Source organism: Accipiter gentilis, chromosome 8 (assembly GCF_929443795.1).
Source record: "Accipiter gentilis chromosome 8, bAccGen1.1, whole genome shotgun sequence".
NCBI classification, from domain to species: Eukaryota; Metazoa; Chordata; class Aves; order Accipitriformes; family Accipitridae; genus Astur; species Astur gentilis.
Genome location: NC_064887.1, coordinates 13,407,985 through 13,696,342, shown reverse-complemented (window position 1 = coordinate 13,696,342; position 288,358 = coordinate 13,407,985). Strand labels below are relative to the sequence as shown.

The 288,358-nt window shown below is 38.8% G+C and overlaps 1 protein-coding gene across 3 annotated transcripts; it reads right to left on the bottom strand.

Annotated features, from left to right (window-relative positions):
• Positions 1-50,435: 50,435 nt before the first annotated feature.
• Positions 50,436-281,840, bottom strand: ST6GALNAC3 (ST6 N-acetylgalactosaminide alpha-2,6-sialyltransferase 3). 3 transcript variants are annotated; one of them, XR_007507042.1, is made up of 6 exons: positions 280,510-281,840; positions 176,407-176,601; positions 131,074-131,483; positions 60,205-60,312; positions 57,080-58,650; positions 50,436-54,117 (listed from the first exon to the last, which is right to left on the bottom strand). XR_007507042.1 is itself a non-coding variant. In XM_049808591.1 (5 exons), exons 1-5 carry the CDS (start codon positions 280,525-280,527, stop codon positions 58,464-58,466), a joined length of 918 nt encoding a protein of 305 aa, XP_049664548.1. In that variant the 5' UTR covers positions 280,528-281,840; the 3' UTR covers positions 56,749-58,463. The 3 variants fall into 3 exon arrangements, 2 of the variants coding, with proteins under 2 accessions (XP_049664548.1, XP_049664549.1); XM_049808591.1 differs by lacking the exon at positions 50,436-54,117 and having other exon boundaries at positions 56,749-58,650; XM_049808592.1 differs by lacking the exons at positions 50,436-54,117; positions 176,407-176,601 and having other exon boundaries at positions 56,749-58,650.
• Between the last annotated feature and the right edge of the window lie 6,518 nt (positions 281,841-288,358).

Sequence of the window (288,358 nt, the reverse complement as noted above, 5' to 3'; positions counted from 1 at the left end):
CACTCTGGTATTAATGCCCACTGTTTCACAAACACCATTTATTAATATGAAATGTCAAATCCCAGAACTGGAACAAAAATCACTGAATAGGTCCAACAGCTAACAAGGGAATCCAGAGCTTGTAATATACCTGGGGAATTCATCGCAGTAACTGACAACCATAACAGCAGCACTTTGCTTCTGAATGGGTCATGCCATACAACGAAGCTCAAGAGAACCCTGTGATCAAAAGAAAAGAGTTGGAGTTACATACACTGGCTAAAATCCTTTTCCTGTACCACTGAATTTGATGGCAAAATTATTCCTGACTTCAGCAGAGAGAAAGATTTATTTCCTTGCCTCTATCCAGACTTCATTCACCTGCCATGCAAACTTCAAGGTTGCAAGTGCAATCCCAGGTGGGACAGAGGTGCAACCAAGCATTCTAGGAGTTTACTCAGGTAAGCAACTCTCAGATACCCAGATGGACAAAAGTTTACCACACACAGAGTGTGCCAGGCCTCCAGATACACTGTACAAAACAGCTATAGCACCTGTTTAGCTAGCACCTGCAGATTCTGCTAATTATAGTTCTCTGGTGAAGATCTGGTGTAACAGCTCTGAACTACCCACTTCAGAAGGACCTGTTAAGAAAATGGTATCTACTCTAAATACCTCCCTGGCTTCAGGAATGGCCACTTGTGACAGACACCAGCCTTTGGCTGTGTACCTTACTTTCTGCCTCCCTCAGCAGCAGTAAAATGCTGGGTCACTTGGTGTTGAAACTCCTCCAAGCGAGTCTTATCTGTTGCCTCAGAAGCAGACTTACTACTTGCTTTCTTTATGTTTTAATTTACTTTCTCTTAAGATAACATGCCAAAGCAGCAGCTAAAGTTCTGTAACCTCTTTACTGGTCCATGTTAACACCTCTTCATCCATTTACAAAGAGAAACTGTCTGTCTGTGCAGGAGGAAGAATGTAAATATAGGAAGTATTGTAGAGGCCTGGACATATTCCCAGGCTTTACCATTAATTTATATGTTTAGTATTAGGAACAATTGTAGGTTTCAGTCATTCTAAGTTGTGAATTTGTACAATGCCTTAAACAAGTTATACAACTTGTTCTTGACGCTGCATATCATAAAAACTCCACAACCTTTTAGTCCAGAGCTGCTGATAGTACAGCTAACTGCTCCATTTCACTAGGTATACATGCCACAGAGCCTGAAAATTCACCTTTCCCAGGAACTTCCTCTGCCGTTTTCCGGCTTTTGTCATGAAAGCTTTTTCATGCATCTGCAAGGCTTCTCCAACCATTGGCATAGAACAAAACCAGTTATGACTGTTGCTGAGAACATAACACAGAAGTTAGAAGCAGAGATGCTGAAAACTTCATTTCCAAATAGCCATGATTTCCATGGTTGTCTTGGTTTTGCTTGCAACCTCCAGTCCCAAATTACTGAATACAGGAGAACCTCTACCCCAGATCCTCAGCAAATCCACATAAGGCGATCAACTCCAGAGCAGCTACCAAAGCAAATCGTAGACACGATTCTGCTCTTTGCTTTCCCCAGAATAGAGAAGGCTTGATTTTCATCAGCATTTCTGTCAGTACCTCATCTCACCATATATAGTCTTACATTTGATCATGATTTGGATTAGGAGTGGCTGTCAGTGGTTCAGTCTGGATTCCCCCTTTCCTACGGAGAATAAGTTATCAGCTTTGTTGTTCCATTAGATTTATAGGATTACAGCTGAAATCAGTCCTGGATACAGGGAGTTTTATTGTCTCTGATCAATAAGTAATGAACAGGGCTAATATTGTTCATGTAATATGGGCACAATATGTCCACAGGATATGGGAACAGTATTCAAGCAAGGGGTCCCAAACCTTGTTTGCTGGGAAATATCATTTGCTAAGGGAACACTGAACTGGGACTCAAGAGATTTCTGTTCAGTTCTTCAGCTCAGCTAAACATCCAGTATCTGAGTAGGGACAAATCCTCTCACCTGCCCTATATAAAGAGGAATGCTATTTTGCTTGGTACATGATTTACAGAAAAATAATACTTTATACTGGCTAAGACAAAGTTTATGAAAGCCGAAGAAGTATTTAATAGATAATGTTAGACCTTTAAAGATCTATGTTCTCCCTCAAGACCTGTGCAGAAGAGGTGCTGAAATTTGGCCTCCTGCCCTGACATGCTATGACTGAAGTAACCTTCAAACTCTCTGAAGCTTCCTCTTATGTGGGACTCGGCAGAAGGGAAATATTCTTCCCTTTTTAACAGAAAGCTTCATTGCACTAATTTGTTAAATGGTTACTAAATAGCTTACCCTAACTCTTCCTTTCAAGTCTACATTGCTCTCATTTATCACCACATCTTAGTAGTTTATACAGTATTTCTATTATTTTTTTTAGGGGGTATCCAATGTACCTAAGGCTATTTTGCTGTACATGCTCCTGCTTCACTGTTTTTTACCTTTCTGTGAACTACAGAACATTTGTTTGCAGAATAAGCTTCATGTGTGAGTTGCTGCATTCAACAATATTTTCCCCCTCTCTTCTGCTACCACATGCAGGGTGGCCATTCTGTCTGGCCAAAGAAAATGCAGCAAAGCCAAGGCTGCCAGCTAGCAATTTGTGTTTTGTTTGGCATTGCTGGAGCAGGTGGTGATGTGTGTAATCCACATATTAAGAGCATCCTTCAGGGTCAAAAACTGGCCATTAGAAAGCAAGGATGACTAAGAATGCACAAAAGTTATCCGAAAGTCAAATGCTTTCTAAAACTGCATCAGCTTTAATAAGAAATGGCAGCTCCAGGCACCACACACATCTTTTTGTACTGTCAAACACAAATGCACAGGAATGTATAGTACATGATTAGCAAGTGGAACCACCAGATCTACCCAGAAATTTGTGCACCTTATCAAATAAATGCCTGTCGTGTTAGGCAGTAGAGACACTGACTCTGGCCTTGGCACCTCTAAGCAGTAAACATTTGCCCTGCTAATAAATGGTAAAGCACACAGGCATTTGGATTTACCAACATATGGTCAGGAACAGCAATATCTCAGTCCTTGAAAAGAAGACTCTTCTTTTTACTTCTCCATTCTTCTTCAATATTTCTCTTAGTTTTTAGAAAAATATTTTCATGTTCTCCTCCCTATCCAGCTAGTAGTATGCTCCTCTGTTACCAGTCATGAGCGATATTCCGTGCATTGGAGTGCACAACCTGTTTTAATGAGCTTTGGCAGAACATCAGATTCATTCCCCCTCCCCCTGTCTAATTACAGTGTGCCATTTGTGTCATTCTGGTTCAGGATCTATCAGCAGATCTATTAGAAACACCTATTTCTAGGGAATTATAAATAAGCGATAATAATGAGCTTAAAAGTGACTGAAGAATGGCATGCAGCTGCAATATTTTTTGATCCTTTTTACACTGTTTACCCAGTTGGTTTAAGATGTTTTTGAGGTCTTACGGCCCTGTGTAAAGAGCAGTTTCCTGCAATTAACATATGCTGTAAATTAATTCATTTTGGTACTTGAAGGTGTTTCATAAACTCTTGTAAAACAATTCAGTGACAAAAATTTTTTTGAAGTTTTACCCATGATTCAAAGCCCTCATCCTGCAAGGACAAATACACATATTTTACTTTCTGTAATTTAGCAGTTGTGTTTTTATCTAAAGGATGACTGATGTGCTTAGAGACAAGCCTGGTGAAAGTCTTCAGCAGTAACAGGCTGAAGCTACTTTTGGCCCCTAAATATTGATAAGTTACTTTAAAACAAAGCATTTGGAAATTACTTTTAGTTTTACTCATTTGTCAACCTTGGTTTTCTCAGGACTTGGATCCTGGCAGAAAGATAAAGAATATATATAAGAGTTTTGTGCATGGACCAGCCAGGAACAGTGCAAATGTATGCTATTCTGATGATTAAGGACAGGACTTTGCCATCTTCCCCAGTTTTTCTGAAACAAACAGGAATTTTGCTTAAATAAAATCTGCATACAAGCTGATCAACATGGTGCTCAAGTTGCTTTTGAATTTTCTTAAGTTTTATGGATTGACATACATACACAGACACACATATGTGTGTACAAAAAAATTGCTGGTTTGATTTGGCATACTCCTTAAGAAACTGGCGTCTTGTGGCCTGGATAAGTACACTCTTCACTGGGTGAAAAACTGGTGGATCGCCAAGCCCAGAGGGTTGTGGTGAATGGGGTGAAATCCAGTTGGTGGCGGGTCACAAGTGGTGTTCCTCAGGGCTCGGTGTTGGGTCCCGTTCTGTTTAATATCTTTGTCGATGATTTGGATGAGGGGATCGAGTGCACCCTCAGCAAGTTTGCAGATGACACCAAGTTGGGAGGCAGGGTCCATCTGCTTGAGGGTAGGGAGGCTCTACAAAGAGATCTGGCAGGCTGGATCGATGGGCTGAGGCCAATCGTATGAAGTTCAACAAGGCCAAGTGCACTTGGGTCACAACAACCCCGTGCAGTGCTGCAGGCTTGGGGAAGAGTGGCTGGAAAGCTGCCCGGCAGAAAAGGACCTGGGTGCGCTGGTCGACAGCCGGCTGAATATGAGCCAGCAGTGTGCCCAGGTGGGCAAGGCAGCCACGGCATCCTGGCCTGTATCAGAAATAGTGTGGCCAGCAGGAGCAGGGAGGTGGTTGTTCCCCTGTACTGGGCACTGGTGAGGCTGCACCTCGAGTACTGTGTTCAGTTTTGGGCCCCTCACTGCAGGAAAGACATTGAGGTGCTGGAGCGTGTCCAGAGAAGGGCAACCAAGTTGGTGAGGGGCCTGGAGCACAGGTCTTATGGGGAGCGGCTGAGGGAGCTGGGGCTGGTTAGTCTAGAGAAGAGGAGGCTGAGGGGAGACCTTATGGCTCTCTACAGCTACCTGAAGGGGGGTTGTAGTGAGGTGGGTGCTGGTCTCTTCTGTCAGGTGTCTGGAGATAGGACGAGAGGAAATGGCCTCAAGTTGAGGCAAGGGAGATTTAGGTTAGATATTAGGAAAAAATTTTTTACTGAGAGGGTTGTCAAACATTGGAATGGGCTGCCCAGGAAAGTGGTTGAGTCACCATCCCTGGAGATACTCAAAAAGCAAATGGACAGGGTACTTCAGGACATGGTTTAGTGGGCATGGTTGATGGTTGGACTCGATCTTGAAGGTCTTTTCCAACCTAAATGATTCTATGATTCTATGATTTTCTAAGCTGTCAGTCATTCTCTAGTAACTGTAGACTGTAATCCAGGACAAAGTCAAAACATACCCTTCCTGTCTAGAGAGATGGGTCCTAAAGTTTTTTAGGGTTATAAAGCCATCAGCTTACACACTAATCAGATCGTACAATATTTACTGTCTGCTTAGTAGAGTTGATTTAGGGTCTACTCAAGAGATTTGGAAAATAAAGATATCTATCTTCACAGTTGTTATCTTGCTTTAATGCAAGATTGAGTCCTCTACTTTGCTCATTCCTGTAGTAGGACACATGTTCAACCTTACTATAAATCACAGTCTCAACTTCACCTAGTGACTAAGCAGTCAACTGCAGTATCTTTTTTATTAGTCCACTTCCTTGGCTATTCTGCAATCTTGAGCCCCAGTCTGGAGCTCTCATCAGACCCCAGGAAGGAAATCCAGCTGTGAAATATGACATCTAGCCTGGCTCCTTAGAAGCAAGTCACTGGGTCATCTACAGAGTTCACAAGCTGTAGATCTGGAAAGCACAGGTCAAAGATAGCTGTGAGGATGGACAGCGAATAGTTCCTCCCCAATCAGCTCTTCACCCAATTTCATGACCCAGCTAAATGTAACTTCATGTTTTCACAAATAATTTTTTTTCTGCCTGGGATCTCCCTCCAGTGTGCTGAACAACTTCAGAGTTGAGAGTACAAAAAAATGTAACAGCTAAAATGAATGGCCAAGACAGAGAGCTATAACAGAGACAGAGGCCTAAGGCTTGGGGAGCAGTAAGACAGGAATAGGAAACAGGGAACTCCTTAAACCCAGATGTATAGGATACCCTGTGACCGTACCAAAAGAAGCCACATGTTATGTGATTCCGTGTTTCATCATTCCTGTGTGGCAGCATGACCATCTGAAAGACTCCATGGAAGATGGCTCTATATACCTTTACTCTTCCAATGAAAAACTCAGTCATCTCTGCACTAGCTCCCCATGTCACTATATATGAAATCATTTTAATTTAAAAATAACAGGAAGCCATGGGCTCTATGTTTAGCCTCTAGATGATTCTGAATTTGTAATATACTAAGAATCAATTCTCATCTGCAGGCACCTGATATTTCAGTCACATGTATGACTGAGCAAATAAAACATGTAAGAGCTAATCCAGATCTGCAAGTCCCACCACCCACTCATGTCTGGCTTGACTGGGTGGTCTAAGTGTCATCACAATGCAAAGAAAAATACATACAGTAGTTTGTTTAAACATACCTGTTATTTCCTTCCTGTTGCACCAAGAACATACAATAAGGACAGCAGTTTCTCTTTTTTTTTCTTTCTACATACAGAATTATCAATACAGCAAAGTTGATAATCTGAAGAAAGAGGTGCTTTATAGGTCATAAATGCACAGCAATTTTTATTACTGCAAGTCCATCTCACTCCGTACAACTATTTAACATGCTTTTTGCTTTGTTGCTGTATTGCATTTTCCAGTCTCAGCTTTGTTCTCTGAATGTCATGGCTCATGAGCTGACTTTGTCAGGCTTTGCCCACTATCTCCTGCTTTCATCTACATAGCTCTTTCTCTAACACTATCTCTAACATGTTTCTCCAGAGCTAGTTTAAAAGTGGATGATGGGGTGTTACTTCCCTTATCCAACACACATGGATCTTCCCATAAGACAACACACAGGCAGTGTCTGTCCTGTTTGCCAGTTTTCTTTGCTTTTGTAAACCGAGACTGTAATACAGCTCATAGTTTCCCCCTTGTATGCCTATTTACATTTCTACAGCTTAATAACTTCCACAAATCAAAAGGTTCAAGGGGCATTTTCAAGGATGACAAGTTCAAAATGTGGCTACTGTCCTGCAAGTGAAGGCTGCTACAGCTGTAAAATCCCGATTTCTAGAAGTACTACAAGTGTTAAGTTTGCAGACACTGATATAATGGTAAACACAAATGTGGCAAGCAGTGTGTAAAAAGCTCTTTTATTAAATTATTCTAAATTAGAAGTTAAGCAGCTCCATTTACCTGTATCTACCCACGACTGCATCAGTACCTGATGACATATACCTCTGCATCTTGTGGTTTCACTTTTCTTGCTGCCTGTCTTTTCATGGATCCCTAGGGCAAGTAAAAACTTTACTCTCTAAACCACTCAGTCATGAATTTCTATATCTACAGTCCCAACAATTTCCAGGTTTTATTAGCTGAGACTGCTATGTCCTGGTTTTTGCCGAACTGAATGACATTGTTTCATTAAAGGGACTGCAAGTGCTAAAAAGGTGGTGTTTCAAAACAAAATTGAGGAGGACATTCAGAATCTGTCGATTTTGTCGACGTTCATTTTTTCAGTTTCATTACAATTATCAGTAGAAGTCATCTGCTGCTACTTGTGGGGACAGAAGTAGGACCCACAGTGGCCACATCCAATTAAAATGTTTTGTTGTATTTTAAAGTGATTTAATTCCAAATTCAGGTATTTCAACTCTCAATAATCTGAAGTAACGTAAGCCATATTGGATATGTCATCACTTTGTGGCTGTCAGTTAGGGCTCCTATAGACCTGGGATTTGCTGCAAACCTTTATGACTTTAAGCATGACATTTACCTGGCACTCAGTTTTCCTATTTAGAAAGCAATAACAGTGGCTTCATGGGAATGGTGTGTGGATAGACAAATTTAATGGCTGTGAGAACTCCAGTACTGTTGAGAGAAGGCCACAGAAGAATTCAGGTAAAGTCTGTAATACTAATGGGAGTGATCCAGTGAGGTTTTATAGTAACCACACACATAAACACTTCAAGCTGGCCTAACACTTCTGGATGACTAGTACAAATTAATGACCAGCCTTGGCTCTCCATTTGGTTCTCTGATCTCTGTTCATTTGAGAAACAGTGTGAAAAATGCAAAGAAGGGTTCACAATTTCTGTGTTTGATAGCTGGCTGAGGACTATCTCTTCATACTATTACCCATGTCAACAAAAGTGTGACAGCTAAAATAAGCTGCAGTGTGGTTTTGGAATATCTCTCTCCTAACCTTCTCTATATACAGGTAACATTTTCTAGGGCTTGGTTATAGTTCATGAATATATATACAGAAGGCTATAGAGGGGCTGGATATAGCTCCTATGTATTTGCAAGGTGGCAAAAATAATTAAAAAACTGGCCTCATGGAGTTTAACTCTAAATCTGAAAATTAAATTATACAAAAGACTATTTCATGAGTCATAAAAGTAAAGATTCTAGACAAAGAATGTTCATCATGGATTTAACTTTCACTACTACAATTTTTCATACTATGAACTGCTTTTAAATAATAGGGATGCTCCCTGGTAGTGCCCATTAGTCCTTTGGTGCATGCTAAAGAATGGATTCACAGAGCAGTAGATACTGAAGTTCAAGGATGCTTTCTGACACAAAAATGCAAGAAGCCCTCAGACTCCTGAAAGGTATCAGAATACAACATAATCCTGCTGATAAAGAAAGGAAAATGCCAAGCAGCCTGTACAGCTTCCCAAATGTCTACTCAAAGAATGGAGGGCAGCAAGAATGTTCTGGAAATTGAGAGAATTATATATAAATGAGCAGAGCTGGACAAAGATAAGAGCAACCAAATGTGCACTGAGGTAATTTTAGTCAAAGAAGAAACAGTGAATAAAAGAATATTTGAAGACATCAAGAGGAAAAAATACACTAATGAGAAATTAGATCAGGTAATAAATGATCAGGAGGATTACCTTACTAATGATTCAAAAAATGACTGAGCTGCCTGCACTGTGGTTTGGGTTTTATTTGGTTTTTTTTTAAGTTTGGTCTGTAAAAAAGAGAAATAAGAAAAGGTGGTATGAACAGTTAAGTAGTAAAGAAAACTGTTATGACCGTATGGCTGGCTCAGGAGCCCAAATCTTTTATCACCCTTCCCTAGGGCAGACTCACCTGGAGGCAGGCATGTTTTCGCCAGATCTCTACCTTCACTTCAGGGGAAGTTTGCTGAACTAAAAAAGTTTCAATGAACAGTTGTTATCAATGAAATTTGACTTCACTATATTTCTACAACAAGCTACACTAACATTTGCAAGAGAGGTCCTGAGCCTGGCTCGGGTGTACAATAAGGAGTTTGTACCAAGTCTGACCTCTCTGACAGTTTGTATTGCTTTAATTCTGGGAGGTGGAAACAGCACTATGCATAGAGAAATATGAAGACAGGGAGCTAGACAAGGCCTTAGGAAGAGTTTTTGCTCTGAGATAGAAATGGGAATAGTTAGCCTATTTTCCTTTTCCCCAAATCCTCTGGGAAAAGCTTGCAAAACTTCCACAGGTAGCCTGCTCCCAACCTTTCATCCTATAAATTGAGAGGTTTTCCTAACATCAGAACAACACTATGTGTTTCAAACAGACCCGTTTCTTCCTTTTTATTTTAAGTAGACACAGGGAAATTAAAAACCCATATCACTGTCCTCTTCATTACAACATCTCTCACAGGTGATTATTACCTTCAGCTGCCTTCTTCAGCAATCAATTCTACCTTTCTAAACCTTGAATTGTCCTTGCTGGCATTCTCTCAGCTTTTTCAGAATTGTCTACATGTTTGTGTGAGGTTGCAAATGGAGAACAGTGGTCCTGGAGAGCCCCAGCAGTACTAAAAATCATGGCATAATTAGAACACACTCCTGTTCCACACGTCAGAATGGCATTTGCTTTTTTCATCCAGCATCACATTTGTGCAGTGACTCCTATTCAGTTTATGGCCAGATAATTATCGGCAGTGATTTTGCATAGCTAATCACTTCACAGTGTGCTGGCGTTTCCATCTAGAGATCTGTCTGTATCATATATCACCTTACTGATTTCAGAATGTTTTTCCAATTTATCATCACCATTTTCAGTTCTAATCTTCCCCTTGCAGACCCTCCCAACCTTTTGGTCTCATCTACATTTTTTTTTTAAACCTCTGTTTCATAATCTCAGTCAATAGTGAAATGCTTATACAACTGGACATAGGAAAGATCCTTGTGGGATTCCACTTGTTATGCCTTCAGAGTTTGATATACCAACAGACTTGGCAAAATACCTCTCACAAAATCTTATTAAAAATGTATCGAAATTATCTTGGATATGAATACTGTCTTAGCAACAGGATGCAAGCAAAAATTGCTATGAACAGGAGGCTAGCATGCTTTATCTACAACGGTGACAATTTAAAGGAACTTGAAAATACATATTTCATATATCAGCATATAATTTCATAATAAATTCAACACTTTTATATTCTAGTCAAAGACAGAGAAATCATACAAAAAACTCTTAAACATTAGACAAGAGTAAAAATAATAAGAATTAAATTCTTCCTCCAAAAATCAAAGTTATGCTTTGTTATGCTTTGAAGCACTGCAATTCTATAGAAAGGACATACTGGAAAGTCCAAAGAGACAGCCAAGCATGGCAAATTAAAGCTTACAGTGAAGAGCTGAAGCAGCCAAAACAGCAGCTGACTCTAGGTTGTAGAAATATTGTACCACAGCCCAATGAGGTGATCATCTTTCTCCTTGCAGCTTTGGTGAGACTGCACATAAAATTCTGTACATAGCTTTTGGCACTTTAATACTGGAAAGGTGTCAGTGAACTAAACATAATTCAGAAAAAAAACCTGAGAGATTATGTGTAGATTAGAGAGGATGCTTATGAAGAAGGATTACAATAACTAAGTTAAGATTTGCTAAGGAATGACTATAGGGAATATTACAACATCTACAAATATTTGACAAGGAAGAAGTGAAATTTTTCAGACTTATACAATGGATCATAATAATGAGTTAAAAAATGAAGGCAAAAAACCAAACATAACCAGAATACTAGGAGAAGCTTCCTAACTCCATGGCCAAGGTACATGTCTGACGGGAATTAATGAAACCCCCTTTGTCAGCAGCAGCAGAACTTGCTTGAGAAACTGGCAAAAGCCAGGAAATGGATGTCATCATAACGAACTTCTGAGCATACAACAGTGTTATCTAACTTCCATCTAACTTTCTATCTCACTTAACCTTATCAGAAACTAGATTCCAGATTCAATTTGGAGTATGGAGTTTGTAAAATAGGATCTCTTAGTAAACCTTTCCAGAAGGCAGTGAAAGATGATCAAGTCAGGCCAAACTGCTATTAAAGATGTCTCTCAGACTTAACGAATAATCATTGCTTGCTACCCTTAAGGGACAAATGGAATGTTTAGTTCTGTTCTTGTCTAAGCAGCTGACCAGCAAGGGGAGGAAGTTACTAATGGAAAAAAGGAGTGTCCTGGTCACATGGATGACAAGATTAGGTGAGATTCGGTTAGATTACTGGGAATCATAAAAAGATTAGGGACTCTCTCTTAGTTGACTCCCACAGCTGCATTCATAGTAATGATCCTGCTTTTAAGACTTTACTGAGAATTGCTCTGAACTCCATCCTTCTTTAGATTTCCTATTTTCAAAATATCTTATTTATCTGGGTCTACAACTCATAATGTTAACAAGCATCCTGCGCCAGAGGTACTAAAACCTGCTGAATTTCTACATACAGAGTTATACGTTTAACTTGTGAAATATTTTGCTCATTTGAGGCAAAAGCTGCAAATGGTACTTTCACTGGAACCAAGTTCATACTCATATCAGATGAGCTTACCTACTTCAACTTGAAATAAAGAACATTCTACCAAATAAATGAGAAACAGAATTTTAAATCTATGCATTAGATCCCTTTCCTTCCTCCATAAGCGATCCTGCCTTCTAAGTGCTTGCCATGAATTTTGATACTCATTGTGTCTTTATTTATTGCACCCTAAGAGCGTCAGGAGCTTTGTAAACAAATGAGGGGACAAGGCCTGAGGAACTGACAATCTAAAGGGGTTACAAGTGTTACCATGATCCCTAGCAAAGCAGCCCAAGGTGCTAAGTAGAGAGATTGGCCACAGCTGATAACAACACAACAGAGCCCAGTTTCTGCCACAGTGATTTTCAGAAGAGAAAGAATGGACTCTACATGAGTATGCAAATATTTGGTACCACTGTCATTTTGGTCTGGGTAACAGGGTGCAGCCTGCTGGGCTACTCTCACTGAGAGTAAAACATTTGCAAGTATTCCTTGCCTTCAAGATTTGGCCTTTTGTAAAAGCAGCAATGACTTAAGTAACCAATGCAGGACTTAAAATGGAGGCTCAGAGAATGTATATAAAATAGTTAAACAAGAGAAAAATACTACCCTTTTAATTAATGCACATTAATCCTTTTTTCTATGAAAGAAATCACTTTCCAGTATTTCCATCATTTCTACCACAACGTGTTGTTTCAAAAACACTGCTGAATCTGTTTTTAAAACCTAAATCAGACTATGAAAATGTGTATGTTTAAGTACTTTGCTGAACTGGAGTCCATATATATTTGCTGATTTTTTAAAAAACTATCATCTGATGAATTATTTTTAAATAACCAGCTTCAATCAAAGTTCTGTAGAAGCTGAACAACTTATTGGACATTTTCCTGAAAAACCTCAACACGGAGAAAAGTAGGTACATGTCTATTTCTGTACTTCAACAACCACTGTTGATAGAGAAAACAACCGGAAACACACAGAGATAAAGAATGGAAATTGTGTGTTTTGGCAGACAGATCTGCATTACCTTATACATTATTATTAATATTCATATTGTGCCCTGAAGTAGTCACACAATAATACATCAAGAAAAATTTAAAAGGCTTAACTTATCAGAGTCTTTTAATCTGTTTCAGAGATTTCATTGAGTTATATTAAATTGGCAATGTCAAAATCCAGAGACTGCTACCCGTCTCTGATGAAGTTATCAAAATCAGATGAAAGCAAACTGTGATACAATTGTTAGGCAGGAAGCCTGGCCAGGTTTTCTGCCATACTTGCTGATGAAACAAAAGCTATAGCTTGTAGAGAACAATTGAATATTTCCATGTGTTATGCCGGTAATAGCTTTCCCTGTAGAGAGGTGTCTCTTGCTTCCAGCTAACAGCAATGCTAGCTACCTAAAATCTGACAAATGGACTGTGTTCAAAGTTGGCTAATTGGAATCTCAGTAGTGTGGACGTGACTTTTGTGGCTTAAAGCTATGACAGTTCATCTGTTCTCAATGGTAACTTAAACAGAAAGCACAGACTGTTCTTTTGTCATCCATTGCTATGTAGTCACAAGTGCTTGCTGTCACAACTATCAATACACTCAAAACAGAATTATTGTGAAAATAGTTTCTATGTATTCTTCAAGAATTGGAGCTGATTCAAAAAAGCCTCTCAAACATGAAGATAAAATAGTATGCTAAAGCAGCTTCTATAATATGGTTCTTGGAGCCTAAAAAGAAGATAAAATTGAATCCAATTTTGGAAAGGTTTAGGATTTGGGATTGTCAGAAATATGCAGTAATTTCAATTTAATTTTGATTCTTAAAATAAATACCTTTCTGGAAAAGTACAAGTTGTAAGATACGGAGGAGCGACACTTAATCACTCCATTTGATACTATATTTTCTCCTAAAATATGTAATAAATGTTGTCAATAACTGATTGTTTACATTGACTTCAGACTAGGCTGAATGTTCACTCCCCTGACTGCTTTCAGATGGGGATGTATAATGGCAAATTAGTAGACAGCACACTCATCTGGATTATGCCCATTGCATGTGACAAGGAATCCTCATTAACATTTGGGAAAAGCATATTCATAGTCTTTACAGCCTAATAAACACTGAAAAAACGCCCCAGTAAGCTTGATTCTGTTCTCATGATTACTTTAATTAAGCAGTGTACTTAGATAGTACACAGTTTAAACAGGTAAGTGAGCAACGTCTTTGACTTAAGGCCTCCATTTGAATGCCTGCAGTTTGTTATTTGCTTGGATCAGACTTAAAGCAAGAAGATGTAGGAAACAGCTGTAGAAATCATACAGACAACATTTGGACTTCAGATAATCTGATCAGTAATAAACTAATGATATGAGATCATGGGTATGTATGTTTTCAGGATCAGCATCTTTCTGTTGGTTAACTCCATTGAAGCCAACAGAGTTGAAGCAACCAAAGTGAAAATGTGAACTGGTATTTTCTCCTTGTAGTTTAAATGCGTTTCTTTAGTAAATCTCAGATGCCAGTCTGTTAAATTCAGAGTGTTCAGAAAATGGAAAAAACCCTCAAACATTTTTTTAAATGTAATTTTTACAACCATTTTAAGTGTTCTACAAATTAGTTATAACACACTTCCCAAAACTTTGGAAGAAACAATGGGATAAACACAGCAAGAGACTCCTTACTATTCAAACTGAGCTCTCTCTCAGAGACCTTACGAATCTTTTCCATAAGTACATTTTTATCCAATGCTGTGGCAAATCATTGCTGAATGCATTAACAATTCCAGTAACCACTTACATATGTGAGTTCTTTTTCATATGACTCATCGCTATCAATATATCTCAAAAATGAAACAGAGAATAAAAAAGATTGAGTTGATTTGTAATTCATGTCAGTCAGAAATAACTTTTTAAAAAAGAATGTGAAACAGTAGAATTTGCCATAGCATCAAACCAAAAAGCCTTCACCTAGTTCTAAAAAGCATAAATGAAATAAAAATTAAAATTTTGCATTTTAAAGGAGTATCTTGGCAAGCAGTGACTGAATAAAATAACCTTGTTTTATTAAGTCTTCAATATTTCAAAGCAGTAATTTCCACTCTATGTTCAGCCACCTCTGACTACAGGACTACTCAAAACCAAAATCAATCCAGTGATTTGACAAAAAGGTTACTGCAGTGTTTCCTCCAGTTTCTCTGAGCTGGCTTGCAGTAGTCTAAACTACTACTAGGTCTGAACATGACCTAATACATGGCAAGGCAGATCTCTTTTTATCATATCTCCTTACTCTCCTTGCACAGCCAGATGAAACTAAGACTTAAGACCAGACTCACTTCTAGAATAGTCCAACTTCCCGCAGCATCTCCCAAGAAGCCAAACCACTGGTGATAAAAAGGCCATGTGAGGCAAAGCACTGTATCTAGGCTGTTTGTGAGTGTGTTTGAGTCACATGCTTAACGAGTATTGCAAAAGTGAGCGGGCAAAGCTGCTGAGGATTATCATAACCCTTGTGCATCTATGCTGATTAAGTTCTGAAAGGCGCTCATGTTTGCAGAAAGCTCAGTCCTGTTTGTATGTATGTACGTATGTGTGTGTGTGTACCTATGTAGGGATTCATTCCAGGGATCACTGGCATATAAAATATAAGTTTATATTAATTGTCCATTCTCTTATAACATGTGTATGCATTTACACCTGCAATGCCAGGATCTAAAAGGTACATGAAACTATTAGGTCTGATCCTAATTTGCACTAACGTAACTGTACCTGCTTTTGACCATGTTATGGGGCTGTAAATGGGGGCGTAAATCTCAGCTAAGCAGAACTTTTTGAAGACTCCTTTTCATTACCAACAGGTGTCCAAGACTTCACGTAAATTAGAATCCACCCCCACCAAAAGAGAGGACAAATAACAAGTTTCAATGCATGTCAATATCCATATGGAGATAAATTCATAAGGTCATTAAAACAGTTCAGAAAGTGAAACACTGTATTTGCAGTCTGATTCACAGTAAGCCAGATTAAATAGTGTTATTTTTCTCATCTCATAGAAAACCTTGTTTATATTTTTTTTTTGAGAAGTGTCTACAAAAGCATCTTTTTTGTATAGTTCATGAAAAAAGCAGAGGAGTAAGGCCGTTTATTAACTGGAACCTGACAGCATGTACACATGTGGTCTTATTTGCATAACAATTCAATTTAACTTCTGTGGAACTACAGACATAAGCAAGCAGCTCATGTCTTTAAAAGTTGGTAAGATCAACCTCTATCTGTTTTCATCCTTCAGTATTGTTAAATTGGCCCAATGTAACTACACGAGTACTGGACTGCATAAGTATAAATGAAGGGCTGATGCTCCTTCACATACTGGTTTATACTGTAAAATAATCTTTACTAACTTATAAAGAGTCAGGAAAGAATGACCCTAGGCATGATATCTTCATTACATTAAAAATCTAACAAAAAAACCCAGATCAATTTTAGAAAGAAAGTAAGAATATGTACACTCAGTTAAATGCCACCATAGTGATTTGGTAAGGTAATGGAAAAAACAGTGCTTCTGTTTGTAGAAGTTACTATTCTGCAAGTAATTTTTGCTATTATTTTGCTATTTATTTTCCAGAATTTAGATTAGAAAATTTGCATTTCTATTCTTTTACACTGTCCTAAAGAAAATCAGACATATGCGTTTCCTGCAATGTAGATATACAAAATATACAGGATTTCCATTTTGCTTTTTTTATGTAGCTAATACTATCACAGAAACTTTTTAGCTTTGGATGAAAAATCACATCTCAATGACTTTACAGAATGTCAAGAACTGTTAGGTTAATATGAGAAATTTTTAGCTGCTTGCTTTTATTCTCCTGTGTATAGCTCTCACTACCCCTATTTTCCTTCATTTGATCATAACACTAGTAATAAAACTTCACTTCACCTTAATAAAACGGAGTCAAAGCATCTCATTTCATATATTTCTATTTTATTTTAAATAGACACTGATTACTGATCTGAAAACATACCACCCTATACTGTTGTACCTTTCTCCCTCATTTTTCCATATCCATTGTTGACTGTGATGGAATTATACTAGCAAAACAGTATAATCCCAGCCTTGAGAAGATGTCTCTCTGCTAGGTCAAACAATTTGCCATAATGAAAATTTCAAAAAGAAAATAAGTGCATTCACTAAACAGTCAAGAACACTGGCCTTTCTTTTCCATGCCTCATGATAACAGATTGGCCTTGCCAACTTCCATCACAAAAACATTTTCATCTGTAGAAGATCTTATAATTCTTGTTTTGAGTGATTGCTTTTAGATGACACATAGCAATAAATATGAACTTTATTTTATTTAGTGACCAGTGCTTCTGAAAGACGGCAAGCCAACTAGAGCAGCAGAATATTGAATACATAAAACTGCTATTAAAGAAGGTTAAGACTGTGTCATAAACTATCTAAAATGTTATTATTATTTCAAGGTCAAGCTGATATGTTGGTGTACTGTTGGGAGAAAAGGATACAATAGCAGGAGTGAAAGCACAGTCATAGTCAGAAAAAGTTGCTGTAATAGTGACTTTGGGGTGACTTCAATACAAACAAGAGCAGATCCACTGTGGATTAGACAGTCTGTACCAATGATACCATATCAATAAGTCATTCAACTCCCAAGCGACAGGACATTATTTTTTTTTCCAACTAACAGTCTAGAAGATGCAAGGATTGGCCTCATTTGCAATGATTACAATGTGAACAAGACCCATAATTCGGAAACTGAAAGTTAAACTACATTTCCTCTGTCTTTTCTGTCTCCATTACTAACAATTTTACAGCTGGAATGTAGTTGATGGTGTTCATGCAGAATAGAAAGCAGAAAGGTCCTATTAAGTCCACAGATACACAATTAAGTTGTATTAACAAGTACAACTTGTATTAACAAATACAACTTGTTATACAACTTTGCTGTTCAACTAACATAATACCTACGTACACATGCACTCCTCTCCCACTCCCGAGCAGCATGCTAAAGCACGGCCTCTTCAGGGATCTTTGTTTCTTAAAGCCTTAAAAATGGTGTTGGGCAACCGTCAGTGTCACAGAAGCATGCTCCCGGACCACAGCTGTGTGTATCTTCATTTGTTCCCATGAAAGTAGCCTCATCTCTGCCTTTCTATACTGATTTCAACACTAGCTGGTAGGAAAAATATGCATTATTTACCTCTTCAACAAGGTCAAGGAGAAGCCTTTTTCACAGACGGAAGCCTTCATATTTTCACAGAGCTTGGCCACAATAAAGCCTACCCTAGACAATTTTTCTAGCGCATTTTAAAGGTCGAGATATTCCAAATCCCCATCCAGGACTCAAACCCCCAAGACAGCACTCTGGTGCTCACCTTAGGTAGCACTCGGCCTTCACATTTGGCTTGTGAATGGTCCTACTCTTTCAGTGAAATTTGACGTATGAACTGTACACTCAAGCCTTAAACAACAAGAGCTTTTTCATTCATGTGTGAAAAAACCACTGCAAAGACCTTGCCATACTTTTCAGATTATGCTACAAACTAATCCGCCCATCTCATAAGCCTAGCTACCCCTTCTATAGGTACTAGGAAAAGCCTAAAAAGCATAGGTAGATTTATGGGCTGCACAGCCAGCCAGGAGGAGTTTCAGGGTGTGCAGCCTCTTCTTGCTAGCACTATTGAGTTCAGCATACATCTGACTGTTGAGACTTAAAAAAACCAAAGTAGGTAATTCCACACAGGATTGAGAAAGTGCTGTCCCTTTTTTGGAGCATTCATAGCCATTACCTGACGGATAACATGGGAAATTTGCTATTCTCAAAGGACATCAATAAGAGTTAAAACTTTTAACAGCAAGACAGATTTCTGGGCTTTCAGTGAAGAGGAGGCACCATTCTGGGGTGGATATTTGGAGGAAAGAAGCCTCAAATTTTGACCTTTAAGTAGAGTCAGATGTGGCTGCACCCAGCTTTCTTGATCAGGAACTATAGTCTCAGCTTGTTTATTTTTCTGCTTTGCTCCAGATTTTAATTTCAATTCCATTCCCTGTCATTTGTGAGGATGTCTGATGGTGAAACATAGCAAGAGAAAAGCCAATATGCAAATGCTGGGTTTTCCAGAATGGATTACTCTGTTGGATTTGTGTGGCAAGGTTCTGGTAGCGGGTGAGGTTACAGGGGTGGCTTCTGTAAGAAGCTGCTGGAAGCTTCCCCTGTGTCCGACAGGGCCAATTCCAGCCGGTTCTAAGACGGACCTGCCGCCGGCCAAGGCCGAGCCTATCAGCGATAGTGGTAACGCCTCTGGGATAACATTTTTAAGAAGGAAAAAAAAGTTGCTGGAACAGAGAGAGACAGCAGCCGGAGAGAGGAGTGAGAACATGTAAGAGAAACAGCCCTGCAGACCCCCAGGTCAGTGCAGAAGGAGGGGGAGGAGATGCTCCAGGCGCCGGAGCAGAGATTCCCCTGCAGCCCGTGGGGAAGACCACGGTGAGGCAGGCTGTCCCCCTGCAGCCCAGGGAGGTCCACGGTGGAGCAGATCTCCACCTGCAGCCTGGGGAGGACCCCACGCCGGAGCAGGTGGGTTCCCGAAGGAGGCTGTGACCCTGTGGGAAGCCCGCGCTGGAGCAGGCTCCTGGCAGGACCTGCGGATCTGTGGAGAGAGGAGCCCACGGAGCAGGTTTCTGGCAGGACTTGTGACCCCGTGGGGGACCCACCCTGGAGCAGTGTGCTCCTGAAGGACTGCACGCCGTGGAAAGGACCCATGCTGGAGCAGTTTGTGAAGAACTGCAGCATGTGGGAAGGACCCACGTCGGAGAAGTTTGTGCAGGACTGTCTCCCGTGGGTGGGACCCCACGCTGGAGCAGGGGAAGAGTGTGATGAGTCCTGCCACTGAGGATGAAGAAATGGCAGAAAATAACATGTGATGAACTGACCGTAAACCCCATTCCCCGTCCCCCTGTGCCACTGGGGGGTGGGGTGGTAGAGAATCCAGGAGTGAAGTTGTACCCGGGAAGAAGGGAGGGGTGGAGGGAAGGTGTTCTGAGACTTGGTTTTATTTCTCATTACCCTACTCTGGTTGATTTGCAAGAAATTGAGTTCATTTTCCCCAAGTTGAGTCTGTTTTGTCCGTGACGTTAATTGGTGAGTGATCTCTCCTGTCCTTATCTCGACCCACGAGCCCTTTGTTCTATTTTCTCTCCCCTGTCCAGCTGAGGAGGGGGAGTGTTAGAACGGCTTTGGTGGGCACCTGGCATCCAGCCAGGGTCAACCCACCACAATTACACTTGCAAAAAATCCAAAGACATTGATCAGGTGACTGTACTTAATATTACACAATTAATGAACACAGCAATGAAGGCCTTCTGTACCAAGTTATTTAATGTATAACCATTTTATGAAACTGTATGCTCATAGGGAGAAAAAAATGTCTCCTTTACCTTAGGTGGCTTTGGTCATTAATGTAACTTAAAAAATTCTCATGGGCTTTATTTAGTCACTTCATCAACCTCTGGCATCCAAGCAGAGTGAAGACGTTGCGCTCAGGACTCCCAGATATACGCTGGTAAGGTAGGTACTATTTTTAGAAACCTCTCCAGACAGCCAGAACCATAGCTGAACTCCTTGTCCACTGAACTTGGTAATGACCCTTCAGGATCCTTGTGATTTAACCAGCTTTTTCCAGAAATCTCCACTGGAAGATGTCCATTCATCCAGTTTACAGAAAATCTACATGGTTAATATAACTCACAAAAAATTTTGTAAAACACTTCTGAAATGATTGTCTCTTTAATTTAAAGACATGACACGTTCAGATTTCTGCTCAAAGATAATGTTGTATGCACTTCACTGTCTTCATTTTCTCACCGCTGGCTTGGAAAAAGCCCAATGGAGTAACCCATGGTCTTTCTATGACCATGGAGCTTTTTCAGCCTCTGGTCCTGCAACTAAATCAGATCCTACTGTGCCATATCTGTTCTTCATCTCTTCAGACATAATTTCTTGGATCTTCTTCATTTTAGATGAGTCTCCAAATTAGTAATTTATCCAAATTTTCTGTTTGGCAAATTTCCATTGCTCCAAACTCAAAACGATTCCTTGCAATCTATCCCTAGCAAACAACTTTGTCAGCTATCTTATTCCCAACATCTTTCCACCTTAATAAGCTTCTCATTGTTAACTAACATCAGCTACCTGTGTTAAGGGAAAAATATGCTAAAACCTATTTTAGCAATTTGGTTTACTCATTCATGCTGCCAAATAAAAAATAGCAATTTTATACCCTCACTATATCTTTTCAACTACATAATTCTCCAACCAGCCATAGATACAAATTTCCCAGTTAATGTTGCTGGGCATTGGCTCAAACATTGAAAGATCACTGAAAGAATCAATCGAACTACTGAACAGATGATTTCTGCACAATAATGCTGTTGTAGCCATGATGGTTTGTGGGTATAAGAGAGAAGATGATGATACTTCTAACTACTGTAATGAAAAATGTAAATGGGAATTATTTCTAGCCTGTGTGAAATACAAACTATATTTATTAACTAAGTTATATGGCTTGCAGAATGACTTATGATTTATATGTGAATCATATATCTGGTTGAAATATCTGAAATTCAAAATCTGATAATCTGCTGACTGTGAAACTCTGTTTTGGCTTGGACTGTGAATAAAGAACATGTTTAATTTTTCTTCTACCCAATGCCCCAAAGAGCTAATAACAGGGTAAAATTAATTAAATAAATATTTTCTCATATCTATTTGCTTATGTTAACACTAATCACATTGTAAAATATTTTTTTCTTCCAGTTTACTAGCTGGTGGATTTTTTTCTCTCTGCTTTTGTATCTCCTTGAGTTTTACAATCCAGGGATTCTGAAAGCAAAGCCTGTTCTGTAGCTGTAAAACTGACATTTACAGTAGAAATTTGCTACATCTACTTTGCTCAAAAAGAACTCCCCCACAAGAGAACAGAACATGTGAATGGCATCTTCAACACCTTGGCATATATACTATAACTGTAATCTAATGCCAGACACTGAAAGAATTAATTACCCAATACCTCAGTACTGAAAACATGATTATAACAAGCAGATAAATGTCATGTACACAGACATGATGTGGTAACAACTTTCTACTTTGATAATGATGTAGATTTGAACCACAGTTCAGAAGTAGAGATCAGGAGGGTTTTTCTTTGCCTTCCTCTGTGGAAAGTCTAGCTCCATACAGAAAAAAAAAACCCCAAACATGGTTTGTTTTTTTGGTTTGTTTGTTTGTTTGTTTGTTTGTTCGTTTTATGGTGACCTCTTTTCTTTCTGTTTCTATCTTCAGTATATATTCTACAATATGGAAGGAATTTGGATAAGAAAAATGTTTCTCTTTAAAAGTACTTAAATAAAAATCTCTTTTTTCTGTAAATCAAATATCTTTATCACCATACCATATTATGTTTGTTATAATGTATGAGGTAGAAGATATGAAATACTGCATATACTGATATGAAATGCTGAAATTTTAGGTTAATCACTGAAAAAACTTATAGTTTGATAATGAGGTTAAGAATGAAAATATGGCATATAAAAAAACCCTTATGTGATATACATTTCAAATGCAGTTTTAATCAACTCCTTATGGAGGAGTGTGAAATCTAAGTAATAAAAATGACATACTGCCTATGAGATTTTTAAAGTGACATGAAGTTACATCCTAAAAAGAGGCTGGATAACCTCACGAACAGGGTTATTGGGCATGGGGTATCAACTTTCCCAGGAAATTGATTGGGGCTGACAATTGTTGGTACCAACAGTTTCCAAAACAGCTCCTCCATGCTTGTCAGCAATGTAAGCTAATGCAAGAGTTAGTATAGGTGTCTCAAAACCATTTTTCAGTGTTATTATAAAAAGACTAATTGAGACTATTACTAATGATTATAGACAGTGATAACTGTAAGGGCTTTGACTTATTTTTAATAAAGCTTACAAATTAGATCCAAATGTAACATTTCAAATCAACAAGTCCCTCTCACACAAATAAGAAGTAAACCCTAGCATACTTATTAACTTATCTAGAAATGTCAAGTAATGAAGCAAGGGGCATTAAATAGAACGTTTTTTTACCACAACTGTAGGTAACACCAGGAGCTAGGCTTCTTTTACAACAAAGAAAAAGCCCAACAAATTTAACATGACAAAAGATAAATCAGTGCTCTCGAAAAGCTATTAAGCCATAAGTGTTAATTTCCCTTAGTTAAATCTTTGCTCCATCACCTGGTTATATATGAATCATTTCATAAAAGTGAAAAAATGGTGCTTTAGAAATATTAAAGTCACAGCTTTATGTCTTCTTGAATAGGTCAGGTTCTTAAACTTTCAGTAAAGGGTACCTAAATGCAGCTATCTTTGAAAAAGCTAAAAAAAGATGACACACATAGTGCAGTGGAGGGAATCTGTGAAAAATCAAGAATACAGACATATCTCAAATAGATCTCATTGACTTTTAGAAACACTTTGAACAACAGCTGTAGCCACTGGGGTGCTGTAATGACTTACCCCATTATAAAATGTAACACTAAGTAAATGTAGGAGTGGAAATTTAACAATTGGACGTTTAATGGCTGCAATTATGGCAAAAGAATAATGAACCTATTAGACAGAAGAACTGGCAATTACTCTAAGGCTTATTGCAATACAGCTGTGAAAAAAGTAATACAGAAGCATGCTTAAAAATGGTTATTAAAGGAGGAAAATGCATTCTGTTTACCTTGACAGAAGCAATTTTTCTTCTGAAATGAAATGGAGCTTTTTGGCTATCAGACATGGGAGCTCAGATGTGATGGATCCTGCTATTTAAAGGTAATGTATTTTCAGATATGCTTTTCTAGGTATAAATGATGTCTACACTAAGACTATAACAGCTAGATTTATCAGCCAACAAACAGACAGAGGAAGATGTTTAAGAACACACATAAATGAAAAATAAATAGCATGCAAAAATTTAAGGTACCCTCTAAGCAGTCTAAGTAGCTACTCTTCATGAATGGAAATGTTAAATGTTAGTTGTCTCCTATCAAGACAGATTAGGTGCCAGGCCCATTAGGCAGCTTACAAAATTCCCATGTTGGGATTCAGATATAATTTATTTGGCTTGCTTAATTTTCAGCTGTACACATCCCAGTGAGGGTATAACTGAATGGAAAGAAGTGTCGTACAAATGAAACAAGGAAGACTATAGAAGAAAGGCTTGATTGTCTTGTATAGAAGTGTAATATTTGATTAAAGCAGTATGTAATTTTTAAGATTTCAGTTTCCTTTAAATAGCCAGAGTCAACAAAAGTCGAAATTCCATCAAAGTTAGTAAATGATACAGGATGTGCTACCTGTCCACATAATTAGCAATAGACACAAATTCAGAGGATAGCCATGTCCACCTTGCCCAAGTCAATGATTTAACTGGTGATTCTGTGTTAAGCATTGTAGAAAGTTAAATGTTCCACACCAAGTCATGGCCGTGTTCCTAAAACATACGTCTCAAAATACTTCATTCAGTGTTTCATAAGGGATTTATTATAATACCCGGCAGCTCTCAGCCATAAGTTCCCATGAAAGAGCTCAAAACTTAAATATGGATCTAAATTTGGACGGCAGTGAGTGCAACTAAAGAAAGGGCCTCAGGGCCCATATCTTATCATTTGGTGCAGACAGTTAGAAAGAAATGAAGACTTGCCCTTAAAAGGCAATGAAAATAGGATCAACTAATTAGGAAATAGAGTCTTAGAAGACACAAAACACAGTGGCTTATGAACGGCTTTGTAAGGCCAGGAACCAAAGTAATCAAAAAGTTATGCACTTGCAAAATTCTCATCAAGAGCTTTGCCCTAAGCTTGCTTACATCACAGAAATGAATATGTACAAAAATAGGTTTATTCTTGGCTTAAACAGCATGACTAGCAATCTGTGTGCATTTGGTTCAGGTTCTGGGACTGGCTTTGGTGGCTTTGTGCAGCTGTGGCTGCTCAAAGCAGCTGGAAAACTGCTGTAAGGGGCCATAAAAATGTTCCAGTTTGCTCTAAATTATGCAATAGGTCATTTAGGCCCAAGGCCAGTACATGAACATGAGTATGGAAAAGTGGCTTTGAGCTATGGCTATCAGTTTCCTAGTATGGGAATTAATTTTGAGAATGAAAGGGACGATGTTGAAATTTGACCTACTGACTTAAAAAAGGTTTCCATTTAAGAGCAACATGAAACGAAAATCAAGCTATTCATAATGTGTATCAAATACTCATCTTGCACTGTGGTACTTTTTTGTTACATACTTCAGCTACTCTATGGAACTAACTCATTAGTATACATATTCCCCGCATACTTTCCTCAGAAAGTGTCAGTGCCTGAAATTAAGTCCCCAGATCAATGTGAAAGCAGGAGTGCTACCAGTCTAGAAGAAACAGGCTTTTGAAGCTTAGGAGTGGGGACCTATAGGCTATGGAGAAGCACATTACAGAAGATAAGACCACTAAGGAGTTCTGAGGTAAACATAACCTTGTATTACTTGTCCAGAGTCAGAACTCTACTACTTCTGAAACGCAGGCTGTTTATTTATTCTTAAAAAAAATAAATATATATATATATTTACAGATGACTTGTGGGTGCTATAGTGTGAAAATACAGTATAATAATTCCCCTGAAAAAGATACTCTTTTTACTTTAAAGTATACCCTGAAGTTAAGTGACACTTACACCATCACTCCTTAAGCACGCCTGCCAGACAAAATGTCATGATACTATAAATGATGTCTCTTTTCCCACATATACTTCCTCCTTGCTTCCCTCATCTTTGCTCAACACAGCTGTAGAGGTTTTAGACCATACTTACACTAGCAGCGCATTGCATCACCATGCAAATTATATCTTTTGATGTGCAAGTGGCTGTTTTACCTGTGTCTAAATTATTAGAATTCTCTTTAGACTGCAATGTATCAGTGATATCTCTGGCTGGAAAGGTAGTGTTTTCACACATTCAACCCAAGCATGACTAAGAATGTAGCTTTAAAAGGATAGCCTGTTTGATTAGTGTTGATGCATGCATCAGAAGCTAGTAACAAACAGAAAATCCAAGAAGGTGAGTCTGAAGGAAAGTGGAAAAAACCATGCCATCAAAAACCGTCATTAAAGCAGGATGTTATCCTCAGTTGTCACCTGCTGAGAATATATTTGTTCACCAAGTAATAAATAAACATATCCTCAAGTTCTCTGCTTTGAAATGATGGTACAGAAAAGCACATTGCTACTATAATCAAGTTTAGGCTATCATTTGGTTTATGGCAAATAGATGGTATTAGTTAACTCTCTCTGGAAGGAATGATTCATTGCAGAAGGAGGAGCAGTATTTTGAAGACCTCCCTTCAAATTTCTCAGCTCCCCAGAGATGAAGCATATTACATGAGACTGGAGAAGAATAGAGACTGTCTTTGAAGAAGCATTAACATGCAGTGCCATCTTTTAAATGGTTTAATTGCTAGTATTCAGCAGTTGTATGAGTAAGACAGTCTGTTTGTATCAAATTTCTTTCTTGTTAACTTCGTTGTTCCTCAGAAATTGCTGAGAGGAGTTTGTTCTTTTTCTCTAGAAGCTGTACATATTCATCTGGGTGCCCCTGTGCTCATTCTCCTTCAGAGAGAAAGCCCTTGCTCTTAACGCTTTCTGAAAGTTCTTCCAATATGTATGCTTTCTGCAGCATGGTTATCTTGCAAATATTACAGAAAGTCACTATTAAAAAATACAGGTAACATACAGAAGGATAAAGCCAGACTGGTTAATTTTGAATCTTCTTGAATGGGGTGATATAATTGATTTCCTGAATTCTAAAAATTGCCATACAGATAGTCAATACACTAGGGACAGACACTCAAGATAATGATTATCCTATAAAGCTTCCCTTTTATTTTTTTTTTTCTTTCTTTTTGATTTGTTTTGTTTTGTTTTGTTTCATTCTTATGCTACACCAGACCTTTTAAAATGAGCTGTAGGTTTTCCTGGTTCATTTAGCTCCATCTGCCTGCTTCAAATATGGTTTTATTATGTGGTAGACTGTCTTCAAGTGTCTTCTTTCTACAGTAACCTTTTAAATTAAATATGTTAGCAGGGTGTGAAAGCTTGCTAAGCAAGGATTTACCCTGTTTTCCCGAGAGGTTCCTCTCAAAGAAAAATTCTCAAAAAAAAATTGCAGAAATTCTGCTTACCGTGTTAGGCCATGTCAACTCTGTGCAGTGAAATACAGGACAGGTCTCCATATTATTGGCAATCCAAGGCTGGTAGCAGCACCATCTACACATAGTAGCTTGGATCTGGAAGCATAATAGTGTTGATCAAGTGGCCCTGTGACCAAGCTAAGAATCCCTGCTGTGATACTGAAGGGGATGAGATGTTTTGGACCCAAGCTGCTTTGTGTACACCTATGTAGGTGTTTCCAAGTTGTAAGATAGAAACTCTACAGTGTAAGATAGATCTGTCAACATGGCTAAAAATGCATCCAAAGTTGTGTCTGTGAAGACCACAGTGCATAGTGAAAACATGCTTTAAATGGGCTAAGTGGAATATCCACAGCATTCTTGCCATTAACTACTCAATAAGATGAGAGGGAAACATCAGCTGAAACAGCACTGACTGTGTGACAGACGCTCTCAGGTCTGGTTCATAAGAAGTTAAACATTCCCTGACACCAGACTATGGCATCAAATTCCTAAATGGTATAATTTATAAACCCCTGAATTCTGACTACTTGGGGAAATAAATATGAATAATTAGCTCACATATTTTTAATGATTTTCTTTTGCAGACAGTAAGAGGTAACCCTTTATGCACTGTTACATTTCTTGAAAGTGCAGCTAGGCTGTAATAAGACAAGGACATTACTTACTTAGCTTTTGGAAATCTTCTGTGCTTTAGAACTGGACTGGCATCTTCCTAGTTAGCACCAAGATGATGTTGTTTAAAAGAAAAAACAAATCATGCCTCCCAAAGACTCACAAACTTGAAGTACATCTGCAAACATCAGAAAATGTTTAGAAAGTTTAGGTAAACTCAAATTTCATAAGAATTGTTCATCCCTAATTTGCATGCATGAGTCATGTAATTGTCAATGAGTGATGAAATAGGGAAGCAGGTGGTAATGTCTGCACACTGGGTTATGAGTGCAGCGTTCTGAGGCAGGATGTGTTTCAGTCTGTAGGAGAGTTACTGGGAAATGTGACAGACTGAGTTCTTTTGGTTACTGGACAAATGGAATAGATCTGGAAAAGCAGTTTAACAGGCCAGGAAGATAAATGCTCTGGCTATGTTAGAAAGTCTGTTGTAAGAAAAAAAGATGATTTCTCAGATGACAGATGTGAAAATATTGCAGGCTCGAAAAATACAAAGCACTCTGAGGGCTGCTATTATAAGTAGCTCATCCAAAGATAAGAGAATAAGGAAGATCAGAGAGATACATTTGCATTGAGAGAAAAAAAAGTCACACCCTTTTTATTCTGTCCAATGGCCTCAAAAATTCCCAAACCACCTTGTTATAAAATTGAGATCCACTGTCTGTGTTCTTCCACTCTAGCGCTGGCTGTCATATTGCATGACATTTGCATATTCCCATCAAATGTATACTGCTTGCAGATCTTCCTAAGCAGCATCATACCACTAAAAGTAATGTACTAAATATCCAGTAATACAACATCCTTTGGACTAAAGACAAGAAAGGGAAAGAAAAACAGGTATATATTCCTCCAAAATATTGCTTTGGAAACTGTTAGACTACATAGCTATGTTGTACTTCTGGAATGTTTCTAGCCACTAGTTTTTACATGCTGCTAATTTAGCTGCTAAAAGAACAAAAAAAGCCAAGACAAATGAGATGGAAGTTCAGGTTTTCCAGTTCAGCTCAGGATTGGATCAGAAATTAACAGCAGCATGATAACTGGACATGGATGTAGTTGTAAATCCTTGGAAAGCACTGTACAGTATTTACTGTGTAAAACTCTCCACCTGTCATAAACTAAGCAATCCTGTAGGCTTGTTGACAGCCACAACACGTTTAAGATTAAAGTGGGCAGAATTAAAGTTCTCTTAATTGCTGTGTCACAAAAGCAGAATAATGAAATTTAGTAGAAGCATTGCTAACCGCAAAAACCATTCAGAAGTACTCTGACATTTAGATCAGCATTTCTGACTTGTCCATTTTGAAAGATGATAGCTCTGTACTGAAAACTAAAGGCAAATGGTTTGTCATTGACTTGTTGCATTACAAGCTCCATTTAGGACTAAACCATCTGTACTGTGCCAGGAGATAGAAACCATGTAAACCACTACAAACTTGAGAGTCATTGTGGGATCTCAACTGTGTATGTCTCTTCCTTACTGAAATACAGCTTCCTAGTAGTAAAGTCTTTGAATGGACTCTGGAAAGAAACCTGCAAAGAAGTGAAACTCTCCAGTGGTTTGCTCTGAAAGCTGCAGTTTGTCTACTTGAACATGTAGCTTGAGTAGCTGTCTGAGAAGCAAAAGCCATTTTATTGCAACTAGTAAGCAGAACTAGCTGGACGAAGAAAAGGCAGGAGGTATCTATTTGGACCAAGGGTGCTAAGCAGAATGAGAATCAAAGGTGAAGCAAGATCTAACAAAGAGAATTTTCTTGTTTTCAGATTTTCATGCTCTAAGCTCTTTGAGAGAAAATGTTCCTAGGATTAAGAAATGCTTTGCCAGGCACGTTTTTGTCATTATTGTCCCAGTACCAATTCAGAACGTACTAAAGTTGCCAGGCTCTCTGGTTTTATCATGTCTTCCGGTGTATTAGCAGATCAGTGTAAAGCAAATTAATGAAGCCCTGTTCTTTGCTTTATATGTTCTTATGTCTGCTAGTGAACAGGTTAACAAAGCCAATTCGTATCCAGCAAAGAACAGCCTAACAAATTCTAGCATTTGTGAAATGTCAAGTAAATTTGTGTGCTCACAGAATCCAGAGCATATTTCTACACACTGTAATTCCTCCAGGCTTGGAAAATAAGTAGGATCACAACAGCATTAGGCTTTAGGCAAACAGACAGAAAACCCACACTCCCGTGGTGGTTATAAATCTCCAGTACCACACCTGCCAACCTAAGTAGCATTCTTCTGCCACTGTTTGCTTAATTTATGCATACATTCATCTAGGAAATATAAGCCTGACCTACAAAATAATCTGGATGGAATGAGAATTCATACAAAACACCAAACTACTAACCATCAATGTTCAATCATCTGCTTTGATCCTTTATTTCTGATTTCTTCATGGATAGACTTCTGTGACCAACATGCATAAATAAAAGCTCTTGTAACTGTGTCTGCAGGAAGAGCAGCACTTGGCAAATAAAACGTTCCTTGAGACAAGATGGTTGTAAAGTTGCATACAGGTCTATAGCTTTCTGCTCTTCACTACTGCTTAGAAATAGTTCTCTTTGGCAAAATTAATTTCTTAATGACAATCAATTATGATACTTGTTGTTGCTGGTTCATATTACATTTTGCAGATTTCCAGTTTAGTGCCACTGGGATGTAAACTTCCTGACCTTCAATACGTTAAGCTAATGTACTACCACATTAATGTAATCAGATGATCATAGCGCTTCCCACCATCTGCTATTTACTTTTACAGTGATCGGTGCAGAAGTCATCATGTTTCAGTTGTGTTGTCCACTATAATAACAATCTCCTTGCTATGTAGTTTTTAGTTCGTTATTATAGTGCAGTCACACATTCCACAAAAAAAAGCTGGTGGCTGTAAGAAAATGTAACTTGCTGAATACAAAAGGAATGTAAATTTGACACATAGAGAGAGGTGATATCTTTTATTATACAGGCAAATACAGTAAGGACAAACAGACCAGTTTTGGGTGTGCAAGGCCTTCTTCAGGTGAGGGCTTTTTTTCCCCTCAACAATTGTAACAGCTGTTGTAATAGCATATATAACTTTTTCTGGGAAACCTTGCCCTATCTGTATTCTTAGATCATCATAGCAACAGCAATTTTCGCTGTATGTGTATACAAAACTGAAACCCTAGGGATCTCCAAGTTATTTGTATTTTTTCTGTATGTTGTAGTAGTTATGCACTATAAACAGTTCCTGCATGGATGTGCAACATTGCAATTGCATCACAAAGATTTGATGCAGGAAATTAAGAAGTTTCCCTTGTTAGAACTAGCAGAAGAAATTAGGAAAGAATGCAATGATTACAAGAATTGAAAACTTCATACTTTTCCAAAACTATGCATGAGGTCACACAGGAGAGGAAATCCTAAAGAGGGCTCGCTGCATGTCAGCAGCTTGTTCAGTAGTGTAACAGAACCAAGTACTAGCTCCAAGAGCTTTTAGGCATCTAGGCTTGGTTTGGAGGCATGTGCTCCATCCAGTAATGGAGGTGACAGAGCAATGCAAACAGGAAATGCATAATAAATCTGCATACTTTGTAAAACTCATAAGCTTATCTTACAAGCTGGTTACATGATATATTCTCTTTGAAAATGTTACAGATAAACTTGTGCCAGCCACAGTCCATCAATTTTATCAAATTATATTTAATGAATGCAGCAGATTCCCATAGCATAGGAATAACTACAGAACCATCATGAATAATGAACATAATGAATGAAATATACCTTCAAGCACAGAACAAACCAACTGCATCATCAGATTAAAAAAAAAAAAGAGGGCAACTTAAATAGTCATTTGCAAATACCATTCTGTAAACAAATTTGAATATAAAAGCCACACAGAGTTTGTTATTCTTCAAATTTGTATAAAGGATTTGTCATCTCTGAAATGACAATCCATTCACAGTACAAAGGCAAACGTGCTGAAGGTGCCAGTTTGATTTACCAGAAATACCAGGAAATAGGGCAGAATACAGCTGAGCATAAATTCCTACTAAAAGTTATCCTCAAGTGAGTGATCACCAGGAAGTAAAATGCTTGTGCCTCCACTGCACAGAGATATCAAGGAACAATAGTGCACTTATCACTAATCAGTACCATTGCCACTGTACTCTAGAAAATTGTGTTTACAGAGGTTTATTACGTCCTTTATTTTCCTGTCCCCAAACATAAGACAGACTTGGATCAAAAATGGCCCTCGCCTTTCCCCAAGCAGAAATAAAAATACACAAAAAAATCCCCAAATCACTTGCCTCCCTATTCAGACAACAGTTTGAAAATAAAAAGAAATGGATTTTCCTTGTTTTCCAGTGTACTGCATACCGTATTCAGGCCAGTATCACATATTGAAAGATTAGATAGCTGATAGTGTGATCACCTGACAGAGTTGGCTCAAAGATAACTCTAAAGCCTGCATTTGCTACCCCGCTCAGGTTGTCCTCCTTTAGTTGTGTTCAATCTGAGCCTTAAAAAAGAGAGGGTCTGAGATTGAACCTGCCAGTGTTAAGCCTTGGCAAAATGTAGATTCCTCTATCATCTCGCTGCATTTAGCATCTGTCTGCCTGCCTGCATGGCTCCTCATTAAAGGGGAAAGTGAACTCACAGCAAGGAGGAGGGAGAAACAACATCCCAAATGGGATGACAGCTTTCAAAATACTTTGCAGCAGAGACTGGGTGAGAGTAACCCTTAAACTCCATTATGAAAGTTAGCTCTGTAGCCCCACCTTAGGGTCAATTTAAATAACCACCAGGGCAGGGCAGGTGAAAGGAGTCGGAGTTTATCCCCTCCATCTTCTGAACTAAACAGGAACTGTGCTTTAGTGGGAATCTGGGATTGGGAAGCTCCTCCCTGCTGCATTATAGCACCATAAACAGCAATATTTGTTATGTAAAAACTGGTAAACAGAACAGTAAAGACTTACCCTAAAAATGCTGGATCTAACTACTGTTATTCTTAAAGATAATTAGTAAAAACTTGGCAAAAGCAAAAAACGCACACGTATGGTCCTGTGTCTGGTATGAAGTTTAGACATCCAGAATCCAGAATTTTATAGAGGGTGGTTACATCTCAGTTAATGAGTCTTTTGACTAAACTGACGCATGTGTGCTCCTTAGTGCCAAAAGTACACATACTCTACATAGTGTTACCTCCACTACAGACAGAAATGTTGTCAGTTGGTTATAGACATAGTAAGGGAAAAAAAACCCTGACTCTGTTTGTTTGGAAGCTACTCTCGCCTGTGCACATGAATTATCAAGGAGAAGGTATGAACTTATGAGTCACACCAAGATAGAATGGAAGAATTGGCAGAGAAGTTGAAGGAACATAAAGAAGAAAGTAGGAGGCAAAGTACTACTAAATGAGTGATGCGGATGTTAATTTGAATACAGAAATGTTGTTTACATTTTTAGGACAACTAAGATGTGTTTTAAGGGATCTCAGAATTAATCAGAGGCTTATTCATGCAAAGCAGGGATATGCATGGGGCCTAGTATCAGCAACTCTGCTTCTCACTGGCTTTTTTTTTTTTTAATGTTTCAGGAAGCCAATTAAAAAAACACAATTATAAGCAATCTGGTTATGTCATTGCATTTCCTGGATTGTAAGTCTGTAAAATGATGCTTGGACTTTGTATAATTGGGCCCACAGATGTCTCCCAGAGGAATTGAAATGTACGTAGAAAAGATACATGGGTTTTTGTTTGGGTTCATTTGGAATGAAAAGGCACAGCCCTACTGCAAAGCATATTTGTGAAGCTGGGAAAAAAAAAAGTGTGGTTGTTGCCATCTGGCTCTTTCAAAATGATCCCTACAGAGATCTGTCTCTGTCTATTTATACCATATCCATTGTCATCATATCTGACTGTCCTGTGAGACAGCACTCTGGGCAAGAAACATATAGAATGAAACTCTGAAAATTATGGAGATGATTCTCAGTGAAAATCAGCATATAAAGATTAATGAATGAAGTACATAGTTTACATCAAATGAGAATCTGCCCTTATGAATGAATTGTCTGGTAAAAGATTTTAGAAATACACTTGTCATGGCTGTTCTTAGTGTGCTCATCCTGCCTCAGAAATAAAATGGCTTTTTGCTTTCCTCTTCTGATGAGCATTTCTATGTATGTACAAATGTAGTCTAATTCACACTAGTATTCATGGACCCTCTCTAAGTGTATTCACACACAAATATATATTATGTCAAAAAAGCTAATATATCCACCTATGAAGTTCTCTGTAAGAAGCACTGAAGAGAGAAGAATTAAAGACAAATATCTGTAAATTAAATACAACTACTATATAGCTAACAATGAGGGTAGGTAGGCAGTGTTTGCTATTTCATATCCAATTTCAGGAATACAAACACAATATTGTGCTGTATTGGCTTTGTGTGGCAAGGTTTTGGTAGCGGGGGAGGGGCGGTTACAGGGGTGGCTTCTGTAAGAAGCTGCTGGAAGCTTCCCCTGTGTCCGACAGGGCCAATTCCAGCCGGCTCCAAGATGGACCTGCCGCTGGCCAAGGCCGAGGGCCGAGCCCATCAGCGATAGCGGTAACGCCTCTGGGATAACATTTTTAAGAAGGAAAAAAAGTTGCTGGAACAGAGAGAGACAGCAGCTGGACAGAGGAGTGAGAACATGTAAGAGAAACAGCCCTGCAGACCCCCAGGTCAGTGCAGAAGGAGGGGGAGGAGATGCTCCAGGTGCCGGAGCAGAGATTCCCCTGCAGCCCGTGGGGAAGACCACGGTGAGGCAGGCTGTCCCCCTGCAGCCCAGGGAGGTCCACGGTGGAGCAGATCTCCACCTGCAGCCCGGGGAGGACCCCACGCCGGAGCAGGTGGGTTCCCGAAGGAGGCTGTGACCGCGTGGGAAGCCCGCGCTGGAGCAGGCTCCTGGCAGGACCTGCGGATCTGTGGAGAGAGGAGCCCACGGAGCAGGTTTTCTGGCAGGACTTGTGACCCACCCTGGAGCAGTGTGCTCCTGAAGGACTGCACGCCGTGGAAGGGACCCATGCTGGAGCGGTTTGTGGAGAACTGCAGCCCGTGGGAAGGACCCACGTCGGAGAAGTTTGTGCAGGACTGTCTCCCGTGGGTGGGACCCCACGCTGGAGCAGGGGAAGAGTGTGATGAGTCCTGCCACTGAGGATGATGAAATGGCAGAAAATAACATGTGATGAACTGACCGTAAACCCCATTCCCCATCCCCCTGTGCCACTGGGGGGTGGGGTGGTAGAGAATCCGGGAGTGAAGTTGTGCCTGGAAAGAAGGGAGGCATGGAGGGAAGGTGTTCTGAGACTTGGTTTTATTTCTCATTACCCTACTCTGGTTGATTTGCAAGAAATTGAGTTCATTTTCCCCAAGCTGAGTCTGTTTTGTCCGTGACGTTAATTGGTGAGTGATCTCTCCTGTCCTTATCTCGACCCACGAGCCCTTTGTTCTATTTTCTCTCCCCTGTCCAGCTGAGGAGGGGGAGTGTTAGAACAGCTTTGGTGGGCACCTGGCATCCAGCCAGGGTCAACCCACCACACGTGCTCCTCTGAATGCCCTTCCATTTGTAGCTTTTGCCTGTGTATCTCCAGCTGCCCTTCCCCTTTACACAGCTGGCTCTCCTTTTTTAAGGCAATAAACCCCCTAACAGGCCCTACCAAGGCTCACTTTCTGATTAAAAGCATTGTGGGCATCCACTCAAAACCAGGGACAATACCATGTGATTTAGGCATCCATTCACACCATTCAAAGTTTAATTATTCACAGTGAAAAGTCCATGAGGAAGCCCCAGGAAAATGTGTTAACAATATATTAACAACAAAGGTACTAACAAAAGAGACTTACATGATCTGCAGGAGAGAGCTGGTTTCAACAATTAAAAGGGGCCACTTTCAGCCAATCAGTTTCTCCTTTCCTAGTTTTGTATCCCAACCAAATGATAAAACTGTTCAAAATATTTGACCAGCTGAGGGGAAAAACCCACATGAACTCCACTGAGTTTCTTGGTAGAGCAGAAGAAATGATGTAAACATAAAGTGCTAATAAATACTGTTCTATCCGTATTTGTAAACTGTATCGCTAAGACTCTCAAAAAAACCATAATCAACCAGCCCAAACTCAAAAAACCTCGACGTGATCTTTAAAACTAAAAAAGGGTTCTGAAATTTTGTTCTTTTTTATCAAATCCAGTCTAACCCAAGGCAGGGGGCACAGACAGTTGCATTACTCCCATACAGCATACTTCTCCAGATCCTACCCTCCCCCCCCCCCCCCCCCCAAAAAAAGGTGTCTCAGCTTCTAACTGCTTAATGATTTCTGAAAGCTTTCAAAATGGTTTTCCGTCTAATATCACAGATCTAGCATTACTGCTGCTTAGGCATGTGAAGACAGCATAAAAATTGCTAGGTGTTCAAATATGAAGGAGCATCTACAGCAATACAACACTGAATGGCTTAATTCTTCTCCTATTCAGCTCAAGTGAGAGCAATAAGGGGTAGTTCAGTGCTGGTTTAGGTTTCCCCAACACACCCTAAATCCCTGCTCACTGCTGGCCCAGCACCTCTGCTAGTTGTTTCGGCAAAACACTGCTACGGAAATCCTTGCTAAAATACAGGAACTTGCATTGGGGTGAAGGGTGGGAATGCAAACACCCTAATGTAGTATTCTCACTGAACCCTTCCTGGGCTCCACCTCACAGCAAATGGTCTGATTCTGATGCACTACTTAGTGTAAAAGTGCATGAAATTTAAGTCAAATCAGTCATAAGATTTTCTGCTAGTGGCAAATCCACTCAACTGCATTTGAAGTAGGAGATATTTCTAATTCATCCACCAGGATTTTCACCCTAACCACAGCTGCCAATTTAAAAAAAAAAACAACAAACAACAAACAACCTAGTTCAGCAAGTATGAAATAAGATAACAGTGATAGCTGATGCAGGTGAACACCAGGTTAGTGTTAAAATCTTCACAGGACCTACTCTTGGAAAGGCTGTGAAATGTGAATATTTATCTGAGCCTGAATACATTCTACACAGCAAGTCTCTAGTATACTCATTTTTCTTCAGCATTTTGCTATGAATAACTCATCTAGGGAAGCCTGGTAGCTGATTCTTTCCCTACATTTCAGCCACCTTTTAGAAGAGCTTCTTCTACTTTACACTCTTTAGGGATCACTTTTCTATTGTTTCTTCTAATCACATCTAGCTCCTTTGCTGGAGGTTGATTTTTCTTTCACATTTTTTCCTTCAAGAGAAATATCATTTTTCCAACTACAACCTATTGTTCCTTTCTCTTCAAGTCACACAACTATCATTCTGCAGCTCTATCTAAAACCCCTTCTATTTTATATAATTACTCATAGATCAAAATAGCAGAGAATTACTTTCTTACTGTAGTTTTTTAGAGTGTTTTTGAAAACTATTTAATGAGAAAAATCTTTGCACTATACTTCTCTTGTGTCCTAGCTGGATATTACCTGTATTTAGATCTTGACATAACAAGAGCTTGAAATTAATTTTCATGAAGATTTGTTGCAAAAAGAGGACACATTTGAAATGATAATATTTAGATTCTATTAAGGTGCAGTCAACCAGCTTGCAGACAGCAGAACACAGGTTCAGGAAGAAATTACCTAAGATCCCTGTAGGACTCAACATTCAGGGCCAGATCCTCCGTTTGGCTTCAATGGAGCAATGCTGATGTACTCCCACACACAATCTGGCCTTGTTCTCTGCAGCGCTATTGAACCCAATACTTTTTTTAACAGGTTTGCCTTTGTATGATTCAAAGATTATTTTTTTTATATTCAAGCAACTTTATTAAAAAAAAAAAAAAAGAAGAATCTTCTGTGTTTAAAAGCTCTAGAATGCAACCAATGATCTCTGTGTTAGCCTCTTGGCTTGATAAGTTTTGATTCAGTCTCCATGTGCAAACTCAAAGACCTTCAATACCCATTTCCTTTCTGATGCATCTCCCACAGATGCATAATACTCCCTGGAAACTCTTCCAGAGATGACTGTTCTGAAATTTCACTGTGTAGGGGTAAAATATTGCATTATGTAATATTGAATTTTAGTCTCATATCAGAGATTTTCATCTGGAGATATTACAGCATCCAAAATGTAATATTCCAACTTCTGTATTCAAGCACCATGTATTTAACTGCCAAATAAATGCTCTGTCAGCTGGACCCCTCGGGAGCTCCAGTGATATCTGGAGTTCATCAGACAATTCTCAGAATTTTTTTTTTCTGGGAATTTCTTGGGGAATTATCTCAAGCTAGACTGCACCTATGTAAAAGCAGCAGTCCAAAAGTAAAACAGTGCTTGCATCCCACATGCCTAGATAAAACATCTTCACGGGTTTCTTGTCGAACGTTCTGTAGTAACAGATATGAATGGCAGGCAAACCCCAGAAATTAATAAAATCCTTTCATGCGTGTGTCTACAGGGAGTCTTCATTAACATTAAAGTTGAACCTCTAAAGAGATAGCTAGACATTTTGCATGGCACTCCTCCTGGCCCTTTACTTACGGTATTTTATTAGCATCGACACTGAGATATTACTTACGTAATAAGAGTTTATGACAGCACAAGTGCTTGTATGAGAGGATTGCACTTCATTAGAACATATTTTCTGACATCGTGTATTCTTCATTAACTTTTAAACATTTTACTAATTAGATTTCACTTTGTGAAATGGACGCTAAGTAGGATGGCTTTTATTCTGGCTCCTACTCAGTGAAAAATTATGGGATTGTGGGCAGCAAATGTTAATTGAATATATAGCAGTTGCTGAATTCTGCTGCTGCCCTTCTCTTCCTCCTGCCCTTTTCAAGACTGAAGGCTGCCATTATTGTTTCATTCCTTTGACCTCTTATAAGGGCAGCACAGAAAGGTCAGGCTGTTCTTTTCCTTCCTCTCCTCCAGATCAGCTAGCAGTCCAGACCTCTCCAAATCTCTTCCCGTAGTTTTCTATTACACAACATCTCCCCGCACACTTTACTTACTTATTCTTACCTCTGATTTACTGTTCTAGTACTAATACATCAAAAATTAGGCACCTCCAGCTCTCCAGGCACCTAGAAAACCTCGTAAAAACCAGTGACTAACACTTGCCATATGATCAGATAGGAGCAAGAAACACACCTAAAGCAAAATGTGATATGACCCTCCAATAGTTTCACCAAAATTCTCTTGCTGCTTCCTCTCAGCCATCTAGCTCTGTGACCAAAGGGGAAACAAACAATCTGCCTCACAACTAGTCCTGAAAGTTATCAAAGATGACCATAGGAACAGTGAGTCACTGCCTCCGTCTTCCCACTTATTTTTGTTTAACACTAACGTCTCAATGCAATCAAAGCTTATGTGATCACAGACACTCTGTTTGCAAGTCTGTCTGCCTCCACCCAGTAACTTTGGATTTAACTGGATTATTTAAAACTAATTTCGCAGACAAACAAAAGCCTCAAATATAGACATGAGTTTCATGAAGCTCAGCAGCCAGCTAATAGGAGAGAGCCCCTATTAGCACTTTGAAGGAAGGAAAGGCAGGAGCAGTTTAAATTGTCCCTCTTGTTGTTTGCCCAGAGTCTGGGAGGAAGTGGCACACAGGTGAGTCAGTACACATTTATTAACTGGACCAGAAGTCTACACGTAACTTTAAGCCAGCCAGAGTATGTTTTCTTTTGACCACCAGACAGGGCAGAGGTTGGTAGAGAATATGGGAAGGAGCTCGGAAGCCACCTTAATTTCAGAAGTTACTGCAGTAGAAAGTGTATCTGGGGACACAAGAAGGGGATAGGGTAGTATGGAAAAAGACAGAGGACATAGAGATATCACAGAGTATGAGGATTTTTAAGGGCCATGGGGGAATCTGGAGCCAAATGAATGGAGAAATGCAGACTATTAAGGACAAATCCATTTCTAACCAGACTTCATTACTCCCAGAACTAGTAATATGGCTATGGCTTATGTCCTTTCACTGGCAATAAGTACAGCAAGCATATCAGACAGAGCTTCTTCTAAGGATTCACTCAGATTATTTAGCCTTCTAGATCAAAGTCAACAGCTTCAAATGAATCTGGAAGACAATGGCGTGAATGGCCTTATGGGGTAACAAGAAACTTCAGCTTTTATTGGTATCAGTGAAATGAGATCAATAAATGCAGTCACATAACCTTCAAAAGCTCAGGCAAGTCTAGTTAATTCATAATAAATGAGTGTATCAGCACTTGCTCTGTTCAGGTGTCAACATTTTTTAGGTTGAGATAATATACAGAAATTACTGGTAAAATTTTTACTGTGTTATCTTTCCAAATAGCCTGACTACAGTATTTGTGCTGTTCCCTGGAAGTGTAGGGCTTCCAAAGGACCCTTGCCCAGGTCTAATACAGGCATTTGTAAAACTGTCCATAGAAATCTCTGCATATGGAATCAGGCTGATCCTGGACAGCAATGGCAATGTCCTTATTAATTCAAACATTTTCTTATTAAGAGATTTTAGTACTCTCATTAACATTAATAGCACGAGAGCAATATCTTGTTAAGAGGAAATACAGTAGCAGAAGGAATTATGCTCCAGAGAGGAAGATTTCCATGGGGCTTAAAGATCCTTGGCACACGATACAAATGAGAGGCTTCTGTGTCTCAGAAAAGTTACCTTGCTTTGCCCATAGAAAAAACATGGCTGACTCTGAGTTCAATTAAATATTGCCTCCAGGCTTGATTCCTATAGCCAATGAGTTTAACGTTAACTATTCCTTATGTACTACAAGTTATGAAAGTACTAATTTTGTATAACTTGGATGCGATTACCGCTGCTTTGGAAAAACCAAATTAAAGATATTGTATGGATTTCTCAAGTACCTGAATACAATTTGCAAACTTGTTCAATGGAAACAAATAAAACTGGAATAAAATTCAGGAAAAGTTATACACTCCTCACCTGTTCAACTCCCAGTTCACATGCATTTTTCAGGCAAATTATTATTGAATTAAATTATGCAAGTAAATTTGGATGACCAAAGTAAGAAGACAGGCTTAATTATACTGAATATTCTTTTTTTTTTCCAGAGGTTTTAAACCTTTAATATTGGAAAAAATAGTATATCCTGCAACAGGCATACTGGGCCCTGATGCCATCTAATCTAGTGGGTGTTGTGCCCATATCAAACAGGACTCGGCATACTCAAACGTGTGGCACGGGAGAAATTAAGCTGATTCTTTCACGTCTTCATAGCTAATATCTTTTACCTAGTTAGTATGTAGACTGATCATAGGAAAGAGAGTTTAAATACTTGCTGACTTGTCACACTGGCGCCTTCAACTGTTTGAAATAGTAGATTATTTTCAGACAGTTGCTGCTATTCAATTATGCATTTTTGTTTTGTGATGCATATAATCAGTCACCATATTCACAAATTCAAAATCTCCCAGTGGGAAAAGTTTTAAAGACGGGACTTCTATTACTTTCATGCCTTATCAAAATGGAGGCAAGCAACACATGTTTTCAGCAACAAATATCTTGGGAAATATACTAAGTACTCAATCCTGCCATTCTCAGAATTTTAGGATTTACTGCTACTGACAGAATGGTTAAGGCAGTATGCTAAGCCCAGATCTATTCTGCGTTCCAGAGAGAAAACTGTTTTGAGGGGAGAAAAACAGGGAGACTATCAAATTCAGACCAAAAGGGTAATACATGTGTCAAAAAAATTCACTTGAAAGAATGAATGTTAGTTTGTTTGATTTACAGATTATCAACATTATCAACCATTTTTGTGACCAAAACAGGAACAAACCCCTGTACCTAGGGCTAAAAACTCTCTTCCCAAGCACTAAAAGAACCTCTTCCCAATCAGGAGGAACGGACAGTTTTGCAGCTGTCCTTTGCAGCATCTGCATATCCCAGCCTGTGACATAGCCCATCAGCATTAACTGCAGACACACAAAATGATTGCACGCCTTCTCTGGGAAACAACTGACCTTGGTGCCTGCACACACCTTCTTTTGCCCCTGCCAAATCTTTTGCATTTTATACAAAGTAAAAAGGAGACCATTTGCAGGAAATCCACCTAGATTTGCCCCATGCATTCCACCAGGAGCTTAGATTCTTTTGATATATTAAAACCAGAAACACATTAAGCCACTGACAGACTGAAACATAATTCTTGATATGGAGATGTACAGTGATGTAACATCACTGAGGCCCAGACAGTTTTGAAATGTGAGTGCAAATCATAGGCCTCTTAGCTCACTGGATGCAGTCAAAACAGCATCTAAGATTTCAAGCCTTACAAAATTAAGGGAGAAGAATACTGAAATACAGATCCAAGCTTTGTCAAAGATAGACCAGCTTTGCTTATGCATCATTGCCCAGACAAGTAGGATCAACACAGTTTTTTCATTTCAAATCTTTGTTTTGCTTAACATCAAAGTTATTTCCAGACCCCCGCTGTGAAAATTAAGACATCATTACTCTGGGTGCTGAACAGACAGTTGGTATATAACCTTATTCTGGCCTGAAGATTTTTCCCTTCCCAGACAAGATCTATGTAGCCAACTTTGACAATAACATTTCATGCAATTCTTTTTGATTAGAAATGTGCTCAGAAAACAGTCCATTAAAACTGAATGAAAGGTCAAGTCTCCATTTGGGTAATTATGTTGTTTTCAAGAGTGATCAGAGAGAACTGTGGCAACATACTGTGGATTAGTACCTGCCACCATATGGCACTTCAAAATGACAAACAGAAACAATACATATACTTAAAGAAGCAAATTGTAAGCAATTTTAAAAACCGTTTTACAAAATCAACCATTGGTATTAAGTACAGGAAACCTGTGGGATATTTTGTTGTGCACATTGGTGTTCGGGTACAGAAATATCCACGACCATCAAGTCCTGGGCAGTTCTTTTTTTACTTCTGATTATTTTAGACTTTTTCATTTGTACTATCTAAAAAATCTGTAGGGTATCTCTAGCCCTAAGGAAACGTTTGAGTTGCTTAAATGTATGCTTAAAAGGCAAAGCGAAGACACCCAAGTACAAAGGTTGAGTTTTTAGTCCTATTAAAATCAACAGGAAAAAAAAAAAAAAGGTCCTAGAAATTTAAATGGGAGTTTTCATAACAGGACTGCTGACAAAAAAACCAAATTGATCCTCCTTCCCACTACTTCCCCTTTCTGCAAATCATGAGATAGGCTTAAGAATTAATACCAAAAGAAAAAAAATATTTTTGTTTTACCTCCTTCTCCTTTCAAACTGCTGAAATGTACCCAGATCAGTTCTGAGGTTTTTCTGCAAGATGAACTGTGGTCTTTTTTGTGTTTTGGTTTTTTTTTTCTTTTTAAAGAGAGTTCTCATATGAACCAGATCTTCAGGGAAAAACCACAAAATCTTGTGAAACATGACATTTTCAAGAGCTCAGAGCTGCGTGCAATGGTGGGCCTTGGCAGGCCTGGACAATGCCCACCTGGAAACTTTGAGCTCCTGCTGCTGGGAGATGTTGAGCAGAGAGCAGAGATGGTAGCACTTTGGCACATAAGTTTGAAGAACGAGTTTTACAAGGGTGCCATGACCCTGGCATCATCCTTCTCAGCTGTGCCCAGGCCAAGAGAGCTCTCCCAGGGCAATAGGGTGGCCCTTGGCCTGCAGCCTTTCCACACAGAGCTCGGGGGTGGAAGTGGCTGGCTGGAACTCTCCAGAACAACCTCTGCTGCCCTGTGGGCTGTAAACACACCTACAGCAGGTCCTGGGCACCACCCAGTCCGTGTCGGCTGCCAGAGCTGGGTCAGAGCTGCCACTGCCCTCAACCACCACATCCTCCATCTTGTCTGCACTCTGCTGAGGGACCTGTCTCCCCCTCAGAACCGCTTCCTCCAATGAGAGGCCGGTGACGGACAGCCAATTCTTTGCCTTTCTTGGAGAGTGACACTCCTCTTCTCCAATGAAAGCCCACCTCTCTGTCAGGCAGGGAAAGTCCCGCCCCAAAGCCAGCTGGCTGGGCTGGGGTGGGGGGGAGGGCTGGCGCAGCTGCCTCACGCCTCATCCTTTCGGCGGGAATGCAGCTCCCTGCTTCGAGCTTCACCTCTCAGACCGGGATGAAGTAACTGAGACAGACAGAAACTGCCCCCAGACAAAACAAACTGAGCTGTTTCGATCAAAAACCTGCGGAAACAAACCGTGCGAACAATCGTACGGAAATCATGCAGTCTCTCACCTACCTTATCATTCCAATTACGTTCTCCTAATCTACAAAATTGAAAGGTAATGAGCAGTATTTCCTTAAACCACATTAAATAACACTGTCAAAATGCAAATTTATTCATTAAGTATAAATGAGTGTGTTAAATATTCATGAATTGTTGCTTGCAGTATATAATTAATCCCATGGTCTGTGTGTCCAAAAGCATTTAGGAGATAAAGAGCTGAGAAGACAGTGCTGTAGAATGATAACATTTAAAGCATGTTTTTAAAAGCAGAGGTGTCCAGCCCTTTGGATCCTAAACTATTACCAGTGCTTATAATTCATTGTAATACCTCTTCAGCATGTACATGTGCTTTCATGATTCAAGGTTTGTATCCTCAGCCCTTGCTGTCTAATAATCTATTCAAGGAAAGAAATACTTGAGAGCGGAAGGTGCTATTAAATTATCCCATTCACTACCGATGCACTCAAATTAATATGGTACTTTCCACATTTTAAAATTCCCAAGGATTGCTAACCTGCCCTTGAAAAATGATGCAGTTTGACTTCCTCGCCCTCCTTTTTCTGAAAAAAGTGCATTCTGACACTTACTTGAACCGTCACTAAGGCTGGTTGCCATTTCAAGTATCATGAAAGATAAAACAAAGGCTTCAGCAGCAGAAAAAGACTGGCCTCTTTTTTCTGTGCTTTATAGCCATTTGTGGATATAAAGGAAAAACCCCAAGTACTGTACTAAGCTTTAAGTAGGTGCTCCCATTGATACCAATGAGAAGCATGGCACATAAAGCACTGGGATGTTATGGCTCAATATCCTTAGCTTAAATATTCACTATTTTCTCTGTCTTTCTTAAATTCCCACTGCTTCCTTTCATGTAAACGAAACTGCTTTCAGAAACTCTTTGTCAGTCTGCTTCATACTTTTGGGGGAAGAATCTTTGAGGTGCTGATGAAAAGAACTGATTTTCTCAAGATAGTGTGAAGAAATAACAAAAAATAAAGTTGGCATATTGTTCATAGTAATTCCCTCCACAATCACATGATGATCTCAGGTTGCTTACTCTATACAGCTTTCAGCTAGTTGTACAAGTATAAACTCTGCAGTCTCCCCTTCCTTCCACAACATTTTCAGAAAAAAAGTACATGGCAGTGACTTGATCTGTGATGTTTTAGTGTATGAGATTCTTACCATGCCATTTTGTGTGTGTATGTGAATGTGTGGATTAAGTAACACAATACCAAAAGTGATTCACAGTTCCACATAACTTAACCTGTTGTTCACAGCATAGGCCACAGAAAGTAAGTGTTTAAGAAGAGCTGTGAGGCTGTGCTCTGTCAGATTTTTTTTCATGTTTTTCCTTGCAAAAATGTAACAAATAGTATGTCCTTTGTGTGCAGACATGTTTTGTTCATTCAGAGCCAGCAAGAGTATCTCTGCATGGCATAGGCTTGTACTGTACCATGTAGACATATCCTGCAAAGTTAGGTGCTGGAGGATTTTCAGTTCCTACAGTATCTTCAGTGCCCACATTTGCATAGCTGTCTTCCCAGTTCTGCAGAACTAATACATAGGACAAGGAAGCAATCAGATTTTTTGCTAGGTGACATCACCATACATCAAGTGTCTTTCATCAATCAAGTCACTAAGATGATGAAGCAATGCAACTTGTAGTGTGTCAGAACAATGAACTGAACATCTTTTCCAAAGTGCTGACAAAAAAAGGCAATGTGAGACCAAATGGATTTGATTAGCCTTATTTCAAGGTCTGTGCAGTAGCTATGGCCTTGATGAACTATAGGCACTGTAAGAATAGGTTGAAGGCAAGGTTGGTCACAGAGTGCAGGATCATTTTTCATTGCATCTATTAAACAGGTAAGTCATCAAACTCCATGGTCAGACAGCTGCAATCCAAACACTGTTGATACTCAGTTTACAAGACATTTGTGGTAAGTGCTTTTGTTGTAATTAAAAAGCTGTGCAAGTCTACCCAGATGTATCCTAACCAGTATCTTATCTCCTGTACCAAGATGAGGACAGACCTCACCTGTCAAAGACAATTAATTTAGATAGCTCTCCTCTGGACAGGAGAAGAGTTAATCAGAAATTCTCTGGTAGAATGTTTTGCTCTTTCCAGTGAAGAATGCTAGTTGATTGTCATTTAAATCTCCCATAGAAAGATGCAGATTTTGATCAATCTTCTGACAAAACAAGCCAGTTCTTAATCTGTTTTGTTTTCTGACAGTTCCTCTGCTCACTTTTACATACTGTCTCAGAATCTAGACAGAATCTAGTTCCCAAATTCTGCCAATCCAGAGGAGAGATGGGAGCTGCTAGCCCAGGGACTGGGCTGCCCATTGAGCTCTGGTTTCTCTGTGCTACAATAAAAAGAAGGGCCCAAGCAGGTGTGTTAGAATGGCCTACATTTTTGTTTGAAAGCAGATGGCTTTTCCCCATCTCTGATTCACCCCACCCAAATTTCAGAATCCTCCAGAGACAGAAGTGTTTTTCAAAAAAGTACAGTTAGGGATCGCATGTAACCAAACCAATCTGGGGAAAAAGCTGGAGATACAAAGATGATTGGAAAGACTGTTTTGCAAAGGAGAAGTTCCTGCACAGCCTGGACTCAAGGTATGTCTTTAAGATTGAACAGACATCCAGTGTCAGAGAGCAAGGAACATCAGTGATTGATTACACATTAAGCAGCAGTGACTGCTTGATAGGGGGTTGTCTCCCAGATCTTAGGCAAGTTCAGGGAAGCCTGAATGTTGCTGAAGGAGAAGAATGCCTGCATGATCCTCTAGGATATTATCCTTGGCTGGCAAATGAAGGAAGACAGGAAAAAAAGATTCTGAACATGGAGCACCTGTCTTTTGATGCAGGTGAAAGGATGACACAGTTTGGGTGGTCTCCTGCTCAGTAGAAAGGCAAACAGCCTGCTATGGAGGAGGCTGAAAATGAGTGGTAAAAGGGGAATTGATAAAAAAACCCAAACCCACCCACCCACCCACCCAAAAAAAAAAAAAAAAAAAAAAAAAAAAAGAGTCCTCATTCAGCAAGATGGCAAAACCAAAATTAATCAAGCATATAAAAGCAGTAGATTTTCTATAAACCAATACTAAAGAGTCTGGGTAAAAAAAGGAAAGGAATTTATAAATTCAGTGTAGCTGGTATTACTGACACTAGATGGGAAGAACTGCATAACGGGAACATTAAAATCAATGGTTATAACCTATTTTGGAAAGATCAAGTAGAGAGAAGAAGGAGAAGAGTGGAACTTTATGGTAAAAAGGACATAGTCTGTTTTCAGGATGCTGACAGCTCAGAAGCAAATGATCTTGAATGCAATGGATCAATACTCTAACAGATAAAACACTAGATGGGATAGTAGCTGCTGTCTGCAAACCACCAAATCATAGAAGAGAGCAGGATGACTGGATGCCTTTGCACCTTCTGTAATGTGTGGGAGTGAAAAAGCTGCACTGTTATCTGAGACTTCAGTCTGCCTGACATATGCCTAAAGTTTCATGATGCTGATACTAAAACCTCTGCAGAATTTTTGAACATTAGGTATGATCATTTCTTAAACCAAGAAGTGTTTAACATTTCTTAAACCAAAAATGAGAATTTATGTGAGATCTCATCTCACAAATAATCAAAAGAGATCAAAGGACTCGGTAAGAGAACTAAATATTAGTGGCTATGATAGCAGCTTGATTGCTTTTTATGGGCATAAAAAGAATGAAGCCCAAACAGTAATATGGACGATGCAGTCTTTTTACCAAACTGAAAATTATTGTAAAGGAGAATCAGCTAGGAGAGAGAACTGATAAAAATAGGAAAATACAGATTTCTTTTTTTTTTAATAGCTGCAAAATTAGGGAAGAAAGCTGTATGTGTTTAAAAAATATCTAGCTCAAAGGGTTAATAAAACCCTCTACATAACTGTAAATCAGTAAAATGAAGAAAGGAAGTTGATAACACTGAATGTAGAGTAGAAGTAAGGAACTAAATAAATAATTCCTCCAATAAGTATAGACAAGTTGTAAGGAGAAATTTATGGCCAGAGAATTAAGGACAATATTTTTCAAATACATTAGGAATCCTGACAATGGTACCAGTTCTTTATCAGATTGAAGTGGAAGATTTGTTAAGAGTAATGAAAACAAGAAACAACTGTTCAGTAAGTATTTGTGTTCAGTATTTAAGGAAAAGACAGATAATTGGAGATGGTCTATGAGGATGATTAACTACCAGGCAACAAAAAAAAAAACCCAAAGAAAAACATTAAATGGAAGCTACTGAAGTAAGAAATATTTGCATAGGAAAGTTCAGATAACTTGTATCCAAGAGTTGTTAAAGAGCTGACAGAGGAATCTCTATTGTTATTACTGCTTTTTGCTAAGTCTTGGAACAATTGGGAAAGTTCCAGAAAGCTGGAAGAAAACTTATGTTGTGTTAATATTTAAGAAGGATAAACTTAATGACCTAGATAATTACAGTCCTGTCAGTCTGAAATTGATCTGGAGCAAAGTAATGGAATGTCTGACAGGGGACTCAATTACTAACTAATTAAAGAGGAGAAATACGGTAAATGCCAGTCTAAGTGCAATACGGAAAACAGATACTGTCAAACACATTTGCTGGCTTTTTTTCCAATTGTGACTACAAGCAAAACACAACACTGTTGATATACTTTGATTCTATATGACATTTGATGTGGTATCTATGACATTTAAGTTAAGAAACCATGATAATACAAAATTGACGTCACACATTAAATGAATTGAAAACTGGTTAACTGACATTTCAAAATGTGAATTTAAATGGGGAATGATCACAGAATAGGTATTCTGCTGGGATAGCTTCCTGGGCATACTCTAGTTAACATTTTTATCAACAAGTTGGAAGAAAACCCAAAGGTTTGCAGAAGACTCAGTCATTAAGGAAGAAATCTGTAATAAAAAGAAAAGATCACTGAGACTAGTTGGCAAGGATTACTGAGTGAAAACTAATAAAATAAGATCCAAATGTAAAGCCACAGGAACAGAAACTTCAGGGGGATAGGCTGGCTATTCTATAAGGGTTTGAAAAGGTCTAAGGCAGATAATTCAATTATTAAACTATGTTTTTACCTGAGTATCTGGTTCTATGACAAGCAATCAAATAAATTTGCATTCACATCCCATGCCACTGCTATTAAGTATGAATGTACTTCAAGAGTAGTACACAAACCCAACTGTCCTGCATAGAAGAAGGATGAAATTAATCCATATTACATCATGCTGTTAATATGCATTCACAACTCACCCTGTAATAGTTCTGAAGGGAACATTATGGTATATTCAGACAGTATGTCTGAAAAGTAACACACAAATTCTGAACAAGCCCCTTGGCAGCATATCAAGTTTGAAGGACCCTCGAAGTTGAGCATGTGAATGGCATTTCTTCCCTTTATTTAGTTTCAGTCTTACCACAGAAATTCTCTTTTTCCTACCCCTCATTGCAATGGCTGACAAAATAGCCCAGTTCATAAAGGAAACAAATCTCTGTGCCATGAGTACCCGAGTACCAGAATCTGGCCCAAAATTAGATGGTAACAGTTGCCGTACTATATATGCCAGTGCTGACAAACACACCTGGAATCTCCAGCCCTTTCACAAACGCAGCTCATCTGTATGTGTTTAATTCAGCACATGCAGACCAAGTTAAAATTTACACATTGAAGTCTGTTTCTTTTTAATCATGTTCTCAGCTGGTCAGTAAAACAGGAAAATTAGAAGCTAGTTAGAGGCTAGAGGAGTTCTAGTTTCTTTCCTCTCTCAGCACCATGGGATCCACTGCATGATGGAAGAGAATTTATGTAGGTCCTCCTCATACTCCTGTCAACATAGTAGCTGCAAGTAGAAGTTGGCACCTTTTCATGAGATGTGTTCTCTCCCACAGCCCTTCAGTCTTACACAGCTCTCTCAAGCATGTGCTGAATGCCCACTCCTAGGGGGTTTCAATGAGTTGTTCTGAGAATGCTATATTCTGAGAGATTGCTTGAAGGGTGTACCCTTTATGGATAGGATACAATGTACCTTTCCTACAAATCTCAATTTCTGTGTGCATATGTGCAGGCCACGTGTTTTAACACACAGAAATAAAAACATGAGTTATTGTAAGTGTAGGTTTTGTGGCTGAATTTACTCAACATTATTGGATATATTTAGGATAGATGCCTTAAAATGTCTTTAAAGTCAATTAAGAAATAATTTAGGCATAGTGTATGTTTGTGTGCAGCAGATTATAATACTTTCTGGAATAGAGATCTTTGTTTCTTTGAGTTCAGTGAACTGTCAGGTATTATTATGGTCACATATACATAAACAAGAATAAAAGTGTTTAGCACAAAATCATATATAAATTATGTCAGACAATTGGAAAATCATATACATTTATTTATATTTTAAAATAACCCAGGCACAATCTTACAAGTACACAGAAGCACATTCTCCAAATGGGAGCAAAAACTAAGTAGCATATAGCAAGAAAACACATGGCAGAACATCTAAAATAAGTATAAATAGTATGAAAGTTTTCTAAGTCTACAGTGATATCTACTATGAATACACTTGTCAGCATTACAAAAACGCAACCAAAGAATACATGTAATAAATAGTTTAACATGAACTTTCTAAATAAGTTTATGTTAGCAGCATATAGTAGCAACTGTCTAAGAACAGAAGAATGCTTGTACACTGTATATACATGCACATATGCACACATATACAGACACAATTGGAAGGCCACAAGAACAAAAATACCCTGGGAAAATGATGAAGGGAATTTTTATGTGTGATGCAGTATATAAAAACAATGCATGCATTAGCAAGCATCCAGCATGTTCATGATAAAAATCACATCCACAAGTGGAATCAGCTAACTCTTCATCAAACCAAGCACTTTCCATTCTGTACGCATGCTGGATTACCCTGTCCTATACCACACTCCTGATTTACGGAGCACATTTGGATGCTAATTTTAGGAGGAGTCAGAAGCCCTTGATTCCCATGATCTGACAGGAGGAATCAGATCTCAGATTTGAAAGAAAAATACCTATGCAAAAAAAAACAACTATGCAAAGCCTGAGGTGGGGGTGGGGGGAACCAACAAAGGGATTCTATTTAGCCAAAAGATGGGCTAATAGGAATTTCACTTTCTTGTGGGGCAGTCCAGTATTGTGGCCTCACTTAATAAGGTTCTGTATGCCTGATGGAGTCATCCTGAGGATGTGAACTAGATTCCTTTCGGATGAAGCTAAAAGATGTGCTCCAATCACTAGTGGCATTCAGCCCATGGAACCAAACTAGAGACTATGCATAGTGTGGAGATCAGGTCTTTAGCACCAACAGTTTCAGGCTACAGATCTGATCCAGCTGAGCTAATTCCTCACTAACGTAGACTTAGGCTTTGGAAATGTACAGAATAAACATGAATCAACAAGTACTATAACCTACGTCTACCATGTAAATTAGTCTTATTTGTTCTTACTTGCCACTATCTGGAAAAAAAGATTTTCCCTATCGACACCCTTTGTGTTAGCAGATGTGTGTGCGTGTGTCTGTGTATGAGGGGATAGATGAAGAGCGAGCACACATTTTTTTCTTCCTCCAGCCATCCTCAGAAATACTATTTTCAGCAGCAACAATATGAAAAAACTACAGGCATCTTAGCCAATCTTCTACACGTGCAATTCCCGTTAAAAAGATACTCCCATAAATGTAAAAAATTTGTGATCACTGCCCTGCCAACTTCTTGGCATTATCCATGTCAATAAAGTCATTCCCAATGTTACACTCAGATGTGATTTCCTTATAACAGAACATAGAATTGTGACTGTGAGCACTAGAGGAGGTTCACAAAAACAAGTTTAACTATTTCTGATATTCCAGTGAAAAATGTCAAATTTAGTAAATATTTCCTGGCTCATTTCAACAATTTATTTGCTGCCAGCTGCTAATGGCTCTTACAGAGCTCCAGCAAAGTGCTCTGGGCAACACATGATATGAGAAAAAGATAAAGGACTATTCCCGCTGCTTAAACTAAGTTTACACACAACTTACATTATTTATTATAGTGCGAAAATGCGTAACATGCTATCATGCATAATACATGGTAAGAACATGCATTAGTTCAAGTTTACAGTCTCTTTATGGCCAGTAAATCAGAACAGCAGTGGCAGATGCTGACAGCTGCATATCTTGAGGAATTCCCAGAAATAGCAGCAAGCAATGCAAAAAAGACACAATATCAGCTGTTTAAGACACCCATAAAATGGCGACTCTTTGTGAGTTAATCATACAAACAATAACAAAACCCAGTGATATCTTTCCTACCACATTCAAAGAAACTGAGTTCAGCACCTGAGGTGAGACTGTGCTCCAAGCAAGACCATGCTGCTGACTTGAGGGAGCATCCCTGCTCTGACACCCATCACTCCTCACCCCCAAGTTAGCATCACCACTTCCCTTGGCCCCACAGCAGGGGACGATGGGGTAGACTTTGTGCAGCTCACAGGCTGTATAAGTCAGCTGGAGAACGCACCTCATCCAATGGGGCTGGAAAGGGCCCAAAGCTGCCGCTGGGTGGGGAGCCTATGAAAGCTGGGGGAGCAGGCCCAGGTATGCCACACAGATCACTATGGCTTCCACAGAAGCCCTGTCTTTCAACGGGGACAGACCCTCTCTTTCTCCTTCAGCCCCTTTCTGGAGGGTTTGCCTATGAGACTCCAATCCAGAACAGACACATGAGACTTCTGTAGATGATGCAATACAAGGTTTACAAAAAGCTTGCTTTTCTCTGTGTCATTAGCTATACATCACAGCAATAGCCAGAAAAATATATATGGCTCTGGTGGTTGGCTATTTACCATACCATTCTTCATTCCCACATGGCTAAGTCACATTCCTCTGCATCCTCTCAGGAAAGAAGGAACAGAATGAGACACATCTGCTGAAAATGAAACACTTTCTCCTCAAAAGAACTGTGCCTAGTCAGGAAAACCAGGCCTTTTTCAGTAAATACATGACTCTGTTTGTACGCAGTACATCACAATGACCACAGAAAGCTCCTGTGTGATCCTTTGGCGCTAACACAGAGCTTCACTCTTGTGGGTATCCTAAGGTTCATCATAAACGAACCCCAGACTTGCTTGAGCACAACTAAAGACATACGCTATTTCTGAGATACATGCAGAAAAAAAAAGTCAGCAAAATATAAGCATCAATATGTAAAGTGCTTCTCATTTTCTACTTACTAAGGGCACCATCCAGTTATAACTCATGGGTGACGGACTTATTTAATTCTTACTTACCTGGACATGTCCTCTGGTTGAGCATCTGCGTTCTGCTGCCAGCTACCTTTGTGTGGGGTCCAACCCACGAGCAGGTGAATAAAGGCCATTTGCATCAGCACTCCGAGTACTGGATGAGCTCCTCCTTATTAACTATGCAATGCATTATGTGTGCATGGTACTTCTCAGACAAAACACTGCTTACCTTAGTACCTAGGAGCGCAAAGATTTTACTGGGATGGGTGCTGTATTCATTAACTTGCCAAAGTGATTTCCATTAGTTTTGAATTGAGTCATCAAAGATTCCTAAAGCAGTGAGTCTTCAGATAATTTGTGTCAGGCTGACTTCTTCATCCCTGGTGTTGTTTACATAGAAATCTTCAACAACACAGAATTTGCCTCTACTTTTTCCTGTAAAGGGCATGTTTTCTCATTGCTGCTAATTCCTACTGGAGAGAGTAGGACAATAGTTCTACACAGGAGCTAAAGGCATTTGAAGAAACAGAATACTTCAGTAAAGTATTTCCAGGAAAGATCAGTGGGTAGTCCTCTCCTAAAGCACTTTAGGGGCATTTTTTAGAAGTTGGAACACCATCTGCTCCTAAGTAGAACTCTTCCTCAGTCCTTCCCGCTTACTGATGTAACTGATACAAGCAGTCTGCAGATGGAGCCTCCCAGCCCAGATGGAAAGGGAATTTGGCTGGATACATAGACTACTTTTTTTCTTTCTGCAAAGAGGCCTTGGTATAAGCAGAGGGATGTGATCTGGACATCTAGTGGGGATGAAAAGTTTGGGATCATGTCTGCTGTGTCTGTTTGGAAAAACAAAACCCAATTTTTTATGTTATTCAGTTAATTACCTGTGAATTAGTAATTAGCCAGTCAAAAAGATTTCTTTTTCTTAGGAAAATTTCTGCTCCTTCCTATTTAAAACTTTTTGTCCTTGGAAAAAAATTAAATCAGAAGGTAATGCAACATAAACATAAGGTGTATTAAAATTTAAACATTTGTTAAAACCAAGCCTAAGCAAGTCAAACAATAAATGCCATTTTTTTTCTTCAAAAAGTATATTTTAAAAAACTAAGTAAATTGTAAAAGAAACATTTGGGGACTACTTAGCTGACTGATGGCAAAAAAAAAAAGCGCCAAATAATTTGTGAGTGTCCTGGTTTTGGCTGGGATAGGGTTAATTTTCTTCCTAGTAGCTGGTATAGTTTTATGTTTTAGATTTAGTATGAGAAGAATGTTGGTAACACACTGATGTTTTCAGTTGTTGCTAGGTAGTGTTTATACTAAGTCAAGGACTTTTCAGCTTCTCATGCCCAGCCAGCAAGAAGGCTGGAGGGACACAAGAAGTTGGGAGGGGACACAGCCAGGGCAGCTGACCCAAACTGGCCAAAGGGATATTCCATACCACGTGGTGTCATGCCCAGTATATAAACTGGGGGGAGTTGGCTGCAGGGGATGGATCGCTGCTCAGGAACTAACTAGGCATTGGTTGGTGAGGTTGTTTTGTATATTCCAATTCTATTATTATTATTATTATTATTTTTCTTCCTTTCTGTCCTATTAAACCGTCTTTATCTCAACCCACAAGTTTTACTTTTTTCCCCGATTCTCTCCCCCATGCCACTGGATGGGGGGGAGGGGGCAGGGGGAGTGAGCAAGTGGCTGCATGGTGCTTAGTTGCTGGCTGGGTTTAAACCATGACAGTGAGCATTCCTCTATTAGCAGCAATATGAAGATCTATTTTGAAAACCTCAGGTAAACTCCCTGCTTGTTTTATACACATGAGTAGTTGATTAAAAATAGGACTGCTTGAATGAATAAGCAATTAGGATCTGATTACATTCAGGTAAACTGTAGTAGGCTTTATTTAAAGAATTAATAAATGATTCTCAGCTGATGTCTTAACTGCTCTCAGAAGGTGAATCATCAAGGTCTCTTACTACACAGCCAAGTACTGAGATTCATTCTTCAGTACCACAGTGCTGATTTTTAACAGATTTCGACAAAGTCATTTCTTTGTAGAATCATCTTTAACACAGTGGTCACAGTTCCTTACTCATATCATAAAAATCATGCAAATATGTGTTTAGTTTATGCTAAAGGCAGGCTCATTTAAATAAGGGAACTGATGTTCATTTACTCTAGTGTGAATGAAGCCTGCTGCAATGTTTCTAAAACTGGATCTGCTCTTACTACAAATCCAAGCAGAGAGCAACACTTACTTTGCTCTGACAACTGCACTCTAATGATGTTCTCAATTTTGCTGTACATTTAGCTGTTCCTAGAGCTGTATTTTTCTTAGCTAGCCTTTGCATGAGTTACTGTTTCATACAGCATGCAAGCACTCCACAAGGAGCTTCAGTATGAAGCACATATTTTACAACAAATTTATGGCGATTTGGCAAGTCTTAACTATCTTAAAAACTTTCTCAGGCTTAAAAACTGCCTTGCATGTGAACACAACTCAGGCAGAATCCTTATGCTGTGCTCGTTGGGGAGAAAGACTGCTTCGTGAGGACTCTTGTCATGTAAGTCTGTCTAGCCCAACTGCACTTCCATGTGCAGCACTTTCATAGTAACTTTCTATTAACCCAAAGACCTTCTAAAACAAGTTCAGTTTGACTGATGTTCTCCCTTTCAGGTCATCTTCCCATCAGGGAGCTATAGGTTTTCCCAGGCTACCCTCCACAATGTGTGTGGAACATTGTCCCTACTGCTGCATGTCCTGCATTCTTCAAATCCTGCATTACAATTTTTTTATTAGCTTTCCATCTATTCAGCCATCCATCTGAACTGACAAGGTGCATATGCATATTGCGATAAATCTAGCTCACTGTCTTTCACTACCACAACTCTTCATCCATCCATGACCCTTCCCCCTCTTGATTTCATCCCATGCTATATTAGCCTACAATTGATTTTAAACTCGAGGGACAAGAAGCAGCCACTTTGAATTATTTGTATATTATAGCATTACCTGTAGCATTCAGACACTTTGGGCACCTTTTCTGCAAGGCATTATACAAATACATTGCAAATGAGAATATCCATCTCAAGAGCTTACAAGAAAGTCAGTCAAGGCAGGGAGTAGGAAAATATTATTGTTCTCCTTTTTCAAACAGGAAGGTGAGATATCAAGTCATGCAAGAAGTCTAGAAGTCTACAGCCTGTATTTGAATATAGATGTTTATACAGAATCGTAAGCATGGCCCCAGCCTTTGTCTGACAACCAGCATGAACACTTACAGCACTAAAGTAAGCAGCAAAAGCTGAGCTATATTAAAAATAAAATCAGAAAGCTGCGTTTACAGTAGAAAATAGAAGGAGCAAGAGAGATGATACCCTGGCATCACCTACCAACAGGAATAAGAAACCAATGGAGGAGGAACACTGGTGAAGAGATTTCCTCCCCATCCTAAGAGTTGCAGCTGCTGCTGAGAGAATATACATGCCACGAACATACAAAATATAGATTTATATATACAAATATACAATAGGAAATATTCAGTATACAAATACTTACATGTAAAAATAGCTTTTTACTTTCCCCTTTTCATGATTTACAAAAGCATACAAAGTTTCCTGTTGGTTAACGTTTAAGTAGTGTGAGTAAACCCTGTGTGTCATGTTCCACACATAATTCTTTCAAGTGTTCACAGTATTGGCTATTACAGTGTTGAATCTGACATTCCAGATGTTAAAATATTGATAGGACATATTCTAAACTTAAAGCATTAATTTAAATACAGTTTAAATAAAACTCACATGTGTAGTTGAATTATGGTCATATTACAAATGAGTCTGCTGCAGTTGAAAACTTTCCATGAGAATAAGCTTGGAAATACATATTTCAACTAGAGATGAGTATATTTTAAATTCTTGAACTGCCTCTTGATGTGCAGATAATACTGTGAGGTGGTGAGTTCTTTCAACTCCATCTGAAGCAATGCAAACTGAGAGAACGCAGTATTACAAATTATCCTCAGGAGGCAAGTGGATGCACAGAACAATTCACCATCAGATCCAGACATGCTGTCACTTTCGTCAAATACCCAACAGACAAGAATAAATGACAGGTACCATTGGTTTTGTGTTAAGAATACATGCTCTGTAGCATTCTTCATCAGGAAAGTGCTTTATGGCCTTAAATTAATCCTCACAACTCCTTCGTAAGGTAGATAGATACTATCCCTGTTTTTAAAGATGGGGAAACTGGAGATTTAAAATAAATTATGACGGCTGCATGGGAAATACTGTCAAAATACTGACTGGTATTTGGATGCTGGAGCAACTCAAAGGCACAACTGGAGTAAATGGAGATGTTCATGTGACAACTTTATGCTAACCAGCTTGGGTACTGACAGCATGCTTGGTACAACAGACAAAGGTTCAGCGTGGGCTGCAAAACACAGTCTTTGCTAAGTGCCATGCTGCTGGAGCTAAACTGTGGGGCAACAGCCTCAAAAAGTACAAAATGCATCATCCAAGATGGTGCAGCCTGACCAGGGTGGAAGAAAGGTGCATTTCAGAAGTTATTAATTAATTTGGAGCCTAGAGTAAATAGTATCTTCTCATGCGAGAGTTCTGTACAGTTCAAGAACCTTATTTAGCTCATCTCTAATTTTACCATATATGCAAGTGCTCACATGTATCAATGTATTCAGGTGTGTTTTTTTAATTTACTCACTCAAAGACCTTGGAGACCTATATTTTTCCTCATATTTCTTTTGTGGAAGATTTCTACTAATACCACAAATTGAACTAGTGCTGCAGTACTGCAAATGAGCTACAAATACTAATTTTAATTAACTAAGGTGATGGACAAGTTTTAAAGGACCACCATGTTCTCTGTGTGTAACTGTATATGCAGGAAATCTCATCTGTTTTTAATTGGTCCTGCCTTGAAGTAAAATCCAGTTAAAGTATAAAGTGCATTGTGTGGAGTAAAACCCTAAGAAATAACAAACAATGTGTCTGCCTTCCACAGATGATTAATTTTGCTTAACAGCTGAACCATCACCCTCTTTGTCTTCTGGTTTTTAGTTTAGTGTTACCTAGGCTGAGAAAGGCCAGCCAGATGTAAGCAAAATTATTGTAAACTGAGACATTTTTGTAATATGCTGTTAAGGTAGAGTTAAGAAAACCAGTATCAAGACACTGTCCAGTTGGGGTGTGTAAATATTATTGTGTGCTTCTTGGCCCATTTAGCAAATACTTTTTTTTCCGTGATAAACCTATGGCCTCCATATGGAGCATTTTCATGCAGAAAGTATTCCTCACACTCATCTCTTCCTGGCTCATAATAGTGGTAGGGAACTTTATGAAAGCCTTCTGACCTAGGGGAAAAAAAAAGATATACTTAAGTATTATTTCCAAGAAAAACATTAATGTATACTGCACCTGAATTATCTGAAATCCTTTCCAAGTGTCAGCAGCCAGACTCCTTTGCTAAATTGTATAGGGCTTTCATTACAGCATGATTTGTATGAATTTTCCTATAGAAAATGAAGCTAAGTGTATCTCTCAACGTACATTGATCTTATCTATCAGTGAGAAGCTGATGGGCTGGCTCTTATGTGTACTGCACATTTTGTTTAACCTGGGAGAACTCAGCCCATAATGCTCCATCCCCTAAGTCTTTTCATTGGATAGTCCCAACTCTTGAAACTGGTTCTTGAACTGGCTGTATAAGGCCATTATAAGAATAATATACATTATAAGTAGGTAATGCAGTCAGAATTGCAGTTCTAAGGAAACCCGTCCTCCCCTGCTGCCAACAGACTGAAGTGCTATCATGCTGTTTACTGGTTTTACATCAGGGCTATGCAATGCCAGCTTGGCTGAACTCTGTGAGGACAACTTTAGTCCTGTCACCCCTCATCTCAGGGCGCCTACTGTGTTTTCATAAACAAAGAACAACATATGTTCGTTCCATCTGGATGACTCAATCAGTGAGATCTGCAGGTTCTAAAAAGTCAGCTTCTAATGTTAAGATACCCTAATTAAACAGCTGTGACTCAAATGAGTCCCACACCGGAGTAACACAGAAAGTGGAGTGAGGGTCTGCACAAAGACTTTAGGAGCTGAGGACCCACTGGACTGGTTACATGCAAGACTTGAACCAGCCTCGGTGCAGAAGAATAGATTTGTACTAGTATCATACATTGTTTATGACATTTCCTGCTTTTCTGAATGAGGAATAGTTTCATTTTATATTTTTCTACCATGTATTGTAGATTAAAGGATTTAACTTGGACTTTTAAAAATTGTGTTTAGAGTTATACTTCTGACAATAGGATTAATTTCTTGTCACTGTAAGGTCACTAACAGTAGTTGGCTGGAATTTATGTCAGTTTACTGTGATAAAGCTTGCAGGACTTGTTTTATTATCTAATTAGCAACCCCCTACTACTCAAGCCAAGCTATATATAACCTAGAAAGTTCAAGCAGGTTGCTCAATGGTGGTGGAATGTAATTTTGGGTATCTGTCCTGGGCTAATCATTCTTTCACTTCCAGGTGTATTTGGTATTCAGAGAATGAATATATTAGTATTTCCTCTATAGATTTGTTTTAGCAGTAGAAGTAAGTACATTTTGTCAGAAGAGTATGAACATACTTTGTTTCCAGCTAATTCAGAAACTGCAAAAGATCTTTGAGTAAAAATAGTTCCTCATGACATCTGATGTTAGATTTTGTAAATGTTCTTATTTTATCAACAGCAAATACCCTATCAGGACTAAATATGCTGACAATAGTGTCATACCAATGCACAACACTGGGAAATGACTGCCTGATCCATTTTTTGGATTTATGATATTAAAATCAGTTGTGAAATTTTGACAAGACATCAGAATTGTAGATGCATGAAAATAATTTCCTATGATCTTACTTGCAGTAGGTGTCATTTATCATCCCATAGACGTGAATTCCATAGCAGGCATCCATAGCCAAAATTAAGGTAAACCAACCCGTACTGAGATATGAACCTGACTGGACTCTGTAAAGATACAACATACAGAAAACAAATTGCAATGAGAAATTATCAACACTTTATCAAAGAAGTATAATATATTACCTGGGACAAAAGGCATTAAGCAACTTGACAATCTGTCAAAACCATGCAATTATTTTGAATTATTTATAGATATAAAATTCTCATTCTTCCCAGCTTGGGGCCTCAAGCTATTGTCCACAGAAAAAAATACCACGTTAAATATCTGGAGTCAAACAATGCATCTCCCATAAGACAAAAAAGAATTTATTTTTACATCCGAAGGATAGCAATTAGTGGAGTGTGTAAAATGAGATAAAGTTCACCAAAACGCAAACTACTGGAAGAGTTTGTGCGGTGTGCATGTGAGTATGCACCATCCTCTTCCACAAGCAAAAACTTAATCTGCAGTGGGCGGTCCTCAGCTTGAAAATTCACACAGTAATGAAACTTTTAAGGACATTTTGGTAGAAAACCATTGAATACCAGGCTTTGAAAACCAAAATTATGTGCATATCCCTTTACATAGGTTTGTGTTATCATTCTTTAAGATATCATAGCAGAGAGAAAAACACAAGAGGACAGTGCCCAGATTGATAACCTTTGCTCAAATAACTAGCTGCATTAAATCAGTCCAAAAAGAATTACCTACATGAGTGAGGATAAATGACGTGTAAGAATTTGGCTCACAAATTGGCTATGTGAGCAAATGTATGCATTGTTAATTACGACCAAATCCTGTTCACTCTACTCATGCAAGTGTTACCAATGGGGGACTGGGAATCAACAGAGCTACCCAGATAACCCAGGCAAGCAACACATATTGCTTTAAAACCTCATAAGTAATAAGAACACACTTAGCCCTTACTGCTTACAAACTGGTTGAAGTCCAGCTTTATGACTGTATTGCTTTCAGTTTGACTGAAATCAATGAGAATAATTACCTTAAAATGATAAATAACTTGTCCAGTTTCCAAAGAAAAATATCACAGCCCCAACTTTGGCTCAGTTTGAGAGAGTTGGGTGTGAGTGAGGGAAGGGGATAATCTCACTTTATGCCACATCTTTTAGCTCTTAGCTTTTAGGTACAGCAGGGAGCAGTCTGTTCTCCATCATAAGTTAAAGTAGCCTAAGTTCTGCACACAATTAAGTTTTGCTGCAAAAGAACTCCCAAGTAGGCCTATGTAAGAATCAGTTATCCCCACCAACAAAATCTTCTGAAAACACTTTCATCCTGGGGTAGGAATAAAGCTTTCATGTGGAAAAAAAAATATCACATATTAACTTATCCAGCCTATAAACCCCAACTTTCCTGTGAGACAGAAGAATCAACCTCAGGTGTTTCTTTCTGGTTCACAGCAAGAATGTTCTATGGTCTCCTGCCTCCCAGGTAAACCTGCCAGTCAGTGGCTTTTGGCTCAGATTCTGTTCTACTTCCTTGCTCTTTCTTGTTGAAGTTTGACAAAATACTAATTAAGATGATGGGTGAAAAAGTAGTCGTACAACTTTTATAATGACATTTACCTGACACATACAGGACTGAGATTCAAATTCCTTCTCTGATGAATACCTTTTATTATGGATAGTAGAAAGGCTCCAAGAGCTTTACATTGCTAAAGAAACTCCAGTACGCTCCAGTTTAAACAAATCTTTTTCTTTTTTGGGGGTGAAAAACAATTACCTCAACTCCCAGAGAGTTCTACTGTACTCCAGAACACTGATAGTAGTTTGGGCTACATCTTCTCTTCCTTGCCCATGTCTATTTATCATCCTTCATGGGTTAGCTGGTGTGAACTTCTATCCCTACCTTTCCTGAAATGTCCTTTTCCTTGGGGAAACTCCTAAGTATCTAGCTGCTTTTGTAAGGGACCATTCTGGAAACAATAAATAAAGGGTTAACTTAGCACTGAAGAATGGCAAGTAGGAACAAAAGGCAGGGTGTCAAATACCTGTGTTTCATTGGGTGGACATGAACTATGATGGTGCTTCTTTACTTGACACCTTTATAGCCACAAAACTGTACATCTGTTTATCTGTCACGTTAGGATCTTCATTTCTTCAAACAGAATTTTCTGCTACTGTCTAGCAAAGAGAATTCCCAATCCGATTCATGTTACTTTATAGTAACATTCTGCCATGACAAAAAGCTGCATTGCTTCTAACTTGCTTTCTGCTGTTGCACCAGAAGAACACTAGCCTTGAGCTTTTAAAGCCATTTAGAATCATAATAACCATTTATAGGAACACTATGAAGATCAGGACCCTTCCAATAGTGGAGGTTTATTGGAGAGTACTATATTGACAGTAGCATCTGAAATTTGCTATACTCAGGAGGAAAAAGGAATTTTAAAAAAGAATTAATCAATATTTCATGTCTTGTTTTAACACCATTGGACCTTAGTCCTCTCATCTATATACTACACTGGCAGGATAAATAAAAACAGCAGAGTGAGTTCCCAGATATCTTCCCTGGGAGATGAAGTACATGACAGAATACAGATTATATACTTTAAAACAAAGCACTTGCATTCCTCCCATTTTTTCCTCTGAAGATACACAGGGATACAAGGGAATATGCTGAAGCAGTGGGGATTCTGGGTGATTTGGTGACACCTTAGAATTCAATCTGATATCATAAACATACTTTCAACATTCTAATGAAAGTAATATTAGAAATGTGAAAACAATTTTAGCTGTCCCTAAAAAAGTCATATATCTCTGAATACCTCTTAAAAATATCGTCCCACAAAACTGTAGTGCAAAGTAATGTCTCAGCCCTTGCTATTATGCTAACACCGCACACTCAATTTCTTTCTCTACAGGAGAGTTTTTCATGTTTTTTGGCCAGGGCTTTTTGAGACTCATTGGAAAGAGTTCCTCTTGTTACTGTAATTGCATTCAAATTTCAAATTTTACATACTGAAAAGAATCCTCCATTTATGTGTAGCATAAGGCTATGTTACTGCACAAATCTGAGGGAAGGAGGACATTCATTCCAAAACAGGGAAAACAGGAGTTTGTTAAACATCATTCGTAGAACTACTACAGGCAAATCTATTGTGATATATGTGTGTGCAGCAAATCCAAAATTGTTCCCTATGGCTCACGGTGACTTTTTCTTATACTCTAAAATTAATGGGGCACCAGATCTAGGCAGGGAATTGTCTCAACAGCTCAGGAGAAAATAATGCACTATTTTTCAAAAAATGCATTTTAAAAGTTGGTTTTACTTTCAAGACATGATTTATAGCTGGATGCAGCAATAAAAAAGACAATGCTCACAAAAAATTACTTTGTCTGTTTATCTTGAAAATTAAAGCTTTTTTTGCATACTTCTGACATTATTAGGATTCTTAAAGAAATGTTAGTTATAGGGATGTTATTAACTCTGCTAAATATGATCCAGCATTTCAGAAAAGTACATAGGCATATGCTTAACATTAAACATATGAAAAGACCAATGGAATCAGCTTAATTAAGATGCTTGAAACAAAGCATATGGTTGCCTATCTTGCTCTTAGTGAAAGTTTAAGTGCTTAAACTGTCATTATTTCATCTCAGAATATAAAAGCTCCAAGATTAATAGTTATTTGTAAGTTTCAAGTCTCAAAACATAGAATTTGCATTTTTAGTAATGCTTTCCATAAACTTCAGTAGAAAGAATTGACTATAGTTTCTCACAATGCTTTAAAAAGGAGACTTGCCTTCTATATTTTAGAAGGAAATGGTAAAAAACACGTTTAGGATTGCTAGAATCATCATGTGTGACACATAAAGCTTTAATTAAAAATTAATTAAAAATAAAAGCAATTAGACAGGGTTCTTGACCTTTAGCTTTCCAATATTCTACAAAAAGCATAAGAAATTGATATAAAGAAGATGGAATGGAGAGTGCCCCATAAAAATGTTGGCGACTGAAATTCATCTACTTTGACATCTATAACCATGCTTTGATGTAGACTAAATGAAGGAAAAACTAATTCCTTCTCTCATCAGAGGAAAATGGAGGAACATCAAATATCTTCTTAATGATCCAGGGCAGGTGAGTTCAAATTGGGTAAAAGTTTTGTTGCTACTTGAGTTCTGATTTTACCGTAGAATTCCAAGAAGTTCTTTTCTTTGTTCAGCTGTTCCAGGATTTTTTATGTGCACAATCAATTCTAGCTCTATGGTTCAATGGACTGTAATTTCCAGTGGGGACTTCAGTGGTAAAAAAATAAAAATGAAAAAAAAAGTTTGTTAATGCAGACAGAGATGATCTATAGACAAGCAGTCTTATGTCAATCTGATTGCAGAAAAGAATTTAGAAGCCTACTTTTTAATTCTTTACTGGGAGAAATTAGAGAGCACAGAAGGTCAATTAAGAGTGTTAATTAAGATGAAAAACGAAGAAATTTAGGACTTCAAGAAGCTATTAAGTAACAGAGAGCTTGCCAAAAGCATTAACTAGACACTTTTCCTTTTTTGCTTAAATTCAAAATATTGCGGTAAAATAAAATTCAACAATGACAGATTGAAATGACAAGATTCTCCAAGCCAATTAATTGACAAAAAAATGTATGTTTTTGTGAAGGTTGTTCATAGACTCTAATCCTCAGATGACTCTCCTACCAAACCAATCAGCAGGAGTTTTGTTTGCAGCAGCTTGTCAGGCCCCTTGATTAATAAATAAGTATAAATAAGGGTTTTGGTTTAAAACTAAGAGACCTGTAATCCACAGAGTGGATGCTTCATAATGTGAGATGTCCTTCCAACATGCTAAAGGATTTGTAAAAATGATTCAAAATGAATATAAATATTTTCAAGAACTGTGTCAAGATTAGCTTAGTCTGCGTTCAGGTAGACATGTCTCTGGTACTTATGGGTATCTGCAGCGCATCAAGGTACCATTACTCTTCTGGGAGGGGGTCAGTATACTCTCTCTGCCACTTACCCTGGGTCAGCCTCATCTGTGACTGACCCTCAGGAATGAGGGTAGAAGGTACCTGTCTCCTGTGCTATGTCCCCTTGTTAAAGACAACCAGCTCCTTTTCTCCCTGGGTTACTGTAGGTTTTTGCATTGCTGAATAACGGTATGTTTCCTTACAACTAAAAATACGGAAAATTTATCTACCAGCACAAACAGATGATCCATCACCTAATTCTGTACTAACCAAATCCATGCTACCATTGTACTTATGTTGACTGAGATTCTCTCTTTTTTCTTTTTTTCTCCTGAGGAAACATCTCTGAATATAGCTGCTGAACAACTCTTCTTTGCCAAATTAAACACCCACATTCCCCAAGTCACAGGTTTGGTCTCTGTCTTCCTCTTCATATCAAAAGTAGATTTGTAAATGACAGATTAGAATGAGCTGACAGAAAAATGCCCCCACCTCTGAGAGAATGGCAAGCCTCATTTTCCTACCACTTCTCCTTTGAGGAGCACATATACTTCTCATGCCAGAAAGCTTTTATCTTGCGAAGAAAAAAGGAAGTACATTTGGTACAGGAGAAGGGTAAGACTCTAAATGCTGAAGAGTATTAGCACTAGCCTAGATTTAATTCTGTTTTCTGTAAGACTCAGTGCTTTGTGGCTAATAATTTCATTATATCCTTTCTGCAGAAAAAATAGCACAAGAAGACCAATGAAGATGCAAGCACAGAGAATTGATTTCACATGGTAAAAATGGTTGCTATTTCTGCATTACAAAGATACCTGTTAGGCAGTGATTTATCATAATTATTCATTCTTTTGTACGTGTGTGTGTGCACGCATGTGCTTGCTTTGCATTCCATAATGATGCAGGACATCTAATAATAAACACCCATGCCCCTCTAGCAGTGAGCAGGCTGTCTCACACATTCAAAAGCCCCCACCGTGCTTCAGGTCATTCTGAAAAGTGAAACATTTATATATGGACAGATGTTTTATTATCCATCATGTATGGTTTTATGCAAAGCTTAAACAAGTGGAATGCATTATGAACAGCACTGACTACATTCCAGATTCAGCCAGTGGCTGTGCCCAGCAAGATGTACCTGGGAATGGAGAAGTGATGCACTCCTGCCAGCCCCCAAACTCTTGGTAGATCATCCTTACTGTGAATCCTGACAATAAACTGCAGTCAGGTGGCATACTGTCCAATTAATCTCCAGAAATATATGTTTTCTATCTATATTAATACTGCACCAATGGAACGCAGAGGACAAGAGTCCATTTCAGTTGAATTTGCTACAAACCCACAGTAAAGGCTACTCCTAAGTCACAAACTAGCCCATGAGAATCTCCCCTCACAATCTGATTTAAAAAGAGATGTAATAATTAATAAATCCTATGTCAAAATGGCCTTGAAAAAAAGACAGGAAGGACACTTCTGAATGATCACAAAAGGGAACAGAGAAATTATGGCTTTGTATTTAACTGCATCTAATTAAAAAAACCCAAAACAACAAACAAGCGACTATTTGACTCACTATTTACAATTTTTGGCAAGACAGGCAAAACCAGTATTAGAAATAAGGAAGAATCTGTTACTGCAATTACTGAAATCCACGCAGCATCTGCTTTGGTATATAATTTATGCATATAGTTCCAATCTCTGTGTTGTGTACATATTTCTTTTCTTTCTTTCCTCTCTTTCTCTGCTCTATTCAATATATGCATAGAAACCTGAAACAAAGCCGGGGCGGGGGGGAAGCAGCTTAAAGAAGTTGACTTCTGCTGCTCAGGCTTATGTAGTTTCCTTATTTCTGATTCCTTGACCTGACTTTAATGCATCTTAGCTTAGTGGTGAACTCAGGCAACAAGCGAAGGAAGTTATTTCATCCAGGCAGAGAGGGCTCTTTCAGATGCCTGTGCTGCTGAGCTCAGAGAAGAAACAGAGAATTCCTGTTTATCAAGAGTAATCATAGAGGTCCAGCTTGCTGCAAAGCACTCGGCAAAGAAAGAAGACTAAAGAACTATAATTGTAAACCCTGCCTTCCAGCTGATATATATATATATATGTATGTATTATTTTGAGGTGATTCTCATGCAGGAAAACCTGTGCTAGTCCTTCCAAATCAAATGGCATCCCCCATAGAGAACAAGAGTTGCTAGCTAAATTTCTTACAGCTATTGGGCTTCTGCAGCTCACATCGAATCTTCAGATACAAATTGTGCTCTTGGTGCAAATATTTACAGAACAGGAAATCCCAATCCCAACCTTTTTTTCTTCCCCATTCTCTTCCGTAATCATCCTGTTTCCAGAAATACATATTCTCTTCATTTCTCTTGAATCAAGAATTCTTTATTTCCTGTTCTTAAGTACAAACTGTGGTCTGAGGCACAGCCCATGCTATTGCATGCACTCGAGTTATTAGTAAAAGATGCCTTTTGTAAGTGCCCTGGTTGCAGTTGCCGCCTGGGATCTGAAGTCAAGCAGTTTATGCATGATTACCAATAACCTTGACCCACTGAAGGTGTGTTGTGCAGAAAGAGAAGTGTATGGCTTCACACATCTCCATTTGCACTTGGATTTTGTTGATGAGCAAATGGATGTTTAAATCAGAATAGGATCCACAGAAGTGTTGACCATTACATCCATGCAATTACGTTTGGAATGAAGGGAAACTAAAATCACATAAGCAGATTTGAGGGCTAAGCTGTTGGCATCTTTACGTAGCCATTTTTCTCTTAAAAAATCACCTGAGTAAAATCCACTCCACCCTTAGGAAGACTGAGCTTATCAGGAAATGCAACTCTTCTGGTCTATGCCAGCATAGCACTTGCTCCACAGTACAATTACTTATGCTTGCAGTGGTTGAAGCTAAAGGGACATAATGCTAAATCTGCTTTTCCTGGACAGTACTCAAGCCTGCAAGTTAGTTGCGGCACCATGGTGTACTCCTATCCAACTGTTCTCCACTTTCCATTGGCCTATGCTAGGTCAAAGATTTTCTGCAATCCCTGATGGCTGTGACAAAGGGAGTGACAGCTGAAACCTTAGCACAGGTTTCACGACTTGTGGCACAGGCCTCTGTAGGGCAGCTTTATGTGCTCTTCTCTTCACCAGTAGCTGCATCCAGTTTGCTGAGCGCTGGTTCAACGTCTTCCCACAGCATGAAAGGGAGTAGAGAAGGATTTAGATTTTCATCCTTTGTAACCAAAAATGAATCAAAACTCAAAAGTGTGCCAAGTGGAATTAAAAAAGACAACAGTGACTTTTCCCTGCATCTACATTTAAATCAATACTTGCTGTCTTGGGTCTGCACATTTTTCTCCAGGGAGGATGTAAACTAAACAGAGCTGCAGTTAATCCAGGATCCTCGAAGAGATTTAATTAAGCAAGCTTTCCCACCCTTTTCTTTTGGTATTAAAGGGCACTTACTATTCCTAGCTGCATATTTTAGTGAAATCTATTGTAGGTGAATACAGAAGAAATTTCTTGATTAGCTCTTACCTTGTCAAGACAAGATACTGAAGGGAGTTCATCTAACCTTGGCTAAAAGTGGCTTAAATTTTTCATAAAAACATTTTCTATTAGGCTTTATTTTTTTATACTTAAAGCAAAAAAATATGAGACAACTTTCTAAAGGTGCACATTGTATGTGTGTGACATTGGGATGTGAGCAGAGACTTTTACAAAGGTATTTTGTTTTACTGCTATGGTGAAAATGAAAGAACAGCTAGCACGAGATTGTACCTTAACTGTTCATTTGAGTGGGGAGAACACTGGACCAGATACTCAGCTGATAGAAACCACACTGATGTACATCAGCCGATATCCTTTCAAATTTTCTGCAATCTGCAGTCATTGTATTGGTTTAATCACTACCTCTTTGATGTTAACATGGAAGGGAAGGCAATGTTACATTTTTCTCCCTGCATTTCACATTTTTCTGAGAACTTTGCTTTTCACCAGGGTAGATGCTCATCCAGAAAAAGCTTATGGAGGGCCAGCCATAATACTAATGGGAAGTTTCATTTCTGAAAGGAAAATATACACTGAAAAAGAGAACTTAAACCCAACAGATAAGGCCTTTATTCGTGCATACCCCTCTATCAACAACTTGTCTCTCCCCAGCTGTGTGTTTCCAGGTATTCTAAAATTAATTCCTAATTTGTTGCTAAATTACTCACCGTTTATTTACATCACAGTAGCAATGCATATCCTCACTCTGCAAGGCACTATACACCCACATGTGACACTCCTTGACCCAAAATGCTTAACTGTCAAGTAACTAAGAGAAATGGATTCTTTGGAGAACGTACATGTCCTTATCCCTAGTTCTCACAGGGAACTGATGCATACTGAGATTTCCTCCCTTACATTTAAGGCATGTATATCAGTATTAATTTAACATGCATGTGAAAGTCTCTCTACCAAGTATAGCAGGTAGAATGGAATAAAATAAATGCAAGACCTTCTAGTACTGTTCCATAGAAACTTCCTACAATACTGCATTGTGTTATTGAATCTGGAGCCACAGTGCTCTTCTCTACACTGCCTATTTGCACAAACCAAAAGTTCATTTTAGATTATGGAACATCAATATTTTTAGCAAAAATGAAATCTTAAATCCAGACAAATTATTCTGATGTGGAAAAAAGGAGGTAAAAATAGAACTTGCGTGGGTCTGAATTTTAATCCAAATGCAAGAGGCCATAATGTAACCCATCAGTCAAGCTTTGAAGATGAACTGCTAATTAACACAGATGTTGCCTTCCCTTTTACTACTGTAACTTTCTCCAGATTAACTTTTCCTTAAAGTAAAAAAGGAACAAAATATTTATCTCTCCTTTTCTTTTTTTGACATACAATTTAATGAAACACACACACATATATAGGGATCCTATTACCGTTTAGTATCAATATTAGGGTCTTGCTTACTCTCTCTATTCCATCCAAATGTCCCTAGTCTTTCACTGCTTTCTTAAATAACTCACCTCTGTCCAACTATCTAGAAAGAAGCAAATAATCCTAGCCTCTGAGCTACTGAAACTTCCCCTACCTTCTCCATTGCTCTGTTCACATAGTAGCTAGCTTTCTGACGGGCACCTCTCACTGACGTACATTCTGGACAGAAGAGGTTGAGGCCTCATTAAAGCCCCACTTGAAATATAGGGTCCTACATCCTCAGGACATGCAAGATTAGTTTTTGTGTTTCCCCTTCTGCTCACCAAGAGCCACTACATTTATGCAGCAGGGTCTTCTGAAGGCCAGATGCCTGCAGCCACGGACACAAAAATTTACACTGAAGGCAGCACCTTGACTGCAGACAGACATATTCGGCAGAACAGACAAAGAATGGTGCGTTTTTTTCTCTCAGATGACAGCCTTTAGTAAAAAGCATGATACAGCAAACGATTTAGAAAAGCAGAAGACTGTCACAGAGAAGCTCATAGAAGAGGAACTCTAGATCAGAGTAGATTCCCTTCTAGCCACTGCACAGTTCCTTCAACACCAATTTCAGGTATTTTTTTCCCATATTCATTGCACAGACTGCAGGCGGGTAATCGTACAAATGGAAGCTGGGAGAAAAATCTCCATACTTATTAGAATGGCAGTGAAATGCTCTAAAAGAGAATTTTTATGGCTTCCCTGCTAATCAACTGAAGTAGCAAATCAGTTAATTTTCCAAGTCTTTCACAATCCAGCTTTTTGAGAATAGTAAACTCAACAATTATCGGACTAATCATCTAGCCAGCTCACTGTCAGTGTAAGCTAATGCCTAGTTATCAAGTATGGTGAAGAATTCAGTTAGCTTCAGGGATTTGGTATTTCCAGGGAACCAAAGTTATTAGAACACGTTCATGAAGCAGGACAGTGCTCCTTTGCTTTATGGGTAAATGCTCTGATTTCTCCTCCACATATTATATTGCTCCTAGTGACATCATCGTTTCAGTGATTCCCAGTATCAGCTAGTTAAGACTTGGATATGTTGCCAGTGAAGCTCTGCAGGCAAGAAGCTCTTTAGGAGGCCACACACATGACAGACAGCATATATCAGAGGAGGCTGTTGCTGCTCCTGAGGCATCAAAGTTCAGGCCATCGCAGTTAACTGAATTCTTATCTATAAGATTTGCATAACAAACATTAAAACAAGCTAATTCATTACAACTAGAAACTACAGCCCACTTGTTACAATGTAGATGACTCAAGACTACATCTTTTTGGCACCAGATTGTAAAATTTAAAACTGCTAAAAATCTGTTATGTAGTTACATTACAGAGAACTCAGGTAACACTAGTAGCTACATTGCTGGAAGGAATACCAGATTAAAAATTAAGAGTTCGATCACACACAATACTAGAGATAGTGTCACAATTAGCTTTACAAAACAACATCATTCTTTGTGAGGCTTTTTCTTTGCCTCTTCATGCTATTTGCCTGATAAGCCCTTGCCAAAAAACACATTATACTAATTACAATTAGTTATACAAAGTGTGGGACAACTGAAATGATTTATTGGTTTTTCCTCACAAAATAAACCTTATTTTGAATTCCAAATATACAGTAAGAAAATAAAGCAGAAACCCCAGATGGCATGTTTACTCCAGACATGTATGAATGTGAATGTACTTATAGAGACATTCAATCCATTTAAAGCCTTAATCTTACAGTAGTTGTTTGGAAAAATCAGTGCCGAGTAGGTTTTATGCAACTAAATTCCTTTTCCCCTGAGCAGAGACATTTAAGGTACAAAGCCAACAGCTGAGCTGTTTTTAAAAAAACTTAGAACAAAGAGGGTCTTCCAACAATAGATTAAAAAACAAGTGTCCAGGTCAACAAATAAAAGTATGCATATTTGTCATGCAATATTAATGCAGCACTGACTATGTTTGCATTTGATATAATCTATTACCTACATGTAATCTGAAGAGATGAAAGAATATGAAGCTGTGTTAAAAATCTTTCTGTGTTGAATATCCATCTGTGGTAACTACCACTTCATATCTAGGCATGGAAATAACAAAGTATCTTTTGCTTCAGTTCTTTGGGAACTCATTCTAAGCATTTCCACAAGACCCTCCTTTGTCCTCCACCCTGCAACATCAAGAATGCTCCTCAAATCATACTGAGAATTTGCTCATCTTGTGAATATCCCCAGTGTTCAGATGTATTTCCATGAAGAATATGCATGGACTGAGAGTCTGAGCAGAACACAGCGCTTGATCCTTCATGGGGACCCTCCTCACAAGTCTGCACCTTGAATTCCTTTGAAGTTCCAAAAAAAAAAAATAAATACACAGACCTACTGAAAAATGAATAGCTGATCCAGTTTGATGTTATCCCAGTCTTTTTCATACGCCCCATATCCAGAGCTCCAACTCACTCAAGCACTTAGATATAAACCTTCCATAATACAGACAATGAATATATGCAAGTAAATAGGCTTAGATCCAACAGCCACACTCACAAACCAGCAGGTTTACTCCCTGATCTCTGCAGAGCCTTTTGCCACTACACTAGCCATTTTGTCCTCAGTCTTGACATGAGAAGGCATAGCACTTAGGCAAAATACATTTCTTCTCTTTTTTTTCTGGTCTGCAAGTCAGCATTATCTGATTAGGTCTACTTCCTACGGCTTGTTCAGTCTCGTTTATCAGGCACACTGGAAAATATTTCCAATAATAAGCCACCAGAAATCTGCCTTCATATCTGGTGTCAGGCTACATATAACAGAAATCTTTTCATTTTAGTTTTAAAGTATTGCTTCATTCAACAAGCTGACTGCTGGCTGACACACAATCTAACCTAAAGGCTATGGATCAGCAGGTAAATGCAGAAATTCTATTAGTTTTCAGACCTGAGGTTTACGCCTTTCATTTCAAATGAAATCAAAATCCTACACATGAATAGGTAAAGCACAGAGTAAAGATCCTTTCTTAAAACCATCCATTACCTATTACATGAGTGCGAGGAAGAAAGCAGTTTCTGCATCTTGTAGATACTGAATTTCTTGTGCTCAATGACTCTGGCAAGGATGGTAAATAGCAGACATAAAAGAGATCCATTTTGAGGAAAAATTAAAACCATGACGAACATTATATTAGGCAATGTGAAATCCTGCAAAGGTACAAAGACAGCCATATTCAGATATGCTTGATATTAACAAAACCTCTCCAAGCTTGTATAAATTGGACTTTCTTACCTAAATCTGAATTTAAAAGTCATAGGCAAACTTGGCTATGCTTTAGACGTTTTGGAAATGAGCATCCTCATTTAGCACCAGAGGAAGGAAATAGTGCAAAAGTGCATATTACAAAGTATCCAGAATGTTTATGAAAATGCTTCTTTATTAAAACAGAAAGAAAAAACATCAACAAAGAGAGATTTCATTCCTTCTTTCCTTCTATAAGTGTACATACTTTTGACATGTAATCTGATTTCATACCCTGCTTTATATATAAATACAAGAGATTTATGAATGATTGACACCTGACTTCATTTTACTGTTTGCTCTAAAGAGATATGTTCACATGCATCAGCATTTTGACACAGTATACAGACTGAATCCCCAAATTAATAGCAGTGAGTATAATTCACTTTTGGTGTGGTCTGGCAGAACTTCACTGAAGTCACTGGAACCACTTCTGCCAGAGTTGAATTCTCTGTGAGACTGGTATATTGTCTGGCACAAATACCTTTGGGAGATAAGCCCCCCTAACATGGGGCCCACCCTAAACCTCTGGAAAGAACACATCTAGATTCTACCTTTGTGGCTCAGAGATTTCTCTATCATATACACAGTTCCTGTATAATTATGCCACACGCTGTTTTCCTTCAAAACAGTGGATAATGATTGTCTTAGAGCAAGGAAATCAATTGTGATTACCTAATCACAATTATGATCAAACTAATAGTGGGGTTTTTTTGCTGCGTGTCTCATTCTGTGCATTCAGTTAAGAAAACGTTCCATGGTTTTGCTATTTATTCAGGAAAAAATACAGAAGAAAAGCATGACTTTTTCTTCTTTGAAAAATTAGCTGTAATATTTGTCTTTGGAGTATGGCATTAAACAGTAGAGAAGCTAGTCAGGTTGTTGGGCTCCCTTTTTCTCATTACACAACCCTACTCACATCTTTCATTTGTATTTTGTGGTTATTTGTATTTAATCTGTATTTTCCTCTGGCAATAAGTTTCATAGCCTCTTGTTTCATTTTGCGCTGATGCTATCTTATAGCTTGATGATTACAAGTGAGTTGGTATCCTTTATCATAGCTCTTAGCTATTACAATATTCAGTCCTCATATATGGATTTCCCATACATTTTCTCCAGGAGAGGTAGAATTGTAGCTGTTACACAAAACTGAGAAGAAACAGCAGTCTACACAGTGTGAGATTTCACCTTACATGCTCAGTTGGATCAAGAAATGTTAGGTCAACTGGTTTAGAGTAAAAGCAAATGGAAACCTCAAGATGAAATGTTCAGGTCCAGGTCTCAGTTAAGTCCAATAAGCCAATTAAATTACAGTTTACAAAGGAATTTAAAAAAAGCCATGATCATTCTGTTTCATCTCACAGAAGATGATAACAGAAATCCTGGTTTGTCTTGCCCTTCTGACAGGTATATGCCAGCACTTCTCTAAGAACTTTTGACAAGGAAACAGTGCTCTCTACTCTCCAGTCAAAGGCTGACATAAAAGGTGCTTCAAAATTAACATTCTGTTGGGATATACTAAAATCAGGGCTGCAGAAAGCTAATCTAAAATACAGCATCTGACCTGGCACCATTGCTTATGTAGTACCTTTTGTCCCCAAAGGTTCTTAGTAGACTACATCCACACTGACAAATGCAGCCACTTGTGGGGGAATGCGGAAGGTGTTTAACAGCATGGCAATGATAAAGGACAATTTAGGTTGAGGATGAAGAAACTTGTATTAAGTAAACTCCCCAACAGCATGGGAGATGCTTGTTCAATGCTGGCAAGAGACGAATACTGGTATGGAGCAGTTTCCTAACGTATTCTTGAATTACCTTGGAAATCGCTCATCTGAGTATTGACCAGATCTGACTACATTTAACTTGTTTGATCTGATGAGATCAGGTGGTATGGCTGCAAGTTTGCGATAAGAAGCCAGTGTTAGAAAGAAACTGCAGATCTCAGAAGAGCAAAGCAAGAAACCCCACAACCCTAAGCCATTCATATGGAAATTATTCAATATAAACAGGTAATTTCTTCTTGAACTGCTCATATAATAGTCTATATCCATCTATCATTAGGAAAACTACATGGATACAAAGATTATTACCTTATGAAACAATGCAGACATCTTATGTCTCCTCATAGGTTTACTAGCATAGCTCAGGGCTTTGCTATTTTAGAGTAATGTCATTATCCTTTATCTTTATGCTGTGTAGTATTGTCCTCCATCGTGCAGTATTCATTTTTACACACTTTGTCATGCACTACCTCCGCAGATATATATAATATGCACAGATTAGGCTAACCGATTTACCGATACCATAGACACACATGGCACTTAGATCTATCACAGGTATTCCTCACGCTTACAAGACAAAGCAAATGAGTTATCTTTTATATACTTGAGGATCACTCTTGGTAAATGTTGAATGATTTTAGTGGTGACGTTATGACTTTGTTTTCCTTCAATTTGTTCCTAAGAGGATGTAAGAAATAAAAATTTACTGGTAGGGAGAAGGAATATAAATTAAACTATTTTATGAAGACCATTCCTTAGAATGACTCAGACAATAAATTTCAGCAATTGTTCAAGAGCAAAAGCTTTTGTAAGTACCTGAGAACAACAATACAGGTACAGGAAGAAGAGAGAACATCTTCAGTTGAGATCATTCAGGTTTGCCATTTACTTGTACAAGCACAACCAGAGAGCTGCTCTTCAAATAGGGAAATGTCACTTCTCCTCTGGGCTTTGAGTGATGCTTTGCTCTTGTTTTACCTTTGTATTTTCATTTGGTTTCTTTAAGTGCATGCAAAGGATTAATTTGAAATGATGCTTGTTTTCACACACTGTGGAATGAGTTGCCCATTTCTGACTTGCAAACTACAATGTAGACTAGACAGCCTCCATAACATTTAAACAGAGTTTATAGAGGCTGTAAGAAGCAGCTGGAGTGGAAGTGTTTTGTACAGAGCAGTGTTTGAAAAGATGCTAGATATTATTTCCCACAGTCCTCAAATACCACAGTAAATGAATACATAAGACAAACCTCATTTCTCCCAGGAAGGGTTTTTTTAACTTACTTTCCCAGCGACTTCTGGAGTTTCCCTTTAAGAAGAGAGTCTGGGATGAAGGCATAACAAATACAAAATTATCTCCTCTTGATAACTTATTTCATTAGTGCATAAACTGCATGAAATGCAGCTCTGTATTGCATGAATGCATGAAAATTAACCATGGGAAAAGTGCATTTTACACTGCAATCCAGAACCAAAATACACATTGCCGACAGGCTACTTTCTAAGCAGTTTAATACTGCAAGTAAATCAGACCTCACAGTGTTATGCAAGGTATGCAAGGACAAATATTACCAACAAGCAGAAAACCTAAGACTCAGGTGGACAAACCTAGGTCTATACAGCTCAGTTAAATCTATGCTGAGCTTATGTACCATCCTCACTTACGCTCAGCAGCCTGTCAGACACCACCTGAATCTAGCTGTGTGGTAGATGATGTTACAGCCTGTCAGACACTGCCTGAATCAAGCTGTGTGGTAGATGATGTTACTGCTCCAACTGTTTATCACCACCAAACAACTGGAGGTTACTGATCCCACAGTTCTGGCAGCACACGATGCAGGTCTCTAACTTGCTTCAAGCACAATAACCAGACTAGACCAACTCACATACACTGGAAGCACAACAGCATATAGCTGACTTTGCACTGGGCAGTTAGGAAGTGGCTGCATCTTAAAGCAGTCCAGCTAGGAATATATATCTTGAGCCTCTGGGAATGTGCATTCATGAGTCTTGATAGAGCAGCTTCCTAGAATTTTCTATTAATAGGAAATCGGGAACAGAAACGCATCTCAGGAGAGCAAAATTTCTGATATATTGATTATGGACAAGTAAATAGCTTCAGAAAGGCTGTGCTTATAAAGACAATTATTGGAACCTCATCTTTTTCAAGCCTGGATTGAAGCCTGCCTAGTATCCATGTACAAAGGTATTGTTGTAATGGTAATTGCTTTGCCACTCCAGGAGTCCACTCCAGGAGCCTGAATAGCAGACACAGCTATGATTAAATATAATTCAATTCACCTCTTTGAATCTTTTACCTGGCACCACATTGTTATTTACCTGAACAGTGGTTATAAACCCCCACAATTCAAATATTATACAATACAACAGAATATTGCCAGCTTGAGACCAGACCACTAGTAAAGCACTCCTCCCCAAGCAAATAACGGTGAGAGCTTTTCAGCACTTTGCCTTAGGTGCTTAACTTTGTTCAAAAATAATCATGACGAGAGGCAGAGAAGATATTTGACAGAGTGGTTAGGTGGAGGCTTACATTACTATGGATTTTCATTCAGTAGCAGCAGGTAGAAGATGAGTTCAATGCACCTTCTAGAAAATGATCTACCCTTTTCTTTCCTCCTGTTTGTTAAAAAAAAAAAAAATTCAATCCAAATTATTTTTTTCCAAATAAAAATGAAAGTGTAAAATTATTTATATTTGTGATCTCTTTTGGCTTTTGGTCTCACATTACACTATAATGTGCTCACATCCAAATGACTTTGTGGATAGAGGGACTCAGCTGCCCAAGTGCTACGAATTAGCATTTGCGCTAAGTTCTACTGAATTATTAAGTTGCCTTCGCATTTTGGAGTGGTCCAAAATAAATAGCAATCTTTTGGTTTCTATTTAAAGTACTTCCTGAAAGCAAAATGAATTAAACAATTAGCACACCTGTAAATTAAGTAGGCATTTTGACTTATTAACTGAAGCACACAGAAGCTATGTAAGATACCCAAATGGCTTGTTCTTGCTCCCATTGAAACCACAAGCAGTACTCTCATTGTCTTCAGAGTCATAGGATCAAGCCCAGAGTAAGCAGAAAATTGACAAAAGAGAAATTTAATTCTCAATCAATTGCATTATTAACAATGCATAGTAGACTACAGGACAACAGGAAGACAATGGGCTTGGCAAACACAAGCTGCACAAAGCAACAGCTAATATGGCATATCCCACAAGGGGTATGCAGGCATTTGCAACATGACTACCTTTATACAATTTGTCCCAGCAGCTCTTAATGTCTCCCTTACAGGTGGGCAACATGCCAGTAATCATGCAACTGTGATGGAAAAGCAACTGGAGGCGCATTTAAAAAGAGAAAATCTCTGTTTGCTTCTGCCCCTGAATCTCAAGCAGACCTGATAAACCTGATGACTCCCTATTAGAAAAAACATATTCCACAAATTATCATAAATAACTAAGTGGGACGTATGCTTAATGTTTGCATGCAAAGAAAAACCTTCATGCTGGCTTGAACGCATGAAGAACTTTTCAAAGTACAGAATTTCAAACAAGATTAAACCCCAGTAAATCCTCTTTCATTGTGCTTCACTGTGCAGACTGTCCTTTCACTGAACATGGGTTTGAAATATGGGGAAGCCGATTTCCCAGAGTGCCATCCTTCATTGGCTCAAATTCTCACAGAGGTTTGTTTTCTCAGCCAACCCTGCACATTCCTCCCACTAACAAGTGCACCTGTACTACAAAACAGACATCAAAACAACTGCTATGCCACAGAATCCAGGCTCCTACAAACAGGAGACAGAAAAGAGCCAGATACTGCTCAACCCCATCTCCCAAAATGGTGCAGAATTCCCATCAATAAATTCACCTGATGTTCCTGGTGGTTTTGTATTTCTTGTTCTCCACCTTTTCCAAAATACCCTTTTCAATAAAGTTTGAATAAACCTTCAAAAATTTAAATGAACTGCTCTAGAAAGGGCAAGCAATCAACTTTGAAGCCAAAGGAAAATAACCATTTTTCATTACAGAATTTATGTATAATTCAGAAACAGGATCTTGATTTTAACCTATGTGGCATCCACAAATGAGCTTGAGCCTCACCTGAAATAAACAAAATTTTGCTGAAAGAAAAAATGTACCGATAGCCTTTTCCCAAGGTCTAACAAAAGATAGGAATTATTTAGAAGAACAGTGCAAGTATTGTAAATATTGCAAATACTTTTTTTGGTATGAAGCAGAAATTATTTTATAGCTTTCCTGTGAGGAACTGTGAAAACCATTTGCTTTTCCTGCAAAGAGAAGTAAAAATCTTCTGAAAGTCTACAACTATTACACTCTAAAATATGCATTAGGCACAGAGATAAACTCTCCTAAGAAAAGAGTAAGAAAAAACCTAGTCAAAAGTATAACTGTATAACATTACCCTTCTGGTTTCTTCTGGGATAAGATTGAGTATCACAGTGATTAAAAGCATGCAACCCAGCAATTAATTGATTAATTTGTAAGGGCAGAGGAATAAAATCCTTTAAATCCCACATGTATTCCCATGGATTTTGCTGAGCCATTTTACACCTTCTGAGGCATCTGCCAAGAAAAGGTCAGTTGAACTAATCCGTGCTTACACCTTAGCATCTCCATTGAAACATGTCATCTCTCCACTGTAGAGTTATTACTTGCTGCCTATGACACTAAGTCTCAGAAACAGGCTAGACTGGATCCTGAATGGAGGTGTGACTGATATGTCTTTCATAAACCAAAGAAATCTATACACTTGGTGTCTCAGGAGACTAATAGTCCAACTTCCTTTGGAGTATTTTCCTCTTCTGTCTAGCTTTCAGAGCACTCCTTCTCCCGATACAGTAACTACAGAGCGGAAAAGGAACCATCAATAAAAATTCAACATCAAACAATTAACTTTGTGGGACAAAGCTCAAGGGAAAGTCTTTGTATTTGCTTATGTTCATTTACCCCAAACCCAGGGCTTAAACATGCACTGCTAGTTGTGAATTCGTCTTCTCTAACTGTGAAACCACAGCTTCCCTGGTTGGTCTCTCAGGCTTTTCCCACACGAAGCCATCTCTTCATAAATTGGGAATCCTAAAATCTCACCATGAATGCCTGGCAGCAAATAAACAAATGAAACAACACATCACAGAATAAAAGCAGCCATAAAAAAAGCCTCATGTATAAAAATTAGTTGTCAGATAGATGACAGCTCCATTCTGTCTTCCTGTAGCTTGTAATACCCAGGAAACAACCCCTTCACATTTATCACTATTTACCAATACCACTCTCTCAGGTCTCAGAGCTTGGACCAGCTACAATTGCCACCCACTCCATATTCATGGAATCCATCTCCTTCCCATGCCATCTGTTCTTTGTCCTGGACTAATTATGATATATAGGACAATATGCTTGCTACCTCCTCTGAACGCTGCTCCTAGTATCTTACCATAGGTTTCAGCAGAATCGCAACTGTGAGGCTACGCGCACCATCTCTAAACCCCTGCTGTAAAACCACTGGAGCAGAAAAACAAGTTTTAGGACTGGTGTTACTTCTTACACTGTTATCACTCGTTGTTCAGTGTTGGAGGAGAGATTCTCTCTGATTTCTTAGCTCTACTACCCTGCAAAGCTACATTTGGTGTAAACAAATCTAGTTGATAATAGTCTCTGTTGGATAACACAGGCCCATGTTTTGAAATTGGACTTCGAAAGAACTCTAAGATTTACCCCTGAAAATTAGACTTTGATTGGTCTATTTGGGAGTGAGGCTGGTTATCAGTGATAACACATGCATTTAGACTCTTAAAGAAACCTGACAGGTGCCAGACATAAGAAATTACCATTTTCCTCTGTGAGTCTGGCTCCATTACACACATGTTCAGATCCCATTTTTGTTAGCCAAAGCCCTGTTTAAAAAATCATTTTACAGGTTTTAAGAAGCCTGTAGTCATTTATTCAGAATTTTTCCTTTTTATTTCAGTCAGATATTAATAGAACAGCAAAGAAAAATGTTCCTGTGGTTTAAAGAACTCATTTTTCTCTATATCTGCCTCTGCTTACACGTGAGGAGGAAAAGGCTCTGATAATCTACAGTACAAGCAGGAAAGGTGACAAGGGAAAACTTCTCTTTTAAAATGCTTTCCTGTTTTACTTCAGGTGAAACAGGCAGTTAATATGCTAGAGGCTGTTTGCTGTGTAGCCTGGAACACTATAGAGAAGCAGCATGCTAAATATCATGTATAGAGCCTGTATCGTAACACAACAGCTTAGTTACTATAGGAAAATCTGTGACAACTTGAGACGGACGGATGGACAGGAATAAAGTTTAACCAGTTTTGAAGTAAAAAGTTAAGTACCAGTGAGAATATTTCTTACTATCTGCCCTATATTACGAACACGAAATAATTTGAAAAACTACAGTGAGGGTAATATATGCAGCAAACCACACAAGACTTTACCCTTGCAAACAAAGTTCGGGAGCATTTTTGCTCACAGGAAAAGCATCTTAGTTTGAATTTGTATGATACATAAATATTCCCACTTCTCTGCTGGTTTGGAAGAGAGGTTAATAGAGGTGAAACATTCAACCAACATCTCTAACATACACATTTTTCTGTGCAAGAAATCATTATTCCCGCTTCATGATTTTATCAGTCTGGATGTAAGATCTGCAAAACGGAGAAAGGTTTACAAAATGTAAAAATTACTTTTAGAGCAAAATAGAATTATATCTTCATGTTTCTGGTCAGAAAGCAAGCTAGGGCAGTCATTTCATTGAATAAACAAAGACCAAGTCATCACCTCTCTCTTTGCTGTGGTCAAAGTCAGGATTTGCAAATCTCATTCACTGAGACTTGGATCTTCAGACCTATCCAGGCCGGTAAGATTCAATCCAAGCAGTAGTAACATTTAAGTGGATTCTATTTCTGTTCTGCTTGAATTAACTGTCTAAAAGATTCATTACTTGCATTGTTCAAGGCTCTGAACAAACCTGAATTAACTTCAGTGTTTCATTTTCATAGGACAGAGTTAGTTTGTACACAAGTGCAATCTGAATTTTATCAGTGACTTAGGCTGGTTTGACGTGCACGTGACAAAAAACCCGTAAGGTACTTGAGTATGTTAGAACCCGATTTCCTTAATTCACGTTAAACCCAAACGTATAGAGTATTGTAGTTTAAAAAAATCTTTGATGTTAATAGCACAAGTGATAAAATATGGGTCTAATCAAAATGACTCAGTATTGCACATTAAACCCTGCAGTACCCAATTACTCATTGCTGTTTCTGGTGAGAAATGTGATATTCAAGGGTATAACCTAACCTGCAGACATAAATAACACATATATTAAAAAGAACAGGATGATGGTAGGGCTACTAAATGCTGTTCTTTTAATGTGTGATCTTAGCTTTGAATCCATTGGTGGTAGTAGTAGTACAGTAGTTACATGGTACAATTTTCTTTAAAAGCAACGAGGTCCACAGATTCAGCAAAATCATAAAGTGGTTGTGCTTGTCAGAAAGCAACATTAATAAGCTTGGGCTTGGTATGGGGATGATCCTCCTTTAGAAAAAGGAGTCACATGTTTTGTTTTGAACTTGTCATTTTGATTTGTCTGGGAGTATCTTCTTGATTTGCCTTGAAAAACCTTACGAGGGACAGAGAGAGACTTTTTTGGGGATGTCTTGTCACATGAAAAGGCTTTATCTTACTGTCCACCCAGTTTGCTAAATAAGCAACCTGTCATGCTTGTATTAATTCACTCAGGCCAAAGCTGAAATTCATTTTGAAGCTCCTATTTCAGCATTTTTCTTCTTGAATCTATTGAACTTGTTGTTGTGTACAAACACAAAGCTGTCTGTCATAGAAAGTGAAAACAACTAAAAAAAGAAGGAAAAACCCCCACTGTCGTATGCTTTGGGTTGTTTCCCCCCCCTTTCAGTTCAAACAAGTGTCTGTTTTGTGCTGCAGAGATTGGTACAACACCTCATCCATTTCAAAAGAGAGGCTGCTTTATGAACTCATGGAAAATGGTTATTTTATAGAGCAACTTGCAGATATGATCCTCTGACAAGCAGCGCTCATTAAAAGAGCATCAGCTGGCTCAAGCAGTAGTCTTGGTCGTTATTGAAGTCAGTCAGACCCTTGGGGATTTTAACACCATTTGTTCAACAAACAGTCTCATTCTGTCCAGCTGTAAAGAAAAAAAATTTCCAATTTAAAAATAAATCTTTTGTAATGGGCTCCAGGAAATGTATGGTACAGGAGGATCGAGAAGTTCCCTATTATACAGGCATTCTGTTCACATCCAGGGTGATTCTGCCTTGATAAACAAACAGTGACACTATTGGCAAACCTGGGATTTGAAGTAATGGTTCATTAATGCAATTGCACACTAAGTAATGTACTTGGGTGTCAGCATTCTGCTGGGTTTTCTTCCTCATTGTAATGCTCCTTTTCCTCCTGGATATGCTTAAAAAATATCCTGGCACTCCTATCAATATATTAGTTTGAAAAATGTCACCATGGGCCTGGAACTGTTGTGTGTATATGTAACTGTGCATTGACACATGCATTGGCTTGATGCATTCTGGTGATGCGAGTTCAGCCTCCTGCAGAGATCCAAATTATGATACGATTGCACTGAGCTTACAGACTTCTCTCATGCTGGGATGGAGATGGTGTGAGGAACTAAATTCACAAAACAGAGCAACGTGCTCATACTGCATGGTTTGAATAGCTCTTCTAGCTGCATGCAGTGCACATCTTGCTTTTCTTTAGAGGAGTGCGGAGATTAGATATGGCTGAGCTGGGGACGCAAGGTATTCAGTTCTCCTTCACTAACACAATCTTTCTCCTTCTGATCTGAACTTCCACCATTCCTTCCTTCCCTCTTTTTAAAATCATACTCAACAGTTCCCACATCTACCTGTCAGGGACCAAATGTCTAATACAATGGTTTGTATAATCCATGGCTCCATTCCAGCAGGGTAAGTCCTCAAAGGCCCTCGCAAGAATATTTTAATGTGTCGTTTAGGATTTAGGATCTCTTTGAAAAAGACAATTGGAATCAGTACTGTTGGTAAGGCAAGGTTTTAAAGTGCACATAGAGTAGGGGAGGATTCAATATCAAGGGGAATGACATCCAAAAGGGACAGACTTAGTAATTCCTTCCATCTGTCACCTATAGATGACAGAAAGTTGAGTAAGCCATCTTTGTGCGATCAGAGGGGCAAAACACATTTTCAGCACAATTATGTAGCACCATGTTTAACTATTATCGTATTTGTCAGCAAGAAGTGCTAGTCATTGGATGGCTTATATAAATTTATTGTGTGAAGAACTCAGAAAAGGTGTATGTAATTGTTTCAAACATGTTTCATTAGATTTTAATTTGTAGACTGACGTGACTGGAGCAGAATAAAGTGACCTCATGCTTCCTGCCCCAGGAAATTCCTGGAAATTAGATATTTCAACTCAGTAGGATTCACGTTGCAATGTATTTTAAATTACAAGAACCGAGTCTTTTGCTTGCTGTTGTCCATCTGTGTTATATTCTTTGATTTGCTCCTACACACAGAATGTATAGATTGCTTCTTATCTACATAGCTTAGTGCATCTTACACAGAAAAATCAGGAAGGAAATCTCAAAGGCAATTATGTTGGAATTAAACAGCTGCAAGGAATCGTCAAACGCGTTCTGGCCAGACCCAGCAGGAGTGTTTGAAATAGTTTGAGTTCATGTGAAAACTCACCTCACATGGACTTTTTGAAGAAATATGCAAGTCTCTGGTCAGCATTTTTTGAAATTTTACAGAATTGCTCGGTTTTCCCCAGTCCTATGAAGACATTACTAACAGTCAGCAGAGCTCTCCTTTGCTAGTGGCTACCGATTGTAATCCCTTTCCCCTGCCCCCACAGGTAGGGAATGTGAACAAATATCCACTGCAGTTAATGGGATCATCTTAAATCCTTCAGAGGCAACTATCCTACTCCATTAACCCACCGGGGACTGGTTGGAACAGAGGCCAGAGCGTGGTTCAATTCCTAACCTATCTCAATTGCCACAATATTTCTGAGGGCGCCATTTACCAATGCATCTTTGCACACAAATGAGGCCGAATGCACCGAACCAATGAAGATTACCTACTGTTCAAACTGTAAAGCACATCAAGGAGCATGCCTAACTAATTCCACCACTGGGCTAAGATCATGCTGCATTTTTGACAGTAAGCACAGTCTTTCCAGCTTGCCCAGGGGAACCTCCACTCTTATCATTTTGGCTTTTGATGTGCAGCACCTACAGAACAAAAGTACTTAGCAAGTTGCAAACATTAAGGGTGCACTTGAAAATTTCTTGTTCCAAGCCCAGATATCTGATATTGAACGTGCCCGTTGGCACATTGCAAGCAAGAGCAATTTTAAAAACTAAACCAAACATACTATTATTGATCTGATTTTGTCTGCTGTGCAAGGTGCAGCCTTTCTCCCTGAGGTACCTATGCAGTTCACACAGCTGAAGGCCACTGAACTAGAGAACAAGCTGATTGATTTCCTATTTGTGTCCAACAGCACTTTAGTGGCATTAAATATTATTTAATGGCACTGATTACACTTTAACGGAATTACCAAAAGAACCTCAACCAAAAATAACAACAACCATTGCTCTCCTAACCGGTAGCATTGCTCTCTCTCTGAAGCAAGCACACTGTATGGTTGCATTGGAGGGTCACATCTTGATTAAACAGAGTGTCAAGAGTATTGATAGCATCTTTTCAGTATTCTGGGGAGCAGCCATCAATAAAACCCTAACAGAGTACAATGACTTCTACTCTCTTTTTATTAATCATGAAAATATATTTACAGTTGGAGCAGAAGTGCATTGTACAGAAGCATCAGTCCTCTCTGCTCACATCCACATTGCAATCCCCTTTCATTTTATAGGAACTGAAGTCTAAAATGGAAGTCAGTTCACATGAATCTTCCTGTTGCAAACAATTATTGTTACCAGAAATCTTCAAGGAAAATCAAAACAAAGCTCGCAGGCAAATCAAAATGACAAGTTCAAAACAAAAACACATTAAAGCTTAAAGAAAAAAAATAGATCTATTTCCTTTACCAACTCCAACTTAATAAAGAAGATTCTGACAGGCACAGTCCTGTTATATATACATAGCTGCCTGAGTTCACATTCCCGATTGTTTTATATGAAACGGTGTCAAGAATCTACCCTTTCAATAGTACTAAATGGGAAACATCTCAAGTGTATTTACTTTAAAAATCAAATGCAGGTAAGCAGGACACTAGTGTAATTTCTTTTTTATGGTAAAATTCCTCTCTCATTTCTGGGCTGCAGCTGTCGGTTTGTTTGCAGATTGTTTGACTTGTCCAGAGGATGCAGTATGTGAACAGAATCTCAAATTTTCAGGGCAGAGCAGAGGGGAGAAGTTTTCTCCTGCAGATCAGCAGTATGTGCTGTGGGTCAGATAGGCAAATTTGCCTGTTCATGAAATCCATGCAAATAAAAATCCTTCCCCTCACTATACAGAGAGAATCTTTCTGGAAAGAATTCACTGCAACCACTCACTGCCTGATCTTTGAGTTACTTGTTTTACCAATCCCAAGAGGTGCAAATCATCTCGTGGGATATGTCAAACTGCTCACGTCCTGCTAGGGTATGCTGCTTCTCGTGGGACATATTCAGCATCTCACATGATTTGGTCCTTAGCACACAAAGGCAAAAGAAGAAGAAAAATAAAACTAAAATACCTGCATGGTTCATGTGTATGAAACAAGGTATCCTCCTGAACACATACTGCAGAGGGTGAGCAACTAGTGAGGTGGAGCTCCTACCTAGAAAGGGAAAAATGTTCTATTTCTTATGTCAATCCCATGGCAAATATTTGCAAGGACTAAGCAAGCATACTTAATTGGCTACTCTTTTTGTAAGCAGAAGCCACACAAGATGTTTATCTTCAAATCTGATTTCATACCTTAGCTGTCACTGAGGAAATTAAACATTCAGCAAGTCACTCTCTCTGTCAAATATGGAGACAGTTGGCAAATGAGGCCATAAAGCTAGAGATTAATTACCGGCTGTATGAATTGTTGCTGTTTTCCTCTGTCAGTTACGTCATGGTTAATCATGGAGTGAACTCCTGAGAGTTTTGTATCATTCCTCCCTGCATTTTTTCACAAATAAAAAGTAAACAAATGTAACCAGAGGTCATTCTAAGCTCTCTCTATCCACTGGCAGGAAAAAGTTCTGGGAGTTGCAGCATATCTCTCTGTGAAGATTAATTTAAACATCTTAATTTCACAAGATGACTTAAAACTAACAGAACAAGACATGTCATGATTTATTTTATGAATTTCAATAATATTTATGCACACATTTACTTCTGGTAAAAGATTTTCTTATTACTATTTGTAGGCATTTCTTGCTCTTTGGGGCTCAGAATTGTTTACATTGGGCTACATAAGATTTGTCATAAATGGTCCAGAGCAAAGAGTGAAGTAAAAGAGAAGAATGGAAGGAATCTATATAGTGTAGGTCAGTCTTCTCAGTCGTAATTACTGAACTAAGCATTTCTCCCTATGAGAAACCCACTCTGGACTGGGTTTCCACCAGAAGGATCAGCTATATCAGATAAAAGCTAAATTTCATTAAAAGGTAGAAATATTATTTACTATTAAAAAAGGCAACATATCCACCTACGTTGGGCAGCCAGCAGCATATCAGTATTCCTGTAGTACTTGAGAAAAGGCAAGCATCCCAGTTTGCTCCACAGGGTTTTTTTAGGAAGTTTGCTATTACAGTTGAATTCATTAAATAAACCTAGATATCAACATTAGCCAATATCTACACAGAATTTCCCACAGGAGACTAGATGAGAAGAATATTGTAAAAATATCATTAAGATACACAGATAGGTGAGGGAACGAAATCTTCACAAATACTAATGTAGGACACTAGAAGCACAGTTTGAGGTAAGTTTGCCTTGGATCACAAGGACAGTTTAATCCAATTCTCATATGAGTTAAGGAGTCTCCTTCCATCTGCTTTGACAGATAGGACAAAATCCACCATAGGCAGACAGGGAAGGATGCTATTCACACCTGTTAGTGTTACCCATCGGTTCTTTCCTCCCTACAGATAGTGATGGTCACACTGTAATTAGCACAATGTCTATCAATACTCCTGAAAGGACTCTGCAAGAGCAAGCATTATTCTCACTTCTACCTTACAGATCCATAAATAACTTTGCGTAAGTATTTTCTTCCTTTCATCTGACACTAAGGAATAGTAAGTTACAAAACCTGCTCTGGATCGAATGACAACTCTCACTGACAGAACCGAAGAAAGACCTCAATAATTTTGATTTCAAATACAGGAAAGCCCTATGTACTACACTTCACTTTAAAAATTGTTAAGACTGTGCATTAACTAAGAAAAAACATATGAACAATTGCATCTAATTACATGACCAAAATTATCTTTAAATGGGGTAGCTGGTTATGGTTTGCACTTGGCACAGCTCAGTGATATAGCATGGGTATAAGACAGCAGCCTTCCCACAGTTGTGTCAGAACAAGCCATTTGTGTAATTTGAATCATTTGAATTAACTAAGGTAACAGCGTCTCAGACTTATACTGGAAAGACTGGCAATGTGTGAGATAAACAAGACATGCTGCTCAGATAATAAAAACTAGCAATTATTAAGGGGTTGTCATTTGAGTTTGCTAGACATAAAACTGATTAAGAGCATCACCATCTTTCTTTTCTGCATCACAGAAGATGACTGGTGTAAGATGTCTGTTGTTTCTTGTCTACTGATCCAGGGATATTGTATTTCCAAACAGTTGTGGGAACAGAGGCCAGCAAATACATTTGCCTTCATCTGGAAGGTAAATGTACTGGAATATGTTAAACATGTAAGGCTGTTACGGAGGTTATGCCAGTTCTGCTGGCGCGGAGGAAGAGGTTATAGGAAAGAGGGCACTTTCTTTGTGTAAACATATAGAAGAAAGAGGCTCAAAAAGTAGCAAAATATTTGCTAAGTTTAGACACAGATTTAGTGTAGTACACAAAACCCATGTGTTTTGCTATCTATGTTTCAGTTCAGCTTCTTATCATCTGGCTAGCAAGCTCCACTGCCCTGTGTGGGCCTCAGCAAGATGATGGTTCTGGCACTTGTTTTCATTGAAGGGAATTGTGATCTGACATGAACCTCCTTTTCATACCTACTTTCTTTATGTGATTACAATACTTCTAAACCTCCCTGCAGCTGTTTTAGAAATTCAAACCTTAGCATAGATATTCAAAACTTAGACATAACCTTTTGCTAAAGACTGTAATTCCCATCTACACAGAGATTGATAACCTCAATTTATAGATACATACATTTTAAAGGCATAATTAATTTAATTCTTCACTAGAGTTACTGAAAACTAAACAAATAATGGGTAGTAGTGCATTTGGAGTAAAGGCCATATTCTGGGCTGCGAGGGATATCATGACATCCAGCCACTCCTGTGAACAGCATATCCCCAATTTGGCATGGCAGAAAGTATGTGTCATTCAGGCTACAACCAAATGAAGACTGGAGTATTCCCATGCATGCTGTTATGACTATAAAAATAATTAATTGCTTATTAACCTACAAAGGATTATCTTGAACCAAAAAGATTCTGCTAGTTGGACTTGAGCCATTTGATTACTTACTAGTTCTGTTTACTGGGAATTGGGGATGACCGCTACTCACCGTATCAGTCATTATGAGAAAATTACTTTTTCCAATCAAGCTATTATGGTTACACAGTTTTACCTTTTCTATTTATTGATAGTATGAATTACTATAATATTGATATAAATAGAATATATCTTTTTTTTTTTTTTGTCTTATTTTAACAATTGGGCAGCTTTCAGGTTTGGCCATAGGGCTGTTAAAATTAACTGCAATATGACAATAGGTGTCATGGAATGGCATGACAAGACCAAAAGCAAGACACGGTAAGATCAGGCAATCAGGCTGAATTATTGTAGTGGTAAATTTGTATCATATACAATGTGAAAGTGATATCTGGCTGGTTACATTCCTGACAGGCTTATGCATAACAAATCTTCAGTCCATGGTGGAGAGAGGTACACTGGTTATTTCTAATTCATTTCTAATTCTGAACTAGATCCATGCAATTATTTGAAAACTGTGTCTGCAATAAGCTCATTGTTTCAGCACCTATTTCTTATACAGCAAAAAAAAGGGGACAAAAAAAAGCAAAAAAGAAACAACATAGAAGATGACAATTTGATGGGATTGCAAGCTTACTCAGCCATCACTGGGATGCCTGAAAGGCCAGGCACTAAGCTTTCCTTGGTACAGATTAATTAGCCAGCTGTGACTCCTAGATCTCTATTTTTAAATAATGACTTGCATAAATCTCTGAAGACAAGAATTTACCACTGCTACATTACACACAACCATGGCTGCAAGATATTACTACCAGTGGAAATTCAAGTTTGGAGGAAACTGATGTAATGTTTTTCCATGAAGAGTAAGAAAATTAACCCTGACACCTATATAATTCCACTTGGACTCACCTCGATTTCTGATATAACACTACAGCAAATTGCACCTTCATACTTCTTATACAACCATGGAATCAGTAATAATAAAAAATCTGGCAAGGTGCCTGTGTTTTAGCTAGAATTAATACTTGTGAAAAGGGAAAAGCTTGGGAAATGTTGCAGTAAGCAATGGCAGGTGAATTTGTCCCAAGGCTCATGAAAACTACATTACACACATTCATACATGGATACTTATACCTTCAATGAAGGTAAGCAGAACTGTTTTGCCATTTTTCAGATTGTTTTTGTATACTTGTGCTTATTACCATTGGGCTCACAACTCACTCTCATTCTGAGCAGATGCACTGAAGTAGGTTTAACTACCTGCAGGTTTCAGATAAGAGTTGTTCCTTTTTCCAACTCAGGTTTGAATTCCCTCAATTCATGTAAAATTTCTGTCTGCAGTCATGGTAAAGACAAAGTGCAGGATGAAAGGAATAGCTGCCTGCAGAGTGATCCTCGATAACTGCATACCACGGGATATTGTTGCCAGCTGGAACAGCATTCAGGATTCAGGTGCATTCATAAATGTGATTTTTAACAAAATGATAGTCAATAGAATTGCCATAACATTACAGTGGGGAGAGGGAGAAGATACGAAACACTCCAGAGCTGATCTATGCTGCAGTATTAAGAGAATTACCAACATTTTGCAGTAGGTTTGTGTCAAGGAATACAAAAATAACTCAGTTTTGAAACATCCCAGTAGTTATTTAATAGGTGCAAAAGATCAACAGATAATTACAGTGTATTTTGGTAATTACAGTGGATATGACTTATGTTATATTTTAATTACCACAGAGAGCCTAGCATGAAGGATGAACACTTAAAAGTCAAGATAAATATATTAATACATCGTGTATAAAAATAAATCCAGTAACTAACATGTACTTTACTGATATTTGCAAGAAACTGCAAAACTACAGAAGAATAGCCCTTTTCCATTTGTTACGTAAAAGGCTGATGAGTTGCAGGACCATCTCTTACTTACTGAATTTGCCAGATTCAGTAAGGCAAGTTATTTTTCCCATTGTGAGCATATACCTTTAAGAAGTCCAAAGGAAAGAAAACACCTAGTGCTTCAGTTTAAATAAGTGACACCAAATGCCATTTTCTTAGCATTATTTCAGCCTTATGCTAATGAATTCCAACACTGTTGTAGGTGAGTCTCTCCTCAATTATGCAAACTTTGGTCTTTAGTATAGAGGTCATTATGTGACACACAAAAATGGTATAGTAATGAGGTTATTCACATTCTGTAACAGTGCATAAGAATTGAAAACCAAAAGTGAAATTAACTTTCTTCCTGTTCTTTTTTTGTCTTCACAGATTTAGGCTAATAACACAGTGGTATGGTATGACTGGGATAGGAATATTTTAGAACACAGCATCATACCAATATCACAAAGCAAACATCATAGAGGGGAGTATTGCATTAACACCCCGCTTCTGAGCTCTAGGAGATGAATTTCATATATAATACAGTGTGATGTTTACCAATTCATTACAGTGACCTGGCTTGCTACTTCCTCAGAAAACTGCAAAAATGAAAATGTCACACATATTTGCATTCAGGAGGTTACTGTGTATCACTGCACACTTCTCATGCTGTCTAAACCAAAGTCTGTTTTCTGCTGTCAGTCTAATGGCTCAGCTGCTAACCCAATCTGAACTGTCTTTGGGAGGCATCAGGGGACTCTAGATACCAGTAGCTTGAGGCATGAAGAAGATCAGGTACTTTATCCCCTAAAGAAAGAGAAAAAGCTACTGTCAGGACAGCCCGTATACCACAGGATCTTCTTCTGGAAGTTATTGGAATAGGCTGGAAAGTGTGACTACAGGCAAGGAGATGTGGCAGAGGATGGCTGGCATGGGAAGCTGGAACTAGCTTGTGCATAGGAAAGGGGTTTGAATTGATGAGAACAGGATTTCAGATTAGGAAGTTGCCTTAGCTCAAGCTGATGCAGCATACATACTCAAGGACAAAAGGCCATATTTGGTACATGCATGGATAAGGACACCCACGTGCTGGTATCTCAGCTTAAACTCTCTCCATTTCAACTCACTATTTCGTTAGATCTTTTTCTATCTAAAAGACTAACTTTATAAAATGTGTGTATAACATATGGTCCTGGTGTCTTTAAAACATGTCTTACTCTGTAGCAACCAGAGTAGCTGGATTAAGACAAAAATATGTTTGGTTTTATTTCCCTCAAAATGTTCATTAAAAATCTGCTGAAATCTCCAAAGCCAAGCAAAGATCATAATTCTACTTCAGAGTGGCATTCCAGTCTGGACAAGGCAAACTGCCCAGCACCCTAATTTTGTGGCATATCAACAGTGATGTAGAACACTTAGTTCCCAGAAGAAAGAGAAGAGCTATGGTCAGGCCAGCTTATATCCCATGAGGTGTCTTTCTGGGAGTGATGAGAATGTGCTGGAACAAAAAAGACAGGGACAGAACTTGATTTCCATTTTATGGGAATTTTTCACTGTCCAAAATCCAATTTCACTGCAAACTAATAAAGATAATTTCTGAAGCAGAACTCTACAAGCCATGTCATCAGCCATTTTTTATCCTTAAATTTCCATTTAAAAATAAATTTTTATTTTTCATTTATTACTTTTCCAGTAAAACAGCAGAAATCTCTGTTATGCACTATTTTGAGTGTATTGCAAATACGACTTAAAAGAATCATGCTATATTCAGAAAACGGATATGGCTGATTAATTCTCAGTATTCCTCTGCTTTTCTGAATGAAGGATACACCTGTATAGCACAAAGCAGTGCAATGCAAAATATAGGCATTCAACTTTAGCTAGAGGAGTGAAGTGCAAACAGGTTCCACGTCTCCTGTCTGCATAGTAATAAAACAGTGCAAGAAATGTCTATCCAAGTGGCCTGACCTTCTAAAGTAATGAACACCCAGCAGCTACCAGTGAAGTTGCTGTACCTCGGAATTCATTTAAACTAAAGCTATTTATTAAGGGGAAGATTTTCACAAGGAAAACATGCAGTTATGGGAATGGAAATGCCAGGTGTACCTTGGGAAATCTCATCACTGTCAAACTCTGGAGCGAACATCTAACTCTTCGTACCTAAGTGTCCAAATCTTACTTATATTTTCACTGTTTTATACGCAATGGCTGACAAATGAAAAGTAATTATGAATTTGTGGTGACACTTAGAAACTCTTCTGGGCAATGCTGAAGTCAGAACTCCTAATCCAGCATTGATTCTCTCCTCAGTTCTCCCTCTTTTCCTCTTGCAGGAGATCTGTGGCCCTGCCAGTAAGTGCAAAAACCATCATGACATAATCCTGTTACATAAAGTGTTCTTTAAAAATTAGTTCTTCCAAAACAATCTCTTTTGTGACTTTCTGGGAGTCACAAGGGGAAGAATCTCATCATGTCTTAATGCACCTTCCAGAATCAGAATTTCTCAGCTTTTGGGAGATAATAGATGTTCTCTGACTCTTTTGTGTGAAACGCCAACATATTTATGTTGAGATCCAGGGTCTGAGGTTGAAGCATTATTACAAAAGCAGCAAAGTTACAAGTTCTAAATGCAATTTTCTGTGAAACAGAAGTACATTCTGTTCCATGTTTACATTCTATGATCTTTACATGCTGAATGCAATATCATTATCACACCTATTTGAATTCTTTTTCTGCTACTGCACAAAAGAAATAATTCTTAATCACACAGCCAACTTAGACTTGCCAGTCATTAGGAGACCGAAGTTTCCTTTCGAGCTGAAAGGGCTGCATCGTGAGAGGTGTGGAGGTGAAGGAGAGCTATTGTTTAGCTGCAGGACAAATCCTGTACTCCACACACTGCAGATTGGCAGAGTGCCCAGCACTGGGCTGCTCTGCTCACACAATCAGTTCAACACAGCTTCAACCTGAAAGAATTACTCTGGATCCAGAAAAAGAAACTTCTTGTTAATACTGTGCCAGTTGTTTAGCGTCTTGCCAGTGATGCTGAATGTGCCACTGGTGAGTACTTGAGGTCTGGAGCAACTGTGTATAAATGAGGATACAAAACTGAGGATACAAGTCTCACTTGACTGTACTCTTTACCTTTATTTGGCCCAGGCAGGTTAGAGGAGGAGTCTACCTGTTGTATTTGCAAGAAAGGATCACTTTCCAATAAGAAATAATGTCTGAGATTGTGAAGCCTGTTGCCTCAAGTGTAGGTGCAGGTGAAATTTGGAAATGAGAGACTGTGTTGTAATTGCATCCAACACTGAGGGAGGTTCTTCCAGGGAAACCTCTGCCAGTGCTCCTCCTTCCAGGGTGGGAAGCAGCAGAGATTACAGCCAGTGATTCTCATTGCTCTCACCCCTGAGGATTTTTGTGCAGGAGTCTGAGAAGGGATGGGGTCTCTGTTCTGCACAGAAAAAGAAACATAGCTTCACTAGGACAAAATCCTGGTTTAAAAATGCTCTGCTGTAAAAAGTAACTTGGATCGATGTGGCTTTCTGTACTGTCAAATACCAGCAGTACTGCATTGCACCATTTTCTCTGGGTGATCCAGCACAGGCCAGATGCTATTTCAGTACTACTAGAGGTAGAACTAAAGCTAACGGGCCATACTGGTATTGTGGGGGCAGGTGAAACAGTGGCGTCAAGGAGGTCCCATAATGAGTGGCTTTCTTGCTTCTGGACCTAAATGATCCTTTCCCTGAATCCATGGGGCTGGGAGGTGCAAAACTAATCTATTCAGAAATTAAGGTACCTTCCTCACCACAGAACTGAGTTATACAGTATCTATTCAGTGACCTCTCAGCTGCCCTCCATCAAAGGTATTTCCCATTCTCTTCCTGTACCTACCGCTAAAGCTTCAGCCTTATGTATTCCCCAATATCTTTAATTACAGTTTTGGGGTGAATGGGCTTAGTAGCTCCTGAGCTTAAAAAATTGCTAGTTCAAACTATGTCTCAAACTTTCCTAATCATGCGCTTTTCATTCAAATACATATAAACATATGCATGTGTATGTACCGTGAAACATTTCTTCTGCAAATGACTGTAATGACATTTCCACTATCTTCACTATAATTAAAGAAGCTTTAATTTATTCCACCACACAAGAAGGGAAAGACTCTACACTCCAAACATGCACTCTCTTTTTTCAAGATCAGGCTTGTGGGGCAGTTTCACTACATGGTTATGAGTGCAATCTTGAAACCTCTGAGATGAACTCTTTCCCATCAATTCTGCATTCTACCCCACTAGTGGCATTAACATGCAAAAAATTTGCTGGAACATGCAGTTTTTATCACAACTATTAATGAAATGCAACATCATAAACAATAAAGTTTAATTAGTAACTAAAGTGTCTATGGCAATTAAACAAGAAGGAAGTGTTCTGGAACACAGCAGGATGGATTATACTTCGAGTCATTTACATTGCAAATGGATTTTAAAGATGTTATTGATGGAAGTTTGGGGGAAATTAAGATTTTTAGAAAATAAGACATTGACTTTATGACACTCAAATGCGTAACAGCTTAACATGAACTTGGTAACTGGAACTGCAGGTGGAACTAATGGGAGCAGCTAATAATATGAAGTGTACTGAAGAAACATTAAAAAAAAAAGCTTAAGAGAATCTAGTGCAATGACATGACTCATTAGTGTCAGGCCAAAATAGCACTTAAAATTAAAGAATACATGTTCAGTTACACAGTAAGGAAAAAATATTAATGTATTTCATGCCTGAGTATTTGAAACTGAACACAGCTGCTTCCTATATAGTCATAACTCTACCTGAAACACCATAATCATTTAAGATTCAGAGCAAAGGTCCTACTTCAAGAAAATTTGTGAATAACTTAAGTGGACAAGTGGTGGAACACTGTCTACTTGTTTCAACTCACAGTTCATTCCACCTGAATTATTCAACCTACAGCAGCAAAGCTGGATAATCGTCAGGAGAAGGCTGGGTAAGAACAAAAATAAAGAGGAAAAGAGCCAGGCGGCTGTGACTTGAGGCCAAGATTTCTCCTTTGCGACAGGAAGGTAAAGAAAGCATTAGTGTTTGCTCTTGTGCAGAAAAAGTCAGTGAAAGCTAGATGGGGAAAGAATTATCACTGGCTGATTCACTAGGAAAGAGAGTTTTCAGCTTTGCACAGGCGGCCCTGAAAGCAAGTGAATCCTCCTGGGTTTGCAAGAGGACAGGTCACCTCCAAACCAGGCATGTCCTCATGCACCTCGCTACCCAGTCTGCATCAAGACTCACTGTGATCCCCCTGGGAATGGGCGATCAAGCATGCTGAAACATTGCTGGTCTTGGTACAGTGACCATGACTGTGCAAACTGCACCTGAGAGCCTCACAGAGGCTATCCAGCTTTTGAGCTATCCATGAGGATATATTTAGGAAGAGGCAATTTGGCGTTCTTCATCTGCAGGGTACAGGAATTTGGATTGTTCCCCATGACAGTAGCTATAATATGGGCAGTTAAAGATTCATTTTTATGATAGTAAGAATGGAAAAATTCTGGCTTTTGATTCTTTCATGTCCCAGGTTTCCATGAACATGGAAGCGGTTTACTTTTCAGACCAATCTAACCTTTAAAACACTGTCTGCCATGTCTAACTGCCTTTGTGTTCAGGTGTTTTTTTCTGCTGTTTTCTCATGTCTCCTCCACTATCCTGTGCTCAGCATATCGATCTTAGTGAAATTTAAGAGACAAAATTCTGGGCTTTGGTGCTATATTAGAATTTCAGTTGGTTTCATGAAGGTCCTTGCCATTATCTAGTTTCTCCTTAAGGGAAGAGGTGAGTAAACAGAGCAAAAGGTATTTGCCAATAGCTTCACAAATAAAATCCCTTGACACTTCTGCTCCTACTCTCATCCCTCTTTATTTGCATATTTACAAACATCCCAGCATCAAAAGATAGGATTTTCAAAAGCATTCAGGTGATTGTTTACTTTGCTGCTAGTGCAATAGGAGGTAAAAGTGCCCCTTACCTAATGGAGCCCTGATAAGCCTTTGCTGATAGTAAATCCCATCTCCAAGGTTTTTCTTCCCAAGAATGTTTGTAGAATAAGCACCATAAGACGCTCATATCTTAGCCATGAGGTTGTCTGCTCTACAGGGTAGATTTTCCCTGGAATATCTGCTGCTCTCCAGTGAACCACAGAGACAGTCATTTCTGGTACGCAGCCTTGGCAGGTGACAAACTTCTCTCTCTTTTGCTCTGCAGTATTACAAGGAGACACTGCCAGCAGCTTTCTTCTGTTCTGAGGTACCGTTGGCAAAGTGAATAGCCACATACACTTCTGAGAGCTGCTTTGCACTCCAGCACTCACATCTGTGCAACGTGAAAGCAATGCAAAGGCATAGAAACAGTGAAAGCAAAAAATCCAAATGTGTTATTCAAAGGCTTGAAGTTTTTGCTTTATTCTCTTCTAATAGCTCTGAAATGAAATGACACTAGATCTTTTTAACTGCGTGCAGAAAGTCTGATCTTCCAAGTGCTGGCTGCTCCCCTCCTGGTGCTGAGCGCTTCTCCTATTGCTTTAGAACTCTGGCACTCGATGTACATGCTTCTTACCTGTGGGACCAATCTCATAATTTATATTTTTACTATTGCAAGGTGAAAGAAAAAAGTGGAACTCTCAGAGTTTGTATTGTTAATCCGTGGAATGGCTGCAGAGCTGACTTTTTGGAGCAAAGCTTAGCAACTGGAGGTCGCAGGCAAACGTCTGCATACTAAGTGGCTGAGAGATTGTTTTTCCTTGAAATCAAACTTCAGGCAAGTGACATGACATATGGAAATGGCTCCTTCAGGACTGGCTCATTAGTGCTCTTAAGACCTCTGATTCACCTACAATTTTAAATCCAAAAACTTCCACCAGTTTTGTAAATATTAAACAAAATAACGGTGTACACACAAATGTATGGGCAGGTTTTCAGACAGCTTGGGAAAAAAGCACTCTGTGTTTGTTGCCACAAAAAAGCACCTTTTCTCCTTGGTGAACGTCAGCTTGTTATGGGTGGTGGTGAATTCTGACACCCAGAGACCAGTACGTGCTTATCCAGCCCCGTGTGGATGGGGAAACACAGCAACATATGAGATCTAAACTGGGAAAAGTTCACATTTTGCAAAGGGTCTTGGATCTTTAAAATGAGCCAAATCTAAATCCCGACTCTCAAAAACATTTACCTTTCAGATATTTGTTAACAGGCAGGCTCAGATCAGAGGTCTAGAGTTGGAATTATTTTGTTCCCTGATACCTGTGTTTCTTCCCTATGCACAGCAATGCAACAAATAGGGAATAAAGGCTGCCTTATAATTAGAGCAAAAGACACAGCATGAGGAGAGAGGATATTCACACAGCTTAATTGAGACACTTTTCCCCAGGCTTTCTACAGCCACTGAAGAAAGAGAACTTCACAAGGCAACTCAGGCCCCTGAGGAGGCCTCTATTTTTAATCACCTCTCTCTCCAAAGACTCTAGAAAGGATTCCAATGGCTGTGAAAAGAGGCTTTCTCTCCAATGAATATAGAAGGAGCAAGAAAACCAAATCCCCTAACGTAGGTTTCCGAGTAGCAATTTAAATCTCTTCAGTCCTGTTTTTGCTTATTCCACAAGACTCTGCCTGACAAAAAGCAGGTGCCTCAGTTTTCTCATCTGCAAAATGGGAGAGCTTGTGCCCCTTCCATCCACCGGCTCCAGGGCCGTGAGGCTAATGCTGAAGCCTGTAAAGCCCCGCAGCTGTGCAATGGGAGTACAAAAAGGCAGAAGAAACAGGATGTGATGCTTCACGCCAGATTCTGTCCCTAACAGCAGATCTCCACAGACAACCTAACTAGGAGGCAGGCAGCGCAACAGTTCCTTAACTGCTATGTACAGGAATTGGAAAATAAAGAGAGGTGCTGATATAAATGCTGTGTGTTGTATTGAGACACAGTTTTCCCGACAGTAGTACTATCCTGGATGTAGTGTAGCTATTTCAAAATGTTTTATGATTTTAAAGCATCATAAAGGTCAAAGTTTAATAACTGTGGCATATAATTCCCTCTACCTTTAGCTCTACTTCTAGTGTTATTAACTTATCCACAGTCTAGACATAATATGCAGTGCAGCAGTTCGAGCAATGCTCTGCCAAGCTGACAGGATCAGCTTCTCAAGGGACATAAGAGTAATTCACCCTCCAAGTTTACTGAATCCTCTTTGGACCAAAACCTGCTAGTTGAACAAAAGTTGCCACAATGTGTCACATGCTACAGCATATAAGAGATGTGAGATGTGGCAGACATTTGTAATTGAAAACACACAGTTGAGTGCAAGAGGAAGCTAGATGTATTTCAGATAATGAATGGGATGGTTCCACGTGTATAAGTAGCAGTTTTCACTAATGTTATCCAGCTCCTAAGAATAAAAGGCTTGCTTTTGCTTCCCCTGGAAGCAGATTCAGGCTCTAAATTCATTATGGTGGCCACTTTTTTTGGATTACTGTAAGAGCAAAACATGGCCCAAGTCAACGTGTCACTGTGGAGGAATCCACTTTCTCACAGCATTAACACAATCAGTCCCCCAAATTCAATTAAAATAACAATTAATTTAATTAATTTTTTCCTAGCTCTGGATTTTCTCAACTGCATCCATGAGGAGACTGATCTAAAACACACCCAAGCCAACGAATGACTACTGCTGGCTTTAATGGTTTAGATCAGCACCTGTTTAAATGAACTTGGACAGCCTTTTGCTCTAAGAATTCATCACAAATATTTAGTAATAAAAAGCCCACCATTTTTAAGTCGTTATGTAACAAAAATGATTTTTCACATGGGTCAGAGAAACTTGCCTCTGGCCCACAACTAGGTGAGCATTAGCCTGAATTTCTGTGTTCCTACAAAATCTCATACATGAAATATCAAAATTTACTTTCTGCAGACGTTCATACCAGATGTGATTGCTTGACTGTTTGCAGAGTTAATGTGAGTGTGAAGTAAATTAATTTAAAAACTAAAATGAATATTCATAGAAGTTTTTAGTTCACATTATTCATCCAGCTTTGTTTAATACAGAGGCCAAGGAACACATATGCATGGAGGCAAGAACATAATACCAGTCTCCTTTCTTTTGCCCCAATCTTTCACACTTTCTGGGCATAGCCTGTTACTCACCAGTCCTGGCAGTCAGAAAACCTTCCTTAGTAATAACATTTATATCAAAAAAGAAAGAAAACAACTTCATTTTGCTCATCGCAAGACACAAATGTGGAAAAAAAAAGTGGCATTTCTTAGCTGTAGAAACACTGTACTGGGGATAACCTCCCTTCCTGTGCTTGAGCCTATCTTCAGAATTAGTATTAATGCCGGAACACCATGCAACAGACATATGGAAGTGTTATTTGTTTCTCATTTACCAAACAGATAAGAATATGGAAATAGTTTCAGTCCATTTGTTTGATGAGCTTCCTAAGCCAGTAATAAACAAATCAATACAATTAGTTTTGGCTCATCATCATTAGAAACCTTCACTACTGGGATACAATTTAATTATACCTCTTGTTCCACAGCAAAGAAAAGCCTTTGAAAATGGACTACTTTGCCAACTATCGAACCAGGAGGGAGGACCGAGAGGATACATCAGTGATGGAGGAGTTATTATCTAAGCAGGGTGTACAACATATAAAGCATATTGTGCAATACAATTTCCCTGATTGCAAGTCTAAAATATTCCTGCCATTAAGTGCTTATGAGCAACCCAATGTGAAATCCAGCTGTAAGATGACTGTGTATATGACATGCTTCATGTGAATGTTGCAATTAATACGGCATGCATCAATCACTCTTGGACTTGATTACAAACTGCACTAATCCTAATTGATTAATTAAGCTGCAAAGTTACATACAGTAATGTAGGTTAAAAAATCCTCACCATATGTGCGCTAATGTCCCAAAATAGATTTTCATTGTGGGGATTAATGCTGTTACTCTGCTCTCGGCTGTGCATTTAGAGTCTAACAAGAAGGGCTGCACTAAACATGTATAGAAATTCTTCATACAGGAAAGCAGCTAGCTATAACGCAGGTAAGGGAAATAAACGATCACACTCAAACCCTCAGGAATACTTTTGGGAGGAAAGGGCTGAAATCTAAACCTGACTTTCCTGGAGAACTCCTGAACCACAATTCCAATGTGGTAATGGCTGCTGCAGGACAGTCCTCACCTGGCGGGGGATAACAGAAAATCTCAAGTTTCGGGTGCACTGAACGCACACTTAGAGGGGCAACTCTCCAACGCTGTCAATCAATGCCTCCAGAGTTTAGCTGGTATTTGCACACCATCTCTTCGCACCACAGTTGCAGTCACTCTTCTCTAAACTATGTCTGACAGGCCTGAAAGCGAAGATTACTCCAGAGAGGGGACAGCTGGGGTAGAATGGTGCCAACCTGTCTAGGGAGAGGGCCCAGATAAACTGTAGCTGGAGATGAAAGAAACCTCCAGTGATCTCCCCATCATGTCACCTTATCAAAGGCTAGGTTTGCCAGGCTTTTATTTGCCATGGTTTCAATCCTCCAGGGAAAACATCTTTGCGAAATCTAAGGTGACTTGATACATAAATAAAGCAATTGGGATCACTCAAAAAACATTGCATTCACTGCATATCCAGTGCAAAGCTCACTATTGTATTTACAACAATACATCTTTGGATGACACATTTTAGATCGACTTGTAGGAACTTTTTACACAATCAATAAATATTATCTCCAAATTAATTGCTTGGATGTTCAAAAGTGTATTTCTGCTCAGTAGCCAGCACCAGGCACTGGTAATCAATGCATTCCGCCATATAATTATCATCCTAATTGTCATCTTATTTTTGAATGACACTAAAAGGAAAAAAAAAATCATGTCTTTAAAATACAGGAACTGCGGCATGTGTACTTTGAAAAACTGGGGTATATTTTAGGTTTCTGTATGGAGACTTAAGATGCTAACTGCAGACAGCCTTTTTTAGGTATCTTGCTGTGAACAGACACATAAAAATTACAGCAGGTTGTCTTAGCTGAAATTCAACTAAGTGTCATAACGACAATATGAGCCACTGAGATATAGTCCACCTAAGGTTCTGCTTTCAAAGTATGTGAGGTTAGTTTTCAGTTTCAGCTGGTCTCCAGTGTCATCAGAAAGGACCAATTCATACCGGAAAGTAGGTATGAAAGGAAAATTACCCTAAGGCTCTCTGGTAATGCCAAAATGACACTGCTAATTCAGTATCTCAGCAGTAAAGTCCCAGAGTGAGTATCTGAAGATTTCCAGAAAATAACAGGATTTTTTAAAAGCCTCTTATACAGGCCTCTACATTTTGCTTGGCAAACTCCGTGAAAAATAATATGGTCTGTTTCATGTTTGTTTATGGTTACTTTTGTCATCAGGATGTGATGCAGTAATGTATTTTTGACTGCATACATGTATGCATTTGCCCTTCCTGAGGTTTAACGCTTTAGCTTCTCTTTCATCAGGTCCCTGGATCATAATCCAAAAGTAATGGTCTAGTATCACTTAAATTGTCATCTGAGTACAAAGCTATTAAACACAGCTGAGCTGATAAAAGGAAAGAAGCTACTACTGCTGAAATGTATTGATGGCTGAGCTCTGTAACAAATTTATCGGTCTCTTCTATAAAGTATTATCACTAGTAACTGGTGTGGCAGAGTGGAGAGGGCACCATGTTGCTGGAGCTATTAAAAGCCCATTTTTTTCCATGGAAGTCTGCACTCTTCGTATTGAAGTCTTCTGCTTTGCTATATTGTCTTTGTAACACCTTCCTCAGCCTCACAGGACACGACACTGGCTGCAAGCCAATAAAGCAAATCGTACAAGAGGCTACAGTTAAGATGAAAGGGATGTGAACTTGGGAGAGGAAATGCAAATTTATTAGCATAGTCATGCCTGAAGAGCATGGGGAGTTGAACCTTTGGCACAGTTCAAGGATCTCTCAACAGACCTGTGCCTGCCTCACTCATTGCCTCTGCTGAGAGTCCAGGGGAAAAGCCAGCAGTAATTTTAACTCAGATGACTCTACAGCAAAAAAAGGAAAGTTAATCAAATACGGCCTGTTACGTTAAAAATGTAGCAAGGCCATTTTCCAGGATGCCTTATCCTCCACAATGCAGCAAACCATCCACATAAATGTAGGAAAGCTTGAACCAAACACCTTTTGCATCGATGGCAAAAACCCAGGGCTGTGGGATTTCACAATTTTACTGTAAGTTTTACAATATCTACCATTCTTTGAGCCCTGCTTTCTGGAATCAATTGACTAGATGGGAGGTACCACTTTTGCTAAAACACAAGAAATTTTCAAGCCATCGTGATTTCAGACAACAGCTGGAAAACACAAACTCTGGAAGTCCAAGAACAAGAACACAGATTAATAGAATTCCATGTTTATCCTTCTGAAATCTCATCATCTTGGGAGGCTCATCTCCAGCCTTGAACACCTGGTATTGATGGCATTAAGACACTTACTGACACCTCAAACGAGCTTCTGCTCCTGGCCCAGAATCTACACAGGGAGTCAGAGGGCAAGTTCCACAGTATGTGTCAATGCAGATGTGATGATGACCACATGTGCCTTTTCCAAAGAGACACCTTCCTGCAGCATTTGGTGGTTTTTTCCAACAGAACTGTTTTCACTGCACCAAAGAGCCAAAGGTCAAAAAGCAAGAAAACCAACACCCTTTGGGACTTGAAGGCAAAACAGCTGACTGAAGCTGTGACCTTGCATGCCAAGGAAAAAATGTAAGGCTTGTTACTACACATCTAGAAACCCTTCCTGAAAAGAAATCACAAGTGCATTTATTTCAGCGGGCATTCATTCAAAGGAGTGCACACATTTTATGCTTTTATCTCAACATCTGATTATATACATGCAAAACGATATTTGATTCTGTCACCAAGTGGGCAATTTTGTTGTTTTATTGTTTCTTTTAAAACAGATGATAGCTACAAACAGTGCAGAATCAGGCTAAAAGCTTTAAATGCACAAAGCTTACCTATGCATCTTCTATGGTACATCACTATCTGGCAGCTCTTCACCAACCAAGTCATTCAGATCCACAGTTACAATGTCCATTAGGATCTCACAGTGAATTCTACTATCTGATTGTTCTAACAGTTCTAAAAGGATAAAGCATGGCCAAATTCTCTATTTCTAGAGTCCAGTTATAATAACAGGCCAATAACTCCTACAGGAACCGCTTGGCAATATTCAAATGCTACTGTAGCTATGAAATCTAACAGTCATAACTTTGAGACCCCTCAAAAGTGCTCTGTTTTCCAAGGTTTAGTTAAGCTTATCTGGGAAATTTATGCCAGTGGGAATCATCCATGTTCACCTGCAGATGCTAGTTCAAAGGACAAGTCTTATGACTTCAGAATATATTCCTCCATTTTAATTGAACCCAGGATGTTGAAAGCATGCTGTAAAACTCAATCCTTTTCCAGTGTCATTATTTCCTCCAAAACTGATTTGAGTGGTTGATTGTTATGGAAATGAATGAAAAATGTCAAGAGATTCTGAATTTTGAGTGTTCTGCTCCTGATATCAGATCGGACTGGATTGTAATATGTAATTAATGGCGTATCTGCCCAGTGCACCTAATTACACTGCTTTTATAAACTGAAATAAATATTTCTTGTATGTATACACCCAGATGGTTGACTTACATTAGCTGGATGACCTATAACTTTGAATATCTTTATATGCAGTTAAAATCTCAAGCGTACTGTTCCATCACCATAGTTTCTTGAATGTAATATCATAGTAATTCGGCAAGTCACTTAAAAAGCATTTCAGATGAGATAAACAGTAAGAATTTCACCTAATCTAAAGATCCAGTAACAAGGGAAAGCTGTGGTTTTATAATCTTGCTTCAGAAGAGAAAGTCTTTCACATAATCACTCAAAATTTTAATTTCTCTGCACAGAATGAAATTCCAAATGGTTTTTGACAGTTGTAACTCTTATGCAAACCTATTTCATTTTAGTAGCTGAACATCAATTCATACCATAATGAAAAGCAAATCTTCAAAGTTGTCTCTCTCTCTCTCTTCCCTAGCATTTAATACAAATCGATGACACAACGTGACCGCTATCACAACATCTCTCCTTGCAGATTATTTTCTTAGTTAGCTTCACACATTTAATCAACGATGCTAAGATACTAAAATCACTTTGCTGCCTTTTTTCAATTTATCAAGACTCAGTCTCCTTCCAACTTTCAGTCAGCATGTAAGTTAAATAATACTGGTTGAATGTGGATTGATTTGAGGGTAATAGTTACATGTGAAATAGCATATATTTTATTTAAATTTAGTGATCTAATTTAAGTAGAGGAATTTTTGAGTACGTGTGTCACAGATGGTGCGGTATTTTATCTTTCAAAGAGGTCTCCTGTTATAAACTGTAAACTTCACTCAACAAGCTCAGTAAAACATTTTATATATATAAACTGACTCCTAATTGTGTGCTGACATTTGTAATAGTGCAACAATCCCACGGATCTTTCTATTTTATTTGGCAAAGTGCTCTTTACAATATCATTCGCTCTCTTTCTCTCCTGAGATATATAAAGGTTTAACTGGAGCTCCAAGATACACTGCACACGGTCAGAGAACTCATCAACAGCCAGCCAACCTCTTTATTACTCCTTCAGTCCCTGGGTTTATGAAAAGGGCTGTTAATTCAGTAGGCAGCACGCTTACCTCTGTCCCTGTGCTGCTGGAGTGATGGCCCCGATTCCTCCCGCACTTCCACTGTTCTCAGTCTGCAATAACTCCAGTGAAATCATGAGTAAAACTGGCCTTTGTGAGAGGAAAATTAAGCCCTTTATCTTTCAGAGAGTAAGTGTTCTTTCTTACTGTAAAGTAAGTGCTTTTTCTGTATTGAAGCTATTAAAAATGTCAGAGTGCATCTTGCAAGGCCACAGACATTTTACTTTTATGACCAAATTCCAGTTTGAATAATTACAAGAGCCAGTTAAAAATATGATTTCAACAAAAAGGGGCAACATTTTCATGAAAACATTTTCCTTCCATGCTGCATTCTCCAGACTGTGTCAAATGCACATTTGTTTTTTCCTTTCATTCTTAAATGTCTATATGCTGTTTAACAGCCATTGCATTTCATCCTAGAGGTGGCTGCATTTCACAGTGGATAAAAGAGACTCTTTTATAAATAGTAAAGTTAATTATTTCATCTTATTTCTTCATTTCCACCAAGATTAGCTGTTATAAATAAATACATTTACAGTCATCAAATACTACTGCCTAATTTCCCATTAGATTCATTCTCTACACTTCTTTTCCATAAAATCAGACTCAGCTTTTTTATACAAAGAGGGCACATGGTTTTTAATTCCACTAGGATTATGTCTTTGGGTCAAAGCATAACTGCCTACAATAAATAGAAGCATAAAAGAGTGACTTGGAAATGGAAAGACAATATGCTGGACCTGTTTAAAAGACATCTGGTGCCCCAATTCACTGATAGCAATGCTGAAGGGCATTTGTTTTCCCCCGCTATGTGAAAATTCAATTTCCTTTGAACTAGGGGGAAATCATACCTTTATCGATTAAAGGAAACAAAAAAAAGCAGACAGATACCCAATTTTGTGGGTATCACACAGAGCATGTCTGGCCTTGCATATGGTATACTACTGTTTTAAATAAAATACCATTGGTGTTAATTTCTTTAGACAGCAGCCAGATCTAGGGGGCCAAGTGTGCATCTGTGGGAAGACCAATGGAGAAACAATTCCAAATCTTTACGTTTGGAGTTAGCCTCAGGCTCTAACTATTATTCAGTAGAGCAGCTTGGCAGGGAAGGTATATAATGTTTTGTAAGGTAAGAAGGGTCTCCATTCACCACCCTGGCACCAGATGGAACTAATGAACTACAATTAAAGTAACGTTTGCTCCATTCACAGATGAACTGACAGACTAAAAACTACGGGGGATGTATGCTCAGTATTGCTCTGGAAAGGAGGTACTAACAGAGCTTTTAAAATCCTAATAGCTGTGTGATAGGAAACCTCTGCATCCCTCTCACCAGCTCTAAATTCTCCTGAGTTGCTGCAGCTAACTGCCGATCCCTAAACCACTACCAAGAAGCTCCTCTCAAGGTCAGCATCCTCGCAGTGGCTCCTGGACACACATCTTGCACTGACTGTATGTGCTTTGCACAATTGACTTTCTGATCCCTCAAGGTTATTCACGAGGGGAGTAAATGCCTTTTCAATCAGCTGTAGAGCAGCTGTGAACAGCTGGAGCCATGCAAGACAGCCTGCTAGAGCTGGATCCCCTCCATTCGACTCTCCTACCACTGTGGCAACACCTGAAGCTCCCAAAAGCATGGGAAGGTGATGGAGATTCAAGTATCCCCAACTACTGTGGGGCAGCTGCCATGCGCTGGGCTGCTACAACACAGCAATGGCTCTACGTCGGGACGGGGTGGGAGGCAGAGGGTCCTGGGCCCAAGAGAAGGCAGCAATGGCACAAGGATTTACTGCAAGCCTTTCCTGAGGCCCCAGCCTGGCCAGTGGGCACACTCTTGTTAACAGCTTTAGCGCTGGTGAGCAGCAGGAAACATTTGGAATAGGAACATTCAGAGCTGAAATCTGCTCACGACAGATGGGGAAGTTAATTCACTCCTGGACGGCAGGTGCCACAAAAGGTTAGTCACAGAGACATAGGTCTGAACAGGCACTGTAAGTACCATCGAGCATCAGCTTAAGGTATCGTACTCCTTTGCAAAGAGAGTTGCTTTTCTATCATTCTCTCCAGTGGGTTCCCTGCTCTGCCTTTGGTCCCACATCCCAAGGGGTAACAGGTGACGATGTTAAGTGTTAGGCAGAGTCACACAACAGTCTACAGACAAGTCTGACCCAGCTACAGCTTTATAGGTCCCACAGCTCAGGAGAGAATGTGCTACAGAGCAAGCAAGCTCTGTCCACGCTCTTGTTGCCAAATTATCAACCTACTGTTGCACTAAAGGCTTACAATGTGAGTTCCTAAACAAACATGCACGTCTCAGCGCAGATACTTCAGTCTACCTGTTACAAAGAAAAGACCTCCCCCCAGACAAACACAATTAGCTTTTCTCCCGTCTCTTAATAAAAGAAAATGCAAATTTCATGAAAAATAGCCTGTGTCCAACCAATGCTCTGAGAACTGAGAAGACCAAATGTTATTGCACCAATGGGAGGAATGAATTTCAGAAGAAAATGCAGTCGACTAAAACTGCCAACCATACTCACATACTTAAGTCCACAGTATGTTGGCCTGAATGTCCCAGCTGAGTTTAGTCACTACAGAACAAGAACAAAGCAATTTCAGCCATTTCTAAACTCAATTTTTGCACTGGAAGGATTCCAGATAACTTTGGACAGTAATCTCACTGCAGTGAGATATATCAAGACTTTTGTACATCCAAGTGAACTCTAATACACCTAGGATGTTTGTAGGACTTCTGTATAACAATTAAAACCTTCCCAATATTGTTCACTCTAACCACTTCCACGGAAAAATACTTAACAGTTATTATTCTTACACTTGGAAAAGGCACTCCAGCTCTCTGGACAAACTTCTATGGTTTTTTTGGTACCTCTCTTACTCACTTTTCCATGTCATTTTTTTCCTCTGTCCCAGGGTGGAATTAATTTTCAGACCCAGTTTTACGTTGCCAGAAACAACTAATTCTTAAGAACCAGGATGGCAACCACACTGAAAAGAGTATGATATAACAGACAAACTTTCTGCTGTACTAAGAACGTGAAAGATGCCACCTCTGTCAAGCCTTTACCAAAACCTTGAACTAAGTACAACAGCATGGTAAATAACTGCACATACCTCTTAGAAGATACAACACATAACCAGGAGACACTTAACCACTATTTACCTCACTTTCCTTTGCTAATGAAGAGTTAAGTGTCTAGGTCAGGCATCTAGACTCTCTTTAGTCAAGAGAGAAGGGGCAGAACATTTGCTTCACTTATCTTTAGACAACTGTTTCAGAAAAATACTTTTCAGAGATGCTTACTGAAAACTGCCTGAAGGGAGGTGAGGGAGCTACCTAAACCAAATGCCTATCCTCCACACTGCCAAAGTGACCCACTGAAGGTCTATCTGCATTAGGGAATTTACATCTCAATCTTATGTCATTTCAATGAAGTTCTCTATATTTTATAGTTAATATGTTAAGAATACAAATTCAGTTAACTATGTTTAACACAAGCCTTTGGTTTTCAGTGGGTTAGGAGCTCTTGCCTGCAGTAGCTATCTCCTTTTACATTAGCATTCTGTGTCAAGAAGCTGCACCCTATGACATTAAGGGTCTAAAAGTTTTATGACTGTATTCTGTAGCACTAAAATCAAAGAATCCAAATCAATGCTACAGATCACAGAATGCATCACTGGGAGTTTCTCACCATTAAAAAAACATGTCTCATGATCTATGTTGTAAATACACACTCAATCAATTTTTAAAACTTATATTGCTCTGAGTGTGTAGTGATGGTAATGGGAATGGCAAGGATGTCACTGAGATATTCCTGCCCAAATGTCTCCCCTGAGTGGAAGATGTTTTATTGAACTGATATGTGAAACTATCAAGACAGTCGTTACAAATACAGATACACACAGTTTGTTAGTTACAGCCAGGCTCTTTTGTAGAACTGGTGACTAAAGTTATGGCCACTAATAATGCTAAAAAGTGATTCTGTAAGGCCAGTACTTCTACAATCCATAATGGTGTGGATCACATGATGAGATACAACTTATCTTCCTATAATCTTCCACAGAGAGGCTTATAAATATATTTTCCTCTGATAGATAATGGTCCAGCAGAATTCTAACGTTTTCCTGAAAATTTATTCAAACAATGATGAAAATCAGGTTACTGTATTAGTGTTGATATTACATGGGTGATTATAGGTGACATTTTAGGGATCAGACAAGACAGCAGAAACGAAAACCCAACCCATAAGCCAGTCTGAATGCAAGCAAACCATACCATTTTGAATTCTCCTGTTCTGCTGCCATGCACAGGAACATAAGAAATGAAAGCATCTCTTAAGTGCAAGATGGGAAAGGCTGCTGATCAGACTGCTTAGCATCCAAAGGGTACGAAACAAAGAAGTGAAAAGGGCTGAACTTTCTGTATGCATCTGCAGCCCACTTGATACCACTCAGTGCTAGGCTGATACAACTTAAACTGTAACATTGTAAGGTAATTTGGAGTTCAATTGTACTTTAAATAGAGAGGGCTCCTCTAGGAATTAGAAGAATCAATTATTGCATACTAGACACAGCAAATATAACTTTTGTGTGAGCCTTTGAAACCAATAGGTTTGGTCCTCAGTAGAAAAGCATGCACTTTGTAACTCTGACTTTAAACAGTATTTTCTCAGAAGTTTTTCAGCTGAGATTCTCTGTATCACATTGCCTTCCTACACAATCCTTTCAATTCATTGCTTTAGCGCACCAGAGACTGAGTTACACTTTGGAGTCTTTCACTTTTAAAGCAATGGCTGAACCGTACACTTTGCTACTGCAGACTTCCTCAAAATGTTTAAAAATATTACTAAATAATAAACCTCTACACTGGTTTATTATACCAGTTTTTTACCCCAGAGACTTAAGGTCAAATGTAGATTAGACAAACTGGTATAATCTCATAGTTTCACCAGCCTGTAGCAGTGCTTCATGTACATAGTAATAGACCAGTTTAGTTGGACCAGCAATCTTTCCTCAGGGGAGAAGCCAAAGCCTGGGACAACAGTATTACAGTGAACTGGGTCTGATGCAAACTCACAGAACTGGAAAGGTTTTTACACAGGTTCTGGTGTGTGACACTAGTCCGTCACTTTTATGGGCACTCAAATTATTCTGGCTATTTACACATAAGCTAAGATTTTCAGAGAGTGGGAAGGATACAACTTGCCAAAGCAGATCAGGAATCTAATCCCAGTTTACAGGAACAGAAAGTCATTATAACTAGGTGGTGGATTGCGTGCAAGATGAATTGTTGTCTGTAATTGCAGAAAGCAGGGAATGTTCGTATCAGAAAATTATCATGCATCACAAAGCACACTTTGTGATAACCTGAAAAAGAATGAATGGGCAGAGAGACCAAGACATTAGAAATGATATTTTGTGCTTAAAATATAGTATCTAGCTACTTCAATGCATTGCTCTGTGGTGATATTGGAGTACATTACTTTTAGACATGGTCAGGTTACACTGCAAAACCTCAACCTTCAGTATATTCCCAGCATATCCATCTTTCATTTACTAGTACTAGCATTTTATAATACTAAGATACCTGCAACACCAGCAATCTTGCAGAACTTTTATAATCATGTTTAGGAAAACCAGCACAAAAGATTTAGACAAATGTTACCAGAAAATCTGTTTCTTCAACTAATGAAAACATCCTACAGTAGTGTTCCCAGTTCTGTTTTGTAGATATTTCAAGGGAACTCGAGATACTTCAGTAGAAAAAAAAAATTAAAGATGCCTAAATTACTCAGGGAACTGTTTCATTTTCAGATGTAATACAAGCTATTTGGTCAAGGAGGTGCTTTGGAAAATGTTTTTGCCTGTATTTGTGGTATGGCCACTGATTATAAACAGTAGTTACTGATGATCAAGAAATGTAAACAGGTATAAAATACTGGCAAAACTTAGCTGCCAGGTCTCAAATTTCCTAGAACTAACTGAAACATCTTCCTTACTTTGAAGAGAAAAACCAGCTCCTGATACAGCATCCCATGCAGCAATCCTGTCTGTGAACAGAAGTGCAACACAATGTCTGACCTCCTGACTTTGGTGGGGGATAGGCATGTTGAAAACCAGATTAATGATCTGCTGTTCAGACCAGGCATTGATTTACAGGGATTTGGTGGCAGTGAGAAGAGGGGAGAAAGTGGTAACGGCTGGCTGAGAAAGCTGTAACACTGTTCAATTCACAGTGCAGGTGAAGGAAAACCTGCAGCACACAGCAAGCATGGCTTTTCCACCTTTCCCAAAATGAAAGTTTGCATCAGGTTCTATCAACACTATCTGGATGCCACTGCAAAGGCATCTGAGCTCACAGTTTACCATGCTGAGTAAGAAGAATAGCAGCATATTGTGGACTATTTTCATCAGGTTTTCTTCAGCTAATTTAATTCCTCTCATGCTATAAGATCACTCATAGCAGCTCAGAAATGCCTAATGAAAAGAGAAATAGTGTATCTGATTCCAGTCATGCTGTTCTAAGGGAATTAATCGGAGTCATCATTACCTTAAACACTTCCATTCAGAGTGGGTTTTATGATGAGCTCAAGAAAAGTAAATGCTGTTTCAAATAGGTACCTCTATATATTAAATCAAATAAATGAATGATAAAGTGCTGGCACTTTTTGGCTGTAATCCTGTTATTGCTTAGAGCCATTTCTAATGCAAATGAAGAATGATGTAGCAGAGCTATTTAGCAATTTTCTTTGATGGGCAGTGCTGACTGCTGGAAAGTGGCAGGAATGCAACTGCTCAGATGTGGAGTGCTCCAACATGTCTTCCAAGATTCCTTCCCAAATCTAATGATCACTGCTCCCTCCTGCAAAGTGTGATCTTTAAACAACGCTCAGCTAGCAATACAACGAGCCTATCTTTGCACAGAGGCCGAGACACAAGAGCTGGGTCTAGCCATATAGTATTTGAGGAAACGTGCAATTTCTAGTGAATTCATTTAGGAAGTTCCACTTCTGCCTATTTATAAAAATGCACTTGATATGGATTTGATCACCACTTAGTCATCCAGGACTCCCTCCCAGGTAAGCATGAACGTACATAGGCAAGAACACACTCTTGTGCTTTCTGAATGTCAGGGTAGCACATCAGGGGCCATTTGGGAACCCTGACTGAAGGATATATTCATAGCTGTGCCACAGACTTGCAGGGTGATACCTGTGCACAACTTGATAAATGACTCCCTGCATGAGTCTTACAATCAGGAAAATGGGGAAATTAAAGCTGATTTAATGTCCTGTGGTGCTTTAAGGTCTGTGGATGATATGCATTACAAAATGCTAAATATTATTAATGAAATCTAACTGGAGGAAGAACACCGACTTCAATCTTGGGAAGGGAGATGGGCTTGGGAACTGTCCCTCTACTTAAATAAAACATTGCATAAGGCCAGTAGGAGGCTGTCATCAAGTAAGAGCATACGTATGAAATGTGGTAGATTATATGTCTACTGTAAATTCAAGCACAGAAAACTTCTTCAGAGACTGCAAACTATCTGGACTATGTGAAATGGTGCATAAACCTCAGCTTTACAATGGAATAGCATGGGCTCTCTTCAGCATATATATGTGAAAAGAATAAGCCCCAGCTAACCTCAGTTTCTTGGGCTTCTTTGATGTTTGTGTCTCATGAATGTGGGACATGGCACTGACTGGAAACCCCAAGCTACCAAGATGCAACACTACTGGCCGCAGCCCAGATCCCAGACCTTCAGACCCAATAACACAACATCAGAAGAGGCAAAGTGTTACAAAGAGGTAGCGAGGAAGAAAGACCAGACCCCCGTTTCTGCACTAGCCACCCCCAAAACATAGAACAGCCATCCTGCTAACAGTATCACAAAGCAGACATAGTCCTTTGCAGAGTGTGCGGCTAGGGGCACTCAGAGAGAGACCCAAACATACCTTCCCCAGCCCTTAGCACACACTGCTGCATGCTTAGGGGGAGCAAAGCTATTTATACTGTTGCATCCTAGGGAAAAGTGAGACATGGTATTCTGAAGTGAGCGAAAACATCAATAAAACCACTTCCACTAGGATAGCAGGTCTGGAAAACTGGGCAGACCTCACTGAAGAAAATGACCGGGGAAAAAACCCTCAGAAAGTTTTTTCCAGTCAAACTGACCAGGTTTGAGGGATGCTAACCAGCATTTTTGCAACAATATTTCACTGCATTTTTCCTCAGACTTTTCCACCTGAGGAATGACTTCAGAAATGGAGAAGCAGGGCTTACCGAGATCCATATGTTGTGGTGAGAAGAGATGTAACTCCGAGCTTTTTCCACATGACTGGGCAGGACAATCTGTCCTCAAAGGGCATATTTACAGGAAATCATCACAGATAAATTTGTGGTTTCCACTTTCCTGATTGGGGCGGATGGTACTGTATGATTGCTATTCCAGGTCTTCAGGTTTCCTGCTGTTTTCAATACCTCGCACTTTAAACTCTCTTCCAAATGACTTTGGTCTTATTTATTTATTTATTTATTAAAAACCACTTCTGTCCATTTAACTAGTTAATGCTTTCACCGCCCTTTGGAATTGTAAAGCACCACAAATTTACAAACTGTTCTTAATAATCATTTGGACAAATAGATCCAGAAAATTGCATATTGATGGAAGGAGTTTATGTTCTTTGCAGTCAAATATTTCCTCACTCGTTTCATGCAAAATTGCTTGGCCAAACAGATTTTCCCAAGACTCTCTCAATAATGAATGCAACTTTCTTTTGTTTCTGGCTCTTCTCCGAACCCATCAGGAAAGGGTAAAGCATAATGACATAGGTCTGTTGTCTCCTGTAACCCTCTGGGACTGTTTTCTCTAATGTGATTGTTTGAAAATCAGCAGTTTTCTGCCAGGAAATAAAACAAGCCATTTTCCTTCCAAGTAGCACTGAAAAAATCTGAATGCCACGGAGCCTGCTCACTCATGCAACATTAATTTTTAAAAGAATCAATTTTGTAATCTTTCAATTATGGTTTATTATAATGATAATAATCACCGAGAAATCAGGGGGTTTTCCACTGCTAGTGCTGGTGGCTGTCATCAAACCACTTTCAGCGATGCTGAAAACACCTGGGCTAATAAACCAGGCATTATTTATTTATACTTTAGTTTTACTTATTTAGAAACGTATTAAACATCAATTCCCTTAGCAGTTGGTGATGTTACAAAAACTAAAAGCAAATAAATTATATCCATAGCACATAAAGACCTAAAAGTCACTGCCAGCCCAGCTATCTTGTACTGTCATAATTGAAAAGTACTTACAAAAAAGCCAAAACAAACCACATGGACCTCGCTCATTGCTAACACTATGGAACAAATGAAGCGAGTCTCTGCATGAACACCTCTTGTGCTGGAAGCTCCCAGAACGGCTGTCCTAGCTCCAGTTGGGCAGCCGCATACCATATCCCTTTGCTTTTCATACTGAAATCACACTGTGCTGGGTGTTTGGTACACTTGAGCATGGACATGAAGCATTTGAGACAGTTCGTATATATGCATATATATATATGTAAATTGCCATATAACAGCTCCAAGACTTTAACAATGCTTGCATATACAGAGCTACATACTCTTGTAACACGGAACACGCATTGTTCATACAGCAGGTCATGCCAGAGCTTAGCATTTAACAGCATGAGCACAATGGGTTTATATTATGTTCACATTTTACAATAAAAAGTGTACAGAAAAATCACTTGGTTTCTGATCAAAATCTGAGCTCCCTGCTGTTTTAATTCCTGTAACCAACAATCATCAATAAATAATCATGCACAGCTTCTACATCCCACTGTGATATTTTGTTTTTGTTTTAAGTACTGGATGTACTGAGTTGGGATCTGCAGTTCCAGATCAGACTTTCAGGTGTTCTGCTCCAGGATTCAAGTGAAAGAGCAAGCACAAGGGCAAGGGCAAGGGCACAGAGGGGAGAGCTGTTCTTCATCAGATACCTTGCAGGTCTGTGAGCTGTTTTAAAAGATGCTATGCCGAAAACAGGAGGTGTGTTTGAGGCAATATGTTTCACAATAAAAGGACAAAAGGCTGAAAAAAGAAACCTATATAGATGACACAGTTACAAATAATGAGGTAGGAAATCAAAGAGGAGAAAACGTGGAAAATATCAGTAAAGTAATGATAGAGAAGGAAAAAAATACTTGAAGCAAAGCAAGAAAGATGCCAAATGGAAGCAAGTATCCCATTAAAAAGAAACATGAACAAGGAAGAGTTTGTGACCAAAGTACAGTGACAACATTACAGCCTGTGATTTGAGTTAGCTAATCCAAATGGAAGAGTCTGAGATGGGCATAAGGAGAAGGCAAAAAGGAATTCAGGAATTCCTTGGGGCCAGGCCTCAGGCCTCACAAACACATGCCTTCGTATGTACTGAGCCCTCCTGGCAGCCGAACAAAGACTCAGACAGTAAGCAGGCTCTGAACACCACCATACAACCAGGTCCGCTCAGGCTCACAGATTCACCCACCATTTAGCTCACCGGAACAGAAATTTAAACCCTACCTTTGCAAAGACACAAGAACTGTCACCTCCAAGGAGGCAGTCCTGGAGGTGGATGCACCAAATAACTCAGCCGGCCTCCAGCCTTACTCTCTTCTGTAGGCAGCCTGGAGATGCCTTAGCCTTCCCATTGGCTATGGGCAAGAGCAGCAGGGAATGTGGGAGAAAAGTGGAAGTCCACAATCCCCTCCCCTCGATGGGAAAGGCTTCTCTTCCTCCTTGGCGGGGAAGCCAGGCTGCCGTGGACTTCTGACAGCGGTGAGGCTGCCAACTGTATCTGTGGCTCTCCTCACCCTCTTCTATCACCATCTTTACCTCCCTAGAGAACTCCCTGGGTGTATAAGGGATAGGACACTGAGCGGTAGAGGAATGGCAGAAGGCCGAGTCATTCATTCATTCATTGAATAAAGAAATAAGGGCATTTGTTTCTGAAATGTAGGCAATTAACACAAACTAATTAAATATCACACTGTTAGACCAAAGACACTTTCTATTGATGTTATTTGGTATAATACCTAGAAAAAATCAATGCAATTACATTTTTTAATGCCTAGTTCATAACTGCTTAATTCACATATCTTAATTCTGTTTTGGAGTTAAATGGATTAGATGATATAATTCCCACTGCCATGAGTTTGGCATTTAAAGGTAAAATTCAACAATGCCATTCTGTTTAGAAAATATGCAAAGTATTGAAAACTGGATCTGCATCTTTAAAAATCAGTGTAGTCTGATCTGGATATACAAAAACCAAAATGTCTTAATTCTAATTAATGTTCTTTCCATTAAGGGAATTTTGGAGCTCTATCTATGCATTCCTGAACTAAGCACTTCTAACTTGGAGCTCAATATCCCAACATACAAAATGAGAGGCTTCTCTATGCATGTCAAAGCACTCTTTTTCTATTTGTTCTTGCATGTTCCAACTCTGCATACAATAGAAAAGGAACTTGCTCATGTGCCTAGTACTACTCAGTTGTAGACAATACTAAAACAAAATTGCCACAGACGATAATGCATTTAACATTTCTCATTCACCTAAAGAGAGATGGTATTCTACTGACTGACTCCGTGTCAAGCTACCTTCATTTTTCTAACACATCAAACCTGAAGGACCTGAAATTATTTTAAAATTTTTGTTCAATGCAGTCATGTTGCAAGATTTGACTACCTCTAATAACTTAATTTGAAAAATGTTCTTGTGAAGAGTTTATGTATCATTTGATAAAGAAGAACTTGGAACCATTTGTTTTAAAATAGTCATATTTTGACGTACAGAGAGAGTGGACACAAACTTTACTGAAGCATGCAAATCTACAATTCTGTGCAAAATGTTGTCTTTACAGGAAGTGCAATAGTATTGTAAAATGTAATTAGATATAATCTTCCCTGTTTTCATTAGCTATTAACTTTATGTAAAGATAAACTAAAGCATAATGAGTCTTTTCATTATCACATAATTGTTGTTTTAATGGTTACATTACAAGCAATATAATCCTATACATACTTCCACCTCTCTTATTAGTGGGCAATTATTTTGAAATTGTCTATTATAATCTACCCACAGAGACCAAAGTATTAATGCCACCATTTTAGTATAATGATGACCATGGTTTTGAAATCAATATGTTAGCCTCAGGGAAAAACGTAAAGTAATAATGAAGAAAATATTTACATTATATGCCAGTCTAAGTCCTAGTACACAGACAGAAGAAGTTTAAGGAAAACATGTGGAGCTGCTCTTGCTACTGCTATCCTGAAACAGGTCAAATACATATGAAGCCAGTGGTTATTATTTCAAAAACAGAGGAAAACTTTTAAGTGATGCAGAAATAAAAGCTTGGAAGTGAAACTGGAAGAGGCCTTCCCTGAATATATCATCCCTGAGGACCGTCCTAAACCATATCCAGAAATATTGCCTGAAATACTCTATTTCCCACTGATAAACAATGAACTGGCCTTAGTTACTCATCCATTCATTGCCTTTCTCCTCACCAAGCAAAGCAGTGGAGCTTGGCAGGAAGCCACTGGTGCTTAGACAGGTCTAAGCAGTACATAAAGCTTGAGGATATCCTGAGGATATCCTATATAAAGTTAAATGAAGTTTCATATCCGCAAGGCACTCCATGAGCGAGACCCAAAATACCTCTAGGAATTAGAAGGCTCTGGGATGCCACTGCAGCTGAGAGTCCCTGGCAGGATCTGTACAGTGGTGCTGAAATCCAACTCTGTTGAACACTGCGCTTTCTTGAAAGAGGAGATGAAGGCAATTTAAGACCATGAAATAAGCCCGGAGGAGTTAAGGACCACTGCTTTCTTCTGCTTCAAATATGAAACATATTTCAACAGTGTCATCAGTAATATAAAATCAGAGCAGCACAGAGAGAGCGAGCAGAAAACCACAAACACTATGTTCTAGCAAAGACACAATTATCCCTTGATAAAAGAAAAAGTTACACATGACAAACGCTAGTCACATTTCTTAATGGACGGGAGGAAGGTGTGGAAACAATGCTAAGATGGATGAACACAGGATAGGAAAACAAATAATACTTGAAAAAATTGAAACTAAAATTCTTCTTTTAGAAGAATGCTGCTGTGCAAATACTTTTCAGATTATTTTCTTTCCCTAATATTTTGATTGGTTGTAAAATGTCAAGAGACTACCGCTAATTTCACGTAGAAGGAAGTGCTGGAACATTACTGTGTTTGGCTGAAAACAGGTTATAGAGCAGCAGAAATCGGTTCAATTTTGCAGTTCCAGACCATTCCAACCCAAAATTAGCACTGTAAGAGATTGAAAAGCCTTCATGGTAAGCATACAACATTCAAAAAGCCCTATGGGCATGAATTTCTGCACAGCAATAGCTCCTGCTTTCCCCCAGTGTTCTTTTCTCAGGGAATTCAAGTTGTAAAAAGGGGATAAACATTCCTTGCCTCACAAAGGCATTTTGAGGCTTAAGTGATATCTGCAATATTTTCAGAAATGCTCTCACAGAAAATGTTTGGGATGCTCTTCAGAGACAGAAGCACTAGCATCTCTAATGAATGTACTTGAAGGAAAACTCTGAAACAACATATGGAAGCAAACTGAACACAGAGCACATATTTCTGACATTTATCTTTGTTTTTATTGTTAAGATAAAAGCACGCTGTTTGTTTCTTAGGATTTCATCTGCTATCGCTTTCTTTCCTTTCTCTGTGTCTTATTCTACACTAGTGACATCATCTGCCACAATTTTTAAAGTTTTGCAGCAAATCCTCTGCTTTGGAAGTTTTAATGAGTCATGTAGAGAATGTTATTAGACAGGGAGTTCATGCCTCCTTTCTGTAACCAGTACGTCTAGAGCAGAGATGATATGCTTGCTGGGATGACTGACTTTTAAAAATAAAAACAAAGAAAAAGAAGTCTCCAAAGACCAGGATGGCATAGTAACAGCAAACTTGCAAAGAACAAATATGGGCATTTAGAAACCTTTTCTTCTATTGCAGTTGCATGTTTACTGAATACTAATGTACTGGATAGGATTGCTCAGGTTCTGAGATGACTGGTGTCTCTGGTATGCAGTCCCAACTGTACTGAATGCTACTACAAACAAGAATTGCTTACAAAATCTTGAAAATAGAATGACTGAATCTTTGAACATCTGCATAAAAAAAGTATTCCCCTTCACACCTAAACTAAGCTACATGCTGATCAATATCCAAGACATCAGACAAACTATTCGAGGACACTCCTCAAGATACATAATAAATCCCCACAGTTGTGGTTACATTTTTCCATATTTTTATAGCTTCCCAAACCTGTTAAAGCTATGAATGCCTAAGAAAAATTGTACATGCTGCTCTTGCGCATGGTATTCTTTAAATGCATAGCTGCCTCGCTGTTAAAAGCTCAGAGAATTTGAGTATCACAGGAACTGTATAGGATGTAGTCAGTGATTGTTTTCTAAACGCAGGTTGTAGCATATCCCAATAGCACATCAAGTTCTCCGAGAAGCGTGGCTGTGAATCCTGAGTTACCTTCAAAGACGTGCGCTATAAATCCATGTGCACACACATATATATATATCTGTACAGTTTCACTGTTCTGAAATTGCAGCCTGAATTCTTTATATGGGATACATGATAACAGACATATAAATAAAACAATGTAGAACATCTGTTTTGTTTTCATATGGGTAAAACTACATATTGAAGATGTGCATAAGCAAGCACCTAGTTAACACTGAGTTCTAAATTAATTTAATGAGACACAAAATGTCACCATTTTCCCCCAGTTTTCCTCCTACCTATGTGTATGAGGTCTCACACAGGCTTGATTTCCTACCAATCAAATTTACAGTGCAGTATTTGTTTACTAATATTTCTACATTTTAAGGTAAAATACTCCAACATCAGTTCAGGCTAAACTGTTTCTACTTTCAAACAGTTTTTCTTCTGCTGTGTTGCCTATTAGTTCAAAGGTTTGAGAAGACAATCTTTTCTAGACATCATTCAGTGAGATATTTGAAATTAGTTCTCAAACACCTTCTCTTATAAAAGTCTTTTCCAGTGAGTTTTACTAGCTAGTGGGTGGACAGATGCACAGAAACTCTTCTCTAACTGAAGCAACAAATCACTGTAGTGTTTTATTTCCTACCTCCTAAAGTTGCTGTCCTCACTTGAGCAGCAACTCTATCTCCCAGTGCATCTCATGCAGTTTGATTGCAGTATGTTGTCTTTTGCTAAACACTGTAAATATGGCTCAGTGCACTTTAGGGAGCTTCCATTAAAAAACCCACAGTTAACAGTAACCGACAGATATCATACTAAAGTAACAGCAGCAATACATTTATTTTCTAATCTATTTAATATATCTTAGGAAAGCATTTCTGGGTGACAATAGGTGATAAGTATCGACTTCACTGGTAATCACTCTGTGTTTTTAAAGACAACTATTTCAGTTGGCAGCAAGGTTGAGTTTTAAAAAATAGATTAATTTCTTCATTCTTTTAAAAATTTGTTCTGTTCCTTTAAAATTCTAAGTTCCTTTAGGAAAATCAAGGTCTATTTTAAACACTGTGATCTGAAAAATTGAAAATGTTGAACTTCGGAAGATGATCCAGTAAAGCTTCTTTGAACACCAAAGGCTTCATTCAAGACCTATGCCTCTGCTAATTTTTCCCTCCAAGACTTCTGTCTTTGCAACCATAAAATACCACCTTCACCACCAGCAGCAAAACTGGAAGCACTGTGATCCACAGCACTACCAGGATTGCTAACATATGAATCACTGATTTACATAAGCCTTTCAAAAGGTGGATGTTCACGGGATGCAAGAAAAGTTGAAGCAGAATCTCATCTATGTGTGTAATCCCAGTGTTGCTCATGAGAGATATCAGCAATATTCTCATAACCATAAAAGCTGCAGAATCTTTAAAGGACAGGATGGAAAAGGTGCTCATGTAATTAGAAAAATACCAAACACTGTATAAAGATTTGAACATACACCTTGTCAGGAGCAGAAGACAGATTCAGTGGCACTTAAAGAAGATGTGATAAATTAAAAGCAATAGGTTTTGGATTAATTCAACACCTGCACAAAGATAAAGAAAATGCACAAAGATAAAGTAGATCCTGATTATGTATTTCTTGACTTAAATCATTAGGTAAAACGAAATAACTCCATGGCTAAAGTCAGCAACCACCACAGAATCAATAGGTCTCTGAGCCTACACCAATCTATATGCAGCCACAGTTTTATCACAAAATATTAGCTAATATTGATATTTTGTAATAAAGTTTCACTTTACTATGTAATTAGTGTAATGTACTAGGAGCTTTGTTTCTTAACAAAAGTCCTGGTGCTTGGTACAGCATTTACTGGCATGTTAAAAAACGGACTTCTATTGAGTTCCATCTGCCTAATAGAGAAAAATGTTCATCTTAATTAGGAAAATCTTCATAAAGAAATATAAATGCAGTTACTAATGGTCTGCAGAGAATAAATCTAGGACACTCAGAAACAACTGGTGTTTTACCAGGAAATGGAAGAGTGAATATAAACCCCCAAACAGTTGTTAGCTGTCCAGTGATTGACCACAAATAGCAATAGATGTGGAGGTTTTAAGTGTTTTATAATGAAAAATCTATTTATTTCATTAAGGTTTCATGCTTCAGACCCTTGTTTTTTCAGGTAATAAAGCAGTCTTAGCTGACAATGAAACTATTTAAACCCTCTATGAATTAAGATGGACAAATCCATTAGCAGTTTTTGAAGGAATTACTTTATAAAAAGAAAGAATGGAAGTGCCAAGCAATGGTTCAAGAAAGATCCACCATCAAGCACTTAAAAAATGGTCACTATATCAAACATATTTTGGGGGTTGCTGTGATGCTCACAGGCAGTTGAGAACTTTATGCTGACTTTATTGGTGCAGCAGCAGACACTACATAGTCATGATAAAGACAATATCAAAATGTAAACTATAATTCATTTTTGTCCTTAAAAATGTTTCAACAGGCATTATACATTTCATCTGTCAGTCTGAATCAGTTTTTCCCTCATTTTCTTCCAAGAGTTCTGTAATATAAAGATGTTGATATTCCCTATCTCTGTTCATTTTCCTTCCAAAATGAAATGAACTTTTACTCATCTTCCAGAATGTATTTCTTTTTAGAAAAAGCATGCTAATACAAAGCACTGATGGGAAGTACTTCCCAAGTCCCAAAATCTAACTCTCTGAGCCAGATTCAGTGTCTTCACAGCTTCTCAGTGAAAAACTGCTTTCTGCAAATACTACCTAACTACCTAAGATTTTATATTTTCTCTGAATGGCCTTGATAGGAAAACTAATACATGTATGTAACCAAGTGCAAAAGTGAAACCTGCATTACTATATTACTTCATTCAAGCCAACAACCAGAAATATGGTAAAAAAATGATGCTCTGGCCACTGACAACTTTACTACCTTGATCCACAGAGAATATCACCAAACAATAGTAGTTGCAGCTACTTGAGCCTTACAGAATGTAATTTCATTTATTCATTTCAGTGACATTTTTACTAGACTACAGCTTCATGTGGATTAGTCAGACACATCGAAACCCACATATTAGCTGAGGTGAAGCTGTGATGACTGCAGTTGTCTAACAGTGTCAATCTGAACTTCAGATGAATATAATTTGCTAGCTCTAAATGACAGAGATATAATATAGATCTCGTATATTGCCAAAGTAATAAATAATTAGTGAGCAGAACTGAGTAAAATAGCAGGTTGAGCACACCCCCAAATTTTGAATCTTGATGCGGAAGTCAGCCATCAGAATGATCCATCTTGCTGCCTCAGATGATAAAACAGCTTTCTCACAACCTAAGACATAGCACCATCTGGCACGAACAGAGGAAACTAAGAACTTCTGGAAGAGAAGCACAACAGCAATTTAGTTTCTTCAGAATTGTCCAAGATATTAACACAAATCCTTCAGAAACAGCCATCTGACTGCAAATGTGGCTCGGTGAACCTGCCTTCTGTAGACATGCTTGTATAGCTAATAATCTCAATTAAAATGTTGTTGAATTGAACTTAATTGTTTGAGTATGGGATGGCTGTTGTCAAAGTTAAGACAGTGTGTATGGAAAGTCAATTGTCTACCAAACAAGCTGGGTTTCAGAACATTGTGTCTCTTAACAGGAATTTCAGGAGCTCAGAATACATCTCCTCAGCAAAGCTCAGCAGGCTCTTTTCGGTAGTTAGTTATAAGAAGAGTGACTAAACCCACCAAGTTAAGCTGTGCCTTGAGCGGTATCAGCACACGTATTGCTGGCTGTTTGCTGGGGCTCAATGTCCTCCACATGCAGTTGGACAGAAGCGGTCTGATCACACCGTCATCCCCGAGAGAGGATGTGGAGCTGTGCCATTAGAGGCACTACTCGGACGTAGAGTGCTGAGTGGTTAGCCTGACTTGTTTGTAGTGTAAACACAAATAGAGTCTGCAGTCTGGATGACACTAGACTGTTTCACTGATATTAGCGCAGATTTATTTTATCATTGCTTTTTGAAAGTGACTTTTAACACAGACTGTTTTCTAAATGATCTTTAAAAGACACTCCTTTCTTCCTCATCACCTTCACCTAAGGCAATAACATCCCATAGCATTGATCTATTTGCTGCTAGTTTTCATTAATTTTACCCTCCCTAAGGGTGGTGCAGCTTTGGTGCCAGCTAATTAAAACCTATTTAGGGCTGTTCAGTGCACTTTATCAGACCAGAATTAGCTCTGCTGCTTTAATGAAGACTACAGTTTTCTCTGTTATTACCAATTAAATGTTGTTACATCATATTGCATTATATTTCTAATGCATGGCAAAGATAGAGATGGATTTACAACCACTTACCTGGATTGAGGTACATACAAAGATGCCACATTTAGTAACTACCTAATATTTCTTTAAATCCTTTCACTTGACTCAATACATATAATATACCACAACATTAGTGAAGTACTGGAAGAAGCTGCCAGCTTTATGCTCCCTCTAGGGAAGTACCAAGTAAAATGCATTAATGAAAAATTGTGAATGTCTGGTAATGAATATTATTTATGTAAAACAATTATTCAAAGTGGATAAGCATTCACCGCCTTGAACTCAAATGCTTCACTAATGAAGACTCTCAGAAAGAACATATGTCCCCCAGATTCATGACACCACATGCAAGGTTAATTCTCCAGTGTGGATAGCCCATATCAGAGGGTATTTCGTACTGCTGTAGAATTAAAAAAATGCTTCATTGCAAAATAAACAAACTTGTTTGTTGGAAATTATTTAGAGGCAATTCTTCTTGCTTCCATGAACCAACAATAAATCATTTGCCACTACCAAAGCTGTGGGTATTGAACCTGCACTCAGTGAAGTCAGGGATGAAGCTCCCGCATCAGTGGTGGAGGACCAGAGCTTTTCTGCAGTAGAGAAATGACTGCAGCACATACCTGTTAGCTGCTTCTCATAACATCCTTTAAAACTTGAGCACTGCTAGGGTGAAACTACTGAAAAGTCCCACTAATGACCTAAAAAGATGGTACATCAAAGAGTAGAAATAGAAAGCTCTTCAAAGGCTTGACAGACTAGAAATCTGTTGCAATCTCACTATGCATTAGTAGCATACACTGTACATAAGGACAGTATTTTAGGATTAAACTAAAAAAGATGTGGTTACAATCCACTCGGTACATTTTAAAATATGAGTTGAACTTGGTTTCCTTCCAGAATTTTTGCTGGGAACATGTTGAAATAGACCTCTGTTCAATCTAATATTGCAAGCAAGAGTTGATGCTTCTCTGAGGAACTGAAGGAATATTTGGCTGAGGAACCTGAGTCTGCCTCAGCATCATAATAGTCTGGCACAACATGTGAAACTATTTTCATCACCCACAAATCTCTTGTGCCCTCCCCATTTACTGCTTCCACAAATGCCACATACCTCTACCAGCCTCGTGACCCACCCTGGAAACAGTAGACAGGTCCTGTGAATTGAAGATGTTACAGAAAATGAAACAGTTTCCAAACTGAGGTCCCCTGATTAGTAGGGAACCGCAGGATGTTTTCTTGTGATACAGAAGGTGTTGGCTGGTGACATGTCAATTGTTTCCTTTGTTTCTGGCTGACAAGTGCACTAAACAATGTTAAAAACACCACTTAGTATTTGATGTGGAAAAGTAGGACTAAAAATGAAAGTTGCAGTAGATGCAAGGATTTTATCCCATTCCCACTGTGAGAAGTGGGGTTTGTTTCACAGTGTTAAAGGGAGGCACAGGCGAACACAATGTGATGTGGGTCATTAGGCAGGCTCTTTACAATTTGCCACTGTGTGCTGGGTTTGGCTGGCATAGGGTTAATTTTCTTCATCGTAGCTAGTAAGAAGCTATGTTTTGGATTTGTGCTGAAAACAGTGTTGGTAATACAGAGAGATGTTTTTGTTATTGCTGAGCAGTGCTTACACAGAGCAGAGGCCTTTTCTGCCTCTCACCCAACCCCGCCAGCGAGCAGGCTGGGGGGGCACAGGAAGCCGGGAGGGGACACAGCTGGGACAGCTGACCCCACTGACCACAGGGATATTCCAGACCATATGACATCATGCTCAGCATAGAAAGCTGGAGGAAGAAGGAGGAAGGGGGGGACATTTGGAGTGATGGCATTTGTCTTCCCAAGTAACTGTTAGGCGTGATGGAGCCCTGCTCTCCTGGAGATGGCTGAGCACCTGCCTGCCGACGGGAAGCAGTGAATGAATTCCTTATTTTGCTTTGCTTGCGTGCACGGCTCTTGCTTTACCTGTTGAACTGTCTTTATCTCAACCCATGAGTTTTCTTATTTTTACTCTTCTGATTCTGTCCCCCGTCCCACGGGGGGCGAAGTGAGCGAGCGGCTGTGTGGTGCTTAGTTGCCGGCTGGGGTTAAACCATGACAGTCCTTTTTGGTGCCCAACGTGGGGCTCGAAGGGTTTGAGATAACAAGAAATTTGACTGGAATGTGCTAGATCGAATTTATAGCTGTTATTACTGTTTAGCGATTAAATGACAGGCTTCTGTGCTTGCCATTGGGCTTGCTTGCCTCACTGTATATTAGAGCCTAGTGCTCATTAGTGGCTCCTTTTGCTTTTGCTGCTTGCTGTACTGCTTATCATTTTACTCTGCTGTGCCTGGGAACATTTTGATAACAGCAATGGCGATGTGCCTGGGCTGGCAGATGGCCAGGGCATTGCTGCTGTTTCTGTGCTGCTGTACTGGACAGGCTGGAACTCCAGTGTGAGCTCGAGTTGAAGGGACTGTGATGTGTGGATGAGTCCACATGGGTGCAGGACACCCCGAAGCATCTGTGGCTGTGGATTAGTCCACACCAGAGCAGGTATATCTCAAAGCATCTGTGACTGTGTTTACGTCTGTGCCGCAGCAGGTACACCTCTGAAGGGATTGTGGCCCAAGGATAAGTCCACGCTGGGGAAGGTACATCTCAAAGCATCTGTGGCTGTTAAGTCCATGCTGCAGCAGGTACACCTTGAAGCATCAGTGGCTGTGCACGAGGTCATGCTGGAGCACCTCAAAGCGTGTGACCATGAATAAGCCCATGACAGAGCAAGTACAGCCCTAAGGGACTGCAGTCTGTGGATAAGTCCAAGCCAGAGCAGGGGAAAGGGGGAGGAGTTCATTGCGATGTTAAACCCTATAACCTGGCCCAAAGGGACCAGGGGTGGACATTGTAATGGGTATACCTTTAAATTGTTGTAATCCATTATTTGAGTTGCATGTTATAGGAATTACTACAGCAGGAATGCCCTGAACCAGTGGGGGACAAGCCTTACAAGAAGCAGTGCAAGTGCAGCAGTGACCCAACCTGAGCTGGCTTTGGTGCCACCTCTCCTGTCCTGAGTGACCTCCGTAAGAGATGGAGCTGCCCAAAGTAATGGGCTAAATTAATTCAATGGACATTTTGTGGACATCAGTGGACATTTTATGGGCATTTTACAGGGGTGGCCCATAGACTAGGGGAATGATAGCTGTGTATATCAAAAGATGGGAAGGGGAGGGTCGTTAATGAAGATATATTGGATAGTGTGGGACCTGAGCGTGACATAAATGGAATGGAACAAGGGGTGGAGAATGTGCTGGGTTTGGCTGGGATAGAGTTATTTGTCTTCGTAGTAGCTGGTAAGAGGCTATGTTTTGGATTTGTGCTGAAAACAGTGTTGATAATACAGCGAGATGTTTTTGTTATTGCTGAGCAGTGCTTACACAGAGTCAAGGCCTTTTCTGCTCCTCACCCCACCAGTGAGTAGGCTGGGGGGCGGACAAGAAGCCAGGAGGGGACACAGCTGGGACAGCCAACCCCAACTGGCCAAAGGGATATTCCAGACCATATGATGTCACATTCAGCATAGAAAGCTGGGGGAAGAAGAAGGAAGGGGGGACATTCGGAATGATGGTGTTTGTCTTCCCAAGTAACCATTAGGCGTGATGGAGCCCTGCTCTCCTGGAGATGGCTGAACACCTGCCTGCCGAGGAGAAGTGGTGAATGAATTCCTTGTTTTGCTTTGCTTGTGTGCACGGCTCTTGCTTTACCTGTTGAACTGTCTTTATCTCAACCCATGAGTTTTCTCATTTTTACTCCTCTGATTCTGTCCCCCATCCCACGGGGGAGAAGTGAGTGAGCAGCTGTGTGGTGCTTAGTTGCCGGCTGGGGTTAAACCATGACATGCTGCTTGCAATGTGAAACTTTTAGTTGTTGTAACAGATTAAGGAGAAAGAAATTGGGCCATTTTGACATTAGGCTGCTTAAGAACTTTGTTCATATTCACTGGGAGAACAGAAGTTCAATCTGCCTTTGCATGAAAAGAAGCGTTTTTATTGTGTTAATTGCATAATAATAAAACCTTGAGATGTGTTAATTTGTTGAAGAGGAATGGATCAGGCTGGAGATGAGGGTACTTTGACATTGGACGATGAGATTTTTTGAGAAGATATACTAAGATCTGGTCTCACAATAAGGATTTTGATAAAGTATTGTAAAGTTACTGTGACCTGACTGACTGTTAACATGGAAGAGTCATAAAAATAAACAAATTTATGTTTAGCAATGCAATATTGTACCCATGATCATATTTAGCTCCATTAATAGGTAAACCAATGACTTGGACTATCAGAGGACATCTTCGAAGAACAGATCTTGTGTATTTTCTCTATTAGCCTCTGTTCATCTCTTTGTTCAGTTAAACTAAAGAAGCCATGATAACCTTGATACCTTTACGACATATAGGAGCTCCCACCAACTCCAGAACTGTAGAAGTAACGTGCACTGATGAACAAGCTGAGGGGCATGTTCTTCCCTATGTTTCAATAGTTTTAAAGAAAAGAAAAATCAACTCTAACCAAGTTTTGACCGTTTAATAAAGTGAATCAAGGAAGTTTGAGAGAACAAGCTCTTCTACTTCAAAAGCTAAGTCAAAAGTTCGGACTAAGTTAAACTGTTTGCGAATATCTGTATTTTTAATTTGGTCAGAAGAGCTAGAGTCCTTCACAACTGCAAATTCATGATGTGCAAATTCAAAAATTAATACTAAGGCACACTAGTGACCTGGAAACTCCTTCCTAGTTAGCTCCAGTGAGTGTGCATGACAGGTGCTTTTCCATGCCAAAACACAGATGATCAGAATTATTGCAGCTCGGTTAAAAAATCCTGCAATTTGTGGTCTTAATTCCACAAATCCAATTTCCGCTGTGAACATGCTAGCCAAACAGTGGCCCTCACACTTTCATCTTCTTACAGCCCCCACCTCAGCAGCATAAACACACATTCTCAGGCATGGAAAACAGAATTTCAGCATAATTCTGGTAAAAACCTTAATCTATTACTGTATCACTGATAATCCATTTTCACCAAGAAATATAAATAATGCATAACCCTGAGGTTTGTGTTTGAAGAAAAGCCACAGTGAATCTCAACAGAGAAGAAAATACAATATCCAGAGTTATCCTGAGGTTGTGCATTTGGAAATGTTGTTTGTGTAGGATTATCCTCTTCAAATAAAACGTCAATTTAATCAATAGTAAATTGAGCTGAAAACAACACACAGCTTTGAAAATGTTTCAGGAAGACATCCAATATTTTTGGGACTCAAGCCAACAGAAATGGAAAGAACAGAAGGTAGCGTAGGTGGGGTAAATGGGGCCTGGCTGCTGCCTCATCAAGTGCTTATAACAGTCAAAACCATATAACAATCCATTAAAAACATATCTGGGGACTCATTTAGTAGCTGGCATCCGTCATGGACTTCTCTGATGTATCTTTTGTCAAACATTTTAATTGTTCTTCACATTTAGGACTTACCGGTCTTTTCCTGTCTCCTTCTTAAATACTGCATCACAGTAACTCATGCGCTTTTCTGTTGTCACATAGATTTTGGCAGTTGGGTAGCTGTCAACAGTTTTCTTCAGCATGTTGTACACAATGCCATTTCCATCCTTCCTCATGTTTCGAAAAGGTCCCCAGATCACGTAAACAGTGTTGTTGGTTTCTTTGAAAAAGTACTCAGGATTCTTGAGTAGGAGAGGCACACTTGTGTGAGAGACCACTCTTACTGTTGTTCTCTTCCCAACATCCTCCTCATAGCCCTTTGTGGGAGCATTGTTCATCCTCCATATGCATGAGGACTTGTCTATCTCAGCTCCCACCTTCTGGCCAGCCATCTGTCCCGAGTTTGAAACAATGGCACAGAGGTCACAGTCAAGTTGTAGAGGCTGGAAGAAAGAAAACAAAAATACATGGCAAGTCTTACTCTGTAAAACATGAAGACTGAAAACTCATTTAAAAGAAAGATGGGCACAGTCCAACAAATTGATAGCAACGTTTCTCTTTAAAAAAACCTAACAATACCCATGTGGTAGAGCTGGTGGAAGACCCTACCACTACAAAGCTCTGAATGCAATCCTTTTTAGTGAAATAGGCAGTTCCAATCTTTTCCTTTGCTCTCCACCTTGCAAAGTCAACTAGTAAAATAATCATTCCTTTTTTTTCTCTAAATGTTACTCTTTCCACTAGAAAACAATGAAAGAAAGAAGCAGCAGAAAACAATATTTAGATCAATGCCGCCTTCTCTTTTAACAAGATGTTGTGAGCAATAGGGGAAAAAGTACAGAAAAAGCGATGCTGGAAATTTAACTATACACTGGCTGTGTTTATGTGTCTGAATGAATTGTTCCCAAATTTGTGACAGAAATCAAACATGAGATGTAACTCTAAAAAGCAATCTAGCAGTTTGAAAACCCTGCAGTTGGAAAGGAGATGTAGACAGAGGAATATGCTGTTCTTTCCCGAGAATGGTTATGACCCATGAAAAATGAGAGGCAGATGGACTGGTGACACGCAAGCTAGGAACCTACTCCTGGGCAAACTGAAGTCAAAGACAGTACTTCCTGAGCATGTTCTAGGGTACTATTTCTCCAGTATGAATTGAAAATATGAGCAGTTATCTGTCTAACAGAGATATAGGGACCTATCTGATGTTCCGTTTGTTAGGATATAAATAATAAATGTCTTTTTGTTCTTTTGTACCAACAGACTATAAGGAAATGCCCTGTATTTAAGTTGGATTGTATGAAAAGTTTGGTTAGAAATCTAAATTAAATGAAAACTTGATCCATCAAAAAAACCTACAGAAGATGGTCCAGGCCACAGATCATCTACAATTCTTTGTATGGTCACAGACTTGATCTTCTGTCATGCTCCCCCATTGGGAGCCAGTGACTTCAGTTTAAAGTTTGTTAGGAATACTTCCCTTCATGTTCTTCGGACATTTAGCCTGACAGGATGCTAGATGCTTTTCTGATCAGACTTGTGGTTATTTCCCTTCAAAATCACACCTCATTTAGCCGATGTGGATGAATATCCTGGCTACATTTGACCACTATAACCTTAGGACACGGTGGCTGACAAAACTTCAAATTTCTTTGGTAATAGTGCATAATATAAGGACAAGAGATAAACATCTGAAGAGAGCCAAATTATAACAGCTAAAATATCTCACATTTGGCGACAAATATTGTACTGAACTAAGGTGCATCCTGCAAGACTTCTGCAATAAATCTGACAATTGCAAAGGTTTCATTTCTCTACTGTGATTGGTTTGATTTCTCTATGTGAGTGGTTCATGAAAACATTCTTTCCTCATTTCATCAGGAGTTAAAGATGCCTGACTGCATGCAAAAGCATTGGCAATGTTTCCTTTACAGAATACCATGTATTTTTTTATAGCTGTTGTAGTTTTAGAGAGCTGTCCTGCATAGCTCTCTGACAGCAAGGATAAAATCCCAGGAGATGCAGCTGAAGACAACAGTCTTTCTCTTTACCGCTTAGTTACAGAAATCCTCTCTAAGATACATTATGAGGACACGGCTGGGTGACCTAAACAAATCCGTAAGCATAACTCACATCCTAACATGAAGTGAATTGTTAAAGTCCCAGCAGATTAATGTATAGCTTTCAGGGTGAACTTTCAAACTAACAAATGCTGAATATGAAAATGCTAAATAGGAAAAGCCAATTTGGTCAAGAATCTGGTCCCATTTAAATTTGTCTCAACCTTAGTGCTGCTTTTTGGGTTGTTTTTTTTTTGTTTGTTTGTTTTGTGTGTGCGTGTGTCCCAATATTCTTCATTCTCCATTAAAACTGAGCTGCTCTCTTAAATTTGGAATTGTTTGATTTCCTGACCTTAGTTAGAAATGCATTGCACATTTTCTATTCACTGAGTATAACTGTTCTGCTCGAATAAACTGAGTACACTCACTCCTGCAATTGTGTCCCCTGGTTTTCTAGCTCTTTTGTTGTGATTCATTTATCTTGTTCCAATTTATAAAGCGCTTTCATAATATTGAATGCCTGCACTAGGTCAACATATAGTCTGCTCTTCTTCAACAGAGGCAGAGGCTTAACCCCTCCCAGCCCTATCTCAGAATAAATATTTTTTACAATGTAGAGAAATTTTACATGTCCTAATATGCGTACTTCCCAACAGAGATCCCAGAGAGAGTTAGGAGGCTGATTGACACCCATGACAGACATTCCACTGACTCCAGAATCATTCGCTGACTTCAATATCTTTTTGCATCATATCTTCCTCAATGTATGAGAAAACACATGTCAATATTTATCCATTGAACCCCCATATGGAGGGAGTCCGGCAGCTTGCAGTGTTGATTTATAAGTGTCACACACAAAAGGGGCAGTTTCAGTAATCCATATACAACAGCTTTCTCATTTTCCTCATTTAACATGACATTCCTGTTTGTTATTACACCCTAGCTCAGGTATGACTGTCCCATCACTTTAGGACTCAAAAGCTGCCTAAATGTAGCTCCTCTGCCAGGTGGGTCCCACAGGAGCTATTCAGGCTCATGGATTTGGCTGCCCGAGGGTCCAGAATTGGGAAGCACCCAGGTAGTTGTGGCTGCTACTTCTGCTGCTGAACTAGGACACAGCTGCCAGCTGTCTATGACCCTTGGGGAGTTGGAGTGATGTGCCGTTGTCCCCCTTCACCCCATACTCTGGGGTCCTACATCCCTCACACCCTTCTCCCATATGCAGATTTTTTGCTGCAAGGTTGCCCATGATAGCCCTAACCTGTATGAGAAACTATCACTTTTCCATAGCCCTAACCTGTATGAGAAACTATCACTTTTCCATTGAACTTGCTGTATTGTTTGTATTAAGGATGAACAGAAGCAGAGAGACAATTCTTACACACAGAAACTGGACTACAGAGAGATGAAAACTGGAGAATTAGAGAAAATGTGCCTTCTTGCTGATCTGTTTTGCAATTAACAGTAACTGTTTACAGGTGTCCACATCACAAACACCAGGATAGCAATTAAACACTAACTCACCAGCAGCCTTATCAGAGAAACCAAAAATGGGTCTGGCAGGCAGTCCAGGCTGCCCTCTCACCTGCAGAGATGGTCCAGCAGCAATGGGATTGATACAGATTGGCAGGACCTTACAGAAACCTATGCTGTTACTGTTTATGCTCTCTGGACTAAGAACGTCGGTTAAGGGTTCACCTGTACCTTTTCACAAGATCTTAATTCACTTGCATTGTAGATATATGAGCTAAAGAAAAAACCACAGAGAACCATTCACCTTTTCTGCTCTTTTCATATATTTAGACACATAGTTCACCTCTACACACCATGAGGGCTGAGCTATTATTGCTTCTAGAAAATTATTCATTTTGTCACTGACCAGAAGGACGTAGAAGTCCTCAGCAGAGCAGCTGGGCATGATTCTGACAAATTGTCCCATCTTTTTCCTGAATGATATATTGTAACTGTTGAGGAGCACTTATATTTTAATCAGTAAAGAAAATGAAATGTCTGACCTTTCCATTTCCTGTGCAAGCTTACAGACAATAGAAAAGATAATTAAAACTGTGAATTAGAACTTGCAAAACAGTACCGTCTCTCTAGCAAAGAGAAATAGCTGTGTAATAAAGGTCACTTATCAAACAGTTCTAGTTATTAAATCTTTGCATTTAGCACTGAAGTAGCTTCACAGAATCAAAGGTCAAATCATTAAATAACAAAAACAGCCAGAATTAGAAAAGGTCACAAGCAAATCTAACTAGAAGTAGGTCACAAAACATGATTCTCTTTCACAGAGTATTTCGATATTTGGAAAACTGGTTACTTTCCAATTTGAAACAACTCCCCTATCATTTCAAATGTCTCCGCCAGGAGACTGAAATTCCAGCTACGGGATCATTTCTATGGGTGGTTTTCCCAATGGCACACGCCCTGGATCACCAAGTTTCCCAGACACAGACCTGTAGGTCTGCTGAAGTCCCAGGCGGGGATAATCTCAGGCCAGGTCTCAACCTCTTGGCCAAAACTTCAGTACAAGTCAGTGGAGTTCAACAAAACAATGTCTTGACAGACCAGTCACGTCCCAAGCTCCCGTCTTAGCAGAGACTGCCAGAGTCACTCTTCAGTTGGACCAAAACTAGCCCAGGACCTATGCAGATGTAATTTACACTAATGAAAAGCTGAATTTCTCTTGCGACTTCTTAGCCCTATAGGCTGGTGGCGTGCTGGAGAGCTCACTCCAACCACCAACTCTGCTTTACTTTGTGAATCTCACAACTAATCATGCAGATAGTTAGGAAATTCAGATTAAACTTTCCCAATTGTTACTTTAACAATATGATTGTAATTTTGTAAATTGGACGGAATGCCCATTCACTACATAATGAGGCAATTATTAGCAGCTCGCCACATATTAATTTGCTCCTTTAATGTTGAAACAAATGAGATCTTTTCTTATAATCATCCTATTTGAGTGAATTCTAACAAAGCCGATTGAACAAAGCTCCAGAGAGACTTTCTTTATTTCAATGCCATTTATTCTTCTACTCTTCTTGGATGTCTTTAGAGTTTTAGAGGATACAACATTTATAATGATGCCAATAGGGAATAGATTTTGCCTTTATTCTTCATGATGTTCTTTTGAGGTCTTTGAAATGGAAGGTACAAGAGAGGCATTAACCGTCTGGCATTGTTTTTATTGCTTTTCTCTACCTTACAAGCAAAAAATGTATTTTAATTTTTCCTGTGTTTCAGTGATGATTAACCAAGCTGGTTTTATCTGCACTTACTCACTTTCTTCAGACCTCTGACAAGGAGGAAAGACTTGCCAGGCTTCTCTAAGACAAAATTCAGCATGTTTAAAGAAAAGAAAGATAGTAGTTGTGTGTTCACCTAGCAAGAGCTATCAATTTAATACAGCACTCAGAAGCACTGCATATAAATCACATTATATAACTAACATCAAGCAATAAAAATAAAAATGATAAAAAAACACAGGTCTGATTACCCTGAGTCTGTGGTTGTACTCCCTTCCCTCCTGTGGTAGTGTTGTGGTTTTTTAGTCTTCAGCAATTGATTTTGGTCCTATCCCCCAGCATCACATCCCTGTCTTCATAAAATTTAATGTTAAGATGTCATAAAGATTTTAACATTTTGACATTATTCTGAAATAAGCCCTACGTCAACAAGCATCCCATTTCCAAATAAACAGAATATTTCATAAGACTGTTCCTGAGACTGAAACACCTGGGATATTTTATTTAGACGACTGTCACTGATATGTACATAAGTGCTAGAAAGAAGTTTTTATTTAAATTGAATGAATTGGAAGAGAATGCATAGGAGCCACGTAATGGGACTAATCTTGCCGTAAGAGACTGAATAAGCAACCATCACTGAAATTCTTTCTATATACACTGACCCAGTTGTTACAGAACTGCTACTCTTTGATTTGCAGCTCATGTTACAGCTCCTTAAAAGGTAGCTGTATTGGCCCTTTGCTTGAACAGGTATCTTGTGGATTCCTAATGTCAGTGGTAAAGAGACAGAAAAGGGAAGAAGGCTTGGACTTTTGGCAGAAGTTGAAACTTGCATGCCAGAGTCTCCAGCACCTTCTAAACCTTCATTTGGTAACTGTATTTTTCAAACACTATAGCTTTCTTTCTCACGGAAAGGAAAAAAAACCCACCCAAAACACAAACCCAAACCTTCCAAATATGAACCACAGTGCAAAGTGATGCAGTGTCATCTTTCTCACTTTCAAGACAGCTCCAGTTACTCCACGCCAGCTCGTATCTCTTTCAAGATACAGCAGAGCAAATGCTCACCAGAATGTTGCTGATTTTGCTGCAGCTATTGGGAACAATACAGGCAACTTTGAAACAAGGCAAGAATCAAGTACATCTCATGATACTGAGTGCTGAAAAATAAATGCTTCAAATATATGTGAGAAAACTGAGTAGCAACAGTCAAGTATATGACCTATAACGAAGAAACCAGAAAATTGGTCTTTTTCTGTATTTCCCTCTATTCAAATATAAAGCAAAAATTGAAAAGTCAAAGATATTACCCCTCTTGATAATCCCATAAAATAAAATTTGAGTAAAACCAGGTCCAGCTTGATAAAAATATTTTAACTTTCTATTTTTTAAAAATCATATTTAAATAGTTTTCTAAAATGGAATTAAAATGCTCCTTCAGTTGAACATTTTTCTGTATTATGCAAAGCTTAAAGCATGGTAGTTCACATTAACAGAACAGGTCTTTCATTTTTTCCTTTCTTCCTGGTTTGCCCGCTGAAACTTCATTGAGACTGACACCTTTTTTCTAGTATTTTCTTCTAGAACAATAAACTATTGAAAGATTCCTGATAGCTCCATTGGTAAAAAAGACTCAGAAATAGAAAAGTGGCGGAGAGTTAATAAAGAACAGGAGAGGTTGTTCTGTCACTACGCGGAGGGTTAATGAAGGAAGGAAGGAAGCTGCCAGATTCAGTGTTTCAAGTGCAACAGAAAGACCCAGCAGAGGCAGAGTGCTGGAGGACTGATGGTCAACAGCCCTGTGGGATTTCAAGCACTGAGAGAATGGCAGACAAAGAAAGTTTTGCCCCAAGCGTTGCCTGAAGGACGTGTGAGGACCTGTGCCGCACGTGCACTCTGTCAGTAGAAGCCACGTTTTAGTTTGCATCTCAGGTGGTTGGTAAATTTTTCTCTCCCCATGTAGGATGGCAGAAGAGATGTGCTCTTATTAACATGAATGAATACGTCACGAAAGGAGAAGGAAATAAATAGAAGCAGGATACCAAAAGAGAAGAGAGGACAGAAAAAATCTCAGAGAACAACTGAAAGAGGCTATGAAAAGGTAGAATATAGTTTAGTGTTTAAAAGAGAAAGATATAATGGGAAAGAGGATTTGAGAAAAAGTAAAATACTGATAAATAGCCAGTAAGATAAAACATGATGTTTAGGAATGATATCTAGCAAAAGAGAAGAACCAAAACACCTAAAGATATCTGTTAAGGTATAAACTAACTGCTGCAAAGAAAGCTTTATCGGACATGTCAATCAAATAACTCCACATTAGGCAGAGAGAATAGCTTTTTTCCTTTAACCTGCAACTGCCCAAGCAGAAAACAGACAGAAACAGATACATTCACTCCAGCATATAGTACTACATCTTGTAGGTAACCAGAAGCCCTGACAACTGTAGACATTCAGTTGCCTACAGTTCGAGAACCACATAATTAACACCTCTGAACAGGGGGTGGGGGTAGAGAAAAGCAGAGTCTTCTCTGGCATATAAAATATCAGGATAAAAGTACAAATATGCCCAAGAACCTATGTGGAAATGTTCATGTCAAACACAGTTGAGGATTGAATGCCTAATTGTTATGGGAGGGAGGCAAACTCCATCATGCACACCCTATACAGCAAGTTCATAAGGTAGGCACTAAAACAACTCACTCTGAAAAACAGCCTATGAAAAAATTAATTTCCCAGTTGTTCAAAAAGGAAACCCAAGAAACTACGTTAGTTATAGAGTACCCCCACCTTCATCTCAGTGGTTTAGCTGATGACCATAGATAACCAGAATGTTTGTGACACTCCATCTATCACTTATTTGCAAATGTACAGCCTTTGAAATATCATGGCTTTGTAATAGTTCAAAAGCCGGGAATTCTTCCAACCGAATGCTGCTTGCTGAATGCTGAATCCAATAAGTCATTTATCTTAACTTCTGCCACATTTCTCACTTGCCCTCATTAGCACGTGATAACTCTTGAATTTTGTGCACAAAAGTTACTGGAGAAACACAATTTAAACCAGACTCTGTCCATTGAACTTCATGAACAACTCCAAACACAACAGAACCAGCTGATCTGACCCATGGCATCCCTTCTGTCACTCTACTGCAAAACTGTATTTGCAACAGTATATTTGCTACCAGCAAAAAAACCATCATCACTTGATCCTGTAAGTTATTGGTTATCATACTATTTAGGTTTATTTTATCTTCTGCAATTCTCTGTTTATATTGAATTTCTTTTCTGGTTTTTTGTATGTAGCAATAAGGAAGATAAAATTTGTTTCTTCTCTCTACAGGCATATTTGCTCGGCAAACAATACAAAACACAGGGAGGTAAAACATCACTTACAACTCAAGGAGACATAAAAGGGGGGAACGTACTGTTAGCACATGGTCTGAAGAGCAAATGAATCACAGTACAAAAGGACAAAAACAATTTCTCACATCCAGTACCATGTATGGCATCAGAGCACAGGTAACATGTAACACATAATCCTTCCTTACAGAGTGGACTTGAGAACGATATCCTTGAAAGCAACCAAGGCCAAAAGGCTTCTCTCCACAAAAGCTGTTTTTTCTTTGCAAATAATAAGTAGTATCTGTGCAAAAAAAATTAATGAGAATTCCTCGCTATGAAGTTGACTACTATAAGACTATGTCTAAGGAATTCTTTGTCACATATGCAAAACATTGGTTAATCTGTAACCACTCACTTTAATTTGTATTTATTATAAATACCCACAGATGGCAGTAAAGTATATAATGTATACTGCAGATTTGTTCCAAGTTTGCTTTCTCTAATAACCTCCTATTATCAGCACTCACCATTAATCATGGGCCATTATCTAGCAACTTATTTGGCTGAATCACAGATGCAGGAATGCCTGTTAGGCCTCTAATCTAAATACATTTGAAAAAATTACACTCACAAGTAAATTATGGGACTTCTAATTTGAAGTTCACATCTTATTTCAGGTCCATTTATTTGGGATCTGATATGGGGAAATGATATCGAGGTAAGCACCAAAAACTGTCAGAAAAACTACCTTGTATTCCCCCTTTTTTTTCCCCTGAAAATCCACCTAACAGGCTGGAAGCCTAACCTCTAATTTATTTTGTTCCATGCTGTCTAGACCTATTATTTAATTTTGTCTCTCTTGGTGGTCTATCTGTCAAATTATTTGTATGCATGGAAGGAAAGTGATAAGCTAAAATGCTAATTATCCATTTTTCTGAAATTAAAAAAAAAAAAAAAAATCCATGCCAGGAATAACAATAAGGTTTATTACAATAGCATTAAAACCAGTAGCTTTTTTATTTGACAAAATAAGCCTTAAGAAGCTTTCTGAGTCCAGTGTTTTTAATTGCAGGATGCCTTATCTAAAAGAGAATACATACTTGCTTCTGGCCACATTCGTTTCTTTTCCCTCATTGGTATATTGGGAATATTTGCTGTAGCACTTTATGACTGTCAGCTTTAAAATGTTTAAAATCTTCTGTAAAAATGTCATGTCAGGTTAAAACTTTGCTGACGAGGTCATAGTCCAAAAATTAAATTGTTTTAAATATCTTTTATTTTAAGATTTTTAAACCATTTCAGTTGCAGAAAGATATAAGGTTAAATCACCATTTTTCAGATATCTGAACTTTCAAACACTATGGCACTGGGCACTAGGACAGAAATTACAACTGGATTGGAGAGTTCTTCTTAAATAATTAGGAAGATTTATTTTAAGGTCTTTTAAGTCATTAATGGAAGCTGTTGAAGCATAGCTGCATATTTAAAAACTCTGAAGGTAAAGGTCTGTTTCAAATGAAAAAATTGTTGTACATACACTCTCTTCTGATTGCTTTTACATCATTGCCTCAGTGCGCGTGTCCACTAGCCAAATTTTAATCGGTGCAGATTTCATTGCAGGCACTAGTTTGTAACATGGACTAACACTATCTGCAACAACTTTGTAAGCACTCTCAAGTGGGAACTGCTGGGTTAAATGCTTTGTAAACAATTCAAAGATCATTCTGTATCAGTTCTCCTTCCTCATGGAGCATGACAGTGTAGCTTCTGCTACTACGACATCCCACACCAGCCCAATTTCCCCTTCACTTGAAAGCCTTTGCTAAAGAAAAGCCCCTGACCACAGTGGCCTCTGCCAAATCTTACTGAAGTCCACGGGGCCTTGTGCAGGTCTGTGCATCATCACTGCAGAGCTCAGAAGAAGATCAAGGCCTGAGGAGGTGCTGAATAACATGCATACACAAATAAGGTGGTAAGTTACGAGTTAAGGCATGCTAGAAGCAATTGCATAACAAAATCTTATTAAAAAAATGAAAATAATAAACCCTTTCAATCTTTTCTCCACTATATAGTCTGGCCTGACAATGATATAGTTGCAAGACATAAAAAACACTACCTCCAAAATGGGTAGTTATAATCATATAGCTCTTCTACTTATAATTTAAATTTTTAAGAGAGAAATTCATTTTTAGTTCTTCACACATCTTAAGGAGAAAAATACCACTGTAAAGTACCTATACGCTGACTTTCTAGGTAAATCTATAGCAGGTTCATATTCCCCATTACAGTCAAAAGCAAAACTCCTACTGACATCATTAGAGCCATGACTTCACCTAATGTCTGAATTTAGGAAAGAGAAATTTGGATTCTTATTTCATAGATGGAGAAGTTTGCTATCTGTAAACAGACTCAGCTCAGCAGCAAGAGAAACAGCAAGGAAACTTCTCATGTAGCATGTCCAGCTTGTGGTGAAAATCTGTGCAGGTCTAGGCTCAACAAGACGTACTCTGAAGAATAAATTTAGGCGTGGGACTATAAAATGATATAGCTCAGAAGAAGAATGTTCTGTGCGATTACAAGATTATGGTGCTGCTCCTTTGCCCAGGCAGCAGCAGAGGCCTCTCACCTATCATTCTGCTTCAACCTCTGAAAAGGATGTAGGGTATTTTCTTGATGTAAGCTATCTGCTCACAAAGCCATATGACAGTCTTCCTTTTTTGTACGTGAGCATGCATGCTGATGTTCTGTGCTATATGACCTTGCCTGATGACTGCTGAAACTATTTCCCCCCAAGTCTATTTCTGGGATGAAAACCTAGGAGGCCACGTTAGCTTCCTGCTCTTGCTGGCATCAAATGGGTTAAGCCAGATTCTACATTTCAACCCTGCTTGTGGGTGCACAGGGTTTGTGTAGGTTTTTCAGGTCTTTTTTAAACCTGTTGACTTTAATGAAGCTTGCGATTCCTTGTTTCCAAAGATCGTAATGACAGCAGGATCTTTATTGTCTGACAACTTGAAAAGCAATCTTAAAGGTCAACACCAAAGCTCATCAGCTGCTCAGCAATGAGTACGGTGGTTCTGAAAAAAGAGGTTCTTGGGGACAGCAATAAGGAGGGAAACTTGGCGACCTCTGATAGCATCCGCCTCCTGACCGCTTTGGCTTGCTGGCATTATAAATATGATAAAATACATGTCAAGTGATTGCCTAGCAAGGGGAGAGAAAATGGAAGACTGACAACTGCCTTCTACAGCAAACAGGTTGTGCCTCTTTTCCTCCTCCTTCCAGAACAATGCTGCTCCATGCTACAGGGTCTGTTGCTCCTCTAGCTATCAACAGCTCACAACCACACATTGGGAACTGGAGAGGCTAGTTCCACCTCACTCCCACAAAGAAGGTCTGAGGGACTACAGTATGCAGCAAAGTGAAAAAAAAAAACCCAAACCAAAAAAGCAAACACCCCCCCCCCAACTCCACTGAAGTCATCAACTAATTATAAAATAATCGTCCAAAAGAAATGCCCACCTAGGTTACAGCTGATGCTGAGGGAAAAGCCCAGAGAACAGCAATGAACCTTGGATTGCATAGAATAGCATTTCTTCATTTCCATGAACAGTATATATTGGAAAACTTTTCTATAGTCATGTTAGTTCTATTTTCTGTTGTCTGCTTAGTGACTTAAAAAAAAATAAAATATATATAGGTATTAACACAACAAAAGCAGCAAGAGAGACACATATATATATGGAGAGTTTAGATGATGTATTAATTCTATTATAAGAAAATATTTACAAAGCAAATGTGAAAGCTTTGGCGTCTCCTCTCTCTGAGTCATACTACTGTGGAATTATAGATGCAGTACAAAGAAAACTGTGTGTGTGTGTTCAGCTACCCTATCATACATGGTCTCAGACATGCACAGCTTCCTTATGGCTAAAAAGGACCAAGGGAGATGACCTGAGGATGGAATACTGATGGACTACATATGTCCCATAAAAAAAGGATCCTTTTTTTCAGGGAATGCACCTTTGTAATTGAGGGCAATTAAGCTTTGGAACAGGTGCCCAGAAGATTCTGGAGTCTCCATCCCTAGAGATTTCCAAAGCTTGATGAGGCACAGACCTGACCTAACCTTGATATTAGTCTTTTTATAGACAATGTTGGACAAGATGGACTCCAGAGGTTCTTTCCAACCTATTTTTTTTCAATAATTCTAGAATTCTGTCACTTCAAGAGCCAAGGGGAAGTTGGATGAATTTTAATGAAAAAGACAACACACATTTTTTAATAGTGAGGATTATTCATCACGGGGTGGGGGGTGGGACAGACGACACCACAAAAAAAAACAAAACAAGCAAAAACACAACAAAAGATTGGAAGTTGAAAAATTAGTGAAAAATTATTCTCTTTTTTCCTTGTCTGTTCTTGGTTCTTTCTACTGCCTGTCACACAAAATCACATATAAAATACAGTAGGAGAGAGAAACATCCCTAAAATGAAAACAGGATGATAGGATTTGATCTGCATGTCATATCACAGTCCTGCACAGAACCTACACCTAATAAATCTTATTCCCAATAAAACAGTTACAAGACTGGAATCCAGACTGACCTAAGATCATAACCACAAGCGCACTCCAGCCACTGTAGCACAGGGTATGGGCAACATGGTGCAATTTCCTTCCTGGCATATGTGCACTAGCTCCAGGACTGCTAAACCAGCTGTTTCAAACAGTTAGGTTCATTACTTCATAGGATATTTGTAAAGACTGTAAATTTTAGCTGAGTCCTTCTCGGAGGTCTTCTGTTTTTCTAAGGCCTGTTAGCAATGAATAGGTGATATCACGTCATGCCTGGAGACCCATGCTGTGAATTCTTCTTAGGCCTTTTAGCTCTGCTAACAGTGGTGCCTCCACCAGTACTGGAAGATGGCTGAGATACAGAAGTGGTAGCTCTAATGGACTCTGGGGTTAGGAGAGGGGTAAAAAGAAAGAAGAAAACCCCACTGATCCAGAATGAATAAATCTTTTCCAAGACAGAAGTCAAGACTGCTGTCATGTTCTAGTGACCACTGAGCAGTAAGCTGTAGCTTTGCAGGCTGGGACAGAGGGAAGAAGAGATATGTTGCAGGAAATCAAATGCACATTGCGTTCTAGAAAAATGGGAGAAACTCCCATAAAATCAGACCTGCAAAGCTCCAACTATAATACAGCAGAATTATAATGGCTATGAAATGTAGGATGATGAAAATCCATTCTGAAAAAGTGTATCACAAGTGAATACTGTACTTATCCCCTCCCCTTGGAATAACCCCACAGTAGCAGCAAAACCATTGCTAGTGCTGTCACAAGATCCTTGCAAAAATCCTGCAGACCGTGTTTTTCAAAAGAGCAATAATGAAAAAATAAAGTCCTGTGGTGCTTTTCCTCTGTCAGCCCTGTTTATGAATTCATAGCACAGCATGAAGGTTATTAAAATCCCATATGTGAGAACCACACACAGCACAAGGAGATATGAATTGGCATTCCACAGAGATAACGCTATCTAATGGGCAAAACAAGTAGCATGGTTTCATTCTTATTCAGAGTACATTTGGAAAGGGCAAAGCATCTGGCTGCTGCTCATGGATAGCTGACCAGACACAAATCACTTCTTCTTCTTACCTGTTGATTAAGAAGTTAAATGTAAAGAGCATGGCTGTTATCTTGCTGGGCCTTGATATTCCCAGGACACCCTTTTACCCACAAACCATTTGACGTGAGGTGGATTAAATGCTATTTGGGTGACCCAGATACAGTAATTATTAAATACATTGCTGTTTACTTCCACATGCACGCAGTCCAAATCAAAATGTAATTAACTGTGGAGATAACCAACACACCTCACAAATTAATTCCAGAGGCCTGCCTATCCAATAATTTAATTATTTTCCAAAATTATTCATTTATTTCCCATTTTATTGTTGAAACAAAACAGTTAATGCTGTGCTTTATTTTGCTGCCAAAAATGTTTTGATCCAAAGTAGCACAGAGCTAGTTTGAACACTATCAGCAGCTGGAAAAACTTCTAAGAAAAAAACCCAAACAACTGTTTTGGAAAAAAGGTTTACAACTCCCCCCCCCCCCAAAATAACAAAGTATAGACAGGCGCAAAAGGTTTCCCCAGTTTTCAAATACTCTGAAACTTCTGTTAAAGAGCAAGCAATCCCCAGTCTGTGATTCTAAAATCTTGAGTCAAATTTAATGTCTAAATCATAGTCTATTTAAGGACAATGATCAAAGGTTTTCAAGGCTATTTCTCTGTCTTGCATGTATGATCAATCAACCACCACAGTGAGACCACAGGTGTCTGATGGTAGTCATCACTAATGACAGAGATGGAAAGCACTCCAAAATAGAAATGGCAGGATCTGCCGTGAAGCAACATGAGACAAAACCATCTTCTGGCAGGATTAAAATCCATGTGCTTGCTTGGTACTCTGCTATGTTGCTGAGGAAGGGTTTCCTTCTCATACATACTTCTGTGATCACACTGCTGCTCAGTCTCCCCCACTTGAACAATCACTGCTGAAATTCAGAACAGGGATGATGCTGTGAAGTTTGTGTTCAGATCTGAACTTCTCTTATTTCAGGAGTGTTCAGACTCAAGATTCTCATTTATACGAAATTATACACTCTTTCAACTGCACCTTCCAATCTTGTCACTATGTGATAGGCCTCATCATAATATTACACCATCTGTTTCAGCTGTTGGATACTACTTACATGCTACAATCAACATCACTGTCAGAAATTATAATCTATATCAATATTTTACAGAGGCAAAGGAGGGAAGACAGTGAAAAGAAATTAAGTTCCATAACTAAAACGAAAAATCCTTTCCCTCTAATGACTCCTGCCTTCTAAACTGTCTTTCTTTATGCATGAGACAATTTGACTTGGGATTTGCTATCTGACTAGGATTAGCTACATACTTTGGAACAGGAGCCCCACAATGAGAAATACATAAAACATAACAATAATTTTCTGTAGCATGCTATTCCAAATAGAGACAGTTATCCTTCCTATCACCCTCACGACTAAAGCTACAGTCAGGTATTTAATACCATTCCACAAACAACAGCTCTTTGGCTTGTATTTAGTATGCAAACATGAGACTACTGGCTAAGTATTTAAGGGTCTTTGTTAGCAGCCAATTCCTTCTGGGTTTTTTTGTAGGTTTTTTTTCAAAGAATGGGGAATAACAGACCTCAGGCGAGAGCTGGATAACATTTTGGTTTGCACTTCGAGTGCCAAGAAGGGATTTGTAGATGCCTCCATGACCTCATGAGCATTGCTTCATCATCTCACAAATGTTGATACATCTAAGGCCAAATCTGAAAAGAAATTGAGGCGATCTTTAGGTGACAAATAAAAAATTGTAAACCTTTATAATCCCCACTACTTAGCACACATTCAGCCTTAAACTTGCAAGGTGTCTTCCTTTTTAGACTGAAATGTTTCTTTGGTAGCTGAAGTTCCACAGGACACCCAGACTAAGATCTTCCTGTGGCACCAATCCAAAACCTCCACCCCACTGACATCCAGGAACAAGACTGCATTGTAAAAAAAATTGAATCCAGCAGATGAGATCAGAGAAAGGCTGTCAGAGATGCTTTTGGATCTTGTTTCCGCCTTCCTGCCACCAAGTAAAAATTGAACGTTTGTCCTTATTTTTTATTTCCTATCACATTACCAGCTAACTTGCAGGATAAGCTTCCCTGTGATGCTGAAACATTTCAATTTATTCAGAATCTTTAGAATTCTTAAATGAAAAATCTTCTGATTGTGGTGAATATTTATTTTTAATTCATCAGTTTGCTTTAAATGCCTTCTGATATTGCTTTCTTTGGAGGGTTGAAGCTTTGGGGGTTTTTTTGGTAGAATAGATTATGACTGTTTTGAGCCTCTGATGTGGATACGGATTCATATTTAGAACACTGTCAAAGAGTAACAGCTGACATACGCGAACACAGGAGACCTGCTGATACCGGAGCTCAGGAACACAGTTCCCATAGGCATTTCCAAGTCTCACAGAAGCATTCAAGATGCAAAGTGGATTCCTTGCCAGATCATGTAATGAATGAGACATCTAGTTTGACCTTGGTGTCAAAGGAAAACATGTTTATATCTGTAAATATGTCAACCTGAATTTCAGTCTTGCTGCATTTTTAACATGGACACCAGAACTTTACTGCTCAACACAGAAACTTATGCACACTTGCACCTTTAAGACATGCTTCTTCATTTTATTATTTTTACTATTCCCACCTTACAACAGACTACATGTCTTTCTTACCATGAAGTATTCTGTGGTTTCTCTGGCGATAACTCATTGGCTATGATATAGGGGAATTCAGAGCCCAAATGCTGGGACTTTGTAAGAATACAAAGTAGTCAGGAACCCAGAGCTAAATCTTCAGCTCTCTTGAAGGGAGAAGCAAAGAGGAGAAACCAGCTACTGCTGATCCTGGCTGCAGCTAAAGAATGGTCTGGCTTCACCTGGAAATTGGAACAGCTTGACAGAAGCTTAATTTCTGGAGATTTCTCATTGGGAAACCAATTAGTGACAGCTGTCTGGAGTGCTTGGCCTAGGAATATACAGGCAATGCATTTATTCCATAGGGATATCAAAAATTTATTGCCTGAACATGAAGTGAAAAGGCTGGTAATACTAATTTTTTATCCAAACTCATGAAGGAATGACTTGTGGTTTTGAAAAGGCACAGCTACAGTATTATTGCATTGTACAATGACAGTCCCTGCACTTCGGAGGAGGTGGAAGGTTAGGTCACCTTCTAGAACAGTGCAAACAACCCTTTTTAAAGAATTAGTTGAAACATATTCTTCAGGATTAGGGAGATTTTTTATATGCAATTACCTTCAGGTTTGAGTTCAGCTTGAGGATACTCTGTCTCTGCACAATACTTTTGGGTGATCCCACAGCAAGCCATGTTAGTTTAAGGTTCTGATGCTGCAAAATACTTAACGTCAGCTGTTCTTTTTCTTATACTATTGGATTATATTTGCTTTAATCACAAGCTCACAGAGTTTTGTTCTATGCTGAAAATCAGAGCCCACCCTTGTATCTTTTTCACCACTAATATTACAAAACATGAGGAAAATAACTCCATTTTACTTTTGCCTTAGCTCCTCAAAAGAAGCCTTAGTGCACCTCTATCAAATCAGAAGAAAAAACAAAAGAAAAAAAAACAACCTAGGAGAAAAACTGACTTTTGTTCTCCTGACCTTGGGAAATAAAAATTCACTAGAGCTTCCCTTCATCTTCCCACTTCATTTCTGCCAAGTCACAGACCAAAACAAATATCCAATGAAAAAAATCTTCTATCAGTCTTTTGAATACTTTCAGGACAGAAATCACTTAGAAGTGATGTGTCAGGGCACCTTGTCTGTTTCTTCCTCTCCTTTTCTCAGTCTAAGGATGGTACTGAAAAAGCAAAAGCACTTACAAGTGCTGTTTGGGGCATAAAATCCCCTGCCATCCATCTCTCACTAGGATAAATTTTGAAAAGAAAAGCACTTAGAAGTCTCTTTTTGTATCCATCTACATTATTCTTTTTCTCAGATGTATTTTGAAATAAAAATAGAAATGAAATGCTATTTTCACTGTTTTGATGTTCAAATCAGGCATGTCTCCTCTAATTTCTTCCTTTTGCATTTGCTCTGTAACAAATACCAGTTTTGGTGCATACTTCATTCCGTTTCTCTCTCTTTTTAATCTCAACATCCCCCTCCTAATTCAAGTAATGAGATTATGATGCTATAATCTTATTTTGAGCATGACCTTTGATTTCTATGGATTTCTATTCCAAAAAAGATACATCCGTTCTGCTGGCCAGATGACAGCAATATAAACATTTAGCTAATTTAATTGATGCATTAAATTTCTAAAGTGGGGCAACCTTCACTGACAATGGCAGTCATCTCCTGAGCTACAAGTCACAAATGTGTGCTCAGTGGCAGCAAATTCATCAATACAGTTTTTAATAACTAAAAAAGCAAACATAATCCTGAGACATACATAAAGGGTTTTGAAATTATCTTTTCACTCTATTCAGCAGCAATGATAGTAAATTCAGTCTGGGCATTTGACTTCAGCACAGATTTGGATCAGCTGCTGAAAGGCCAGAAAAAGCAAAAAGAATAATCCCTGCCCCAGAAAACTTAACCAGCAATGGAAGAACTGGGTTAGTGCAGAGAAGAGAAAATGGAGGGGATGTGATAAATGTCTCCAAATATGTAAAACATGCTGCAAAGGATTCTCCATGTCTGTTCTACATGAGCAGGGTGGTAGCAAAAGAGATTTGGGTTAGACTTTAAGCAGCTTTCTAGCAAGTGATACACTAAAACTTAGTTATAAACAATCTTGGCAGGGGCACAATTACAAACTAGATAACTCCTGAGGTCCTTTCTTATCCTATTTTCTGTGATTCAGTGGGTTTTAGTAAGGCTGATATACATACAGCACTTCACAACTTAGCCTTCTTCTAAAGAAAGAAGGTGCTACTCTGTGCTGTATAGTAACAGTTTCTAGCTCAGCACTGTGCTCTGCACTACATGGAAAAGTAGCTATCCAGGTATCCTTTAGCAAAAAGGTACCTGGGCAGATGTGTGTGTGTACATGCATATGAGTGTAACTCATGTACCGGTAAAGCAACCTGTAACTTGACAAACCCTAATCCCCAGACAGAGAAATCAGTAAAATGAGAACAAATCTAGTTCTCCATAATGTAGTAGCAGCAATAACAGTAACTTCCAACTTTTTAGAAAGTCAAGCATAGTTTGCTAAATATTAATAGTTGTTTTAAAACACTGCCATGTGCTTCTGACTTTCAAGTTCAAGCTACAGTAAAATGAAACCAAAATAGAGGTATTTACTAGCCCACCACCTTTTAAGATTTCTGCTGAAATCCTGCTTAAATGCAATAGAAGAGTTAGTCAACCTTTCTCTCCTCTAAATATATTCAAACGTTACCTGAAGTATTCCTAGCAAACCCCTGCTTCTTGACAACAGTAGACATAAAGCTGTCTTTGAGTAAAAGCTGTATTTCTTCTTAGTTTATGATATCTTTAGACTTGCTGTCTTTTTTTTCCCCCCCAGTAGAAAGAATAGGAGTAATTGTGGAATAAAGTACCACTCATGGTGAGTAAGGATGTCAAATTCTGTTCTATTGTAAGCTCTGTCAAATGATAAGCAATTAGACCCCACTTTCAAGGTCACTTAAATAAATAATATTTTTGTATGAGTTACTTCTCAAAAACTGCTTAATGTACGTACCACAGTCTGGAATAGTGATAAGTCTGCACTGACTGTGGTGTTAAATGCATATTTCAAGTATAAGAATTTCTATCTGTTGTTTTTAAAGTCAGTCTGAGGGTGTGCATTTTCACGATTCTGATCAGCTCTTCACTGTCACTTTTCCAAAACCTTTGCCATATAGTCATCATCATCTTCATACATAGCTGCCAGTGGAAAATGGATCAGATGCTACAAATTGCTCAAGGGCAATGAAGCTTTGAAGGAACCTTTTGCAGAAAGTTTCTGAACACATAGAGCACAGCAGGCTTAGGCTCTATTTCCTTAGTGGGATTCTCCAATGAAAGCAAACAACATTTGTTTACTGCAGAGCCAGTATACGTGTCCTATAGTAAAGAAATGCTAGCTTGTGGCTACCACAATTTATTCAAGAAAAATATAGTTATGAATGCTTTAAAAACACTAAGTGACTGAGCTTACTGACCTACAAAACACAGATTAAATGTGCCTTTCTTGTGTTGCTTGGTTCCAAGCTCTTGCAAGCTTACATGCTAACCAGGTAACTGTTTCACTTGAAAAAACAGATAATGGGGTTCCAATGGCAATAAGCCTGGATAAAACGTGAGTGTATTGTGTGTAATCTCTGATGCCCCCTGCATCAGAAAGGTATTGTGAATCAGTGACATTCACTTTACCAGTAAAGAAAACCCATCACTTGTGGAAACACACATGTAGAGATTCTGCTGCAAGAGATTTCCACATCCATCAGCACAGCTGAACCTGTCCCGTGAACTACAGACTGGCTTCAATATATGCAAATCAATTTTAAGTACTGAACAACTCTCTCTGACAGAGATCAGTCTGTCTACTCCATTTCCCGTACAGGAAGCAAATACTGCAGTCACACTGAGCTCACTGGAAATAGAACCACTTATACACAGCTACACAGCAGAGGGGCTCTGCTACAATAGGAAAAAGAGGTTGTAAGGCAAAATAAAGACTACAAGTTTGGGAAGGACAGACTGTAAAAACTGATGTGCTTTAATTATTGGCACTGGGATGTGACAGCCAGATTCCTAAGATTTTTTTTGTGCTGTCTTTGACTTTACACTTGTAAATATTATATGTAATAGCACAACAAGGTCACTCTATTCAGAACAATGATGCTGAGATTTTCACTCAGATGTGACCTGTGGACCACTATTTTATTTAATTACTTATTGCTTCAGCAGGATTAGTCATATGGCCAGAAAGAACTAGATTTATACCACTAGTAATTAAAAAAAAAAAAAAGTCCCGACTTCATACGAGTCTGGTAAAGCACACAATTTCATTGCAGGGAAAAGGAACAGAGGACCTCATTCTCCTTTCACACTAACGTAAGCCTGAAATCCTGGGTAAGCCATTTATGCCAGTGGCGGAAATAAGAAACCTGCCCTGCGAATTGTAAACCACTATAGAGAGATCTAAACGAAGGTAAAAAGACTGCACAAGTTTCTGCTGAAACACTGCTGTGCTGAGGGAAAATACTGCTTCTGGTTTAAAAGTGTACTTTTTACTTTTGTTCTTGTTGCTGAGCACAAAAAATACCAAAAAGCACGGTTCCCCAAAAGCACGGTACATGAGAAATAATAATGAATACAGATATCCTTTAAACCAAGACTGACTTGTTTTAAAGACCTTTGTTATAAATAGGTGGTATTGTTAAAGGGCTATGTAAGAGTACAGATAAAGGGTAATTAGGAGGGTAATGAAACAACCCCTGTGAAGAAGCAATAAACAGCACAGAGTGGAACAGGTTGAGTCTGTCTGTGGGTGCACTTTCAAATTTAGAAGTCTGAGCTTTGGCAGCCATATCCATTTCTGAACTTCTAAATTGGTGGAGTGGCTGTCAGGGCTACTTCTGATATCAAGTTATTTCTCAAAGAAATATATATTTTTCTAGTGTTGGAGCAAATGCATAACAAATGTAACTCGCATATAACTCGCACTCCCTTGGACTCTAGGCCTGACAGTGTCACCTTAAGTAGCACTTGCTTCTGAATAGGCCTTCTACAATCAATAGCATTATTCCTGGAGTGAGCTATTGCTTATGTTCACCAGACCCCAGAACATTGCAGTTTGAGGCAACATTCATTTTTATGCAGTTTTGTTTGTGCTGTGTAACATTTGCTCTCTCCTGTGGGGAAACTCCATAGACAGATGCAGGGAGGAAGAAATGGGAACAGAAGTTTAACACGGCAGAAGGTAGGCAGGGACAGCAGAGCCCATACAGAGCCAAAGTCTAAAAGACAATTAATAATATATACCTTGTGGATCCTGGCCCAGAGGAGCAAATCTGGTTTTGGAAAGACCAAGACTTTCTCCTGTTCAAGGGTCTGGTATAAATACCTGACTGGGGTGGGTGAGAGTCAAGAAGGTGGAACCAGACTCTTCTCAGTGGTGCCCAGGTACGAAGGGCATGAATAGAAATACAGGAAATTCTGTTCAAACATATAAAAAACTTTTATATTGTGAGGGTGGCTGAACACTGGAACAGGTTGCCCAGGGATGCTGTGGAGTCACCATCCATGGAGATATTCAAACGCAACTGAACAAAGCCTTGAGCAACCTGCTCTACCTGACTCTGCTTTGAGGAGGGAGGTTGGACTAGATGATGTCCAGAGTTTCCAAACCCAGAGGCAAATATCTTGATCAACCCCAGCTGAGCTATGTTTACAGGAAAGACCAGTCACAAGAGCTTTTTTTTTTTTTTTTTTTTTTTAAAGGCAGGCTGTGTGTAAAAAAACCTGCTTGAAATCCTCTCACTGTTCAGCAAAGAAAAAGGTGTAAGGCTGGACATATTTTTTCTGGATCTCAAAAAGTGATATGATACCGCTTCATCCAACAGATTGATTTCTAAAGTGGGAAAGCATGGCATTGAGAAAGACAGAAAACAGAGCAGGTTATAAATCTTCCCATAGAGAAGAAAACAAGGATGTCTATAAAAGGAACATTTCAAGGTTTTAGTGTAGAGAATGCGTAGTGCCATACGGATACCTACTATAACCACTTAAGCTTTTTTTATACTGTTTGTCGCCATTACAAAGAAAATGAATCAGGGCATCTAACGCAAGTCAAACATAAAAATAGAAAAGGATAGTAAAAATTTTCTGCTAAGGAGAAACAAATGAACTGCAACCTGCTATACTAGCCAGTGGGGTAATTTCCAGTCTAAGATGCAGTTTCTGTCAATGATCGGCACTATGTATCTTAGATATGCAAATAGCATATAGATTAAAAAAGTCTTCACTACATATTACCGTTATTGTTTGTGTAGAACTAGCAATAAGATGTGTCTGTACAGAAAGACAGAGAGGAAGATTCAGGTCCACAGGAGCTGATCTGAGTTGGCTACTTTTAAATGCAAGACCACAGAGAGCTGAAATCATAGTTTTGGGACAAAATATCAGTAAGCTCGATGCAATCACTAGGCAACAGTGGCAAAGTATTATAGTGTCAAAACCCAAATAGTATCATCTTCTCTGTATCCACAGTGTAGATAATTACACCATAACAATGAAGAATGAGGGTAACAATTTATACAGATTGACTTCTATTATTTTGTTTGGTTGCGTTTTTCTTTTAATTTACAGTTATGTACAGGTATCAGCTCATGTTCTGGGGAACTAACCCAGGAATCAAAATACGTAAAGACCACACATATCAAGGTTCATTTTGACAAATTGAACCCATGTTTTACAAAGGAGTTCAGAAAGAATGGTATGGTGAAGTGTGAGCTCCTGAGATGGAAAGGTAGTAAAAATCACATAGACAAAATCATAAAAGGAAGGAATGAAGAGTACAACACCCAGAACAAGGAAAGGATTTGGAGGTGATGCTAAATTATACACCAAGCCACCTGTGCAGTATATTTTCAATTGATGTCACTTTCTGAATCCATCAGAGAGTAGGACCACATTAGAAATACTTTAGTAAGCAGCCCGAGCTCTGTTATTTGCAAGAAGGAGGTTTACTGTGGATGAAAAATACAGCAGGAAATCAACGAAAATCATGGGTTTCTGTGGTAGAAGCAAATTGTTTTAAAAAAAGGGGAAAAGAGAGAATTGAAGGAATATCCTCGTGTAGTATAAATGTCTCTTAGCTTCACTACCTCCACTGTACACCCATTGACTATCTCCCTTTAAAATTTTATCTGTTACAAATTGGAGGTAATTCAGCCAATACAGAATTTAGCATGTGCTTAAATGCTTTGGGACCCATTCCAAAACACATGAAAAATCAATGTCTTTATCTGGGTTTGGATAAGGCCCCTGTTAAACATACCTGGTGCTAAGCATGAGCTTAAGTGTTTTGCTAAAAAAGTATTAGAGAGAAAGATCTCACAGAGGTCATTTCTGTCTGTATATAAGCACTTAAGTGCTACCAGTCTATCTGAGATACCAAGTTTTAAACAATGTGAGGTGAAAGCATTTGGACACTTCAAGAACAGCTTCTTGAAGAAGCCTAAATGTAGAGCAGAAGATATTACAACTTCTGGCTAAGTACCGAGCTTCGCATGTCATTTGGCTTAATCTGTCATCCTTATTTGTTATCATCTGATCATCTATGTTCTCCATGTTTTGGATTTAATTCACATGAACAGGGTGTTACAAGAAACTGTGACTCTACAAACCCTTAACTAAAAAAATACCAAAGGATCTGAAAAGCTTCTGTAATTTACATATATTCCCGGACTGTCAGAGCCTGCACCAACCTAAGTCTTAAAAAAAAGATTCCAAAGGACTTCACAATATAAGATAAAACAATAATTTTAGGCTATGCTATAATGTAATTCATTGCCAAACGATTTCCATACAGTTTCTAAAAGAGAGAGCTTTATAAGAATAGAAAGCTTTGTAAAAGTCTGGTAAAATTGATATAAAAACTGCAATAAAAGAGTCAATATAATTTCAGAGTTAGCCATCTATTTTCACTACTACTTTAGGTATTCTGTGAAAGGCTTTCACGGTCTTAGAGATTTTTTAATGCACCATTCCTGAATGCTAAACAATCAAAAGAAAAAGATGCAACTAAAGACAATTCCAACGGAAAACTAAAATAAATATTAAGTACTAAGTGCAAGTAAAAGGTTACTTGCAGCTTATTTTCTGTCATAAAAAAGTTATACTATGCTTCTTTTTCCCCCCCCATTACTCTACTAAAATTCATTTCCTTAACAGAGAAAAAAAAAAAAAATCCCTTCATTCCTGTGCATCAATGTTTAATTATAGCACGTTTGAGTCTCTGTCCAGAACTACTGGTTCTAGAAAAAAATACAAATAGTGCTTTGATGATGATGTCTGCATGGCTTGATATAGAATGTAGACACCTTCATTCATGATTTCTTGTCCCCATGTTGACAGCTTTTTATTTCAGTTAAAATCCTAGAAAAGGGAAGGAAAATAATTGAGTTACGAGTTTGTAGAGAGAGCAAGATGAAAGAAGGCTGAGTTTTTCGGGCTTTCCAATCCTGAACCTACCACCTGGGTTTGTAGTTTGATACTATTACTAATGCTGAAGATTACCTAACAGCACCAGCTGTCCCTTTGTTATGAAGACAGATTTAGCATAAAAATATAAGAACGTAGTTTTACAAGGAAACGAGACTGCTTTGACTCTGCAAGCTCTTAGGGACAGACTGTGAAGGTGGACATGTACTGGAACAAAGGAGGTGCCTTTAGGAACACGTGCTGGCAAAGGTGGCTCTAACTCAGATGTCCTTACATTCCAATATCCCCCCTTTCACCCCTTTGCTCTAACAGGTAGGTAAAGGGGACCTGGTGTCTGACAACAGCAATTTAGACATCCAGGCATCTCACCTCAACCAGGAAGTATTGGGAACAAAGCCCTTGCTCAACCCTTGGCCATATTTGTATTCAAGTGAGGGCATATTTCAGAATAACAGAATCCTACTTCAAGTAGACCACTTAGAGTGCAATTGTAGAGGCACAGCTCAGGAGAGCATCATCACTGAAGCATTGAAAGAACTTATTTGCATGCACAAGACAAAAAGTCTGGATAAACCTCCTTTACTTTCCTGCCCATTGTTCTCCTGTCCCAGTCTCTCCATTTTTCCAATTTTATGTTTATTGTTCTTCACTGATATTCTGAAAAGTTCCAAACCACAGAAGCAGTTAATGCCAATTAGAAAGCTGCACTGTAGAACCAAAATATCTGGCTCCAGATAATGTTTTTCCAAAAGGAGAAATGGATGAAATAAAATTATCTTCTAAAGTGAGGGCTATAGCTAAAGACTGCTCACACTCTAGGGAGAAGAGTCTTAGGAACACAGTTCTCATTAAAAAGATGTTTCATCCACACCATCATCAGTAAGCCGTGAAGAAAAAATGTAGAAGCAGAACTAGAAATAATGTAACACAGTGTGTAAGAAAAGAGACTGCACTGAAAACAGTTTCTTAAAAGTTTCTTATTATTTCTTAGAAATAATTAAGCAAAGAAAAAAATTTCACCACTGATGTAAACCCTTCAGAGCTCTGACAGCCTGAAGTTTCCTGCTCTGCAGCATGATATCCAAGGTTCATTGCAAACCCCTGTTTATCCAACTAACTGCATTTCTCAGTAGTTCTACGTAATTAACAGTTTGGCAATGAAGGAGGCAATGGGGAGCATATATATGTAAATACACCAAAAATATGCTAGGGAACATTAAATGTGTAAAATCAAGCATTGAAAATTTAGGGAAGTGTCAGAATTAAGGTTGCTGTGCAGCCCTAATTGGGCAACCTTGTGTGCACACATTATGATACTGTCTTTAATTACCCGACCACCTACTATTTTTTCCACTGGACCCCTGCCTGCGCTGACTGACATAATGAGCAGCTACTCAATGCCTTTGTTTTCTTGTTATTAGTCAGTGTGTCCCCATGCCTCATTTACTGAGTGCTATTCACACCCTGCTCTGAGACTTATTAATTTCTGCCTGGGCTGTCATATAGTACTTATATTATAGTAGCTCCTCACTCCTCAAATACCATTCTAAAGAGAGATAGGAACAGATTGTATTAGCCCTCTTCAGCAGAAGGGGGATGAGAAATTAAGGTGAAAGTTATAAATTAAATTAAGAAGTATATACTCACTGACACACAGAACCTGGAGCAATTAGAATTCTTTGGTAATTTGTGTATTCAAATAATTTTCATTGACTTGAGTTATCTCTGTGAAAGATCAGTGCTTCATAAATCAGACCCAAGGGTCTCAGACTAAGCATTCAAAAAGTAAACAACACACAATTAGTAAAAACATGGCTTGATTAGATTGGAATCACACAGAAATTCTGTAATAGAGGCAAGAATAGAATCTAGCAGCTAGCATTAATGCTTAACCATGACAGCCTTGCCTTCCATTCCTGCAAGGTCCCTTCACACCTTGCCATTTCTTCAGCAAATCAGGCAGCAGTCCTAGCAACCTAGCTGGCACCAGAAATGGTAAAATCTAGACAGTGAATGAGGCTGAAGTTGTCCCACTACGCACAGCCATGAACACGTCAAAGAAGCCTGAATCAAAAGTGGACAAGTGATTTCAATTATAGCACTTCCCAGTTCCTGAACCTTGACTTTGCAACCCTATGAGTATTATGTCAGCTTCGAAGGTACATAGGCATACCAAAAAACCCTAGAAATCTGCCCACAGCACGACAGTGACACCTATGTTATTCACAGCAGGGCCAGAACCTTCCTATCCACCACGCAGATGTCAGTAAGTTAAACTAACATAGTAATAGTGGCAGCAGCAGAGTACCACCTTCTACTTCAGTAGTCACACTATTTTTCTTTTATAATTATAACGTCATGCTTGTTATTAGGAAAATTTTTTTCCAACCAGCTCTAGTGAAAATAATATATTTTCCCCTGGCCAACACATGTCGTTAAGAAAGAAAATATTCATATTAAAGAAGCATCCAAAATCTTGAGTCTAACAGGCAGTTGTATTCCAAAGTTCATTATGTAAACTAATTAAGAGGTATTTAACAAGACTAAGTTCTAAATTGCTTTTTGTGTCTTTCACCTACCAGTTCTCCTTTTGGGAATACAAATTATTCACTGGGCATAGAAGCCCACCACCCTGCAAGCATAGCAAAATAGAAGTGTAGACGTCAGAACAGTGGCCTTGGACCCAGGAAGCCTGAGCCACGGTCTGGCCTGCTACTGACATGCTTTGTGGTCTCAGGTAAATGACAACCTCAAGGTCTCACCTTCCCAATCTGTAAAATGGGATTGATACTTGATCTCAAAAAGAACTGCATGGACTTGTTATATTACTGTTATTGAAAAAAAGCCTCAAACCTCTCCACATGTAAAACCGTGTGAAGGCAAAGTATTTAGCATGGTCCATTTAGTTAAAGAATTCTCACGGATCCTGCAAAAGCCCCATTTGCTCCCTGCGCAGGGAGATCAGTGGAGCTACACCTCTGACCTTTCAGGCATCACCCTGTAGGGACTGGGGAACAGAAGGGCAGATCAGTTCCAGGGAAGCGCAGCAGGGGAAACCTGAGGCACTGGCATGAATTCCATCAGTCAAATTTATAATGAATTAAAATTTCTTTCTGCAAAGTGCTCTTAACTTGATGTGGATTTAGCTACCGGACAACTCTAGACATGATGCAATTAAACGCAAGGATCCTACAATGGAATGATGGATAAAGTCTTTCTCAGGTGCTCAGTTCCTGTGCACAGCAGGTGCTCAGGTATTAGAAGTAAGAATATAAAATAGTAAAATCTAAAAATCTATGTAAATGTATGTTCTAGAGGAATGGTTTCAACTGACAACTCAAAGGTATAAAGAGGTCATCTCACACTGCTAGTAAAACATAATTAGCAGAGTGACATAGCTTTTACTTATTAATTATATTTCTTTTGTATCAACGCTACAGGAACTGTGGCCAAAAAAAAATAAATCAGCAAAAATCTTTTCTGATGAGAGCTCTTTTCCCCTATTAGCTCTGCAAAACATATGAATCCTGAAAGAATGATATTTCCTTTCAGTTTTGCATAGCAGTGTGTACAAATAAAAATGTTAACTGCCAGGACATAATTTTCAGTATGCTTGTCTTACTTGAGATGTGTGTTTTCTGTTTGGAGCACAGCTGTTCATATTTCCCAACATGAGCTTCAGTGCTGTAAATATCTTCTCTGTTGAGGGCTACACTCCCAAAGTACTGCACAGGGGCCACACGTACAAATTGTGTTAGTGCTACTGTAAACTGTGTGTGTGCAAATCCATGCACAGCACTTAAGACCACGGACCTTGATCCCACCACTTTGCCACAGAAACAGAATTGCTCTATTTAATGCTGTGTGACATTAATCAGGTTTTTCAAAAGGCTTTTATTCAGCTAAAAGAATGCGTTCTGGGATAAATTTTAGATTATGCTGCAGAACTGCATTAATGAAGCAAATTACTCCCAGCAACCTGGAAAACAAAATAATTTGGAAACTGAAGGTAAGATCGTCTGGGGTTTATTGCCACATTTTTTACAACAGCGTAAGTCTGTGTTGTGTTTAGCTCAATTTCTTTACTTCCGGATTCCAAAACCAAGTCCTTTGCCTGTCAGCATAACACAGCTGGCAGCACTACCGCCTCCACGCTAGAAGGTCAGAGATGCACATCTCTGACTGAGACATGGGCTTGTATCCAACGCTGACGCTGCAACAGAGCGTTCGGGGGATGTCGTTGCGCAGTTAGAGCTGCCTGCCTTCAGATGAGACATTAAATCAAGGTCATTTCTGCCCATCAGTGGGGACCACCTGGGTGAAAGGTAACAATCCCATGGCAATTTTGACAACACTAGGACATAAGCACGATGGTCTTAACAATATTTGCTCCTAACAAATAGCTTCTGGTATCTGAGATCCTTTTGAAGCAAATGTTAAGCAAAAGAAAAGAAATCCATGGGACTATCCAAACCATGCCAACAGTATTGCCCTGCTTACTTTGCAAAGCTTTCTCTATTTAGGAGGAAGGGTAGCTTACTTCTAAGCACAATGAGAGTACTGAGTCCAAGTACACATTAATACATTTTGTATCGATGTAGCATATGCTTGTAAGTTTTTACAAACACGGATTCATGAATTTCCAGTTTCCTGAAGGCAATTTTGCAACAATAATTATCAAATTAGGTTAGTCTCAGTCAGTCTGCTGCTTTAGGAAGAGGGAAAAATGCAAGTAACATAAGAGGATGGGGAATAAAAGCTATTCCTGCACCATTTTCCTCTGAGCCCAGCAGTCAAGTTTATTCTACAGCTGGTGACAAAAGTGGTGGTTGATGGCCATCTACCCGCTCCGTGCCCTGGCTTTGTGACTACAGAGAGAGAATCTGATGAACAGACACGGGCATTTTTTAGCTTTCACAGGATCAATCTATATTGTAAGATCAAGAGCAGAAAGAATGAATGGTACAACTATCGATGGATGTCAGGCTGTCACTCTGAAAGTGGTGAAATATCACATCTTTTAATAAGAGCTAGAACAATACAGAGATAATGTAACAGGCTGGCATGGAAGCGTGCTGTACTGCACTTGGGGAACTCAGGTAGTCACAGAAATCTCCCATTCTGATCAAGGATTTCACCTATTCTTCATGGACTACAATCAAGCAAGAAGGTTTCTTTTCTTTTCTTTTTTTTCTTTTTTTTCTTTTTTTTTTTTTTTTTTAATGAGACACTGTCTGAACCAAAGATGAGGGGGAATCACAAGCCTATAATGAAACCTTTGGGTACAGCACGAGGTTTGATGGGGGAAAAAAAAAAAAAAAAAAAATCTGAATTGATTTGCAGGCAAGAAATTATAAAGCATGTTTTTCTTTCCAAGGAAGCCCTCAAAAGGAAATTGAGAGGACTTGCACCATTTCAGGTATTGATAGGGCTCTTCATTGTGTTAATTTGAGCAATCCTAGGCAGGTCTCAAGGAATGAAATATGTTGCTTTATTCATTCATGCGACAGGGGAAATAAGAATGGAAGAATATCAGATAAAAGGCAAACTAGACTAAAGTTATCTTTGACCACAACTGAAAATGAGAAGCAAAAGCTAATATATACATAGTAGATAGTGAAGTAAAATTAAGCATACAAATAAAAATGCTGCTTCTATAAAAATAATATGCATATATTTAACATCCATCATGGGAAAAATTCCACTGAAGTTACAATTAGATTTTCAGAGTAATTTCAGTAGCAACCTATTTCATTTCTGTAATGAAATGTATAATGATTTCATCAGTAACAAATTCTCTAGGTAGTATCACAGTAGAAGGTTTAAGGATGGCACCATTAAATAGCATCCATAATTGTTACAATCAAATGCATATTACACAAAAGGGTGCATTTGTGGATGACTGCTAAATGTACCAATTTGCCAGATTAGCATTTTGCTGAAAGTAACACTCTGAGCCTTCAAGAACCTATTACCTATGGACCAAAGCTCGTGTCAAGCCCATTTTCTTCTGCAAAATGAAACTGGGCACCCCTTCACAGTAAAATTTATATTACAGCCACAAATACTACTGTTTCAGACTCCTTTGCAGGAAGCTGCGAACAGTGCTTTGCAAAGGGCGACAGAACTTGGGCAGTGAACCTGACAAAACACCAAATCTATTTAACAGGAAGGGAGTCTTGCAGACACACACACAGGTTCCACAAAGCATGAGACCATGAGGTTTCATTTACAGGATACTGGAGCAAACCTAAACAAGCAATCCAGAAACACATTTGCCCTCCCAAGTCACCTAGATCATTAAATAATAGATGCTATCTCTGGGTAGAACACTTTTTAAAGATTATCCTATCTAATACAAAAAAGTAGTAGAAATCTAGGACATCCTTAGGTAGACACTTCATTGCATCCAGAAATAACTAATGGTTATATATAGAGATACTCACATTGGAAAGAAACAAAAATGCTACATTCATGAATGCTCTAGCAATTTAAAAATTCAAACAGATTTTAAGATGTATTATGCAGTAATATCTACTCAGTCACATCTAACATAGAAGTGCCTGTTAATGATATGTAGTTGCTAAAATTATATTTATGTTTATAAAGATCTTGCCAGACAAACTAGATTTTTCAAAGAAAAATGACGTGCTTAGTGAGTGAAGGGAAATTACGAGAGGCGTTTCTGCATTTAGTAAAGACTGATAAAAAGACTGATTTTCAGGAATTCTCAATACAGTTTCCTAGATAATTGGACAATTAATCTGAATGTATGAGAACTACAAATGTATATACAAATAAGGTGTTTTGAATGTAAAATGAACCACTAATTTCTTACCAGATCTGGCACATGCCATTATGAAAGCTGTTCCTCTAATGAACAAACACATTTAAACTGCAAGAACACTACCACAGACTGAATGGAAAAAACAATGGCCAAAAATCCTATTTCCAAGAATAACTCAAACCACTGTAACATTTCTCACGTGGACTGAAATAAAAAAAAACAACCCACCAACCACAAACCAAAAACCAAGCAACCAACCAAACCAACAAAAATATCACTTTGCCTTTTAGTTCTAAACCTTTTTTTATTGGCCTTATACAACACACATCTTTGTGATCTTCTCGTTAAATCTGCCATATCTTTACAAACAATCTACAGTAGAAAATAAATGGTATTTGCAGGAAGAGCGGAAAAGCATGAAGAATGTAACAAGCTGGGCATCGTCTGGGGAAAGCATGACGTGATTCATCTCATGAAAAAACATCCAGGACATTACAGGAAAAATAATTCCCAGGTAATTTGATATCTAGAAGCAGAGGTAATGTTATGTCATCTCCTTTCTTCCATTACAGCTGAATCCCACGCAAAGTTCTAGGAAACTGAAATACCAAGAAGTGAGGAGGGGGTAGGCTTTTGCCGTGGATTAATTAGGAAAAATAAGGAAGAGGTTTTCTTGATAACATGGTGATAAAGGTGGAACTTCAAGTGTCTGTATACACTGGAAGAAAGAAGAGAATGAGAAGTGGAAATATTTAAGATCTTTAAAGAAGCAGGAAATAAAGAAATATAAACAGCTGTAATATTTCCCATATCTCAGTCTGAGGAAAAACTGAAGTGGTGAGCTATTAGTCCACGGCATGATCTTCCAAGAGACGTGGGCAAAGACCCAAGAACTGTAAATATAAAAGCAGACAGGTTAAAACCTGAGTTAATGTGGAATATGGGTCAATCACACACTGCAGGGAGATGAGCAGCCAAATTGTTTTTTTTTTTCAGCTCTAGATTTTATTTTTTGTATATGCAACTATTTACCACACACTGAAACTAGAAGAAAAAGATATGCATTATTCATGCTATTCATGGTAGACATGCACTGTAGTTTCAGTGAACAGGACTGGAAGTAATACCAGAGGAAATAAAGGCCTTAAAGGAAGACCCTAATCTCAGAAACCTCAGAGTGTCACTGTAATTTTTTTTTAAGGATTCTGTTATGATAATAGTTAGGTTTGCAGAAAACGATTTCTGCACTATTCAGATAACCGACCTCACAGAAGGCCATTTCTTCCCCAGGAAATGAAGAGTGGATAACACCCACCAGAATGGGAGCAAGCCATTTAAGAGCAAGTGGAGGGAGCTCCACAATGCTGGTTCCTATGTGATTATCAACAGCTTGAACATAACAAATGTTTTAGATTTCACGACAGAATTTACCTCGCACTGCGGCCAGCAGAGATGGCAACTCATTTTAAGCCGGAAACAATATCACCCCCATCCATTGCTTGAAAATGACTTCTCATCTACAATTACCTGTCAGTTTTGCCTTCTCATTTTCAGCTATCACCAGCCTCCATACCTACAAAAGTCCATTTCTCCTTTATTCTTGTGCTCCGCTTCAAAATAATTTATTAGGAGTTACACATGCTTATCAAAGGCAGACAGAATTCATGCAGAAATTAATGGCAGCCTATGGAAGATGCTATATATCATTATATAATATGTGCCAACACTGCTGTCACAGTACCTGGATTGCCTCGTCCTTTGTCAATCAGAATAAAGCATTAGTGTAGTGCAAAGATTATTGTTGTTGTTATTGTTCTGACAATAAAGTTCTGGCTGTAATACAACGGTAATAAGTGATAATCTATCAGGGATAGTAGACCCCCAATCATATTATGACAGTCAATCTGACTGCCCCCAATTTACTTTTTGAACATGACCAGAAGTGACTTGATCCAAAAGTGTTACTTGCTCTTTATAAACATGAATCCTTTACAAACATGATGAACCTAAAGCTGTAAAGAGCACTTTGTTCCATGCCAGCAGCAGGACAGAAACTGAGGCTAGTTCATAAGAGTTCCAGCCTGTTCCTCTGCCCATTCTCTTCTGAGTAAAAGATCAACACTAATCATCATTATTTGCCTTACAGTAATGTTATCAGCTCCATCAGTTGTCACTGATACTGGTGATGACAAGGTGTGTCCAACACCAAGGACCAAATGGAGCAGAAATGAATTGGACAGCTCCAGAATGGGCTCACCTGAATGGGGAATCCTACAGGTTGGTCCGTCTACCTCCAAGGCACTCTCCTGTGGGACTCCCTGAAGGTCTGCCATTGAGAGGATTAATGAAGGAACACCATCTACTATGAGTTTGAGAAAACTACATTTCTCTGGCTTCTAACTAGAGAGCCTATTTAGCCTCAAAAACACTGAAAAGTGCCTGTACTTAGCTTTTGGGAGACACTGGCATGGCTGCAAATAAACTTTTTAGGGACTCACTCCATCTAAGAAAAAAGTCATGCGTGTAAAAAGACATCGGGAAGAAACTTAAAAATGTACGTGAGCTCTGACCTGAGACACAATTTTGCCATAGGTTCTTCTGGTTTGAAATCTATTTCCAGTTGCTTTTGCAAAGCCTGTCACCAGAAGACTGGATCAGTATAATGCATCATCTTAGGGCTACATCTTGAATTCATTCAGGAACCAAACCTTCTGCAGAATGCAGCAGTAGCTATCCTAAGAACAGCCTCTCATCTCCTGCATCTCCAAGTTATGCCTTCAAAGCTGTCCTAAATGGTAGTACATTTTTGGAGAAGAGGTGATCTGATGATATAGTGAAAGACATTCTGGGCAGTGAAGGGCAAGCCAAATTGGAGAGGAGGCTGAAGAAAGAAACCGGCAGTTTTGGACAACATGCACTGGATCTAAAATGAAAGAGCTACCAGGAAATAGGATAGACATTACAAATCTTTTACATGATAGGAGAAACTGTATTGTAAACTAGACAATGTTAATAAATCAATAAAATTAATTACACAAAAAACACCTGAGAAGAAAATTGTCAGTCATTGATCAATTCCATAATATACTGTATGTCATCAAATATAGGATTATTGGTTTTACCTAAAGGCCAAACTTTATCCTTCACCTTGGTGTTTAATTTCTATTGTAGGATATTTGCCAGTGCTGATGTATACTTTCAGTGTATTGCTCTGGCACTACTTTGGGATGACTCTTGTGCATGCAGTCAAGCATTTCACAGGAGCCTGAAGGCATCCGAAGAAAAGCTTAGAAAAATACTTTTTCAACTTGATGCACTCCAGAAATTATATCTTCTCTTTACAAACATGAATCCCAGGGACCAGTACTCAAAAAGGCAGAAGGGAGGGAGCATGGTAGCATCACTGAACTAGAACCAGGGAAACCAAGCCAAACCAAATTGCACTTTGGCTGGTGTAATATTAATACGAGGCCCTTGAGCATTCTTTGCAGTCTCTAACTGGCGCAAGCAGGTTCTGTCCCCTGGAGAAATATTGATCTAAGACCTGTGGCATTTCCATCAATTTCAAATCCAAAACTCTGGGTCCTAATTACAAGAGACTCTTAAAGACAAATTCAAGAAGCTGTACTTTGAAAATGATGCTATTACTTGCAGAAAAGAGGACTTGACTGGTATGAACAAGGTAAAGGCAGTAAAGTGCACCCCTGGGGTTGGGGATAAAAATGGAGGATAAATTGTTGTTATTAAGTGGACAATCCCAAAATCACTCTAGTAATTTCTCTGCACTCGTTTTGGGAATTTCATTTAACACTGTATTTATTCATCTAATGGGCATGCCAACTCCTTTTCTGAGTGACAGGAAACAACAGATTACTGTAATCTCTGACTAGCTGAATATGAAAAATATATCAAATGGAGAGAAGGAAAAATAAAGATGGAGGAAAGAAATACTGCAAATAACACAGAACATAACCTTCTCTCCCCCCCCCCCTCCGACTGAATTGGCTGTCATTTTAGGGTGCGGTCCCATGGACACAATTTACCATGAACTTTTCAACGTTGGTGGTAATATCACCTATTGGTTTAGAGACAGTTCAAAAATTATTTATAATGAGTAGACAAAATTTACAGCTACACCCACAGAAAATATAGCTCCTTGTTACAGATAATGTAACTCTATCAAGTAGAGCTATAAGAAGCACACACTGCCAGCATAGTAATGCCAGTAAGGGGCATGAGGTTTTTGATATGACAGTCATACAGGCCCTTTTACAGACCAAGTAACACATATTTGGTAGTATGGCTTAATGTATTCAGCCAGACAAGAGAGACTATCCCCAGAAAAGCAATTATTGCTGGTGCAATCTGCATCTGCTCTAAGAGGGTCTCTGAGCTCATTTCTCTCTATGCAGCAGTTACACCAGTCCACCTGTTCCAGCCTGATCTCAGAGCAGATAGCACAGATTAACAGCTCAAAAATGCATCTAAGGTTCACATTTTAATATAACAAAAAGCCTAAGGGAAAAGGCTCATGTGATAGAAAGTTTCCACCAACTCAAAGAACAATACAAAGGACAAAACTATGTATTCAATCCACAGAGTTTTGCAGCAGAACCTGAAGCTGCCAAATGCAAGCTATGACAGATGGCCATGGGAGCAAACTTGGAAAGCAAAGACTTTCAAGGAAGATGGCTGCGGCTTTAAAACTAACTAGTAATTGGCACGATTGTCAGTGTTAGGAGTCTGTCTCTTGAGCAAGTTCTAGCTGCTGTGTTTACATGCGCACCCATGCACGTATGTGTGACTATGTATGTGTGGCTGGCACGCTGCTTCCCTGCAGGGAAGTATTAATAGCCTCGGGTCAGCTCAGTGCTGTGCATCTCTGCCAGAATAGCTGTGCTGGGCAAGAGCTCAAAGAGCTAAAATCGCTGATTGCCATAGCCAGCAGAAACCCCTTGTCTAGAAACAATTATACAGGCAAAATTCCATTTTCACTCACTCTTTTTACTCTGTGGTGTATTTTGTACACCAGTACAAAGTGTACCTTAGTTCTCATCACTGCATCCAAAGCTAGCAACACTTTGCTACAAAAGATACCTTGAATCGCCATGAGAAATAGACTCCAGGTATAAACTCAGGAGGGTGACACTGAACTTCTTACAATGGAGGCATGTTAATTTTTAAACAGCAATAGTGGGAGGATATTCAGTGAGTAAGTGGTAAGGCACTACTCTCCCAACTGATGAAATGGAACACCAAGAAGACACCTTGCTTGCTATTAAAACAAACCAGCCCATCCTTCCTTTAGCAACTATTATTAACAAAAGCTAAAATCACATCATGGTAAAAGAATTCAGTTTTCATCCAGAGTAAGAGCAGTAAGTTCCTCCTTCCTGCCCTTAACCACAAGCCTCACTCTCACCTGCTCATTACACTAGCAAGTCCACCTTTCCTACCTTCCCCAGTGGTTTGGTCTCATTCAGAAAGCTATTACACCAAACCCCTCTGCTCTTTTCTTTACCAGTCCAAAGAATACTCCATTCACTTTGTCTGGTCCACTTGTCATTTAACTAAAAAAAAAAAAAAAATTACCGATAGAAGTTTGTCTGTCAAGCTGCCTAACTGCAAAACTTAGGTTTATCTCTGTTTTCCAAATGGTGTCAAGTCAATTTTCAGTGTTCCGTCTCTCATTTGGAGAGGCATTGTTCACACTTCTCACATGGAAAACACAACTGGCACCTTCTTGTATGGAGTCTAATATTATCTAACACAAACCTCCCCTTCGCTAGCAGTAAAAAAATCCTCAAGGAGGTGGGAGAAATCTCTGAAAATTACATATAAACAAGGTGGATGGCAAATCTATGACACCAGGCACCTTTTCCAGTATAACCTGTAAGCTCTGTTCAACAGATCAATCCAGCCCATGACTGTGCATCATAGACATTTATTTCTACCAGCCTAGATTCTTTAGGGATTGACTTTTGATGGCACAGCTCACTGGCTGATAGTAATCTCTTCTCAAGTCCCTTAGTCTTTTTTTTTAAAAAGCAGAGCTGCCACACCGGCAGCACTGCTTGACTCATCACATTCAGGCTCTGTGTGGAGCAGATTTAATTCCTTTGTACAGAATACTTGATATATTTATCCTGGCACTTGACTTTTTCCTCATGAGACACCATCAGAGTTGTGGCAGCTTTAAAAACCTAAGCTAATTCCATATATACAGAAGGAAAAAGGCTGAGCTGGCAGGATTTACTCTACTGAGGACACACATCATCTGTGCTCCCTTCTCTCCTGTAGGTTCACCACAGCCTCAGTAGTTTCAAGCGGACCTTGCAGCTTATTCTGACAGTTCTCTTCTCCCAGGTAAAAAGGGGGTTAGAAAGAGGAAGAGGGCAGTGGGGATTCTGGTGATAATTTGTTTAGTGAGGTCTATTTCTGTAATATAAGATGTGCTCCTGGAGTTGCTTATTTGGTGGTTAAAGTCTTTGGCAGGAATTTTATTTTCAAGTGTGTGCCTATGGCTCCCAGAGCCAGGAATGGGAACTCTGGTATGGTTAGCAAACACAGAGGGGTGGGGGGACAGTAACCAACAACCCACCATACAAATCTCTCTCAGAAGCGTAACAAGCAATGCAATTGTCATTAACAATGTTATGTAGCCAATCCTTCTGTAATATTTCCAAGAAAAGTTGTTCCTGAAAATTTACATGGCAGAAGCAGAAAAATATTCAGAAGGATATATGTCATGTTTATTTTTACTTCCATTATTATTACTATTATTATTATTACATGATTAATAAGGCTGAAATGATGTAACTGAGCAATTAATACAAAATTGTGTCTTAGAAGGGATATAAATGATTTAACATAAATGTTTAACATCTTTGTCGACGACATGGACAGTGGGATTCGGCACACCCTCAGCAAGTTGGGTGATGACACCAAGCTGTGTGGTGCAGTCGATGCGCTGGAGGGAAAGGGTGCCGTCCAGAGGGACCTTGAGAGGTGGGCCTGTGTGAGCCTCAGGAAGTTCAACAAGGCCCAGTGCAAGCTCCTGCACATGGGTGGGGGCAATCCTAAGCACAAATACAGGCTGGGCGGCGAGTGGGTTGAGAGCAGCCCCACGGAAAAGGACTCGGGAGCATTGGTATACAAGAAGCTAAACATGACCTAGCAATGGGCGTTTGCAGGCCAGAAAGCCAACCATATCCTGGACTGCATCAAAAGAAGTGTGACCAGCAGGTCAAGGGAGGTGACTCTCCCCTTCTGTTCCTCTCTCGTGAGACCCCCACCTGCAGTACTGCGTTCAGCTCTGGGGCCTCCAGCATAAAAATAACATGGACCTGTTGGAGCAAGTCCAGAGGAGGGCCACAAAGATGATCAGAGGGCTGAAGAACCTCTCCTATGAAGACAGACTAAGAGAGCTGGGGTTGTTCAGCCTGGAGAAAAGGCGGCTCCAGGGAGACCTTACAGCAGCCTTCCAGTACCTAAAGTGGGCCCACAAGAAAACCAGAGAGACTTTTTACAAGGGCATGTGGTGACAGGACAGGGGGTAATGGCTTTACACTGGAAAAGGGTAGATTTTGATTAGATGTAAGGAAGACATTCTTGACTATGAGGGTGGTGAGGCAGTGGAACAGGCTGCCCAGAGAGGTTGTGGCTGCCCCATCCCTGGCAGCGTTCAAGGCCAGGTTGGATGGGGCTTTGAGCAACGTGCTTTAGTGGAAGGTGTCCCTGCCCGTGGCAGGGGGGTTGGAACTAGGTGATCTTTAAGGTCCCTTCCAACCCAAACCATTCTATGATTCTATGATAAATGACTATGAAGCAGATGACCTTTTGTTAACAAAATATCCTATCAATTCTTAAGCTGTAACAATGAATAAGATCCCAAAGGAAAAGACAGAAGTCATGAATGTGTCAGAAGTTAAACACTAAAGCAACTTTCTGCCACAGTGAGTTCCAGCTGACATAGCTTTTTAGTCTCTCTAGGACCCAGTTCTTCCCAGCAAGAGCATGAAACAAACATCTGAATACACCATGCAAGTTCACAGACTGCGACCTTCTCTTTTGACATGAAGCCCAGTACTATTGTCCAAGTTTCTCTTCATAGAAAGTGTCATTCTGCATCCATCACTAACAGGGGGAAAACTTAAACCTTCCCAGGTTGATCACTAGGTTTACTTATTTTTAGTATTTCATATGAAAATGTCAGTCCTGTTTTGATTTTTTCTTACTTCCCATATCTGGAAAGAAACTAATATTAAAACATCCATCACATTCTTGGCTTTCTTTGTGCATTTTTAAATTTAGTTATTCAAGTTTTATAAGAACATGGTCTCTCATGATTGGTACGGGTCCTTCCTATGATTACTCCTAACATGTTTGACAACTATGCTTTTGCTATTGTTGAAATGGTATGTGCCTTATCTTACAGTCAGATAGCACATCACATTTCTGCATGTTACGTTAGTTTTCTTCTATACTTCCAGTGCTGTTGTTTTTTAATGCAATGACTTTGTTTAAAAAAAAAAGACTACACAAATATGTATAAGGTCTGTAGCCTCCTCCTACTTTTTTTCATATCTGGGATATTTCATTTGTAGAAACCTCCGCTCATTTCAGCTGAGTTCTACCACAGAACTTCTGGCCAAAAAGAAAAAGAAGAAACTAGACTTAGGCTGTATGTTCACACATATCTGTGGCTGTGTGTGCCACAACTGTCAAGCAGTTAATGCTCATATACTAGTTTGTTCAGGTTACAGGACAAAATGGTATGTGATAATATGATCCAAATTTATTTCTTCAATATCAACACAGCATTGATGAGTTTTTCAGTTACAATACAGTATATTTAAAAAAAAATTAACTGCTACTATGCATGTTCCTTTTATTTAGTGTTCATCACTATACTGTGAGATTCTTCAACGTTCATGACACAAAAGCTCTTCTCTCCCTCAGAATTCATTTTAGATGAAGCCATTAGATCTCACAGTTGCAGTTTAATGTAGGGATTTTAGGTCATCTCAGAACTTACCCTTTTCCAAGAACAGTTTTAATCTTTGTACAGTACTTGAATATACTTCTTATAATTATGTTTCAAGTGTTATTGCAGCTATATTTCAGATTTTACGTATGTAGGAAAATGCTATATTAGTTTAATACTGACAGTACAGTAAAAATCTATTCAATATTCACCTTTCAGGAAGCACAATCAAATATCCAAGAACACTATTAGACTTGCCTAGCATAAAGTTTCAAACTGCTAATGGGTTTTAAATTGATGTCATAATGCTGCAATTTAAATACATGATGTTCATTAATTTTGCCAGAACTCTTTGTAGAGTAGGAGTAGTACGAAAGAAGCAGGAAGGTTATATTTTCTATACCTGCTTCTTATTATCTGCTTGCCCATTTTTGAAACACAAGAAGAATCATTACATCACCTTGGGGTTTGGGGTGAAGTTTACTCAAATGACAGTAGGTTTCAATTAGGTAACCACCGTGGAGTTGTACCAAAGTAATATTTTCTATGAAAAAAATACCAGGAATAGGATAAAAGTAACTAACACGTGGCAGGCATGACATTTTGTAAAGATGGATTTCATGGGACTTATCACTAAAAATCCATAGGTACAAAGTGGAGAAAATAAGGGACAGAAAGGTCATCTTGCCCATACACCTCCTGTTCACTGAAAGGTCAAAATTCATGTACTTGAGCAAGAGCGCAATATTGCAAAACAGGGAGCCATACTCTCTTGCAAATCTCAGGGAGTCCCCTTAGATGTGGACATTGAAAAGGGAAAAGAGATCACATTGTGGAGGACTACTAAGGGATCCTCTTCTCTGGAGGGCAGGGAGGGTGGGCACTGTACACAAATTTTCTAGGCAAAGAATCATTTCAGAAATATCTCAAAAGTCAAACTAAAATATGGCTAGACATAATGGGCCAGTATAGTACAACACTTCACATCTATTTATATTTCAAATATAGTATGTTTACGGTACATAAAGTCAGTTTTTCCAAAGCTGTTGCTATAGCTACAAATCAAGGAAACCATAGCAACAACCCTGTATTATGTATGGCCTTAATTAGGGATTAAGTTATGTGTCTCTCTGCATTTTATATTAAATACCCCCTTACAATCTAGTTATAGTAATCTTAAAATTTTTTCAGACTTTTTAATAATAAAAATTCCATAGTATTATCCTGTCAAGTCAAATACACAACACCGTTGAAATATGTCTTTACAGCATTATTCTGATCATAGCTAATAATATATGCATCACTGTTTTTCACTTGAGATAAACACAGATGTTCATATCACCATATTTCCTGATCATCTTTAATTCAAATCATTGATCACTACAGTCTTAACCACCATGTGATTGATTTTCCATCATCTCATAACATTTTCATGTCTCACCCCACTCAGCCTTACCCCAAAAGACATCAGCTCCTCTTAACTTCAACTTTTTTCCCTATGGATTAAAGTCTTGGGTTTTTTTCCTTTTTCCTCAGAAAGTAAGTATGCAAGGGAGGGACAGGAGAGGTAGAATAGTAGTTCATCTAGATCTTCTAGCTTCCCTGTCACATCAGAAGACTGACTGGGTTGGTGGTAAATTACTCTAATTACTCTGTTTTATTGACCTTGTCTATGTACTATTTAAGTACTCTGAGAAACTAGGATTAGAGACCCCTGGCATGCTGCATGCACCCAGGCCTCAGAGTGGAGCCTGAGAGGAACAGGTAAAGGAGAACACAGAACAAATGTGAAGAAAAGATGGGCAAGGATGTTGGAAGTGGCTGAGGAACAGGAAGGAGTGCTATCAGACAGCAGGAGACACGTAGGACCCAGTGGGGTGACAGGCTTTAAAGGACACTCTAGAAGACTATGAACACATTCAACAGCTGTGCAAAAATTCTCTCAATGAAAGAGAAAGTCAAAATTCATGTCTTTAAGAGCCTTCTCTCCTATCTTCCCTTCCATCACATAATTTTCTGATAATTCATTATGGTATAGTTTCCTCACCTTTCGGTCCTTGCCCATTAATGAGATGGCATGTGTCCCATTTTGCAAAAACCTTGGCCACAACTGTTTAGAGCATTAGCTGCACCCACAGTCTGGGCCTTCTGCTTATCTTACATACCATAGCAGCATAAAAAACTTGAAAATAAGATCTTAATTCTATGAAATGAGCAGAAATTCAATGTATTTGGCACTTAAGTAGAAGTGAGATATCTGTAGTTTTAATCTCTATGAACAATTGAGAACTGCTGGCCATTTTAATACAAATCGTATACAAACATTTATTTTATAAAGCAATCTGTGTTATAAAAATTGTAGTCTGAGAAAGCTATGAGTGTGAGGAACACAAGCTGTGTAAAAGCTTTTCACGTGGGCAACACAATAGAACTTCCCTTGCACAGGGAATAATTAAGTCAGAAGATAGTGCATTCACAATTAGCAAGGCATGTTCAGTTTCTTCATTATCATTTTAATTAGCAAATATTAATGTAATCTGCAAATACAAAGGGGAAAACAATTACAGTTACTAAGTTTAAGGAGTCCTTCATGACCTAAGCTAAATTGAGACAAATGTCTTACTAATCTATACTGGTCACCAACTTTCAGGACATTCATTTCCATTTACTGTTAGAACTTCCAAGCGTGTTAGCAAATTTAAGAATGAATTAAGGCTCCCACAAGCTACATCTAACCTCTGATGAAGGCAATGGTGAATAAAAATGGATTAGCATGCTCCTCTCCTCTCCAGTTATCAGTTCAGACTGATAGTGATCAAGTGACCATGGCAGCTCTACCTCATTCAGATTCCATGCCTGCCGCTGTGGCAATAACCCAGGGACACGCAGAACACACTGCCCTCTCATTTTTAGTGGGTTCCTGGTCCTTTCGTATTTAAGATATGCTGGATAGAGCCTTAGCCCTTTTGAACTCAAGAGCGGCTCCCATTCATTTCACTGGGACTAGGACTCACACCCTAACTCAAACAGATTTCCTTCCAGGTGCTTGTCCTTTTGCTGCTCTGTAGATAACATACTTTGGCCTCCAATATACTCAGCACTGCCTCTTACATGGACAACAATTAAAAGATACACAAGTTTAAAAGAAGCTGCCTCCTAGAAACTATAACCCTCTCTCATTCCGGTTTTCATATTTAACACTCTCAAGGTAAAATAATAACTAACTTGTCCAATACACTTATAGGACTGAATATCATGAAGTGGTAAAGTATTTTCATTCTCTATAAAAGCTGTTATGTGAATGAATTTCATTTGTGAATACAAGAATTGCAATGTTATAAAGAAAAGTAAGTAGCAGTAAGTGGAAGCCTAATAGTATTTCTCATGACTGACAGTTCTATAACTGATCAGAAACAACTTTTAGAAAGAATTTATTTTTTTATATTAACTTATTTTGCAAGTTTGTATCTCTCATAAATAGGAGAGAGAGAGAGAGAGAGAGAGAGAGTGTCTGGGGAAGCACCACTACCACCAAAACCCAACAATGTCATTAGATATTTTGCCAACTAAGACAGTTTAAAGCAGGAGTCCCTGTAAAATCTGATTTTGTCACACAAGTATTTTCATCGCACAGCAAGTATTTCACAAAGCAGATACAGGCCAAAACATTTTACAATACAGGCTGGAAGTACACACCTGGCTTTAAAATAGCTACCAAGTGTTAATGTAATATTTTCAGAAAAATCCAGTAAACCTATAGCTTTATAAATTTTCTACACTCACATATGTTCATTTCACAAATCATTCACTCTTCCTCTTCCATGCACATACAAACACAAATGAGCTACTTCCTTGGGCACCCCAGGCAAAATTAAACATTTTTAGGACTTTATTACAAACACACACAAGAAAATTTCCTTTTGAGTTAAAGGGACTGATGGCTTTAAATTAATCAAAAAAATTAAATTGTCACTTAAATGGTAGCACACTTTAAAAAGATACTTTGCTCAGAAACATTGCTTGCTTTAGTTTTTACACTAGGCAGGTTGGTAGAAAAGCAATTACGTGGGATCAGAGAAAGAGAGGTCTACTGGTCCACTTTTCTGTGCTCTTGATACCAGATCTTACCTCTTGTGTTTTCACATTTATATATCCATAATGAGTTCTCAGAGGCTGCCTTTGGCCATTAGAAAAAGGTATCCATTTGACGCTGGTTTGTCCAAAGCAGTTTAGGATCAAAGGGAAAGTTACTTCATTTGTGAGACGAACAATGATCAGACAGAGGAATGCTGCAACGAAACTCACAGCAACAATGGACTTTCTCTGTAATGAAAAGATTAAAATCAATTATTAAAACTAAGAACTGGTTTTAATAAAAAATACATACATTCTATTGTAGGATGAAGGAAAAACATTTTAGAAAGCTTTATGTGAAATTATTTTTTGGTAGACACCTTGCTGCAGGAGCACAAGGAGACAGGTGACTGGAGCATTTTGTTTCAATAAATTTGCATTTCCGAGGTTTTGAGAGTTTCTTTTAGAACTGGTTGGAAATTAATCAGTTTTGCTCAAAAAAAAAAAATCAGCTTTTTTTAAGTTTCAGAACCACATCTATCAGTTTTAAATTTTATTTGTATTCGGAATGAATATTTTATGTAAACAACCACACCAAAGCCTCCATTCAAAATCATCAGTTCTCTGGACACACAACAAACACACAAAGTGAAAATGCCATCTGCGGCCATACCACACAAATTTTATTGTGAAGAAGATGATCACTACAGATTGTATTTATTGTGCATTAATTTTAAATCATTCCCATGCAACAGAACTCATACTCTAACCTTAAATATTTTAGAATAAATAGTGAAGTCAACATTCTGCCTTATTCCAGGTTCACGAATTTAGAAAGTGAGGCATTATTATCTCGGACGAGATGACCTCTATTGTTAATAATGTAACAGATCTGAAGCCTGTATCTAATTAGCCTTTGCTTTCCACCTCTAACCTATTCAGTTGGTTGGACTGGTAAATGTAACCACAGAAAGATATCAGCTTTCTCCCTGGGTAACTCCACAGTCTGCAGGAGAAAAACTTATAAGAAATATGATGTTCCCCTCATTTTCAGCTATTTTTTAAATATGGCAGTCAATTACTTCTAGACAAATTACTTCAGGACAAAACATTTTAGTTGCCATATGTAAGGATTCTAGGTATGATACTCTGTCGTAAAGGTTATATTTAGATTTTTCCTGAGGGGGACAGAACAAATATCATTTACAGGTGTTTTTACTGTACTTTAATTACATTCTAGCTTTACCAAATTTGCCACAGTTTAATCACCCTACTGAATGTAATTCTGTCCCTCTAAACAGTAATATAAACAGCAAATAGAGGGGGAAAAAAATTATTTGCCTAAGGGACTACATAAGCATATAGTAACACTTAGTGCTGGATGACAGAACCTGATCACCCCAATTCCTGTCTACAAATACGACCAACTAACAGCAACCAGCTGAGTGCACATTTAAGACCACTTTTGTACATGATGGCAATAAGATCACATGTGCTGCAATGGCGATGGCAGGGTGAAAGGCAAGCTCTGATTGCAACCATGTAAGACGAACCTGTTCTTTGCCTGGAGGTTCACCTGACAGTCTGCAGAAACTAAAATGCAAAACGTTGAGCAGAAGAAACAACAATATTTACACAGCAAACATACTGGGAAAGACGCAGAGAAAGTTTTACTGAACACGAGCACACGAGGCCTACGTGCCCGTGCACGAGGCCTGTAGGCACTGCTGCCATGCTTTGATTCAGTTTCTGGACACAGAAAAGAGCAAGAATCACGAAGAGCACATAGCAAAGTTGAAGGGATATTACTGTATTCCCACACATGAGAGTTAACAAAACAGTACATTACAGGGGCCAATTGCATGGCTCTATCTGTTCTGATGTATTAGGAGGCTGCACTTTATAAGATAAAAGCAACGAAAGACTGAGGTGGAAAACTCGGGTGAATGAGGTCGCTGTGAGGAGAAAGGGAAAAGGATGATGAAGAAGAGAAGTATTGTGGCAATGCGATTCAGTGAGGAATCTTAGTCAGCTAATGGCTGTGTAATGTAAAATTAAACCCAGCAAATCTTCAGAGGGCAGCGCAGCAGCCACAACCCAATCACAGCTTTCAGAATTCATGGAAGCCACTGCACTTTTCATCAGCTGCATTATAACAGATTTACATTAAATTGCAATAAACTGGCTGGGGAGCACTTCTGTGTCACTTCTATTTGTACCAGATGGAGTCAGAAATGTTTCGCTATATATCAGGGCCTTGTAAGTGTTAAGAGCAGCCAAGATGTGCAGTGCAAGTGATAATCATAAAGCAATGAGAAGGACAGTGGATTAGTCATATTATTTATTGCAAAGCAGAAGTAAAATATTGCAGATATTTAAAGGGGAATCTAAACTCTCACTCTTCTACGTGAGCATGCTTCAATCAAAACGTCCACAGCAGGAAGCAGCAACACTGCCCTGTATGATGCCACTACCTGACTTCCACATATTCTATCCTCCTGGTTTGTTGAATACCATTTTTTACTTCCTTTATTTTGTGCAGATATGTTCTGAACTTGAAAACACTGCAGTCAGCTTTGTGTGCTTCTCATAGGGAGCTGTTATAAGCAGCCTTTGCCCCGAGAATAATTCAGATTTTGTAGTGTGATTTCTTGGCCTTCATTAGGATGCCATCTGATTTTTATATTCCTTCTCTTTAAATACACTGTACTACAGGAAGAAAGAAAAAAGTGTGGCCTTCTTTTGTTTTCTTATGTAAGAAAGTATTGTTTGAGAAAGAAAACAGCAAAGATTTTTCTGTGTGTGCTGCTTAGCAAGAAAGAACCTGCACAAACTAGAACAGTGCGATGAGAAAAAGGAATTTTTACAACAGAAAGGAATCAAGGCATGTGTTATAATTGCTTTGGAAAAAAATCTAGCCATATGTAAACGCAATGTCTACTTATCAGCTTGTAGAAAGGAAGCTTGTGTTAGGGATTCAGTTCCCCTGTATTTTTTGTTAAAGGCATGAGAACCAACAATATGCATTCTCTGAGGGAAAGACTATTGCAAATTGGAATTTCAGTGGCTCTATAAGTTTCACTGTAAAAATATTGAAAAATAACAAAGCACCTGCATAGAGTTTTAGCCTTCTTAAGCAAGTAAGGCAGTCTGCTCAGTGGCCAAGAGTATTCTAAAGGGCACATCTAAAAGTAATTTGTTCCCCTTAAGTTCCTCCCTCCTTTACCTGCTCAAGACAGAAAAGAATACAGGCGCTCTTTGTCAGTAAGCGCTCCTTGTAAAATATCCCTTTCTGCAGATAAATGGATTTTATTATTTTTCCTCTATTAAAACTTAAAGTTTAGCATTGGAGACTTCAGGAATTCTACATGACATTAGGATATGACAGAGAAGTATGAAACTATATACAGGGATGAATACCAGACTGTAATTTGTCGCAAAATTCGTCTGCATCAATATTTTAAATACTTACACATCCTACCATTTGGGAGAGCTAAACCAACATTAATTAGAAAGTCTGCACAGAAACAAATCTTGTTCCTTCTTAATTTTCAGTTTTCATGAATGTAAATAGTCTCTTAACAAAAGAAATATTTCTCTAACATGGAAACATCCCCTGTAAAAATCTCAATCAATCTTTATATTTTTCTAGCTAATTTAATGTAGATATTTTGATGTTGCTGACATTTAAATAAAAAAGTGTATATTCAGTTATAAACCTTTTTGTATACATATGCAGTGAGGAGTAAACAATAAGACATAATTTAAACAGTTTCTTAGCTGGACGACTTGCATGGTGTATTAGCTTTTGTAACATTTTATTTCATTCACTATATTACACCACTAGCCTAGATGAAAGTTGCAAGAAGAAAATTACCATACTTGTGAATACAGGATCCTATAGCACAAGACTGATGGAGTTTACTATTTGTTAATGACGCTAAGTCCAAGAGGCTGCTTGTTCACAGGTTTGGGGTTTTTTTTAAAAAAAAAAAAAAAGAGAGAGAGAGAGATAAAAGTGGACACACTTCAGAACAGAGTACATGTACTGCAATACCTGGGACCCCACTGGGCAGAAAGCACACAATAGAACTAAACAGTTTCTTCTCAACTCTTTACTCAATCCCCTGAATAATATAATCTCAGCTTCAGTTATTTCTCAGACAGCAGGCTCATTCTGTCTAGTGTGTATATCAAAATCAATGAGCAGTAGGCATGATTCACACTTCTAAGGCTTCAATTTGTATTTACGTTGTTAAAATAAGATTGAAATAAAAACAGGAGTGTCATACTACTATGCCAATTAGGATTTCATGAAAAACTTCATGGAAATAAAACAGTAACAGTATTTTTATGGGGGTATAAATATATATATATATATGTATATATGTATTTGGCAACATGGTCCCTAACACTATTTATAACCTTTATATCATCTGGTTTTGGCTATTTACCAGTGCCAGGGTGATTCATTAGCTTCAGTTTGGCAAGAACTTGACAGTCTGAACAAGGCTGAATCATTTTTCTTTCATAATCTGTTAAGAAGTATGAATTGACAAGACCATTTTTTATAGTGCAATAATGTCTGATAGAATAATAAGACAGAAACATTTTTTGTGTTGTATACAGTTGCCTAGCAGGGAGGAAGAAACAAAATATTTTCAGCATAAGAAAAGAATTTCATAAGTTGTAAAATTTACTGAGGTATGTACTAAGTATCTTTATTCTATTTTCTAGCCCAAGAGCAACACCCTGCCACTTAGAATGTATTATATGGCAAAGGCTATCAAACCACTTTACAAGCAGTAACAAGTCCCCATCCTAGTGAGATTAACAGTAAAAACCCATTTCACACATGCATATACTGAGGCTGAAAGCAACTCCCCTAAGATCACAAAGAAATCAACAGAAGCTACTCCTGAACTTTTATTCTAGAACTATGTTGTTTCTCAGGTTTATTGTTTCTATTATAACTAACTGCCTGAATTTGTTAAGTGCCAAAGTTGTATATGATATTATAGAAGACCATAGTAAAGAGCCCTTGGAACCAGTGAAATTCCATGTCCCAAACGGTAACTGAAAATAGACCTTTTTTCAGAAATTGATTTTTTACAGTATTCATTTTTTCTGTTATTTTCATGGATACATGATAACACTGTGCTTGGAAGGACAAATCAAAGGTAAAGACTTACATGAGGGCTTTGAGTCTCTTGGATGATACAATATGCAGTAATATTGTATTAGTTTCACAATACCTACCTTTATGAGCATACTGAATAACTCAATCACTTTTTTAATATGTCTGCACATTATACTATTTTTATTATAGGACTGATGCAGGGTTTCAGGTTTTTTACTCAAGTATAATACCAATTGAAAACAATAATGGCTACACTTACTGAATTTGTTTCATTTTGTAGACTACTATACATAAAAGATAGTTTTATTTAATTTTCTCTTTTATAGTCTTGAGCATCCTCTTCAAATGCTGCTTTCTGTTACAACAGAGCATAAAATGAAATTCTTTCAGCAAACTAGTTCAGTATACCTTACTGATTTCACTAGTATTGGAAATAAATATGCCTTCCAGCTATTTCTTTTGTCCTGAACCTCCCTTTAAAAGGGCTGCTGGAGGGATACTCAGGCAGGGGTCCTAGAAGTTTTCAAAGAGAGAGCAAGACTATATAGCAAAGATCCTTTTAGAAATAGACACGTGTCAAACAACATTTGCATAAAATCAGTAGCTGAAGATTTACTTTCTTCTCCTCCAGAAGTGAAAGTTATCTGAATATGTTCAAAGGCTCTACAGGAGATGGCTGTCAATGTTTCTCTCTCAGGAGAAGAGAACAAAGCAGGTAAGGGGTTATATCAGAAGTAAGATCTAGCTTGGGTTCAAAAACCAATAAAATTAAGATTAAAGCAATTTTTTTTTTTTTTTTTCCTGGAAAAGGGCACCTTTGCTAAACTGGAACATAAGCAGCCAGGAAGCTGAGGAGTAAGAGCAGAAATAAAGTTCAGTGATGGAGAAGCAAGGCAAGAAATGCAGCATACATAAAAATAGAAGAGATAGAATGAAAGAAACATGATACTTTTAACCTTCTGTATGGCCTGGAAAGTATTTCTTCTAAGAACATACCCTGAATCAGGACTGTGTTCATAGCTTATGATGTTTGAGAAGGCATGAATAGAAGACACATTACTTCTTGCATGCTTCCTCTGCAGGAGCTCTGGCCTTTCTTATAGCTAAGGCAGCTGAAGAGCTCTCAAGAACACAGCTCATTGTACCTCTTTTATTGTTGTCATTTGTTGAAAACTTGTTACATAATGCAGTTTTCACCATGATTCACAATGCAGTCCCATAAAAATGGTGGTGTATCTAGGTTCATAACAGCTTGACATAGTGTTTTTCACAGTAAAATAAAACATACTCATACATCTCCTTCGTTAAAGCCAAAAATCTGCAGAGAGTGCTCAGGCTCACTGGGGTAAGACCTGAGCAATGAAGAAAACCAGGAATCAGCACAGTATTGTCCTAACAACTGATGTAGCAGCAGCAGCGGCGGTCTGTATTAAAAGCCTTCACTGCTTACATATAGGAGGATTATCACTATTGACATTTAGTCTCAGGTAACTGCATAAATTATTACATACAGCATTCCCATCAAAATAGCACACATATGGGTAACAATATGAAATCATGTAAGGTGAAGAACTTCAAAGTTTCATGGAGTAACTGTTGAAGTATTTTGAAGGTCTCCCACATGCTATCAAGCATAAGAAGTTACTACATTTGAAAAGTCCCGGTGATTCTGAGCCCTTCAAATTGCAAAGCATTGCCAGATTTCAGGAATTAATCTGCGTCACTATTCCCTCTTGCCATAACTCAAAGCCTAATAAGAAGGAGCATTTTTTTTGTCTGGAGATATTCTTATCCCTTGAAGTGATTTCAGGCTTTCCAGTACTTTGAGTTCTCCATATCCTATACTGATTGTTTCTCCCACTCCTTTCCTTCTTACTCAAAGCTGAATTTTTATTTCCTTCAGCAGTCACTTCTGGCCTTGAGTTCCCTACGCAAATAGCCTCTACTCCCAACAAGGCACAAACACATCATTAGCACAGCCGCAATCTTCACAAACCACATAGTCACAGTACCACCAAGGCAACCTGAACTTCTGAGCAAGGCATGCCTTTGGCCAGTCTGCTACTTCATTTTATACTGCAACTGAAAGCTGCCCAGTAGCTTAAAAGATCTAGCCCATTAAAACGCACATGGCAGAGAAGCACACTTTATATAAGATTGTTGATTTTTCATTCTATAAGATCTGTTAAGAATATTGAATCTAAAACTACTGTTACTGATTCATTGATGTCCTTCACAACTAGGGTGAACTTCATCAGCAGCTGTAGATGCATATTATATAAATACTAATGTAGTCTCTGCATGATAAAGGATTAATAAAAAGGAAAAAAAGCCTCTGCAGTACAGCTCTCAAATGGCAAATGGTGCCCCCCCCCCCCCCCTTTTTTTTTTTTTTTTTTTTTTTTACTCTGGATTATTGCCCAGCTCTTCTTATCAATAGCTTGGCAAGCTTTCAGACACACACAGGCTGACGTATGCTTCTCTATAATAGAACTGCTGGTACAAGAATTTGTGATCTTTCAGCCTGGCAGTTGGTTGTTACTACTTATTGAAGTACCACCTGATTGTAGCTATTTTTCACCTGCTGAGAAGAAGTTCAAAGAAAAAAACCACCCATATTTGAGTATTAACTCTTACCCTGCCAGATCTACCTCACATAGATGACCTCTCTCTCTCTCCTCTATGGAAATATATAAAGATTCATGATCAGCATCATCATAAGAATGAATCCCTAATTGAGCAGTTTTCACAAGCATTCTGAAAGACACCCTATAGCTGCCAATATTTTCACGAAAAATCCCTTTCAAAAAGTTGATTCTTTCAACCACAAATAGATTCAAAAAATGCATAAACCAGAAGAAAAGGAACAACAAAAAGCCCCACAGATGCAACAAGAAAGATTCTTAGAAAACAATAAAATATCAGCAGCCCTCTGGTCTGCAGATCTCTCTATATGAAAAAAAGATGTAGCTATTAAAAGCCTACTGCATTTCTTTGTTATTTATACGAAATATCAGAAATACTCAGTTTCGTGTTTCAAGAACTCACAGGAAAGGGAATGTGATGGCTTCTAAAGTGAAAGTGAGATAAATTCAATTTCTGCTCCTAGCAGTAAAATCATAAGTGCCTTTGGTACGCAGCAGGAGGAATGGACGTTAATCACACACCTGTATGTTTAGCAAACACTACACTGGAATGTAACCTCCGGAAGTACTAACTTTTAGGTAAGGGGGGGGGGGGGGATCACACAAATAAAATTAAACATATGACAGCAGCCCAGGGGCAGAAGATGATGAAAATAAATAAAATGTTGTAACAACCCCGTATTCTCAGGCTGCACATCTGTGAATTAAATGCCTTTTGCTGGAAACCTTCACTTGCCTGCAGCTCATTTCTACCTGCAGGGGAAAGTTTATGCTACAGAGCAAAAACTGCATAACCAGAAATTCACACAAGTGAAATGTAATTGCTTACCACCATCTGGACAAGCCTAAACTTTCTCCATAGAATTTTCCTCTGTAAAGATCCCTGACTGCCATGCTGGACTGGAAGCTAACAAAAATTGGCCCCATGCCTCAGTTTCCTTCTAAAGGCCAGACAACACTGTTAGATAAAAGAGATCTTGCCCAGTCTGTCACTTGGCAGGACTCTTACTCTGGCCCTTCACACCAGCTTCTGTTCTTTGGGAGGTCAGCACTTTTGGAAAGTTGCTCTGGATGCTCTCTCTGCCACAGTGTATGCAGTGCACCTGCTATTCAGAAACACAAAAAGGAAAACTGAAGCAGGTGGTCATTACTCATTTTAGTCTTGTGTTAGGCACCCTCAGACAGCCAGTGCACCCTAACACAATGCAGATTAATGTCTTGTTCCAGTGGCAAGGATGCAAACACTGTTTAGTGTGAGGAGGCATATGGGCTCTATCAAGGTCTGGCTGAATCGTTGGCTCTGCTTTGAAATATAGGAAGATGCAAGTACCGAATATAAGGGTTAGAGACCTCCTTCACAGCCACTAGGCAAAGGTCCAACTTCAGAGAGCAGAAAGAAAAGTTTTTTCAAACTGGTCTTTCCCCAAAAAAGGAGGACTGCTGTGAATTAGAAAGAAGCTATTCTTAAGCAGAGATGATGCTCTCCAGCCAGCCTGCAGGAGGTCTTTTGTTCCTTGAGTTGTATAGCTTCTTCCACCTGCTCCTTGCCTTTTTTTTTTTTTTTTTTTTTTAATTTTTTCGCATTTGACCAAGAGACTCTCCAGCACAGCTGTAGCCACGTTGTCCTGGGTTGGCAGGAGACAAAAACAGCCTCCATGGATACCTTTTACATAAACCAAGCAAACTTGGGCTCTAAACTGTTTTGGCAAGGCCCTTTACCTTCATCAGACACAGAAATCTCCCTGTTTTCTTTGGATAAACCTGCTCTAGCCTACCTCATCCACACATAGTTGCCATGTATGTCATCAGAAAAGTAAAATGTATTATTCAATGCCTCCAAGCATTGTCTGCTTCTGGCATGCGGAGTAACATTTCAATAGGCATAATCATTTATAGCTGATAAAAAGCAAGACCTAATTACAGAGAAGTCTAGGCTGAGACTAGCTATTTTGTAATGGGAATTTTACATTTTCTGCCATATAGCTGGGAACACACTACTTTTAGCAATGAAAACACAATTTCCCTTCTTAATTCTTGTTCTTTTCTTTATGCTGTTTTCTCTATTGGAAGCTTAGAAAAAGGAGCTTGGGGGGGGAGGGAGGGGGAAGGATTGATAAAGAAGCTAGACACCAGCATAGCAGTGTCATCTCTGAAGAGATCTTCAACTATTTCTATGGCATACAGCCCTTCAGGGCAGCAAACTTTTGAGCAAATAGAGGCATGTGAAGGTTGTGGTATTTGCTGGGATGGTCACATTAGGGTTCATTCTATCTGATGAGTTCATTTTCCAGTGCAAGAGTACCATGCCATCTGTAGGATAAACACTGAATTCATTTCTAGGCTGGGTTTTTAAGGGGTTGGTTTTGGACAAAGGTATGCAGAACTCAGCAATGCACTTTTTATAGTATACATTAACAATCATACTATTATCACAGCACTACAGCATAGAGCTTTCCATCTAGGATGCAGATCAGCTGTGTTAAACACTGTACGCTCATAGCAGCAGCTCCAACAATTTTATGATCCAAATAAAAAATAGATTAAAATCTCACTTGTAGGCGGGGCTGTACTGAGCAATGCAGCACCTGTACCAACACAGAGGGGCAAATGGCCTGTACATTTTTGGCAGAGAATTTCCTTTCAAACACTAGCATGATCTGACCCTGCTTTACTCCCTTCTACCGATACAATCACAGGAAAATGTTGCAAACCAGCAGAAACTTAAACAAAATTTCTTGCCCGTTGAGTACAATTGTATTCCTTCTACATGTAAGACTCTGTTCATTATTCATCCTTGGATAACATGAGCAAGAGGTTATCAGAATTTGCCAGAAGGCAGACTCCCCAGATAGCAAAGAACATGCAGCATTATAGTTAGAGAACATAACGACTGCTCAAGAAGTTGATGACATATCCCTCAGTTGACTACAGAGCTCCTTAAATCAGGGCACTGAAACTCAATAAAAGCACTGATCAAAGCAGTAGCCTCAATTTAACTATGAGCTTTATTTATCATGTCTTCTCTTTATTAAAAAAAAAAGAGGTGGGGGGAAAAAAAAAGGAAAAACAAAGGAAAAAATAAAAGGCAAGGGAAAAAAAAAAGTGTCCACAAAGCACCGAGCTTGTGGCAAGGCCTGGTGGGACACTGCAGAACAGACTCCTTTGCTGTTCTGACAAATCCACAATGGGCAATCTTTGCCTTTTGTGCTGACCTCTCACTTCCAGGAATCAGGAAAATAATTTTATGTGAACTAGTTTTCATCAGAAGGAAGCAAAACACAATTTCATGTTTACAATAAAATCCATGATCTGAGACCTATTTTGTGAATACACACAGCTGAATGGTATACCTGCAGTGGAATAGCACCCAAAAGCCACAATCAGGAGCCAATCTCCATTGTGCTAAAAGCTATAAATTCTTTAGATTCATTATTGCTGCAGAGCATCTCAATAGGAGCTAGAGGAAATCATAAAAATTGATAGTTTTCCGAAAGAAATTCTTCCAAGCAGTAAAGTTTAATCTCTCACTGATCTGTTATCCTGATAGAATAGTACAGGGACAGTAACATATATATCCTACCCAAACACACATTCTATCATCATACCACACTCCTCTCACGCTGGGTGAGCTAACTGAATTGAACTTGACCTTCAAAGCCCTTGGAATGCAACAAAATATCTCTGTTTTCTGACATTTATGGGTGGCTTTTCTGCATGGCTGCTTTTATTGCCTAGAAAATAATGGTGAAAGCTGTGTGTACAAACCTACTATAAACACTGACAAATCACATGAAAGGAAGACAGATTTATTCAGTGTCGATTACTCCAGAGCTAATCTAATCAAATTCAAGATTTACATTTTTAAAGCAGATCAAAAATTCATAGAGTTAGCATTTCGATACAATAGATAGATACTACAGTTTTATTTTAATCTGCAAGCGTAATTGAACTGATTTGGATTTTCTATGCTTTTATTTTTGCTTAAAAAGGCTTTATGTGTTTCATATGAAAATGAATCATTGAACTAGCACATGCACAAGGAAAACCCTATGGAAAATTCATACAGAAAATTATCAATCTCTGTCTAATAAAGCTTAGATAAAAATACATTTGGACATGAATCTATATTAAAAACTAAAAGTGCTACATGTGAAAAGGCAAATATATCCTACTCATGGCTTTCTTAAACTTAAAAGAAACCACTCCTAGCCACTCTACCAGAGCTGATCCTGATTTTCTTCCACGTTGATGAAAGAAACATGACACAAATGTGCACCAAGCACAGTTTTCCATCCTTTAGTCCATGAAGTATAGAGGGACTGTCAGGTGTCAGAAGTTATTCCAAACCCCTGTTGCCTTCATGCATGTTTTTCTCATTTGCATTCAAGAAACAAACAAATGTAGTTAACCCCCCCCAAACATTCAAATTGAGCTTGATTTTTGTATGGTTGTAAATAAAAAGTAACAGAGGCAGCACTGCCTCACACAGTCTGCGGACTGTTCTCTAGAAGACAAAATGGGCTCATGATACAAAGGATGCTCCTCTACTATGGGACGGACACAGATGGCTCTCATTCTGCTGCTTGACCTTGGCCAAGTCACTGCTACTCTGCTCCTCGTTTTCATTGGCTGTAAAAGTACCCTAACATCCACCAGGGCATATTGTTTTCAAACAACAGTGAAGCGTGACCCAATTAGAAACAAGTATTTTCACCAAGCATTTTAGTCAAAGACATAATCTACTGCCTGGGTACTCAGTTCTATGCCAGCATATCTAACTACTTGCACTGAACAAAACAACTGTTGAATCCTGTTCCTCCTTCATTTAAAGATATCTCTAATTGATTTAAAGGAGAACAAGAGAAAGCCAGAAGCACAATTAAATTTGAAAAGGAACAATAAGAAAAAATTCATTATAAAATTTTATTTTTATTCCTTCCCAGTTCCTCTGTGTATCAGTTAACTCGATTTGCAAACTCAGGATCTCTCAACTCCCACTTGAGTCAAGCCTGGCATCACCAAACCCCGCTCCTGAATGCTCTTGTTGAGGTCTGTGGGACCAAACACTGCATCTCTGTAGCTTACAGCCATAAGGAAACTTCCTTAATTGCCAGCTATGCAAGCCTTGACCTGGATTTGAAAAAGAAGTTCTCATTTTCAGTTTTGCTGCTGATGCAGTAAGCAGGTTCTGCCCACAAGCTTTCTGTAGGATATAAATGTCTCCCACACACCGACAGGCCAGAGACCATTTATTTTGTATTCTCTTTAACACCACTCTGGTCTAAAGCAGTAGAATAAGGCCACTCAGACCCTAGTGAACTCATCGCGATGTCCCAGAGATTACAAAAGGGTGTTTTCCTTTCCATCAGGAAAGCTGCCAGAGACACCACTGAGATTAAATAATGTACCCCAAGATGCTTTGGAAGTACTAGGCAAAGCTGAGTTTTCCTAAAGTTCATTTAGAACCAGAATCATACTCAGTTATTTCTAAAAAAGAAATATTCTTTTTAATGTTGGAGTGTCTAGGATCTATGATATTCAAAAAGCATGTATAATGAATGCAGTAATATTACTCTTACATTTACTGTTTCATCTGTTTTTAATATTTTCCGTTATTTTTCTCAAAGGTCTTTATTTTTAGGTAATAGTTATCAGTTTTTATCTGTAGCTTTACCGCAGTGCTGCTTAAACAGCAGTTACCAATAAAAGAATGAATCCAGACAGCACAGAGTACCCCACTGTCCTGTGGCCACATGTGACTGACCACCCTTCAAGGTGCCCACATTTTCTGTCAGAATATTTGGCTTTGTAGTAGTTTGTACAGTCATTCCAAGTTATGAGAGTTTATGATCTGTTCCAATCACTACAAGTCATAAAAATTATCCCAGTGCTCTGAAAAAAGCAGCACAAGATTTTCTCAGTGAACCTTTAAGTCTTTTAGCCATAAATCTCAACAAATAATGCTATTTGTTTAATTTAACACTGCTATACAGATTAATGAGACAAGTTGTCCACTAGTCAGGGGAGGAACACAAAGATCCATCCTAACTTATTTCATTTCCAGGTTTATTCATTGTAAGTGTTATATAATGTGACATTCACACATTACTGAAGAAGTTAAAAGAACAAAATGCACATCACTAATCAGCTGGTCATTTTTCATTTGATTTTAGGTGCCAGAATTAACGAAGCCCTTCCTTTTCATTAGATCTCTTTCCTTATATTTTGTTTCATTAAATCAGAAACAGACTATGTGAGCAATCAGAATATTTCTCTGCATTTTCCTTGCTTCTGCACATGTAAGTAACCCCACAGTGCTAGTAAATAGATAACCGGTTTAAACCCCAGGTCTGTTGGGACTCCAAAAACTTTTTTGGCTAGAAGATCCAACTGCAGATGTTAATGTTCCAAGACATTAAATCCTGATATTTTCAATTTCTCATTCTTAGTTATTCAGCATTCACCACAAATGTCACCAGCCAAATTTCAGCTGGTCTTACTCCATCTCCTCTTGCCTGAAAGTTTATGACCTCATCGAGTGCCACAACATCTACTTTTATACCCTCTGACCGTTCCTAGATACTCTAATCCTCCAAAAAGTCATGCAGTACTCCCCATTTTGCTGTGCTGGATAGTGCCTCTCCTTCAGCAACTTCTTACTACTCAACGATATTGTTTTCAAATTTTTCTCTTTTACTGACCTTAAGGAATTGCCATTTTTAATTCTTTAATCCCATAGTTTTTCTGAAGTTATGCCCTAGCTTCCCGTTTAAGTCTTAAACCTTCCTGCCAGTTTGTCCTTTCATAATTGTTTTTAAGAATCTTGTACTTAACTATTCTTCATATATATATTTACTCCTCTGTTTAGCTGACTAATTCCATCCTAAGTTCCCTCTCAGAACATCAGCTTTCATCTCATATTAATTCTTCTTTTTCTCACGTTAAATATCCTTTCTCTTTCCAGAAACAAGAGTCACTTTTGCTCTGCAGACCAGTACATGTGCCCCTTTTTCCTGTAGTTGTTTGGCTTTTTTTTTCTGTTATAACACCATTCCTGTTGTTGCTGTAATGGTCATGGGCTGCTGTATTTCAGCCCTGTTAATATTTTTAAGCCTTTGTTACTGAGATCCAGATGGTTTGATTGGTGCTGTATTAAGAAAAAGAAAGTACTGTTCCACTTAGGTCCCACGAAGTGTCCTCTACAGCAAGAAGTACACAGACAGCTAGAAGTATATAATGCTATAGGGAAAGAATGTGCTTTGGGGGATTACTGGGGTACCACTTTTTCATAATGTATTTGCCTAGAAAGTATTAATCTAAATGAAAGGCCAGCAGACTTGAAGCATTTTTCTAAACAACAGACTGCATTTAACGTATCTAATTAGTCCTATCCATTCTCAGAAATTTACCTTTGATGTATCTCCGCTCAAGTAGTGTTAGCAAGCTAGGAGAACCAAATTCTTCTTGTATCTTCCAATACGCAGGTCCTCTATTCTCCTGCTACACTAGCTTCTCAACCCCTTTTCTGCTTTCAGGTCATCTTCCTTGACTATAGTTATAGCACTTAGTCTTTCAAAAGGGACCTGACTAGTGTGCGTGTATTAGCTATAAAACTTCCCTGAACTAAGGTATTTCATGGTTCAATTTTATTCAGATTCCTAATCATCTTGTGGGAGATCAGCATACCCATAATGAGTCCTATGTCATTTGTTTCCAGTTGATGAGCTACCAGTATATCAAGCAGAGGGCTGCTTGATTCCTTTGTTATTCTAGAGCTTGTCTAATTGATAACTTTTTTTTTTTTTTTTAAACATTGCAGAACATCCCTGGAATGTTCTGTAACTATAGCTTTGGTATTAATTATAGGAACCAAATGTCCTCCAGAAAGCTTTTACAAAAAGACTTTCAGAGAAGCTCATGCCTCAGTGATGTCAGGCAGGACAGAAAAGGCTGCAGCAGCTAGTATAATAGGAGCCACTGGGTTTAGGGGCGGATTTTTGGAAAGCGGTCTCCCCTTTCTGACAGAGTACTTACAGAAATAGGTCTTGAAAACAGCATCTCAATCTATTTTTAAGTCTTTAGACACTACTTCAAAAACAGTTTGCAATGGCCAGCCTTAACTCACATTACTTAAGAAGTATCTCAAGGAAACATATTGTGCACAGGCTGTACCATGACAGAAAACCTACCACAGTCAGGTCACTTTACATTAGAATATTTACTATGCTTTTAAACAGAGTTAAGAGGAATTTTCACACTAGATGATTTAGCCTCTCAAATTTTGACCAAGATTGTACCAAGAAATGTCATATGTTGTCCATTGAAGGGTAAAAGCATTAGAGGATGAAATAAACTACTAGGGTTATGCACATTTTACTTCATCCTTCTACCTTTTTTTTATTGAGCACCAGAGCTGTCATCTCCTAAAAGCCTCATACTATCACCTCAAAGTCACAGCAGCTGACATGTCCCTTTAAAGTAAAAGGAAAAAGAGATTTTGTGACATCATAAAACTGGGAATCATAAAATCAATTTAAATAACAATAAGTACAGAAAGACATTTGCTGCTCATCTTTCACTTTTGTCTCTTCGTGTTATTGGATGCTCACAGAAATGGAGAAATAATGCAGCTTCCTCTCTTATACCCACAGTATTTCCCTTTGGTGATCCAAAGACTACTGAAATCTATAGGAAAGCTCTGCATTGGTTAAAAATTTCAATTTTCTTTGTCTTCCCTGACCACAGGATAGATTGCCTACATGATATTTATACATGGAAAAATCATGGCTAAATTACTGGACTATTTTACTGCACGGAGACGTAGGAGAATGGAGAATCAGAGACGTTTTGACAAATCAACTATGCAGAAAAAAACAAACCAAAACAAAACCAACCAAAAAACCAGCAATTAAACAACCAGTCCTGGTACACAGGCTCAGTGAGAGAATCTCCTCTGCACCATGAAAAAAATAAAGACTTTAAAAGACACCTTTCGCCACTTGCAGCAAAAGCATGCCACAGCAGGCTATGTTGCTGACTAGGGTGAAATGTTGTTCTTCTATTACATAGGGGTAAATGGTTTGCTCTTGGTTTATCCACATTGTAAACCCAATACAAGTGTAAAGCTGCTCTTAAGAATCAACAAGGTCAATAAGCTGAACTAAAAGCCCATTAAAAACTGCATCCGAGGGAAAGAAATGATACAGTAATAGTCCACTAAGGCACAAATCCAAAAACAATGTGATCAAAATGCAAAGCAGTTGAAAATTTGTAGGTTACTCAAACTATCTCAGATTCAAACCAGGTAAGGTAATCACATCACAAAGAAAGCAAAATTTGATTTTTTAAATTATGCTATTGTCTAGTAATGAATAAATTAGTTTTGATTCATTTTATTCTCTCCTCCTATGCAGAACAATTACAACAGTACTGGAATGAGATTAAAAAAAAAATTACCATTTCATCAAAGGTTTTTAATACCCATCTATGATTTAATTTGATCACCAAATTTGATCTATAATGATATTAATAGATAGCAAAATCCATAGTAGAGTCCATTATTGTTGAACTTTATCATCTTTTTAGAAAGTACAATGGTAAAATTATCTATTAATTAGATTAATTTCAAGGAAGTGTAAATCATCCTGACCCATGATACTTGCTTGCAAAGCTATTGTGAGAGAATAATTAGTAGGCAGTAGTCCAGGAATATTATTCTGAGCAGACGCGAACCTTGAACTTCCAATCACTAGACTTAAATTCTAACTAAGAACACAACACCTTCTGGAAACTCCAGCATCCTGGAGTGCTGCAAAAAGGAGATGAAAAAAAAAAAAAAAATCTAAGTAGATTGTTGTTCTTATATGTAGTCCATATTATTGCTTACCATGACCACAAATTAAAAGCGGATATAAGTAAAAAACCTCTGAATTTTAGAACTTCAAGGTGAGAAGGACTGTGCCACTCAAATAATGGAGCCCCATATAAAGAACATGTCCCACAAGTCATTTGATTTGTAACTTACTCTGCTGACAAAATGTGTGGCCTTGGGTGAGTATTTAACCCTAAGCAGTAGCTGGCAGTAAATAAATGCAGTAAGGAAGACAAATAAAACACTTAAGCATAGGTTTGCAATTTTTCCATCACATGAAATCAGTCTCTACAGATTCTGGATTAGATCTGTCCCAAACATATCTCTGATTCCCAGGTCCTAGGTTTAAAAATTTAATTGTAAGGTCTTTATGGCAGAAATAACATCCACTGAGCAATGAATGGGACATAATCATGACTAGAATCTTGTATTCACATGTAAATTTTCAACAGAAATTAGTCACTGTGTTTTCTGATGAGCTATATGTCACATTGCACTATCTGTCTAATAAATTTTAAAATGTTTTCAGTTGTGATGGGTGGAGCTGTTATCTGTAAAACCTATTTATAATATACTGAAAGGCTACCAAAATGTTCCATTTCAAGAGCTGAAAAGAGGACAGAATTGTTTTTAGGCACACACACAGACTCCCAGGAATACCCTGTAAGCATGGACCAATGGAAAGCACTATTCTGCTCTACGATGGCATTCCCCCACATGATGATTCCTGTACTGTGTTTTATAACATCTAGGCTTTTAGCACAGACACTGCGCAGAACAAAAGCAGATCACTGAACTGAAAAACCTAGACTAATGCAAGCAAAGACTTCAGTAAAGATCAAAATGAATAGATGTACATTTATAATATTGTGACTAAACAAGGAAAGGGTGGATGGAAGATGGAAAAAGAACATTCTTCCCATTCCTTGAATCCCTAGTTAGTTTTAACTCCTACGTAGTGCAACGTATTGAGTAACAGAACATGATAAACACCATTGCTTTAGCTATAATTTGATGGCAGATTATGGCACCAAGCAAGAACACTTTTTCTTGGGGAATACTGCGTGTTTCTGACAGACTATTTAGCAGATACTAAATGTGCTGAATTCAAATGAAATATCAAAGTCAGTGGAAGAAGGACCTCGCAGTATGGCCCTTGATCTCCAGGCAGAAGTATGTGGTGTGGCATTCAGTAAGGCCTAGAGTTCTTTTATAACAATGCTTCAAGAATAAACTCCACCAGAACCACCACCTGTACTTCTGCTATCTCTCTGAGAAATCTAGTGAAGTGGAATTGATTTTCTTTTTTTATTAGTGAGGCTATTAAGCATGAGACACCAAGAGATGAATGGAAAGCAAGCTACATAAAGAGATAGAAACATCTGAAAATGCCTTCTATTTGTTGCACAGTTGCTTTTTGAGAAGAAATACCTGCATAGGTGGAAGATCAATCTCTGTCCAGACTCCACTGGCAACACACACAGTGACTCTAGGAGCCTGCATGCATCTAGAAATCTGCAGGTGCAGTACGTGGCCACTACAGAAATCTGATCCTAAATTTGTGAAAAGAACATTTCTTCTAACTTCTGAGAGACATCCGAGCTCACTAGAGACTGTTCCAGTAAAAGCCACATATTGCTGATAGCCCATTTGACTGTTCAGGATAAAGAAATTTGAAACTGGGGCTTGCAGATGAGGTTAAGAAACTCATTATCACACCTCCCCCTTTCCATCCTTTTCTTTTAAACTCATGTCCTTACTGCTTTTTCTTTGATTTTCCCCTGCTTTGATGATTCAGAACTGACCACACAGATTTGTTCCCCAAATCATGTTTCAAAAGAAGCAGAAGTGGTAGAGAGCTGGAAACCAGACCTAAAAGGTGTTGGATAGCAGCGCATAGCTGCTGTAAAACAACGGGCCCTTGTTCTGATCTTGTTTCTTCCTGATGCACTCATTTCCTGACTGGTCTCTTAGACAGTGTGATAAAAATACTGTAAGCATAATGTTTCATTTTCTGGTAGTAGAAGAGTTTGGCACACAGTGACAAAGAGAACAAAGGATATCCCCCAAACACATGCACAGTTTAAGATGCATTTATGATCCTGTGAGAGTAGAATGAATTCCTACAAGCAGAATTAATAGGATACCTTATTCTTTAACATCTGAAGGAGGCAGAAGTAAAGTAAAAATTAAACTTAGTGTCTTTTATTGCAAACAAAAAGAGGGTATTTAAACAGGAGAGTCTCATGGGAAAGATTTCATATCACTACAAACAGTGCACTTGTTCAGAATATAACAGCAATGATAACATTACTAATGGAAGTAAGACATCCTCTCAATTTTCACATGGATTGTAAATTAGAGAAACAAGTACCAGAGCTAAGATATCCAGGTATGCATGTGCACGTGCGTGCACACACACACCGCTCACCCTTTGCAATTACTTAATTGTAATGTCAGATCAAAGATAGTCAAGAGTACAGATGGATGATTTCTCATCTGCATCTAGCTGCGGACTTTCTGTTTGTCATTGGGCCTAGATGATAGCATGAAGCGATATTACACTCATTAGTCCCTGGAGGTTTCTGCAGTTTATGATCAAACAGAGATGAGTTTTCCATCTTCCCACTGCTTGTATATCATTTAGTATTACAAGATGTTCCATGAATAATGGAAATAATGAAACTACGTCCTCTAAGACACTCTCCCCAGGCCAGAGACAGTGTACGCTGTAGTTATTAACAAATTACATATGTGTTGATTAGCTGACAGCTGCTGCCAAGGAGAGCCTGTATTACAGCTCAGCTTTGCCTGCCTTTCCTTCACCTGGGACCTTACTTTGGATCCTCCTCTTCTAAATGATCACTAATGTTCACAAAACTTTTGGGAATGTAAGTAGGTCTGAGATGATCAGGAAATGCAGAAGTTATTTGGAGAAGATGACTGGACAGACAGACAAACAGGCAGATAAGCACCATGGCTGTAGAAGCGTTATTTCTGGAAAAACTTAACTAGTGACTGTTCTTCTAGTTATTTCCTTGTGGTTCTTGCACATCACAATTTTTAAATAAATAATAAGTAAAGACAGACTGAACAACTTTTAAAGTATGGATTTCTCTCATTTATCTACAAACTTAAGGGCAAGAACGAACATCAATGCTCTACCTGTTCTTCACAAGCATTTGCGAGCATTTCTTGACAGTCTTCATTTCTTAGGAACAGTAAGACAGGATCCAACTTATTGAGCGTTGAATAATTTTTTGTAGTACTTAAGTACACTGTAACAGCAAAGGGCCTTAGAGACTTATTTAGTAAAGTAGGCTGGAATACTCTAATTCTGGATCCATGCTGGCTTTAGTAAATTCTATAACAAATCCAGGGCCATGCATGAGTTCATGGTTGTAACTATATTGAGCCACATGGCCAGCAAAACATTTTAAAGCAACTAAGATGGAATTTAATCCTTCCAAGCCAAAAAGGATTTTTTTCTTGAATTGTTGCCAAAAATGAGTGCATGTTACACAATTTTAATTCCACTTGTTGGAAGTATATAAGTGTTAACTAGTTCACTGTCACATGAAAAGTAATATCTACAGAAAGTAAACATCTTTAATATAAAAACTCACTGCTAAAAACATGCTAACATTGGGATTTGAGGTGGGGTTTGTTTGGTTGGTTTTAGGTTGGGGTTTTTTTGCTAATAGCTTGAACGTGACTTATCTGTCTGCTAACTCTCCTTTCTGCCCCTAGTAACTCAGGTATGCATTTGCAAATTTCAACAAAATCAGAAAGAATGCTAGGCTGGTTTCTTATCTCAGAGGTAACTAAATTCCCAAGAGAAAAACAAGCAGCTGATCAGATCAACACCAACACTTGCGGTCAGATAGGCACAACTCAGCTATTCAACATTTTGCTTGACATTTTGCTGGCTTACCATAGCTACGTGGCATATGCACATAGCTCCAGACTTGACAGATCGTTTGCCATCTTGCATGCCAGGAGTACAGCAAGAGAGAGCAGGTGAGCAGGAGTGTACAAGGAGGATAAAGGGCACATTAGAGCACCACTCATGGAGAAAAACTTGCTTACTCAAATATCACCGATCTTGTAAAGAAATTCTAAAGCTCCCTCAGTATCTCATCAGACACAACTAGCTGAAGTTAGAAGAACCCTACGTGCCATTATACATGCATGCCTCAAATTTACTTCAGAGGATGGTTTAATGCAACAAAGCTGTAAAATGCAAATAATTGTTAAATTGTGTAAGACAAATAGTTCCACAACAATACTTCATTGACAGAGCCTGATTTTCTCTTCATACACACCAGCTAATGTGATGTATTATAATTCATGTCAATTGAACTATTCCTGATTTTCATCAGTGAGAAAAGAATTCAGTTCAAGATTAAGCAACGATTAAGTTTTTAAAATCCCATGAACTAAATAGGAGGCTGAAAGATGCCTGTACTAGAGCTTTAGTAAGTCACAGATCTTTATTGGACTGTGTTATCTTTTATATCAATGGTAAAAGTTACAAACTGATAAACAGACAAAAACCCATTGTCAGACAATCATGCTATTCTGGCATCTCACTAGAGATGAAGGGCAAAATACATTGCATAAGCTTTGGGTGCGTGGCAGGCTTATACAAAAAGCCAGGAGTGGGGTGGAGGTGAACAAAAGAAAAAAAAATAGTTCTGAAATTTGGGGATATTCAATGCATGTGGATAGAACTACACAGCTTCTATTCCCACGGATGCACTTAAATACATCCTATCCTCAAGGCAGCAATGTGATTACAATGAATTGGTGCATTGAAATATTCTGAGAATGGAAGCTGATCCAGTTCAAACAAGTGAGAAATGAGGATGCTACAATTTGAATATTTAATTAACGAAAGAAAAACAGAGAAGATTCACTAGAGACAACTGTTCTGCATTCCCAGGCTTTGGCTAGCTGGCTTGAGAAACATTTCCACTGTTAAACTCTATTTAAAGAAAAGAAAAAAGATAGAGGCATGCAGGAATCTGATATCATTCAATTAACATTCTGGTTTAAGATTTTAACAATAGCGTCTTGAAAAAGCCCATTTAATGTGTAGGAAAATGTCTGCTCCCGATTGGTTTGGCATGTTCCGGAAATGCTGTCTGATTATACCTCAGCCCAGAAGAATGAGAAAGCTGTCTTAAAGGATTACAACCTACAGACTTACATTTCTGATTTGTACATCTGCTGGAGGGCATCGTTGAGTGAAAGCATTTTGTGAGGGTATCGTACAGAACGTGCATCTCAAGTGTTTTACACACATGAATTCAGCAACCTGCCTTCCTGGACGGCAGTAAATCAAGGACCCAAGCATCTTAGGAAGGAAAAAGGGAGAGTAATACATTATATAATTTTTCTCTATTTTGTCCTGTGAACAGACTCTTCTGATAGTGCAGAGGTCTGTTTGATAAAGCAATTTGATTGATAACAACTGTGCCATTCCTCTGAAGAGTCCACAGGAGTATCACAGATGGTGAGATAACTTGCTGTAATTTTCTCACCAAAGAACACTGAATCAGGCTTTCAGCCTACAGAGCAGACAATAATTTCCAATAAAATTCACTAAAGGAGGGGGTTTGGGTTGGGTTTTTTTGGAGGTAGAGAAAGAATTTTGCACTTGCACTTCTCAGATTTCGATTATCCTAGCATCCACGTCTCTGTGGTGATGCTGGAATCTGTTCTACACTCAGCATGCTGAATATTTCTGCCCTGGTGATTCTGAGCGCACATGTAGGCTAACGTCAGATTTTGACAGTGATAAAGAATGAAAATATGGGAAAGAAAAAGGGGAAAAAAACAGGCATAAAAAATACTGAACTAGAAGCGACTTAATTGAGATGCCTGAAAGACTATAGAACTGAGGATCTAGTCTAGTAATCACTTTGTACTATCTTTACATTATACTGTACTAGCTGGGTAATGCAGTGTCATTGTGTCCTGCTACTCAGACCCTAACTAGAATAACTGGACTCAATTACATTTAGAGCGGATCTGTGGGGTGAGGTATCTAAATCTACAAATAAGCCAACCCTATTTCACTATACCAAAGGATTAGGTAAATTGAAAAAAATCAAGTACAGCATTTCTGTGATCCAAGCTACTCAACTGCAGCTATCCCTTAATGTTTTAAAGAGTTTTTTACCAAATACACTGACCACAGAATGGACAAGCACAGAAGAGACTGTCAATTTGCAGGTGTACTGGGGACCGTAAGGATGTACAGGAGTGTCCTGTAACATCTAACTAGAAACACTGACAATTATGGGCCTTCAAAATATTTACCACTCTGGACTTCAGACAGTGTTCTGCAAACTGAAAAAATAAGCCTTCTGCTTTAAGAAGATTTTATTCCTAGTTCTCTAATAAACAGCCCTTCCTGTTTCATCAATAATATCCGACATAAGGCAAGGTTATATCAAGCCAACCTTCTATTTCCAGTGACTTCACATTTTCTAAACTGTCAACAGGTGAAATCACTGTCTAGCCAGTGACTCAGGAACAGCACACCTGGATTCTAACATCTCCCTGGACTTGGGTACTCACTGTGGTGAGGGAACACTATAGCAACATGCACAGCTAGTCTGTGTTTGTTACTTAGGAGGTAAATAAGAAACATAACCCAGTCCTTGTAACTCAAATGCTGTCATAATCTTGCTCCCATGAATCTTACAGTTTTCCTGGATAGCATGAAACTTGGTAGTGCTGGAGTTTGCCTGCCAGTGTTTGCCTCACAGGTGTATCCCTCCATTGCCTCTTCAGGTTTCCCACGTGCTCCCTCTTCACACAGAACCCTAAAAGCATTTCCACCGGCAGCGCTCTTGGAATAGGCACAAAACTGGCTGCTTGTCTGCAGAGGCTCCTTCCTCTGCCATTGCGTCAGTGATCTGTCTGAAGAGCCTGCTTTAATTCCAACTCTCACACCTTTCATTTAACTGGCATTTAGTTCCATTCTCAATGGCTTGCCTCTGGAGAGTTCTTTCCCTCGGGAAGAAATGCCACAGCTTCATTGATCGGCCCATGCTCTGTGTATAGCAATTTCACAGAAGTTGACTATATTGCTTGAACTCTGTGGCACAATTTCCATTGTTTTGCAACAGCTTTAAGGCTCTCAAAATGGTCTCATCAGCAACACGATTATCTGTTTAAAACGCTGCACTGCTCCTTGAGTGCTGTCATTCAGTAAGCCCACCTGTACTGAATGGAATAGCATCCTTGTTGCAAGTCTAGATCATATTTTGGGTCTTGAAAAACAAATAACACTTCAACTCAAACATAGAGCTCCAGCTAAACGACCAAGGCATCTTTTTAGACCTTGCTGCTTTTGATTGTAGCCGATAAAATACCAGCTCCATCTTTTTCCCAGTAATACAGTCTGGGAATTTGCTTCTACTTTAGCAAGTTCAAAATAGTTTCTGCTATGAATAACTCCTGCACAGAATCCTATTCAAACTAAGATGACTAGCTTTCTTGACTATTTCCTATGCAAATCTCACTTTAAATTTTATGAACCAAATTAAAAAAAATGTGTTCTTTGGATGAGGAATTGTCAATCTATAATTTTAAAATCCTTAAAGATTTTGTTCCCAGGAGTGGGAATATCCAGTCTTTCAGAGAAGCCTGGCTTTTAATTTCCTTCCTGCTTTCCTGCAGTTGTGTTTCAGGTACCTTTTTCATAACACTGTTTCTGAATTGTCTGGTTTTTAGTTGTGTGAAGTGAATCTACTCGTTACTTTAGCACTTTTGTGCAAAATACACATTTTTAAACTCCAACAGTACCCAGTCTCCTCAGTTTCTACCACTGAAAAAGAATACCCTATTTTTTATTTTCTTTTCATGATGTGCTGGGTTTGGCTGGCATAGGGTTAATTTTCTTCATCGTAGCTAGTAAGAAGCTATGTTTTGGATTTGTGCTGAAAAAAGTGTTGGTAATACAGAGAGATGTTTCTGTTATTGCTGAGCAGTGCTTACACAGAGCAGAGGCCTTTTCTGCCTCTCACCCAACCCCGCCAGCGAGCAGGCTGGGGGGGCACAGGAAGCCGGGAGGGGACACAGCTGGGACAGCTGACCCCCACTGACCACAGGGATATTCCAGACCATATGGCATCATGCTCAGCATAGAAAGCTGGAGGAAGAAGGAGGAAGGGGGGGACATTTGGAGTGATGGCGTTTGTCTTCCCAAGTAACCGTTACGCGTGATGGAGCCCTGCTCTCCTGGAGATGGCTGAACACCTGCCTGCCGATGGGAAGCAGTGAATTAATTCCTTGTTTTGCTTTGCTTGCATGTGCGGCTTTTGCTCTTTATCTCAGCCCACAAGTTTTCTCACTTTTACCCTTCTGATTCTCTCCCCCATCCCACTGTGAGGGAGGCGAGTGAGCGGTTGCGTGGTGCTTAGCTGCCGGCTGCAGTTAAACCACAACAGTAGTCAAATAGTGTTTTGCTGTGAAGTGCCTAGAATTTGTCCCTCTGCTTTTCTGCCATTATCACTCTTCAGATAGAACAGAAATCCTCTCACCAAATGAAAGCCATTAGTCCTTTCGCAGCCATAGCGCTTGCAGAACTGAATCTTCCATGGCAGTTGCAGTCAGCTATTGCCTATAGGTAGATTTTTTGAAAGGTCAGGTCTTCACATTTAGCCTTTTCTGCCTGTTGTTTTGTGGTCTGTGGTACACTGTGTTACAAGCATTACATTCCCATGCCAGGAGAGAAATATATAAAAGTTAGTACAAAAAATAACCAAACACCAATAATAACTGTTTGCAAAGGAATGTGAAAGGTAAATGACTTTGTATTTCAACAGAAATGACCCTGACCAACTTGACATTATCTAAATGAGCAACACACAGTGGGCCACTCCCAACATTTCTGTTGTTTCAGTTACAGCAAATTTCAATGACAAAAATGTTTTGATTAACACTGGTAGAAAATTGGCCAGCTGTGCTTTGAACCCTTTCAGCAAATGGTAAGTTCAGAGCATTTTTAGAAAGTCATGAACAAGGAGTTAAACTTTGACCTCTTGACACCAAGAGGTACAGCACAAAATATACAAGCAAGTAACATTAACTATTAACTGGATGATCATCAGTATGTACCCATAACTGTATTCACTGTATTAGATGTAGCTGTATGTGAACGGCCAAAGTGTAGCCTGACAGGAGCAGCAACACAAGTTCTGCAGCCTTGCCTCTCTGCCCAGCCATTCGTGTGTTACCCAACCACAGAAAGGCACACTGCTGAAGGATCGAAGGGATCCACCTGCCTCAGGTCCCTGGCATGGCAGAATGGTCTCCATCCTATGGTACATTGATGAAAGGTAGACTGAAAGAATAGACTTTGCTAGCTATGTGCACGTGAAATGAGCAAATTGCAGATTTTAGCAAGCACTTTGTCCATTCTATGGAGCAGGCAGACCCTTGCTCAACACTGTGCAAGTACAGCGTGCCTTTTGAGGATCTTGGGGACCTTTCAGAGAGAACAGCATTACAGCATCACTGACATATACCAGCACTCTGTTTCCTGGTTGCAGAGTGTTAAGTTTTGCCACATCAGTCTGGGAAGGCAAGAGACACCATTCAGTAATTTCAATCTGGTTAATAAAGTTTTCTCTCATTACAGTTGAGTGTCTTCATTTCTAAGACAAAATACTTCTCGTAAGAGTTAGCAACCATGCATGCAACTGTGCTGAGGAGGTAGTTAATTGACCACCTGTTCAAGCACTCCCCATCCCAAACAAAATGGTTTGGTACACTTGTAGCATGCCTGTTTAAGTCCTACACAGAAGCACAGGGCTTCCCCAGAGGCTTGTCCAAATGGTGAAAGAAAAAGACCTTCTATCCCCCAAGAAGGGCACTGACTAGACTCAGACACTAGGGAAGGGATGTCTGGCTCCTACATTCCTATGAGTGCCTGTCTCTTGATGCTTCTATGCAATGATCCAATCTATCATAGCATTTTCTAAATCTTAGCCAACAGTTTTACATCTGCAGGTATAGAGTAAAGGGGTTCTTAAGAAACGTACTTCTTAAAAAGTCAGAAACTGTGCTATCAAAGTCCGTGTGTGTGAGTGGGGAAACATCACCCATCATGCAAGCTCAAGTTTTTCCCTGGTTACTCATTAAGAGCACAAAATAATTCTATTTCATATTTCTGCACAGAAGCTCCAGACTTTGAGCCCAGTTCTTGTTGCTAATAATAATGGCTGACAGGTAGATGGAGGTTATAATGGCTCCATTATAAAGGAAACCCAAAAGGACACAGAGTTAAAGGTTTCACAGCTCACCAACTCTGTCACTGCTTGATGTTTCGGCTTTTGAATTCTTGTCTTTGCATCTTCCTTTTAACATTTTTATAGGACTTTCTAGCTGGACTACCTATTACAGCAGCTGTGTTATTTGCTAGATAGAAATCTAGTAAAAGAAATCCCTCTTTAAAACAAATAAAACTAAATGCAACAAATACGTAGTTCTACTCTTGCCCTATTGATTTCAAATCCCACAGGAGTTTCACCATTATGTTATCATTTAGATGATAAGTCAGGGTAGAAATTGTTCAGTGAAATGCACTGAGGTTCACCTTGGGACCTGACCCTGGTAGGGTTCCATCCTCCTGCATTTTCATTTTGCCTTCAAGTTGAATATTCATTTTTAAACTGCACCAAAGCATACACATGGCTTACGATAAAATTCTCAAGAGGAGGCCCACTAGTTTTAGGAACAACAGCGGAAAGAATATGAACAGAGCAGTGTGAAAAGAAATCTCAGCAAGGCTCTGCCCAACTGAAGTCTCTTCTGCATTCAACATTTGAATTTTCTACATTATTTATTGCCACCATCAAAAGTTTAATCCTTAAGGCATCATTCTGCATGCAGTTGCCTTATAAGCTCATGAAACCCTAGGTAGGTTAATTCCAATACAGTTATATAAATTATTAACATCATCTCCAAATATGATGTGCATTTCATCTGAGGAATTGTCTAAGATCCAGAACTTTCGTGTGGAGACCAAATTTCTTATATTCAAGCTCGTTTTCAAGACCGCTGTTAAATGATCTTTCACTTCAAGACTACACTGCAGACAAGCGCCATTTTGTAACCAAGAAAATATCTCCACACCCAAACATTTACCTAATGGAATCACATTTTCAACCTACATTTCTGAATTTTTCTCTCCAGCTGACCAGACAAGCATTCTGAACACTTCCCCCCCCACACACATCCCATTAAAAACTCCAGGCAGATTAACCTACAATTGTAGCTAATTGTAAGGTACCTTGAGGTAACTTACTACTTGGAGTGCATCAAACATGATAACTTAGGACATGGCAAATGTCACAAGAGAAAACTCTCTGCAAGCACCACTTCTATTATTCATTCTCTACTGTCACCCTGAGCATTCTCAGAAGAGTGCTCCAAATGTCACCTTCCCACTAACTTTCACATAGCTACATACATGTTGCTAGAAATACTGCTTCAAGTATAGCCCAGTGTAAACGTTTTCATTTCCACATACACAGAAAATGCATTAGTTTCTTCTAAAGAAAAAAAAAAATAGGGAAAAGAAGAAGGAAAAAAAAAAATAATAAAACAAGTTGTGTCCACTGAGCCCAGTACATCCTTCTATGTTATCCTCAAAACTAAAAGTAGGTAGAATTAATAAAGTTATTTTTAACATCACTAGAACTCTAAAGAGCTTCCTCCAAGGGTCACTGCAGTACATTGGAAGGCATGGGCTTACTTATTTCTGCAGCGGTCCTGACCTTGCCTTCAGTCTGTGACTGCCTGCTCAGTTTGCCTGTATTAGTGAATCAGTTGTTATTTCCGATATTTCCCTCCAAAATTCATATCTGAGAAATAGCAACACTTTGCGCAAATATCTATATTCTTGTACATGAGGAAATACGTATATTCTTTGTTAATATTAGTTTTTATTTCTACTTCAGAAGTTTTAGCCATCTAGCTAAGAAAAAGAAACAAGATAAAATAAGCAGTTGTCAAGTGGAATACTATACATCAAACAAGGGACTATTTAGCTAAACTACTGGTAAGTACCACTGATAAATCAGCACAGACCAGAATTCACTGTTTGCCCAAAATGGGAAGAAAAAGCTATGTATTTCATACAAGTGAAAGAAAGCAACTACAATGTATAAGTATCTTCTGTAAATATCCTCAGATCTCTTAAGTGGAAAGAGAGACAGCCCTTTAAGATTCGAGAATGAAAATGCTGATAACATCTCTGCTGAACCCATTTTAGGATCTGATCCAAAACTCAGTAATTAAGGACATGGTTAGTTTCCATAGGGCATTAAGCTGTTATTTCCATATGCAATCACCAATAACATTGCTGCTAGTAAGTAAGGAGTGGTTGTGAAACAGGCAGTACATCCAGAAACTGCACTGCCAATATGTGCATTTAATTTTTTATTGTATAATATCCTTTGGACATAAGGAGTTTTGAGAATCCCAACATTACAAACATTTTAAGTGGACTTCTGGTTTCTTGAGCTAGTCTGTTAAAACGGTACACTTTATTTCACATCCTAGGTCCCTTGAAGTCAATGAGTTTATTCTGCTGGAGTAAAACTGTCCACTTCCTGCAGTGATTTCTTTTCATCTTTGTCTTCAGAGAAAAGCTCAGATTCTCTCAGTAGCTTCCACTGTCAAGATTTTTACTACATTTAAAAGTATTTCTAATGTCTGGCAAGGTAAAAAATGCTTCCCACAACCAAAGCCTTTATGAACACTTTTAATTCTGTTCCATTCCAGTCTTAAGTGATGTGTGTGTATATATATATATTTACGTAGTACGATCTGTATTTTGAAATGAGGGAAGCTAATACAGATAGGTTAAGTAGTCCAGATAAGGGTGGACATCTGAGCACACCAGATACAGCACACAAACCACAAGATCCATTACAGTTTATTAGTTTTACTGCTTTCAGCATGGCCTTAGCTACAAAACTGTCTTGTAAAAGTCGTGCAAATACCACTGATTTCCCTTGCAAACCTTCTTTAAAAAAAACCAAAAATACCTTTTTCCCTAGAGCATAAAAGAAATGTGCTGCTTAGAGTATGCTTTTCATTAGAAATCAGGAATAGTATCAACTTTTCTTCAAATTACCTTTGGAGGCCACATCTGGTTAGTTTAATTCTTCAAAGATTGCCTTGCTTTTTCTCCTTGGCTCTTTTTTCTCTGTCATACATTGGCTCGTTTTATGTCTGACAGTTCTTTTATTACCAGATTTCATTTTGAATCCGATTTCCCCCCTGTCTCATTACTTCTGTCTTGCTCTCTGTTTGTTCTCTTTTTCTTTTCCTGTCTGACAATTCTCTTATTAGTGGATTTGGTTTTGCTTTTGTTTCATGCTTTCTGGTTTTATTCTCTTGTGTCTTATTTTTGCTTTTTTACTTATTTTTCTCCTGTCAAGGCTTCCTTTTCTTTCTGCCTATTCTCTCAAAAGGTATATACTTAGCTTTTGTTTAAGGTTATCAGATTTCAGTATGTTGTGGAGTTGGTTTGTCATTAGATACTGCCATGCAGAAGGCACCAGGTTCAAATCTGAGTTCCTTCAGCTGTTTGGTCTAAGAGCACAACCGCTAATCTAAGTATCAACCTATTTATATAGCCATTAGCTCTGCTTCTCAGCTACTACAACATGCCCTCGATCTAAACTTACTGGGTTAAGAGCAAGGACACTACTTTTAAATTCATTACTTTCTCCCAGCACTCTCCATAAGCCATTAGGTTCCCTCCAGCTAGTACAGAGAAAAGGTGACCCACAAGCCACGCCTTTGCTCTGCTCCTCACAGGTTCTCCTAATATGATCTCTACAGTAAATGAATAGACTCCTGAAGCGCATTAACAGGCACAACCAATGTTACTTGCAGTTCTTTGTGTCTCAGCTCCACCCCAGGGAAACAGTTGTGTATGCACATCATGCAGTCTTGCTGTACGACGTTTCAGAGGGAAAATGAGAGCTTTTGTGAGCTTCATTGGGGGAAAAGGTGGAAATGCTGCTATTAGCGTGCTTCATCCAGCTGGTCTCCTAATCCTTAAAAGAACTCACTGTACCACTAGGATTGCATGTGTCCTAGGGGCTAGCAAGTGCCCATGGGAGTGACCATTTCCAAGCAGTTGGGCCCCTGAGAGAAAGCCAGGGAGACCTCACTTATTTATCACCTGCATCACTGATTTGCTTCAGATGCCAGAACTTGAGGCAAGACCACGAAAGCACTGCTGGGACAGGGGGCTGAACTGGAAGGAGATGCTTGGCCTATACCGATACTTGGGGATCCACTTACCAATGGGATATTTATTTTTACAGAAGTAGAAAACACAATTAGGTGAATTTGCTGCTATTGACTGCAAGGAGGAGAATATTGTCTCACTGTCCCTTCATATTGTTGTTCTGGTGGTTTTCAAATTAAAAGGGAAGTATCGGAGTCATAAATTTTCTCCTCCATACTTATGGACAGAGAATTTCTGATTCCAAAGGCACCAAGGAAAGCTTTACTAGATTTCTGGGTGAAAGCTCAAAATGATTTATTATTTGTCAAGAGACACATTAAATAAACTTGGCCTTTTTTGCTGTCATCAGCTGTCTGAAAGACAAGCTACAAGCATTAAGAGTTTCTTTTAATGCCACAGCACTTATGTTAGAGAAAGCACAGTTGAAGCATCTTATATTTGGAAAGAAGATGTAATGTCAGGGATAAGGACTACTTGCTGGGGCTGTTTGTTCCTCAGTGGGGGACTGGTTCCTGTGCAGTGTCTCCTGTACATGTTTACACTGGGGGTGAACAAAGTAGTAAATTGTCTTCAGTAAATTGAAATTTGGTGAATCAAGACGAGGATTAAGTGCCATGTCATTTTCATAGTCTAGAAGGAGGATCTCTATAAAGTGACTCAGCATTCCTTTAAAGGTCATTACTGCCCAAATGCAAGGAGCGTACTTCCATTCAGTTATTTTCAGAACACAGCCTCTCTATTGCTGCCAAAGAAATTTTCAGGTCGTTTTTTTGTTGACAGGTCACAGTTCTTTCTCACAGTTTCCAGTTCTGCCGACTTAAAAATCAAAAGCAGTACTCTATACAAACAGCAGTGCAGGCCATCAAGACAGTGATTTCTGCTTAAGCTTCTGAAAACTAAAGAAAAAGCAAATCATGTGCCATGTGCTATGGGCTAGGCATACTAGCACCCTGTTCCATTTGCTAATGAAAGCTAAGAAATCCAAAGGATATAATGCATTCAATGATATGGGGCAGTGCATCATAATATGTAAAGGCATGCAGCCCTGCAGCATTATTTGCTGTATTTAAATCCTGTGGACATACTAAAAACTGCAGCTGTATGAACCAGATACCAACCCTTCCTTTTTATGCACAAATTCTGTATTCTTGGACCAGTATCAGATTCATCAAACTGAGTCCAGGATGTGAAAAAGAAAGAAAATAAAGAAAATGCTCAGAAACATACTATTGGCGTGGCAGACTTTTTTTTTTTTTTTCCCCCCTCCTTAAACAGGCACATCTGTACCAATTTCTCAGACTAAATGGTATTAATCACATTACCACAGTGAGTCCCACAGCAAAAATGATTCATCTAATCTGCTGATAAGGAAGACCAGCTCCACTCCTGCAAACCCTTCTATTCTCCACATCACTTGGTTTCCTATCTTGTGATTTAAATAGAATTGGGACTAGATTGCACACCCTTGATACAGAAGTCCCACTAACGTTTCAATAACTGTTCACCACTATGCATAAAAGCTCCTATTAGTGGTCTTTGAGTGCTGCTGAACCTGACATAGCACTGAACTGCAGCAAGCAGACTGGGATTAGAAATTTCAAAACCATTTAGATGCCTTAAAGATGCACTGTCATAATCTGCCTTTGGGAATGATCTGCCCCAATAGCAAAAGCTAGCATGTTAGCAATGTACTCCAATTCCCACAGGCTCTCCTGCTGCCTAGTTATAGCTACCATAAGCCCTGTTTCAGCATTCTCCACTGTCTAAGCTGGATTTAATCAGAATAAGCACCCTATGAACCCTTCCCACGACAGCCAGAATCAGGTATTTGTAGACACATGCTGCTTTTAAACTTAAACTACACAGCAGAGCTTCCTTTTTTTTTTCCAGCATCTTGAAAAACGGAGCAGTCAAAAGACAAATATTAAATCTGCTAAAATCAAACCTGCACCCCACAGAAATTAGAGACTGATCTGCATTGAAATGCAAGACAAACTCTGTAGGCCAGCCCATAACTCTAGCGTACCTCTTAGTCTCATACTCCAAACTGAGACTGGCAAGAAACACCAATATTTGCCTCTGCACTGCAATTATTACCAGAATCCAAACAATCCCAAATGGAAGATGCATAAGGGATCCTGGGTCCTCAGTTCCTCAACCTTTGTGGCTTAAATTCAGGCCAAAGCAGTGACAATTTTGAATCTGAATGCTGATCTGAAGTCACGAACTGCTCCTAAGTTTCTGCCTGGAGCCCATCTATACCACGTTCAGAGTAACTGCAAATGCCAGAACCATCACGGACCCTGCACACTTCTGCCAAAACTCTATCCACTTCACTGGAACTTAATTTGGCCCAGAGTCTGAAATTACTTAATTCAAACAGCATCTTATTATAAATTTGCTGGGAACTATCCCCCAGTCGTTTATCAGCAGGAAGACAAAAATTTAAAATACAGTTTATATTTTCCAAGGCCAAGAATTGCTGGTTTTATAGTAACACTATTGACTTGTAAATAAACAGTAAAAAGGAGGGTAAAAAAATCTATCATGCAGGATAATGTCCCTCTTATAAATACTCAAATGATATCTACCTAGCAAATAGCAAGCAAGGCTTCTGAACCACTTAACACATCAACTGTTCAGAGAAACCCTTGGATATTGTTAGCAGATGAAAGATAACAAGTTGTGAAATGAATATCCTTTCATTTCCCTTTCACTTACTTCACATTACTTGAGATAAGACTAAATTACCTCAAACGCATACCTTATTGAAAAAACAAGGATATGTTTCCATACCCTTAAAACGTGTATTTTCAGTTTACATTTCTTCCCTTCAACTTTTGTCAAAGATGCACATAGTATCAGTATTTTCTCTCCTGTATCCTGTCCTCAAGAAAAGCCTACGATATACAGAAAGCAAGTGTTAAACAAGGACAAGGTTTGGGTCAACTCTATGCATCTTGATTTTTCACCATCCACTTGATCTTATTTTCCCCAAAGTTCCAAAGTATTTAGATGCAAGTGTCAAGCTAACACACATGAATATAATACTTCAAGCAAAAAGGAAAGCAACCTATGGGTAAAACACAGTATTAAAATGTGTACATATTTCAAATCACACTTCAGAAAAGCTGTCCTTCATAATGGCTTGGTTTTTCAGTAAAAAAGGCATCCAGCAAGTAAGAAAACTCAACTATTTCAGAAGCCAAAAACCAACTCACTGCCAACTTCATAGCCTTGTAACTCAAGCAGGAACTCTCATGACTGAAATACCTTGTTAATTGATATTATTTTTCTCCTATAGAAGCACTTCATCTACACAAACATGAGGTGAGCACAGGAGGCTGACTCTGAAGATGTCACCCTTAAGTGAATTGACTCAGGTAGGCATCCCTTCCAACTACACAATACTGCTTTTCATCATTGTTTTAAAAGTTGTTCTAAAACTTTACAGGCTTGAAAATACATAGGAGACAGAAATCACAAAGAAAGTGGGAAAGGCTATACTATTCCTACAATGCAAGTTAAATTGAAGACAAAACTATGCTCTGTTTTTTATATTCTTACTATTTTCAAACAAAAACCTCAGTCTTTTGTGGAAGATAATTTCTGAGCAATTGGTTTTAATCACTTGGTTCAAAACCAATGACTGAATTTTGTACAACCCACAGGAAGATTGCCAGTGAAGTCTACACCTCACCCCTAGTAAGCCTGTTTTATGAGCTGTCGTGTTCTGCAAGTCTCATCTAAAACTGAGCTCTGCCTCTGAACTATTTAACAATTCGATGAAATGCTTTGCTACACTTTTACTGTAATTCAATTGAGATGAGAGTTTAAGTGAAACAAAACTTCAAAATGCCACTTTATTTATTCCCATCCTTATATTGCTTAAAATACCCAAGACCACTTCCAGCAAAAATTTCAATTGCTGCAAAAACTTAATGGGCCTTAACATTTCATAAAGCACAGAGCCAAACACGGACAGACAAACTACAGGTTGATGTTATTTAGAATACTGTAGGACACCAAAAGAGCACTCCAGGGTAAAAAGCTCCCTGCCGCTAATAGTCTGTGTTTGAGCTGACAGCACTGACATACATATACAGGCTGAGAATTCCTGGGGCAAAGTCATGATACAAATGAAACACTGTCTTCAGAAGGGGGAGGCAGAGATTCGCTGGTAATGTCTGTTGTGAATTTGCACTCATATGTGCAAATAAAAAAGGTTTAAAAGCAAACTAGGCTGAAAGTTAGCTTGAGGAATAAAGCAGCTGAACTACGAATTTAGGATGCCATCAAAAAACAGAGAAGGAAAAACATGCATGCAGAGGGGAGAACGAAGGGATGCCCAGAGAGAAGGACAACCATTACTTGGTCAGTTGGTGGATGTGCCATTATATTCACACTTGACCTGGTTGCCTAAATATAAAGAAAACTCATGAGTCCTACCTAGCCCTGCCCTTCCTATGAAACCATCAGTTACAAAAACAGGTCTGTCACCACAGCCTTGACTAGTACAGAAGGCACTTCATACTTGCATAAAACAAATAGGAACTGAGTCTGTGCTAACACGTGAGGTTCAGCTGATGGGCCACTAGAAGTGGAAGATTTTTCCAGCATCTTCCCTCTCATTTCTTACTTTTAGCTTGCTGTTCTAAGAAAAGAAGTCACAGGCAACTATATCCTGCCTGTCCATTCACCACGTTCAATAATCATACTTCCTTATAAGTTTTGTGAAAATCTGCTTCACAGCGTATACTCAAAAGTTATCCACACTCACTGCACTTCTGGTCCATACCAATACACACAGACTAGCCAGCTACCCGGTGCTCCTGTAGCTCAGTATCTATCATAGCATTGATTTGAGAGAGCCTTGCTACTAAGGAAAACAGCTAGACAACAGAGGAAAAAGATCAGAGGTGCTGCAAGGAGGCGCCATTTCATAAAGGCTGAGGGGAAGCAGCCAGAAAAGCAAGAGATAGTGAGGTGGAAGGAGGGAGGGAAGCATACAATGACAAAAGATCCCCATGCCAAGGCAACCATGTTGTATGAATTCCACTACGGATGGAATGACTTTTTACTCATTAAGAAACTCTCTTTAGATAGTCTTTCGGTGTCTGTTCTGATTGTTTCCAGGACAGAGAAATTTGTTAAGAGGATTAGATAACGGTATGTCCATAAGACAAATGAGTCAATGTAAAGGTGTTTCAATGTCTGCATAAGGTCACAAGTAAAGCGCTCAGACTTCTATTAAGCTGCTCAAGGTGCAATAGCTGGTCAACATTGGCCACCATAAAGCAAATTCCAATGGCTCCATGTGCATACAGCAGCCAAGTTCAGGGCTCATCATGGGCCAGCACAAATCAGCCGAGACTACTAGGGCTTTTACATAAATACATTACCTATTATCAGGAAGCAAAATGCTTCCATGGAGAAAGTGTAAGATTTTGCTTACAGCAACCCCCCCAACATGGGAGCAAATTCACACAACTCGTATTTCCGATAATGCTTTTTGACAGAATTCATTAGCCAACTCAGGAGTCCTGCAGTTTATTGTGACTGGGATGAGAAATTTATGATAGAACCTCATGCAATTCTGTCTGCCTTGAACGCACCAGAAATTAAGGTAAAAGGAGGTATTTTCTTTATTCACACAGTGCCAAAGGATTTTTTGGCTTTTCCTCTGGACTAGACTGCCAAGGATTTTGTGACTCCATCTGATGCTTTAAATACAGCCCTTTCTCACTGCTCTAGTACTCTTTCTGCTTTCTCTCGCCCATATATCCAAGTCTTCATAAAATCATATGCAATGAAACCTTCTGCCCACATGCACCCTGTGCTTGCTCATGTTTGAAGTGGAAGCTGCTATCACTCTGCCATCTGTTCTGTAAAAGAGCAACTCTGTTTCGTAACGGTATTCCCAGATGAAGGGCAACTATTGTTTCCCCATTGCTAGCAGTGGTTTTAGTCCAATTCAGAACAGTATCTAGTAGCAAAAATACAGGGCAAAAATACTGCACTACAACCTAAAAAGAAAAAAAATATATTAAATACAGTTGCCTGGAGAGCAACCCAAAAGACTCTGAAGAAGCTAAGCAGAGACAATAACATTACACTTGAGTGTGTGGGTCTGCCCTGTTTTAGACCCTTTAAAGGGAACCTTTTTGATGCTAAAGAAAAGCGATAGCATGAAAGTGTTTATGGTAAAAAGCCAGCGTAAAATGCCCTTGGCTCAAAGGCCACCCAAGGCCACCTGTCTTTGCCTTTTTTAAACATAAAACTCCGCACTTCGTTCATTTCTTTCCAAAGCATAACCAGAAGTGCAACCCAGCTGTGGTAATCTGGGAATAAGTTTAATTTTAAGAAAGTGTTTGAATTTTGAGTGTCTGATCCTACAACTTTAGTCCTATATCAAACAATCAATTAAGAAGGCCCTACTTTTTTTTCCTGCAAAACAACTGCTCTTCAGTGCAGTGTTGTGGTGTTTCATGCTCATATGACCATTTTTCTCTCTTGTTCAGGCCAGTATCTCTGTTTAGCTTCAGTGGCTTTCCTCTCTGATCCATGAACAGATATTATGGATTCCTTGCACTGTGTGTTTGTATTCTTTGGTCCCTAGCTATAGACATTGGATTTTTTTCTTTTTTAAATTTTCTTTGAAAAGTTGTGATTTGCTGTCCATTTTTAAGGTCAGGCTTACAAAACATGCACAACCTACCTGTGCTTGATATAGCTTGTTAAATATTTTATTTTATTTGTGGTTTTATTAGCTGGATACAGCCCTCTGGGGCACTTTTATGAAGGATGCTTTTGAAATGTAAATGTGATTGATTTGGTATTACAGCTTATATTATTCTACTTCCACAGTGCCTTTGGGAACAAGAGAATGGAGTTTCTCTTTTTACTGATGAAAAGGTCCTATGGTAGGTGTTTTCCTCTCTTCTACACACAAACACAAAGAGCCTACTAGTTTCTAAAAAACGTTAGCAGTGTTCACAGTTTATGCCAACCAACTTTTAGCGCTTCTTCCATTTTCTGAACTGGTCTGGATAATAAAAACAATAAATTTGATACTCCCATTTAAGAGGCAAGTTAAAATTCACATGTGATGCAGACACAGCTCCACCTTTAATAGATAGAATCGTACAAACCATACCATTCTTATCACAGTTGCTCATGAAAAGTGCTTAAAGCAGTACAGCTAAGTGGTCTAGAACATGCTGCTGTGTTTGCCATCACAAGAGAAAAGGTATAAGAGCAAAATAAAATTTTGCAGAACCCTATGATTACTTACTCATGTTGTAAGAATGATTTGACTACATTTAAAAAGTAGTTAAATAAATGGCTAATTCCTTTATATAACACCAAGTCCTTTAAGAAGAATGTATTCTGGGAGACTATTCAAACATCTGGAAATGATGGGCTAGCACACTCCAATTTGAAACATTGTGTTCCACTTCGCCCTACCCCAAAGGAGGGTAGTTCAGAAATGAAATCTTCCAGTTTCAAAGGAAGCATGTTTGTGTGACTTCTTCAACCTATCAAATCCCAACAATTTAGGAGAAATACTTTTGACTGTAATAAACAACAGAACCCATTTCAAAGTAGTGATGTATTGTCTGGGGAGATATTAAAAGTAAAGCAAGTAACTAAGAAGCTATCTGCATTTCACACACACAGTATTAAAATAGACCCACAAGAACAAAAGGCATTTGTGTAAAATTTAAGCAATATTAAGCGTGCAGTTTTTCCAGTGAATTGGTAAAGCTCAGAAGATGTAACTAATTAGAACAGAAGGCTGCAACAGTTAGACTATTTCAGAAAGAATAGTTAAGGTACGTTGCCATATGGTTCTGAAAACTCATTTAATGCAATCCAAATAGGAGAACATGTGCATATACCCCTGTGAGTTGCCCGAGCATTAATACCGCCTTTTAACTCAGCCATTTAGTACAGGCACAACTGTTACTGAGCTGCATGACTTTATACAGTGAAGGTAAAATTAAATTGGGAAAAGATTACAAAAGCTGTGAAAACATCATAAATCAAACCAAATTAAATATTCACCTATGTGTTATATGACATACGATTTTCCATTCTGCTGAAACAGATAGCAATGCATAGCAATAAACTTTGGAACTTCAAAGGAGTGACCATATCTTTGCAGAAACTCACACAGTGGTTAGGACAGTGTGCTCATGCAGCGGATCCTGAGGTAACGGACATAGTCTATACAATATCTAAATTGCAAAGCTACATGCTCAAAATGGAGAAAGAGCCACAGCTAAAAATCACTTATAGAAAAGGCCCCTCATGTTTGAAAGTATCCAGGGCCATCTGTTCCTATGCAAGTGTGCTCCTTGAAAAAAAATCAATAACATTTTTGAGTTTAAGAAAGAAGCTGGCATGACGTTTATGAATCTAAGAAAGAAGTAGAGTTAAAGTTGAGAAGATAACATTTAAGACCTGACCAACAAAATTTGGCTGTCATTCACTTCTGTGAAAATTCAAACTCTTTTTTACTAATGAAGCAGCAGCATTGTTGAAATGAGTTACTCTCGCCTTTAACTAGGATGTTGCACAATTGATATTGATCTAGAAATAACACCAAAACCAGAACTTTGGCTCTTCCTCTGTCAAGCTTTGAGAAAGTCTGGACCTCATTTAACTGCCAAGCCTTAGTTAACCACCTAACAAATAAATTGTTCATCCTACTACCCTGAAAAAAAAAAAAATTAATACAAGAATGCGTAGTTTGAAAACCTTATTCTCTCTTCTCCTGCTGGAGCTATTCTTACCCACTGTGTCAAGATGATCATATAAACTCTTTGACTGCTACTTATTTCTACCATTGCACTTCGCATGTTCGGGGCATCCAATAATACACAAAATAAGCCCTTTTACTGAATGCAAAAGAAGAATGGAAGACTATTTGTGCTATTGTTTAATGAATAAAACTGTCTCACAACCATAATCCCTGGCTCATCCCTTAGGAGGCAGAATATAATCCCCTGGGAGATTTCAGTAAAAATGGAACTGTGCTCCAGTTCTGTAGCTGGTAATTGCCTTCCACAAGCTCTATGCTGATGCAAGGACACCGTGCACAGGAATAGCTGCTCTGCTCACACCATCAGTGATAGGATAATGGCCCTATATCTGTACCTGTTCCAGTTCCTGAATCTTAATCACCTAGGGGCTGAAGACACTCCTTTAATTGTGTATATTTTACAACCAGTCAATGCAAAATTAATTACTAACTCTCCCAGTCCTCCAAAAGACATTTTAAAAGATTTTTAGACCTATACATTTTTAAAAAGCGTCCTCCATTGATCGATGTCTCTGCCATAGATCTGTGTGCTGCTTTCTGTTCTCTTCAATCTGAGGCTTGAAAACAAGGTACCTTTTCTGAATCCCAATGCCTAAATGCATTCATTGACATTTAGCAATATGTTTTACTACTCTGGCCTTTAAGTATGTTGCATCACAACTGCCTGGTCATCCCATAGTTTCCCCACAGGTCAATGACACTTCTAAGGAGGGAATAAGCAAAATGCTACCTGAGCTGATGGTATCACTTTCTTACTGCGATCCCTTTGAATTAAAAGCTGTGAATAACAGTAACAACACAAGGGAGCTCATTGCTTTTGGTGTCAGCTCCCTTCACAAACTACCTTATTGCTACCAGTGAGGCCACTCTCACAACAATGGGCTACAGAAGAAAGCTGCATTGCCATCACTTTTAAGGAGAGAACAGATTTTGCAGAAAGTTAATTCTGAAAATAATGTGGTTGTAAACAAGATTTTCTGAAAGCTGCAGCATTTATTTTGAAGAGATCTATGTGAGGCAATACACAGGGAAACTGCAAAGAACATTAGCTTAAGAATAATTCTTTTATGTCACTTCCCTGATTGGTAACATTTAGCTAGTGTGAAAAATAGCTATTTAAAAAGCAATACTTAAATGTGTAAGACAGATACTCAGATATTTTCATAATCCTCAACCCTGAAGATTCTTACTAGTAGAACTTTGCATCATTGAGCAGTCTTCCAAGAGAACATAAATATTATACATGAATTTATGATTTATTTATCTTTACCCCAACTGCTTTAGAGACTATATTCCTATAGCATGTTGAAACCCAGCCATCTCTAATAGAGAAACTAGCCATCCAGTACCCAAAACCAGCATAGTTTGGGAGAAAGCAGATGGAAAAGGTGCCAGAACAAAATTATCTGAAAAAGAGGTGTCATGGAGATGTCAATTCTATAGAGAAAGATATAAAGGTCTAACCTGAAAGCCTCCAGTTTTATGGGAACAGATGCAACAAAAATACGCCATGAGGGCACACATGTTAGAGCAAGGGACAGACTTCTCAGGTCTAGGTAGGTAGCTTATACGTATAGTGAAAGCTTTCTTCCTTGAAATCAGCAGGACAACTATTGATTTCTATGGGGAGTGCATTTTCCTTCCCATAGCTATGTTTAAACAGGGCAGACCTTAAGGAAGGGTGAATAAAAAAACGCTTCAAAGAGGAAAATGCCTCTTTTGAAAATACTATTAAAGGCACTTCTTTGTCCTTATACCCTTTTCCTTGCCCCTCCACAGAAAAAATCAAAATCTGTTTTTCATCTTCTCAGATCAACATTGTTTGTTGTTACAACTGTACCGAAGCTGACTGATTAGCTTTGATTTTTCAGTCAGCTATTTCCCATTAAGAGTCTATGATCTTTGTTCTGACAAATACTCTAGACAAATTAGCTGGACATCAGCTACCTAAACACACATGTCTACCACCACTTTACAAGTTCATAGCTGACTTTCCAGGAAGGCTGTATCATACCTACCATTTGAGTGTGCATGCTTTCGTCCCAGAACACATGGAATGGTGTTAGACACCTATGGTGAATCAACTGAATCCCATTGTCCAGTACAGACCTTCCCAAAGCAGGAAATATTATATCAGTCCAATAAGACCTATTCTAAATTTAGCACCTGGGTCAGGACAGATGAAGAGGAACCTCAAAGCTTTAGGTACTTTTGTATACAGTTTAATTCCACTGCTGTCTTAAAGGACAGATTCCCCAAAGACCATATCACACTTACAGACTTAAGAGTGGTGTATCCTATAAATTCACTGTATACTTGGGTTTACATATTAGTCACTGCTATTCTGTAACAGTAGATGGTTATAATAATAGTATTTCATGTTGTTTCACAGTTAGGAAAGATAGAATAATCATTTGGGAATCCACAGGGTGCCAGTGAAACCAAGTAAATGTTTTGCTATTCAAATTGTGGCATGAAAGCAAAATTTTTCATCAAAAGCGCTGGTACAGATTTTTCAAAATCTCTTTGAATACCTTTCCTACAAACTCTGTCATAATACATAATGTTTTCTCCTGGCTCCCAATCATGAAATTAATCACTGAATTACATAATGATTTCTCAGAAATCCTTATGATGCTTGGCACATTCATTCTACACCTGATTGGCCTTTGCGTTTTATAAGCAAATGATTACAAGGAAATATTTAAACATATGCATTACTTAAGAAAACAACTTTGATAAGAATAACAAATGATCACTTTCTGCTGGTAGGCAAACACTGCAACAATTTACAATAGTTTGACTGGAAGTTGAAGTGAAGTTTGGATGACAATGTTCAGAGTTAGGTAGAAGAAAGCTGGGTGAATTAGAAAAGAAGGGAACACTAATTGTCTGGGAAGAAGTCAGGAAGTTTCTTAATCTCCTCTTCAGAAGTAAACTTGGGAGCTCCTTGAAATTTGAATGTGTGTTTACACTAAACACCAAGTTGCAATTTGTCGTGTGTTTTAAGACCAAAAAAGTCCAGCAAATTCTTCTAGAAGAGAAATGTGTTAAATCAAATTTTAAAATATTTCAAAACCTCTGTTCTCTTAGACTAGCAAGACCATGGTGCTTTGTACTACTAGTTTTGGTGCAACTGATTTACTTCCACAGAAATCGTTCATCTATCAGCACGAAAAACATAAATGTCAAAGCAGCTATAATATATGTGCACCAATAAAGTCATCTGTTATGCTTTCCTTTTTTTTTTTTGCTTTAAGCCCAACAAATAGAAAAAAGGCTTTATTAACCTTCACTAGAATTAAACATAGATTTTTAAAATAAAAGATGACTGGTGACTTCTACCCAGGAGTCCTTGGGAGGGGACAATGAGCCTAAGCTGCAGACCAGTAACCAGAAACTGCCAATGCCTTTTCTGGCCTTGGCAGTATCATTTAAATTTCCTTGCCTCAGTTTCTTAACGTGGGATCATAAATAACAGTGTCACAATGCTGATGATCTACGAGTCCAACTTATTCCCATGGCTAATACTGTCAGTAAATTTAGCTATAAAGTAGTTCAAAAGGAATTATATGTGTAAAGAAACACACATACATACACATATCCTGGGAGAACAGACTATCCACAGAGAAGCACAAGTCACTCACCTCCCTCCATGTTTTCTAGTTGCTCCCAAATCACTTTATTCAACTTGTCCAACCTCCTCCAATTCATTTTCCCCTTTAACTAGTCTGACTAGATTTAAACAACAATCAAAAAAACCCCAAAGTGCCACACACCACACCCTCTGCTCACGGTTTTTGTCTCTGAAAAGAAGAAAAAAAAAAAGGGGGGGGGGGGGGGGGGTAAGTAAAAAAATAAATACCCAAATAGAGTATCTCTGTGTGATGAGTTGATAGATGAAGTTAGAAAGCAATAAAGAAATGCACCCTCATTGACTGCATCACAAGAATATGGCTCTAGCTCTGCATATTAGGTCTTCAAGTAACATGGTGAAAGGTAGGAAACTTGGAAATGTAAAACGATATGACAATATGTTCTACTTCTGAGAGCAATGTGATTGAAAAGTGACTGAGAGCAATGGAAGTTCATGTTCCTTCAGAAGACACCCCATCCACCCACTCTTGTTCACAGACACCATCTTCTTGTTCTGCACACACGAAGCACTGTCACAGGCCTAGTGCAAGCCCTCAGCAGAACCCCCTGAGGAGGTTCTGTAGGATTACATCCTATGTTTAGTTTTAGGTCTTGTTCACCAACTGAAAACAAAAGACAACAAAAGATGGACCAAAAGGTGAGGCACACAGTAGGAATGCAAGACTAATATTTTAGAAGCGACCTAGGGTAGACAATTATATTTTTTTTCGGGGGGGGGGGGGGAAGATCTGTTGTTTGAATGAGCAGCCTTTATCAACATTTGCTCTGACATTCAGAAGTGAAAAATAACAAAAATAGGCAGCAAGTGTAGAGTGAACAAAAGGACCCCACCCCAGAAAAATATTTTAATATCGAAGCTCCATTTATGTCTAAGTTAGACAACTTCATATTTTTGGTCCAAAGTGTTTACTATTAGACAATGTGGTAATCACAATTCACTTTATTCTAGGATTGGTCGTACTTGTAAAATTCTTAGTTGGTGGGGATCTCCAATTTTGTAGTAGACATGCATGCACGTGTAATACAAAGGATGTTAAAGAGAACAAATTCATAGAAAAAAAGGTATAGCACAGGCCACAATATTTATATGCTGCAAAACAAAACAAAACAAATTCCATTATTTTGCAGAAGACATCACAACTTTCTCCTACACACCCCCTCTTCGTGCTCAGACCAAGAGGCTGCATGCTGAGCCCCAGAAGCCTGGGGACAGAACATGAAAATCCTACTCCAGGCTAGGGAGAAGGAGCACAAAGGCACTAGAGAACTGTCATATGAACATTAAATATCACAGGAGGTTGTTACACAGAATTTATTCGATGCTATGATATTGTTCTCTCTAATTTTCATTCCATTGTGCCACCATGGCCCCTTACTGTTGCTGCAGAATGCGCAGGCAGAATGCCCAGGAAGTATTTTTGCCACTTTACTAAAGTTTTGGTGGGAATAAGACCCCAGTAACTCCAAGGTAAAAGCTACCCCTGTCTGGGACACCCAGTATAGAAAAAGGGTAAGTTCAAATGTGTCTTCCATAAGTGAAAATAGGTTTTTAAACAGTTTTACCAAATATGTCAAAATTCACTTAGGCTAATCCTGTTCCAACCTAATTTAGTATTCAAAATCCACTTACTTTAGTAGTTTAAGAACTAGTGTGTTTTTCAACACTATCAGTTCTTTCTGGTATGCAGCTTCAGGAAAGCTCTATTGTGTCCCACAAAGATCATACCAAAAAGCTGACTTGATACATCACAGTCACGTATACAAGAAAATGCAAGGCATAACATAACAAGGTATTTTAAATATATAATTTTTTTTCCTCAATGTATCTACTCAGAAAATAGTCTCTGCTCTGGAATACCATACAGCCAGTGCAACACATGGCTGACCGGGACTGATACAATATTGGGGAGATTTTTTTCTTTCATTGTCTCAAACTAAACACAACAAATGCTAGCAGGAATACTCTGTGTTATGGACCTCTTTATTGCAGACAAAGAAAAGAGGTCCAAGTCACTGTAACATTAATCTTTCTTCATGGCTATCTCTCATCCCTCCAAAGTATGCATTAAATACCTTCCAAATGACAAAACAAACATGTAAAGCGAAAACAACAAAAAAAGAAAGACATGAAAAAATATGGGTTCTTCCTTTAAAACATCAAGAACATGGATTTGAATTTGTATCTAATGCCTACATGTTGTGGCTTACAGAAACATTAAAAATGTATAAACAGAATTTGAAATAGCTTGAAGAACCACAGAACATCACATCTGTTAACCAAATGGAAAGTATCTAAAAAATTAAAGAGGGTGTGGAAATTATTTGTTTTATTCTTTTGCATTGCACACAACCATTATGTGTTCTTCTCTTCTAATTGAGTCCTCTAAGCTATAAGAGTTTAAATAAACACAACTGTCCAGCCATAATGTCTGTTTATATCAGTCTTTGATCAAGCCTAACTGCAACAAATTAGGAAGAGGCTTTAAGTAGTAATTAGTAGCATTATTACAAAAGAGCAACAAAATACTTGCAATAAGATATTTCTCTCAGACCAAAGCTACCAGCAGTAGTAAGGGAGGTTAGTCTTAAACTGCTTTTGAAGACCTCACAGGTAAGTAAGAGCATGAATTGACTTAGGTAAGATAAGAGAGGCTACAAAGGTGTTCTTCATGTAGCATTTCCCAGTCTATTGTGAAGAGGACAGAAGGACGAGCATGAGGTCAGCAAGAAAAGAAGTGTAACCACACACCAAAGGAGTGTGACTGAGTATAACCACAAAGGGAATATAGGAGGAGGGGAAGGTCTTCAGCATAAGTGGACTGCCTTTAATTTGCATTAATAACAGGCATAACACTGCTCTCCTGCTCCCCTCAGGGAAAAACAAAACCAAAACCCAACATACACTGCAAACCACATTTTACTGTTTGCATAAACTCCATTTTGAGGTTGTCAATACACTGAAAGAATCCACAAGAACATTAATGTGATACAGCAAACCAATGAGAAAGGTGTATTTTTCTTCCATGTCTTGTTCTACTTCATTAGCCAGCAGGAGTAAAGTCCTGGAGCGTGCAACTGAGCAATTCGTCTGTTGTGTCAGAAACATACCAAACATATTTGATATGCTGGAGGAAAAAAAAAAAAAAAAAAAAAGGAAAAAACCTAATCCGCATCTGAGAAGTCATGCAGTTTTCATGCATCTGTACCCGAACAGCCAACAAATGTGAGAAAACTAGATGTCTATGTCCTTTGGTGATATAACCAAGTCTTTCCATTATTTAAAAAAAAAAAAAAAAAGTAAAAATTAAAAAAATTCTAGAATCAGGGCCATGGATCAAGGAAAAGATAATCAGTCTTTTCTATAGCACATTACCATTTCACAATCAAGGCTAAGAAAGACACTACCATTTCATAAAAGAGCAGATAATTAATTTCACTACCACCAGAAATGCTCTTTCTAGAGAGAGATCTATTTTTACTTCTTCAATACCATTAAAATACATCTACAACCAATCCTTATTCAGAGCTAAAGGCAGTTTTTAAATTACCAGTTATGATGTTAATTCTTTGCTAACAAGATTTGTGATTTATAGGAAGCACAGCTTAATGTAACTATAACTTGCCCTCCTGCTGCTAATTGATGACAAAGCACTACATACTTTTTTTAAACTTTAAAGAAAAATTAAACATCATTTTCTAGTGCATTATTGACCTTTATTGTACACAAATTACTTGAAATAATAATGTTATGATGATCTACAAACTAATTCTAGATTACCTGTAACTTCCATACCCTGAATACCTCTGTTACATACCATCAACCAATTAATATAACCTCTTTCTTTGCAGTGTGAATATTAGGGGAGGAAAGTGGAAGGGTGATAAAATGTACAACCAGAATAATGCGGGTTTGAACACATTTTCCAACTTTGTTATTTGTAATTTCAAAGAAAAAAATGACACTGTTACACAGGCATACATAATAAATATAAAACAAGCCTTATTAAAAAAAACCCAAAACAACACCACCTTCACCACCTAAAACACACAACAGTTTCCTTCTAGTTAGTTTACAGATTTCCACTTCCTTTAAAGCACTGCTTTTCATTTTACCTAGCAGAAATTCTGGTAAAGGTAGCCAATGTTTGTTCCTTGACATTTCTGCTGAGAAGAAAAACAAGGATTTGCTCACCTTGCTCTCTGAATCCACAGTACATGTGTGAGAAATAATCAATAGATCTAGGTTAATACTGCAGAATATTTCTGCAAATAACCGCTGCAGTTGTAATACTTGGGCCTGTAGTCAGGCGGTCATCTTTGACTCTTCCCTCTCAAGAAACCTTTTCAGTGTCTCAAAGCTACTTCTTATATAACATTTTCAAAGCACATTCTTGTGTACACATTAGTATAAACTAATTTGGGTCCCTATTATTTCAGTTTTGATGATTTTTCCTTCTCACAGCTGCTAAAGATTTATTCATTTCAAATGCCCCCAAAAAGCTGTTGCCAAATTTATCTTCTAGTTTCCCCAAAGCTTTATATTACTTTGATAATCTCCATGGAATCCCCTTCCATCCAAATAAAAAAGAAGCTATTGCTACACCCTGCAGAACTCAACTTCATCTTGTCCTTGCAATGTTCACCCCAGCGTTTCTTTCAGAAACCCCGCTGGCAAAACTGTCACCACTTTCAGTTCATCTGACCATCGCTTCATTCTCTTCAGGTCTCCACACAGCTTTCAGGCCTACAAAACCCTGTCTGATAGAAATGAAGTAAAACATCTTCCTTCTTTTTCCAACACTCCCAATCCACCATTTCTTGCTCTGCCTTTACACAGAGGTCAAATACTGAAAAACATCACCCTCTAACCCACCCCTACATAATTAAATTGGGCCAGATCTTCACAGCTTTGAATTGTAACATGATCATTTCAGCCACACTTGGCCTCCATTTGGCTCTTCTGCTTTCTGTCAGAATTTCAGAGTTTATCTTTATTCACAGAAATTTTAACAAAAAACCCACCCAAAACTGCAGTTTTCACGGTTGCATACAACGACATTTGTACAAACCAAAGTCTGTCTTTGCACGCACTGGAATGCTCAAATTGTCATACGGACAGAGAATGAAAGTGACAGTGTGTAACTCTTCTGACAACATAAACAATCTATATATCAAACCTGAAAATATTGTCTTCAATATTAAATGCTTGCACAGAGCTAAGTGATCCAGTCCAGGGAATATTCTTTTAGTAGGCATGAACTGATTTTTTTCTCTATCAAGGAAGGGGGGCGGGGGGGAGGGCGCGGAGAGAAGGGAAAAACCAGAGTAAATATATTACAGAGTTCCTCGGAAAATATTTTTCATAGAAGCCCAACATTTGTATATCTGTGAAAAGAACTTTGCTAAGAAATTCATATTGTGACTTTACAGTTTACATCCATTTTTTAATGGACACACTTACATAAAGTTTGCAGTTAAGCTCCCTGTAACAAGCACTGCACTCCTCGCTCTTTATTTGAAGACCAACTTGAACAAGAGGTTGTTGTCCTTAATTAAGCTTCTCAAGGTTCTAGAGTAAAACATGATTTTTACCATCACCTCAGTTTAGATGGATAAAGCCTTAGCATAATGAAATTAGTAGAGAACTTCACCATACAATCCAGAAAATAAATATATTACCTTTAAAATATAACACTTCACGTAGTACACATAGTGGGAGAAATCCAGAAAATTATGAATGACATTTTCACGCTTGCAACTATGTGCAAATTTTGCAGCCACAATCAATTAGGCTTTTTAACTAAGACATCTTTATGAAACACAGGTACTTACTTAACAAGGCAAGGTTAAAGCAAATGTCTTCAGTGAGAAAGAAGACAATCACAGTTTATTTCTGACACACTATTGAAGATATTATTTAAAATTAGGGGGATACCTATCTAAAAGGGCACTAAGTCATGATGCCCAGATCACTCATACAATTCAGAAGAGAGATTTTTATAAACAGGCTCAGCCCAAGGAAGACTCCTAGAGTTAGTGACAAGTGTAATTCTATCACACAAACTTAAGTATATGCCCTAGGGAACCACAGAGTTTAGATAAACTTGAATTAAGGGAAAGTGCTCTCTTAGGATGAAAAAGAACAGCAAAATTGAATTTGCTTGATTAAAACAAATTTGATATATTTCCAGAATGAAAAAAGTGGCTCATCTCTGAACAATTGAGATTCTTTGAGGATACTGCCAAGATGAAAATCACAGCATAACTCAACCTATTCGTTTTTAACCAAAAAAAAGGAAAAGGAAACACATCTCTGAGGTGAGCTCTAAGGCGAGAGCTTAACTACAAGGCTAGGGAATTATCTTTAGGAATAACTAACTGTAAAATTTGAAGAATGGCCAAAGGTTATGAAGCAAATAAACTTTCAGTAAAAGCAGCATCTCTTCCCTTCCCATTTCTGCCCATGACCACAAGTGGAAGAGGATCTATATAGACTCAGCCCTGCTCGGTGGGAAACAACAGGGATGAAGCCAAGTAAGGTTTACAATAGCAAGGTAGAGATACAGTGTCCTCTCCCCACCTGGTGCATTATGATCGGGGCCTCTGTACATGGAACACACACTTTGGGCCATATCCTCCAGCAAAAGCTGGCTATCTGCCACCGTATGTTGCAATTGTTAGGGAAGATGTCTTGCCCTCATTCAGCAGGGCACAAGGAGCCTTGGAGAACAGCTTCTGTAATCCATAGGGTCACTTCGGCCTTCAATCCAAGGAAGAGCTGAGGCTGAAATCGGTGAGAGCTCTGGGTAGAGCACAGAGAGGGGACAGGGCAGGGGACAGCCTACAGGCAGGACCCTGCTAGGGATCCTGGGGCCCAGCCAAGAGAAGTGGACACAGACACTGGAACAGACTCCAACTTTATGCTCACGTGAATCGCTGGGGAAACCTTGAACCTTTCTGGAGATTAACCTACACACAACATGATCCAGCAGTTCTGTGGAATTAGGATCAATACTGTCAAGTGGGATATCAGTGCTAGACAGATAACAGCTAGGAGTAGAAGATTTTACTTTTAAAATAGTCAGTGGTCATAAATAAGTGAGCACTGCAAATTATATCAAACGCAAAAGAAGGCAGATCATTTAAAAGCAGGTGCACAGGCTAACAGATAGTAAAGCAGTTCAATACTGATAAGCTCCAACCAATGTATCTTACAGCAAAAGGAGAAGAAATCCTTGCAAAAATCTGTTCATAAACAGATAATTAAAGGAAAGAGGCAGGAACGTACCTGTAACATCCCTAAGCCAGTGATAGTGGATGCTGGGGATTACAAGGGAGTGCTGCTGCTATTGGAACAGAGAGATGGGCTACATGGACCATTGGTCTAACCAAGCAACGTATTTATGTTCTTTAAAAAAATGCAAGCTGTTGAGACTGTTGTGTGCAGAGAAGAAAGTGCTCAAGTACAAGAGAGGAGGGGAAACAGCTCAGTGTGCAGCTGCAATAATAAAGCTGAGTATGAACAAAGACAGCTATCACTACCACCAATTTTGCAGTTCAATCAAGTTTTTCATTCACAAGTCTCCAAGAATTATACAAATGTTCAGTAATGAGGTAACCGATCTTTTTCCAACTCATTTTCAGATGAGTTGACTAAAAAAAAAAAAAAAAGGCAAAAAAGCATGCTACTTTCCCAAGCTTGCTGTTTCACAATTGCACTGCTACCCTATAGGAGATTTTATGGCATATTGGGCAACATCTAGAGAGCCCTGCATTTAAAAAGTGCTTAATGAGATGGGATAATACACAAATAGAAAGGAAAAAAGCTCAAGTGCTAGACTCCTTGGCTCCATCTCCTGCAGTGAACTTGGTGACAGAAAGGAGTTGGCTCCCTCTGATACCTGATATCAGAAGCTAAGAATACTGAATATCCCTCCTGCACTCACACACAAAGGAGAAACAATGATCATGGCAATGTACCAGAGTCCTGTCCCTGAGCAGACAGACATGAAAAGAATTTAGTTAGAAATTGGAAATCCTTCTGATCACAATGAAAAATTGCAGTGAAGCTAGACAGAGAGAACTAGAATAAGAGCAGCCACATTATCATCTGTAATGGACAACGGCTGCACCAGGCTACAAACAGCATTTGGATTTTTCAGCACAAACCAGGGAGATCTATATAAAATTTTAGAAGCATTTTCAATCCACAATGTCCATCATACACCAACAAAGCATAATAATGAATTTGGAGAAAAAGCAGATTGGCAGGTTGCCAACCTGCATGAAACAGCCAAGTCATGCTATTACAAAATCTTAAAAAGATGAACTAATGTGCTATAGATTAATAATGGGAAATACAAATCTAGGAAACAAATAACAATACTCAGGAACTATATTAAGACCTACAGATACATGCAAAGCTAGTGAGCAAGGCCACATCCAAACAGGGATGATGTGTGGTACGGGCTTAGAGTTCATTCATCCAGTACCTTAGAAGGTAAAAAAGCAAGCAAAAAGCAAATGCACAAGTACAAAACAGAGACGAGCTTAATACAAAGATGGCTGAGAATCAGAAGAAAAATACCCAAGACAGTAAAGTAATGTTTTGTATAACAGGTCATGAGCACTAACTGTGGTAAAGGGAGTAATTATGACACAGCTTCCAGACAAGAAGATAATGCACCCTGTTGAAGTAGGGAGCAACAGGGATCAATGGCTTGGAAGATAACATTTTGCATGTATAATATTAATGCAGTGCCCTGTTTGCAAAGCAAAGACAGCACTAGGTTTAGAGAAAGAGACACACGAAGTCCAAACGATTAAATGCAATATGAACATTAGCCCACTTACTACACCACACAAATTTCCTCAGAATTACACAAGAAAAGAATGCAAAGCTACTGTCAGACAAACCGAATTAATCATGAAACCAAAGGAAGTACACAGGTTATAATTATATACAAAACCACCAAAGAATAAATATACACACTGAAGTTTCAGAAAGTACAGACAAAACAATCACTGCCTTCAGTTAAAACAAGTGAATGGGTGCTCCTAATAATGCTAGAACAAAGTATTCCTATGAGAGATGCAGCAGATGCAAAATAAAGATGCAGCCTGAATATGTCTCTTTCAACTTGATACAGCCATCAGAGGTAGCATGAAGCTTATTACCAATCATCCCACCTTGAAGCACTACGTGAATGAAAAGGCAATCACACAATGTGATGCCAGTGAGATGGGGCTTGAAGGATCATTCCTATAAAAGGGACAGTCAGTACCTTGTGTGTGAAGGTCACTATCACCAGAGGAAAAATATATACCTGATTGAAAAGAAATGTCTTACAGTAGTGTTTGCATGTGAAAAGTTTGGTTCAAGGACAGGAAACCGCTCTAGTGGAAAGAGATCATAAATCACCAGAGAGCTGCTTTTTAAAAAAAAAAAAGTAATGACAAGGAAAAAAAAAAGACGGAGATATACATAACTGACTTCCCATCCAGCACAACCTTGCAGCATCAAAATATGGCAGCTCAAAAGTAACACTAACTCTTCAGTTTGACAGACTTAACTGAAACAGTTTTATGCCCATATGAAGGGAGATGCTAGAACGAGTGAAAGAAATCATGAAGAACAAAAGTTTACTCAGTCTCACATCCAGCATCTTTTCAGGACAATGCTCCTTCCCAATAATACAAGTTCCCAAGAACACAAAGGCCTCCCTTCCCTGCATACCAGAGCTATGCAGTAAGGGTACAAGGCACAATTAGATGTGGTGGTAGCTGAATCTCAGTGAGAAATTATCACTGAGGAAAGAAATTATCTAAATATTAATTAACACATCTTTTGCAATATGAACAATGGATGCTACACAGACCTCAGGCATGACAAAAGATACCTGACCCCAGTGAACAGCAATGACTCATATAATGGCGTCCAGTCTGCAGAAGGAAAGACATTAGCACAATGTAGGAAGAGCCCTACAGATTTCTGGCTAAATGGTCAGACATTGTAAAATTACTCCATACTGGGCAAGCAGCAAAACCAGAAGTCAAAAAATAGAACAAAAATATATATTTTTTACATTCCTTTGTTTAAAGGCATTATGTTGAATGTCAGCCCTTAAAGGAGAAGGCCTAACTTCAACTACCTTTGAAGACAGTCAGTCATTCAAGGCAAAATAAACAGAGGTAGCTTTGGTGCTGTGCAACACACACTAAGTTACTCATAAACAAATTGCAGAGGACTGGGGTATATTTCCCAAAAAAACAAGTAAATTTATTCATGACAAACCAAGTCATAACTGGGAACAAAATATGGTCTTGAGGACAAAATATGGTCTTGAGACTTGATCAGCAGACCATAAAAGAAAATGGCAAAGTTTTCTAAAATCCTATTCTATGAAGAATTTATTCTTGTCTAAAAGGAAAGACTCAGACTTGCTTAAAAAAAAAAGAAAAAAGTTAAAAAAATAAAAATAAAAATTTGGGTCACTAGCAGTTCCCAACACAAAGGAAACTCTGAAAGATTAACACATTCAAAATCAGGTAGATTTACAGCCATTAAAGCACCAATTTGTTTTGCCTTTCCTTGACCTGCATTTATTATATAAATATACAGACAAATTTTAAAAGTTAATTAAGACAAAATGAATGATGCAGTTTTTCAGCACTGCCATTTCACATGAAACAGAAGGGTAGGACAGGTTCCCAAGACAGGGTGTTGTAGTAGGATACTATGGCTGCATTAATGGTAGGCTACAGGGATCCATCTCCAGACAGGGCTCAGTGAAAGCATAAAACCTAGCTAGTACACTGTCCTGCCAGTCGGTGTATCACCACTGTAGGTTGTGGATCACAGGTGCCGCACCACCTCTCTTTGCAGCACAGGTCTCACAAGTGCAGTTCCATCCTCTGCTGTCGGCAGGAGTTAGTGGTAACAACTTGCTACTGCTAGAGGAACTCCTCTTTTGCTTGAATTACATAGATGGTGCTTTGGGTGCCAGAGGTCCCACTTCAGTCCCTGCTGATTCACATCATATCTTTTCTTTAAGCAGCTATAGTTCATTACTTATCAGTCTGCAGATTTCTTCTGCTCACATCTCTGACTAACTATTAAATCACACTAATACGGAAGATTTACAAGAAAATGGACTTCACTGCCTTGGATAAAAACAGTATTAATCATGCAAAGATCTGCTCTGTGCATTTGTAAATGTTGTGGGGAAACAAAGAAGCCTGGCTGTGTCCCAAGAATGTGCTTATAGCACTAGAGCTATCTAGTTTAAAATCTCATTTTCTAAGTACTAGATTGAATAAATACTGCAACCCACAAGTGGAGAAATTTAAAATCTTTTCCAGAGCTCTTTTATAATATTAAAATGTCATTTGTTATGCAAGAAACCTTGAGCCTGTGGAGGGCCAAGTAAAGAAAAAAATCACCGTGCCATACTTCTCAAATGTGCCAAAATAAAACAGTTGAGGCAGAAGCATGAGTTGAAGCACAAGCAGCTTCCAGTACATCCTCCAGCTTCTGCATGCCATAAAACTGCAAGAGAGAATTAGGTTTGAGAGTTTTAACATAGCAGAAATTGCAACTATCATGTTTCCTATCCCTTTAATATTATTACAGTGTTAGAGGATCCTCCTCCTTTTGAAGCAATTTGGTTCTCATCCATTCAATATTGCTTCTGCAGTGCTGGAAGAAAGAAAAATCCAACTTCAGAAGCAATGTGGAATGAGTAAGAAATGGTTTTCTATTTGAAAAAGTTAAATAGCTTTCTCAGCCTCTTTGGTTGCTAATTTAATCCCTTTGTTGGCAGATAGTTTTGGTTAAGTTGCTGGAAGAGTTGTTCTGCTTTACAGTCAGGTGGAAAACAATAATTCTTCGAAGACATCTCAGTCTGGAGAAAACACAGGCAAAACATTAACTTTGTCCTTGGAATCATGATAAGGATTGGACATAGGGGACTACTTGAAAAAGACTAATTTTAAGTTCATCTACCTGAATGTTGAGAGTCAGACTTGTAAAATGCTATGCAAAAAGAACTTAACAAGGAACACATCTTAGTTGGCCAGGGCAAAGCATATCCTTTCTGACCTCTGATCCAGTCTGACCTCTATGTCATACACAACTATATTTCACCCAAATAACCTATATCAAGCTGAAAGACTTGAATTATGCATTTTAACTTAGGAGTGAAATACTTAGCCTACTGTGACTACAGAAAAGAAAAAGCCAAAGCACCAATCTTACACAAAGCCTTTGCAACAGCCAGGAACTAATGAGCAGAAGGAAGTCCAGGTAGTTCCAAAAGCCAAACCACACCTCTGCAGCACAAAGTTGAAACACTCCCAGAGCTCCTGCCAGGGTAAGCCAGAGGAAAAACCTGAATGATCACAAGCCTGCAAGCAAATCACTGCCAGGACACGCAAGGGAATTCTCTGCACCAGCTTTCTGGAGATTATGCTGACCTGACCTACTTATTATCCAGATGCCAGCTACGACCTGGTTTTGATGCTCACAAGGAACCTTGCTTTCACCAGAGTCGAAATATGTAAGGGGAACAAGCAGAGTGCAGAAGAGGAATTCATTCCTGGCAGGCAATTAACAGAAACCCTGATGCATGAAATAAAATATAATCATCATATTAATGCAGAGTTCTATGTAATGAAAGCTACCCCTAATTTCTTTCAGGGTTCAGTGAAAGAAAGAAACAGGCCAAGAAACCTTTATTCCACACCTCCAGTACATACAGATTAAAGACCATCTCCCAAAACTGGAGCAAAGTAGACATTTCAGGAGAAGGAGCCAATTTCTCCTTAAATACTCATGGTGATGCAAGTCCACTGTCTTTCTAGGGCATTGTTCCAATGCTCCATCCCTTGAATGCAGTGAAAACTAACAAGAGTCACTAATAACATGTTTGCTACAAAGGCTAGGTCTGTTCTTGATATTGCTAGACTTATTAGCAGCATTTGTTACTGTTCAGTAGATCCTGCTGCACTGCTGTGTAGCCGTGATCAGTTACGTACAGATAGTTCTGCTCAGAATTGGCTGCAGTCTTGCTTTTAGTTGGTGAAAGTGAATTCATTCTCTCACTTTGCTGGGTTTATGCTCGTAGCTCACTTCTCCCCACATTGATTTTAAGGCCTCAAGGCAGGACATACTTCTTTTATGACTTCTACTTGTTCTACATGAATTCATATGCATATTTGTAAAGTGCATCTGAGATGAATATATAAACACATTATCTAGTAAACTATATGAGTGCTAGCAAACTATGAGCAACACAACTGAAAGGTGGCAGCTCTGACAAGTATCAGTTACATATGACACCACTTTCCCAAAGTCGTGTCTCATTTATTTTTCTGTCTCTGCTTTCCTATTTTTATTCTTCCACTAAATTGCCTCACTTCAACTCCCACTCTCAAATCCTCTAGCTCTTTCTCTTCCTCTCTCAGACTCAACCAAAGGGCCACCTACTTAACTCGTGTAGTGGGCTCACAGCCTTATATTGCCTTTCATGTTTCTGCTGCATCAGTTATCACTTGATCTCCACAAGGATGAACAGTGCCAAAAGCACCACTGTGGAAGAACTAAAATGAGAAAATGGGACCAAAAAAAAAAAAAAAAAAAAACCAACCAAAAAAACCCAACAATCAAAAACCACCAGAAAAAAAAGAAAAAAAGGATGATATAACAGCCCCTGTTTTTACGTGAAACATAAAGCAGCTAAACTCAGCACTGTGATGTAAAATAGTACTGACATCTGCACTTTCAGAATGTGTGGTCTAATCTCCGTTGGAATCCCTAGTGCTTAATCTGTCAGTCACCACACACAGATTTAGTATTTACTGCCAGGTATTAATTCTCAACTGTTTCAAGCATAAAAATCATCAGGATTGGACAATACAGCTAAGAAAACATGGTTTTTATCAACTCTTTCACAGAGATGTCCTACCTTGTTTTAATTAATAAAAAAAAAATGCTATTGACTATAAGTTTAATCTTACCCTAAGTATTTTGCAAGCGTGACCACAGAAATATCTCTGAACCAGACTCAAATGTGAGGCTAAATTCTCATTAAGAACAAAACCAAAATAAACCTCACACAGTAGCAGATTAGAACCAAATCTCCTTTACTGTAAGTGGCAGAGGACTTTGGCAGGGAAATTTCTGGGAAGGTTTTTTACCTCTGGACCATTCTGTCTTCTCTAGTTCAGAACAGCCTTGAGTTTTTACCCTCTGGGTTCCTTTGATTACTTGGTATGTAGATCATGAGTTACAACAAGGGAGTGCGCTCCTTAGCCATATCATCATGCAGGTGTCCAGTCACCCCAAGCATTTGCAAAACAAAGGTTTCTCTTTCTTTCCTACTGTTCTTTTCCTTTTAGAAAGTGGAAGAGTAAGTAAAACAGATGGCTGTACAAAGGAAAAAGCAGGGAAAGATTATTCCCTTTAGGAAGGACAGGGAACAATTGATCTGAAACGAATGTAAATAATTACCTCCAGTCTCCAGTTCCTACAAGTAAGATCTAAATTGCATACAGTTCAAAGGGTTTCTTTGCTTTACTGTTACTAGTGTCGTACAAATATTGGGCCAGAGGCCCCATTCCTACACCGCTCTAACAAAGCATCAGCTATATTGAGAATGTGATGCACTGAGCACAGCTCTCTGGAGCCCACTTGCAAGAACCCAAGATGAAGACAGCAGCACTTTGGTAAAAATACTGGCAGCCCATGACTGCGTGATTGATAGTGAGAGAAATAAAAGTCCAGGTTCGTCACCATATTCGACTCTCCTAATTTCCAGGATGACTTCCCTTAGCATTGTCCTGGACTATTCATAGCATATTTTGAATATGCTATATGGCCTACACTATACTGACATTTCAGGGCAAGGGTTTTGAAACTTCCATAAAGTAACTCATAAAAATAACTTTATTTTATGGCTGCATCCCTCATTATACAATTTAGCACCAATTGCCATTGGTCATCAAATTTCTTCCCCCTTCATTTGCATTTTCAAGGCAGAGGTCACAAGGAATTACATCCCAGAATATGGCAGTACCTTCATTGACTAAGGCGGTCTCATATTTTATTCTACTAAAGTCAAATGTCTTCTCTACCTTCTCATTTCAAAAGGTACAAACAGACAACAAGCATTTTCCAGCCAATTCTTGGCAGAGCTCCTTTAGACACTACAAAGCCGTTCTGCTTGCCAACTCATCTACCAAATACTTTCTTTTGAATTGGCATGACCCTCACTGCAGTAAATTTTTAAACATAAATGTAGTCAACAGACTGCCTGTATTTGCCAAACTAAGAGCTATACATTTATGAATACTTCTGTTCAAGTAAGCAGAGAATGCAAGACTAGGTGTTTATTTTATTTTTATTGAACATAATGTTTCTGTCTGATGGAAGGCTAAAAGCTTTAATAAAAAGCCTCCTTGAAGTGAAGGTCAGCACAATCAGATACTTAGAACTCAAGGTTTAATTCACCATATGAAGGTTAGTAAAGGAAACCATCAGAGACTACTTTGCACAATGTTACTAATGCAGAAAGGCTAGCATACCAATTGCAGCAACAGATTTTTATACAGGGTTGCTGAAACATTTAGAATGTCAACACAGGATCAATTTAACTGTCCAGCATGCAAACAATTATAAAGAGCAACCCTGAGCAAGACTGCTTGCTAACTGTGAGCTAACACAGAACCTCAGCACTGGATCCAGGCAAACCTTTATTACCACTACAGAAACAAGAAGGAGGGTTGTAATCTTGGTACCTACTATTTCCTCAGAAATATGTTTTGCGCTAGACTGATATTTAAAAACAAATGCATTTTGAAAAATTATCAAATATTAACAAAATGACTGTATAAGAACTACAAGCATGAGCTTAGTAAACACTATATTGAAAGGTTTCCTTCAAACACCCTACACTTTGAAATCAAATTTAAAAGTTACATGTTTAATTCTGCTCTGAAAATATTCCAAAATTATTATCAACCATAAGCAAGCCAGATTTTCACAAACTCAGGCTGGTGCTGTGCATAAGCAGTGGACTTTTTCCTGGAATAGCAAAGATAAATAACAATACTGTGCTTCAAGATGTCCCAGGACTTAGTTTCAAATTAAATAATACATCACTCTCTTCAAGGAGAAATCATGTAGCTAGAACTCCATGAAATGTTTGATCTAGCTACAGACTAACTGCAGACAGACATCTCTACAGTGTTATTGTTATTGACAAAACTTCCACAACAGGGACACAACCTAATAAACCAGAAGGATCAATTATTTCTGCACTACATTCTTTACCATCTCGGTTCTCCAAGCCCTTTAAGTAATTTCCTTAGGAGTAATTCAAAGCAATGGCAAAGAGTCCTTGGGAAAACTGTGTTTAACTTTATCAGACTTCTGGAGACTTCTTTGAACTAAGATCGGGTATTTATCAGCATATTCTGTAGTCTGTACAGCACATGCTTACATTAAGTACCAGTTTCTCTTCTCAGCAATTCTTCTATGAAAGTACTTTTCTTTTGGTGACATGGGATCATTTCAGCATGCCAGGAGAGCAGCATCCCCTTTCCCCCCGCATCCTCCCCTCTGCTTACGTCCTCAGAAGCTGGCTCCAGCAGAAACACAGCTCCAGTGCAGCCCATGCATCCAGCGGTAGGAACAATCGGTCCCAGGATTCAACTGCTTCAGGCAGCCTCTGTGCATCTGTATACAGATGCATTACCTCATCCAGAGCTCCTTCAAAAGCACTGATAGAATACCAGCAGTATGTCATTAAATACCTGTCTTCACAAAGGTATCTGATCCTACATACATAACATGCTGACATTTTGCCCCAGCGCGTACTGGTTACTCCAAACGCTTCATTAGAAACATGAAGATATTTGAAAAAATTTCGTTTACAAATCCTTTTTACACAGTGGCCAATTCAGATCACAGTTCTCTTTAATATCTTTTATCAGTGCACTTAACTTATGCCTTTTTTTAACCAATAAAATATGGAGGCCCTCTAGACACCGTGTCTTCGCTGGCTTTCACAGAAGACAGTACAGTAGACAAAAATTTCTGGTTTATTTGCAGTTGATCTGAAATTAATGTGAATTTGGTTAACACAGCAATGAAAGTAGAGCTGCTTGGAGCGGACCACCTCCCACACTTCAGCTCTGATCACTGGAACATCCACCCAGCACATGCAGCAAAATAGCATAGTCGGAAAGACTGGAATCAGGAAGCAAGTTGAACCATACACACACAACGGATTCTTGCAAACAGCCTTCTGAATGGTGTGAAACTACAGCAACACTGTTTCTGATCTTTGTAAACCCCAGAGGGAGAATCCCATACCAATGCATATTAATTAAAACCTCAGCTGATCCTTTCTTTAATAGAGGCATCAAATTTGCATTTCCTTAACCATTAAGCCAAAGTGGGTATCTAGTGATGAAAGTGTTAGGTATTTCATACTCCACAGAATCACAAGCTTAGATCCTATCAGCAATCTAGTAAATATGCTCAACTTCTTGAAATGCACTACAAGAAACTTTTCAGTAGAATCAAAAAAATAAAAACGGGAGGGGCACCAAGAAGGTAGTTATAGAAGGTAGCAAAGTATGTTTGCCAAATTCTACCCTCCTTAAACCACCATTCTACTCACATTCATATATAAATGAATTAAACAACTGATCATCTTCCTAACAATGCCCAAGAATTACACTGATTGTGCCATTTAATGAGACAAAAAAAAAGCCATCTTAGTTCTTACAGTAAACATAAAGAAAGAGTAATTACAGAACTACTGGATGGAAAACAATCACTGTATTTTAGTTAAAGAAGCTGAGACTAAGTAGTATAATGTACTCATCTGTTGTCTGTCATAATGAAGGCAGTAATTTGTTCCAATACCATTTAAGTATCTTAAATCATTTGGAATGCATGGTAAACTTCACAACAGCATTGCAAACATTTAAAAAGCTATAATTTTGTTGGGAATCTGAGTTCAGGATTAGGGTGGCAACAACAGGGTGTGATTAAAGTGAGACACTTCACTTTCAAAATTTCCAGGAGGGTTTCAGGGGCAAGGGAGGGGATACTGTTTCCCTGGAAACTAGTCTACATGTATAGTTGCAGTGTTTAATATGGATTAGATGGCATAGTTACTACAAAGCAAATATAATTATACTTCTTTAAACTGAACAAATCTAGAATACAAAAATTTCCAATCTAAGAAACATAAAAGGATGCTCAATAGGAAAGACAGCAAGAGTGCACAATCACAGCAGAAAAGAACAGTCACCAGTGTCCAGGCTGTAAAAGTAATAACAAGAATAAATTCCATGCGTGTCCTCCTTTGTGATGAATGACTGCCACAAGCACAGTTCAATCTTTCATTTGTTTGTTCTCCCTACAGTCATTATTGGTAGGATATGTTTCACTTGGCATAGGTCTTGGAAACAGGCTGCATTTCAGGAGAGCAAACTCATTTAAAGGCATTTTTGTTAACAAATACATCTTTTATAAGAGCCACACACAAGATACTTACCAAGAAGCAAACTTTCAGGGAAAAAAAGGCATTTATAAAATATTGGCCAGTCATCTTTGTTTTTAGCTTAGCTAATATTTTACGGGTATTCTGGAAGCCCAAGGCCCTCTGCACTCAACTGATCAGCTAGGCAGGACTGCTCATGTGATAACTTTCAAGTGGTTTTTACACAGAATTTCCTAACTGAGTGGCCATAAGACTTTCCATAAGATACAGCTACAGAAGGTGTATGTTTTAACTGGATATATTTTAGCCCCCAGAAACATCTGCTCCTGACCTGGAACACACTTACGAATGCCCTTGATTTTATGATCACTAGGGGTCTCTAATGTCAGCAGAAGTACTGCAGCAGTCATTTGCCCTGCAGACATCCATGCACATGGTTAAGTCTTTGAATATGCACTCAAACACAATCTCCACAAAGAACACTAGTGGAAATCAGCTGAAACTAAAGGCTATAGCTAAAGGCAAAAAAAAATCTCATACAGTTTATACTGAAGTCAACTGTTTAAAAAAAAAAAAAAAAAAAAAAAAAAAAAGAAGTCTGCAGAGTTTTCATCATTTCACCTGCACTGTTGAATTACAGGAACCAACAGAAAGATTAGAAGAAAGGCAATATTTAAGTCACTGTGGTTTTTTAAGCACTTGAAACCATTACACATCCCTGAAAAAAAAAAGATAGAAAGTAAAGCTGTTTAGGTTTTAAGTCAGAGACAGATCAAAGTCAGCCATGGATTGAAAGTCTATTTAAATCTGTTCTCTAAACAATAAATTAAGTTTTCAGATACAGAATGCAAAAATCCAATAGAAAAATTGATCTACAAAACCAGATCTGTTACATGAAACATTCCCTGATTACGAGGCACTTAAATCGCTGTCAACTCTCCTAACAACTTCACGTTAAAAGACACGCACTTAACGACAGAACAAAACCACCACCACCAAGTTAAATCCAAGTTATAGGCCTGAATGCAATTTGTTCACATTTTAAAGTGAATTTAAATTTCAATGTGGGGTAGGGTTTTTGTTTTCACTGATCACCAAAGTACTGTATTTTAGTGCACTATATTAATGGTGCCAAATTTCATTAGACTGTGAAATTCAAAACCCAACTCTCCTTATGCAAGAGACTCCATGAAAGAACATAGGCAGTATACCTCATGATTTGGAAAATATTCTCAATAGTCCATGAAAATTTGAAGTTTCCTATCACAAGTAAAAAAACCAAAACCAAACTACAACCTTTATTAAAAAATTGTGCTGACAAAAATAAATTACTAATTTAAAATTAGTTCTCTATAATCACAGGATTCATCAGTACTTTTAAAAATTACTAGCTTTTAAGCATATTCAATACTAAAAATCTAAATGTAGCCAAGTAAATGTTACAGACTTGCATAACATTAAGAAAATCTTTGGCATCATTTCAAGCAGCTGTCTGGGAGCAGGGGCACCTTAGTATGAAAACTGTATTTTAAACACAATCTATATAGGGTTACTGTCCAGTTTATTTATTACTGTTACCATGATATATGGTAGCATGACAATTGTCCTAGTCACAATGGAGTTGTGTCATACTACTAAAAAAAAGCATAATTTATAATAACTACATATTTCTCATTTTTAGCAGTGATCTAGGACAAAGTCTTACTAGAGTATTATTCTTGCAAAATACAGCACTGTTGATGTCAAAATCTAATGCAAAAATTTCCAGTGATTTAAACTTAGTCTCCGATGGCATTCAGTAAAGAGCAGTAAATCAACTGAACACTCCTCTTAAATATCTATCATTTAAGGAACAAGATCACAAAGAGGAGGAAAAACCCCAAGATTTATCAAAGGTAAATGGGCTTCAGATAACTTCAATACTCATTGTGCTAGAAAGATACCATCGAGTTGGAGATGTCATATATAAAAACAGAGTTGTTATTTATAGTTGCTCCTTCTCTAAATTCAGTGCTCAGCCTTCCAATGCAGAGTTGCCATTTTTCCTCTTGTATGGAGACTAGAAGGGATAAAAAACGAACCTGCACTAAACATGTGCCTTTAACAGTCCTGTTCATTTTATCCCCCAAGATAATTAGCAAAATTCAAGAGGCATTTTTAAAAATAAAGTCACAAAGATGGTAAATCTGAGCAAGACATCACTTGCTCACAATGATACAGTAAATTAGTAGTAAAGACAGTATTTCTGGCAACAAATGGCAAAGCTCTTCAAAAAGACCACATAAGTTCATTTTCTCGTCATTCTTAAAACATTTCTGTTTTCTGAGAACAAAGTGGAGAAGATAGAACAGAAATTACTAGAGAGGTATATAATCTATTAAAAATGGATTTGTCAGCCACATTTAAGCTTTTATCATTTACATATATGTAGATATAAAAAGTCAAGTTCATTAAATTGTTCTGTCTTACGTTTCAAAACTTCTAGAAGTATTTCTTACTGTTTGGTTAGCATCATACCATACCTCTCGTTGTATATCGGTCTGTAATAAAGTCATTCTGCTGATTCAAATGTAGAAAAATTATGCAAGGAGTCTACCAAATTAAAGCAATTATAAAAAATAAAGGTAACTAAACCACTACAATTTATAGGTACATACTGAATACAGAGTAACTTACTACCTGCAAAAAAACAAACAAACCAACTAATCTATCAGTCAATAGTAATCAATCAGGTTTGCTCTCTAGGGTTTTTGGTACTGTCAAAAGCATTTAGGAATAAATCCCGTAATGAAGCCAGAGGAAATCCTTCCAGCTTGTCTGTCTAGTGAACACATCTCAAGTAGTAGCAACCAAAAACTTGCACAGACAGTTTGAGTTCAAAAAGCACATAAAAGTAATAATCAAACACAGAGAAGGACAACAACCAGAACAACAATCACTCAGATAATGTTCCTTATACCTTATCAGCTCATGATGAAAAGAACAGTTTTTTCTGACTGCTGGGAGCAGGACATGGAGAACCAGAAGGTCCCTAAATAAAGCCTAATAGAGATGAAAATTATATTGTTTGTTTGTTTGCAACTTCATGTTTTCTTTAGATACCTTGTCTCTAGTTCAAATATTTATGGGCTTTCCCTTCATAAAATTGGAAGAAAACTTCTAAATGAGGACACCTCAAAAATAAAAAGGATTGTTGTAAAATTTGACTTTTTGTGGGTGCATTTTAATGATATCTCCCCTCCTACCCTCCATTTCACCAACCCACATCCATTTGGGAAAACACATACAAGCTCATGAGTGATTTCACTGTCATTAAATCTGTAGTTTTCAATGAAAAGTGAGCTTTTGGCAAAAACATTCCCTATAAGGAGCTACAATTGCAGGGAATTCTGGATAGGCAGAGAAATCCCTGCTCTTCCAATCTTTGTCTGTAAGTGAGGCAGGTTCCTCACTGGTGCTAGGGAATACAAAATGCTTCCCCTTATGATGCCTGGAGTTATATTTGAGGTCGTGCCTCTGCTTATGCCTCTTCTTCTCTTCACTGTTCTTACTTCAGCAAACCTCCCACTGGAGTCAATTAGAATTTTGCTTGAGTAAGCACTGCAGGGTACGGCCTGTTGGCATTAAATAAGTCATCATTTTTAATTGGCATTTTAAGTTCCATCAAACCACAGACTATACCTCACACTGCCTTAGTAAATGTTTGCACAGGGTAACAATTTGGATCATGTTAATATTCACAAGTGATCCAAATACACACTGTACAAATACTGAGGTTAGGTGTGTTATTTCAGGACAAAAGATATCTAGATCTATTCTTCTTAAATTAGTATGTATTTTGAAAGTCATAAGACAGCCCAAAGTTATTTATTTTAGGGGATGCACATATTTCTTTTAGATCATTTGGTCCAGTGCCAGTAAGTACTGTGTATACTGAAGACCTTATAAAAGTTCGTTTTATCAGTAAATTCATCCTAAGCCTCTTTTTAAGTGTAACATTATTCATCTTGAGAAGGATGTAACAGCATGCTCACCACTTTTCACAATTACACTAGCTGCTATCAAAACACCCCCAAACCTCTCATTATTGGGATTTCTTGTTGGGACTTTCTCCCCGATATCGCTCTTCCTCCCCCTTCAAAAGGGGCACTAGAACAAGCTTTTGGTTTGTTGTGTTAGCTGTATTATACACTCAGGATGTCTATTCTTTAAAGGACTTTGGGACTAGAATTTGTATGAATCTCAACAGATTTTGTGGAATATAACATCAGATTTATTTTTTTTCCTTAAGATCCTAAACCACATCATTCTGGATACGTGAAGGACAAACTCCACACTGATGAATGGCCTATCTTGCAATTTCTATTCACACATGTGCTTCTTTTAGCTTCTATGGAAATACATGTAGGACCCTAAGTTACTCTAACCTTCAAAACCTAGTTTTTCCCCCAGTTTCTTCAAACAAACAAACAAACATAGAGACTTTACTGAGTCTTATGACATACATTTTGATCCAGAAAGTGTTTGGGCTTTTTTTCCCCCTGTCCTGTTAACCCTTTTGCAAGCCTAAATCATACTCCCGCCCCCCAAAGGAAGTCCCCATTTCTTGGAGCACCAATCTATTTCAAACATCTCCATGCTCAATTCCTGATGCATCTTTAGGATTAATGACAGCTAAAAGACAGAAGATATTGAGCTTGTGTAAGATTGAGTCATGCTTACACAGCGCAGGTAACTAGAAACTCAAAAGAACACAAGAGCTTATGTACACTATGCTTATGTAGAGGCAGAACAAAAAAGTGAAGAGAAAACATTTTAAGAGCCAAATTAAGTGGATTGTTTCTGTAGTATCCTAGAGTTAAAAGGCAAATTACAATCAGTCCCTTAGTAAAATTGAATTTGACACCTCTTTTCTATTGAGATTAGGAATTATCATCTTGCAAACCTGCACTTCGGAGCATCAGTGTCAACCTGTCTGGAATGTAATTTAGATTTTTCAGTAACATAAAATGCCTTCTCTTCTGTAGTCATTAGTGGCTGGCATAAACAGTCTGACAGTATTATAAATGAAGGCCCCGACAGTTTGCAATACTAATCCAATATTTTGCCAGTAGCTCTAGAGCTCTCTCAGAGGGGGAAAAAACTGCACCTCTTTAATTAGAATCTCTTTTTTTTATTCTTGTACTGATGGTTTGCAAGTCTTTTTGTGGGACCAACCGGATTTCTGTTGAAGAGCTAAAAAACACACAGTGGAGTTAAGAATTACAAACATTTATGCACATGCTTAATGTTCTTATCATAAAAAAGATAAGCTAATATAGATCAGCAGTTATTTCTTAGAGATGAATCTAAAACTAAAGAAAAAAAAAGTTCGTTTTTGAAATGGAAACAGTCTGGGACCTCTCATTCCCTCTAGTGGCCACAGGACCTTAGACACCAGATTCAAGAATGTATGTGAACTGCATCCTTTCATTTGATATATGTAACTAGACTGGGCTCTGCCGTGATGTTGCATTTTAAGTGGAACTCCCTGAAGAAATCAATGGGAAATTCTGCTTAAAAAGCAGTGGCATATTATGGCCTATAGTTGCCTAAGGAAGATTTCTTCCCAGCAGGGACAAAAATGAAGGTCATTCTCTAGGAAAAGAGAGTACTATAGGGCTGGACTTAAAGTAATTTAAAATTACATTAACCTTTTGATTGTTTCTCGTGTGTTGCGCTTGCCGGGGCCTCAGATCAGAAAATATAAAATAAAGATTCAGGAAACATGAAAAAAAAAGAGAACTGATGCAATTCCTGGTGAAAAGCAGGTAACGTAAAACAAACAGGAAAAGCCGAGCTGCTTTTTAACAAGAGCCACTTCGATCTGACAGATCAAGAAGTTGGAAAACCTTCTGCCTCCTCCTCCTTAACAAAAAAAATAAAATCTATGTTTTGTGCTTATTGTTATGTTTAAAACTCCATTGAAAAGGGAAGAACACTAGTCTAAGTAGAGCAGCAACGTGTGAATATATCATCCAATTATTTAGCATAAGTAAAGAAGATGACTAGATACTACAGAAATTTCAATCGCTAACTCAATACCCCCCATCAAGATGAAGGGAAATTTTGAGGAGTGCAATGTATGCAGAAAACAGTAATTCAAGCTATTACTGCTAGCTTCCAGGTTAACTACAAGCACTGAGGGCAAAAACCCAAAACAAAATCATGCATTTTACAGTTCCTGTTCATGGTGGATTAATGATTAAAGATAAATAAAATTATCAATTTACATTGTGCAAGGAGTGGCAACTATTGAAAGTATTAAGATGCTATTAAACTGACAGCAATAATACAAACTCAGTTCTGATATCCCCATTTTAGAACAGATGGAAGAACTGGATTTCTATGACTGGAGCACATATAACTGATTGAGAAATTTGGGATTAGCTGGTTTATAAAGGAAACCTAAGACTGGACTCAGACTGGCAATATGATTAAGAGCATGAAAATAGCAAAACTGAAACATACTTCTATTAAAGATCCAAAGATTATTTTGGAATTTACAATGCCTCTGTTTGCGGGGGGGGGGGGGGGGGGGGGGGGGGGGGGGAGCAGGTGGTGTAAACATCATATAGCACCTCTATACAGAAGCATCTGCAAAATACTTCTGTTCTATTGCAAGACTGTAAAATATCAGTTAAAATACCATTCTCACTTCTGAGCATCACACATCAAAAAAACTGGAAATGAAATGGGGAATCCAGAGAATGATCTGCAATGAGGCTGATCAGACTAGAGATTTTTAAAAAAAACCCAATCATATGAGGAAAAGCTATGGTAAATACTTCGATTAATTCAAAGGAGAGATGACAATGTGATATTCTTCAAATACATTAAAAGGCTACTGTTCTTCCTGCCTGTTGGACAGGACTAGGAGTAAAGGGATTAAGTTTCAGCAAGACCGATAAGGACAACATTTTCAAACAGTAATGAAATACAGTAGTTTAGCCTGCAAGGTCTGCCTTATTGAAGGTGTTAAGAATAAGTTAGAAAATCATCCATCCAAAAGGACCAATATAGCTGAACTTGCCTTAGGGCAAGATCACAGAGGTGGTCATGGAGGTCCTTTCCGGACCTGTAACTCTGTGAACAGGGTAAGAACAAAACCAGTCACTGAATCTGAAAGACAGAAGATAAGAAGCAAAACAAGTGAATTAACAGCAAATACTCTTCAACACATTAGCTTACTAGGCCACAGAACTCATTACCACAGAAAAACAGAGGTTGAATGTTAAATACCTTACTAAAAGCAATCATTCAATTTTATAGACACTGAAAAATATCCTCAAACTTACCAGTACCGAGCAGCTATAGCACTAGTAATGTGATTATTTATGGCTGTTTACATGGTAATTTTGCAATACAAAGAATAGTTCACTTGGAAGGTAAGTGAGGATGCGACTGATTCCCTCCACAATTTCCTGTCCAAAAAGACAGGGCACCAATCTGCATCTCCAGACATTAAGAGACAAGTATCGCCTGTCGGAATACTCACAAGAGGCCCAGAATAATACTGCATTCCAAAACTAATGCATTAACATCTGTTTTACTACGGTTTGTACTCTGCTTAGCAAGTGTTCTCCCTTTAAAAACAGTGTAGGTAGGAGGTAATAAACTCATGGGAAAGTGTTTGCATTTCTGGAGAAGTGGAAGAACCTGCTCCCAATAAGCTCCAAAAAGCCAGAACCAGATTTAACACATTTGTCTTCCCAGAAAGTTGGTATTCTCTCACCAACATTTAACATTTCTTACCATGGAAACCGGCTGTCAGAGGGTGATGCTAATGATCTACACTGCCTTTCAGCTTCACGTCATTCAGTTCAAATTGTAACCAGGCTAGTGAGCATTCAAAAATCATCATACCTAAGCAATAACAGATGAGAGGAACTCAGTAGGAAATGGAATTTCCGCCTTTCACAAACGTATCATGATACTTTATTATTGTATTGCAAGTTCTTCAACTACAAGCCAGATGTCCTACCCTGTTTTGACTGCACCCAAGACAGTGATCTCAGCTGAACACACTTGTTTACTGTGTTAAAAAAAAAAAAAAAAAAAAAAAAAAAAAAAGCGCCTTACAGGACAACCCTCCCCCTGTGATTTTCTGCAGAGATTCTGTTTTCTCATTGGGTTTTTTCCTACATTAGGCTAAAAGCAGATGGTTTTCTCCAGGTACTAGAAATGTAACAATACTTTCCCAGTACAAGGATTTGCTTTCTCAGTAAACTAAAACTAGGTCATATTTTTGACTGACACTATTCAAATATCACATCTGACACAAGAGTGATCACCCACTATTTACATAGCTGTTATCAAAGTCTGCATGGTTAGGCTGTTCAGATTTGTTGCCAATCATCCCTTTTCACTAAGTGGATTAGTGGTTAAAAGTCGTAATACAAATAGTTATTAGTATTAATCATTGTGAAATAAATATAGAAGGGAGACACCACTTCCTAAGGTGCTGAGACAGAACCTTAGTAAATCACGATAGCTTTGAAAATGGCATATTGAAATGTACATGCATGTAAAAAAGGCCCTAATAGAGCCTAATATTTCTTTTAAAATTCCAAGAGCGCCCTCTTGTGTGAAAACTCACAGACATTACGCTATAAGCAATGGTGAAACACCTAAGATGATGTTTTAGTCTGCAACAACATAATTACATTTCCCTCTTATCACTTCGTAACTTTGCCTATTCCTGACATGTAATTTTTCTTCTTCCAACCTGTTTCACTGGATTTCTGTTCTCATGGACACATGAGCAGGCGAAGTCAAAGCCAAATCAGTGCAAAATAATCTATTCCTTATCTTGTCTCATAAATACAGTTTCCTCCACTGTTTCCCTACTCAGCTCTGCAGGAGTGATACTTCCTCCAGGCTGCAACACTGACACATACCAGACCTTAATAAAAATAATAAGAAAATATCAGCCAACACTTTCAAGTTGATAGGAAAAAAGTGAAAAAACTTAATTAGAACTGAGAGAGGTGAGTGAGCAGGGGACTCGGCTTGCTTTTCATTGCCCATCTTCAAATCAGACAGTTTGCAATGGGAAATTTCCAGAAAATAATGGCCTATTTACAATGGAATGTCAGTAGGAAAGCATCGTTTGGCACAGAGAAAGATGAAAACTGAAAGGCGTCACAGACACTTGCCTGGAGGTAACATATTGACTAATGCCACAGATTTCAAATTGACAGGTGCTCATTAAAAGCCACAAATGCAAGCAGCCAGAGTGAAGCCAGATTTACTAGGGAAAATGCACATGTTGCCTGTTAAAGCTGCCATAATTACCAAAAGTAGAGCAGACTCAGAGCTACTGAGGAAGAGTGGGTAAAAGCAAATAGGGAGAGAGGCAGATGGAAAGACCTAAAGCAAATCTAGAAAGATGAAAGAAAGGGAAAGGAGTTTACAAGTTGAATCCACATAGAACATGAAACCCTCATCACTTGCGCTACTCATTCTTTTAATTTTGTGCTTGCCTTCCCCTAGCAATTAAACTGAACGTCCTTGACAGTCTGCCTCCTGTAGCAGCACAGAACTGAAACTAGACATCAGCTTCAGCCCTTTATGGTCCCCATAGTATTTTAATTTTCTAAATTGGAGATTTATGGAAATGCTGACATTCATCTCTCAGTTAAAATGCTAGCACGTTGCTTACAAACACAGACTTTTCTCCTTTTAGCTAGAAGGTTGACAAGAAAGGCTTAGCTGCTTTCTAATCATTATCCTGCACATGATGGGCTATGAATTTTATGAGCTTTATCATCTTACTGCTTACATCTCTAAAAGCGTATGGCCACAGACATGCTTTTGCTCTCTATATTCTTTAAACAACAGTGGTAATAATTAGCAACTGTGAGCAGCCTGATTATCATATGAATGGAGAAACAATTGAAACTGCAGCAGAATTAGGACCCAGCAAACATCTAAGTCTTCAAAATTACAGAATCTTTAGCAACAGATGCCATTCAAAAGTTTACCTGCCACTATACCATTACATTAAATACTATTAACAGTAGGCTCTAAATTGCACCACAAGACTTCAGGTTTGATTGAAGAGGCTTCATAGTATTGATGACCTCTTTCCCTATGTATACATGTAATAAGGGGACCTGACGTCGGGTTAGTATGTTTCCAGCAGACTTATTTATTACTATTTATAAAAATATATGTTTTTTTCCTCTTAGCTAGCTTTCTTTTTTGTCTCTTCTCAGATTATCAGAGAGTAAATCTTCATGTGATTAGTTCTGCATATATGTTGACAAAACAACTAAAAAACCCTTGATGTGATTTAGAATCTACTGTAATTAGAAATGTTACCATCCATTAAAAGTGAAAGAGGAGTGACAATCGTTCCTTCTATCTTAAAGAAAATTCTTAAGACACATGAAATAGAACGCTAGGCTGTCCTACTGAATAGTAGCTACCTTTATTTCTGCTTTGTGTGTCAAGGGGCTTCTACAGAAGAAACTTTTAAAAAAGGCTAAACTGTTCATAAAACCGAATATGAAACACCAGTACTTCTAACTCTGCTTTAATTTTCCTCGACAGAGTTAAATGGGCTGTCAGGCTGCAGAACACTGGTAAAGGGTTAAGAAAGGCTAAAAGAAAATGCAAGTTCTGTGATTGTCAACATTCGCCTTTGTAAAAAGGCAATGAAACCAGACAAAGAAACAAAATTACTTGACAGACATCCTTTCATGCAAGAGGCTAACCATGAAAATTAGATGGAAGACAACTGCAACTGAGTATGGGCTCCTCTACATCAGAATGGACATGCAGAATAACGATCAGCTACAGCCAACAGCGTACATGGACTGGATCTAATGAAAAATAATGCACAACTTCCCCACAATATGTTGTGATATAGGCATATCTGTTACCAGTGGGATTCCCAGAGAGAAAATACTACACGTAAACACCAAGGTGCATTAAGAGCTATTTATAACAAAAGGTGTTAGCTATTTTACAAGTGCCTCCATATGCTAGATGCACTCACTGCCTTTCCAGAGTCCTACTTTAATAAGACAAAATTTCATTAAATCTTCGATAACTGCTGGCACTGCTGGGCCATAAGCCAAGGCATGAAGACATTCCTCTCATCCTGCAAAGGAATGAATCCTAAAGGAGCATGTGTGAAATTGTTAACCCATCAACAGTCGTTCCTCTGTACCCACATCCTCAGCATTGTGGGTAAGCCAGGAGTGGGCTGGGATCAGCCAAAGTATTTACCTACCTTTCTCTCAAACACATATCCTTCTTCCTCTCCTACATGCTTCTCTTCCAGACCATGGTAATATTTACATTTAATGTTCCCTATGTGAACACTGAGAGGCAGATAATAGCGTATGTAAATTATTTCTGACAGAAACAGTGAAACTTCATTTTTTATTAGTGAATTTATCATCTTGCTTTTTTCCACAAGCCAGAAATTCAATCCATTTACCAAACTGTAAATCATGTCCTCAGAACTTTCAGATTTTATTTGCAGAGGTATTTATTCACCTGAGAGCCATAGCAATATTTTAATATGCCTCTGAAAATGGCTTCCTGCTTTTGCTTACAGCTTGAGACAAAAGACCAAAAAAAACCAACCCAAACAACAACAACAACAAACACACAAAGAAGAAAGAAATGCAATGGTTTCCCACATATGGTAGTTTGTGACTTAGTTTCAGCTGCTGAGTGTTCTCATTCCTCTCAGCTTCAGCAGTAGAAAAAGGTGGAGAAAAAGCAAAGAAAAGAAAAAAGAAAAAAAAAACCAATTCTTCAATGCACAGCACTTCTGGAATGTCTCCAAATCCACAATAACATTCCTCCAGGACTTCAGGGATTGACAGACAGCACACTGCAAGCAGCACCCACCGCTTTTTCCTCTAACATTTTTAAAGCCCAGCAGCGCCACTGTCACCCGTTAACATCCCAATTGCCTGAAGAACAATTTCCCTGGCCTCGGGTCTCCTGCAGCACAAGGCACAGAGCTGTCACATCTCTTGTAGGTTTGCTGCCTCAGCAAATTCAGTTTAAACTTTCATTTGTTTATTTTCTAAGCAAAATCCAAGCTGGATCACTTCTCCAAGAAGGAAAATTGATGTTAAAAACCACCTGAATTTGTCTCTCCTGGCAATACTATAAGCAAGGAATTAAGAAATAATTTCTCCTATATAAAAAAAAGAGGGAATTTAAGGCTTTAGTAGACAGCAGCTTAGAACATCCCAGCAATCAACCCTAACCAGCAAAATCTAGGTCATTGAAACTGAATGGAAGTCAAAAGGCTCCAAAGAATGAAACATTCAATTGTTAAGAATTATGGAAAAAGCTTAAGATCTGGTTAGGACAAAGGTCGTATTAAAGCTGCCAAGTGGAAATACAAAAGTTATCTGGAAAATAACCTCCTTCCAAATCCTACATGCAACAAACTACTTAGAGAGTTCATTGTGAAACAACAAAAATGAGACTTTGCGGGAGGGGTTGGAGGGGGGGGAGAGCAGGGAATGCAGCCATCTTGGAGCTATAAGTAAGTATTTATTGCAGTGATCACAGACTTCACCAAGACCTTCTCTGACATCATCTCAAGATTAATAGAATTACATTCAGCATTTTACAGAGTTATGAAAATCCTAGTAGGACAGAAAATGGCTGCTGTTACAGACAGGTCTCCCCTGGCCTCACAAATGGCTAAAAGCAATGTAAGACTTACAAGTTAAGACACATTACAGTAAATGAAAGTAATATGCATTACTTCATTTTCCTTCCTGCTGCAGCAGGAATGTAAAACCTTCCGATTCTGTTTCATGTAAAGGATTACAGACCGCTCTGTGGAACTGCTCCAAGCAGTGTCTGCTCAACTTCTCTGAATCCAAAGCTCCAGCTGACCTACAAATCCACACAGATATTGCATATCTCACACTGATCACAACTTCAGAAATCAGAGCTGCTAACAGGACTGTTGACAAAACATCAGTTACTGCAATTTTCTTAGTGCTCTGAGCACCTTTAAGGCTTCCCTGTCCTGGAAGGTGAACTGAATGAGGTAACTGAAAATCCCAATTATTTAGAAGTGTCCTAACTGGTCCCTACAGCCCTTTAACAGTTCTTAAGCATGATATGAAAACAATGCCATGCCCACCACTCCCCCAAACCCAATTAAACCTATAAGTTACAGTTAATTGCTTATGTGTGCTTTTGGGGGGGGAAGACACACGACAGACACACGAAACCCAGCTACTTCTATCTTTAAGTTTTTCTGATGCAAAAATGATACCTCAAAAAACACTCCCTGCAACAGGAACAAAGAACAACTCTAAACTCCAAGCACAACATGTACAAAGGCTCCTGGACTGTCAGCATGGAGTTTGTTCTGCTTACCACATGAAAGCAAAACAATTAAGCCTGTTGTACTCATGTGTTTCTTTACAGTACAAAACAGAATCCTGATGACCATTCCTCATCAAAAGACCTCTGACACCTCCAGAACTCCTCCAAAAGGGAACTGCATTGCAATGACAGGTTAAAGGGCAGCTTTTTCTGAACCCTCATTTTATGTGGCGCAGAGAAAAGCTTTGGAGTAGGCAGGAAGCGAGAAATCTATGTCACACCTTGCAACGTAAAGTTTAGACATTTAAGTGACAGAAAGACTTTGATGTGTTCCGTACTATTTTAAACCGTGCCATTCTGTACAGACTCCTGTGAAAAAGATCTTCAGCCTGCTCATAAGCAAGATGGAAAGAAGCTATTACTTTGCACTGATCTTGCACTATTCTCTCAAAACTTCTCAGACATTTGTTTTGGGTTTGGTTTTTTTATGTTGGTTTTTTGGTGGGTTTGGGGTTGGCTTTTTTTCAGCTCAGCATTGTCCTCCGGTAAGGACAGAAGATAAAATTTTGAGACCATGAAAGGTCAAGTCACTTGGCTCCATCCACAGAGATGGGAATGGAGGATGCCTCTCCTTGGTCTAGAGCTATATTTTAATAAATCTAAACTTGCCATAGCATTAAAATAAATGCACAGCTATACAGGGTTATCAAACTGGAATGGAGAATCTTTGTTGTGGACAAGGGAGCTTCACAAAGTATATAGATGGATCTGTTCAGTTCACTGCAGCCCTTCTGCATTATTTCAAAGACATGCGCATAATACTTGTTTCTGGACTGTACTTTTCATCAACAAAACTCTTCTGCCAGGGATATCTGATACTAGTAGAGTACTAAAGATTGATTTGACAGCAGAGTTTAATTTCCCTTATATGCGCAATAATGTCTATGTGCTGTCTGGAAAGCTTAAGGTTTTGGAATGCTTAGAAAAAGATCAGAAAGTCAGACTTTAAGGGGTGAGAAAATATAAATATATTTTCTAGACAACAGGAGGCTATGAACCACTGCTCACAAGCAGCAGATATTGATGTTTATCTCTTTATTTATTATGTTCAGCACTGAAGCATCTAAACCATTAGACGCCACAATTTCATCTTCCTAACCAAAATGGGACTTGAAGAGACAGCTTGAAGGTTGCAGAGACTACTTGCAAAAGTGTTCAACAAAATAATACCTTTTAAAGTATTCACTAATATTTAAATGTAATATACTGCTTTTGCAGTGCTCCACTATTTACTACAAGGTCTTCTTAATTATCAAAAATACTAAAATTTTGTAATAAAAAAAGTTAGCAATAGCAAAATTACTTAGGAATGCTCTTACATGTTTACAAAATGCTGGCTGGTTGATTCTCATGGTAAAAGAGAATATTATTCTTTAAACAGTATTTTAATTTTTTAAAAAGCAAGAAAAGTGAATATAAGCACATCAGCTCACATTTGGGAGAACAATCTGAATAAGGATTAAAATGCAGGAATTCCTGTCTCCCATCCTAATGCTCAGGTAATCAGAATACGGGTTACTAACACAGCAACAAACAAACTTCACATCTCTAATGGCCACATTTGTGTCTTCAAAGAGCAACAGCCTCTTTAAACATAACAGACCTACATAACATCTAGAGATGTTATCCAGGTAAGTGCCATATTTAATCATACAGAACACTACAGTACTGTTTTCCACACTAAAAAGTTTCCAAACTACTATGTCTTTTACCAAAAGAGGAGCTTCACTTCGTGCAATGGTAGGCTTCTCTAGACTGTGCTGAGAAACTATGTTGAATATCTTCCTTCCCCGAGTAGCAAGGGAAATGGTATTTGGAGTAGTATGGAGAGGCTAAGGAGGGATAATTTTTCATTGTCCGTTTCAAGAAAAGAAATAGCAGGCATCGAGTGAAGTTAGAGGTGTTTTCTGTGCACACAGCTTATCTAAGCTGTGGCACTCCTTGCCACAGCACACAATAAAACTGTGTGGGTTCATGAGAAGACTGCACAAGTTCATGAAAGAAGTTCACTAAGGGTTACGGAGTAAACAAACCACTGCTGGCTCAGGAGGCCTCCCCTCCCAAATTGTTGGGAGCTGGGTGAGAACAGGGGAAAGCACTGTCTGATGCTTGCTTTGGTCTTTTACTTCTGCCAAGTAGGCCTTTGGTCTCACCTTTCACAAACAGTCTTGTATGTGCATTAGTATAATTTACATCCTTATTATTACAATGGATATTCAAAAGTCCTCATGAGGATCAGAGCATCATGCTGGATGAGCAGAGGACTAGAACTGCATACAACATGAAGGAATCAATACCTTGCTGGTAGCCCTAAAGCACCTGCACAGAAGTGGGAAGGGGAGGGCTCAGATCTCCACGTCTCACTGCTCAGAGTGCCCCACACAGCAGCTGTAAAATGCTTTGTCATATCTACAAGTACCTGTTTAAACTATCTCCTTCAAAATAAACACGACTTCAGGTAAGATACTTGAAAAGCAACTCAGAGGCCTTGAGATCCTTACAGAATAACACACAAACTCCTATGACCTAAATTCTCAGTGATATGAAAGAAACAGAAATCAGGCACCAAGTATATTTCTTTTTGTGTGCCCAAATGCTTAAACTGCTTTTCAAAACTGAGATTGAGTCCCAGCAATCCTGCACAAATTTTTTAAATCCCAAGCTTGACAAGCTTTTGAAATGTTACCCTTTGGGCCAACATGATGCCATCTCCAATATTTTATGCCTAGCCTTATCAGTCCTGGCAGGGACCCGGCTTCACGGCTTGAAAATCTGAGCAGAGACCAACATCTGGCAGCAATCTGGATGTGGCTGCTCTTCAGCTGCCTGATTAACAGCACACACGGGGTTTGGATAGCCACTATCTCAGACACCTCCTTATGCCTCTAACCAGACTCCCTGGGGAGGACAGTAGCAAACCACAACAAACATATCCATAGAGCAGTCTCTGGAACTGATTAGTCTTTTCGGTCAATATTCTTTGTTTGTAAGATTCAGGGCCTGGATTCCAGTTCTTCTGACAACAACAGATGCAAGACTGGCAGAAGCAGGGTCACAACTAAGGAAAAAATCCAAACCTGTTCCCCCCACTCTCCCCACAGCTCCTTCCATCCATTATCTAGTATCAAGACTGTCTGGCAAAAATGGCTGCCAGATTACTGGAGAAAAAAACAACGAAACAAAACACAACCCACCCACCCACCCCACCCCCAAAACCAGGGATTGCAGTTGTTATGAAATGTGTCCTATATAACCCAAAAAGACTGACTGACACCACTGCCAGCCATCTTCTGGGCCATTCCATAGAGAAAGGGGAGCTGTTGTGACACCGATACACATCAACTAGAAACGGGACAGACAGGAACAACACAGATTTACCATTATACTGTATGGAATGGGACTCAAGAGCTTTCAACATGATGGATGTCACCATGCTCCTGTGTGGTCTCTGCCATCAGGAATCAAAGAGCCTTTTCTCCAAGTCATCACAAAGCTGGTTAATTCCCGCATGGTAAAAAAACGGGATTCACAGGGTGGTGGGTTTGGTTTATTGTTGTTTTGGGTTGGGGTTGGGTTTTTTTGGGGGGGTGAATGTTTGCTTGTTTGTCTGGTTTTGATAGAAACAGGGCGAGTAATAGACAAACCAGATCCAGGGAAAGAGCAGGGTGGCTGCAAAATCAAATTGAAAGTGAGAACAGTTGCAAGACAAAAAGGTCTGTAGCAAATAGGAATCTTATTGTAACATCTGTCAATAACACACAGTCTTAACAAGGGGAGAAAACAAGGCAGGAGCATAAAACAAGGATCAGAGGCTTCTGAGATGGATGCAAAGAAATTAATATATGGCACGAGGCTAAATCTAACCCAAATAATGTCAATACATTGAGAAGAATGGCACACACATAGTAGTGTTGACACTGCTGATAACACAAGCTGACAAATCTCCTCATATATTAGGCACAAATATTTTTTCATGCAATATCAGACATGCATGACTTCTTATCCCATTGATTTCATTCCCTTTTCTGCTAGCAAGAGGATTGAGTTAAGATCCAGTCCAGTCAATGAGCTTCTTTCCACTGACTTTTGTGAGCTCTGGCTCAAGCCCATACTTGTCATGGCCAATGCGTGGTTTACTGTATTTGTCTTGCCACTGACCAAAGAGAAAATCATTTCAGTGTTTTGCATATCCATTTGCTGAATCAGAGAGAAAGCAGATTTTGTTAACAGCAGTAGAAAACAGCTGGGAGGAGAAGGGGCAGAACTAATTTTGGACCTTAACAAGCCAAATAACTGAGCTATTCAGTCAGTAATTGACATATTGCAATGTAATAAGGGATCCTGAGGACTCTGAATGCACCCAAGTCACCTACACAGCCTTTATGTTCCAGTTGGAGGGGCAGGGGGGGAGTCAGGACAGAACAAGCCAGCCTCTCACATGCATAAGCAGACTTAGCATAAGAATCTCTTTAAAGCTGGACATTTTGTTTTATTGTACCAGGAGTGGAACAGGATGTCATGGATTAATTCAAATTATGACTAATACAAATGACAACAGGTCTAATAATTTCCCATGTGCTTACAGAGCCACAGAGAGAGCAGGCATCATAGTGCAGCTAAACTAGAATTCAGAGGTCTGTGCAAGAGAGACTATTTCTCCTCCATGCTTGAGCTAACTCATTAACTTAGAAGAGGAATCTAGTCTTTCACAATGTTAGTGTACTTAAAGCACTTTTCTGTATGTAGATTTCAGGGCATCACAGTCTAGAGTCATTAGTTTAACAACGGGTACAGAAAATTTGTACTAGCAACACTGTACAGCAACTGTTTACTTGTGGGAAATGCAAAAAAGAAGGAAAATAAAAAGGAGAGCAAAAGCTACTGAAGAAGCTCCTACAAACACATAGAGATTAGTTTTCATGTTTACTCTTATTTCTTCTGTCATGCACACAGTATAGCATCTTACACTTGCAATTTTATATGCTGTTTCCAGATATAGTCCTTGAGAAAGTATTTTGACATTTGTTTATGCTTCCATACTACAACTCTGAATGAATTTTCATCATATTTTTGTTTTTTTAAAAAAACAAACCAAAACAACCAGAGGGACAACCCACATGCAGCTGCACATTCTGAAGCTGCTTTCAGCTAAGCTTTCCAATTATATTAATTGTGACAATGTGTGGCATACCACCATTTTGCAGAGCAACAATCAAAACAGAAGTGTGATTTTTTTTTTTCCTATCTTATAGGCTGCTTAAAAATATTCATGCTTGGCTCTGTAGTCCCTTATCCTTGCCTCAGTCAAAGCCTTTCAGTGGGTTTTATGATGTCCACAAAAATGCTTTTTGCATCCACAGTAGACTTAAAACCTCTATTTCAGATGCCAGCCCCACATACAAAATCTCATTCAGAGAGCTTTAATCAGACCCAGTTAGCCTCCACAGTGAGATAAGGGCACACTGGCATAGTGATGAGACCAACTGACCGAGAATCAAAACAGTTTGAGGGTCAGCCAAGGAAAGTAAATATTGAACGTGTTAGTTCATGACACTGCTGGAAAAGGAAACAAAAAGCCAAGAGTACTAGAAAGGAATAAGGACCTTGGCCCAAAGCAGTCACCAGGCAGCTCCTAGTCCTATTTTCAACTTGTGTTTCTGACTGTCTATCAGGAGTTTCTCTGCTCCAGGTTCTTGTTTCCTTCACCAGTGTAACTCTGCCAGACAAATTAGTTCTTTCAGATATTCACAGCCCAGCTACCAGTAATATTAGCAACAACCATGAAGATCAGCTTTAACGTAGGAATATGCCCTATTTATTCTTTCTCTAACTAAAGATTGCTCCAGCCACTAAAGCAGAAAAACTGTTTTCTTTGCTGACAGGCATGCTATACAAAAAAAAAAGAAAAGGAAATGATCCTCAGAGAAATGTAACAACCCACCTCCAAATCACAGTCTTAAAAAATATCAAGCACCCATCTTAGGCTGGAATATAAGGCAGGATAACTTTCAAAATGTCACAGTGCCACATGTGTTGTTTTCCTAGATGGATGGTTCCTATGAAGTAGGTTTTACAATCATTTTTTCCACATGCAATGTTGAATTCATTGTTGCTAAGAAAACAATACTATAGTATATGGGACAAATCCCCACAAACTGCTTTTACCAGCAAGTGTGAACTACAGAAAGCACCATAATCTACAGATAGAATGTAATGTTTTAAAAGTCATCTATGATGATTTTTAAGGAGCTGTGCATAAATAGATGTTTTCTGATGATGTTTCAGTAACTTATAGACATTGCTCAAACAATTTACAAAGTGTCAGCAATACCAAGCCCTACTAGCAATGCATTCATTTTAAGAGACAGAACATAGCTTACTAAACTGGTTTACATATGTTCAATAAATCATTTATAATGAACTGTGAAACCCTTAGAAAAAATAAATACAATAAATTAAGTTCATTTGGTAAATGCAGCTATTGACTATCTATTTAATAAAGCACTCATAACACACCATATAAAGCATCTGTCTATAGTGCCACATGCTTACTAAACTATTCACCACTGAAACAGTCAACCTTTAATAAAAAACCCACTAAATTTAATTCTAAAGATTATTGACCTGCTCTAGTTGTTAAATACATCATTCATAACACATTTAATGAAACATTTATTCCAAGTTACACAGCCCTGAAAACAAACACATTTTCACAGCTGTTGAAATAGCACCATTCTTCTATGCAGTAACTACTTCATAACTTATGATGAACATATGAACAATTTATAGGCTATCCTGAGTTAAGACAGAAAACATTAGTGAGGACATGCATTTGGATATCTAGCAAAACTCAACAGCAGGGGCAGAGAAACACCAGGTGAGTACCATGCCCTTGGGGACTTCAGGAGTAAAATCCTTGCTTTCTTTGGTCCTGGAAGGATACTCTAAAACACAGAGCTGGTTCTTACATGTCTTTGAACTTTTGCAACTACCCTAAGACTTGCTACTTTCACTTGGAGATTTTCAAAGCTTACCTTCTGTTTCTACAATGTATTTATGCCTCAGCAGTGAGCAGTGTTTTAGACTCAGTGTGAGAAAGGGAGTTGGTGCAGTACCTTTAAATAGGACACTTATATTAGTTAAAAGGTCAAGATCCCAGCACTTTCAAGCAGCCTAAAAAGTTAACCAGGGAAACTGTTTTTCTCCGGCAAGTAAGGCAGAATTAAACACCTTTCTTCTGTTTTGTAAAATCATGATTTGCATGTAATAATTTGATTCTTCTTTATTCAAATGTCATTCATGTCCCCAAATAAAAGATGCAGGTACAACCACTGCTACATTTGCTGTCTACTGACCACCACCCACCTTGGCCTTGGGACATAGCTTTGTCACCTACATCTGATTTCAATTAAGCTATGCTTTTTTCTTGGAAATGCTGTGCAGGGCATTAGCTTGTTACTTTGCAGCTTCAATAATGGCAGAAGCTCTGCGGAATTCAATTCTTTTCTTTCTTACTCCAGTGAACCCTTGCTGATGTTAATGAAGTTGTGCCACTTTACCCAGAGTTCTGGTTATTGTTAGCTGATAAAATATGTAAAGCAACAAAGTTTATCTTCTACATTTTTAAGGAGCTCTGTGCTGCATCATTTATACCATGGAAATGTGTTCTGGATTATAGAAGCACCCAAGCCTGTTTGCAACACCTCTGCAGGGTGACTCAGTACTGCTCAAAATACCCACCGTATTTATTTCTCTGTCCCAGCACCATTCTCTCCCTATTCTTTTCCTATTTAAAAAAATTTTCCCACTCTGTCTTCTGAAGAACACAGTTTACTTCAAAAGCAACACAACAACATAAATGGCTTCAAACTCCCATAGGGCTAGTAAAATGCTAAAGGCAAACAAAATTCCTTACACCAGGACCACCAATAGTCTCATTACTGAAACTAAAGAATCCTTCATATATCTGCTGCAGAAAGTCATTGCTACGGTAAGACAATCCTGGTGATTCAACAATTTTGAATAAGAGTCATCAGAGCAGCAAATTTTTTTTTATTATTTTTTTTTTTAATCTGGTAACACTGCTCTGGTATGATACTCCTGTAAAAAGCAGTGCTTGAGAAAAAAGCAAGATCCTTTCTTCTGGGCAGTATAGGTCAAGCCTCACAGAAAGCAGACTAATGAATCCCATCTGAATGCAGTCATAGCTGACCTTGAACAAGGTTCACAGAAATATGAAAAAGCCTAAACAAGAAAAATTCAAATTAATAGTAGAGACGAAGACCTCAAATTCTTGTAGCTGATCAAAAGTTTCTGTTGTTGTTATATCATTTGCAATGAAAAAAATACCTTGTTCCATTAGAAAAAAAAGTAAATAAAATATCTGCAGTCTCCTATTTTCCTAGATTCTAAATTTATCTAGATGGCTCAGAAAATAGCAGATTAATCAAAAAGACCATTCTGAGATACTGTCCTTGACAGCCAAGTTAGACTTGCACTTAATACAACCACTTGGCAAATTACACCAAATGGTTGCTTTGCTTAGACAAAAACCAAACAAGGCACAATAAACTGGATTTAAGACAGGACATTATTCTGACTTACGTCCAGTCTCTGCTTATTATTTTGTCAGATTTCTTTTTTGTAATTATTCCTTAAATATTTCAGCACCAGAGTGTGCTGAAAGAGGCAACAATATTGTCCAATCCAGGTGTAAGTTATAAAGGCAAACAGAGCTGTTTCAGTTGTTCTTTAGTTTATATACTTCACTAAAGGGAGGTATTAAAAGATTCTGGAGAGAGGAAAAACAGTATCAAAATCTCTGGCTATAGCTCAAGAGGAGAGAACCCAGCAGGGAGTTTTGCCTTAAGCCAGAGCAGAAAAAATTCTGATCTACTAAGCACAGTAACTGCAACTAAACCAACAAACTGACAGAAAGGATTGTTTATTTACAGCTTCCGTAAGGTAGAACGCAGACCTTTAAGTTGAAAAAGCTGGAATATTTTGTTGCTTTTGAATATGATGGTCTGAACTGCTGAAAATGAAGCTTCATTCTAGTCACGCGTAGTAATCCACTTTCAGCCTCCAGTCTATCAAACTCAGAAAATATTAAACATATTGTGTCCATATCAGACAATGTCTAAGAAAGAAAATTTAGGAACTGGGAAAAGAACTACATCCAGGAAGACAGAGGATATGAGATACAAAGTCAGTAGTACATTTTCCCTTAGCCTCTGTCCACCAGAACATGGACATGCATGCAAACACACACATTCTAGGCCAGGCTTACAAACAGCAATGTATTTGAAATTGTGCATATTTGCCATTGATACTGGGCCTGTAATGATATTCCCTGTAATAAAATCAATTCTGGGGCTGTGTGATGCTTGCAGTAAACTCTAGAACTTGTGTGTTTGTTTTCCATCTTTGTACCAAAGTAAAAATAGGTGATTTACTTCAAGAATCGGAGGATCCAAAGCATATGACATCCACCAGTTACACAGTTTGGCTGAGAAGCTGGACTAAGTTTAGCCTTCAATCCAAAAAGACAAAACATGGTAGCATATTAGATGAAGGACAGTCATTTGAACTTTTCCAGATGACAAATAAGTACTGCTAGCAGGAGGGCCAACACCACGCTGAAGTAAAGAATTGTGACCATAATGTTAGAATGAATTCACTTTACAGGCACCAGTGGATTGACCTTTGTTTCCTACGAACATTCTAAAGTAACTTTACCAGTAAGCATTTTAGCAGACAGTTGATTTTAAGCTATAGTGAGCAAGTGGCAAATAGAAAAAAAGAAATAAAAAGTTTGACAATACATTTGCATCATAATCCTCAAGAAAATGTAAGATGATAACAAAGCGCAGCATTTCTCTAACTCCTCTGAAACCTGTACGACTAGGTTTGGGCGTATCTAGCAGACATTGTCCATGTAACAACATTGTACATTGTACCATTCCAGTAAAAATAACGTTGTGAAATGCAAATATAGCACAGTCTTACCATGCACAGTTTGGGTGACCAGAACTCAAAGTTTACTATGCCTGCACTACAACCACTGAGAAACAAGGAAAGGTGTGGATTTCAGCAGAAACAGACAGCTGGAATAAATCACACCTCTTCATCATACTTAGCTCTATTAAAGGCATATGTATCAAACATTCCCTTACTTATTGTTAATACCAAAAAAACCCACATGGAATTTCATACCAGTAGTAAGCTATATACCTCACTCCAGGTAGTCTCTCTTGTATAATTACATAAAGCTTACTTTCTTGATGAAAAAGTTAATAACCCTGAATATAGGTTTTAAATAGGGCCTTTGGGAAAAACAGGGCAAGATGAGTCAGTGAACTGCAGAAAGGAGAGCTGCACAGAGATGGACCGAGTTTGTACTCACTCTCTCACAAACTACCAAATTACTAGAAGCTTATCAATTTAGCTAGATTTTCCTGTCTAGTTTAACACAGGAAGAAAAAGAAAAGTTACACTCCACCACTTCAGGAAATTCTCAACTGAGTGCATTATGCATGAACAAATTTAATTTAGGGTCCATGACAAAAAAAGCCCTGTCACATTAAAGTTTGCTGCCAAATATAATCCTTCAAGCTTTCTTAAGAATACTGCAAACTGTAATTCCTTTCAAGAGAAGTCTGCGCTTAATTGCAGAGACCTTAACAAAGGATCAAGAATGCTACATTCAGGATAACCAGTCAGTAATTTATTCATGCCCTAAGCCAATTGGTAAACAGTTCCTCTACTTCATGACTGAAGGGCCACCATTTCCAGCTCTTCAATCTACCCCTCTACATGTAAAATAATTAAACTTGCAATGTTTTTACCTTCTGGAGGTAACACTATGCCACCTCAGCAAGATTAAAGAGAGAACCAAAAATGCTTGACCTGCCCATAGGTGAGGATGATTCTGTTAACACAGCTATTAGACACATTTCAATAAACCTGCTACATATGGTGTACTACAATTAACATTATGAATAGCAGCAGAAGCATTGTAGAAATCATAAAATCACGGAATTAAGACTGGGAGACCTCTAGAGATCACCTAGTCAAACCTCCTGCCTAAAGTAGGCCTTATTTCAAAGTCATATCGGGTTGCTCAGGGCCTTCTCTTGTTGAGTTTTGAATATTTCCAAGGCTGTTTATGCCAGGCCCCTGTGCCAGTATTATTCCAGTCAGTGTAAATTTTTTCTCCTTATATTTATTTGGAATTTCCCTTGCTGCAACTTGTGGCTGCTGACTCTTTCCACTATGCTCCTCTGAGAAAAGCCTGTCTCCATCTTCTCTAACCCTTCTGGAGGTACAAGACTGCTAGAAGCTACTTCAACTTTCCAGACATCTGCTGGAAATACAACACAGCAATGAGTAAACAATCTAGGAGGTTCCTGGAGTGTGTGGAAGATCATTTCCTGACACAGCTGGTAGGTGAGCCAACCAGGGCAGGAGCCTTGCTATATCTGCAGTTTTCAAACAGGGAAGGACTGGTGGGAGGTGTGATGGTCAGGGCCCGTCTTGGGCTTAGAAACCATAAAATGCTAGAACTCTCAATGTTCGGTGAGGCAAGGAAGGTGGTCAGCAAAACCACCACTATGGACTTCCGGAGGGTAAACTCTGGCCTCTTCAAGGCACTGGTTGAGAGAGTCCCTTGGGAGACGGTCCTGAAGGGCACAGGGGTCCAGGAGAGATGGGCATTCTTTAAGAAGGAAATCTTAATGGCTCAGGACCAGGCTATTCCCATGTGCCACAAGTCGAACCGCTGAGGAAGACGACTGGCCTGGCTGAACAGGGAGCTTTTGCTAGGAGTCAAGAAAAAAAGGAGAGTTTATCATCTCTGGAAGAAAGGGCGGGCAACCTGGGAAGAGTACAGGGATCTTTTTAGGTCATGCAGAGAGGAAATTAGAAAGGCAAAAGCTCAGCTAGAACTCAATCTGCCCGCTATTGTAAGGGACAACAAAAAAATGTTTTTACAAATATGTTAACAGTAAAAAGAAACCCAAGGAGAATATCTATCCTTTAATGGATACAGAAGGGAATGTAGCCACCAGAGATGAGGAAAAGGCCGAGGTACTTAATGCCTTCTTTGCCTCAGTCTTTAATAGGGAGACCAGTTATCCTCAGGGTACTCTGCCCCCTGAGCTGGAAGGCAAGGATGAAGAGCAGAATATACCCCCCTTAATCCGGGAGGAAATAGTTAGTGACCTACTACGCCATCTGGATACTCACAAATCTACAGGACCAGATGGGATCCATCCAAGAGTACTGAGGTAACTGGTAGAGGTGCTTGCCAAGCCACTCTCCATCATCTATCAGCGATCCTGGTCAACAGGGGAGGCCCCAGAGGACTGGAGGCTTGCTAATGTGACCCCCATTTACAAGAAGGGTCGGAGTGAGGATCCGTGGAACTACAGGCCTGTCAGCTTGACCTCGGTACCGGGGAAGAGTATGGAGCAGTTCATCTTGAGAGCACTCACATGGCATGTGCAGGACAAATGGGGGATGAGGCCCAGCCAGCATGGGTTTATGAAAGGCAGGTCCTGCTCGAACAACCTGGTCTCCTTCTATGACCAGGTGGATGAGGGAAAGGCTGTGGATGTTGTCTACCTTGACTTCAGCAAGGCCTTTGATACTGTCTCTCATGGCATACGCGTCTCATGGCTTAGACAAGTGTACTCTTCACTGGGTGAAAAACTGGCTGGATGGACGAGCCCAGAGGGGTTGCGGTGAATGGGGTAAAATCCAGTTGGTGGTGGGTCACAAGTGGTGTTCTTCAGGGCTTGATGCTGGGCCCGGTTCTGTTTAATATCTTTATCAATGATCTGGATGAGGGGATCGAGTGCACCCTCAACAAGTTTGCAGATAACACCAAGTTGGGAGGCAGGGTCCATCTGCTTGAGGGTAGGGAGGCTCTACAGAGGGATCTGGACAGGCTGGATCGATGGGCTGAGGCCAATTGTATGAGGTTCAACGAGGCCAAGTGCCAGGTCCTCCACTTGGGTCACAACAACCCCGTGCAGTGCTACGGGCTTGGGGAAGAGTGGCTGGAAAGCTGCCCGGCAGAGAAAGACCTGGGTGTGCTAGTCGACAGCCGGCTCAATATGAGCCAGCAGTGTGCCCAGGTGGGCAAGAAGGCCAAGGGCATCCTGGCCTGTATCAGAAATGGTGTGGCCAGCAGGAGCAGGGAGGTGGTTGTTCCCCTGTACTGGGCACTGGTGAGGCCGCACCTCGAGTACTGTGTTCAGTTTTGGGCCCCTCACTGCAGGAAAGACATTGAGGTGCTGGAGCGTGTCCAGAGAAGGGCACCCAAGTTGGTGAGGGGCCCGGAGCACAAGTCTTCTGAGGAGCGGCTGAGGGAGCTGGGGCTGGTTAGTTTAGAGAAAAGGAGGCTGAGGGGAGACCTTATTGCTCTCTACAGCTACCTGAAGGGGGGTTGTAGTGAGGTGGGTGCTGGTCTCTTCTGTCAGGTGTCTGGAGATAGGACGAGAAGAAATGGCCTCAAGTTGCGGCAAGAGAGATTTAGGTTGGATATTAGGAAAAACTTCTTTACTGAGAGGGTTGTCAGACATTGGAATAGGCTTCCCAGGGAAGTGGTTGAGTCACCATCCCTGGAGATATTCAAAAAGCATGGAGACAAGGTATTCCAAAACATGGTTTAGTGGGCATGGTTGATGGTTGGACTCGATGACCTTGAAGGTCTCTTCCAACCTAAATGATTCTATGATTCTACTCCCTTGGTCTTCACTTTTCCAGGCTAAGCTCCTGGAAGCTGGAAATTCAGCTCCCTCAAACTCTTCTCGTAAGATTTTTCTTTCCTAACAACTAGGACAGTAGTGGGTAGTTACCTGCCTCCCACTATTCTTTGCAAAGTAGAATCCCCAGACTTTGGGACTTTCCACTTTTCATTTCCTATAGAATGAAAGCACGCACACACCAACTTCTCATACACACACAGACATACTTGCTATTTGTTCTAGGCGATGATGACAGGGGACAAACTTGTCTAGCAGTTGATCCAACAAATCCTTTCCATCTGCTTTGTCACACTTCAGAATTACTCTTGGCCTGTGGCAGCAAAGGAGCAAGGACAAGCCCTGATCTCCACTAGATATCTCCACAGAAGAGACAAGCTTTAAAAGCCATACAGCAGTTAAAGACCTCTCTTTTGAAGAGAGGTCGTAATTAAGCCAGATGACAGGCTTTCTTGACAGACAAGAAATGCCTTTAGGCACCTCACTTATTCAGCCAGCCCAGGTGCAATCCATTGTTGGCTTTCACAGAGGCAGCAATACCCCCATGGTCTGCTCCCATGGCAAAGGAGCACTACTGCACACAGATCCCTTAGCACGTGCACAGCTTGGGAGGCAATCATATGTTGTCACACAACCAGGCATCCCACAGCCGGCTCTCATGGGACAATGTTTCTCTCAGCAGAACAAGAAAAAAACAAAAAAAAATTGTTTGGATCCATTTTTTGTCAACCAACATGCATAAAACAAACAAACAAATCTAGTATTATAACACAGAAAGGAGAAGCCAACTTTTCCTTCCTCTCACAAGGAAAAGAGATCAGAAACACCTGGTGATGCAGCATATTGCATTATGCATACATTGCCATAAAATCCCCACCTGTGGCATGAATTACCAACAGTCTAAGATACATATTAACCCCAAGAAAACATTCAAAGTGCACTCCCTCTCACAGTTCTGCAGTATATCTTACTCACCCACACTTGTTTAGTGCTTCAGTAGCAACAATGAAATTAAACCAGAAAAAAAGCCCAGACTACTATTCTGTTATTTCTTCCTGAGGGTAGACATCTTCCAGTCTGTGTGTGGCTAATCACATTTTACCACTTCAGTGCTGGAAAAGTCTATCTCCCCATCCATATGCAGCCAGGGACAGCCCCTGCTTTCTTCTCAGTTCCTACCACCACACTCAGCCCATCAGCACTTGAACCACCAGCCAAATTCAGAGAGGGACACTTGTCTTTCAAAGCTCTTCGTCCTATATTTTTCCCCCATTGTGGGTCTGGGAAGGAAAGGATGTACTCACACCTAGCTACTTTGGAGTTTGACAAAGCAGTTAGTTGAGATATTTGGCATCTTTTTTTATTTAGAATCATGGTGCGGGTCAAAAGAAATTAACAATTCTGAAGCACTAAAGAGTAAGAAAACAATTTTCAGATTTATGTTTAAGGTTCTCCTGTTTGCATCAGTTCTGCAGAGGAATAAAGCACGTGTGCTGTAAAAACTAACTTTATCTTACCTGGGTTTTTAATGCAAATTTCACATTCAGTCCGCTGCACAGCAGCAACCCATATATTTTCCTGTTTATTGCAGAAATAAGCCTGATTTAAGCTGCTGATGTAAAACCAATAACCTTTAAAAACTGTAAGAATATTAAAGTACAAAGATACAAGAAATCTTATGACTTCTGAAGTAACATGTATAAATACAATGAAATTTGATTTCAGAATTATTAATGTAGTTTTTCCTGCAATTTCCAACTAAGGGCTTAGCACAGCTGATGATGAAGTTGCCATCATAAAATACCTTCAGGGGTAGCCATGGCTAATTCCCAGTTCCATTGCGCTTGTTTGATAAGATGCAGAGAGCACTTCTGGCATTTCATTTCTGACTGGCAGAGTGTAATAAATTAGGAAACAGAAGTGACATCCCTTATCAAAACTTAACTCAAGTGTCTATTATTAGACCTGATCTCCAGACTCAGGTTTCAGAAGACAGTTTCATATAACTTCATTTAAATAACGGTAATACTTATCTATTTGCCGGCTAGCGTTTCAAAGCATGCATTGCCTAAATCTGCTTTGAATTAGTCCTTTGCATCTGCTATTATACTTCAAAGAAATGACTTCAATTAAGTTTAATTACTTCCTTCCACAGCTTTGGATACAGCCTTTATTATATTTCATTACCTTTCCTCATAGACTGCACAGCAAATAGATGACTAATAAAAGTACAAAACCAAAGAAACTATTAAGCAAGCACATAACAATACTGTACATGTATCACACTAATTAAGTTATTATCATAGTCTGCAATCACATAAATGGAATATTAGGAAGGAACTTTTCACACGGGATCAGCAAAACCTGGCTCTTTCTCTGAAGTTTTTAGTACCTTACCTAATTTATAAATAGTTTTAAATTCCTGAAAGGAAACAAGCCTAAAGCACAAAAATAGTTTATACTTTTTACTCAAAAGTATATTAAAGAACATCACCTAGGCAGTGAGTCGGTTACCAGTTACATTCCTCTGTACTCTGCTTGTCTAGTAGTTACAGGAGCATGCAAAATAGCTCTATCCTTTCCAGTTATCTGGAATACCATACACATGATTCAATACGGATCCCATAATCTCACTTTTTTCCCCAACTACAGGTGGTAGGAAAATGTGAGATAAAACAATGGTAGTGCTATGTAAGTAAAGCAATTCTTCCCATTTCATTTGGATGAGAAGGTCTCAAGTATTGACACAAAAAACAAAGCGTAACTCATTTATATTGAATTGTTAATGACTATTTTGAACCAAGGTTAAAAAAATCCTATGTTCACTAAAGGGAAATACTAGATCAGTATTATCATACCATTTGTGGTCCAAGCGCTGAGATAACCTTTAATGGTCCCTTCCAATCAAACCCTTCTATGAAAACAGCAATTCTTTTGTTGTTAGTAATAAAATACTGATAAACAATATAACTATCAATTAATAAAGCGCATGACTGTTTATGGAACTCCTTACTGAGTGAAGAAACATATGCCTAGTCATCACACATCTCAGGCTGCTAGAGCTGTAGACCTTGAAGACTGAACAATTTCAAAACTCCTTTTCATTTGGTACAAGAAAATAAACATGTTTCCTCCCAGTAAGCAACTTTTAAACCAATTGGATGTTCAGGTGTGTTAGTTCCACACACACACTCCCCCAGAGGACTTCCTGCAGTTTTATCTAAACTACTGATGAGTTTTTCATTTTCCTTCTTACAAGGATGTTTATTTCCATAAATGGATTACATTTTCCCATAAATTGCTTTAGAGCACTTTCATGCAATGCTTCACAAGACACTTTACAAACACAACAACAGTGGCTTAATGCTGCCATTAGCAAATCACAACAAGCTATGGTACCTTGCCTGGAGGCTCAGAAGGAAATTCCACTCTCTGGCCTTATTCACAAAGGGCTGGGAACTTCCCTTTGAGAGCAAGATTTGCAAACAGGAAAAAAAAAACCCAAACTAAAAAGGAGCAAGTCTGTCAAATTCAATTTTCTTTTCAGTGGCACTGAGAATGTTTTCCTGCAGATTTTGAAGCTAAAAAGCAGCTACAATCCATTTCTACATGTGTGTGACCTGCATGATATCTGCCTTTTGGGGGATGCACTTTTCACTGTACAATTGTTCCTTATTGCAGTGGCCTAAGGCATTGAAACTGATGATCAGAGGTAAAAAGGTAAAATAGGAGTCTGTAGTTCTAACAGGTCTTCCAGTTTGCATTCAGAAGAAGTACACCAAAGTCAGCTTCTCCCACTGGAATCAATGAACGACGAGTAGTAATAAGGTCTCATGCAAGACCTCAGTGGGAAAAAAAGCACAGTCAATCTTCTGGTTAATTTGTAAGTGCCATCAAGCGTAACATTAGTTTTAGCAAATACTGAAAGCTGAATTTTCAGAAACATTCATTTTCCAACCCTCACCTGAAATACCAGACACACCAAAAGGCAAAGAAAGCTATGCAAGCAAAGCTTTAACAAAATGCCAGCTGAGCTTCACCTCACGTACGTCAAAAGCACACAAGCACCCCCAGGGAGACAGCAGATGAACTAACTCACTGCCTTCTAGATGTGTGATCAAACTTGGAATACTGATGGCATTTAGTAAAACGACAGGAAACAAAACACCTTCGGAGGCCAGCAAGATGCAAGACCACAAGCAATTTTAATATTCTTTATTTGACAGACATTCAGTATCAGTCTTTCAATAAAGAACAACTACAGTGCAGCCACTGTTGCCTCTTGCTCTCATCGTATCCAACAAGGGAAAATTTTGTCTAGTCTTATCTGGCCACATTATACAAGAAACTGAAGTAGAGTGGACTTTGAATGGCTCCTTCAAGATCTCTGATACAGTTATGGGTAATCATTCTTTTAGTTAAAAAAAATCAGCTGTAGGACATGGTGATAGAAATAAAATCTATGATCTGCAGAAATAGGAAGCAGAAAAGAACCAAAAACATTTTAGGGATATATAGATATATAGATATATATACACTCCTATGCTGAATAAGAGACCAAATCTGAAGAAATAAAGGGCCTAAAAGCATAAATCCACAGACAAGGTCACTATCTGTCTATCAGGCTGTTTGAGTATAATTACTATCTAAAACTATAGCATTAGTGCTATTAGAATACACTACTGCTTCCTAAATAATTCAGACTTACCTGCAGTCAAATGTGTAAGTTAAGCAATGCAAATATTTTGTGGTACCTGGAGTTTGTGCAGGACTGCAGGTGAGGAGGTGGTGACATATACAGACAGGGAGATGGCCCAGGAGTATTGTTCAAAGGTAGCAAAGCTAGATAGCACGCGGCCACCAGCTCAGCTGATAGCTGGAAAAGGTTATAGAGGTATCTACAAGTCCAGGACAAACAATGATCTCCATTAAGACTAAATGAAGTAGGGAACAACTCCTTTTTTCCATTCTAAGTACACTAAAACCATATTCCAGTGCACAGAAGGCACCGAGTTATCAGACTGGACAAGGGGACTTGCCGCCTCTCCAACGCAGGGCAGTGGGGCATGCACATAACAAAGCTGCATTTCTGCTACAGAACTTCCCATATAGCTTCTCTTCCCATTTAAACAGTGGCTAGATCCAGGCTCTACATTGGCAAGCAGTCTCCTACTGAAGCGCAGACAAGTAACGGCATGAGCTAGTACTGTAGGAAGTTTTTTGGTAGTAGTACCCACACAAAGACTTGCTGACCCCTTTTAGGCTACTCTCATGCTTGCACCACCGCCTCAGCTGGGCCCAATGTAACCTCTGCAAACTCAGGAAACTAATTAATCTTAAAAATAACACTCTGGAAAGCAAAAAGAGTTATTCTAATCCAGTTCCATTTTCTGCTTATGTTACCACAGCCCCACATACAGCTATGCTGGCACAACAGAGGGGAAAGTGAGTAGCTGTAGGTGGCTCATCAGGGGTGCCAGTCTGAAGCCAGAGCTACGCTGAGGAAGGGGTGAGCAGCGCTGCCCCCTTTGACAGTGACCACACATTGACTACCTGGCTCTTGGATTACGCATTTAGCTCTGGGATCTGGGTCTGTTCTCGTGGTGAAGGCAGAGGTTACAGACGAGGAGGCCGAATCCAGAGGAAGTTTGGTTAGATGGGGGAGGCTTCTATGGCATTTCAAGGTCCTCGGTTCTCTGGTTTCATCTCAAGTGACCTGGTAAAACCACTAAGATACTTTAATAGGTTTAATGAAATATGAGTCGGCAAGTGGTAGCGAACACAAAGGAAAAACATAGTATGAATTGCATTTCATAGTAAGAGTTGTGAACTGCACCGAGAGACTGCTAGGTCTCAATAACAGGTACACAGCTGTTAGTGCTGGCTGAGAGAACGTGCACACTGAAGTAAGGATACAGCTCAAGAAGTGTTCCTAAAGATGCCATTTCTTTTATCTTGTTTGGAATGTTCAGTGGCTCTTTTCCTATTTCCCTACTCAAGAAAAACATTTAGTAGGGTAAAACTAATTTTTCTGTAAAAATATTTTTATGCTCTGTGGAAGGAAGTGAAAAAAAGATGGAAGAGGGATAGGGACACATGCAGACAGCTGTCTGAAATTCTCTCATTAATCATACGGAAAAAAAGTTACAAAAGTTTTTCTTTTGGCAAAGTTTCCATATCCCAATTACAAAAGATGTGTCTTCAACCACTTTTTTCCCCACATTACACATTCCACAGCTCGCAAGGATCCCACAAGAGAATGAGTCAGTCTCATTCTCCATTCCGTTTTTTAAAACGCAAAGGCTTTTTTTTTTGTCTCCACATAAGAAGCACTAATAGAAAGGTCTCTTCTGTTAACAGTTATTACCTGACTACCTTGCCACAGTCAAATGCAAACACAGGAAAATTACAATAGATCAGCTGACACGCAGTAACCTGTAAATAACTTATTCACGTGGCTGAGCGGGCTAAGCTAGAAAAGTTTAGTACAACTATAATGAATTGTAATAAGCACATAAGCCCCAGTGTGGACACACGTAAACTGGAATTAAAATCTTTAGTCCTCTGCCAAATCAGAACAAACAAAATTGTATAGGAAATTTATTCTAGTATAACTGCATACCACAGCAGAACACAACACATTAAAACTTGAAAGCCTTCTAGCCTTTTTGGATTAATTCAAAAGATAAAGTGACTTCCACTCATAAAGAAGGGCCAGAATGTAGGAATTTAGAGGAGTACATACATAAACCACAAGCACATAATTTCATAATCTAATGTAAAATAATATAATAATAATTACTCAAAGTATACCAGGTGGTATTCTACTGGCCTCAATGGGTTTGTAATAATACCAACATATATTAAAGAGCTAATAAATACACATTGTTATTTCTTAAATGTAATGTCATTCCATCATTCCAAGAAGAAAATTATGTTCAAGTCTGAGTAAACAATAGATTTGGAAGAAACTAAAAACTAACAAAAGGTTGTGAAACTTGCAAGAAAAAAACAAACAAACTGGTATTTGGTTTCTGGCTTTTCTTATTTCGAATTAAAACACAAAAATGCAAGGAATGACATCTCATGTTGTTACATGCTCAGGAGGGCATTCCCTTTGCCAAAGACCAGGAAAACTTTTGCTAGCAGTGAGATTATATATAATTTTAAGGAAAAGAATTTTAGAAAGAGACAGAAGATACCTAATCCTCCACCAAACCAACATGCAAGTAATACATCATTAGAAGAGATAGGATCTATAAATAATTCATTTTGCATTTCTTCTGTACAAATTGCTATTCCCATGAAATAAACATATTTTTCTGATTACTTCCAACTGCTCCACACCTGCATCTTACCTGCCTAGGCTAGCATTCCACTGCCTATTGTTAATGCAAATTGCTGCAAAATGTACGTTTCATAAGAAGCTACTGCTTCATTTAATTATTTGGAAGTCTGGTGCTCCCATGTTAATTTTAAAATGTCACACATGCTATACAGATATACAAGAACTGCTTAATAGGACTGCCTTTAGACAACACAGCCATTACTCCTAAATGGCATCACTTAGAAGATTTCATCTCCCAAACCCTTCCATCTCGGTTCCTGCCTCACCTTTGTTCTTCTCAATAGTAAAGATGAAAAAGAATATCATGCATGGTATTTTATCCAATTTCAAATATATAAACCAAGAATTATCATGTTTTCCAGGTGTTTCTGCTAAAATGATCAGAAGCAAAATAACTCGTTATTTTAAATACAAACCCCATTTATATAAATTTTGTACTGACAACAATTTCAGTTGGTTGACTGATTTAAAAAAAATAAAGAATAATAGTATATCCGTACAGCTCCTGAAAAGCATATGAATGCACCAGTATATCTTACTTGATAAAACTTGTGACACTCATATCAAAATCCTATTTGTAACAGTGTAAAGGCAATATTTGCATAAACATTGGGTGTTCTTGAAGGGGGCAGGAGGAGTGCAGAGAATGTTCAGTTTCATATTTCACATTTTCTGAGATGACATACAGCAATTCTCACCTCATCCAGCCATGTTTTATTCTGTCCTCAGACTCAGGAGCACAACATACATTACAATCACACATTGTCCTTTTTTAGTCCAGGTTCCCATTCTGCAGAAACCAAAGAACCCAGTGGAAAAGTGGTGGTCTTTCTTATCTCAGCAGCATATAGAGTATTTACAAGAACCACCACACAAAAATGCAGTAGATGCGGGTTTTCCTCCAACAGGAATAGCAAATTCATCCCACATGAGTATTTGATGCTGCGAACAGTAAGGCAACTGCTCCCTCAGCTTTAAGAGATGACAGGGCCCAAGGCAGAGTTTTGCCTTATTTCTTGGGAATACATCCAATAAATAAAGCCACCTTTACCTATGTTGTTTACAGATCCCCACAAAGATCAAGTCTTCCTAGCTCCTGGAGAGAGGTCTCAGAGATGTCTCAAATACTAGCAAGAAAAAATAGACCTCCAGCTCTTCTTTGTTATATATGTGCACACTTCTACCTTCTATGCTACGAATCAGACCATGGATGGAAAGCAACTGACAGGCAGAAGAAAGTATTGGGGAAATGTCATGGATAACAACCACAAAATAAATTATCAGTTTAATATCTGAAAGTCAAACTAAAAATCTAAAATAAATTTACAATCAATAATTTAATTTTTCTTGTACAAAATTAGATCATTGCAACCAAGACTGAAAAGTGGTTTTATACTTCTTAGAATTTAATATTCCTTGAATTTCTAAGAAGCCAACATAATAAAAAACACATTACAAAATTCCATGTACTACACTCCATAAGATCTTACAAGGTAATTAAGCATCATTGGACCATGATACAGCAAATCCTGGCCCTGCACGTTGCTGGATTCATTAATGCAGCTTCATTCACTTTGGAGCAATTTAGAGGTAAAAAATATAGAGCAACAAAAGATAAATCTTTCAGTTAGAATAATTTTAAGAAATGCATTTAAAATAGAAATATCCAATGTAGAAGGAGCATCAGAAAGCATTAACTATGGAGTTTTGCTAGTTTTGTTTGGCGGGCGGGGGGAGGAGGACGGGAAAAATCAGCCATAGCAAATAAGGATGGAGTGATCCAACAAGAAACCTGGTTACTGCCTCAGAAAACATGATTCTTCTCTGTTATACTTTGTTGGACCCACCTGTTACTTTCCAACTCATTTGTGCATACCTCGTAAGGGTCACCTTTGTGTATTTACACCTTCAATCCCTAGAGGTATAACCACATACTCCTAGGAATTATTCTGGTCACAACAGAAATACCGCAGTCCACAAAACTGTGGATTATCAGGTTAAGAGAGGCTGAGAAGAGAGCTGACATTATGGTGAACCTGCAGCAAATTTAGACATTTCTGGGAAATGACCCATCAGATGGGCATCCTCCCATGAGGAGGGGAGGTCACCTTTATTCCTTTCCCTAGGATCTCTCCATATCTTGTCATGTTAGAGGAAAGAGCACAGCATGAGAATCAAACAGGATCCAAGTTCAATACTCAGCACAGGAAAACGGATAGATGGCATCCATAAACATTGCTGCAGTCAATTTAACAGTCAAGGCAGTATGTGAATTTTCTTGGATCGGGTTCAAGCAGGATATAGAGGTCATCTCTATGGAAGGCCCTGCATCCTGTAAATCCCTAGCAGCAAATGGAATTATGGTGAGACACAAAGCCTACCCTGCAAAACAGAGCAGAACCGAAACAAGGAATGTGCTTCTGATGATGTAGAAACTTGGGACAAAATATCTACAGTCTTCGACATGTACATAAGGGTTAAAAAAAAAAAATAAATCAAATTAATAACTAAATATCTAAAATGACAAGCATCCAAACACCAGGACCAGATCCTTTTAGCTGCAGCTCCCCTCTGAAGGGCTACTTGCCAGGGTGGAAAATTTAATATAATGAGACCAGCTTTGCTATTTTAGTCTCAAAAGTGCAGATGGAGCATATGCCTGCACATAGTAATGATATCTGTATTACTGCAGTATCTGAAGACCCCAATCAGACACAGGCCACTGAACACTCAGAGAAAACTCTCAAAGAAAATTCCTACCAAAATAGTTTACCATGTGAACTAAGGGGAAAATGCAACCTGTGGATTTAATTAAACCAGTTGAGATAACCATGGAGAGGAAACTTGCAAAACAATCATAGGTGAACACACGGGTATGGTCAACTTTGACAGCATCCTGCACAAAACTGTTACAAGCCTGTGCTGAAGGGTTTTGTTTGTTAGTAAGTTACATTTTGCAAAACAGTTCATTTGATCTTTGAATTAGATAAGAAAAATATTAAAGAAGCTATGGATGTTAGTTGGCCACCTGCTTACTCTGAGAGAAGAACCCACAATCAGCTGTGGTAATGAGAAGATTGTCTCACATTATACAAATACTATTTAGACCACAGAATTTCACTGAAGGTTTCAACTCACTTGCGATCTTTGCTGGTATAAGGTCATGTCCAGCGTACAGCCACACAAAATCTATTTTGTTCACAACACAGTAAATACACAGCACACAAAACAGAAGGAAACCTTTCTAGATTTCATGCTTAGTCCTCACTGTATGGGCCCATCACACGTGGAATTTTTTTATTAAATTCTACCACATTAAGCCTGCACAGTTAAAATTGTACTATGATGACAACATAATTCACCTCCATCATCATCTTCAAAACATCCATTTAAAAAGAAGAGTTTGTAAATGGGGGAAGGCATAACCCCCTGCAAAGTGCAGCATGTGTGAACTAAGTTACCTGTTGTATTTGCTTTAAAAATTTCATGGTCCAGTCCTCAGGGGGGGATATCAACATTTTACAGAGTATCATTATCATTCATGTTGTATTTATTGTATGACAACAGGTACATTGAAGTATCATTTTTCAATTATGCAAAAACTAGCGTTTCTTTGAAGTAATTTATTGAATAACATCTGTCACCATTTTAAAGGGTCAGTGGCTGACATAGTGGAAGTTAGGGAGTTCGACATCTTTAGGCGTAATAGTGACGGCATAAATAGTAATCACTCTGTTAATCTAGTAATCAGCAAGGTGGCACGTAGCTACCATAGTAATAAGCATAAGATCAGCTGTTTCTTTCCAAGAAATGCCTACACTTCACTCAGCTATTCTGCCACGATTTTTGAAGACATGATGGAAAACAACCCCAACACATCCTGCATCTCAGTACTCGGCTCTTTCTCTGCATTTCCTCAACAGAAGAGAGAATTCTTCAGAAGAAGAGAGTTTTACTTGTTTTAACAGGAACATCCAACTACTGATTGGGAGACAAAGTTTCTGGAGCCAAAATTTCATGACTAGTGACAGCCCTGCCAATCTTCCCTAGGGAGAGTGCACAACAAAGTGCACCACAGAGACATGCACCCTAGGAAGAATCACCTTCCCAAGCTTTTCTACAAGGGCTACAGAGATTATTTCATGCAGTAATCATAGTAAAAGGAGGTCTGGGTATCTACAGGCTATACACTTTTTCTAATATGCTCTTAACCACTGTAAGTAACTCCAGTTAATTATCAATAGCCACTTCTATTCTTTGCACTTTACGGACATCTCTATCCAATCTCATGTATGTTAAACTCTCATGCATACAGAACTCCAACATTTCCCAAGTTGCAATATCTGGGGGGTTGAAGTTGGGGGGAGAGTGGAATTTAAAAATCTAGGAACAGAGGCACTCAGGGTTGAAGTGGCAAGGACACCCAGTTGTTCTGGCTTCCCATTCACTGTGCCAACACCTAGGTAAAATCTATACCTATAGCACAGATTTTTTTTTGATTTTTTTTTTTAAGTGTTTCCACACAGGCTACTGACTGAATAAATGAGACAGTCAGGACAAACCTAAGAGAAAGGAGGAGAGTGTAGCTAACAGGTTTGTATTTTTCAGGAAGGAATTAGCCTGGGGTCACATAAAAATATACATATTATTCTGAATTTCCTTGTTATGGTAAAAGCTTGAGGAGTACCTGTAGGCATTCCATTAAAAACTTCTACACCGTTCAGTGTCTTGATCTAGACATTTAAATTACTCCTATGGGACGTCTGTCTGAGAAAGTCCAGCCTGCCTTATGGCAAAGCTAATCTTCACATATCTGTTTCACTTTTTATCATTGCACCTGCCTGTATTAACAAGATTAAGAATTAAGCTGGCAGAAGGCCATCTGTCAAGGAATACCAATTTCTCTATTGACTTAATCATCAGAATTACAACCAAATGGAGCTCCAAGCCTGGGCAAAGGGAAGTTGTTCATTGTGTCAGAATTCAAATTCTATAAGGAAGGCCCTGAAGTAGTCATGCTTGTGGCAGGCTGTGTCACCAGACTGTGCAGGGGAAACTTTTTTTTTTTTTTTTTTGGCGGGGTGGGAGGGGGACAACACTGGAATTGTCTTGTAAAAGGATATTCTTATTTAACTGTTAGGGCCAGAGGGAAGATTTTGCATGTGATCTCTCCACACAGTCAAAAAAAAGTAAGGAAATTCTGTCTTCTGGATCACTTGCAGATCCAAGCTAAGTCATTCAGGGAGTGTTTAAAAAGGAGTGCACATACTTATCTTTGTGAAGCCAGGCTCCATTCACGGAGCTCGTATCTCCTCATCCCAAGTCACAACTTAACTCGCAATTGTGTCAGTGCTGTCTGCTTAAAGGAGTTTGTTACCATCTATCTCCAAGCAGAACCTGCTAGTTCAGGGAAGTTTCTGCACTTGAGGCAGACTTTGCCATATTTATTAATATAAGCTGCCACAACCTACATGCTCACAAAAGAAAACTGCAAAAACATCCATGTACCACAGACCCACTAGTAAGGAATGAATGAAAGGGGAAAACAGCGCAGCAAAATAAGAAGTTGTTTTTAAAATTGAATAAAAAAAAAAGTCCAAAGAATTGGATTCAAGGAGACACAGCAACGTTTATTATTTGGGGACTGTTTTGAAGCTTTGCAATTTATCCATTTTGCTGATATGCTGAAGGCAACTGCTATGAGAGGCCATCCCAAAGTTTGGGATAATCAACCCTTTGTCAGAAGATCAAAGTGAAAGTAACAAAGCATTCACAGATCAGTTTTATTTACTAAAAGGAACAGAGTGCAAATGTATTCAAAATATACACAGAAAGGAGCAAGGCAGATAACAAATGAAATCTGAAACAAAACACTTGCAAGCCAGGCACAGGAGAGCGACTCCCTGCAAGTGACAACACTGCAAGGGAACAAATGCTCGTTGTTCTCAACTGACTGCACTTCCGCCTCCTCCCCTTTCATTCAATACTTAGTGCTAGTGATGCTCTCTCCATCTCCATGACATGCTGGTTGCAAATACTTTTATCTCGGTGAGGAAAGCAGGCTGGAGAAAGCATATGATCACACGGTAAGTTTACACTTATATTTGCTGGCGTGAAGGGGAAAAACCCTTTATCAAATAGGTTGCTTAATTAGCAAATGCAATTAAATATTAAGTATAATTGTGTGGAGCATGTGGATCGTGGGTAAATGCAGCAGGGGAGTGTATGCTTAAGGAGCAACTGGGACAGCTGTGTACATCTGCAACCTTTGCTTTAAAAGCAATAAATGCTGCATGGTCAGAAAAAAGAAAATAACTTCCCCCGTTCTGTCCTTTGTACTGGAAGTCTGTTGCCCGAATGCCATTTCTCCTGAAGGAATTCAGCTCAGACAAAGTCAGCTGAGACAAACCAGAGCCCCTCACCCCCCTCCTATTATTCCGTACACAGCTCCCTTCCCGCTAGCTTGCAGTTCTGACAATGCAGGGAAAGAGGAAAAGAATGGCAGAGGGAAGCAGAGCACAGCTGTACGCTGCAGAATCTCTCCATATTCATTTGCCAAACAAAGCCAGTATTCAAAAAGACAACGAAGATGCAATAGGACCATACCAAATCCATGCCTCTGCGCAGCGAGGGGCTCCCTAACAATGCATTCAAGCAACAGATAGAGATTTACCTTCAAAATGCAGGCCATGTTCTTTCTCTATCCTTCCTACCACAGAGCAGCAGGATTCTACTTTGTGGGCAGCAGTTCCAGTGTCAAGCAAAAGGCTGGTAGAGCTGCAGAACTGCTAGAGCCTACATTCCTGTAGATCCAAATAAGGGTACCACACATCCAGGATCCGTTAGTCATATTAGTCTTTTTATGCCCCGTTTGTTCCACCCATCAGCTCCTACCACTGGCTGGGAGCCAGCCCGGTACCTCCCCTCTGTCACATGACCGAGTTTGATTCATGGCTCCAGCATGCATTTTTGTAAGCTCCAGGACATTCTCGCGCAATACTATACGTACAAACAGCAGTCTATACTTTGCAGATGTTTTGCAATGGTTGGAAATCAAGCTGCATGTTTACAATGAATCCCTGTGCAACTCTCTAAATGTGCTCAGGAGACAGTTGCTGCCAGTTGGTCAGAAAAGTCCAAGCTCTATTATTTGGGTTCTAAAAATCCTTACGTTGCTTGTTAGTGTGAAGTATCGTTTTATGTTCAAGCCCTTTTAATTGTACAGCAGGCTTTCCTTTGTCTGAAGGCTGCAACTGCTTCTGCATGAGAGATAATCATTATCAGCAGCCAACACAAATATCCTACCAGAGGTGCTTGTGTTGTGCTGCATGTCTTTTTGTGTAAAGGGCTGGCATACGTCACAGGGAATGGAAAGTGTGGGTCAGTTCGTTTGGTTTTTTTTCATTTGTGCAAGTCTGACAAAGGGTCTCTCAACTTTGGACTTTCCTACACTGCAGTGGGATTAACTACAGATTAATACATTCAGCTGTTGAAGAAATCTTTCACTTTACATCATCTCATCAAATTCAAATTCTTCTCTTACATATAACACTTTATCCATTATAAAGGTTTCACTTCATGTTTGTCACTTCTGCAGTCTCTTTCTCCCCCTTTTACACTCCCCCAGTACTTCTCATTACTACATCTTGGAACCCTTTGCATTCTGTGTACTTGGCACCTTCCCCCTATTCCTTGTGTGCTACATTGCTTCGCTCCTGCTGCTTTAATACACACCAAAACTCTCCCTCTCCCTTAATAAATTCCTTGTAGTGGATGTCTTCATCCTCTCTGCAGCAACTCAGGGTACCTGTTTACATGCAGCCAATACACTCCACTTAATATTATAAAACTGCTTAGCACGGAGCTGCTTAATATGCAGAACCCAGAAGGGGTTAGTACCATGCTGCACATTTAATAACCAATACTGTTGCCTGTCTGGCAAGCCTCTCCTATCCAGGTGCAATCCGTCGAGACAGTAAGTAGGTTGAAACTAAAGGAATTAGCTGTTCTCATTTCTGTGCAGGGGCAAATCATCCCCAAGAGCAGAACAGAAAGGGACCAGGGAGGCTTTCTCCAACTCACACTCCTTGGCTGCCTTCCTGTGCACTTCCAAAGACACCAATTTGCGTTTGGCCTTTGCACCACCCCTCCAGAGCACCGTAGTTCTACACAGGTCCTGCAAACTCCTCAGCACCTCTCACCACTGGAAATCCACCTCTTTGCTGAACTACAGCCAAAAACCAAAGCTCTTGAGCTGAAAATTGTGGTGGTGTTGGGGAGACTAATGAAAAAACTCTTGAAGTTTCTAACATAAGGAAATATCTAAACAACGAATCAGTGGAAGAAGCTTGTGAGGGAGGGACCTATGGTCTTTTTTTATTAGAAGCTACCACCAATCAGTGTTACCTCATTCTGGATTGCAGTTTATGCCTCATTTATTCATAAGGAGTCCTGTAACAAAGCTCTGTTTTTTAATGAATAAGATACACAATTATTTCCCCCCCTCCCAATTAAAAAAAAAAAAAAAATTGCCTATTTTTCTCTCCCGCAGTCAAGCATCTAGTTTTTCTGGGACTGAAACTGTTCCTTCCATCTGTGTGGTGGGCATGGGAAAAGTTTCCATCCAAAACAAATGAAAAATATTCCATCCCCTTTCCCCCTGCTGCCTTACTAATTCTGTAAAGAACAAAAGGAATGAGACTTGGAGAGAAACTGTCCTGAAAAGGCCAACCATTTCAATACGCCCAAAGCACTGAGCGATTTCCAGTGAATGATATTCCTTAAGGAAAGGCAGAGATGTGGGTAGGTGTCTTGTTTTAAGCATTTCTCTAACATGCCTTGATTCTAAACACCACATCAGACAAAATATGGTGACTTTAACATTTAGACTTTTTGTAAATGGACATTTATCTTAAAGATACTTCATTGTTAATCGACTCCAGCAGCAGCCATCATTCCCCTCCTCCCTCTGTGACTCACCACAATCTAACCACCTCATATTGTATGACACCTTTTTAAGGGCATAACAAAAGTAATTTCTTAGATTGTCCAACAGGCAGCTACAGCCCCTCTAAATTTTCTTAGTTTAGTGAAATACAGTCAAATAGATTTTCTGGAATACTAGAAGTGCTCTAAGTGCCTATGGGTTGCTCACAGTGTGCAGAGGGTCCCACAGCTCCTGTCGGCCATTCCCAGCCAACAGGCACCCCTGCAGCAGCAGCTGTTGGTTCAGAAAATGCTCAGCTGGTGCTTGTAAGCAAGCCATGTGAAACTCTGTGTTTATTCTCTGCAGATGCAAGCGAAGCTTAAATTTTTTCTTCCAGAACTTAATTTAGAGAAAACCTAAACCCATGCCTTTCAGAAAAACATACACTTTTCTTTAAGGAGGGATATGAGATTCCACTTTATTTGCTCCTGGGGACAAGAACTGAAGGTGTGACTCTGGCAGAGATCACCGTAAACAGCAACAGAAAGCCCAGCCTTAGGCTGAGCTAATTTTACCTCAGAGAAACTACATGAAGAAATGCATCCACCAAATTATAAAAGCAAAGAAACATTCTAAGTGCATCTTTTCTATGAGCCTTATGAAGTGTTTTACTTGAGCTTAAAATGCTCTTGAAATCAGCTTTAGGTCAAACATAGCTCATGCAAGTTTCAGTTGTGCCTGCAACTTTCCATCCAAAATTAACACAGTTGTTGCTTGGTAGGGATGTCAAAGGCAGTATGAAACTGCCTTTCAAGTCCAAGTCATTGTGACAGGCCACACAAAGTCACTACTTCTAGTTCTGAGGACAAACAGCTTGCATATTTGCCATCTAGTTCAAACCCTTTCAATATATTCCTATGGAGATGCAACCTTAGGGAAAATATGGTTCTTTGGGCAGCAACTCTTTTCAATTCTAGGTGTTAAAAATTAATTGTCGTAATAAATCAATCCTTTGTGGAGAAGGCTGATTACACCTTTTTTTCCAAAGATTAAAACAGCTACACAATACCAGCATTCAAGTAAGAGTTTCTCTGTACTGCCAATATGGCTAGTTATGCTGGGCTAGGCTGTGCCACGAATATCGCTCGATTGGTTTGTTAGCTGAATGGACATCATGTAGCTGATGAAGCTGTACTTTCACCTATGATAAGAACTTCAAAGCCAAAACCTCACAAATAGGTAACAGACTTAAACATTAATTTGTTAGTCCCATACTCTGTATTTCAGAAGTGCATGCTTAGAGAAAGTCTGAAAACTATCATCATCTCACTAACTGCTGAAATCAGACACTCATCTACTGCGAAAAAATGAAGAAACTGTTGTTACAGTTGCTGCCACTACAAAGTTTTTTCAGACAGGGATGACACAAGATGGCATTTGTCACCCTTCAGGTACAGCCTGAGTCAGTTCTGGAGTAACAGATCTGCTTCACTGTTATCCAGACATCTCATCTTCCCAACCTTCTGTATCAATTTTTCCTTACCTCATGTAACTCACCATTAGAGGTAAGCAATATAAGCTACTCAGCAGCCCAATGGCATGACAGAGGTAGAAGATGAGATGATAGAAAGACAGCAGGCTATGATTTGAACAGGAAATCTTACCAGCTTATCCAAATGTTACATGTAATTTTAATTTAAACCTTTTCATAAGCCTGACTTTTCAGGTAAGAAAAAAGGCTAAATCAAGCTAGTGTGCTTCATTTCAGAAGTGAACTCCTGCTACACTCTGCCTGGAGTCCAGAAGCTGAGAAGAACATATGGGGACATATGATACAGCCTGAATTCTACCTTTATTTTTCAGAAAAATCCTTACAGCTTAAAGCAAGCATACCATATACACATTAGTGAAAGAGCCCAATCAGAAGTATATATTGCGCTACCCAACTTGCTTCTCAGCACAATTAATCTCTTACCTTATTTAGCTGCAGGACAACCATGCTGCATAAAAATTAAAAAAAAAAAAAAAAAAAAAAAAAAAAAAAAAAGGGTTTAGTTGTGGGATACTTCTGCATGTTTTACTGGCCAGAGACAAGGATTGCTTGGCACCATTAATGCTATTAGAAATTCAGCTCATCACCTCGCTTTTATTCAGTGTCATGGTAACAATTTAGCATAGCCACAGAGCACTTTCAGACCATGCATGTTCTTGAGTTTCCCCCACCCCAGCCCCTTTCTAATACACACAAACACACTCAGATCCATGCCTCCCAACTTTCTTTCAACTAAATCGCCATTAAAAAAAAAAAAAATTTAAAAAAAAAATAATCAAGTGTTGGCCAGACCTAACAGTTTTAGGAAAAATTTTCCCTTTATTCTCTAACACAAGACAAATCTTTGAAAAGGTAAGTGCTGTGCTATTTTATATCTATAGGATATAAAGGATATAGTCTAGCCTGTATCTATAGTATATGGCTTTTATAAAAAGCACGCAATATTGTCAATAAATATTTATGATCTAAAAGAAAACAAAAAACCCACAATATTTTTAAATGCATGATATTCAGTGATTAAAACACAAAGGTCTGTAGAAGTTCCTGGAAGCAGAATAAAGCAACCCCCCCCCAAAACTGGTAATCTTTTCAGAATGTTGTCATTTTATTTCCAATCCAAATTCATCTGAGAACTTCAGGTTTCTGTTTTCAAAGTTGCTTATTAAACAGTAATCATTTTACACTGAACTACAGATTGTTCTATTTTATATTAATGAAGGAGTGTATGTCATATCTGTTATTTGTAAATTTGTTTTAATAGAACAAATGGAATTTAAAATGCGCAAAAAATGTGCTCAGAGAAGAACACTGTCCCTCTTCCCAGGCAGCTTTCCTCTAATTAAAAGACTAAGCAACTCTGAAGAGTGCTGTGTCCACTTATGCCACCAGCTGTTTTGCCTGTATAAAAATTGTAAGATAAACAAACACATAACTTCAGTCTCCAGGAGAAGAAAACCCACCAATAATATTCTGAACGGCATTCAAAAACTAAATGATGTTTTTGAAGATGCACTGTTATTTAAAGGTAATGTTGCTGACTAGAGAATATGGTTGGTTGATAGGCAGTTCTTGCAAGTTCTTCAGCCAAGAACATATTTGGTTTTTCCACTATTAACTTTTTACATTCTTTGCTCCTATTATCAATGCCTTACACTCCCACTATTTTTATAACATAATTCTAATATCACAAAAACATTAATGTTATTTCACACTTAGATACGTCCATGTCAATTTGTCCTCTAACAAGATTTTAGGTTGGAGAATACAGGTCTTCACATAAAAGGAGCTTAGGAAAAGGAACTAGCGATGACTTCAATCACGGTATTGAAGGCCCTAAATTGGAACAGAAAATTTAAATCCAGCATTTCAACTTAGGAGAATATCTTCTCCTGAACTGCAGAAGCAGAGACTGTCCCCTGCTGTGCCTTCTCCAAAGATCCAGTCATCTACTGGTTTTATGGGCTAAGCTCTGTTATTATCCAAACCGCCTGTCTTTAATAAAAAAAAAAAAAAAAAAAAAAGAAAAAAGAAAAAAAAAAACCCCACACCAAAAAACCTGTCCCTATCCCTTCCCAAGGCTTTATCTAATGTTTCTTTGCACTTGAAAGGAAAACCTTAAAAGCACAGCAGTAAAGATAGATTTATTTAATGCAGGAGTGAATTAATTTTGTTCGGGGGGGGGGGGGGGGGGGGTTTTTTTTTTACCACTCTCACGTAACGTATCTGGAGGGGCTCAGCCCCAGCACTGTCAGATCTGAGCCACCTTGCTCAACAACACCCTGCTACACATCATAAGATCATAAAACTCTGAATTCCAAAGCCCTGTCTTGGTCTTGAATGAAGACTTGTCCTCCAGGGAAAATAAGTAAATAAATCAATCCATCTGTATTCTGGGAATGAGATGGGAACTTGAGAATCTTATTTTTGCCAGGGAAGGGTGAAGTTGTGAAGAACAGAAACCCATCTCTACCTCACAGGCTGGAAAATAGGGAAATAGGGGAAAGACAGCCCTTGGCACTCACCCTGCCTACCCAGTGCCCCATACATTATCTTTTTAGGCATTGTGTAGACCCCATCACTGTCAGCAACCTCTGAGGGTTCTTGAAGGTCTTCCCCTGCTCTGGCTGGCAGCAACAGGGCTCTGAGTGGGGACAGCAGCAGCCACTGCTCAACAGGCTCTGCTCTGCCATGAATAGAAAGCCAGAGGAACATGCCATGCCACCAGGGATGTGCCATGCCACAAAGGACAACAGAGTCTTTGCTCCACATCTTCTTAAGAGACAGAGGGAGAAGCATGGCAGCCAGGAGAGAGTCCAGGGCCGAGGCTGCACATGGCTGGAATCCAGAAAAATAAGATCCTGAAGGCAGATTTGGCCTATGGTGTAAAGGGAACTAGGCCTTAACCTAAGACATAAGAATAGATATGAGTAAATTATTAACTTTAGAGTAAGCAATATCAGAAAGGTTAGCTATTTTAGACTAGACATAGGCTAAGTATGAATTAATAGAACAACCTGAGTCATTCTTAGAAATTCAAAGGTGATCTTTGATGTGTAAGAAGATAAGCGACTGTGGTGACCAGAGACCTTCTGCCTTTGACCACTAACTTCAGAAGAACCAAGACAAGATGATAAGAAACAGTTAAGAGAAGAAAATGTATTGGACTTTTGAAACCACTGGAGAATAGAGAACAGAGTTCATGGAAAAACACCAAGAACACCAAGAACTTCTTTTGACAAAACATCAATTGCATAATGTTTTGTAAAATCATATATATAGAAGGCGTTTTTGAGTTATCCTTGGCCACTCACTAAGGTGATGGCCCAACTCTCAGTTGTTAATAAAGCAAACCTAGAGAAACCCATGACTGAAAATTCTTCAACATATGGTCCAGAACTTTCCATTTCCAATTAAAACCAGCACAACGGCAAGACAAAAGCAGTCAAAGGATTTTTTTTTTTCATCTTGGTCTCTGGTTTTAGAGTTCTTTGTAGTTACAGGCTTTCAACAGAAAGACAAATGTAATCAGAAATGGGTCCAATTCTGCAACAATTTATCACCTGCACTAGCAGCATGCACAGGATATAAACTAGCACCAAGTATAACTTGTGGTCTTGCTTCATTGAGCATTATGAATTAGCATTATTTTAGCATGCTATAAATGGATCTGTAACATAATGACAGTAATTTTAGGAACAAAAAAGTGTTTCAAAGATTTTTTTTTTCTGTCTTGGATATATTTTATTCAGTTACAGCCCCAACATTTAGACATGCAGCAAAAAATATGATTATATACCAGAAAACTAAGCAACATTTTCTTGTTAACAGCAGTGTCATATGGAGAGATTTACTGAGATGGCGAGAAAGTCACTGGAACCCACATATATCCTGTTTTTAAGCTTCATTCTGTACTTGATTCCTGAATTAAGAAACCAATCAAACTAACACACTGAAATCCAATTCTACTCCTTCCATTAAAATTCTCTCAATGAAATTCCCTTCTTGGCATATTTAAAATCTTACCTAGTCACAGCTTGAGAAACA

Excerpts from the sequence above, each read along its gene's own strand:
- ST6GALNAC3 (XM_049808591.1), bottom strand. Across the intron at positions 131,484-176,406 it reads TAAATGTGAAAACACAAGAG|CCTCTACAACTTGACTGTGA; the intron begins GTAAGATCTGGT and ends TCTTTCTTCCAG. Across the intron at positions 58,651-60,204 it reads ATAAATGACACCTACTGCAA|GTCAGAAGGCTTTCATAAAG; the intron begins GTAAGATCATAG and ends TTTTTCCCCTAG.